This window comes from Copadichromis virginalis, linkage group LG19 (genome assembly GCF_057382275.1).
Source record: "Copadichromis virginalis isolate Kocher_CV1m ecotype Utaka linkage group LG19, C_Virginalis_male_GT1.1, whole genome shotgun sequence".
NCBI classification, from domain to species: Eukaryota; Metazoa; Chordata; class Actinopteri; order Cichliformes; family Cichlidae; genus Copadichromis; species Copadichromis virginalis.
Window position 1 is genome coordinate 21430734 of NC_140636.1, and position 269211 is coordinate 21699944.

General features: G+C 40.1%; 7 protein-coding genes across 18 annotated transcripts; 4 read left to right on the forward strand and 3 right to left on the reverse strand.

The window, feature by feature from the left end:
* The first annotated feature begins 27384 nt into the window (after window positions 1–27384).
* LOC146686001 (G protein-coupled receptor family C group 6 member A-like) lies at window positions 27385–32254 on the forward strand. 2 transcript variants are annotated; one of them, XM_085442297.1, is made up of 6 exons: window positions 27385–27580; window positions 27663–27957; window positions 28062–28874; window positions 29228–29440; window positions 29519–29633; window positions 30727–32254. In XM_085442297.1, the coding sequence occupies exons 1-6, from the start codon at window positions 27417–27419 to the stop codon at window positions 31653–31655; spliced, it is 2529 nt and encodes an 842-aa protein (XP_085298423.1). In that variant the 5' UTR covers window positions 27385–27416; the 3' UTR covers window positions 31656–32254. The 2 variants fall into 2 exon arrangements, with proteins under 2 accessions (XP_085298423.1, XP_085298424.1); XM_085442298.1 differs by lacking the exons at window positions 29519–29633; window positions 30727–32254 and having other exon boundaries at window positions 28062–29290.
* A 302-nt stretch (window positions 32255–32556) lies between these two features.
* Window positions 32557–37908, reverse strand: odc1 (ornithine decarboxylase 1). Its single transcript, XM_085442300.1, has 11 exons — window positions 37759–37908; window positions 36800–36948; window positions 36354–36491; window positions 36073–36246; window positions 35757–35929; window positions 35462–35678; window positions 35293–35376; window positions 35014–35176; window positions 34791–34906; window positions 34498–34712; window positions 32557–34403 (listed from the first exon to the last, which is right to left on the reverse strand). Exons 3-11 carry the CDS (start codon window positions 36453–36455, stop codon window positions 34265–34267), a joined length of 1383 nt encoding a protein of 460 aa, XP_085298426.1. The 5' UTR covers window positions 36456–36491; window positions 36800–36948; window positions 37759–37908; the 3' UTR covers window positions 32557–34264.
* Window positions 37909–52404: 14496 nt separating this feature from the next.
* Window positions 52405–69591, reverse strand: nol10 (nucleolar protein 10). Its single transcript, XM_085441045.1, has 21 exons — window positions 69391–69591; window positions 68271–68316; window positions 68076–68174; window positions 66884–66961; window positions 66762–66799; window positions 66512–66648; window positions 66030–66095; window positions 65867–65927; window positions 65292–65377; window positions 65007–65085; window positions 64438–64587; window positions 64267–64333; window positions 62945–62997; window positions 58690–58816; window positions 57052–57131; window positions 56840–56938; window positions 56115–56207; window positions 55795–55971; window positions 53940–54256; window positions 53627–53729; window positions 52405–53160 (listed from the first exon to the last, which is right to left on the reverse strand). The coding sequence occupies exons 1-21, from the start codon at window positions 69454–69456 to the stop codon at window positions 53020–53022; spliced, it is 2163 nt and encodes a 720-aa protein (XP_085297171.1). The 5' UTR covers window positions 69457–69591; the 3' UTR covers window positions 52405–53019.
* A 3912-nt stretch (window positions 69592–73503) lies between these two features.
* On the forward strand, window positions 73504–84227 carry atp6v1c2 (ATPase H+ transporting V1 subunit C2). The gene is made up of 14 exons (XM_085441046.1): window positions 73504–73608; window positions 73785–73956; window positions 74342–74409; window positions 77718–77800; window positions 78015–78077; window positions 78242–78336; window positions 79401–79492; window positions 79596–79691; window positions 79773–79841; window positions 81265–81357; window positions 81449–81536; window positions 81613–81710; window positions 81791–81914; window positions 83715–84227. Exons 2-14 carry the CDS (start codon window positions 73825–73827, stop codon window positions 83802–83804), a joined length of 1191 nt encoding a protein of 396 aa, XP_085297172.1. The 5' UTR covers window positions 73504–73608; window positions 73785–73824; the 3' UTR covers window positions 83805–84227.
* Window positions 84228–92060: 7833 nt separating this feature from the next.
* Window positions 92061–94334, forward strand: LOC146686005 (voltage-gated potassium channel regulatory subunit KCNF1-like). The gene has a single exon (XM_085441269.1). It carries the CDS (start codon window positions 92190–92192, stop codon window positions 93507–93509), a length of 1320 nt encoding a protein of 439 aa, XP_085297395.1. The 5' UTR covers window positions 92061–92189; the 3' UTR covers window positions 93510–94334.
* Window positions 94335–120568: 26234 nt separating this feature from the next.
* Window positions 120569–131247, forward strand: mocs1 (molybdenum cofactor synthesis 1). 4 transcript variants are annotated; one of them, XM_085441745.1, is made up of 11 exons: window positions 120569–120885; window positions 121998–122109; window positions 122423–122590; window positions 123936–124100; window positions 125432–125493; window positions 126954–127065; window positions 127166–127278; window positions 127647–127757; window positions 128915–129035; window positions 129121–129183; window positions 129409–129473. In XM_085441745.1, exons 1-10 carry the CDS (start codon window positions 120691–120693, stop codon window positions 129174–129176), a joined length of 1215 nt encoding a protein of 404 aa, XP_085297871.1. In that variant the 5' UTR covers window positions 120569–120690; the 3' UTR covers window positions 129177–129183; window positions 129409–129473. The 4 variants fall into 4 exon arrangements, with proteins under 4 accessions (XP_085297871.1, XP_085297870.1, XP_085297868.1 ...); XM_085441744.1 differs by having other exon boundaries at window positions 129406–129469; XM_085441742.1 differs by having other exon boundaries at window positions 120572–120885; window positions 129121–129168; window positions 129406–131247.
* Window positions 131248–132369: 1122 nt separating this feature from the next.
* On the reverse strand, window positions 132370–243536 carry daam2 (dishevelled associated activator of morphogenesis 2). 8 transcript variants are annotated; one of them, XM_085440743.1, is made up of 27 exons: window positions 243361–243536; window positions 203294–203580; window positions 190676–190765; window positions 178012–178086; window positions 171318–171412; window positions 161187–161520; window positions 160460–160570; window positions 159807–159910; window positions 159328–159394; window positions 159116–159233; window positions 158847–158985; window positions 156767–156790; window positions 156241–156299; window positions 155937–156121; window positions 155527–155829; window positions 154608–154715; window positions 153219–153248; window positions 150361–150467; window positions 148455–148539; window positions 147818–147924; window positions 146986–147074; window positions 144405–144573; window positions 143361–143468; window positions 143078–143138; window positions 142642–142773; window positions 136758–136928; window positions 132370–136668 (listed from the first exon to the last, which is right to left on the reverse strand). In XM_085440743.1, exons 2-27 carry the CDS (start codon window positions 203459–203461, stop codon window positions 136456–136458), a joined length of 3252 nt encoding a protein of 1083 aa, XP_085296869.1. In that variant the 5' UTR covers window positions 203462–203580; window positions 243361–243536; the 3' UTR covers window positions 132370–136455. The 8 variants fall into 8 exon arrangements, with proteins under 8 accessions (XP_085296869.1, XP_085296867.1, XP_085296868.1 ...); XM_085440741.1 differs by having other exon boundaries at window positions 155527–155832; XM_085440742.1 differs by lacking the exon at window positions 243361–243536 and adding an exon at window positions 217450–217707 and having other exon boundaries at window positions 155527–155832.
* Between the last annotated feature and the right edge of the window lie 25675 nt (window positions 243537–269211).

Below are 269211 nucleotides of genomic sequence, written 5' to 3' on the forward strand. Positions count from 1 at the left end.
AATAGTATGATTTAGCAGAAATACTGTATTTTGCACAAGTACCAAAAAGTAGCAGAAATACTATCATTTAGCAGAAATACTATGATTGAGCAGAAGTACTAAGATGTAATAAAAGTACTTTGATTTAACAGAAATACAATTATGGAGGAGTAATACTTTAAAATGGGAGAAATATTGATACACACACACACACACACACACACACACACATACACAGAGCCTAAAGGGAAGAGTATTTGTGCCATGGAGTGTTAACAAGAATGTGAGGTCCATATTAGAAAAGCTAGTAAAATCATAAAAGTTTGCAGAATTGTAATAAATGATGAATATGAATTACTGGTCTGTGACAGTGTATTAATTTGTAGGGAAAAAAAACATGTTGACCAAGGTGGAATCGAACCCACGATCTTTGGCTTGCAGACCCGTGACATTACCAACTGCGCCACTGGGAAAGAGAGCAGGCGTTTTGAAAAACAGGCTGATGAGGAGTCAGAATTAGATCGCGGTGAGAGGCGAAAAACGCCGTTTTTTGGAGTTACAAAACGTTGAGTAACTCAAAAACTAGGTGGACTAGAAGCATAATTCTTCTACTGGCTGAATCAGCGGACTTTGGTGTACTTTGACTGCGATTTTCATTGCTCTCTGTACATCTGTCGCTGAGATATGACGAGAGAGGAAACGGGAGTCCTCACAGAGGATTGGCAGCCTGGGGACCTGGCAGAAATATATAGAAATACTATGATTAAGCATAAATCCTATAAAAAGCAGAAATAGTATATTAAGCACAAATCCTATAAAAAGCAGAACTAGTATATTAAGCAGAAATCTTATGAAATAGCAGAAATAGTATGATTTAGCACAATAGTAATAACTTAAACAGAAAAATTGGAAAAGCAAAATGGACAGCTGAAAAAATGCTGAACATGCTGAAGGTCCCTCAAATATACTTGTTAAATGAAAAAAATCAGCAAAAAAATCTAAAACAGCCACACAATCAGAAATATGTACACATAGGGAAACACACATGCACAGAGAGACACACACACAAGATCAAATTCAGTCACCCAGTCTAAATATATTGAATTTGAATCTTACAATGAGATCATCCCATTAAAAGGCTTTCTCTCTCTCTCTCTCTCTCTCTCTCTGTCACACACACACACACACACAGGGAGAGAGAAGTAAGTTTCTAGGTCAGCCTGGGAGCTGGTGAATTTGAATCCACCAATCAGAGAGGCTGTGCACTTTTCCCCACCAAAACAGGTGCATCTGTTTACACACGCAGCAGCACAGAGAGACACAGGATTTTTGCAGTCTATTTCTCATAGTGACGACTCCCCTCAAACAAATGACCGTAATTTCCTAACCATAGGGGCTAGAGCGGTCATTCTTACACCGTTTTGTTCAGAAGAGATGGGGGAATCTTCAAGTGTTGACAATTTAATATTAAAATATGAATTTTTAGAGATATATGACATGGATGACTTGTTGACTTAGAAGCCACGAATTCCCCAATATGCAAATTTGAATGCCTGAGACCACATATGTGATTGGCTGGCTGGGAAGCCGTGCAGGCCCTGATTTGTGGATTTGAATTCCTCAGCCCTCAGATATGATTGGCTGGCTTAGAAGCCACGAAGGCCCCAATATGCAAATTTGAATGCCTCAGGACACTTATTTGATTGGCTGGGAAACTGTGCAGGCCCTGATTTGAAAATTTGAATGTCTCAGTCCTCACAGAGGATTGGCTGCCTGGGGACCTGGCAGAAATATATAGAAATACTATTATTAAGCATAAATACTACATTTAGTAGAAATACTATGTTTTAGCACAAATACTATAAAAAGAAGAAAAACTATAATTTAGCAGAAATACTATATTAAGCACAAATCCTATAAAAAGCAGGAATACTATAATTTAGAACAAATAGTATAAAAAGCAGAAATACTATAATTTAGCAGAAATACTATGTTAGGCACAAATCCTATAAAAAGCAGAAATACTATAATTTAGCAGAAATACTATGTTAGGCACAAATCCTATAAAAAGCAGAAATACTATAATTTAGCAGAAATACTATATTAGGCATAAATCCTATGAAAAGCAGAAATAGTATGATTTAGCAGAAATACTGTATTTAGCACAAGTACCGAAAAGTACCAGAAATACTATGATTTAGCAGAATAGTAATAACTTATTGAAACACAAATGCACAGAGGGACACACAAACACAGGCTCTAATCCAGTCAACCAGTCTAACTATGTTCAATTTAAATCCTACAATGACATGCTGCCAAATAAGGGCAGGGTCCTCTCTCTCCCACTAAACACACACACACACACACACACACACACACACACACACACACACACACACACACACACACACACACACACACAGGGAGAGAGGACTAAGTTTCTAGGTCAGCCTGGGAGCTGCTGAATTTGAATCCACCAATCAGAGAGCCTGTGTACTTTTTCCCGCCAAAACAGGTGCCTCTTTTTACACACGCAGCACAGAGATGCACAGGATTATTGCAGCCTATTTCTCATAGTGAGGACTCCCCTCAAACAAATGACCATAATTTCCAAACCGTAGGGGCTAGAGCGGTCATTCTTACACCGTTTTGTTCAGAAGAGATGGGGGAATCTTCCAGTGTTTACAATTTATCATTAAAATATGAATTATTAAAGATATTTGACTTCTAATGCACCATAACTGAGTAGAGCGAAGCAAAAACTGCCTTGACTTGCCCTCAAACAACGCTTTGTAACTCGAAATCTATTTGGAGTATCGATATCATTCTTTCACCGTAAGAGACAGCAGGCTTTGGTGAACAGTCATGGAAATTTTCAGGTCTCTGTGGAAATCCAAAAAAAAGTTATGACGAGAGAAAAAAGTGGTTCATTTCCACAGTTTGAAATCTGAAGAAATCTGAGCGAAGGACGAATTTCCTACCCTCAAACAAGTCCAACTCATTTCAGAACGGTAATAGGTGAGAAAGAAATTCTTGAATTGTGAGCGTCAGGGGTGTCTGAAGATATTCGGGGACAAGCCTCATGTCTTAAAGTCGCTTCGTTAAGGAGATATGACGATTCGAATATGCCTCTCATTACAGAAATCCAGCGATGATTTTGAACAAGCTCTCCATTGACTTTATATGGAGAGTTTTGAGACCTTGTGTTGGTCTGAGGAGATTTGCAAAAATTCTATAAATCCCACAACAATGATAGTGACATTTTCTGAAAGCCAGCAAAAATACCTACGTTTTGATGTATAATTTGTGGAAGTTGAGTGAAAATTGAGCAAGTAGCAAGAAGTTGTTCGGACGTGAAGTGAAAATTGCAAAACCTTCAGTGGCACACTGGAAGCCAAGAGCATAGCAACCATAACAACGCATGTATTTTGTGAAAAATCACAATTTTGCAACTCAAAACTTTAAGAGGCATAAAAGTAAAACAGTAAAAGATTTCAAAAAGCTGAATCATACCTGAATAGCCCAATAATTTATGAACATTTTAAAGTTTGAATGGTTGTTCTAGGTGAAAATATGAGGAAGTAGTTAAGTTTCAAAAACAAGCAAATTTTAGCAGAATTGCAGAAGTTTCCCATTCATTTCAATGGGACAAATTAAAGGAAAAAAGTGGAATATTTTAAAAAGTATAATAGTTAAAAATAGCAAAAATCGTAGCAAGAAAGAGCAAAAATAGCAGAATAGTTTAAAATTTGAACGGTGAAAATCGGCTGAAAATTGTGGAAGTAGTTAAGTGCCAAAAAGTGTACGGAAGCAACTAGAATAATAATAATAATAATAATAATAACTAGAAAAATTTGCATTTCCTGCGAAAATGCAGTGTGGATGCTTAAAGCTGAAGCTGTATGCAAAAAGTAGCTGAAAAAGCTGAAAAGTTGCAGAAATTGTAAAAACTTTGCAGAAGCAAAAGAAGTTTGCTAAAATGGAATAACTTAGCAGAACTGCAATATCTTAGAGGAAACATAATACTTGGCAGAAATACAATAGCATAGCAGAATTTAGCAGAAATATTGTAACTTACCAGAAACATGATAACTTCTCAAAAATACAAGAATTTAGGAGAAATAGTATAAGATAACAGAAAGAATATATTTAGCCAAAAATACTTAAACATTACAGAAACACTATGATTTAGAAAAATAGTACAACAGAGCAGAAATATTGTGATTTACCAGAGACACTGTGATGAACTATGAATATTGTAATTTTAAATTGAGACTATGTTTTAGCACAAATATTATAATTTGGCAGAAATACTATAATTTAGCAGAAATACTATATTAAGCACAAATCCTATAAAAAGCAGAAATGGTATGATTAAGCACAAATACTACATTTAGTAGAAATACTTTGTTTTAGCACAAATCCCATAAAAAGCAGAAATACTGTACTATGATTTAGTAGAAAAACTAATTAAGCATAAATACTACATTTAGCAGAAATACTATATTAAGCACAAATCCTATAAAAGCAGAAATAGTATATTAAGCACAAATCTTATAAAATAGCAGAAATAGTATGATTTAGCACAATAGTAATAAGTTAAACAGAAAAATTGGAAAAGCAAAATGGACAGCTGAAAAAATGCTGAACATGCTGAGGGTCCCTCAAATATACTTGTTAAATGACAAAAATCTACAAAAAAATTTATTACAGCCACACAATCACAAATATGTACACATGAGGAAACACACATGCACAGAGAGACCCACACACAAGATCCAATTCAGTCAACCAGTCTAAATATATTGAATTTAAATCTTAGAATGAGATCATCCCATTAAAAGCCTTTCTCTCTCTCTCTCTCTCTCTCTCTCTCTCTCTCTGTCACACACACACACACACACACACACACACACACACACACACACACACACACACACACACACACACACACACACAGGGAGAGAGAAGTAAGTTTCTAGGTCAGCCTGGGAGCTGGTGAATTTGAATCCACCAATCAGAGAGGCTGTGCACTTTTCCCCACCAAAACAGGTGCATCTGTTTACACACGCAGCAGCACAGAGAGACACAGGATTTTTGCAGTCTATTTCTCATAGTGACGACTCCCCTCAAACAAATGACCATAATTTCCTAACCATAGGGGCTAGAGCGGTCATTCTTACACCGTTTTGTTCAGAAGAGATGGGGGAATCTTCAAGTGTTGACAATTTAATATGAAAATATGAATTTTTAGAGATATATGACATGGATGACTTGTTGACTTAGAAGCCACGAATTCCCCAATATGCAAATTTGAATGCCTGAGACCACATATGTGATTGGCTGGCTGGGAAGCCGTGCAGGCCCTGATTTGTGGATTTGAATTCCTCAGCCCTCAGATATGATTGGCTGGCTTAGAAGCCACGAAGGCCCCAATATGCAAATTTGAATGCCTCAGGACACTTATTTGATTGGCTGGGAAACTGTGCAGGCCCTGATTTGAAAATTTGAATGTCTCAGTCCTCACAGAGGATTGGCTGCCTGGGGACCTGGCAGAAATATATAGAAATACTATTATTAAGCATAAATACTACATTTAGTAGAAATACTATGTTTTAGCACAAATATTATAAAAAGAAGAAAAACTATAATTTAGCAGAAATACTATATTAAGCACAAATCCTATAAAAAGCAGAAATACTATAATTTAGAACAAATAGTATAAAAAGCAGAAATACTATAATTTAGCAGAAATACTATGTTAAGCACAAATCCTATAGAAAGCAGAAATACTATAATTTAGCAGAAATACTATGTTAGGCACAAATCCTATAAAAAGCAGAAATACTATAATTTAGCAGAAATACTATATTAGGCATAAATCCTATGAAAAGCAGAAATAGTATGATTTAGCAGAAATACTGTATTTAGCACAAGTACCGAAAAGTACCAGAAATACTATGATTTAGCAGAATAGTAATAACTTATTGAAACACAAATGCACAGAGGGACACACAAACACAGGCTCTAATCCAGTCAACCAGTCTAACTATATTCAATTTAAATCCTACAATGACATGCTGCCAAATAAGGGCAGGGTCCTCTCTCTCCCACTAGACACACACACACACACACACACACACACACACACACACACACACACACACACACAGAGGGAGAGAGCTGCCGAATTTAAATCCACCAATCAGAGTGGCTGTTTACGTTTTCCCGCCAAAACAGGTGCATCTTTTTACACACGCAGCACAGAGAGGCACAGGATTATTGCAGCCTATTTCTCATAGTGAGGACTCCCCTCAAACAAATGACCATAATTTCCTAACCGTAGGGGCTAGAGCGGTCATTCTTACACTGTTTTGTTCAGAAGAGATGGGGGAATCTTCCAGTGTTAACAATTTATCATTAAAATGTGAATTTTTAGAGATATACGACATGGATGACTTGTTGACTTAGAAGCCACGAATTCCCCAATATGCAAATATGAATGCCTGAGACCACATATATGATTGGCTGGCTGGGAAGCCGTGCAGGCCCTGATTTGTGGATTTGAATTCCTCAGCCCTCAGATATGATTGGCTGGCTTAGAAGCCATGAAGGCCCCAATATGCAAATTTGAATGCCTCAGGACACATATATGATTGGCTGGGAAGCCGTGCAGGCCCTGATTTGAAAATTTGAATTTCTCAGTCCTCACAGAGGATTGGCTGCCTGGGGACCTGGCAGAAATATATAGAAATACTATGATTAAGCATAAATACTACATTTAGTAGAAATACTATGTTTTAGCACAAATACTATAAAAAGCAGAAATACTATAATTTAGCAGAAATACTATATTAAGCACAAATCCTATAAAAAGCAGAAATAGGATGATTAAGCATAAACACTACATTTAGTAGAAATACTATGTTTGAGCAAAAATCCTATAAAAAGCAGAAATACTATATTAGGCACAAATCCCATAAAAAGCAGAAATAGTATGATTAAGCATAAATACTACATTTAGTAGAAATACTATGTTTTAGCACAAATAGTATAAAAAGCAGAAATATTGTAATTTAGCAGAAATACTATATTAGGCACAAATCTTATAAAATAGCAGAAATAGTATTATTTAGCACAATAGTAATAAGTTAAACAGAAAAATTGGAAAAGCAAAATGGACAGCTGAAAAAATGCTGAACATGCTGAGGGTCCCTCAAATATACTTGTTAAATGAAAAAATCAGCAAAAAAATGCACAGGGAGAGAGAAGTAAGTTTCTAGGTCAGCCTGGGAGCTGCTGAATTTGAATCCACCAATCAGAGAGCCTGTGTACTTTTTCCCGCCAAAACATGTGCCTCTTTTTACACACGCAGCACAGAGAGGCACAGGATTATTGCAGCCTATTTCTCATAGTGAGGACTCCCCTCAAACAAATGACCATAATTTCCAAACCGTAGGGGCTAGAGCGGTCATTCTTACACCGTTTTGTTCAGAAGAGATGGGGGAATCTTCCAGTGTTTACAATTTTTCATTAAAATATGAATTATTAAAGATATTTGACTTGTAATGCACCATAACTGAGTAGAGCGAAGCAAAAACTGCCTTGACTTGCCCTCAAACAACGCTTTCTAACTCGAAATCTATTTGGAGTATCGATATCATTCTTTCACCGTAAGAGACAGCAGGCTTTGGTGAACAATCATGGAAATTTTCAGGTCTCTGTGGAAATCCAACAAAAAGTTATGACGAGAGAAAAAAGTGGTTCATTTCCACAGTTTGAAATCTGAAGAAATCTGAGCGAAGGACGAATTTCCTACCCTCAAACAAGTCCAACTCATTTCAGAACGGTAATAGGTGAGAAAGAAATTCTTGAATTGTGAGCGTCAGGGGTGTCTGAAGATATTCGGGGACAAGCCTCATGTCTTAACTTTGCTTCGTTAAGGAGATATGACGATTCGAATATGCCTCTCATTACAGAAATCCAGCGGTGATTTTGAACAAGCTCTCCATTCACTTTATATGGAGAGTTTTCTGACCTTGTGTTAGTCTGAGGAGATTTGCAAAAATTCTATAAATCCCACAACAATGATGGTGACATTTTCTGAAAGCCAGCAAAAATACCTACGTTTTGATGTATAATTTGTGGAAGTTGAGTGAAAATTGAGCAAGTAGCAGGAAGTTGTTCGGACATGAAGTGAAAATTGCAAAACCTTCAGTGGCACACTGGAAGCCAAGAGCATAGCAACCATAACAACACATGTATTTTGTGAAAAATCACAATTTTGCAACTCAAAACTTTAAGAGGCATAAAAGTAAAACAGTAAAAGATTTGAAAAAGCTGAATCATACCTGAATAGCCCAATAATTTGTGAACATTTTAAAGTTTGAATGGTTGTTCTAGGTGAAAATATGAGGAAGTAGTTAAGTTTCAAAAACAAGCAAATTTTAGCAGAATTGCTGAAGTTTCCCATTCATTTCAATGGGACAAATTAAAGGAAAAAAGTGGAATATTTTAAAAAGTATAATAGTTAAAAATAGCAAAAATCGTAGCGTAAATTAGCAGAAATAGCAGAATAGTTTAAAATTTGAACGGTGAAAATCGGCTGAAAATTGTGGAAGTAGTTAAGTGCCAAAAAGTGTACGGAAGCAACTAGAATAATAACTAGAAAAATTTGCATTTCCTGCGAAAATGCAGTGTGGATGCTTAAAGCTGAAGCTGTATGCAAAAAGTAGCTGAAAAAGCTGAAAAGTTGCAGAAATTGTAAAAACTTTGCAGAAGCAAAAGAAGTTTGCTAAAATGGAATAACTTAGCAGAACTGCAATATCTTAGAGGAAACATAATACTTGGCAGAAATACAATAGCATAGCAGAATTTAGCAGAAATATTGTAACTTACCAGAAACATGATAACTTCTCAAAAATACAAGAATTTAGGAGAAATAGTATAAGATAACAGAAAGAATATATTTAGCCAAAAATACTTAAACATTACAGAAACACTATGATTTAGAAAAATAGTACAACAGAGCAGAAATATTGTGATTTACCAGAGACACTGTGATGAACTATGAATATTGTAATTTTAAATTGAGACTATGTTTTAGCACAAATATTATAATTTGGCAGAAATACTATAATTTAGCAGAAATACTATATTAAGCACAAATCCTATAAAAAGCAGAAATGGTATGATTAAGCATAAATACTACATTTAGTAGAAATACTTTGTTTTAGCACAAATCCCATAAAAAGCAGAAATACTGTACTATGATTTAGTAGAAAGACTATAATTAATCAGAAATACTAAATTTAGCAGAAATACTATATTAAGCACAAATCCTATGAAAAGCAGAAATAGTATGATTAAGCATAAATACTACATTTAGCAGAAATACTATATTAAGCACAAATCTTATAAAAAGCAGAAATACTATATTAAGCACAAATCCTATAAAAGCAGAAATAGTATATTAAGCACAAATCTTATAAAATAGCAGAAATAGTGTGATTTAGCACAATAGTAATAAGTTAAACAGAAAAATTGGAAAAGCAAAATGGACAGCTGAAAAAAATGCTGAACATGCTGAGGTTCCCTCAAATATACTTGTTAAATGACAAAAATCAGCAAAAAAATTTATGACTGCCACACAATTACAAATATGTACACATGAGGAAACACACATGCACAGAGAGACACACACACAAGATCCAATTCAGTCAACCAGTCTAAATATATTGAATTTGAATCTTACAATGGGATCATCCCATTAAAAGGCTTTCTCTCTCTCTCTCTCTCTCTGTCACACACACACACAAACACACACACACACACACACACACACACACACACACACACACACACACACAGGGAGAGAGAAGTACGTTTCTAGGTCAGCCTGGGAGCTGGTGAATTTGAATCCACCAATCAGAGAGGCTGTGCACTTTTCCCCACCAAAACAGGTGCATCTGTTTACACACGCAGCAGCACAGAGAGACACAGGATTTTTGCAGTCTATTTCTCATAGTGACGACTCCCCTCAAACAAATGACCGTAATTTCCTAACCGTAGGGGCTAGAACGGTCATTCTTACACCGTTTTGTTCAGAAGAGATGGGGGAATCTTCAAGTGTTGACAATTTAATATTAAAATATGAATTTTTAGAGATATATGACATGGATGACTTGTTGACTTAGAAGCCACGAATTCCCCAATATGCAAATTTGAATGCCTGAGACCACATATGTGATTGGCTGGCTGGGACGCCGTGCAGGCCCTGATTTGTGGATTTGAATTCCTCAGCCCTCAGATATGATTGGCTGGCTTAGAAGCCACGAAGGCCCCAATATGCAAATTTGAATGCCTCAGGACACTTATTTGATTGGCTGGGAAACTGTGCAGGCCCTGATTTGAAAATTTGAATGTCTAAGTCCTCACAGAGGATTGGCTGCCTGGGGACCTGGCAGAAATATATAGAAATATATAGAAATACTATGATTAAGCATAAATACTACATTTAGTAGAAATACTATGTTTTAGCACAAATACTATAAAAAGCAGAAATACTATAATTTAGCAGAAATACTATATTAAGCACAAATCCTATAAAAAGCAGAAATAGGATGATTAAGCATAAACACTACATTTAGTAGAAATATTATGTTTGAGCAAAAATCCTATAAAAAGCAGAAATACTATATTAGGCACAAATCCCATAAAAAGCAGAAATAGTATGATTAAGCATAAATACTACATTTAGTAGAAATACTATGTTTTAGCACAAATAGTATAAAAAGCAGAAATACTGTAATTTAGCAGAAATACTATATTAGGCACAAATCTTATAAAATAGCAGAAATAGTATTATTTAGCACAATAGTAATAAGTTAAACAGAAAAATTGGAAAAGCAAAATGGACAGCTGAAAAAATGCTGAACATGCTGAGGGTCCCTCAAATATACTTGTTAAATGAAAAAATCAGCAAAAAAATGCACAGGGAGAGAGAAGTAAGTTTCTAGGTCAGCCTGGGAGCTGCTGAATTTGAATCCACCAATCAGAGAGCCTGTGTACTTTTTCCCGCCAAAACATGTGCCTCTTTTTACACACGCAGCACAGAGAGGCACAGGATTATTGCAGCCTATTTCTCATAGTGAGGACTCCCCTCAAACAAATGACCATAATTCCCAAACCGTAGGGGCTAGAGCGGTCATTCTTACACCGTTTTGTTCAGAAGAGATGGGGGAATCTTCCAGTGTTTTCAATTTATCATTAAAATATGAATTATTAAAGATATTTGACTTCTAATGCACCATAACTGAGTAGAGCGAAGCAAAAACTGCCTTGACTTGCCCTCAAACAACGCTTTGTAACTCGAAATCTATTTGGAGTATCGATATCATTCTTTCACCGTAAGAGACAGCAGGCTTTGGTGAACAGTCATGGAAATTTTCAGGTCTCTGTGGAAATCCAAAAAAAAATTATGACGAGAGAAAAAAGTGGTTCATTTCCAGAGTTTTAAATCTGAAGAAATCTGAGCGAAGGACGAATTTCCTACCCTCAGACAAGTCCAACTCATTTCAGAACGGTAATAGGTGAGAAAGAAATTCTTGAATTGTGAGCGTCAGGGGTGTCTGAAGATATTCGGGGACAAGCCTCATGTCTTAAAGTCGCTTCGTTAAGGAGATATGACGATTCGAATATGCCTCTCATTACAGAAATCCAGCGATGATTTTGAACAAGCTCTCCATTGACTTTATATGGAGAGTTTTGAGACCTTGTGTTGGTCTGAGGAGATTTGCAAAAATTCTATAAATCCCACAACAATGATAGTGACATTTTCTGAAAGCCAGCAAAAATACCTACGTTTTGATGTATAATTTGTGGAAGTTGAGTGAAAATTGAGCAAGTAGCAAGAAGTTGTTCGGACATGAAGTGAAAATTGCAAAACCTTCAGTGGCACACTGGAAGCCAAGAGCATAGCAACCATAACAACGCATGTATTTTGTGAAAAATCACAATTTTGCAACTCAAAACTTTAAGAGGCATAAAAGTAAAACAGTAAAACATTTGAAAAAGCTGAATCATACCTGAATAGCCCAATAATTTGTGAACATTTTAAAGTTTGAATGGTTGTTCTAGGTGAAAATATGAGGAAGTAGTTAAGTTTCAAAAACAAGCAAATTTTAGCAGAATTGCAGAAGTTTCCCATTCATTTCAATGGGACAAATTAAAGGAAAAAAGCTTAATATTTTAAAAAGTATAATAGTTAAAAATAGCAAAAATCGTAGCGTAAATTAGCAGAAATAGCAGAATAGTTTAAAATTTGAATGGTGAAAATCGGCTGAAAATTGTGGAAGTAGTTAAGTGCCAAAAAGTGTACGGAAGCAACTAGAATAATAACTAGAAAAATTTGCATTTCCTGCGAAAATGCAGTGTGGATGCTTAAAGCTGAAGCTGTATGCAAAAAGTAGCTGAAAAAGCTGAAAAGTTGCAGAAATTGTAAAAACTTTGCAGAAGCAAAAGAAGTTTGCTAAAATGGAATAACTTAGCAGAACTGCAATATCTTAGAGGAAACATAATACTTGGCAGAAATACAATAGCATAGCAGAATTTAGCAGAAATATTGTAACTTACCAGAAACATGATAACTTCTCAAAAATACAAGAATTTAGGAGAAATAGTATAAGATAACAGAAAGAATATATTTAGCCAAAAATACTTAAACATTACAGAAACACTATGATTTAGAAAAATAGTACAACAGAGCAGAAATATTGTGATTTACCAGAGACACTGTGATGAACTATGAATATTGTAATTTTAAATTGAGACTATGTTTTAGCACAAATATTATAATTTGGCAGAAATACTATAATTTAGCAGAAATACTATATTAAGCACAAATCCTATAAAAAGCAGAAATGGCATGATTAAGCACAAATACTACATTTAGTAGAAATACTTTGTTTTAGCACAAATCCCATAAAAAGCAGAAATACTGTACTATGATTTAGTAGAAAAACTATAATTAATCAGAAATACTAAATTTAGCAGAAATACTATATTAAGCACAAATACTATGAAAAGCAGAAATAGTATATTAAGCACAAATCTTATAAAATAGCAGAAATGCTATGATTTAGCACAATAGTAATAAGTTAAACAGAAAAATTGGAAAAGCAAAATGGACAGCTGAAAAAATGCTGAACATGCTGAGGGTCCCTCAAATATACTTGTTAAATGACAAAAATCTGCAAAAAAATTTATTACAGCCACACAATCACAAATATGTACACATGAGGAAACACACATGCACATAGAGACCCACACACAAGATCCAATTCAGTCAACCAGTCTAAATATATTGAATTTAAATCTTAGAATGAGATCATCCCATTAAAAGCCTCTCTCTCTCTCTCTCTCTCTCTGTCACAGACACACACACACACACACACACACACACACACACACACACACACACACACACGGGGAGAGAGGACTAAGTTTCTAGGTCAGCCTGGGAACTGCTGAATTTGAATCCACCAATCAGAGAGGCTGTGCACTTTTCCCCACCAAAACAGGTGCATCTGTTTACACACGCAGCAGCACAGAGAGACACAGGATTTTTGCAGTCTATTTCTCATAGTGACGACTCCCTCAAACAAATGACCGTAATTTCCTAACCGTAGGGGCTAGAACGGTCATTCTTACACCGTTTTGTTCAGAAGAGGTGGGGGAATCTTCAAGTGTTGACAATTTAATATTAAAATATGAATTTTTAGAGATATATGACATGGATGACTTGTTGACTTAGAAGCCACGAATTCCCCAATATGCAAATTTGAATGCCTGAGACCACATATGTGATTGGCTGGCTGGGAAGCCGTGCAGGCCCTGATTTGTGGATTTGAATTCCTCAGCCCTCAGATATGATTGGCTGGCTTAGAAGCCATGAAGTCCCCAATATGCAAATTTGAATGCCTCAGGACACATATATGATTGGCTGGGAAACCGTGCAGGACCTGATTTGAAAATTTGAATGTCTAAGTCCTCACAGAGGATTGGCTGCCTGGGGACCAGGCAGAAATATATAGAAATACTATGATTAAGCATAAATACTACATTTAGTAGAAATACTATGTTTTAGCACAAATCCTATAAAAAGCAGAAATACTATAATTTAGCAGAAATACTATATTAAGCACAAATCATATAAAAAGCAGAAATACTATATTAAGCACAAATCCTATAAAAAGCAGAAATACTATATTAAGCACAAATTCTATAAAAAGCAGAAATACTATATTAAGCACAAATTCTATAAAAAGCAGAAATACTATATTAAGCACAAATCCTATTAAAAGCAGAAATACTATATTAAGCACAAATCTTATAAAATAGCAGAAACAGTATGATTTAGCACAATAGTAATAAGTTAAACAGAAAAATTGGAAAAGCAAAATGGACAGCTGAAAAAATGCTGAACATGCTGAGGGTCCCTCAAATATACTTGTTAAATGAAAAAATCAGCAAAAAAAATGCACAGGGAGAGAGAAGTGAGTTTCTAGGTCAGCCTGGGAGCTGCCGAATTTGAATCCACCAATCAGAGAGCCTGTGTACTTTTTCCCGCCAAAACATGTGCCTCTTTTTACACACGCAGCACAGAGAGGCACAGGATTATTGCAGCCTATTTCTCATAGTGAGGACTCCCCTCAAACAAATGACCATAATTTCCTAACCATAGGGGCTAGAGCGGTCATTCTTACACCGTTTTGTTCAGAAGAGATGGGGGAATCTTCAAGTGTTGACAATTTATCATTAAAATATGAATTTTTAGAGATATATGACATGGATGACTTGTTGACTTAGAAGCCACGAATTCCCCAATATGCAAATTTGAATACCTGGAGCCCACATACATGATTGGCTGGCTGGGAAGCTGTGCAGGCCCTGATTTGTGGATTTGAATTCCTCAGCCCTCAGATATGATTGGCTGGCTTAGAAGCCATGAAGGCCCCAATATGCAAATTTGAATGCCTCAGGACACATATATGATTGGCTGGGAAACCGTGCAGGCCCTGATTTGAAAATTTGAATGTCTAAGTCCTCACAGAGGATTGGCTGCCTGGGGACCTGGCAGAAATATATAGAAATACTATGATTAAGCATAAATACTACATTTAGTAGAAATACTATGTTTTAGCACAAATACTATAAAAAGCAGAAATACTATAATTTAGCAGAAATACTATATTAAGCACAAATCCTATAAAAAGCAGAAATAGGATGATTAAGCATAAACACTACATTTAGTAGAAATACTATGTTTGAGCAAAAATCCTATAAAAAGCAGAAATACTATATTAGGCACAAATCCCATAAAAAGCAGAAATAGTATGATTAAGCATAAATACTACATTTAGTAGAAATACTATGTTTTAGCACAAATACTATAAAAAGCAGAAATACTATAATTTAGCAGAAATACTATATTAAGCACAAATCCCATAAAAAGCAGAAATAGGATGATTAAGCATAAACATTACATTTAGCAGAAATACTATGTTTGAGCACAAATAGTATAAAAAGCAGAAATATTGTAATTTAGCAGAAATACTATATTAGGCACAAATCTTATAAAATAGCAGAAATAGTATTATTTAGCACAATAGTAATAAGTTAAACAGAAAAATTGGAAAAGCAAAATGGACAGCTGAAAAAATGCTGAACATGCTGAGGGTCCCTCAAATATACTTGTTAAATGAAAAAAATCAGCAAAAAAATGCACAGGGAGAGAGAAGTACGTTTCTAGGTCAGCCTGGGAGCTGCTGAATTTGAATCCACCAATCAGAGAGCCTGTGTACTTTTTCCCGCCAAAACATGTGCCTCTTTTTACACACGCAGCACAGAGAGGCACAGGATTATTGCAGCCTATTTCTCATAGTGACGACTACCCTCAAACAAATGACCATAATTTCCAAACCGTAGGGGCTAGAGCGGTCATTCTTACACCGTTTTGTTCAGAAGAGATGGGGGAATCTTCCAGTGTTTACAATTTATCATTAAAATATGAATTATTAAAGATATTTGACTTCTAATGCACCATAACTGAGTAGAGCGAAGCAAAAACTGCCTTGACTTGCCCTCAAACAACGCTTTGTAACTTGAAATCTATTTGGAGTATCGATATCATTCTTTCACCGTAAGAGACAGCAGGCTTTGGTGAACAATCATGGAAATTTTCAGGTCTCTGTGGAAATCCAACAAAAAGTTATGACGAGAGAAAAAAGTGGTTCATTTCCACAGTTTGAAATCTGAAGAAATCTGAGCGAAGGACGAATTTCCTACCCTCAAACAAGTCCAACTCATTTCAGAACGGTAATAGGTGAGAAAGAAATTCTTGAATTGTGAGCGTCAGGGGTGTCTGAAGATATTCGGGGACAAGCCTCATGTCTTAACTTTGCTTCGTTAAGGAGATATGACGATTCGAATATGCCTCTCATTACAGAAATCCAGCGGTGATTTTGAACAAGCTCTCCATTCACTTTATATGGAGAGTTTTCTGACCTTGTGTTAGTCTGAGGAGATTTGCAAAAATTCTATAAATCCCACAACAATGATGGTGACATTTTCTGAAAGCCAGCAAAAATACCTACGTTTTGATGTATAATTTGTGGAAGTTGAGTGAAAATTGAGCAAGTAGCAGGAAGTTGTTCGGACATGAAGTGAAAATTGCAAAACCTTCAGTGGCACACTGGAAGCCAAGAGCATAGCAACCATAACAACACATGTATTTTGTGAAAAATCACAATTTTGCAACTCAAAACTTTAAGAGGCATAAAAGTAAAACAGTAGAAGATTTGAAAAAGCTGAATCATACCTGAATAGCCCAATAATTTGTGAACATTTTAAAGTTTGAATGGTTGTTCTAGGTGAAAATATGAGGAAGTAGTTAAGTTTCAAAAACAAGCAAATTTTAGCAGAATTGCTGAAGTTTCCCATTCATTTCAATGGGACAAATTAAAGGAAAAAAGTGGAATATTTTAAAAAGTATAATAGTTAAAAATAGCAAAAATCATAGCGTAAATTAGCAGAAATAGCAGAATAGTTTAAAATTTGAACGGTGAAAATCGGCTGAAAATTGTGGAAGTAGTTAAGTGCCAAAAAGTGTACGGAAGCAACTAGAATAATAATAATAATAATAAAGAATAAAGAGAAACAGGAACTCAATAGTGTGGATGCTTAAAGCATCCACACAACTAGAAAAATTTGCATTTCCTGCGAAAATGCAGTGTGGATGCTTAAAGCTGAAGCTGTATGCAAAAAGTAGCTGAAAAAGCTGAAAAGTTGCAGAAATTGTAAAAACTTTGCAGAAGCAAAATAAGTTTGCTAAAATGGAATAACTTAGCAGAACTGCAATATCTTAGAGGAAACATAATACTTGGCAGAAATACAATAGCATAGCAGAATTTAGCAGAAATATTGTAACTTACCAGAAACATGATAACTTCTCAAAAATACAAGAATTTAGGAGAAATAGTATAAGATAACAGAAAGAATATATTTAGCCAAAAATACTTAAACATTACAGAAACACTATGATTTAGAAAAATAGTACAACAGAGCAGAAATATTGTGATTTACCAGAGACACTGTGATGAACTATGAATATTGTAATTTTAAATTAAGACTATGTTTTAGCACAAATATTATAATTTGGCAGAAATACTATAATTTAGCAGAAATACTATATTAAGCACAAATCCTATAAAAAGCAGAAATGGTATGATTAAGCATGAATACTACATTTAGTAGAAATACTTTGTTTTAGCACAAATCCCATAAAAAGCAGAAATACTGTACTATGATTTAGTAGAAAGACTATAATTAATCAGAAATACTAAATTTAGCAGAAATACTATATTAAGCACAAATACTATGAAAAGCAGAAATAATATGATTAAGCATAAATACTACATTTAGCAGAAATACTATATTAAGCACAAATCTTATAAAAAGCAGAAATACTATATTAAGCACAAATCCTATAAAAGCAGAAATAGTATATTAAGCACAAATCTTATAAAATAGCAGAAATAGTGTGATTTAGCACAATAGTAATAAGTTAAACAGAAAAATTGGAAAAGCAAAATGGACAGCTGAAAAAATGCTGAACATGCTGAGGTTCCCTCAAATATACTTGTTAAATGACAAAAATCAGCAAAAAAATTTATGACTGCCACACAATTACAAATATGTACACATGAGGAAACACACATGCACAGAGAGACACTCACACAAGATCCAATTCAGTCAACCAGTCTAAATATATTGAATTTGAATCTTACAATGGGATCTTCCCATTAAAAGGCTTTCTCTCTCTCTCTCTCTCTCTGTCACACACACACACAAACACACACACACACACACACACACACACACACACAGGGAGAGAGAAGTAAGTTTCTAGGTCAGCCTGGGAGCTGGTGAATTTGAATCCACCAATCAGAGAGGCTGTGCACTTTTCCCCACCAAAACAGGTGCATCTGTTTACACACGCAGCAGCACAGAGAGACACAGGATTTTTGCAGTCTATTTCTCATAGTGACGACTCCCCTCAAACAAATGACCGTAATTTCCTAACCGTAGGGGCTAGAACGGTCATTCTTACACCGTTTTGTTCAGAAGAGATGGGGGAATCTTCAAGTGTTGACAATTTAATATTAAAATATGAATTTTTAGAGATATATGACATGGATGACTTGTTGACTTAGAAGCCACGAATTCCCCAATATGCAAATTTGAATGCCTGAGACCACATATGTGATTGGCTGGCTGGGAAGCCGTGCAGGCCCTGATTTGTGGATTTGAATTCCTCAGCCCTCAGATATGATTGGCTGGCTTAGAAGCCACGAAGGCCCCAATATGCAAATTTGAATGCCTCAGGACACTTATTTGATTGGCTGGGAAACTGTGCAGGCCCTGATTTGAAAATTTGAATGTCTCAGTCCTCACAGAGGATTGGCTGCCTGGGGACCTGGCAGAAATATATAGAAATACTATTATTAAGCATAAATACTACATTTAGTAGAAATACTATGTTTTAGCACAAATACTATAAAAAGAAGAAAAACTATAATTTAGCAGAAATACTATATTAAGCACAAATCCTATAAAAAGCAGAAATACTATAATTTAGAACAAATAGTATAAAAAGCAGAAATACTATAATTTAGCAGAAATACTATGTTAGGCACAAATCCTATAAAAAGCAGAAATACTATAATTTAGCAGAAATACTATATTAGGCATAAATCCTATAAAAAGCAGAAATAGTATGATTTAGCAGAAATACTGTATTTAGCACAAGTACCGAAAAGTACCAGAAATACTATGATTTAGCAGAATAGTAATAACTTATTGAAACACAAATGCACAGAGGGACACACAAACACAGGCTCTAATCCAGTCAACCAGTCTAACTATGTTCAATTTAAATCCTACAATGACATGCTGCCAAATAAGGGCAGGGTCCTCTCTCTCCCACTAAACACACACACACACACACACACACACAGACACAGAGGGAGAGAGCTGCCGAATTTAAATCCACCAATCAGAGTGGCTGTTTACGTTTTCCCGCCAAAACAGGTGCATCTTTTTACACACGCAGCAGCACAGAGAGGCACAGGATTATTGCAGCCTATTTCTCATAGTGAGGACTCCCTTCAAACAAATGACCATAATTTCCTAACCGTAGGGGCTAGAGCGGTCATTCTTACACTGTTTTGTTCAGAAGAGATGGGGGAATCTTCCAGTGTTAACAATTTATCATTAAAATGTGAATTTTTAGAGATATATGACATGGATGACTTGTTGACTTAGAAGCCACGAATTCCCCAATATGCAAATATGAATGCCTGAGACCACATATATGATTGGCTGGCTGGGAAGCCGTGCAGGCCCTGATTTGTGGATTTGAATTCCTCAGCCCTCAGATATGATTGGCTGGCTTAGAAGCCATGAAGGCCCCAATATGCAAATTTGAATGCCTCAGGACACATATATGATTGGCTGGGAAACCGTGCAGGACCTGATTTGAAAATTTGAATGTCTAAGTCCTCACAGAGGATTGGCTGCCTGGGGACCTGGCAGAAATATATAGAAATACTATGATTAAGCATAAATACTACATTTAGTAGAAATACTATGTTTTAGCACAAATCCTATAAAAAGCAGAAATACTAAAATTTAGCAGAAATACTATATTAAGCACAAATCCTATAAAAAGCAGAAATAGTATGATTAAGCATAAATACTACATTTAGTAGAAATACTATGTTTTAGCACAAATCCTATAAAAAGCAGAAATACTATAATTTAGCAGAAATACCATATTAAGCACAAATTCTATAAAAAGCAGAAATACTATATTAAGCACAAATCCCATAAAAAGCAGAAATACTGTACTATGATTTAGTAGAAAAACTATAATTAATCAGAAATACTAAATTTAGCAGAAATACTATATTAAGCACAAATACTATGAAAAGCAGAAATAATATGATTAAGCATAAATACTACATTTAGCAGAAATACTATATTAAGCACAAATCCTATAAAAGCAGAAATAGTATATTAAGCACAAATCTTATAAAATAGCAGAAACAGTATGATTTAGCACAATAGTAATAAGTTAAACAGAAAAATTGGAAAAGCAAAATGGACAGCTGAAAAAATGCTGAACATGCTGAGGGTCCCTCAAATATACTTGTTAAATGACAAAAATCTGCAAAAAAATTTATTACAGCCACACAATCACAAATATCTACACATAAGGAAACACACATGCACAGAGAGACACACACACAAGATCCAATTCAGTCAACCAGTCTAAATATATTGAATTTAAATCTTAGAATGAGATCATCCCATTAAAAGCCTTTCTCTCTCTCTCTCTCTCTGTCACACACACACACACACACACACACACACACACACACACACACACACACACACAGGGAGAGAGAAGTAAGTTTCTAGGTCAGCCTGGGAGCTGGTGAATTTGAATCCACCAATCAGAGAGGCTGTGCACTTTTCCCCACCAAAACAGGTGCATCTGTTTACACACGCAGCAGCACAGAGAGACACAGGATTTTTGCAGTCTATTTCTCATAGTGACGACTCCCCTCAAACAAATGACCGTAATTTCCTAACCGTAGAGGCTAGAATGGTCATTCTTACACCGTTTTGTTCAGAAGAGATGGGGGAATCTTCAAGTGTTGACAATTTAATATTAAAATATGAATTTTTAGAGATATATGACATGGATGACTTGTTGACTTAGAAGCCACGAAGGCCCCAATATGCAAATTTGAATGCCTCAGGACACATATATGATTGGCTGGGAAACTGTGCAGGCCCTGATTTGAAAATTTGAATGTCTCAGTCCACACAGAGGATTGGCTGCCTGGGGACCTGGCAGAAATATATAGAAATACTATTATTAAGCATAAATACTACATTTAGTAGAAATACTATGTTTTAGCACAAATACTATAAAAAGAAGAAAAACTATAATTTAGCAGAAATACTATATTAAGCACAAATCCTATAAAAAGCAGAAATACTATAATTTAGAACAAATAGTATAAAAAGCAGAAATACTATAATTTAGCAGAAATACTATGTTAGGCACAAATCCTATAAAAAGCAGAAATACTATAATTTAGCAGAAATACTATGTTAGGCACAAATCCTATAAAATAGCAGAAATACTATAATTTAGCAGAAATACTATATTAGGCATAAATCCTATGAAAAGCAGAAATAGTATGATTTAGCAGAAATACTGTATTTAGCACAAGTACCGAAAAGTACCAGAAATACTATGATTTAGCAGAATAGTAATAACTTATTGAAACACAAATGCACAGAGGGACACACAAACACAGGCTCTAATCCAGTCAACCAGTCTAACTATGTTCAATTTAAATCCTACAATGACATGCTGTCAAATAAGGGCAGGGTCCTCTCTCTCCCACTAAACACACACACACACACACACACACACACACACACACACACACACACACACACACACACACACACAGACACAGAGGGAGAGAGCTGCCGAATTTAAATCCACCAATCAGAGTGGCTGTTTACGTTTTCCCGCCAAAACAGGTGCATCGTTTTACACACGCAGGACAGAGAGGCACAGGATTATTGCAGTCTATTTCTCATAGTGAGGACTCCCCTCAAACAAATGACCGTAATTTCCTAACCGTAGGGGCTAGAGTGGTCATTCTTACACCGTTTTGTTCAGAAGAGATGGGGGAATCTTCCAGTGTTAACAATTTATCATTAAAATATGAATTATTAAAGATATTTGACTTGTAATGCACCATAACTGAGTAGAGCGAAGCAAAAACTGCCTTGACTTGCCCTCAAACAACGCTTTCTAACTCTAAATCTATTTGGAGTATCGATATCATTCTTTCACCGTAAGAGACAGCAGGCTTTGGTGAACAATCATGGAAATTTTCAGGTCTCTGTGGAAATCCAACCAAAAGTTTTGACGAGAGAAAAAAGTGGTTCATTTCCACAGTTTGAAATCTGAAGAAATCTGAGCGAAGGACAAATTTCCTACCCTCAAACAAGTCCAACTCATTTCAGAACGGTAATAGGTGAGAAAGAAATTCTTGAATTGTGAGCGTCACGAGTGTCTGAAGATATACCGGGACAAGCCTCATGTCTTAACTTTGCTTCGTTAAGGAGATATGACGATTCGAATATGCCTCTCATTACAGAAATGCAGCGGTGATTTTGAACAAACTCTCCATTGACTTTATATGGAGAGTTTTCTGACCTTGTGTTAGTCTGAGGAGATTTGCCAAAATTCTATAAATCCCACAACAATGATGGTGACATTTTCTGAAAGCCAGCAAAAATACCTACGTTTTGATGTATAATTTGTGGAAGTTGAGTGAAAATTGAGCAAGTAGCAAGAAGTTGTTCGGACATGAAGTGAAAATTGCAAAACCTTCAGTGACACACTGGAAGCCAAGAGCATAGCAACCATAACAACGCATGTATTTTGTGAAAAATCACAATTGTGCAACTCAAAACTTTAAGAGGCATAAAAGTAAAATGGTAAAAAATTTGAAAAAGCTGAATCATACATGAATAGCCCAATAATTTGTGAACATTTTAAAGTTTGAATGGTTGTTCTAGGTGAAAGTATGAGGAAGTAGTTAAGTTTCAAAAACAAGCAAAATTTAGCAGAATTTTGGAAGTTTCCCATTCATTTCAATGGGACAAATTAAAGGAAAAAAGTGGAATATTTTAAAAAGTATAATAGCAAAAAATAGCAAAAGTCATAGCGATCATTAGCAGAAATAGCAGAATAGTTTAAAATTTGAACGGTGAAAATCGGCTGAAAATTGTGGAAGTAGTTAAGTGCCAAAAAGTGTACGGAAGCAACTGGAATAATAAAGTAGAATAAAGAATAAAGAGAAACAGGAACTCAATAGTGTGGATGCTTAAAGCATCCACACAATAATAAAGAATAAAGAGAAACAGGAACTCAATAGTGTGGATGCTTAAAGCATCCACACAATAAAGAATAAAGAGAAACAGGAACTCAATAGTGTGGATGCTTAAAGCATCCACACAATAATAATAAAGAATAAAGAGAAACAGGAACTCAATAGTGTGGATGCTTAAAGCATCCACACAATAAAGAGAAACAGGAACTCAATAGTGTGGATGCTTAAAGCATCCACACAATAAAGAGAAACAGGAACTCAATAGTGTGGATGCTTAAAGCATCCACACAATAAAGAATAAAGAGAAACAGGAACTCAATAGTGTGGATGCTTAAAGCATCCACACAATAATAATAATAATAATAATAAAGAATAAAGAGAAACAGGAACTCAATAGTGTGGATGCTTAAAGCATCCACACAATAATAAAGAATAAAGAGAAACAGGAACTCAATAGTGTGGATGCTTAAAGCATCCACACAATAAAGAATAAAGAGAAACAGGAACTCAATAGTGTGGATGCTTAAAGCATCCACACAATAAAGTATAAAGAATAAAGAGAAACAGGAACTCAATAGTGTGGATGCTTAAAGCATCCACACAAATATGAAAACAAAAGAAGATGCATATTCTCTGTCATAGGGGCCTGCATGAATAAACTTTCTGAATCCTTTATCATCTGCAACCGAAAATAGTTGTGGATGATTACTATACCTTTCTAATGTGACGTTGTTGTCCCTGGCTCTCTTTCTCTCTCTCTTCCTCTGGGTCTGTCGCTGTGCTACTGAGTGTATTTACCGCCCCTCCCCCCTCTGCCCAGCATAAAGCACAAGGCTCGCGTGCGGAGTGAAGCGGAAAAAAAGTGCGAGAGAAAGGCTGAGAGAAAGAAAAAAAAAACCCACGTGACGGCTCGCGATAAGGAGCCGGCTCGCGTCGTTCACGTCAATGATCCGGCTCTAAGAGCCATTTCGTTCGAGAATGACCCATCACTAGTCTCAACAGCCTGTACTACTGTGTTGAGTGAGTGTTAGAGAACTACTAGATAAACTTTACTTTATCATGAGAAATCTGGGTTCATCAGTCTGAGCAGACTGTCAGCAGATTTAGAGGGACAGGTGCTGCTAGGGCGAGACAGACGTCTCTCACGGAGTCCTTTAGTGCTGCAGGCAGGCAAGGTGTTCAAATAGTGCACAACTTCAGTTTTTTTTATTTCTATATGATGAATTCTGCATTATTAAGTGATAAGAACAAGTAATCTGATGTCCTGTAATCATTATGACACTATAATTTGAGATACAATAAAAGATACAATAAATAAAAAAAGTTTTTGTACAAAGTATCAGTATCAGATCAGTATCATCAATACTACCCTGAATTTTATTTGGTATCGGATCGGAAAGGTCGTCCATCTTCCTCTTTATATTGTTTATTGGCAAACAGCATGGTGCATTACCGCCATCAACTGGTGTGGAGTGGGGACTGAAATGTCAACAAATAATTCAAATGAGTGTGCCTTAAAAAATAAATGGCCAGATAACTTTCACTTCCCTACTTCTTACGAAATAAATCAACCAACTTTCACCGAGCTTTTTGGTCAACTGTCTTCTTTCAGCATCAGCTCAGTTCAGTTCATTTTTATTTCAAACATGTACATTCAGAATCATTAAAAAATACCATTCCAGTTTTTTGTTTGAAAAGGAGTAGGCAGAATTATTTGGCTCTACCCCCTCACGTTTTACCTCTCACTCATTTAATTTTCTTTTAGTCTTAAATTAAACAACATATAAAGCAAAAGAAAAACAAAACAAACTTACATACATAAAACAAAAACAAGAAAGTAAATTTGCAGATTCACAATTTATGAAAAAATAAAAAAAGAACACCACTACCGTCCTGGGTTAACCTTGTTTGCTTCATTCTAATATTTGTTTAAAATTTGTTTTTTTATATTCTATTTATCTATTTCCATAATTTAACTCCTGCTATTGAGATAGACATAATTTTAAAAGTTGTTCTAGCACTTTGTATTTTTAAATTCCATTAACAATGTAAGGTATACTCACCTTCTTTTTCTAGAAACAATTTACAAATTTATTTTGGAAACATTTTATTTCTTACTTTATGTATTATTGGCCCTGCTTTAAACTTCACTAAGTCTTGGAATTTAAAAGCTTGCATTTTGAGAAAGAGTGCATTTGTATGGTCCCTGTACCCCACATTATTTATTAATCTAATGGCCCTTTTCTGTATTATAGTTATTTTTTGTGTATTACTTTTATGTGTTTCCCCAGACCTCTACACAGTAGCTCCTATATGCACAGTGCTTTCTGATCCAAGATTTGCTTTGCTATCCCCAGGACGGCAATGCCCGTGCCAATTTCCCTGGCTGGAAGAGTGTTCAATGCTTGCTCCTTCCCTATGCAGTCAGCAGGTCAACTGGACCAGCAGAGAGATGCTGCAGGACTGGATGCTGCTGTCTACACCGGCTCACTCACATACCCCATACCCACCCCTGTTGCTTGTCATGTGTGTTTTTTTAATGGCGCAAAGATCCATGAAGATCCATGTGCTTTTTGTGCTGAGGAGTTTTTGTTTTCTGTTCTCAAACTGATGGGTAGAGTTCTCTTTTTTTCTCCTCCTCTCCCCTATTGTGTTGCACATTTCATTGCTTATTTTTCTAAAAGCTACCTGTTCTGACCTGTCTGCCCAATGTGATGTTTGTGTAATGTATGTATGGTCGGAAGGGGTCCAATTTTACTAAGTCCAATTTTAAGTGATAAATAAAGGCTCGTTCATTCATTTGATCTGTGACATTTGTGACACGGCCCATCACTCTTATTGCTCTTGGACAGTAAAATATTTAATACTGTCGTGAGTTTACCTGGTGTTGTTCTCATGCACGAGTTGACCACATAAATGTCACCATGCTGATGCTGTTTACAGAACAGCAAAAGTCAACGATCTGGTGAATCTTGTCTACGTTATCATTCCCCTCTGATTTCTGTGATTTAGCCTCATGACTAAAGCGTGCAGTTTACTCTGTGTGCACTCAAACTAGCTCCAAGTGCCATAGCCTACAGCCAGATTAATTTGTGACACATGTCTGGTTCTATCACCATGTTGGACTTCCAGTTCCAACATGGTGATAGAATGTTTGTATGTTTATATGCTTTATATATTCTGAGGTAAGTTGATCTATGGTGTTACATCATATTGTATAAGGATGTTACGTGTTTGTATACTTTCTGCCCAGTTTGACCCATTTAGCAGAAGTCAGCCTGTTTAAGGCTCTAATATCTATTCTGTATGACTTAAATGTAAAAATCATTTTATGGTTGATATAATCCAAACTGAACAGTTCATTGTTGAATTATAATTATAATCCCATAGTTTAACAACAGCATTTAATTTACTGGATTTTCTTTGTATGAAGCTTTTATTTATTTGTTTGTTTAAGAATCTTTTAAAAACATAAAAGGACCAAAGTTCAGGTTGACATCTAACCTTTGGCACATAATAGGTGACCCTGTCAGTTGTAGACTCACCACTTAGTCATTGTCAGCCAAAACCAACTGTGGCTGATAGAAAGTAGAGAGTAATCCTTGACATCGAGCCTTAACATTGCTTATTTTCTGTAATCTAAAAACAATTAAACCATTACTCAGGCCTGTCCACGAATGAGTCCTTTTCTATGAGTGATTCAAATCATCTTGGTGTTTTTGTATTTGGAAGAATTTAGGAAGACAGACTGTTTTGCATAGAGTTACAAAGACTCTGTTTGACCATGCAAATAATCCATGAGGGGAAGTTTAAAACAGCTAGTGTTTGTGGGCCAGTTTATACTCACCAGAAACAACTAATGCACATCTGTATCTCTGCGGATCCACAATGTTCTTCATACAGCTATTTGTCATGAGCGTGTTTCATTCCTGTTTAGGAGAGAATGGTCTCCTACGTGTATACTATCCTGGGAATATCATCATTGGAGGACTTTTCCCCATTCACTTAAAAACCAATAGGACTGACACTTCTGGACCTCTCTTCTGTCAGGAGTAAGTACTGCCTTAGTTCATCAGCTCATTACTGTGAATAAATGAATGATGAATTTAATCTGTATTCTGTCCATTTTTGCAGCTATGACATACAAATGTTCCTCCGTAGTCAAGTGATGATATACGCCATCAGAGAACTCAACCTACCTAACATCACGATAGGATACGACATCTATGACACTTGTGGAGATGTTGGCCTCGCCTTGAGAGCAACTCTCCAGCTGCTGAAGAATCAGTCAGACCCGCAAAGCTGTTTAGTGCCAGCAGATGCTCAGTCCAAGTTACCTGAACCCAAAACCAAGGTTGTGATTGGTGAGAGGACCTCAGAAGCATCGATAGCTGTTGCACGACTTGTTGCTCTGTCTTCAGTTGCCCAGGTTTGTTTTTTCTTTATCTGATACTGCCTTACAAACCTCAGAAATATGAGAATCTAACCTGGTATGAATATTGGTGAATTTACCTATTTTATGTCTTTTAACAGATTAGTTATGGATCGACTAGTGAGGTGCTCAGCAGGAAGTACAAGTTCCCTACATTTCTACGAACAGTGCCTAGTGATGAATATCAGACGAGGGGTATGGTTGAGCTGGTGAAGACATTTTATTGGCAAACAGTGATTATTGTGGGAAGTGATGATGAGTACGGGAAGTATGGTAGTGATAGCCTTGTGAAAACTTTCAGCAAAACCAATATCTGCATTGAATTTGTTCACATCTTGTCTGCTGATTTTAATATAAATGGTGCTAAGACCCAAACTGAGCTGACTGAACTACTGGAAAAAATCAAAAACTCCTCCGCTGAAGCCATCATCCTCTTCACAAAGGAGATTAATGTTGAAATCATCCTGAAAGAAGCGATTAAACATAAATTCAACAGAACTTGGATTGCAAGTGATACATGGTCTAGCTCTCCAAAGATCTTTGCAATTCCAGACATCCAACTTGCCGGACAAGTTTTTGGGTTCATATTTAAGCAGACTGAGGTGCCTGGCTTTAAAGACTACGTCATGTCGATTTTTAATGGAACTCAAAAAAACGCCTTTGTCGAATATTACCTGACGCAGCATCCACTTTGTTCAAATCAGTCTGAAGAAGTAAAAGTAAATAATTGCTCGCTAAACTATCAGCTGGAATCTAATCAATGTCTGGGAACAAGCTTCTTGGCTAATTGCATTGACAAGGAAGAATCTTACAATATCTATTTAGCTGTTCAAGTCATTGGTGAGGGGCTCAGACACTTGCTTAAGTGTGATGACCATCATTGTGAACGTAGCTCCAAATTCACAGCATCAGAGGTACAGGAAAGATGTTTTTTAATTGTTTTGTTGTTGTTGTTGTTGTTTTGCTGTTGATTAATTTAAGACATTTACCAAGTTTTTTATGTCAAAGTATAATACTTGGACCAGGAGTTGATGACCTTGGCTTAAAATATAATATAACTGTGACAGCTTGCCCTGTTTTTGTGTGTAATGTTTTAATAATTTCTCATTTTATGGGTAATGTCTTCATGGTGTAGGATTGCGCAAGTCATCACTTCCAACACGGAAACAGTCCAACACATACCCCCTTAAAAGTTCTCTTTATTCTTTGTATTTTGTACAGTTTAAGCAAGTGTCTTGGTTGATTTATGTTCATATTGTTTCCACAGCTTCTCTCAGAAATCCAGAAAGTAAACTTTACTGTGGGAACCACACATATCTTTTTTAATAGTGATGGAGATCCCAGTTTGGGATATGATATTGTATACTGGAATATGTCTGAATTCAACAAGGGTGTACAAATACAAACTATTGGAGAATACCTTCCGAATGGAAAAATTACAAAAGTCCCAGAGTCTCTTGTACACTTGATAAATCAGACGGTGAGATGAAATTTCAACATTCATTTATTACCCATAATAATTTATGAGCATCATGTATGTGTACTGTTTCCTCCATAGGGCTCAGCATATAACTGTGCGAAAACATGTGATCCAGGACAAGAACTAACGGAGAGAAAAATCTGTTGTAAAGTTTGCGTTTCATGTGCTGATGGCACGTTTTCCCCTGGAAACGGTAAGTCTTTTATTACAAATATTGATAAAGTTCAATTATACAGGCAAAAATTTATTGTATGCACTTCAGCAGCTCATTCTGATAGTAATGTAGCAAACAAATATTATTTAGTGACAGCTGAAGAGTTTATTTCCATATTAAGTTTTAGATAAGAAAGTTTTTGCTGAAAAAATTCAAATATGAAAGCTAATTCAAACAGAAAATTAGTATTTCAACTTAATGTGGGCAAGTTATACGAAATAGTTTATTCTGGCAATGGCAACTTTATTTAGATTTAACACTTCTTTACATCTAAACTTAATGCATTTAACAGAAGACAAAAGTATTTAAAAAAAAAACATGTAAGTTTACAATCCCTTAAGGTGGCAAAAACAACAAAATATAATTTTTAAAAAAACAAACAAAACAAAACATACCAAAATAAAAAACACTTAATAAGCGTGGATAAAAAAGGTCTGTTTTCAAATCTATTGACAGATGATCAAAAGGCAGCTTGTTCCAAAGAAAGGATAACAATAACTTAAAACAACTTTAGCATACTTGTATGTAGATGTATTTCTGCGAACACTTAAATCTCATAAAATAAATGGCAAAGATTAAATAATACATATTAAACTAAAAAATTTGACATCATGTTAAGGTAGATACACTTTACAAAATCTGACTGAAAACCTTGTAATGCACCTGTTTTACACTTACAGTCATGTGAAAAAGAGATGCTTCTTGTTTGATTTTCTGGAGTTGTTTTTTGACTGTCACTGACATGGAGCTCAGGAATTTAAAAAGTTTATATACTAAAAATGTAATAACTGTTGTACTTATTAGATGAACACATATTAGACGCATATACTCTTGTCTGTCTTCTCTCCCAAAATATCCAAAGCCAGTTTTGCATTAATTTGCAAATATCCTCTGATCTCTCACGCTGCTGCTCTGTGATAATGTAGTTTGGCCCTTCCACACGTAAAAGCACATTTTTCTTAATGCAGGGGTTTTCCCCCTTGCTCCTTATCAAATTATTTTAATCTTTACATTGAGTCATAAAATATTTTCCTCTTCCCTTATGCTATTTATGTTTGTATTTCCTCTGCAGGTTCAGCATGCAAGAGCTGCACTGACTACCAATATTCAATTCCTGAACAGAGGGATCAGTGTTTCAACAAAACGGATGAATTTCTCCTCTGGACCGATCCCTTCTCAGTCATTCTCAGCTCCCTTGCAGTCGTCGGGATCATTACTACCGTTGTGTTTGCTGTTCTGTTTGCAGTATATTTTAAAACTCCCATTGTAAAGGCAGTTGGAGGTTATTTGTGTTTTCTGGAGCTTTTTTCCTTGGTGGCTGGCTTCTGTCTTACATTCACCTTCATAGGCAAACCTACTGAGAAGATTCACTGTGTAGGTGTGCCTCTCTTTGGTGTATCCTTCACCGTTTGTATCTCTTGCATTCTAGCTAACTTGCTTCAGATCTTGGTAGCTTTCAACTTTAACCTTAACGTAGGGTCTTGGGTAAAGAAGCTGAATAAGCCGCTGTTGGTAGTTACTATTGTCTCTGGGATCCAGCTGGCCCTGTCTGTCTCATGGCTGATCGTAAATCCACCAATTCCTAAAGAGATGCCAGGGAAAGAGACCATTCTGCAGCAGTGTGAGACACAATCCCTTGAATACTTTATAGCAATGTTAGCCTACAACGCTTTCTTGGGCTTTATTTGTTTGGTGTTCGCATTCAAAGGTAAACAGTTGCCGGATTTGTACAAAAATGCATCTTTAATCACCATCAGTATGCTGCTGTTTGTGGTCATCTGGATTATCTTCCTCCCAATTTATCTGACCTTAACAGGGAAGTACAAACCTGCCGTACAAAGTGCAGCCATCCTCACTTTATGCTTCAGCGTTCTCGGCTGTCACTTGGCTCCCAAGTGTTATATTATGTTGTTCAGGAAAGAGCTTAATCATGAGAGCGCCATCACTGAGTACATTAGGAAGCATTATGAACGGAAGGGCATATCTGTGGTGCAGTCATAGACTCACACTTTCATGTAGGAGTTATAAATAATACTGATCTGCAAAAGAATCTGTCCTCCTATGATGAAATCATGACTTTCTTGGTTGGATGGAAATAAAGTATTTCATCTCATTCACATACACGGGAGTTTTCACTGTGTAGGCCAATAAAATGCTGCAGAACTAAAAAAAAAACCTCAAACAGTTGTTTTTTTTTACTAGTTGTTAGATATATAGTCATATACATCTAGTAGAAAAACTTTAGGTTTGGTAACTTTGGGTGAAGAAATCATAGCTCTTAAAATCTGCTAACATGGATGAGTTTGTATAGTTGTCATTTTATAGGCTAAATGTATAGTTTTAATCCTATTTTCCTTAAAAATCCAAAATAAATTCAAATTTGTGCACTTAATTGTTTTCTACAATCATTAAAGATGTATGCTGTGCAATCGCAAGGAACTGTTTAAAGAAATAATGAAAAGTGCATTGCCATGATGTTCAAATATTTATATAAACACACGTGTGTTTAGTCCTTAACAAATTTGTTAGACCACCACCCAATGTAAGTTCTCTAGCATATTGAGACTATCTCTCCACACAGTTACATATTCCATATGTACAGGTACGATCCCCATTGGTCATGGCGTGTGGATATTTCTCTTAGACACTCCGCACGCCCCACAGCTCACACATAAAACAGCTGCGCAACATGTAAAAATGGCCAACTTCCTGAAAAAGACAATGTTGACTCATACTGTTAAACTGGTGGGTGGGAGGGGGCAGTGGAGTTTCAGGGGATCATCCTCTATCACTACTCCTATTAACTGCATGCAAAGTTAAAGTAAAACTCTTTCCCCCCCCCTCAGCCACTAAATGGTTTTTCATTTATATTTGTGCAAAAGGAGAAGAAAACGACAAACACTAAGGTGGTCATTTATTTATTTAAAAAAATACAAAACTTCAGTTTCCATAGGAAAGCGTTATGAATATGCATTCCCATCTCTTTCATATCCATTTCAAATGTATAGTTAAAACACTGCTTCTGCTCATTAATACGATAACTGGAAAACAAATTAAATTTAACAAATAAAAAAAAAAAAAAAAAAAAAAAGAGGAGAAGGGCAGTCTGCTTTGAGTCCCTGTGCTCAAGTGTTAATCTTTAAGATTGATGTTGACTTTTGGGTAGTCTCTGAAGTCTGTTGTGTATATACATTATATATGCTGTTTCAACATGCAGAGTATGATTCATGCATATATCATGCCATGTGAGTCATATTCAAAATGTATACAGGAAATACAGGTTATAGTCAAAATCTACAGAGAAGCTTTGATAGAACAAGCACTAAATAACTGCTGACAAATAAATAAGCTTTGTCATCTTGAGGATTAACACTCTTGGGGTGGGGGGTATGTTCTTTACAGGAGTCGAGATCATGGAAAACTTAAATAATATAGCAGCCACTTTTGAGGAATTTAAAACCACACACCATTGCCTCTGTGCAAGTTACCAGCTGAGGATGTTCCTTCAGCTGTAGACAGAACAGCAGTTTAACAAAAGGGTGCACATTCCCTGACTTCTTATAAATATAATAAATAAATGAGAACTTGATATTGAATACTAAAAATCCAGATTGAATTTGAGTACTACAGAAAGAAGGCTACCAGAGGGCTCACTTAAGATAAAGGAGACAGAAATTCATTTCCCCCAGTTAACCCACAAAAAGATATATTTAATAAAACATAATTACCACACAAAACAGTGCACCAAATCGAAGCCTCTGGATCTTTAATAAATCTGCCTTCTTACACTGTGCTGTCAAGTCTGCTCAAAAAATTTGTTTCCAAATCAGGTTCCAGTGCTGCAAGTCCATACAAATTCCCTCCCTATACTATTCCAGTTTAAATAGGTTCATTGTGAACTACAGTACTCAAGCGCTTACAGACTCTGCTGGGAAACCTACAGCAGCAAATTCAAGTACAGAGCTTTGCACTGTACCTGGAACCAACAGAGACACAGAGTGTGATTCAGCCTCATTTCATTCAGGATTGATCTCGAGCTTCCATAAAGAACTGAAATGTCTGCGACACATCCCTCTCATTCTGTTAAGTAACTGGCCTGGAAAAGTTCACATACAGTGCTTAAAAAGTTTAGAGCACCATCCAGTGGAAGGTTTATGCCACAGCTGCCCTAATTAATACTAGTGCAAGTGCCAAAGATAATTTGTTTCTGTAATGTTTCATCTACCAGTATGTGTAATCTGTTTAATCAAAATATTTAATGCCAAGAGGTAATTATTGCCATCATGGAGCAGAAGGGAAAAAAATAAAAAATAAAAAGGCTATATTGTTAAAATGACAAATGTCAGTCATTCACTTGAATTCCTGAACGGAAAGGTTTCAGTGGTTAAATATTAGGTTTGATTACCTCGGACTCAGACTGGCACGGTGGAATCTGCCTGATAAATGTGACAGTAAGGATCTGTGCTTGGTTTTTATGACTAGTGGTGTGATAAATTTGTTAAGCACTGTACATTTTAGGTAACAGGGAAGAAAAACAAGAAAATAAAACTCCTTATACACAGAACCCTTGTCCATAAACTGATGCTAAATGTGACAAACATACTGCATATTTAAATCACATGGGCCTGGCAAGGCTCAGCAGACAGATCCAAGCTGCTCTCTCTGCCACAACAGGCAGGCACTTCAAACAGGTATGACTCTTCTGCAGGTGCTGGGATGCCCTGTGAACAGATCTGCTGCACAAGTTTCCTGAAAGACAATAATAAATGTTACATTAAAGCTGCAAAATTTCCCTCTTATGAATCATTTAGCCACACTTTGAGCCCTTGTGATACCGACTCACCAGGTAGGACGTGACATGACGTAGTGCATGTCGGGTCTCTGGAAGCCGTTGAAGGTGGAGGCTGCCGCCACTGTGTAGGCGCCCATGTTCTCAAACACCAACCAGTCGCCCACCTGCATGTCAGGCAGGCTACACTGCTCGACAATGCGGTCCAGACCGTCACATGTTGGGCCCCAGATGCTGCAGGGGTACATCACTTCATCTGGCTTTGGCTTCTAAAACAGGAATATACATGTGTTACACAGGTTTCACCTTTTTTATATTTAAAGATTAACTAATGCCTTTTTATATACCTTATGCAGGGTTGGCAGACAGTGAGCGTGGTCATAAAGAATGCAATTGAAAGATCCATACACTCCATCGTTGACATAGTACATAAGAGTCCTGTCACTGGTCCCTTCATCTTCCTCTGTGGAGGTAAAATTAATTTCATCACATCAGTATAACCAGTAAGAAACTTTTTTTTTTTTTTTTATAAAATCAAAGGATGATGCTAGTAGAAAGCATGATCTTTACCATCAGAGGCAAACTCCTCATCCATGATGACTTTCTTGGCAATGATGTTCACAACCAGTGTGTAAGCAGAGGCCACATAGAAGCGCCCAGGCTCGGCAATTATGTTAACACCACAGTCAACAGGAAAATACTTATCCAGGGCTGGGTTGATTACTCCTGTGATCTAAGAGAAGTATCCACATCTACATGTTAAACTTTTGCATTTTCTGAATATGACATTTAAAAAAAGTTCAAATGCATAAATGTGACCCATACCATTTATTATAATAAAGCAGTTACCTCTTCAAATTTAAGCTCTGTATTGTCTGACCCAGGAAAACCACCTCCAATGTCCAGGAGATCCATGTTGAAGCCCAACTCAGCCTAGAGTTCACAACAAACAGGGTTAAGTTGGCTTTATAAAAATCAACATAATTGCAGCTGTGTGTGCATTTCAGTCAAAACCTACCCCTGTATCAAACACACAGCGTGCATCTGCGATAGCCTGGGTATAGGTTTCCGGGTCGGTGCAGCCACTGCCAACATGGAAGCTGACACCAATCACGTCAAGCCCCAGCTCTTTGGCACGCTCCAAGAGACCTCGACAAGCTTTGAGAGGGGCCCCAAACTTCACGCTCAGACGGCAAACTGCCTTCGAGTCATCTGTGGCAATACGGAGAACCAACCTGAACACAAAGAGTTAAGAGGTGAGAAATAAATAAACAAAGACAAAGACTCTTTGTTGGAGACAGAAAAAATCTTACTTGGCATTGTCATGGCAGCGCGCCACCTTCATGAGTTCCACCTCACTATCAAAGGTCATCATCTGGACCCCGTGGGCAGATGCATATTTTATCTGAGAAACCTGCTTGCAGGGGTTAGCATAGATTATTCTGCTTGGATCGACTCCCAGAGACTGAACCAGCTGAATCTCCGTCTAGAGGGCAGCAAAGTCAACAATGAGACAGTGCCAACTTAAAAATACAAGCTGCCAATGCAATTTCAGCTAATCTTCAGGAGTGCTTTGTACTGCATTGTTGTGAGATCATCTAATGCTATGAAAGCAGTTTCAAAGCCTACCTTGCTTGCACAGTCAAAGCCTGTTCCGAGGGTCGCCAGTGTCATCACCACAGCCCGGCTGTCGTTGCATTTGACAGCATAGAAAGGTCTAACACGAGGCAAAGCCCGAGCCCAGCGCAGGTGTTTCTTTACCACGTCCCCCAAGTCGCAGACATAAAAGGCATCCCTGTCATCCTGTAACAGGTGGGGAAAAAAAAAAAAAATCAATACATGATTAATTACACAATAAACTAGACTGTACTTTTAATATTAGTGCATCAGTGCCAGCACAGGATGCTTACCGTCATGGACGACTCATTGATCTTCTGCTCAACAATGTCACGAGCAGAGAAACCCTCATCGAGGAAAGACAAGTCAAAGTCAGTGGGCGTGGCAGTGTTCATGGTTGCAAGAAGTCCTTTAGAATGGTCACTGGTGAACTGGAAAAAAGGAACTATACTGAGATTACATGCCACTTTGAGAACACCATGTCCTCTATGTTTTCAGTTACTAAAGTCCCCTTCATATTCCACAGATGAGTAATAAGATAAGATAACCTTTATTAGTCCCACGTGTGGGAAATTTGTTTTGTTACAGCAGTGGACAGTGCAAAGTTACATAAAAAAAAATTAGGAAAAAAAAAATTCTCAAAGCACCAAGTGAACAGGTGTTTTTGATACAATATTATCTGAAAGTCATGCCCAGATGACAACGCAGTGTTTCAAATAACCAGATGTGGAACACTTACTTTGATATGAAAGAAATGGAATTTGGTGTTGTTGTCACTCAGGTGCAGAGAAGCCAAGGTGGCTCACCAGTGAAGTTAAACCCTTTCAAATAAGACTCAAGGCCAGGGCCTGCTGAGTAGCCAGTGTGTGATTTCCTTGAGTGAAGATTCTGCAAACAGGAGCAGTTGACAGTTTAACAAAAAGCTCATTAATGAAATGATGACACTTCAGTTTAACACATGACTACCAGTTATTCTATTAAAACGAGCATTTCTGAGACTTCAGGCATGTTTAAAATACACGCACTTAACTTTAGTCGCTAATGGCACTGGGTTTCATAATTCAGGATATTGCACAGGAAAAAGTCATTCAAAGAAAAGAGTGTTCCGCCTATTCAAGAATTTACCCAATTACAAAAACGTCCCTGCTCTAAGTTACATGAAGAGCACGAAAAGTAGCCAATCAGTGACTAACATTTAACGCCGACGTCACTATACCGGTTCCGCTTAGCCACATTCGTGCCATGAGGCAATTTTTGGTTACCATTAACTAACGCGCTTTGTTACATGAATAACAGGCAAGACGGTTTAACTTTACTCACCTAAAGTCTCGCAACCAAACATAAAGGACCCCAAAAAAAAAAAAAACATCCATCACAAGCCAACCTCTCGGAGGGTACTTTTATTGTTCAGGCACACACACAAAAAGGATAATGCTAACAAGCTAACCACCCCATCTGTTTCGCTGGCCACGTAGTGCTGTTTGTTAACACTCTAAGAGCCACAGCAACACAGTTTGGAATTAAACCAACATTTCAATTACTATAAAATAACATAGGAATACATAACATGTCAAAACTGTTCATGTGTTCGCGACAACTAAAAAAACCCTGCCATTTAATCTAAGCTAAAGACTATTTAGTCAAAGAATAAAAAAAGACTTCCATTGAAGGATAATTCACCAAAAGACCCTTACTTACCTTAAAAAGCATTTACAAAGAGTTTGTCCATTAGACCCAAAAGCTGGGATAAAAAAAAGAAATAAAGCAGTTCCCCTTTACGACGAAGCTCGTTGCCAGAAGCGCAACCTCTCAAATACAGATGGAACTGAGTGTAAGCCGGCACGAGAGCCCGGCAGTATTTATAGAGCGCGCGTTTCCGCGGCAACGCAGCCAGCTGGAACCGGCCTCGCATCCACATAGGAACCGGTTTAGTCTTGTCCCCTTCATCCACATGGTGGGAAAGACAAACTTGGTTTATGACACACACATCATTAACAAAGGTAACTAAAGCTTTTGTAATAGCGTGCATATATACTATATATTAAATAACCTCTCCATGAGACATTAAAAACAAAACACACAACCATGGAAAACTATAGATGTAAATGAATTCTTACATAGATTTAGACACAAGACACAATAGATTTGAATTAAACCTCAAATTTAAATTTACTGGCTCGTTCCATATAAAATATGTCAAATCCGGGAAAAACTGATCAAACACACACATTTCAACTAATCAAACACACACATCCACACATATGCAATAACACTAAGTGCAATACTCATTTTCTGGCATCGTTGTATTTTTTACTCAGTTGTATACAGCATTTGTATTCTATTTTTATCCTATTGTATATTTTATTCTATTTTATTCTACTGTATATAGTATTTTATTTATTTGATTCTGTACAGTTGTGTATTGTATTTATTCATAACTTCATAACTTTTGCACTGTCCACTTCCTGCTGTGACAAAACAAATCTCCCACATGTGGAACTAATAAAGGTTATCTTGTCTTATCTTATCTTATCTTATCTTAAAAAAAACCTCAGCAGAAGCAGCTGTTTTGTTTGTTTTTTGTACAATAATTTAGTAATTTCCTTTATGAAGCCATTCAAAATTTTAATATTTTACAAGTTTAACAACCTTAGAGGATATTGCAGTGTGCCAAAACGTGGCACATTGTAACCCTCCATTTATTTTATTTATATGTTATTGTTTACAGCACTTTCAGTCCCACATAACTTATGAGGTGCACTGCTTGAAATCTTCAGGGTTAAAATCTATATTTAAGCTCTGTTAGAAAGTGCAACCAAATCAATTTATACAACCAGTCCAAAGGCAAATTCAAATTTTTTGTTCAGCATGATTTTTCCTTAACTCTGAGCATCAATTGCATGGCATACATCACAGTTGAAGCAGCAAATTGATTGTTCTACAGTAACAGAAACACAAGTAACCTGTGTGTTTTAATGATTCCCATAATGATTTACTGGAGAAAAAAAGAGTAAACTCTCAAGTCTCATATCACTCTCATATCACTACATGAGATAAGTGGCTGGTCAAAACAATTATAGCATTTAAAAGGTCTCCTTTTTGCCTGCTTTGTTATAACAGGTTTATATTTAACCATGATTCATTATGTGCCGAAGGAATTTTCTAATAAAGTGGAAAGGACTTTGGTATCATCATCACATGTAAATGTTTTAGAAGACTGTTTGGAAGAGTCCATACTAGATGAAAGCCTTGTATCACTTTCAGGGCCCAGAGAGCATAGGCCAAAGACAGGATACAACTCACGGACGTAGATTTGAGGTCTTAAAAGTGACGCCTTAAACCTGTATTCATTTTACTGGTTAGCAGTGGGCGAATCATCTTGTTCCAAAAAGACTTTCAGTTGTATAAAAAAACAATCTACCGCTCTCTTCATCTTTGAGCTAGGTAAACAATTTTCTGGTGACGTTTGGGCTCAATCACTAATATTAGGTCATGTCGACTAAAACCTGCTTTTAATTTTGTAAATTATAGTCCATCAGTGCAGGATAAACCTGGGTGTACTCACTGGTTGACAATTGTAAGCTTGTTAGCCATTAGGTTTAAAGTGCTAACATAGCAAGCTGGGGTTTTCTTTTAAATAAATTTATGTTATCTTTGTTTTTATGATTCAAAACGGGGAATGAATAACAATAAAAGCAAATAAACAAATCCACTAGCATTATGCCTTAACTTTTAATGTTAGTAAGACAAGCTAGGCTGATGAGTTACTGATCTGTGTCTAATATACTAATAAACTGATACTCGGAGATACTAATATATTCTTGTCATATATCGTACACTTGATTTTGTGTTAATCACAGAGATGCTCATTTATGCTGCCAGACTGCAGCAGTGTGTTGTGTCTCATTGGCAGCACAATCTCAGACCGTGACCTGACGGCAGTCTGTTTAGACGCACTCTGACGTCCTGACCTGTATAATGAGATTAAAGGAGATCACAGGATGACTCAGAAGTGTCAACACAAGCACAGATGCCAGAGCAGCTCTGTGAAGTCAGGTGTTGTGTGTATATATATATATGCAATTGGGTGAATAAGTATTTAGACAGTGAGACAATATTTGTGTAATTTTCCCTTTGTACAGCACCACAGTGGTAATTGTAACAGTGTAATTACAGCTGCTGTTTACGTAATCCCCCATTTTCACAGAATGATGGCACATTTTTATGTCCAGCTTAGTTCAGAAAAAAACTTTCTGTGAATAGAAAAATACACATCCCACTAAAAATAGTGTTCAGGATTGAAAAGAATACTTTCATGAAGCTTCTACTTCAAGGCAGTAAAATGCTTTTTAGCCAGACTCCAGACATTTTCCCCTCATTGCACAGTCTAATCAGTCCAAAGGTTGCTTTCATAGACATTTGGTTTGCAAGCAGACATTACTAAATGGAGGAAAACGAAGGATTTGGTTAGTGTGACCCAATAGTACATGTGGAAATGTTGCACAGGCATTTTGCAGGAAACTTTAGGACTTCGTGAGGACCACATACTGTTTCTGTGGGCTTAAGTTAATATCTTTTCCAGGTCTTGAGGCTGTAATCAGGACAGTATTTTACTCTTTGCACTACAGAGTTTCCTTTCAAATCTTCTACAGGGCTGGTGAATGATGTAAGTTATTCCAAAAACCTACAAAGTGAAGCCCTTTGTGGATTGGTCAGAAAGTTAAAGTGAGGTTTAGCAGCAACCTTGCATGATGACATAATCTTCAGTTATTTTCATACACGGCAGTTTTCCTTATAGTCGTGCCCTGAATCTGAACTTCCAGTAGGCATGCACGTCCTTTTCAGCCCCATGCCTGTCAGGCAGGAAGTGGGCACACATGGGGACAAATTAATTTTCAGGAGATGTTTATCAGCTTCTTCAAAATCACAAGATCAAAAACAAAAGAACATTAAAGCAACATTTATAGCAAACTACTTCCATGCACTCCAGCTATTCATTTCTTGTAATTTTTTTTCCCACAAATTGCCCATGATTCTCCCCTCTCCTTCTCCTCTTCCTGTAATGTCTGTATCTCGCTTTGTCTGGACTTTCCGTTAGCACGTCTGTGTACCAGTGTGGCCTCTCCCCCACATTTCCAAGGCCTTACCAAAAACAAGGAGCATAATTGTTACTGGCCACCCACAAGATACAGCACAGTGTTAAGGGCTTTGGTGCCTGCGTGGATCGCTGTATCTGGCTTTGTTATTTCTCTTCATTTCTTTTGATTTTCGTTGTGCACAGATCAGCTGACAGACTGACAGTTTTAGAGTTTCTGTGTATGTTTCTGCAGCAAATTCAAATTCAAATTCAAATTTTATTTGTCACACACACACAACCATACACAGTATGACATGGGGGTGAAATGCTTGTAGCTGTACAATGCCCGACCATTAAATGACAGAAGAAAAGTTTTACAATATTTACAATTTACAGTTTACTACAAAAATTTACAAATTAACTTAGGAATTTACAGTAAAGAATGTGCAAATAGCAGAAGAGATTATAAAGATAAGGATTATAAATTATAGGAATTATAGGATTATAGGAAATGTGTGGTGGTGCGTGTGGTGACGTGTGTGAGAGTCCAGTCTTATAGTGACGTGTTTGGGAGAGTCCAGTCCTACACCTGGTTCAGGGCCCGAATAGCCTGGGGGAAGAAGCTCCTCCTCATTCTCTCTGTTTTGGCCTTAAGGGAGCGGAAGCGCTTCCCAGACCTCAACAGTGAGAAGAGTCCATTGTTGGGATGGGAGAATAATAAGCAGTTGAGAATAAGAAAAGAATTTTCAGTTTTCTCACAAGAATGGACTGCAGTCTGGTTTGAACTAGTGTTACAGTTTGAGAGCATTTCTATTAAAAAGGCCAAGACAACATACATTTATTTGGATCCTTTACAGGGAGCCAAATCATTTTTGTATGGGTGCCATAAGGATAAATCCAAACATAATTTTTTTAATATAAATTATAAAAACAAAATAATATAAAAAATGTAAAGGAAATATTTTTAGTTCTAATATCTGTCAGCTTGGTAAAAAAAAAAAATGTTATTACAACTTGCCTGATGAGTCATTGATAGAGACTGGATGTCTACTGTCTACTGGAAAGTCCACCTATAGTCCACCTACATCTTGCCTCTGATGCATGCCCTCCATACAGTAATAATTAAAAAAAAACTAAAACTAATAGGGAAACTAATAAAAGCTAAACTGAAATAAAAAAAACTACTCTGAAAACTAAATGGAGCTAGACTGAATTAAAAACAAAAAGTAAAAATAAATAAATCAAATACTGCTGTCAAAATTAACGCGTTAACGCAAATTAATCCGCCATCACGGTCAATGTGATTAAAATTTTTAACGCAATTAACGCATCTGAAGTGCAGAATGACTCAAAATACCTGAAATGTTTCTGTCAAAGCATTTAGAGCAGTTTGTCCAAGTAGAGTTACCATTGCACATGCGCAAATGGGCAGTTGATCTTGTAGTGACTGGCAGTTGAACTGAACCAGTCAACTCAATAGGGAAGATGATAAACGCATACTGGCCCTCTCAATGGGAAATTTGAGTTTAAAAAAACCAAACAAGACGGAACAATCAACCGACATAAAGTATTATGCACATTGTGCAAGAAGGAATTTCTTTTCATCGAAGCACTTCCAGCTTCAAATATCACATTGACACGAAGCATACGTTAGTCTGCGATGCTGCTAGGACTTTGGCTAATGCGTCAGCCTGCTCAGTACTGACACAATACCAAGTGAATTGCAACAAACGGCAGACCTATTAATACACCTCTTATTAGTTTCACTATTAGTTTTAGTTTTTCGCCTCTGTCAGTGCGCCCCAGGGCAGCTGTGGCTACAGTGTAGCTTGCCATCAACAGTGTGTGAATGTGTGAGTGAATGGGTGAATGACTGAATGTGTAAAGCGCTTTGGGGTTCTTAGGGACTAGTAAAGCGCTATACAAATACAGGCCATTTTAATATTGTTGAGAACATGCACTTTACATAGCTTTGGTTCCTCGTTTCAAGGACTTGAAGTGCTTCCCCCAAGAGTGACAGAGAGAGAGTGGATAAATGTTTACAGAGTTTTTTGTTAAGATAAATGTTCATGATGTTCAATAAACATGTTAAGAGCGCATATTTTCCCTTTTTTCGTGAGTCTGCAAAAAGCAAAAATAAATATAGAATAATATAGAATAAAAATGAATGATATTTAATCGTGATTAATCAAAATTAATCCACAGTAACGCTGCGATGAATCTGATTAAACATTTTAATTTTTTAAAGTTGTATTTCACAGGAGAGACCCTGTGTTAAAAGATTTAAGAAAACTATTCAAATTCTTTTTGAATTAGAGCATACATTCTTTGTATTTATTCTGCATTTACTTCAAATGTCAGTTACAAGCTTAAATATAAAGTTGAAAAAAATCTAAATGCAACCAAGCTATTAATCAAGTATTTGCGATTCATCGCGATTATATTACAGAAAATTATGTGATTAATTAGTTATTTTTTTAAATCTATTGACAGCACTAAAATAAAAACTAATTAGAAAATACAGAACTTTATTAACTCTTCAATTTTAATTGTTGATAAAGCTTTAAAGATAACTTAATATTTAAATAAAATAAAAATGTAAAACTCTGCGATAAACTGGAGACCTGTCCTGGGTGTAACCTTCCCCTTGCCCAAGGTTTAAGAGAAACAGGTTTAAGAGGAAGTATTTCTGTCACCAAGGTTCCAAAGTTCCACTTGAATTAAGTTGTTACTAGATGTAACACTGGTTCTATGAATATTACTGATGCGTGACAGCTGAATGGGCCACCCCTTGTCTCCTCGCCAGCAAGCATTCTCAGTAGTTCTTAATAGTCGAGAATTTGAGCTACTAATTGCTCTCATGGTTCTGGAATATTTTGTTTCTGATTCCATCCATCTATCACTTTGCCTTCTGTGCTCTTGCCTAAGTACTTTTTTTAGGTTCTGAAGCAAAATATATAACTTTGTTTTTTCACAAGAAAAAGAATTATTCTTCTTTCAGGTCATGCTTGAACTGCTTTTGTCTTTTGAGCTTTGACCAGAGTTGCAACTGCAGTTATTAATTATGACTTGACAAAAATAAAAAAAAATAAAGAACAGGATAACAAGCGAATGTACATTCACTTTGTATAAATCTGTTGTCTAAAGCAACAGCTAATTCACTCATCCATTTAAATGGACTCGACCTTTCCGGCTCAGACTGAGGATCAGACCGGGAATCTTAATGTTTCCCTGCATACCATTTGGTGTAGTGGATGGTACCTGCGGTGTTTGTTTACATTGCTTCATTTCAGATTAGACAGTGTGACTTGCAACAAAACATGCAGATAATTTAATTAACTTAAAGCTCAGGTGAGACCACAGAATCCAACCCGACCGCTGCCTAGAGCTAAAACGATTGCAACACAACTAGGCACCTTTTACAGGAGGAGTGAGGTTACACACCCTACTGTCAGAACTAGTTTTATTACAGTATTGCATACTGAAATAAAGCAAGATAAAACAAGAATGGGACTACTGAGTATGACTAAGAAATTCCAGTGAAAGAATGTATTTGCATTTCCATTAAATCCACAGGCATGGAGAGGCTTGTAATTTAGGTTTGACTTTAAAGTGAGGCGTGTTACCACAATACATTAAAAAAAAAAGGCAATTAAAGGTTTGTTCTTGTGAGTGCTTGCTGACTGGCTGTTCATTGACAAGAATCACTGATGTGATCCTATTCCTGCATTCCAGGCAAGCTGTGTCAACTCGTAGATGAATGTACTCAAGATTAAATCTTAATCGTTTTTAGTGGACACCACTCAGTGAATTTGTAGCTGCAGGTTGATTTTGGAATTATTCAAATGGAGGAGAAGTAAAAAAAGTATCATGAAAAAAGTGATCTGAAAGATGAAGACTGTTATGTCTTTCCAGAGCTGCTGGTTCCATGAAGTTCTAGCTCGTAGGAATCCAGTAAGGACAGGTGGATCTCTAACGTCGAAGTATGTGAGAAAGACACACAAGGGGCAAGATGGTTTTGCAGAGTCCCCATAAAATAATGTCTGCCACCTAGGACATATCGAGGTGTCACATTGGCACATCACAGCCAAAGACTGTATATAAAAGATGACAGTGTCCACTGTATTTGAAGTCTCGCAAAATAAGCATTTTTGTCTCCATCATGTTAAATTTTTGGAGCCAGAAATTACCATGTTTGGATAAAGTATTGGTCCATACCGTACTTTGGAGCTAGGCGTTGCCAAGTGGTGGAAGGCTTTCACTTGGGTGGTCTCAGGATCTCATCCCTGCTTTTTGCAGATGATGTGGTTCTGTTGGCTTCATCAGGTAATGGCCTCCAGCTCGCCTTGCAGCCAACTGTGAAACAGCGGGAATGAGAATCAGTACCTCCAAATCTGAGGCCATGGTCCTCAGCCGGAAAAGGGTGGAGTGCCCACTCCGGGTCAGGGACGAGTTCCTGCCCCAAGTGGAGGAGTGTAAGTATCTTGGGGTCTTGTTCACGAGTGACTGAAAAAGGGAGCCGGAGATCGACAGACGGATTGGTGCTGCCGGTGCAGTGATGCGGATGCTGTACCGGTCTGTTGTGGTGAAGAGAGAGCTGAGTGTAAAAGCGAAGCTCTCAATTTACCAGTCGATCTATATCCCTGCCCTCACCTATGGTCACGAGCTGTGGGTAGTGACCGAAAGAACGAGATCACGGATACAAGGATGGAAATTGGCTTCCCCCGAAGGCTGGCTGCCTTCTCCCTTAGAGATAGGGCGAGAATTTCAGCCATTCGGGAGGGGCTCAGAGAGCCGCTGCACCTTCACATTGAAAGGAGCCAGTTGAGGTGGTTCAGGCATCAGACAAGGATGCCTCCTGGGTACCTGTACGCTGGAGAGATTATATCTCTTGGCTGGCCTGGGAACGCCTTGGTGTTAGAGGAGCTAGAGGAGGTGGCTGGGGAGAGGAAGGTCTGGGCTTCTCTGCTTGAGCTGCTGCACCTGCAACCTGGCCTCGGATAAGTGTAAGAAAATGGATGGATGGATGGATGGACCATTATGCAGAAGGTGCAACATGTTTTTGTTTTATGTATTAATACATGACTATGCACGAAGACAACACAGTGAGTCAAAATATTTGGAGGGTTACACTTTTATTCACTGATTAGCTTCGGACAACCAGCAAGACTGTGGTTTGGGGTAAAACATGTCCTTATAACAGTAAGCTTCATTGTTGAGACAAGTCGGCAGTTATAGCGATGTGTCATTATTGGCATAGCTGAGTGAATCATGCGCAGCAGCCCAATAACTTGTGCCTAACTTAGTCTCACTGTCAGCTTTGACATAACATTGTTATTTGGACCAGGAATGAGAACAGTCTGGTAAAATCTGAGAGCTGTTCATGATTTCCAGAATACAAAAAGTCGCAATAAAAGGACGTTTCTTATCTTAAACATGTCAAATTTACAAAATTACCACAACCAATTAAGAAATAATTTCAAATCTAATTTCAAAATCCAGTATAATAAAAAACATTATTATCATGCCTTTGAACATATTTATGCTCTACTTGCCCACTTGTCAGTGGGTTGTTTCAGCTTGTTCTCTGCTGACTCATCAATTTTTCTTCTTTCAGGGTTGAGTTGCTCGGCGTTTGTTCGCATGGTGGTGTGAGGACTGAGACCTCGAAAAAGAAAAAAAAGAGTGTAGGTATTGTCACTGCAAGATTTTTTTTATGCGTCCTGGGTTGGCCTGAAGCTCTGCGGACAGGCTGCTGCATCAGCACATTTCACTCCTTTGATCCTTTCGCAGAAAAAGTCCCAGACTGAAGAGAAGGCTTAAAGCTTTACACTTCATGCATCACAGTTTTACTATTTAGTCTATGAAACTTAGGATGAAAGTACAAAATGTTGCATAAATAATAAGCCACCTACTGAGGCCTGCAGAATCACACCGAGTTGGCATGTAATAAATTTAAAGAAAAATGGCACTATTGTACATCTAATTGATTTTCACATCCCCGCTGACCATGTAAGAGTTGCAGTTGGTGCTGTGAAGCCTTGGTTGTTTGGTGAAGATGGACAACTGGCACCAGGATCTAGAAGTGGATTTCATACCTAACTGCACACACTGTACTACTGAGGGCCAAATTTACTAAGCAGTTCAAATTACTGAGATTCCTGGCTGGATGAGAGCAGAAGGTTTTGCATGTAATCTAGTAACAATGTGTAAATTTATGACCACTATCATAGCCACTTCATTTCAATAATGACCAACACAGTTCATACAAAGAGGAATGCAACTTATTAAGTTAAGAAGACCCAACAAGAACGCAAGCAATATAGAACAAAAACACTGCAGTGCAAGTGCAGGTTTTACACATGCATGTCTCTCCAGAAACAGTATGTCAGTTGAGATCAATGTGAGGTTGTAGAAGGAGAACCTGTATATTTTAATATATGGGCAAAATCCTGTGTTAATAAACCACTAATCTGTGTCCAACAGCTGACATGTGGGATTTATAGAACAGCACAAAGCATTATTTATAATCAAATCCTAATAATCATAAAATGAATGAAGTTAATGTTATTTTGTCACATGTACCGCATGTCTAAGCGCACACATTTGTACTGCATGCCATGAAGATGCAGGTATCTGAAGGAAAAATTCTGACTCACATTTCCCTGTGCAACAATGATTTCTTCAAAATCCCGAATTACATTCAAGAACACCTGAATTACACATTGGTAAGATTTACGCAGTATTCTAACATGAATCACATTATTACGCATTTCTATAGGCAGGTCAACGTGATATGTAAAAGAATAATGGAGTATTAAAAAAATTATACATAAAAGCCAAATTGTGATTTTACAGAGCTGTGTGTGCACACTGCTGATTAAAAACATGCAAGGGCTTTTGTACTCTGCAGATTTCAGTGTGGAGCAATGTCTTTGTTGGGTATTTGTAGCTAAAGCGGTAGAGCAGGTCATCTACTAATCGGAAGGTTGGTGGTTTGATCCCTGGCTGCTCCAGTTTGCATGTCAAATATCCTTGGGCAAGTTACTAACCCAAAGTTGCTCTCCGATACATCCATCGGAGTATGAATGTTCGATAGAAAGCACTTACGTATAGAAAAAAGTGCTTGTATGAATGCACAGGTAGAGTAGAAGACTACAATATGAGAACCAGTACATTTACCGTTTGTAAAAATGTAATTAAAAACCTGAAACACTACAAACTCCTCTGTTGAGCGTGAAAGGTACGTTTATGGTATGTAATGCATCCATGGCTACTACGAATCTTGTTTTGGGCAAATATTCTTCCCTTTCATCCATCGCTCTTTGTTACTTTCTACATTGTTTCATAAAAAGTAGTACTGAGACCAGAAACATGTTGGGGCTCTGCTCTAAACATGGTGGTGAGGATACAGAGAGCTATAGTCTTTGGCAAAGCACTCACAGCTTTAAACAGTCCCGCATCCTAGTACTAATAAATTCAACGATCATAATACAGTTCTGTCAGGAGAAAAATATAACATGGTTTTCTTTGTTGTGGGTTCAACTTTACCCCACAAAATGTTTTGCAATCTGAGAGGGAAAATCCTACATATACATATTCAGTATTGACAGCTGTAGAAATGCCCCTGTTCACACCATTTAATAGCTAAACTGACAGGTTCTTGAGTTGTCCACCAATACAGACTGTAAATCTGGCTTTTAGCATGAACACACACTTTTCTTAATAGCTTTCCTCAATTCCTCTTTAGTAATCCTGATCCACCCTCCTTTCTTATTTTCTTCATGAACTCCTTCCGTCTTCTCAACACTCTCTTCACTCATTAGTACCTTTCCATTGCTGTCCTTAACCACTGGATGCACAAATATTTATCAGAAATGTAAAACATAAAATTAAATCGGAAACAAACAAGGGGCCACTATTCTACAACCAATCTGAGATTTTCATTGATCATTACATGGAAAAACCAGAGAAGTCTGAGGCTTTTAAGTCCAGCATGCATAAAGTCCCCAGATTAGTTTATGATATTTTCTATATCTTCTATACAGCGAAACAAAAAAATTAACCACACACATAACTTTTCTAGCAGATGTAAAAATACCTTCCATAACCCAAAATTAAATTCACACCTCATGATGACCTGCATGATGTTTCATCTTACATTCAGGTTCTTTTTTCTCTCTGCTGGCACTGGCTGACCCAGTTCTTGTGGCCTAATTGCCAGTAGTCATGGTGAAGCCAAAGCATTGTGAAAAAAAATGAGGCCAATCTGGCTGGTACTACACCAGATGACATTAAAAAAAAAAGTTTATTTGTTCAACGAGAAACGTTAGCAGTGTCCCCAAACAAAGGGGTCTCGTCACAAAGCCTTTATTGCACACTTACACAAGCCTAAAGCTTCCCGTTCACCCTGGAAAAGTTTTAAAAGTATATTACACCTGGATCTATTTACAAATTGAGAGGATTAAAGGAGCACGTCCTCATTTCGAGTAAAGGGAAAACTTAAGATTAAAATCATAATTTGATATCTTGGGGAGGTATGGGGGGGAGGTAGATGTGGAAGCACTGATAAAATTTGTCATATGGGTAGAGAAAAGAAAACCATCTCCATACTAAGGCATTAAAACACCCTTAAAACACCTCTGGACCTATTAACAATTCATATATAGTTTGACTTAAGAGTAAATGGATTGGATTTATATAGCGCTTTTCTAGGCACCCAAAGCGCTTTACAATACCACTATTCATTCACAATGAATAGTGGAGGCAAGCTACAGTTGTAGCCACAGCTGCCCTGGGGCAGACTGACAGAAGCGAGGCTGCCATATCGCGCCATCGGCCCCTCTGGCCAACACCAGTAGGCAAGTAGGGTAAAGTGTCTTGCCCAGGGACACAACGACCAGGACAGAGAGCCCAGGGATCGAACCGGCGACCTTCCGGTTACAGATGCGATTCCAAAAAAAATAAAAAATAAAACAAAAATGTGTCTTTTATTGAGTTTCAGCCTCCTTCACCAGGGCTTCTGTCTGCAGCAAAAAAAAAAAACTGCTTATAAAAAGCTCTGAGTCAGTGAATCAAATTGCTGGATGTTGACCCAGATTCTAAACAAGCCTGATCCACATACACCCCATCCTGTACCACTACCTTAGTGGTAGACAACTAGAGACCCAACGTCCATGCCTACAGTGCTGTGAAAAAGTATTTATCACCTTCCTTATTTCTAATTTCTTTTATATTTGTCATGCCTAAACAAATTTTAATATTAGACAAATATCATTCGTGAATATAATGATTTTATTCATTAAGGAGAAACCGCTATCCAAACCTACCTGACCTTGTGTGAAAAAGTAAAGGCTGCGCCTTGTTAAATCACAAATAAAGATCTGAAAAGGGTTTCCAAGACATTTCTACGGTTTTGCGACTCAAGTGAACGACAGTGAGAATCATGATCCACAAATGGAGAAAACTTTCAAGCTTGGTGGACCTTTCCAGGGGTGGCCGTCCAACCGAAATCACTCAAAGACCACAATGATGATTCATTCAGGAGATCACAAAAGAATCCAGACCAACATCTAGAGCACGGCAGGCCTCACGTGCTTCAGTTAAGGTCAGTGTTCACGATTCAACAAGAAAAGAGAGACTGGTCGAAAATGGCACCCATGGGAAAGTTCCAAGGAGAAAACCACTGCTGACCACAAAGGACACAAAAGTTTCTGTCATATTTGCCAAAAACATCTTGATGATCCCTGAGAACTCCTACCCTAAAGTTCAACTGCACTTGAGTTATGCAGGAGCAGTGATTGAGGTGCTTTGGTTTGACCTTAAAAAGGATGTTTAGGGTCATGCAACAGTGAGCCAAAACTCCTCCACAGCCATGTGAAAGACTCAGTACCAGTTTATCGCAAACGCTTGATTGCAGTTCTTGCTGCCAACGGTGAAACAACCAGTTATTAGGTTTAGAGGACAGTTACTTTTTTCACACAGGGCCAGGTAGGTTTGGATGTTTTTTTTTCCCTTAGAAAATGAAAACTTCATTTAAAAACTGCACTTTGTGCAGTTGTGTTTTTAGAAATCAATCCTGTTTCTCCCTCCAAGTAAGAAAACATTTGATTCATGCAACTTTTTTACCTTTATTAGATTATGGTGACCTGCTTTTAATGAATGCATCCGCCCACTACCTAAAGAGGTTGGATACTGTGTACCATTGTGCTGTACGTTTTATTACTGGTTATGGAAATCGTGTACATCATTGTTCTTTGTATGCTGCTGCTAAATGTCCATCTTTGCATATTCGAAGATTCTCCCATTGGTTGATCTTTATCTATAAATCTCTCCTTGGGCTGGTTCCATCTTATTTATGTGTTTATATGTGTAAAAACCACAACCAATACAGCCTTCGTGCTCACAATATCATACAATTGATTGTATTAAATACGGCTTTTAAATACGCTGCCCCTGCTTCCTGGAATAATCTGCAGAAGGAACTGAAATGATCAGAATTGGTTACCTTGAGGGAGTTTAAGTCCATTAAAGGAACAAGAAAATAACTCTTTTACTTTTGTTCTTAAAGTCACTCTTAATTTGATCTGTTATTTTATTTTTCACATTTGTACATAATATTGTATTTGTTTTAAATGTTATATACTTATGTGGTATTTGTATTTTGACTTTTGTTGCCATGATGCCAGGTCTCTCTTGGAAATTAGATTTTTAATCTCAATGGGATTTTTTTTACCTGGATAAATAAAGGACTGAGATAACTCAGGTTATCTTAGTTTAATAACAAAATCCCCATGTTACGTTTAATCATGTAAATACAATATTAATGTTTAGGTGTATTTTTTCTCACTTACATTTTGTTCATTTTAAACTATTCGTCTATACAGAGTACAGATTATGAGGCTTCTGCAGCAACTTTTCAGGGTGAAGTATGTGTCTGAAATGGATTTCTCCTGCATGAGATACTATCCACGCTGTCACAAACCTGATGGATTGTGGTGCAGAGGCGTGGTAACATCAAATGGTTGGGGTTACCACGCCGAGTGCAGAAAACAGCCCCCTTTCACATTTGAAAAGAGCCACTGCTGGAATAGAGGGGGTTCACACCATCAGCAGGTTGGGGGATGGGAAGGACTGATGGGAAGGCCTCCAGTTTCCAAGAACTGCAGTTGTATTTGGGGAAGGGGAAGAAGGTCTCCTCATTCATTTGTTCTCCTCTTCTCTCACACAAGTAGGGAGTGATCTGCTGCAAAGGAGGGAGGCTCCAATATTCTGGCAGATTATTTTATATTTTGATTTTCAACAGTAAAAACAATGGAGACAGGCAAATGTACCAAATATAATATAATGTAGTACAAATGTTTCTAATTCAGTGTTGGCTTAACAATGTTTCTGCATTAATAAAAAACAATTACATTTTCATTCCACACATTCCATTCTTCTTTAGCTGAAGCAGGCTCCACCACGGAGCCACTTTAAGAAACGACGCCACAGAAAGCAGCTACATGCCAAGTCCTCTCAGCTCTCTGTGTTTAATTTCTCCTGGGCCCTCCTGCTAAAATATATGCAGTCAGGGTACTTATGGATAATGGCCTGGCATTATATTCATACAGACAGCGACATGGGTAATCTCTCTTTTTTTAATATGCTCTGAATTAGCAGAGAACAGGTAAACACATGACCCAGACCACCCAGGAGAGGGACGGGCTCGTCTGTGCAGCAGTACCAGTCTCTGCAGCACGTCTCCAGCCTTCCCACCACTGATTAAAAGCTTAAAGTCAGTACAATACTTCTACTCTTGAAGACGACTGCCAGAGCTGAGTTAATGGAACAAACTATTCAACTCTGACTTCAGGGCAAGGTTTCTGCCAGTTAGGCGTCAGTCAATGGCGGCCTCGTCCTCTGCCGCCCCAGCCTCTCCCGCGGCCCCTGATGCTGCTCAAGTGTCCGGCGGAGCGCCTCAGCTTCTTCCTCTCTTCGTGGTGCTCCCGCTCTGCTTGCTGCTGCTTCTTCTGCTGCTCCGACTGCAGAGGAGGACAGGAGGATGGATGTTAAACAAATGCAAGTGCTGCGATTCTACCTGCAGATTGATGATGTATTTACTGACTTGTTTAAGGTGAAGAACCAATCATATACCAACAACCCTCTCTGCATTTTCTCTAAAAGCGCTTTAGCTTGCTTTGTCTGACAATGAGATGACTTCAGACCAGCGAAATGTCATCCAGACATGGGCGAATTTGACATTAAGTAATGCTCAATTGAGGAGAGGGATTGTTCTTCTTAAGGATTATCCAAGTAACCTTACATTTATACATTTATCTCACTGGGAGATAAATGTATAGAGTCAGTGGTTAAATCTCTCTTTTTTTTTTAAAAACCTTCATCTTATGAACATTTTCCAGATTTAAGTTCTGGATCCTGGAGACATCATAAGTGTCTCCATTATTTGCTCCTTTGTGAGGGATTGTGATGATTAAGTAAGCAGTGTACCTTTTTGAGAGTGAAGGTCAGCTGTTTGCTGCCCACTGCGGTGTCAGCCGTGCCACTGGTTTCGGAGTGCTCCTCTAACTTTAGCCGCTCCTCCAGAGAAGTCCTAGAAGAAGGAACGCATGATCGTCAGGCACAATATACAAAACAGTACAGACAGAGCGTTGTCATAAAGCGTTAGGACACAGACTATTAATACTTTACAGGTGGGGTGATTCTCTGCCTTTAACAGCTGCAAACCCTGAAGCAATTTGGGTTTCAAAGAGTGTCTCAAACAATAAGTCATGTAACACAGGGTACATTTCCAAAGACATACTTCTGTAGTTTCTGCTTGCGGGCCATGTCATTAAAACTTCTGAACTCCTCGCCAGCTTTGATCTGATAAAACTGCGGCTGACTCGTCTTCTTGCTCTCAGCCACATTTGAGCATTCTTCTCCTCCGTTCTGCTCCCTCTCCACAAGGACAGTGTTGCGGTCTGCGTCCTTCCTCTCCTGCCGCCGGCGGTCTCTGTCCTCCTGCCGAAGCAACCTCCGCTGCTCCCTCACCTCCTCCACCCAGCTTTTGTCATCGTCAGAGCTCTCCTCCTCGGAGCTGGCTCGCCCCTCTGGCTCCTCGTCGTTATCTTCAGGCACCTGCAGGGAGATGAAGCAGAGCAACAAAAAAATCACTGATGTGATCTGCTTCCTGGGCCCTCATCTTCCAATATATCAAGAAAACACAGCACGTGTATACACAGCTGGCTCAGTGAGGCTTGTAAACAACAGAAAAACATGTGATCATGTCCAGAGGGATTAGTAATGCGCTGGTTCTAATAATGGAAATAAATCTGAAAAGCCACTGTTTAGTTACACCCCCCCTTTTTCTTTTGTGCAAAAGTTTCAGCACATACTTGCTTTCTAAAAGGCCTGAACACTGCACATACACCAGTCTGCTGGTGACTGGGATCAGCTGGTTTTTCAGCTGATCGTCCATTGTTGCACACCAAATTAGCCATAGCTGTATCTGATTTTGTGCCCATCTGATTAGCCCATCCTTTCGGCTCTCAAGCACTTCTGTAAGAGTTTGAACCACATTTCTGTGGTGCAGATTGAAACAAACGAGATATGTGAGTAGTGAGTAGTTGAAATTGATATCAGTCCCATTGCTGCTCTAAAAGCTCTAATTATGCATGCAGGTCTATGTTGTGTCTTTACATTGCCTCATGTCATCAGTAAGAGAGCCAACATGGCATTGAGGAAGCTAACAGTAAAGGTTCAGGGCTATTAAGGTATTTTACACCTACAACAAACAATTGTTCTTCTTTGGATGCTTGGGGGGTTTAAATGTAACTGCAATCACTCCCTCGCTTTTGTGTTTTCTGTTACATATGTGTGTATATGTGTTATCCTCCAATCAATGAACTCTTTAGCTGTTTTTGTCTTATTTCTCTCCATGAGTACTAAGATGTAATCATAATGAGACTGAGAGCAGGGCAGGGAGAAACCAGTTGATCATAAATAAAAGGTCCTTTTCATTTATTTTATTTTAACAAATTAGGACACCGTTTTTTTAAGTTGAGCCAAATGCTGACATCCTTAAAGTGAGGAATATATTTAACACAGTTATAGATCAACACTTGGTAACTGTGCAAAAAAGCCCTTTAACCTATTTTAGAAATAATGTTGTTAAATAGTTAAACTTTTATTGTGAACATAAATAATTGGTAAGCCAGAGTTAGAAAATACTGGCGGTGGCCAGTGGTACCCTCAGCCTCCTAGTAAATGTACCCAAGTTATGAATTTTGAAATCCTACATCACCTTGTTTTCGAGTTATCATTTTCACAAAATTTGCAAAAAAACCTGCCCACTAACCTTAAGGTCAAGGTCACCGAGACTCAGACTCGTTTAAATTTTTAGTAGATGCACCTGTGGTGCTTGAAACTCCTAGGTTGCTTCATTCTCAAGTTATCGCATCCACAAATTTGGGTGTCAGTGTTGCACACCCACCTGACTGATGGGCTATTGCCAGCCTTTTATGGCTGAGGGGTAAAAACTAAAATAGGAACTGGTCAAAAAAAACTTTGAATTCCATGGCCTCCACACACAACAGGCCATCTCAGTAAAACGATGCAGTGTTACCTGCTCGTGCAGTAAAACACTGTGTCGTTTACCTGCTTGGAAACCATTTTACCTGCTCGGAAACAGCAGCCTGCTGAGCTAGCAGCCGCAGCTTCTTCTTCCTTTTCTGGCCGACTTTGGAGACGATGGGGTTGAGCAGGCGGAACTCCTCGCTCTGCTCATCCACCTGGTAGTCTGAGTTTTCGAACATCACCTTGAAACGGTCGTCTCCCAGGATGCTGGGGAGAGCCTGCGGTTTGGAAAAAGTCAACAAAGAGGAACATTACGTCATGAATTCTACGAAGCTGCCTGGAAGAACATTATGATCTCTGAATACACCGTGTACATTCACAATTAATCAAAAACATTGATGTTGTAATCTTGTTTTTCTACCTTGCCCTTCTTTTTCCTGGAAACCACCTCTGCTTCGTCATCACCCTCCTCCATCAGTTTAAGAGCTAACTCCTTGTTCACCTTCGGCAGTTTCTGTTTCAGAGAGAACAAATTGTACTTAGCACACACGAGAACGGAGAGAAAATTATCCAATCAGTTTGAAGAGTGAATCACACATTCCTCAAATTAACCTACCATTTATTAGCTTTTGCACTTAGTGTGACAGGATGTGAGTAAAGTTTTGAACTTCAATCCAGTACAATCCAGTTTAATGGGTATTTTAACTCTGTGGAATTCTTTTTATGTAGCTGATTCAACAGGTTATCGGGATTTTTAGCTCTGAATCTTATTTATTCAGGTCATATTTTCAAAAACAGATTGATCATAATAAATACTACACAGAAAAGTGTTGTATGAGGGCATGGAGGGAAAAGATAAACACAGACTGTCACAGGAGTCACACGCTGACATTGTAAGAAGGAGATGAATTATGTTTATTCTGCTACAGCTGTTGCACCAAACCAGTCAAATATGGACTAAATGGACTTAAATCTGAATGTTTGCTCGACCATAATGAAATTCAGAGGCTATAGCTGTTTCTTAGACAGCAAATGCTGATTGTTGATTCATCTTCTAACTATGATGTTTCAGTACTGAACATGAAAAAGCCAGTAAAATGAGACCTGACATTTCCATAGCAACTAGCAGAAAAACTAAACTCTCACCTTAACCTGAACTCTCTGTGTTCGGGCCTCCTCGATCTTCTGGCGAATCTTATCCTTGCGATATTCCTCGTACGCAAAAGGATTGACCATACCTTTAACCTACGGCCAAGCAAATAAACATTTGCAGTTTAGGTTTAGTGTGTCACGTTAGGATCAGTTTGAATTGAACAAGTCCTGACAAAAGTCTGAGATGTACACAAAAAGGATGATACCTTATGATAAAGTCTTATGTCCATGAAGAAACCGTGCATGTAAGCTCTCAGGAGGGATGATCCGATCAGGTGAGTCAAACCTGGCCATGAAATTAAAAAAAATAAATAAACACACACATTTTTTGCAAATACAATCTGCTGTAGTTATACATCTACTAAATGTAACGCTAAAAAAATATGTCTACCGATATTCCATATACTGATTGCCACATAATGCGACTGAGACATTGACAGTAACCAGAGAATAAATTCTAATGACGTGTGTCACTGACTGACTTCCTGTGTCACCATCAAGAGGAGAAACTTTGTGGTTTAGTATGAAATCTTTCAGTAAATACACGTTCATGGTGCCCAGAAGATGAACCCAAATGATTTTATTGAACGTGAGAAGAAAAGAAAAAAGAAAAGCAAACCAGAAAATTTAAATTTGTTTACAACAACAACACCTGTTTACCTAAACACTGGTTAAGATATACATCTATTCCTCCCGTCCCCATCCGTCTTAAGATTTGTAACACTGACTGGCTCTAAATGTAGTAAGATGAGGGCTTTCGTGCTTTCCCCTTCTCCTAACGAGAGGCGACTGTTTGTGGATCAGTGAAATGTCTCAGGTACTGGATCGAATTTCACACATTCATCTTCCCTTCAGGATGAACTGCAAAAATCTTTGTGACCTACCTCTATACTATTCTGTATTACGATTACAACAGATCTGCACTTTAGTCCTTTTTTAAACATTAACATATTTTTACTTCATAAAATTATATATCTAAAAACTTTGGTTTTGTCACATTTCAAGACTTCTCAATAAATTTTTCAGACCCCAGTGTACGTGTGAGTAAATGAATATGGAAATGGTCAATATTGACCTTCTTTCCACGCCTGACTTCACCTTAAAAGTTGCACAAATACTCCCATGATGGGAGTATTTGTGCAACTTTTAAGGTGTGCAACTTTTTTATTACACACTTCCTGTGATGGGCCATCACAGGAAGTGTGTAATAGCGTGTGTAGACAAGGACACACTCTTACAAGCTGAATGATGAGGAACTTGCTCTTCTCAGAAACTTTCACAAGTGTGCTGTACTCAATATGGACATGTTACATAACAGGGCCGCATTACATGGCTCCTGTATACCAACAGTGCTGTTCCCCTGCCTACTCCCTCCTCTTCTTTTATCACACATCAGCCAATCATCTTTCTACTTCTTGTCATTTGATCTCTTTCCTGCTGAGCCTGCATTCCAGTGTTCATTCAACCCATCCAATATCCACTCCTTTGACCCTTCATGCTCCCCCTCTCTTACCCCTACACCCTACTTCTCTTACCTAAAGCATTTCAATCATTCCCGTGGCCTCTACTTAGACAGTCTAGCCACTCAAACTAACCCCCCTAGGCGGCGAAGTGGCTCACACTGATTCATAGTTTTGGATATAACTATCAGGGCTGGTATTAAAGTCACTCTTTGTGTAAAGATCTCTTGAGCTCTCTTTGCTTTCTAACCAAAAGAGCCAAAGCAAAAATTGCACACTTAGATTGAGGATTTTTTTTTTGCTTTAAAAGTGCTCAAATTTGGGCTGATTTACTCCAAGTGCTCTGCAGTTTCATGAGGTACAATTAAGGTAATGAGGTCTCACCCAGATTTTCCAGGTCCTTCCGAGTGACAAACTTGTAGTCATCATACACCGTGCTCTCCGGGCTCTCCTCCAGCTCCTCTGTTAGGTTGTCTAGGAAGGAGCACCATCGAGGTGCTGGGCCCAGAGCCTAAACACACACACAAAAACACATCCACCCGCTTGGTTCAGATTTAGACTGTTGAGTACTGTTTGTTGTTAGAAAAAAAATAGCCCAACTCAGCCAGGTCATGTTTCCATTACAGCAGAAAATAAATGTCCTTAAGGGTTTTCAGGGAATTGTAACGACTTGCAATGCAACACTGGTGATACAGGAAATGCAGAGTAGCAAAAGGTCGAGAAATCGCTTTTTGAGTATGTAGTTTTAAAAACAATCCTTTTGTGTGTTCACAAAAGTAAAAAAAAAAAAAAGAAGAAGAAGAAGAAGAAGAAGAAGAAGAAGAAGAAGAAGAAGAAAAAAAAATCACCCAAGAAACCCAAATTGGTCATCAGAATATGAACTTGTTTAAATGTTAGACAGAAAGGACTTGGGTATAGGAAAAAAAAGTGTATGAATCGGTGCTCCACTAGAATAGAAAAGCACTAAGAACCAGCTGCTTCCTTCTTACCCCGAGGGGTTGCCACAGCGTGTGGACACGCACATTGATTTGGCACCAATTTTACATTGGATGCCCTTACGGAGACAGCTTTGTCAATTATTTGAGTTTGGGACCAGCAGTAGACGTAGACTAGCTTGTGACTCCCATGAAGATGGATTTATGTGTCTCCACCACAGAACCTCTGTTCCAAGCATTTCTCAGTAAAGTTTTCATAAACATTGATTTTGAAGACAATCAGTTAAAGCTGATGTTAGTTAAAGCATATATGTTGGTTGTAGTACAAGTCTCAGGGTCCAAACACCAGACAGCCCCCTGTTAGGTAAAACTTCCTGGTATCCAAAAAGTGGAAATTGGCAGTACTGTCACTAACTTGCAGAACTCTTTTACTATGAACCAGCTCATAAGCCATAACATAAAACAGAAAGTGTGACACCAGAGTTGAGAAAACTGAGGTTTTCTTGAAGATATTATATAACTTAAGGTTAAATTTGCTTCCAGCCAGGACAGCATAATGGTGACCAGCAAACACATGTGACTACTCGAAAATTCACTGGGCACCATTCTCTACTTTCTCAAATGTAGACAACTAACATTACGAACAACCTAAAGAGCTTCAGGTCAGTAAGGGTTTACAAATAAGACCCGATTATTCTTTGCAGTTATTTTTAGGCAAACATGCAAAACACCCAACAGGAAACAGCTTTTAAAGTATACAATGGGGACAGCTGCAGATACCGCAGATGCACAGTCCTGCTTTTTTTGTGATCAGCTTAAAGTGTATAGTGCATAGTGATGCACTGTATTGTAGCACTTTTGAGGAAAAATACACACATCACAAAAGAATATTTGCAGGCGCACATATCTGCCCAGAGCCCCACGCTCACCATCTAATGCAGACACTTAAATCTGTCACACTCTGACATTCACTACTGTGCAAAAAATTGAGCCACACTTCATTTCTTTTTTTTTTTTTAATTTAGGCTTTTTTTTCACCGATTTTCAGTGCAGTCCTTGTGACTTATCATATTCAGAGGAGTGTTTTGTTGATTTATAAGCTACTTAACACTGACCTATGAATCATTCAAGCATAAAAAAGGCATGTAACTCAAATGATGATTCAGTAGTGTGTCTACACATAACAGACAAAGAACCAAAGTAAACTATCTTTGTGTACTTTGGTTTTTAGCAGCCTGTTGTAAAAACACATTGTTTGTTTCCATGTCTTTAGTAGAATCTACAAAAAATGTAAAAAGATAACAGTTTTTGTAATTTTCTTAAAAGGAATGATGAAACCAGACAAGTTGAGGACAAAACAAGTAACAAATCTAAAAGAAAGAAAGAAAGAAAGAAAGAAAGAAAGAAAGAAAGAAAGAAAGAAAGAAAGAAAGAAAGAAAGAAAGAAAGAAAGAAAGAAAGAAAGAAAGAAAGAAAGAAAGTTAGTTGTAAATATCTATGGAGGCGGTTAGGTGGGAGTTGGTGATTGTCACCGTCTTTGATGATTGTGGTTTGGGGCTTTTTATCAGTTAGAAATCTGATCAAAATTTAAGGAATTATGAACACAATAAAGTACCATCAGATTTTAATCCACCATGCAACCGTCTAAGAAGTGTCTGATTGGCAACAGCTTCAACCTTCATCATGACAACTATCCCAAACACACTGCCAGTGCAGTAAAACAACTGCTAGGATAGGAAAATACACAAGGGAAAGCTATCAGTCACAGACTGTTCACCGCAGAGCCCAGAACTCGAAATTATTAAAGTAGTGTGAGATCATCTTGACAGAGAGCAGAACAAAAGACAGCCAACATCCAAAGAAGAGCTTTGAATATCCTTCAAGAAGTCTGGAGAACTCCTCCTGAAAACTACTTAAAGAATGTACAAGAAAGAACTGAAGAAAGCTGAGTGTGCAGGCTGTGTGGAATTACAAGGATGATCATACCAAATGCTTACTTTCATTTTCTGCTTTTGTCACGTGTACATTTCAAACTCAGTCATCTGTTTATATCATGGCTTGCTTCAATAAACTGAAGGCACGTCTTCTTCACTTTGTAGTGACCGAGTTCTCAAAGTTCAAATATTTCGACTGGAGAACGCTGATCGAAATGCTGAGTAAGGAGTAACTGATTCGAAGTCCGATGATGTCACACCACTGAGGTCAAAGTCCAGTGTCCCTGTCATTGTTTAGTCACATCACTCCTGAGCTAACAAAGCTAACAGAGATCATCAGGGGTCACATGTGGAGACGAGAACCCTTTTTGGTTCAGAAAATGTCAGTTTGGTTGAAAATGCCCTGAAGTCACACCAACAGCATTCTACTGTTAAATCCTGGGAAATAGGAAAAGTGTTGAAATGAGCTTTTAAAGAAAACAACCATTTGTTTCTAATGTTTGCTAATCTGTGACTCAGATCTGCTTTTTCATAAACATGTCAACACCAAAAATCACATGTAATATGATCTTTTTCAATTATGTTTTAGTCTACTTTAAGATTTTCTTCCAAATCAGCTACAGGTCCAACTTTTCTGCAATACCACCTCTTTAAGAAATCAAGTGATTTCAGCATCACTTCCCTGGCCTGAGCAGCTGACAGGTGTGATCACAAGTAGCCTCTCGCATGTCTGCATTTATGTACATATTATATCTCCTCTGTTGACTTCCATGAGCCAGATCATGATATTGAGGGGGCAAAATTGTTAGGTGGTGAGCAAAGATTGTGTTGGTGTGGGCAAAAAAACAAAACAAACTGATCGCTTCCAATGAGTGCTCTCTTTCTACTGCAGAGTTGCAGTAGAAAGACTCTTCCTTGACTAGAGAGCTAGCTCTCATTACCAGGGATGATATTTGATATGAACTTTGGGCCAGTTGCTCTCTGCCCAAGTTTGGGATTCGTGGTGAAATCACAGAGCGCTCAGTATAAGAGGTCAAAACAGGACTTCCATGGTGCTGTCTAAAAACAGCAACTGTCCTGGAAAATGTCGGGACATGCCTTAGAAGATGATACTGAATGGGAGGTCGGCTAATTTTAAATCAGGTAAGGTTTTCGGCTTGTATGTTCAAACAATGACAGACTCACCTTTTCTCATAGGACAAAAGGACCAAAGTTTACCACATGCATGGAAATCAGGGCTGGAAAGAACCCATTTACACAAAGCAAACCCTAGTTGACTGTACACACATATGCACACACACGCATCCACAGATGCGCGTGCATGCACTGACAATATCACATGAGGTAAGATCATATCAGTTCCAGAACAGACTGTTGATAGGAACAATTACTCATTAAGCAGAGGCCTCGTGAGAAGTCTGATCCCATGCTTTTCAGGCATGCTTCACTATTGAAGCTGGGAAAAAGTTAACAGGCCTCACATCAGGATTTTTATAAACCAGCAAAAACACCATCAACAAACTCGTGTTTGCTTCTTCTTATTTTTCACATCATTGTGTGTCACACCTGCAGTTCATCCCCGCCCCACAGGGTTGACAATGACTCGCTCGGTGACAGAAAACAAATGGCACGTGCGCACTCTTTGGCCAGCTCCTAAAGGTGACCTTGCATTGCAAAGCTGTGTGAAAAGCTGCAACATGAATCATTCTTTGGTGTACTGTAAATATAAATGTGACTGGTGTATGAGAATATAAATGTCTCTGTACTCACTGGGATGTAGAACGTGTTCATCTTGGGATCTTCATTGGCAGTGAAGAGCATACCTGCTCATGAACCAGAGAGCAGAGCAACAGTTAAAACCTCATCTAGTAATTTATAGGTCAAGTTCCTTCAGCACTGGTATATGAAAGACTGTCTGGGATCTGAATTTTCATATCGTAATGGCAAAACCCATTTCTGCTCTAATAATGAAGAGTTAAAAAAAACATTCAGGCAGCGAAAATGAACAAAAACAGAAGAAACTCAAGAAGCTGGTGCTGCTTTTCAACAGCTTTAGAGAACATCACTATAAGTTATAGAAAAATCTGAGGTTTTATTCCCCTTGTACACACTGCCTATCACACAGTAAAAGTGTGGGAGCTCTACAATAAGATGGCGCCACCCAGAGGTGGAGCTGCACAAAAAACTCTCGTTTTAAATACCAGCTTAACTTACAGGAATCATTACTGTTTCATTCATAGGCCTATTTAGTCATGCATAAAAGCTGCTGGTTGCGCTTCAACACACTGCAGAGTTTCCACAATGTTTTTGCTTCAGTGGGTTTCTAGATGGGTTTAAGCTTTGGCTGTATTTTAATATACCTGCAGGCATATTAAAAGACAGCCAAAGCTTAAGCCACCCACCCACCACCACCTGTGAATTTTATACATTTGTATTAATTTAATGAAAAGCACAGCACCTTAAACCCGACTCCCGATAACAATCGATCAGGAGTTCAAGAACGTATCACTGCTGCATATTTATGTGCAGTTATCTGATATTGTAATATTAAGAATGCAAGGAGTGGAGTTAGGGAGGATAACTTCAAATTAAAGTAAATATAGCTGGGGCAATGAGGTTGATCTGTATACAGCTGCTAGTTAAAAATCAACAGGTCATGCAAGTGGATAATGATAAAAGTAATTTTTTTCAGATGCCGAACGCTTGATCAAACCAGAAAAAAAACTTTAAGAGATCAAAGAGGGAACAGAAATGGAGACACGGAGGACAGCAAGTTCACCGCTATATGAAAGCAGCACACGCATATAATTAATCATTATATCAAATTAAATATTAAAATAATCGCATCATTCTTGCTTAATTGGAAATCCTGAAGCTTAATAAAGCACCTTGAACTGAACTGACATTGACCACCCTCCACAGCTCACAGCTGCAGCCACAGTTAGACTCTATGTGGGAAACATCCTATTGAATATTTCTGCAGTGCTACATCTGCAGTGTTGGTTCATGTAGTGGTCAAGCAGATGCATTCTTGATGTTCTGCGACTGCTCTCCTCAAACTTTGTTTCCAGCTTCCACAACTTAATTCTCACCTGAATTTGGGTAGACGCAAACACCGTTGATGTTGGTCTGAGGCTGTATGGAGGAGAACAACTTTCCCTGTGGAAAAGATATAAGATGGATGAAAGATGAGAGTGAGCATGAGTTTCTTGTGATCCACATAGTGAAAGCGCAATGATCTGTAACTGATGGCTGTTACTTACAGTGTCTTTGTTCCAGATTTTTATGATCTTGGAGTCAGAAGACACAACCAAGTCCAGCTGATTGTGGAAGTTGAGGGAGTTGATTGGCAGGTTGTATAGGTGATCTTTGACTAGAAGCGGCTGACTGGAGCGCAGGTCATACAGCAGCACCTGCAAGAGATCAGAAAGGTAAAGAGAGCTGTCAGAATCCTGGATGAAGCTGTCTGCCAAATGTAAAAACCAAAACAAAGAGAAGTGCAATTAAAGGCATGAGAAAGCATCTACATGATTAACCAAAAGCTCATCCCTTGACCTTTTACTGAAAACTGAACTTGCGTTAACTTGTTAGCAAACTGCATGACATCAGCCACCTAATTGTCAGCTGATTAGTCACAGTAACTTCGCAGCCTGTGGGGAGCTGACAGCTCACAACAACAAACAAACACAAAAGAAGCAGAGAAGAATGCAGCCACAGAACTGTAAGGTGATTTTTGACTGCTGTTCAACAGAAAATGCTGTTTTGAGATTAGCAATAACATAGATAAAGAAAAAGAAGCTATCCTTCTGGTAACATGAATGTTTAGGCTCACCTGACCAGTGGTGGTGCCGACCGCCATGGTGAGGGAGCTGTTAAACTTCAGCGCACTGATGGACGGCAGAGCTTGAACTCTGTCGACAGTTCCAGAGAATACCATTTAAAGATGGGGTAAAACACACAGAAACAGGATAAGAAGCTGGATATTTGTGTTTTATGCCATAATGACACATAGCTTGCAGCATGGTTTTCATGCAGGCTGTGGTGAAAAGTGCCATGTGGCTGCATATGCGTCGTCAGGCTGAGATCAGCTTTCTGAGCGTGACAGTTTGCTCCTTACTCTGTTCCTTCGGCGAGGCTACTCAGGGCACAGTCCAGCTTGCCCACACGGTTACGGACTCTGGGGTCCCAGCACTCGACCCGTCCCTGGTGAGCCGGCAGAAGAAAAGTCAGAGAGTCGCACAAGTGAAAATCTGAGCTTTTCTAATTAACTAAACAACTTTAAAACTATTGAAAAGCTATAATAGGCAAGTTCTTCCGTAGGCAGCTCTAAATTTTATGTGAGAGGCAACGATTTGAACTTTAACACCCAGAAATCATGTGAAACACTTATTTTTGTCAGCCCAGCTGGTGTGTGATTCTTTTTAACAAACAATACCGAGCAGAGGCGAGAAGAGAAAGATCTACCGCTGAGAAATTCAAAAGGGAAAAAAATTAATACATTATTCAGTATGGAGCTAATTTTTCTACTGTAGCTAGTGACCTCTTGAAAAGAGAAACAGATAATGTAAGTAAGTCCAAGCACTGGTGGCACAATGAGAACCGATTATGTAAAGTGCAAAAACAATATAAACAACTAAATAATAACAACCTTATATTAGCATTAAAAGGAGACAGTCACCGTTTCACACTTACCTCAGAGGATCCTGTGGCAAACAAATGGTGGATGGGGTTGATATCGCACACGTTGTTCTCCCTGTTTGAGAAGTCCAGGGAAAAAAACAAAGATTGGCTGAGGAGTTAATATCGTTAGTACCGACACACATAAAACCTTTTCACTGAAGCAGAAAACACTTACACAGCATCAGTCTGAAGAGAGTTAAGGAAACGTCCCTGCTCCAAGTTCAGTCTGAAAACCTCTGAACTGAAAGTGAAAACAACCACACTAATTAATTGAGAGACAGAAATAAATAAAATATCCTAAAACTGCCAGATTTATATTTTGATATACATTTTTACCACTAAATCTTTTATCATCACTGTAAAGCAAAAAGCTCTGGTGTAACAGGGAAGACAAACATTGCACTCGGCACTTTAAACTCACAAGTAACATGCGTACCTTCACCCCCTTCTAGGTGCTTTTGTCCACTCTCCTGCACAAACTAACTCGGGGATTCTTGGCATGTCTGAGGACTTCCTGCCTTCTATTATATGTTAAATTGCTCTTTTACAGACAAAGTAGTGGATTTTTGCAAATGCTGAACCCTATTAATGCTTTAACTTTGCTAGCTGACTGCTATATCATGCACCCGAGGACTCTTAATCCGACTGTGTTCTCACCTCGCCCCCACAAAGTAGAGATCACAGGAGGGATAGTGGTAGGAAAAGTCCCGACCAAACTTGGGAATACGAGTCTTGTAGTAGTGTCCATGTTGAGAGTGAAATTCTACATGGCGGTCACAGTGCAGAAACACCAACTGCACAGAGAAGAATGACAAAAACAAACAAAAAAGCAGAGTGAGTTTTGAACTATCAGAATTTAAAAATGCTGAAAAAACTCAACATGTCAAAATAAAAGGGCCGCCCGCACCTTGGAGTAGTCGTCAGACAGGATGTCAAAGGCCACGACTTTCAGAGGAAGAAAAGACAATAATGAAATTTAGTCACTGTCCAGTAATCGGAGCTGAGCAAAGCCGGAGTCTAAAAACTTACCATCTGAATCTAGACAGCGCTCAAACTTCAGGGACAGCTGGTAGGTGTCATAGCAGCGAATCCTTGGTTTGTAAGTGCCTAGAACAAAAAAAAAATGATTTGATCCTGTAGGCATCCCTGGACTCGGGCAGTATTACTTTAAGATGACACTAAGTGATGGTTCTGCTGCGTGAACTTGGGAGATGTAATGATCCTCTGGCACCTTTGGCTGTGACAATAGTTATAAGGATACTAAAAAGACAAGATGATCACTTTAACTTTTTAACTTTCAACCTGCCTCATGGTAAATAGGCTTTTTTTAAAATTAACATTGTTAAATTTCAAATTAAGACTCACACATACAGTTTCCACAAAGTCCCATGTTTTCTAACAATTGCAACATCTCCCCCTGCAAAACGTACGAATCTCTGACTATCTGTACTGATGTATTATTAAAATGGTAGTAAAAACTGACACAATGGTACACTCACGGCGCTGCCAGCTTTCACAGCAATGTCACAACACACCAGGTTATAAAATCGAGAGGTGCACAACATGCAGAAATGGCAGGTGTGATATCAATTTGACATCAGCTTTGTCATCGAGTGCTGTTTGCCAACCTTGCCCTTTTACTGTAACCATCACTTTGGCCACCTTTTTCCTTATTTGTGCAAGTGGTTTAGGCTCCTTGCTCAGTTTCTGCAGGATGTGTGCCTCTGCTACAGGAGCATGTCTGTCAGTTAGCAACAAAAAATGCTTTATTCAGGGATTTCAGTGTGATGCAGAAACTGCTCGTTACTATCATGGCACTGCAACTTGAGCAGAGCACTGTTACGTTTATTGCAATATCAGAGAAATCTGCTACCTAAAGTGCGCTAGCTCAGCTGAGCTTTTTCAGAATGTGAAATTAATGCTCTCTGCTCCGACAGCTCTGAAATCAAGACACAGCTTTAGACAAGGATGACTAGTAAAGACCGAAGCTTTTGTTTTTGTTTTAGTTTTCTATATGAAGCCAATTAATTTGCCTAAGAATTGTTTAAGAACTGCAGACTAACAACGGTCTGAAGAAAGCTTTTAACTACATACTTTCCTCAGAGATTAATTAAGTATTCTGATTTTGATTGACTCTGATAAATTCATGGACTTCTAGAGTTATTCCAGAGTTTTGAGAATAAAAGACTTTTAGGTGGAAATATAGCTTTATATCTTTTACCTGCTGCCAGGATGAACTGACCATCCCGGGACACTTTGATGGAGGTGCACACTGTGGGCATCTCAAAGTCCTGGATGAGTTCAATCCTGCGCTGAATTTCTGAGTAATGCAAAGAACAGAAGCGTGTGAGTAAAGACAAACATTTAGAAGGAAATCAATCTGTGTGTGAAACTGTAATTATAGCTGTCAACTCACCGACATCTTTCTTTTGCAACTGTCTCTTCTTCCTGTCCGACAGCCACTGTGTTAACAACACAAAGGTGATCAGGATTTAGCATAAAGAATAACATTCAACAACACAACTGCTTCCTCTTCTCTTAGTTTGATGGCAGGTCACAAAAATAAAGCTACATAGAAGGTAAAAAAGGTAACCTAAATAGTAAACAGGGTCAACAGTAAGAAAGCTCTCAAATGGAGCCGCAACTGTCAGGTGACATCAACGGTAACCCTTTAATAGAGAATCTGTCTCAGCGAGCAGACTGTCAGAAATTGAAAAAAGAAAACACAAGGACGCGGCTGTTTTGAATATGGAAAGAAGCATATGTATGGACTTAATCACCTTTAAAAAAAAGAGCAGTTAGTTATCTCAAAATTCTGTTTTTCTCCAAATGAGCTTGACATCACCACTTGGACAACACCAACATCTCAGTTGTATTCCTTGTCTTTTACTGATTCCTGGTTGAGGTGGTCCGGCTGTATTTTGTTCTCAACATGTAGAAGAAAACTTAAAAGAAGACTAAAGGTGGACTTTATTCATCGTATGCAGAAAGCATCCTAATCAGATACATTAACCGTTTCAACAGGCTCCCTTAATTAATGAGCATTTTATTTTATATTATGATCTTTTGTCTTTTTAATTTATCATTTGCTCAGTTTTACCACATTTTACTGTGTCTGTGGAGCACATTGATCTGCACTAACCTGCCTGAAAGATGCCTATAAATAAAGTTTGTAACTGCTAAATAGACATTTTAACGTTTTACCCAATTCTCATGTAGTATCTGAAATGTTAGACCTTTGATCCGTGATAATACCCAAATAATAACAACTATCGCTGCTGTAAATACAGATAAACTTTGATTAAATCTTCAGTGAACCTCTTCCAAGCAGCGGCAGATTTTTTCCATTTATTTATATGAATAATTTCATTAAATGGCGGTGTTAATAAGTATGAATCCAGCTATGACATTTCATTAATACAGTGTTAAGAACACTCATCTTACGGCTAGCTTGGTTAGCCGGCTATGGTGAAGGTAAGCAGTAACTTCACAGGTATGACATGAAGGACATCAGGAGCAGGAAGTGTGCTTCTTACCTCTGGAAGAGACTTCCCGTAGCTTAAATTGTAAATTTTGACATCATTCACGCTGGAAACCTGCATTGTAGAACGAGAGCATAACACTGATGCCGCTGCTACACACCGGTGAGCTGTGCTAAACCCACGTTGCTACTAGAGGAGCAAAAACAGGAAGTGGAGGTGAGTTTAGAGAAACTGGGTCCGAGTAGAAACTGCACAGACTACACAAAGTTCCGAGAGGTTGAAAAACGACCAGTTAGCTACGTTGTTTTTCACTATTTAATACACATATATAGTTATTTTTTGTATGTATCATATACCTGTTTTAACTAGCTGTGTTTAATTTAAAATGTAGTTTAACTTTAGTTAAAAATAGACAACAAAACAAAACAAAAACAGAGCATTATAATTGTATAATGTATGTATTGTGATTGTAAGCCCAACAAGGGACAATGGTTGAAAATTAGCAATAGCTATAAACTTATGTGCGTTACATCAGTTTTGTGTTTTGTAATTGGACTTTGTTAAACTTCACTGTCCCTTTTAAATAAATAAAACAATAGCGTATAGCGAAAGGGTTCTTCCTGTTTGTTGTTGGTAAATAACAAACTGCTGGATTCAAAAGAAAGAGAAAGCCCAGTCACATTCTCCTGTATTTTGCTGCCCTGTTATGAATAATGTATTCAGTAAAGTATTCAAAGGAGGATGTCTGTGTAGGTTCTCAGTCATCCAGGCCATGGTAATCTAAGGAGCTTGGAAAGAAAACACTTAAGGAAGTCCAGTCGTTTTTCTTTCCAAGCTCCTTAGATTATTCAAAGGAAGGATGTCCAGAAGATGAAGAAAGAAGACATGTGTACTAGGAACCTAGGTACAACAAATAGAGAGGTGGTGAAGCCAAAGGAAATGGCTTATAGTGAGGTTAGGTTGGACACTAAAGAAGGAGACAATTTATAATGATTGGCTAAAGGCAGCAAGACCAATTTGAAAAGAATGTGCAACAGGTTGGAGTGATTAAGGACAGAGATGGAAATGTACTACATGTACTACAGGGGGATAAAGCTGATGAACCATACCACGGATATATGAGAAAGAGTTGCTGAAACAAGCTAAAGAAGAGAGGTAATGATCAATGAGCAGCAGTATGGCTTCCTGCTGAATAAAATCACTACAGATTTAATGTTTGCTTTGAGAGTGTTGAAGGAGAAGCATAGAAAAGGCCATAAGGAGTTGCATTGTTTCTTTGTCGATCTACATAAATAATATGATAGGATGCTAAGAGCAGAACTGTGGTACTGCATGAGGAAGCCGGAAGTGTCAGAGAAGTATGTGAGGGCGATGCAGGACATGTATGAGGACAGTGACACTGTGGTTAGGTGTGCGGGGTGACAGATGGGTTCAAGGTGGAGGTGGGATTACATTAGGGATTGGCTCTGAGCCCATTCTTGTTTGCGGTGGTGATGGACAGGCTGACAGATGAGGTCAGGCAGGGGTCTCCATGGACTATGATGTTAGAAGACAACATTGTGATCTGTAGTGAGAGTAGGTGGGAAAGAGTCTGGAGATTTGCAGTTATCCTCTGATTGGAAGAGGAATGAAAGTCAGTAAAAGCAAGACAGAATATATGTGTGAATGAGAGGGAGACAGGTAAAAAGGAGAAGCTGCTATAAGTAGAGGTAGAGAAGGTGTACAAGTGAAATACCTGGGGTCAATTCAAAGCAATGGACAGTGCAAGAGAGAGGTAAAGAAGGGAGACAGGCAGGGATGAGTGGGTGGAGATGAGTGTCAGGGGTAATTTGTGACAGAAGAATAGCAGCAAGAGTGAAAGAAAAAGGTTCCAAGATGGTAGTGAGACCTGCTGTGATGTAAGGTTTGGAGATGGTGGTACTAACAAAAAGACAGGAGGTGGCAGATCTGTTTTCATTGAGAGTGATCAGAATGAAAAAGATTGGAAATGAGTACATCAGCAGGACAGCTTAGGTTGACTATTTTGGAGGTAAAGTTAGAGAGTCAAGATGAGGGGGGGGGGGGGGGGGGGAAGCTATAAATAGATATAAATTATGTTAAGTTTAATCCAATGTCTTCAAATCCGAGTCTTGATAATAGTTTATTGTTTTATACTCCTTCTTATACATCCCAGTTTCTCCTTTCCTTCCATTTCTGTGAAACCATCATCCTATTTTTTTTTTTTTTTTGCCTGTCCCGTTTGGTTCTTTTGCCATCAGAATTGTTGTCTAAAGGCAAAGAAAGATGCCCAACGGATTTACTTTACCAAATTGACCATCCCAGCCTTGCCATAATGGTCCATTTGATTCACCTTTTATTGTTTATTTTATTTTCACTTGCTGAATACGGGACAGACTTGACTGGGGAAAAGAAAAACAGCCGAGAAGAGGGACGGGGGAGAAGGGCAAAAAACAAAAACCAACAGAATGGGCAGGAAAAAAAAAAGAAAAAGAAAATGCATATATCGATCACCTGGATCACCTGCTGAGAAAGAAAAAAGAAAACAAGAGTAATAGAATAAACAACATCACAATGATATATGGGAATATGACAGTAAATACTAAATATTAAACATTATTGTGCAGCACATAAGATCAACAGAACACAGTGTGCTTTGAGGTAGGAGCCAAAAAGGGTGTAGTTTGTGGGTGTGATCACCCGTGTGTACACCTGTGAGTATGGACGCGCTCGTTTTTTTAAAAGGTTCCTTCATGTAATGATCTGCTAGAGGGTGTGGGGGGGCCACAGCCCCCTCCTCCAGGGCAGGAGATCAAAACTCCAGACAAGAGGCCCCCAGAACACAAGAGACCAAGGAAGACCAACAGAGGGGCAGCCGCGCCACTGTCCCAGAAAGAGCTGAGGAGAGTCCCAGATGAGGGCTCACTCAGCAGCCGCGGAGCAGAAGCCAGGGGGAGTTGCAGTGACGCGCCTGTGAGCTCCGCCGGCAGCCAGCTGTGCCTGAGTGACCGAGCCCCAGGCCGAGACGCCGGGGGCACCCCACCTCCGAAGTGGCCCGAGCGAGCCCCAGGCTCCAGGCCCCGATAAGCAGCCGCCAAGGAGTGAGCCGGTGTGTACCTGGACGCCCACCCCCAGACACAAAGAACCACCAACGCACCGATGTGAAACCATCATCCTTTTCTTACCTATTTCCCTTTGCTATCGCCATGTTTCCTTCAATTTCTACTTGATTATATTGTTGACTTCTGTCTGAAGCTGAAAACTAAATCAATGAAAATGCTTTTTATGGCTCCTTAGCTGGAGTTTCTTTTCCTTTAATGCCAAAATGTACAATCTCATAAAAATCTAGCTGTAGAGCAAAGAGTCCAGAATGTGGACTCTTTGTTTTTGTAAGAGTTTAAGCACTACCAAAAATTTCACATTTCAGTTGAATATTGTAGACTATTTTATTCTTATTCTTTTTTTCTTATTCTTCTTATAGTTTTCATTTATAATTATACATATCTAAATTATTATTTTTGCTAAATGAAATGTGATATGTTCATTGAACAGAAGTGGTCGGGTCATTTATTTAACAGCGCTCCAGTGTTCAGGCTAATGGGCTATTTCACATATACAATTGGACTGTATCATTTAAATGTTCTTAATAACATTGGCATTTTGTCCAAATTAAAAATGAGCTTGAAGAGGTTTATTTGTGAGTTTATTGTCTGAGGCTCTTGAATACTTGCCTTTATATCCTCTTCCTTATATTTTTCCTCTTTTATCTTATCATGGGTGGAACTTTGAATGTTGCTTCAGTGTTATTGTAATGCAGTAAATAACGGTTGGCTTCATTTTGGAGGATGTTGTTTATGTTTCTGGTAAGTACTTCAGCTTTTTACCTCCACTGTATATATAAGCCAAACTTCCTTTGTGAAATTAGAAATACGTACAAGAGATTATACAGAGATTATTTGTTGGCATCAAAAAGATCATACCATTCTTGAACCGTCCGATTCATTTTAATCAGATCTTTATGTTTATCTTTACGAATTGGACTTATATTCTTCGCGCTCATCGATATATTAGTCAGCCACATCCACACAAACACACACAAAAATGGCGACTATTTTGTTTTGTGCTCAGATCACCTGGAGTGATGTAACTGCTTCTGGTGACAGACAGCAGAGGACAGTGGGCTGGCTGTCAGCCAGTCTCAGGTGGAGCTGCTGCTCAGACTCTCCAACACTCACACAGGGACAGGCACAGCACAGTCATGAAGATAACCTGAAGGTAAGCCTCTGCTCTGAAAAGAGGTTCCTCTTTCCTTTATTGCATTATCAAGGCAAGAGCTGAAAGAACAAAATCCTGAGCACAGGTGAATCATGCCATTTTACAAATCTGCCTTAGAATAAGACTCTACATATTTCAGTGGTAGAGTTCATGTTATTATAAGTTTGTCTGCTAAGGATCACAGTTTGGTGCCAAAGGCAGTACCTGTGGGAAGTCATGACGGACTTTTGGCTGATTTCTGTTCCACTGGACAAAACAAGTTTAACCAGTGTAGAGAAACTCAAGCGCACCATTGTCAAAACCAACCTGGCCTCCTCCTGCTGCAAGTTCTCCATTCCAGATCTTAAGGTGAGGATGTGCATCATCTGAATGATAAAAAAAATGGTATTGTGTCTCAGCCCTAACAAAAACAAAGAGTAAGTGGCGCGAGTGTGTGTTAACTCTGTGTTTGTAGCAGTACAGGAGAGTGATGGTGTTTGGTGTCTTTCTCTGATGAAGAGGTAAAGGCTCAGGTTGCTCTCTACAGTTTGAGGCAAAATTTCCATCTGAATCGTTTCACTCAACGTGATCAATGAGCATCTTGTCTTCCAGGAAATGCATTTCCGTATCATCAAGAGTTCAGACATTAAGCAGCTTTAGATGTAGTGATTGTAAATGCAGGGTCTTATGAAGTCAGATTTATTAAACGCAGGTTGCAGTAACATTAACTGTGCTGTGTGTGCCGTGACCTCAGGTGGGAGTACTGGACAGTCTGCTCAGCGTGTCAGATGATCTTTCCAAACTCGACACGCTGGCTGAAAGGTAAAAAAGCTGAATGTGCTGCTCTCAATCTGTTCCTGCTGATTAATGAATACGTTTGTCTCATTAATCATCGCATGTTTGCATTTTCATGTGCGGCTTTGTTCCTCATTAAGACCCAATGATTCTGAGCTCCTGTGCAGTCTGTGCCATGATTAATTGATGGTCAGGGGCAGCTATCGGTTAGTTTTCCCTCCTGCTTTTAAATTCACTGCTGGTGCATTTGAGCTGACACAGTGCAGACTTTAAAGAGACAGTTCACCCTAAAGTAAAATGAGTATTAAAGGTAAGAACTTAAACACAAAGAACCCCATAAATCCAACTAAAGTTAAAAATTTACTTATGCGACTGGAAAAAATAAGGAAACAAACTGGGAAAAGCAGGACATGGGCCAGAAAAACAGATTTAAATGCTAGGAAAAGTGAAAATCATAACAAAACTTTAATTATGACAGCAGATACTTTAGACTAGTTGCATTAATTAAAACTATGAAACCTATAATTCACTACTAAGTAATTAATATCTTACTAGTGAAAACAGTAAGAATTTAATTATCAGTTTTTGTCTATTGAAAAGTAAAATCTCAAATATAAGAAATGCAGTTTGAGTTACATGGAAAACATAGAACATGGAAAAAAACAAAACAAAAAAACACAAAGAGGTGTGAATGTCAGTATTTTCAGGTGTTGAAATGTTGAATTGCACAATGAAAATGTAAGAAAGAACTTCACTAAGTAAAAAACTAAGCATAACTTATGTTGCTGGTAAATGCAGCCATCTGCAACCCTGAAAACCCTGAGGATGGATGGATGGACAGACCCTGGTGATGTCATCCACTGAAGTCTTAATATGAAGCGTGGAGCCCAGACTTTTTTGATATCATAATTTTGCCATTTAATTAAACAGTTGCACAAGCATTGAAAGAATTTGGATGTGATTGTATGTGTATTACTGCTTGCAGTGAATTCATAACATAAATAACCCTCCTATCTGATTCAAATAATTACAGTTATGTACCAAATAAAGACTTTAAACTAGCCATTAAGCCCATCAATTGATCAGGAAAGTGTTTAGATGAGAGTTGTGGACTTTTTCCCCCATAGACGTTTATACTACCAGAAGCCTTTTGGCAGCCAGTGGACTCAGGCCTTGCTGGCCATTTGAAAGAATGCAGGTGCGAGGCACTTCCGTTTTGGCTTAATTTTCCAGACCTGGAAACTACGGCCATCTATAATAGAATCTAACAGGAACACTTCTCTGTGACGGTCTGTTTCTGACTTACTGAAGAATAGAAATATGACGTACAGTGAGGCAAAAAAGTATTTAGTCAGCCACCGATTGTGCAAGTTCTCCCACCTAAAATGATGACAGAGGTCAGTAATTTGCACCAGAGGTACACTTCAACTGTGAGAGACAGAATGTGAAAAAAAATCCATGAATTCACATGGTAGGATTTGTAAAGAATTTATTCGTAAATCAGGGTGGAAAATAAGTATTTGGTCAACAACAAAAATACAACTCAATACTTTGTAACATAACCTTTGTTGGCAATAACAGAGGTCAAACGTTTACTATAGGTCTTTACCAGGTTTGCACACACAGTAGCTGGTATTTTGGCCCATTCCTCCATGCAGATCTTCTCGAGAGCAGTGATGTTTTGGGGCTGTCGCGGAGCAACACGGACTTTCAACTCCCGCCACAGATTTTCTATGGGGTTGAGGTCTGGAGACTGGCTAGGCCACTCCAGGACTTTCAAATGCTTCTTACGGAGCCACTCCTTTGTTGCCCGGGCGGTGTGTTTTGGATCATTGTCATGTTGGAAGACCCAGCCTCGTTTCATCTTCAAAGTTCTCACTGATGGAAGGAGGTTTTGGCTCAAAATCTCACGCTACATGGCCCCATTCATTCTGTCCTTAACACGGATCAGTCGTCCTGTCCCCTTGGCAGAAAAACAGCCCCATAGCATGATGTTTCCACCCCCATGCTTCACAGTAGGTATGGTGTCCTTGGGATGCAACTCAGTATTCTTCTTCCTCCAAACACGACGAGTTGAGTTTATACCAAAAAGTTCTACTTTGGTTTCATCTGACCACATGACATTCTCCCAATCCTCTGCTGTATCATCCATGTGCTCTCTGGCAAACTTCAGACGGGCCTGGACATGCACTGGCTTCAGCAGCGGAACACGTCTGGCACTGCGGGATTTGATTCCCTGCCGTTGTAGTGTGTTACTGACGGTGACCTTTGTTACTTTGGTCCCAGCTCTCTGCAGGTCATTCACCAGGTCCCCCCGTGTGGTTCTGGGATCTTTGCTCACCGTTCTCATGATCATTTTGACCCCACGGGATGAGATCTTGCGTGGAGCCCCAGATCGAGGGAGATTATCAGTGGTCTTGTATGTCTTCCATTTTCTGATGATTGCTCCCACAGTTGATTTTTTCACACCAAGCTGCTTGCCTATTGTAGATTCACTCTTCCCAGTCTGGTGCAGGTCTACAATACTTTTCCTGGTGTCCTTCGAAAGCTCTTTGGTCTTGGCCATGGCGGAGTTTGGAGTCTGACTGTTTGAGGCTGTGGACAGGTGTCTTTTATACAGATGATGAGTTCAAACAGGTGCCATTCATACAGGTAACGAGTGGGGGACAGAAAAGCTTCTTACAGAAGACGTTACAGGTCTGTGAGAGCCAGAGATTTTCCTTGTTTGAGGTGACCAAATACTTATTTTCCACCCTAATTTACGAATAAATTCTTTACAAATCCTACCATGTGAATTCATGGATTTTTTTTTCACATTCTCTCTCACAGTTGAAGTGTACCTCTGGTGCAAATTACTGACCTCTGTCATCATTTTAAGTGGGGGAACTTGCACAATTGGTGGCTGACTAAATACTTTTTTGCCCCACTGTATAGGCAAGCAAGCAGGTGTCCTTGAAACACCTCAGCAAGATTTATGAAAAACTAAGCTAAGTGAGCAAAATCATTGCTAAAACCGAGCTCACTCGAGCAACTGGTACACTTGCGAAACTATATAAGAGGCTTGAAAACAGGCAACAGGCAAACCAAGGACAGAAAACAGTTACGTCACACTTGAGGAGCTCTGGACAGTGTAGAGATCTGCACAGAGACAAGTTAGGCAAGCAAGCAAGCAGAGCATCAGGGGAAGTCTTTAATGCAAAAAGATTTCTTTAGTTTTATTCCTTACTTTTTCTTCAGTCTGAGATGTTTCTACATCAGCAGTTCATTGTGCAGGAACTTTATGCAAAACATATAAACACTGTGTAATGATGGTGTTTCTCCTGTCGCCTGGTCAGTGTGATCAAAAAAACATGCCAGTGTATGAAGGAGGTGCTGGAGTCTAGTGACAAAGTGCTGGAAAATGCTTTGGCCAATGGAGGTGAGTCACACACAAACACACACGCTGAGAGTGTTAATTATCTCATAGAGAAACTGGATACAGGCCACATACACACTGCTATTAAGACTAACAGCTACTGAAAAACTCCATTAAAGGCCTGATGCTTTTACTGTAGACTAATGCTTGCAGGCTGTAGGAGAGAACAACAGCAGACCAGGCTAACCAGCATGTCTGATTACTCTCCCCCCATCAGACCACAGCAAGAACCAGAGAGCAGCCCTGTCACCCCTGAAAGCTTACCTCAAGTCTCTGAGGGGTATTTTATCTGCTCTTTGAGCTGGAGTGCAGTTCTGTGTGACTCCTATTATAAACCACATCTGTAGTATCTGCTTGATTTTTTTTTAAAGACATACCAAACCCTAGGTGTGTTTAAAGTTGTGTCATTTGGATACACAACTTGTGTTTTTTCCTCTCTCTTAGTTGACTTGATGAACTTCATGATCAAGTTTCAGTGGGACAAAGCAAAATATCCTACATCTCTAACTCTCTCCAGTCTGGCAGAAATCATCAACAAGGTACAACATCATAAAAAAGTGGGGATGATAATTAATGACATAAATATGACAGCAATTTATAACTAAACTCTTGTCAAGACACAAAAAACACAGCAAAGTCACAGTTCACATGCTAACATATTTACCTGTTAGCATACCTTCATATGCAGTTTTATATGACTGGGCGATGTTATAAAATGTTTACATTAGAAGTTACTTACATATTTTATTCATAATCTTAATTAACTGACTCACTTTTCTGATATTTGAAGCATAAAAGCAGTAGTAAAATCCCAACACGAGGCTATAAATAAACCACAGCTAACGATCATCACAACAAACTCTTACATTTTCATATTTTCAAGCCAGAGTTACACTAGATATTGAACAACTCTTTACACAGTGTGTCACAGAAATCCTACTAATGGCAGAGTAAACTAGATTGTACTACTAGATTGTAATTTCACTACATTCAGTTACATTTAAAATGAATAAAGTAGTGCTGTCAGCTAACACATTAACGAGCTAACCACACTAATGCGTTGACGCCATGCAGCCCCACGCACGGGGCAATATGCGCTAACTCGCTAACGGAGACTTGCCATGTTAATGGGGTTATGGCGTTAACGTCATTTTAACGAGATTAACGCTGACATCAGTAGAATAAAGATAAACTTGCAGGTTACATTGTCTTAAAATTGTTTCTGTATTTAGTAAACGCATTACATATTTGATGTGTGTGCTGTTAAAGCTAAATACTACGAGGGAGAAAAAATACTCCTAAAATTGAAAGTGAGCACTACTTTTACAGCTTCTCCTGTTTAAGCTCTGTCCACCAGAACAAGTCACTGCTGATTTTTGACATCACACTTAATTCAGACTTTGTTCCTCCACTTCAAAGTCCTCTGTTTTTAACCATTTCCAACACTTTATTCTAATTATAAACTCTGAAAAGACGTTTGGCAAAAACCAAAGCTTTTCCAAAGGCTGAAAACAAATTCTGAAGCAGCTACATGATTCTAGTTCCCTCTCAGATGGTAGAAACATGTTGCCTACCCAAGTTTTAACACCTGCATGTGTTTCAGGAAGTTTCGCAGGTGGAGGCAGAGTTAAAATCACGTTCTGCAGCGTACAACAGTGTGAAAGCGAGCTTGCAAAACCTCGAGCACAAACTAGAGTGAGAAACATTAGTTATATTAAATAGAAATAAATCCCTACATTATCTATAGATATGCATGTTTACATATCTACATACTAAAGTGGAATTTCTGTCTCTGCAGTGGCAATTTACAAACTTGCAGTCTGAATGATGTCGTGAGGAAAGAAGACCTGGTGGTCTCAGAGTACCTCACCACTCTGCTGGTAGTGGTGGCCCGGTCAGTGACACAACATGACTATGTTTTTCTGGGATAGTCTTAATATTAAAATGTTTGTTTCTGCATATTTTCTGGTCACAGAGGGAGCTACTCGCAATGGGAGAGGAGTTACGAGTCGTTGTCAAAATTTGTGGTTCCGCGGTCGAGCAGGTGAGCTGTCTTTATGCACTCTTGGCCATGAGACAAACAATTCTACTCGATCCAAGTACAAGTGCACCGGTAGCTGCTCTCAGCATCCAAAAGGTCAGGTTAAGTAACCGCAGGTGTTTCATTACCGGCAGAAAGTAAGAGTCTTTTGGCCTGGATCTGCAGCAGCGAAAAGAAAATGTCTTTTTTGACAAGTAAAATGTTAAAGTTGACATGAAAAAAATAACTTTGTCATAGCTGACGTGCAGGAAATAATCCAATTTCTATAAAAAAAATAATTTCATCCAAAACAGGAAGGGGAAATTGTGAGGGTCATACCAAGTGACACAATACCAATGACAAAAATTGTATATGCATAAATAAATCGCAAGTTAATGTTTCAACTCAATGTAGGGTGTCTTCCTATCACTTGTGCTCATGTTTGTTAAAATTGTTACCAACATAGGACAATCTTGCCAGGAAGAGCCACTGGGGGGGCCAGCAAATTTTGGGAGGTGGCCAGTGCCCCCTTTGCCCCCCTTGGAGGCACCCCTGATCCAAGAAATCTACTTATCACTTGTAAGACCCTTTTGTCAGTATAAGGCCTAGACAGCTAAATTGATAATTGTTTAACTTCTAGAAAATAACACTCCACATTCCATCTTAGTTTTTGTAACATTCATACACTTACTGGCCACTATATTAGGTACAACTTGTTGTACTGGTGTAGATTCAGCAAAATGCTGGAAACATTTCTCAGAGATTTTGGTCCATATTGACAGGACAGCATCACGCACATGCGTCAGATTTGTCAGCTAACATCCATGATGCAAAACCTCATTCCACTGCATCCCAAAGGTGCTCTATTTGATTGAAATCTGGTGACTGTGGAGGCCATTTGAGTACAGTGAACTCACTGTCATGCAAGCATTGGAAGCAGCCATCAGCAGATGGGTACACTGTGGTCATAAAGCAATGGACATGGTCAGCAACAGGTGTTCAGATGATACTCAGTTAGTTTGCCAAGATAATATCCCCCACACCATTACACCACCACCACAAGCCTGATGACAATGCAAGATGGATCCATGCTTTCATGTTGTTTATGCCAAATTCTGACCCTACTACTTGGTTTACCTAACAAAGTGGCCGATGAGTGTTTTTCTTACAGTGAACCTGATTTTGCCCATGTAAATCCTATCAACCTGCTATTACATTGTGATCAGTCTGTTAAGGACTCATGACAAATTCCATATAATTCAATTCAGCGTTATTTATATAGCGCCAACAGTTGCTTCAAGGCGCTTTATATTGGCTTAATAAACACAGACTTGAAATGAACCTGCAGCAATAAGTTCAAATGCAAGTAAACACTACTTGACTTACTCCTTGTTGTCTTTTACCTTGTTGCTACATCTTTTCTATTGTTGTCTTATGTGACTGTCAGGAAGCTGTATGAGAACGGAGAGGGGGGAGTCTTCTCAGTGACACTTTTCAAAAGAGCTGTGTGTGAATTCAAAGCCAAAGCCCAGGAAAGCAAGTAAGCAGGATGGTGTGACAGAAAACACCCAATATAGTCAAATCTGTGTTGTCTGTTTGAATTACCAAAGTGTAGCCTCTGGTCCACACAGGTTCTTTGTGCGGGACTACAGCTTTGATCTGGAGGAGCAGAAACAGCGGGAGATTATGCAGCTTAGTTTTCACAAAAAGGAGCAATATGTGAGTCAAACATTACACACACTCTCTGAAGGTTTTTTTTTTTTATGTTTTATTAATGCGCTTCTCTCTTTCACAGGGAATCTTTGTACGCTGGCTGAAGGTGAATTTCAGTGAAGTGTTTGTTGCCTGGATTCACTTGAAAGCATTGCGGGTGTTTGTGGAATCAGTCCTGAGGTCGGCACCTGATGACAGTGATGATTTTTTTTTCGTGAAGAAGGCTCGCGATTGATTCATGTGATGATATTGCCTTTCAGGTATGGGTTACCTGTGAATTATCAGGCTCTTCTACTGCAGACTGACAGGAAGCACTCGAAGAAACTCAAAGAAGAACTCGCTTCACTGTTTGTGCATCTGGACCCCACCGCCAGCATTACTGATGTAAGAAGCCATAGTGTTATAATGTTGTCATTATAGTAATGTAAAGCACAGACATACAGAAGATGGATGCACCAACATTAGTTGGAAAAGCCACAAATTGAGGGATTTAACTGACAACATCTTGTTTGTTGAAGCTGGGAGGGACCATATATGGATGAAAGCATGAAGTTGTCATCTAATGCTGGCCTCGTCAGTTGTGTGCTACATAGATTTATCACACAGACACAGATATCTGAAAATTAGTGGAAGGAATGATCTGGGCCATTTTGTACGGTATTCATTGTGTTGTCTTTTGCAAACATACCCATGATACTTTCCTTAGTAAAAGATGAAATGTCCACCTTAATGTTGTTCTTTAAAAAAAACTGTTAACACTAATGGGAAACATGGTGTATCCAAGTGAAGCTTTTGTGTGACTCAGTAAATCAAACAGAGCCTCAAAATTATGAGTTTGGGTAGAGTTAGGCAGCAAGGTGGCTCACAACAACTGTGGCCAGGTTAAATCAGCTTATCAAATAGATACGTAGGAGAATCTGATCTGCACTGTGTTACAGATGAGCTCATTTGCTGGGAGTGCTCGACTTGATGGCCTGCCTGAACTAATCCTGATAAACTAAAAATGAGCTTTTTGCAGGTAGACATTATTTAAAAATTTCAAACCTTATTTTTTTCAACAATATGCAATCTCATAACAGTTGAATTATTTGCTATTTAATTTGATTGGAAACTTGCTGTAGTTTACTTTTTAAATAAGAGTGTTTCTACAAAAGTAGCACAGACAGAAGTATGAGATTTCATTTTTGAACAGTGGAACATTCGTAGTGTACTCTTGGACCCCTTTTAACTGTTGTAACAGCTTTTACTTCTCTGGGTTTGACTGTAAGCACTTTCCTCAATGTGCACAGTTATTTTGCTGCTTGGTGATGTAAAATGTAAATTTTTACCTGAACCTTTTCATGTAGCCTGTTTTTTTTTTTGGTTTTTTTAGGTTAAAAATATTAAACATTTTGAAATCAAGACTCAAGCAACAACAAATAACTTAAAGCTAAATGTTTTCACAAATTAATTGTGCATGATGTGCATCTGCTGCAGGCAGGATTTGGATGCAAATGCAGAAACACAGGAGACAGGAATAAAGTCAAACACAGGTTTAATGCTGCACTCATACAAAATAGAAAATAAAAGCTGGACAGGAATGAGAAATCCAATAACTAGTGAAACAGAGCAGGGCCACACACAGAACCATGAGGGAGAACAAAACGAAGACCCCACACAAATTGAAGGAATATGGATACAAGGTGATTAATGCAAACAAGAGACACCTGGGAGGACAGCTGAACCCAACTGAGGCAACGAGACAAGGGATGTGAAACTTAATACAAAGCACTAGAGACAAATAAGTAATAAAACAGGAAGTAACTAAACACGGGAACAAACTAAGAAATAAACTGAAGATATTTAACAACAGCAGAACCCAAATGACCAAAAAACGGCAAAAGACCCAAGAACATGACAGAATTATTGCAAATAGTTTATTGGGTAAAATTGTATCGTTATATAAGACCAGTGACAGACCAACAAGTGAAGTGCTTTCCCAGATTGTTGATGTCTGAGTGAGGAAGAACCTGTCAGCAGTCAGCAGGAAATAACATATCTCTCAGTCAAGTTCACTCGTGACCTTCGAGACAACAGAGAGAAAAAGGAAATAATAAAAACATACAAACTCAAGCTGAATTTAGTGAAACACTGCTGCTGGTTCAGTGTGTGCGTGACTGTTTTCTGTGTCTGATCTGCAAACAGGTGAGCTGTGACATCCCAGGACTCTGTCAGCAGGAGTACTTCTCCTACATCTGCTTTCATATCAGCACCAACGTGTTGGACATCAGCTAGCTGTCAACAGCAAGACTGAAAGAGCAAGCACCCACAAGCTGTGGTTTGTTCCCATTCAGTCACTCACAGCCAGAAACATAAAGACCCCGATGGCTAAAATAAAACCGGAGAATATAAATATATTGTTTTCAACATTTCCCTTAAAGGAGAAAGATGTAAGGTGTAAATACAGGAAGGTGTAAATAATCCTTGGGTTGTCTTCACCACAAAGCAAGCTGCACGTGTCCTGTGTTTGTCATGTGCTGCACATGGAATTGTGGAAAACCTTAAAATATGTGTAATATCAGAGGGATTTTTTTTTCAGGGATTCATTTTAAAACTATATGTACTGTAAATATTAATGTCGGTTTCAAACATTTTAGGTGAGCACATTATTTCTAGAAATCTTACAGCTTGCACAAATAAAATGGATTTCTTCATTCACCATTGCCTGTTATTCTGCAAGACAGCCTAGTACATTTAGAAATGCATTATCCAGAGAATGGATTCATGAATCTGTATAAAAACATCACTTGTGACCCAATTTAGATCAGAATGTTCATGTGTTGCAAGTCTCAAAATCTTAAAGTGGGGCCGTTCTGCTAATTTTCAACTCCATAGTGTTTTTCTGGATTCTGGAGATTATGTATCGGAATTTCAGGAGCGGGACCACGCCTCCAAACACGCTCCTTCCGGTTGTCATCTATATATCCGGTTGTTCAGTGATGACGCGACGAATCCTACTTCCGGGTCTAAAGTAGTCTGCGTTTAATATGGCTTTTGTGTTGTTAACATGTTTAATGTTATGTATTTTCTTCTATTTGATCTCAAAAAGCTCCTAAAACAGTCAGTGATCACTGTTGACCTCCCTCGGCTTTTATTACCGCTAATCATTTATTTAAGCTCAGTTTTTAAAACCTTAGGATGTAACTACAGCCCAGCCCATGCAGCAGTATATGAATGACTAACCTCGTATTGTGGATGGATTATCTCAGTTGTTCTCCTGGCTGAAGTTTGGTCCTTTTACAGCATCCTGCCATGCGATTACATTTGTTCCTGACCACCGAGAACACTCACGGTAACTTTTATCGAGTGGGAAAAAAGTTAGCTTGTTTATATTATGCTAACATAGCTGTGTCGCTAGCGGTCACGTAGCACATCATTATATACCAGCTAGCCAAACTTCAGTAACCCTATAAACGTCACTGCTGTTTAGCTTTCTGTCTTCATTTATGTTGGAAGTGATAACAGAGCTGTACGTTTTAATTTGTTTCCAAAACCCCGCAGTCAGGACATGCTATATTGTATTTAGATAGACGCTAGCGAGCTATCTCCCTGCTAACTTCTAACTCCGTTAAATGTCATAAATTCCGTTTTCATGGATGCCTGGATGTTAAACTCAATTGTTACACCTGGCAGAGCAGAACGCTGATCATTTTATTAAAGATGAAGACTTTAGACAGTTTTTCAACTCTCAGTAATGCCATAGTGATCGTTTGATATATGGACCTGCAGCGGAGTTTAGACCCAGACACGGCTAGTGACGTCAGACTGAACAACCGGATAGGTTCCCCCCAGTTCAGCAAACTGTTCATTGTCGTTTACGTGCAAACAGGGTCCATTCTTGGCGAATACCTTTAAAAACAGCTCATCTCTTAGGAGTAATGTAATTTTACGTTAATAACTACTCAAGCTCGGCATCCATCGCTTTTCCTCCGGCGGCGCTTCCAAAAAACCGAATGCTGAGGACCTTCTAGCAGTTTTCTCGCCACCCTACATACGGTCTGCTACATCCATCCATCCAGTCGGTTTATCTCCGCTAAATCCAGTCATGAAGTAACTCCGGCCGCCCGCCACTTCAGCGAAAACCAGCGAAGTCGCCCGCCAGCAGAACTCACAGCTCCTCTCATGTTGCTCCGAAACGGGTCACAGGCCGGGCGAGTTAGCCACCAGCGCCGAATCCACGCTTCCAAACAAATCGCAGCTCCAACAGCTCCACCAACCCGCCAGCGCCAGGTAGCAGGGGGAAGCTCAGCTCTGTTCTCGTTCCCACTAACACCATTTAATGCAAGCTGGAAATCTGTCGCTAGCGCCATACTCTCAACTGTTCTCCATCGTCGTGATGTTTCCATCCCTCCTTTTGCTAAATGCTCATCCAAGTTGGCACTGGGTTGCCCAGTTCTTCCCTGTCCGCCATTCGCAAACGCAGCAGCAAGCTGCCTACCACTTAATTGCCAGTTTCTCAGGAAAGAACACACACACACACACACACACACACACACACACACACACACACACTCCGCAGCAAACGTGGGCAACGAGTTGCCAGGTTTGCAGCCACTCATCCCTCCTCTGCTAAACTTTGCAGCAAACCTTGGCACCGAGTTGCCAGGTTCCCAAACTCTCATCTGCTGAACTCTGCAGCAAATGTTGGCACCGAGTTGCCAGGTTCTCGGCCACTCATCCCTCCTCTGCTACAGGTTCTCGGCCACTCATCCCTCCTCTGCTACAGGTTCTCGGCTACTCATCCCTCCTCTGCTACAGGTTCTCGGCCACTCAACCCTCTTCTGCTAAACTCTGCAGCAAACATCGCACTGGGTTGCCAGCCTCTCAGCCGCTCATCCCTCCTCCACAAAATTCTGCAACAAACCTGGCACAGAGTTGCCAGGTTCCCAACCTAAACTCTGCAGCAAACGTCAGCACTGAGTGGCCAGGTTCCCAACCTCTCATCTGCAAAACTCTGCAACAAACCTTGGCACCGGGTTGCCAGGTTCTCAGCCACCCATCCATCCTTCGCAAATTTCTGCACCGGGTTGCCAAGTTCCTTTCTCCTTCGTTCGCAAAAGCAGCAGCAAGCTTTTCGACCATCGGGTTGCCAGTTTCTCAGCATAGTTAAGGGGGGAAAAAAGGGCACAGAGTTGCCAGTACTCCTTCCCTCCGTAGCAAATGCAGCATGCTTCGGGCACAGAGTTTCAAGGTTCACTGCCTCTTCCCTCCTCGGCTAAACTCCATAGCAAATGTCGGCACCGGGTTGCCAGGTTCCTTTATCCCTCATTCGCGAAAGCAGCAGCAGCTTTTCTACCATCGGATTGGCAGTTGTCTGCATAGACAAATAAATAAAAAGGCACCAGGTTGCCAGGTTTTTCTTCATCCCCCATTTGCATGCAGCATCTAGCTTCCCTACTACCGAACTGCCAGTTTCTCCGCTTCTATCATTGCAAGCAGCAGCAAACCCTTCTAGCACAGTGGTGTTAGGTTCTTGCTATATCTGCCATGTGCAAACCGCAGTGACAAGCTTCTTACCCCTGAGTTGCCAGTTCCTGTCCATCCATCATGGCTAGAGAATCCTTCAAGCTGGTTCCTTCTATATCCATCATTCGTAATCACAGCAGCAATCTTCTTCCACCACGTTGCCAGTTTCTCTGCATCCGTTATTGCAAAGCAGTAGTAAACCCTTCTGGCACCGAGATGCCAGGTTCTCTCTTTATCCCTCATTCGCAAATGCAGCAGCATGCTTTCTGCACCGCAATGCCAGTTTCGCTGCCATCTTTCCTGCCTTAGCAAAGGAAAGGTGAACCTTCGTGGTACCGAGATGCCAGGTTCTGTCCTCTATTGCTCCTTTTAAGACATCCAAACTGCGTCGTGCACATAATTCTTCATGGCGTCCCTTCATTTCTCATGTGCTTTCACTAGCATCATCAGGCATTCACCCTCGACACAATCATTCGAGACTGCTCTCTAAGTCGACTCACAGTTCTGACTGCGTCTGAACGGCTTATCATCTCCCACGAAGTCCAGTGGACTCGCACTCTGGTCTCGGACGATTTTGGGGGTTATTATTATACGGATTATTTTCCTCTAATCAGTCTTTCATATGGGCTCAAAATGTGGTCATAAATATTTTGTACTTGTAAAAAAGATTTGTATGTGTAAAAAAGATTTGTGTGTGCGTAAAAAAGATTTGTATGTGTAAAAAATATTTGTATGTGTAAAAAGAATTTGTGTGTGCGTAAAAAAGATTTGTGTGTGCGTAAAAAAGATTTGTGTGTGGACTTAGAAAAAAAACCCCTGCAAGTTACAAGTACGGATTTTTGACCCTATTTTTCTTCCCTTCATCTGATTGGTCAATGTCATGTCAATCACAAATGTAACAATCCAATCAGAGAACAGATGGGTTTGGCTGTCGAGGGGCGCTTTTTTTGAACTGCAGGTCTTTGAAGGGAATAAATGCCCTTTTACATGCCAACCCAGCGTTTTCCTTCATCACCACGAAGGAAAACAGTCTGTGGTCGTCCGAGTTTGGTGATTTTTATGTCACAGGTCTATGTGTTTAATACAGGGACTTCCACAGCCTTTTCAACAGCGCTGCGGACCGCGGGGTGGGGGCGGGCAGTGTTTTGGAAATGACAGTCTTTATTACAAAGCTTTCTTCGTTATGAATTAGCATACATGTTTTTATTGAACATTTGAAGAACTAGCAAAAAAAACAAACTCTTGTAGAGGACATAAAGTCAGAGATAAAAACGACAAGGAGCAGGTGCATCTAGTACAGGTAGAGCTGCTGCAAAAACCCACAGAGCCCAGCAGCCAGCGTAACAAATTCTGGATCCTTTGCTTTTAGTTAGCAGTTAGCATTAGCAGCACATCCTGCGTCCGATGTGAAAGGACTTTTATGCTGTGCACTGTGACTCACAGCAATGGTCCTGGGTCAGCCCTGACTTTTTTTTAAACTAATCCTAAAGCAATAATGTTATTTCTAACCACTGATATACCACAACCTTTTCCTTTCAACAGCTACTGAAAGTTAGGGGACCTAGCTGCTATCGGATATTTATATAGCGATCCTCCAGCTTCAAACGGTATCACCCTTCAAGGACCTGCAGTTCAAAAAAGCGCCCCTCCGACAGCCAAACCCATCTGTTCTCTGATTGGATTGTTACATTTGTGATTGACATGACATTGACCAATCAGATGAAGGGAAGAAAAATAGGGTCAAAAATCCTTACTTGTAACTTGCAGGGTTTTTTTTTCTAAGTCCACACACAAATCTTTTTTACGCACACACAAATCTTTTTTACACATACAAATCTTTTTTACGCACACACAAATCTTTTTTACACATACAAATCTTTTTTACACATACAAATCTTTTTTACACACACACAAATCTTTTTTACACATACACAAATTCTTTTTTACACATACAAATCTTTTTTACGCACACACAAATTCTTTTTTACATATACAAATCTTTTTTACGCACACACAAATCTTTTTTACACATACAAATCTTTTTTACAAGTACAAAATATTTATGACCACATTTTGAGCCCATACTTTCAATTCATTAACTCTTCCCGAGCTGGTGCTGTCACTTCTGTTAATTCAGAAATCAGCTCAGTCGTTATTGCTAACTTATCTGAAGTAATTAACCAGCTAAGCACCCCGGTGCTGTATAAATAAGTCGAATCGAAAAATCAAATTATTCCGCTGACGTCTTCGACCTTCGTATCGCACAGTTGTTACTGCTTCTAGGGGGTGCCTTCTTTGGGGATCTGCCAGGCCCAGGAGCCGTCGCCAGTCCCCTTCAAGGCCTTCCCCAAACCGCAGCTCAATTCATGTCCAAGCATTCACCTTTACCTACTAAAACGCTGTCAAACCTAAAATGACGACGTGGGCCCAGCTAGTGAAATAAAGTACTTTTGCATGATTCACAGTTCACACCTATGCTATATCAGGCCTTGGTGCAGCTTCTTAGATCCTCCCCCCTTTACAACTCCCCCCTTTTAAACCATCTTTTTTCTCACTCGTTGCCTTTCATAAATAGAAACTTTGAGAGCAGGTGAGTGAGGCTGCTGTGTTCAGAGCCAGATCTGTGTGCCTGAAATGACCATATTTGGAATTTCCCCTCAGTGATATCACACAAATACAAGGGTGAGAAAAGAGCTCCTTTTGCCATTCACTATGAATATCCACTACTGGAACTGTACATGTATCTAAAAACAATAAAGAAAAGCAAAACAGGTTCACTTTGAAAGTAGTCACCATGTTGTAACAACCCACGGGCAGGGATAGCTCAGTAGGTAGAGCGGTCAATATTCAGAGTAAAATTTCTAATCAGTTTTTTTTTTTTAATTAGCCAGTATATTTTTTATAGTCTGTACAATCACCAGGTGGTGTTGCCAATTAAAGCAGTACTGACATTTTTGCAATAACAACATGCAGCGTGTGGAAAAACACTACCGTAATTCGGTTTTCTTAGGCTTTAAGGTGGGCTGTGATCAAGTGCTTAACAGACATCTGCAGCCAACTCTGCTCAACAGCTGGAGACCAGTGGTGCATTTTCCAATACTATCATTCTGTTTAGTATGTTGATTGATTTTGTATGGTTTACTAAGATTTCATATGCCCCAGTAGCAAATATGTGAAATGCAATATGCCAGCAATTGCTAAGATGCCAAGATATCCTAATGCATCTGGTTGCATTTAGCAGTATGCACGCCCACAAGTTTTTCCTCTGATATAAATAATATCTGATCCATGTGTTGCCTATTACAAGATTACGTTTGGGGACTCAGTATCGTCTGTGATGCAGAAGGTAAATTTTGTGCTGCAACAGGTATGAGAAGGTAAACATTCACAGTGTGGATTAAATATGAAGTTTGTCATAATTGTAAGCATACTACAGCAGCATGCACCTCTGCAGTAGTGATAATAAAGAGGACCTTTGCATGTATTTAATGTGTTAATAAGAAGAAAAAAATATCATCTAAACATGTTGCTAACTGGATGAAAATACTCTTTGTACCACTAGTAGTATATAGCAGTACTAGTTTACTTCAGGGGTTCCTAACATGAGCTCACAAGGGTCACAAGCTGCATTTCAGGTTTTGTAAGATGATTAACAGCACACCAAAGAAGAAAATATAGTTTTGTCAAATGCTTACTTTTTTTTTACTGTTGAACTTATGACTAATTCTTGTTTGGCCTTGGATTCTTATATGGTGTTTTATGTGGACCAGTGTGAAGCTTGAGTCAGATTACACCAAAGAAAAATCTGCAATGAGAAAATATAGAAAGCCAAAAGCACTGCACAGTTGGAGGGAATAAAAACTCCAATAAACTAACCAAATAAACTAAACACAGGAAAGATTGGAAAGGGAGAAAGATTAGATGACATCCTTACTGAAAGAGAACACACAGTCTATATGTATACGTACACGCCAGGAAGTGGGATAATAAGGTGTGGGTAAACTCAACTGAAACAATATCAAGGATGAAAAAAGAACAGTGAAGAGAAGTAAAAATACAAAACAGCACACAAGTAGCTAAAATTTGAAATAGAGAAGTCTCCTGCTTTTGGTTTACACCTGTAAAAGGAAAACACTCATGAGCACAGGGAAGGTAAAACCTATACACATACAACAGAAACCAAGAATCACCTGCAGGCACCGCAATAACCTCAGCTCATGTTGGCACCTTGTAATCAGAGTAAGGACTTACCAGCTTCTGAAACTGAGATTTGGAGTTTACGTGCACAGTGTAACTTATACTAAGGAAAAGGAAAAAACTCAACCGCAAAGTTACTCCAATGGATACGAGTCCACTAGCAGACCTCACCTATGGAAGATACTGTTTTTTGTTATTGATTAATTAATTGATCAGTTTTTGCAGTCAATCACAAAGACAAAAACATTAGGATCATGAAAAAATATAGCTAGTGCTTCCTTAAAGTAGCATAAATTGTAAATAGTCAAGTGAAAGTGATACAAAAAAATAATAATTGCGTTTAAATGAAATACTTGAGTAAATGTATTCAGTTACTTTCTACAGTTGAATTGTTAGTCAGTACATGGTCACCAGAGAGTGCACTGTCTCTGCTGTGTGCATGAACCATTTTATCTGATGTCTGATATAAATAATATCATGTTTCCTGCTGTAAGATTACCTTTGGAGACAGTACAGGAGCTGATTGGTGGATTAATTCCATTCTATGATGCACAGTGTGGAAATGTTAAATTTAGAAAAGTATCAAGTGAAGAATAAGGATATAAAGCCATTATGCACAGTTTGTGTGTTTAATAGTTAATTGTGTTGTTTAATTGTTTCTGAGCTTTATTTAGGGCCAAAAGCTTTACTGAATTACTGCAGTGATAAAAGGGAGGCCTGCGATAGAGATGATAGGTGTTGAGGTTGTTCTCTCTTAGTCCGTGTGTGTGAAAAAAAGAGAGCGAGGGAGAGAGAGAGAGAGCGTTAGAAAAAGCGGGCTGCTCTAACTCTGCCATTCAGTGCGCCAAGCAGTCTGGAAGAGAAGCATTTTACGTGCAAGCCATCATGGGCATTAACTCCGGTTAGTAAGCTTCATTTTTGCATTTTAGGATCAACAAGTATTGATCAGTTGATAAAATGTGGACAATTCCGAAGCCAAACTACAGAGCTGGTTTGTGCGCCGAAGGGGAGATTGCTGTGAACATCGGCGGAGTCAGAGTGGTGCTTTTCGGGGATGTTTTGAACCGCTACCCGGAGAGCAGACTGGCTGAGTTGGTGAACTGCTCAACTCAGAATTCCGAACTTATCTCGACACTTTGCGATGACTTCGATCCGGGCAGAAAGGAGTTTTACTTTGATCGAGATCCCGACGCGTTCAAGTGCATCATCGACGTTTATTACTTTGATGAAATCCACATCAAACGCGGCATTTGCCCCATCTGCTTCATCAAAGAGATGGAGTTTTGGAAAATAGACCAAAATGTTTTAGATGAATGCTGTAAAAGTTACTTAAGTGAGAAGGAGGAAGAGCTGAAAGAAATTGCAAACAAAGTTAAAGTCATTTTGGAGGATATGGAGGTGGATCAGTGCATCACGCGCACCCAGCGTTGCCAGAGGTTCCTTTGGAGGCTGATGGAGAAGCCGGATTCCTCTTTGCCGGCGCGCATCATCGCTATCGCATCCTTCCTTTTCATCTTGGTCTCGGCAGTGGTGATGTGTGTGGGGACCATCCCGGAGCTCCAGGTGATGGACGCTGAAGGGAAACTGGTGGAGCATCCGACTCTGGAGGCGATCGAGACGGTGTGCATGTTGTGGTTCACCACGGAATTCTTTCTGCGCCTTGCCTCGTCACCAAACAAGCTGCGCTTTGCGCTCTCCATCATGAACATCATAGACTTTATGGCCATCATGCCTTTCTACGTGGTCCTGGCCCTGACTTACCTCGGCACCACATCCATCATGGAGCTGGCAAACGTACAGCAAGCTGTCCAGGCCCTCCGCATCATGCGCATCGCGCGTATTTTCAAGTTGGCGCGCCACTCCTCTGGACTGCAAACTCTGACTTACGCGCTGAAGAACAGCCTCAAAGAGCTGGGGCTGCTGCTTATGTATATGGGCGTGGGCATCTTCGTGTTCTCAGCGCTGGCCTACACTATGGAGCAAAGCCACCCGGAGACTTTATTCCGGAGCATCCCGCAATCTTTTTGGTGGGCCATCATCACAATGACCACAGTGGGCTATGGCGATATCTACCCTAAAACCACTCTGGGCAAGTGCAACGCAGCCGTGAGCTTTCTGTGCGGGGTGATAGCCATCGCGCTGCCCATCCACCCCATCATTAACAACTTTGTCATCTTCTACAACAAGCAGAAAGTTCTGGAGACAGCGGCGAAGCATGAAGTGGAGCTGATGGAGCTAAAGTCCGGCAAGGAGACGCGCAGGAGAAATAGCTATTAGGAGAAAGGAAAACTCTGAGAAGAAAAAAAAAACAAAGACTGAAGCAGGAATTTATTAACTGAGGTGTGACCGAAACAAAAGATTAAAGAAAAAAATAATTAATTCGTTATATTTAGTAAATATATCAAAGGCCCCCAGATAATTCTTTTTTATGAACTCAACGCCTATACAGAGTAACATAATTGTCTTTAGTCCTCTGTCGCTTTGTTTGGGCCATTTTCAATGTGTTGCTTTTGCTTGTGGCCCGTTTATCTCCTTTTGTCATTGTGAAGATTGTTGGCACAGAATTAAAGCTTCTGCATGTGAAAAAATATTGTGCATGTCCTCAGAAAATCATTACATCAATATGAATGAGAATAAAGGCAAATCAGTTCGTCATACACTCAGTTTAGTTAAATACCAGCACGACAAACAATTAGATTAGTCTTTGTCTCTGGGAGAATAATTAGATTTATAAAAGGACCATAGAAAATTTGTACCTATTTATGTTACAGTTTGGTACCTTGTACCTTTTTCCTGAGGGCATCGATTCATGTTCTTTACAAAGGATGTGATTTTTATCCTTAGTGACTTTCAGACTCTGCTTTATCACTGACCCTTCAAATATCTCCTGGAGGGAGCAGTTCAATTATCTTTCCAGCCCTTTTAATCCAATTTTGAATTTGGGATCTGAGCTTGGTAGAAAGGTTACCAAAGCCTGTAGTAATGCTATAAAATACAATAGATTCAACAGTTGCCCTATAAAATAGTAACACAATGCATTTATCCATGCTATGGACCCTGAGTCTTCTCAATAAATGCAAGCGCTGACTAATTCATGCACACACATACAACCCACTGTAACTGACAATCAAAGTGTACAGCTAGATACTTAAATGCTGTCACCTGTTCAGCCTTTTCTTTGCTAATTAAAGTCAGACTGTGATCTCTAACAGATCTTGGAACAAAGATACCTTTCTCGGTTTTCTATTCATTTAAACATCGGGCTGTGCTTCTTACACCAATCCTTTCAATCTAATTTTTAAATAGCAATATTTGAATCTTTGGTTAAGAATGACCATATCATCAGAAAATATAATCACATTAGTATACTGTTTTCTACAGCTGTTTGCAATGTGTGCAAATCAAAGTTAAAATGTGAACCTGTTCTTTAATAGAAGTCATTTTAGTTCATGGGCTGCATCCAGCACAGTGTAATTTCATTTTACAACCTCAAAAACCTCCAATTCTCCCCATTTCTTTTACTGTAAAGAAGTACATTTTGAAAACATTCACATTTCAAGAGCCATCAAACACCTGATAAAGAGTGTGATAGGAAAATAATAGGGAAGAAAGATAAGGCAATAAATCTGAGCTTTTCCACGTTTAGTCAGTTTACCGAGGCATGGCACAGCGTATTGGAGCGGTGATCTCACCTCAGTGCTGAATGGCAAGTAATGGTTAAAATCTTCGCCAGCGAGAAGGATCGAAAACTGACAATGACTCAGATCTCTGACTCAGATCAAAATTGGATGACCACTCTCATGATGGATCGTTTTTCAGGACCTGCAACACAATGCTCCTTGATGCAAAATACAGCAGAAATCCAAAATTGCTGCCTGGTTCTCTGCAATTTTTGCCATTTGCTAAACTATTCAGTAGCCTGAAATGATGGGCTATTTATGACTGTAGGTTTGACACCTGTTTTAAATGGACAGTTTATCACCAAAAGTCAAATTCGCATATTTTCCTCTGGCCTGTGCTGCTAGATCATTTTAGTGTTCGTGTCACAGCTTTGGGGACATATGGTTTTAATATAGTGCTTTTCTACTTTACTTGAGAACTCAAAGCTTTTTATACAACATACGTTATTCATCCTTTCATACAAGCATTTGTTTTTCTACACCTAAGCACTTTCTATCTAATCTCACACACATACGGAAAACAGCTTGAGGTTCAGTCCCAAGGATACAACCAGGAATAGAACCACTCTACCTCCTGACCTCCAGCCACCCCAAAAGAACAAAAAAAAAAAGAATGGAAAACACATTAGAAATTATACATTACTTTACATTTGATACTGGTGCTCAGGTGACCTTTTAAATATATTTTTAAATAACTAGAATAAAAATAGAACTTGGTTTTCATGAGTCAGGTCATGATTTCTGAAAAGAGAAATTTCTGGGTTTTTCAAAACGTATTTCTTTGATGTCTCGAGCAGTAAAAGGGAAGGATTATTTAGTTCCATTATATTCCATTATATGTCAGTAGTAGCAAGACTGTGTGCTTGTGTGTGAATGACAGGGAGACGCATGTAATAGTGAGGCTGGGAAGACCAGAGATAGTGACGGTGGATGAGTTTAAATAACTGGAGTCAACTGAGTAGTGAAGAAGAAAGGTGGAGAAGAGAGTGCAGACAGAGTGTAGTGGGTGGAGATGAGTGTCAGGGGTGATTTGTGACAGAAGGATAGCAGCAAGAGGGAAAGAGGAGGTTTACAATAGTGAGACTTTTAGTTAAGACTGGATCAGTTCTGTGTGTTGTGTTTGTCAATCTTACATGACTTTATTTATGTAGTTGATTAGATGTATAAAATTGCTTGTTTTACTCACTTCGCAGGGACATGAATCTCCTTTTCTGGATGAAAAACTGAATTCATAGTGCAAATAATTTTTAAGCCCTATACAATATTTTTTAAGGTTTCGCCTGAAGCAAACGTTCCTACATTCTGTCACTAACAGCTCAACAACTTTGCTGCAAAACCAAACAACCGCAGGCTCCACAGATCAGAGATACTCGGGAGAATTTTGAAATAAAATTTCTCCCTCTGTTCCATCACCAGGCTAGAGTGAGACTTGAAAAGCTCCAGTAAATAACATCCCTTTAACAATGAGTCAGTAAAGACTGATGTTACAGAGCCTGTTCTAAAAATTCTCAACAGCAACTCGAAATGTCCAGATTTGATGCAACAGAAATGAAGCACAACAAATGCTGCATCCATTTCAGTCGTAGTGGGCTGCCTCTTCACTCAATGAAGGCTGTGTTGTAATTACACATATGGCCTTGTCACGTTGCAGGGGCTGACAGGATGGAAAGGGGGGCTTTTAATTAATTTTCATGCAAACTAGGTCTGCCCAACTCATGGGTAAAATGATTCAGTTCTGCAGGAGAAACAGTCCTGGTTTAAAGATGATATGCATGATATTTCTGTCTGGTAGCATGCTTGCAGTGTTGGATAAAGTGATTGTAGATGAATAAATTCTTGTAGCTTGGCCCAGATACAAGAACTGGAAACAAGAGTATAAACAAAAGATGGTGTGTAAAGTACTGACAGAGTGTATATGAAATATACAGACTCAGTTTTTGGGTGTGAAAAATGGCTTAAAGTTAAATTCTTTTTCATGTCCAGTATGTCAAACTGTATTTATCTATCTATAGATAGATCCACCTTTCCAAGATAGATAGATAGATAGATGGGCCTTTCTTGGCCTATGACCTCAGTTAACATTTTCTTGCTTTTAACTCTTTTTCAATGCAACATGTTTTTTATTTTATTAATCATAGCCATATTAGAATCAAAAAGCAGGGTTTGCTTTGGGGTGTGGCTACCTTGCAGCTGAGTGCTACTGCCTGAGTGTGCAGTGCCCCTTAGTCCCTCAAACTTTCCCTAGATAGAGACTGTTAGAATCAAAATCAAGGAAAATCAAGATGTGGGTGGTGACTATGTCCATCATTTATGTACAATTTTTATTTATGTGTTTAGTGCGTCTGTTTTGATTTTTAAGAGTGAGGACTGAAATGCAGGACACATGAGGCATACAAACACAATAGAAAGGACGTTTTGATAGCTGATGGAAGCTTACTACCTGGCACACAAAGTCCACAGGACTGAGTCAAGAAAAACAGAAATCCAAAAGTGCACAAATACACAAAAGAGCAAAGGGAACACAAAGAGTGCAAGTGCACAAAGGCCATCATGCCTTTGTGCACTTGCACTCTTTGTGCAAGTGCACAGTTCAAAGAAGTCAGACCAAACAAATAATGTGTTGGAAAAACAGAGGAAAGGTTTAATCCTCAAAAAATCCACACAAAATATGTTTCAACATTCATACTGACATCTTTTGGTGACATGGCTCCAAGTGTATAAGCATTGAAAGGCTCCCAAGTGAAACATATTCAGTAAAAGTATATCACATAGTTTCTGTGCATTTGAACCACAACATGGTTAGCTCGGCAAACTGGCACATCCATTCACACAGATTACACACAGAGTAGCAGAGATGCCAAAAATGATGAAGTAAAGAAAGTTTAACAGAACAAAATTGCAAAATTAAGGTTCTAAAAATGCACGCCTCTGAGACCTTGACAAATTTTTCTGCTGATTTCTAAACAATCCTACAGCTGCTGCTTTTAAGCTCCCATTGTTTGTTTCTTCCTGCAGGCATGCACAGGAAATATAACAATAACTGCTTGATTAGCCAGACCCGAAAAACGCTTTACCACTGAGAGTGGGTGCAGGATATGTGCAGGAACGGGTCAGTATTTTCTGTGATATAAATCAATGAAACTGTTGATCCTGTGTGTGTGTCTGTCTAGCTGTGTGTGTGCCTTTGTGTACATCTAGCTGCCTGTCTGGATCTTCATCTTCATGCTGGTCTTTAAGTTTTCCGTGCTTATCTCTCCTTGTGCATTGCATTTGACACGAAACAGTGCAGTGGTCTGTTAGAAACTGCCATCCCCGCTGGCAAAACACTTCAAAGTAAAGCTACATACACCCACACACACACACACTGAGTGCGGAAAATCACCCCACCCCACCTGCTGTTCCTCTCCGTCTCCTTCTCACTCCACTGTCCTGCCTCCACCTCCTCATCCTCCGTCTCAGATGATGATCTGTCAGCTTCACTGGCTCAGAAAGCACTATGTAAAATGTTTGTGCTGTCATGTTTTCAGGGCGTGTGACTCAAAAGTTTGCACCTTCAGATTTTTTCTAAATGTGTGCTGGACTTTGGAGGTAAATTTTTAACTGTTCATCACATAGTGTGTGTGTGTAAGGATGAAGGGAAATTGATATTACTTAGCTGACTTCAGCCAAATATAGCACTTAATATGTTATGCATCAGCAACCATTACAGATGACTCAGTCTCACTCCCACCGCATGGCAGGGACACATTCAGGTTTGATTTACAAGTTGCTGACCAGAGTCTGCAGCGACCTTCAAAGGTGGATCAGAAAATCTGCTCTAAACAGGAGGATATAATTCATCTATTTCCCCTCAGATATGTTTGATCATTGGCAACCTGTAAACAAACATCAGAGACTCAAGAGCCTCCTTATCGAACCTGGATTGCCCCAGGGAGCTTTGATGCTTCACACCAGATATCTCCCACAATCCCCAACCTCAGAGTCACCATGTGGATCTTGATGGTAAAGTTGCTATTTTTAATTAGCTCCATTGGTAACAGTAATCTAGTAATGCATGCATGTAGGAGTGGGTTTAGGTAGCTGAATTCTCCCATGCTCATTTTTTTCAGGTACTTTTAAAGAAATATAATGCAGCAAAATGAGTCTCACGTGGCAACTAGATCTTAGAAGAAAACAAAAGGGCCTGTATGTGTTTCTTTTTTTGTTCTTGCTAAACACATTATGGATAAATGGAGATGATCTAGACATCCCTGGTGTGCACTGGAGTTTCCTTTGCTTGAGTTCACAGCTGTGCACATGACTATCATCTGTTGATTTCTCCGAACACAATATATTGTTAGCCTAGAAAAAAACTGAAGGAGTCCTTTCCAATCTTACACTAAACTCACCAGAACCTAAAAAAAAATCTACCTAATTTAATGCTTCTATGTGGTTGCCTCTTGAGCAGTTTTGATTTTAGGAAGAATCACATAAACACAAACCCTACCACAAACATAATGTTCTTTGCGGAAGTAATAGCGCAAACTTTGTGTGTATATGAAGTCAGAAATCCCTGCCCCTTAACAGGCTGTAAACATATTTATTATTGCTGTAAAGTCAGGATTTTAAGAGAAAAATCTGTGGTGACTGACTTCTGCCTCAAGTGGACATTAGAAGAACTGCAGTCTTTGTCACTTCAGCGTGGGCTTCATTTTTCAGCTATGGAGTTTGTTGTTGTTGTAGGAGTTTGTTGTTTGGCTTTTTTTTTTTTAAATTTAGTGAATACACGCGTATAAAAATTAGATCAATTTGTGTAGTATCTTATTTTTATTCTTATCATCTTATCCTATTCCAGTGTTTTTCTGACTATTCTATTCTATTTTGTATTCCAGACATTTTTCTTTCTTCCTACATTCTCTTAAAATCCATATGATTGAGCCTTTCTTCTGTTAATCAAGCCTGAACTCTTGGAAGTATACCACTACTTAAAAAAACTGCTATAACATCTGTACTACTCTGACCAGTTCATTTTTAGGGGTGTGTGGAAACTACCTGAAACTATAGTATTAAGAAAAGATGTGTATTTTCAACATCATCACACACTGATCCAACAAAAGAAATTATTCTCTTTTCCACTCTGTGTGTGGGAAAACAAAAACTGCAAGGAAAACAACCAATCCCAACTATGCAAATCTTAGATTTTCCTGTTAGGCTCTGCAGTGTGCATGTCTTTTTCTGGGTTTGACATTATAATAATAGAACATCAGCTCAACAAAGCCAACTCTTGCATCTTAGATCCTAGACCCTCTCACTAGTCTGCAGCAACACTTCTGCCTCGGGGTTTGTTCCTGCAAATATGACTGCGATGTGTCAGATTTAAAGGGTTGTTCGATTTAAACATGCAGCTCTTTGATTTTGCTGTCTAGTGAGACAAAACAGAGAAAAGTGTTGGTGTCAGTCGAGTTCATTGTACTCAATTTAAAAGTAAACCTTATGTCCTTTAGAGAATATCATGCATAACATTAGAGCATCACGTACCCATCTGCTCTTAATTCACTCTCAAAAAAGGACAACTAATTTCCTTCACCAGCAGTGGTCTTCTGTTGTCATGGCTCCAGTCTTTAAATAACAGTCTTGCTCTTATTATTCTGCCTCATCGAAGCTTTTTGCTTTCAGACTGGACTCCCACATTGAATGCACTCCGCAGTTTATTGTAATAGATTTAATAGAGCAACAAGGTGGGTTTTTTCCCCCCATCTAATGCACGTCAGAGGAATGAATCATTACAGATATTTTTAAGGTGCTACTGAGCTGGAGATGAAAATAGGAAACAGGGTTGTATTACTTGAAATCTAAGCAAGTCTCTGTGTAATAAGATTCCTTCCACTTGATCAGATATCAGCACTGCACTGGGAGACAGGTTACCATCTGAAGAGCAATGCTTATTTCACACTTTTATTCAAATTCCCACCAGGATTTTTAAGTGCGCAAGCAATAAATGCATAGCATGATCTGGATCTGTGTTATCTATGTGTTAAACTAATGTCAAGGATCCTGGCTGCTACACCTGTGCTCAGTGTTTGATACTTGATGGGGAAGAGAAACACAGGTGTTTAAATGAGCACAGTTTGGCTAATAAGATTATTTATACTTTTGGATGCAATTAGAACCTTTTTTTAAGATGCAAAAAAATGAAAGAAGCTTCCACTTGGGTTTAGGTTCGTCTTAGAGGGTATTTGAAAAGGTAAAATATGAAAACTAGGGGCTGAAAGCTAAAACACAGCTGCACCAGTGATTTGGTGAATGTTAAAAGATTAACTGCACTAAATAAAGGTTCCTTTTCTCACCTACACAGTATAAACAATGCACTATTCCTCACATTACAAACATTTTATGCATAATATATAAAACCAACAAACTGCAGTCTGAGCACTGTTGATTGTGTTGTGTTGATTTCAAAATTACTGCCAAAAATGCTGATTTTGACCAGGGTGGGGAACTGGTGTGCTATTCGTGATGCTATATGAGGTTTTGACTGCTTAAAAAATTAACACAGTAATATTTAAATACTTGAAATATATGTTTTTTTCACATCTTGAACAATTTCACCTAATCTGTTGCACTGTTACAACGTCTCTTCCATTCATTGAGATTTGTGATCCATTGTTTATGCACAGCTCTTCTAAGGTCCCAGCACAGCCGAGGTCTGGACTTTGACTGGGCCGTTGCAACACCTTCAGTCTTTGCTGTTGCAGAGTTCCTCATGAGCATGGGGTCGTTGTTCCATTGCATGACTCAATTCAGCTAACTCAATTCTATTCAATTCAATTTTATTTATATAGCACCAAATCACAACGCCTCAAGGCGCTTCATAGATACAGAGAAAAACCCAACAATCATATGACCCCCTATGAGCAAGCACTTTGGCGACAGTGGGAAGGAAAAACTCCCTTTTAACAGGAATAAACCTCCAGCAGAACCAGGCTCAGGGAGGGGCGGCCATCTGCTGCGACCGGTTGGGGTGAGAGAAGGAAGACAGGATGAAAGACATGCTGTGGAAAGTTTTAGCTGAAGTTGAACAGATGGTCGGACATGTGACTCTAGAATACAGATCAAGGCTGGCTGGGAGTTTTAGTTTCTCTATTTCTCTCTCTCTCTCTCGCTCATTTTTCAAGGCCATTCTCAGTTTAATCTCTTTCAGATGTCCTTTTACGTCTGTTCCAAGCCTCTTCATCAGCTATGATCTTTACCACAGCTGATGATCTCTACCTGATCATTATGCTGACCATGGTGGTAATTATGCTCTGTCTTTGTTAACCTAATATTCCATTCATTAACCTCATTTCTCCATTTGCCTCTTAGTTGCCTGTCCATGTCCTTCCTGCAGTTCTGGTTTCTCAGTGCTACCTGTTGTCAAACAACAGGTAGCACTGGTGTCACTGGGTAGTACTGCTAGACGTTAGATGTGCTTCGAGGCGACAGAGGGAGACTCACCAGTGTTGGATTACTTGTGGAGTGACTCAAGCTGTTAATGTATTTCTGGCGGTGTCTTTCAGGGAAACACAAATTGTGCAAGTGTGTTATTTTTGTGAGTTTCATTTGAGTCTTTGCTGCTGCTGTGTGTGTGTGCGTGTGTGTGCGTGTGTGTGTGTGTGTATGCGTGTGTGTGTGTGTGTGTGTGTGTATGCGTGTGTGTGCGTGCGTGTGTGTGTGTGTGTGTGTGTGTGTGTATGCGTGTGCGTGTGTGTGTGTGTGTGTGTGTGTGTGTGTGTGTGCGTGCTTGCGTGCGTGCGTGCTTATTGCCGACATACTGAAACAGAATCACGTGTTCCTTTTATTCAGTTTCAGAATCTTTCAGGGTGAACTCGACTTTGGCGTTCTCAACAACCGCTTCAGTCTAAAGGGGAAAATGGGGAAATGTAACTTTGAGGTGGAGACTGCTTTGATTCAAAACTCCTTCTGACAGCTAATTTATTGATCTTTAGAATTTTAATCGGCGAAAGCGGCAGGATGGTGACCTTTCAGACAGATTGAGAGCACTCAGCCTTACCCACTCAATAACTGCTTTGTACTCTTCGTTGGACCCCACTTGCTCACAGCTGGTGACCCCGTCTACTTTTTAGGGCAGCTCGCCTCTTTCAGAGAATGTTTTCAAGTGCCGACGCTGGAGACTCTCTGTGCCTCTCTTTTTTAGTTTTGCAAAGCACTTCTTGGTCAATAATGCATGTTCTCTCTGGAAATGCCACTGCTGGCAGGGGTTGAGAGGTGGTCCGCTGTGCTGTGTGGCTGTGGACTGACACGTGTAATGTTCTAATATTCGGCACACCCTGGCAGAGCTCTGACAAACCCTTAAAACTACTTGTCCAACTTATTCTTACTGTCAACTTGTCACATGAGTCAGGGCCCCTTTGCATCACATTTTAATGCACAAAGGCTTTGTTGTCATTTTCTGACAGAGGATTCTGCAAAATCCGTTTGTGCCAGGTGAGCAAGACGAGAAGTGTGCATAAAGTGGCAGCTGGTATAATCAGACAACCTCTCAAAACGCTTTCATGCCAAGGTGTTAAATGCTGCTCTTCTGTCAGATACCATGAGATAAGTATCCAATTTGAAAGAGCAATAAAACTCAAGCTTTCGGAAACCAAAGGGGTGTTTATGGAATGAATCCCTTTGGGACATATGTGGTTTGCTCTTTATTTTCCTTTGTGTTTGCTCTTTGCTCTCAGAAGATATTTTGTGTTTTTGCTTGTTACTTTTATTTTGAATCACTCCTTAGGTTATGTACTAAATACTACTTAATTAGGTTCAGCTTAAAGCAGGTTGTCTTGCCCACCCAAATCACAGTAAAGAAAAGTCATTTTAGTGCAAAAAGCAGAACAAGTATCTCCAAATCCTCCCGCTGCTCACCCTCTCATCCTGATCAGACATAACAACACACAGAGGTCGGGAGAAATAGACCGCTGTCACTGTCAGAGCAGGTGTTCAACTATAAACGCAGAGGCAACAAGCACGGCACAAAAAATTTACTCACAAGTGTGTAACCTCCTCTATCTCACAGAGATGAGTCAATATGTTGTTTAAGGTAGTTTAATTCTCATAGAGTCTAAATTTCTGTGCTGTTTCAGTTGACCAGTTTTAGCTGCTTTTGTGCTGGTTGTGTTGTGATTCTTTCTCTCTCTCACCTTTAATGTCATTCCTGGCATTAAAGAGAGACGAAGAAGAGAGATGGAGTGGGTGGAGACGAATGTTGGGGTGACTTGTGACAGAAGGTTAGCAGCAAGAGTTTACATTTATGGTTTGGAAACGGTGGGACTACCATAAAGACAGGAGGTGAGTTGGAGGTAGCAGAGCTGAAAGGGTGAAGTTTTTCAATGGCAGTGGCTCAAGACTTTCAGAGAAGGATATAGTGAGGGAAAACATGCTGTGGATGTTTGGGAGGCAGATGATGCTGAGGTGACGCCTAAAATGAGAAGAAGAAGAGGAACTAGAAGAACTTGAAAATGCAAAAAATAAAAATAATGCTGTAAACAGAAGATGTGCCATTCTCAGAATGTGGACAAATTAGAAGCTGATGCACGATACAAAAAGAAGTAAGTGATAGAAAAAGGTTTTCTGCCATTAGGACAAAGCCACACTTTAAAAAGTTGCACTGAAAGCTTTTTTAGTTGTCATTGCTCCTTTGTGTTCCTCCCATGAAGGAGATATAACATCTTAAAGGTTCCCCCTGCCTTTTGTTCTCATACGATGACAATTTTTTTGGCTGGTGATCCTCAGTTAAGTAAAGCTGTTAAGGAGCTATCATCTGTTTGTGCGTTTGTTAATCATCCTATAAGAAATTAGCACTCCCTCAGCCATGGCAAACACACAACTTTATGATTCTTGAGAAAACCCGACTGAGGATAATGTGTTCTGAGCTCTACTGTTCTGGGCGCTGAGCTTTTCTAAATATCATTGGGGACAGGAGGGAAACTCAATCACATGGTTGAGCTCACTTCTTATTCACATCCGTTTCTTGCAAATTGCTCTTTAAAATGTCAAAGCTGCAGAGCTGCTGTGACCATGCAAAATGTTTCCTTCAGGGAAGAATGGGAATATTTTATTCCATGCTGTACTTTGGGCTGTATGTACATCGGTGCATTTCCAGCGCTCTGAACACCAGGGGACAAACAACTAAAAGGGGACGGTTTGAGATAGAGCTTGTTCTTTCCTTGAGGGCAGATGAAGCTTTCTCCTGCTGAGATACCACCTCTATATTCACATTTTACATTAACATATCCTCCTTCCAGCTTTACTAAATCCTGAAACAGAAAAAAAGAGTGTGCAGAAAGTTCCCACATCCTTCTGGTTCGTAGGTTCGTTTATATATTCTCATATGTTATTATTGTGAAATGAATACATTTCACATGAGGTGCAAAAGTTGCCCAGGCAACCTCAGAGCCGGAGCCTGCATGCTGCACATTTGTATAACATTTTCACATGCTATAGTAGAAAAAAGCACCAGTATAAACTAGAGGGGCATTCTCATTTGCAAAGATTTATTACAAGGCTTTTAAAACAAGTGGTTTGTTTCTGAACCTAGAAGTCACATTTCTTTAAGTGTAAAAACAAAGACACCGAACAACATGATGAGCAAACTATCAGAACACCTTCGTCACTGAATGATAAAATTAAACTTTTAAAAAGCTGAAAAAAATCACCGGTAAAATACCAGTATTCTCTATGATAACCGGTCACCTCAAAGACATGTTTTCTTAAATGTGATTTGCCTCAGTGCCTTTTCTACACTTCATGGGTAACTGGTGTAATGCACAGGGTTGGGGAGTTCCACCATGTTTGCAAATTTTTACATTTTAATCAAACCATTTCTAAATATCCACCTTAACTTCCACCTTGTTGGAGAATGGTAATGACAGAGTGCAATTTTTATCAAGATTTAGTGGCTATTCATCCATCACGGAAGAAGAAGTCTTGCAAGCAGGGGCTCAGAGCTGATTCTTGATGTAATTCCACCCCCAACGTGAACCCACCTTTTACTCCTGCTGCACACCACACTACTGTCACACAGTCCTCATACATCTCCTGCACCATCCTCAAGCAGTACCACAGTTCCTCTCATGGCAGCCTATCATATTGTTTATTTAGATCTACAATGACACAGTGCAACTCCTTCTGACGTCTTCTATCTTTCTCCATCAACACTCTCAAAGATACAACTTACATCTGCAGTGCTTTTCTCAGCAGGAAGCCATACTGCTGCTCACTGATCATTACCTCTCTTCTTAAGCTCGTTTTAATACTTTTTGCCCATATCTCCATGGTATGGTTCATCAGCTTTATCCCCCTGTACTCAACAGCTCTGCACATCACCCCTATTTATGAAGTGAAAATCATCATTTCACACTCCAGGATAGCGTTAAATAATCTGGTTAAAATGTCCAGTGCCCTCTCTCCTACAGATACCTACACAGGTATGTCATCCCACAGTCTTTCCGCTCTTCATCCTCTTCATAGCTGCCCTCATTTCCTCCTTTTCACTTCCTGATTCACTAACCTTCCTCTATCTGTTTTCCTTGCTCTCATTTTTTTTAAATTCATGAGATCCTCAAAGAACTCCTTCCACCTTCTCAGTACACACTCTTCACTCGTTAGTACTCTTGTTCTTTTCTTTGTATAGCAAGTCAAAATCTCTTCTCTAATCTACATTGCAGCTTTCCTGCTGTTCCCTGCACATTTTGCATCACGCACTGGGTTAACCACATCCACATTCTAATACACTACGTTTAAACACACACTCGCCCAATGCATTAAGTATTAATATCAAGCTGTAAGCTGATTTTGTGGCTTATTTGTGGGAAACAGCTGCTTATTGTGTTTAGAAACAGGCTGTATGGGAGAAAATTCTGTGTGGGCTTCAAACACAGTTTGCACTCTTTCCATTACAATATCTTAATAGTGTTAAAGTCTGATTATAAGTAAATGTTAAATCTAAAAGAAAACATTTCTTTGACACATCACACACCATGTGACACCATGACCCCAAAAACATTTTCTTCACCCTTGGCTAAACATTTCCAGCCCACTTCAGAGGTGCTCACAGAGACAGAAAATTAGTCAACTCAGATGAATTAGCATCACGTGTGGTATGTTATGCAACTTCATAAGAAGCAGATTTTTATCACAGCAGCATAATGTTCAGAGTTTGGCGGTGAGCTTAACAGCCTGTAGCTGAAGGCTCAGAATGTATATGCAGGCTACAAATTAATCTTTACAATTTAGGCATCACATAAAAGATATTTTGAGCATTTGTTTGTGCAAATGGTGCGTTGAAATGGTGTTGCATGAATAATGGGGCAGCATTATCTTCTTCCAGAAGCCTTCTCTGTTTACATGTGTAATAAAGGAAACACCTTTTCTTAGTATTTAAAGAGTTAGAGCAGCTCATTATGGTTGCCATGCAGAGTCATTTCCCTCATTTAGTATCCAAAAAACTGACTGGTTGGCCACAATTTCAAAAAAAAAAAAAGCAAAACTACATCAAAATCCAAAACCATGACGTTTCCTGTCACTTGAGATGATGTGTATATGCTTGCTCTAACTTTAAGAACTGGGAAAACTCTAGAAACTGATGGCTGTACACTAAAGTTTCTAATAGGTAAGACCCAAAGAATATTCTCAGTGCTGAAGTTAAAGCATGATGTTTGAACTGCTTGCAAATATTTCCATAATTGCATTCCAAGCATTTCTAGAAATTATAAGCGGAGCTTAGCTGCTGAGGCTTGGCAGTTTTAAAGTTCAGTCATTCATAGAAATTACATTTCTCTCCGATTACCATATTTTTCTGTTTTTACTCATAATTTATTCATTTGTTTACAGCTTCTGATTCTAAAATTGCGCACTAAAATTAAAATAAAAAAATTCCTGTAGCGCTCTCAGATCAAAGGAGGAGAAACTCTGGGGTTAAATATGTCCAAAACTGAGTTCAGCAATGAATGAAGAGGGCAAACCTAAATTATTCACGTGCTGACTACCTTTTCATTAATCTCTGAGAACTAGAAAGTGCTTCACCTCTGAGGAGTTAATAATAGCTCCTGTAAAGATGCAAAAGGATGGGAAAGGGACGAAGCAGCATGCTGAGGATCAGTGGGCCATAAGTCAGTGAGTATACCCTTAACCTTGAAGCTAGAGGCTAAGCAAAAGCCCACATTACTATTTTTTTCTACATATTTTATCTCTCCACCCGAGTGATAACCTATAACATATAGACAATGGTCTGCAAAACTCTGCATGGTCATCCAAATGGACCGGCACAACCATGCCAGTTTTTTAAAATGACCATATGGGTTATCCCCTCACTTAGTTTCTGAAACACCTTCCTGATTGGCATTTCTTGTAGATAATCTGACCTCATTATGTGTTTAATATGAGTATTCACTACCAAAAGAATATATATGAATATATAGAACATACTGTATATGAGCGAATAAGGAAAATGATCATAGGTCTTGTTTAATGTTTCGCATCTGTCCACACATTTCAATCAATCAGTCAATCAATACCGTAAAAGCAGTACTAGCCATTTAACTATATTTCAAAAGAATATGTCTACAGTGTTGTACAAGACATTTTCTTATGCAGTATCTCAGGAAATTAAATTTACAATTCATGCTGAATACAACGGAAAACAATATAAAAGTTTAATGACTGCAATGCTCAGTCAGCATGATCGTCTTAACCTCTCCACTGCCTGGGAGTGGGAACCATGTGATTACAGAATCAGTATCTGTAATCAATGTGCATTTGCAGCACTGCATCATAAGGCAAATCCTCCATCCCAAACCACTCTTATCATCTGATGTCTGACAAATGATGATTTTACAGCTGTCCTGCTGCCTGCCTCTGAACATCTTTATGTCCCAGCATTTTCCAAAGGGATCTCTTGTGGCTAACACCCACTCTGGATGAGAACCGATAAACAGCATGGGGATTAACTTCAGAGACGCAGCGCATGTTCCAGGAGGCCTCGCATCCCAGAGCTAGAGCTTTAAGTAAAAAACAGAACAATGGGGTGTCCCTGAGTCAAAAGAACAGCGGCTCTGGATGATATTGATTGGTGTGTTTATCCCTTGTCAATAGAGATATCTTCCCCCGACCTACAAAGCTAATAATTACATATAAAGAAAGACTCATTTTCCAGCTCAGTTGTGTCAAGGTCGATGGTGCAGAGACAGACTATTAGTAGCCAAAATGGGGAAAAACAAGAAGCTGCGTTTGACAGATTAAAACCCCGGTAAGAGTTTGGACTTTGAGAAATTGTGTTCTCTCTTTTTTTAATGGGGAAACTTTCTGTGAAGGAGACAGTATGAATGTGTTAGATATATTTTTTAAACTGACCTGAGAAAGGGGAAGAAATGTTCTGTTTTGTAAAAAAATTTAATTGTACCCTTGCAAGAAAATGTAGGTGGCTGAAAAAAGACATTTTTGTCAGTTAAGCTCTTTTACAAGGAAACAGCACATGTCCATATGTAAGTATATCTTTGCATATGTCATCCTACAACTCATCAAAAACATGTGCACATGGTCTGTCCTGTTCATGTGACAACTAAAATTTACAAAATAATATAAAGTATATTAATGTACACAGGGTTTAATATCTATTGGTGGATGCTGTGAAGTTTTACTACGTAGTCCGTAGTTTTGCTTGCATTGTATTCTTGCCTGTCCCTCCAGCTGTGTCCCCATGTCTTCTGTCCTAGTCTCACCTCCATGCACCCTCTGTAGAAATCAGTCATGTGTCCATGTTTGATTACTTTTCCGTCTCTGTGTCAGTCTGTGTTTCTGCGCCTGTCAGGTCTCAGTGCTTGTTTACCTTTGGGCCGAGTGTGGTTTACAGTCCCATGTCAGGCTTAGTCTGTGGGTCTGTTTGTATTCTGTCATATCTCTCTGTTGGTATATTTGGTTATGTTCATCTGTGGTCCCTGTCATGTGTCTGTGTTCTGTTACTCTCTCCCTATGTCTAGTTTGTATGTCTGGCTCTCGGTGTGTTGTGTTTCCTGTTTTGACAGTCTTTTAACCCATGCATGTTACGTGCTGCTTTACTTCCTGTCTCCTGTCAGCTAGATTCCTTTCAGCCACGTTCCTCAGGTGTGTCCCCTCTGCCCTGTACATTGTCTGAATCTCCCTTTGGTCTTTGTTGTGTTTTCGTCATTCTTTTCTCATGTATGTGCAATGTTAAGTCCGCTTTCTTCTAAATTACAGTATAGTCTGGGTTTTCCGACTGACAATGACTGCAGAGTGTCCAGTCTCTGATAAAGTGCACCATTAAACTCATTCACTTATCTTTTGTTGCAGCATAGTACGCTATGCTGTAGATTTCCTTCACTACTTTGGCCTAACAGTCGTAATATAAACAAGGCAAATTGACTTGTAAGAAATGTTTTCGGTTGGTCATTGTATACCTGGAGTCGAGTGTTTTGGTAAGTGCACAACACCATATATCTATTGATAGAAGTTGTCGCTATTATCCTTAGGAGTCTTAATTATATGATATGCCAGCAAAAGCTTGTTCTGACATTTGACTCTGCAGCTGATGGCTCTTTTTGCTTCTCATTCGTAAACTCTCTCCACACTCTTTCACATAATTCTTGCATAGATAGCACAAGAGGTTAATTGTGTTGGTGTCTGTGGTGGGGAGCAGTTTGTGCCATAATTTTCATAACATTTCATAACCTACAGAGGTAGCCAATCATTTCTGAATGAGGACCTCAATTTATTTTGATGGTCCTTCTGTGGCGCCATGGTGACTACTGCAAGCCTCATCTAAATAAACTAAGAAGCATTGCAGTAAAGCAGGGGTCTTAAACTCCAGTCCTCGAGGGCCGGTGTCCTGTAACTTTTCCATGTGTCCCTGTTGCAGCACACCTGAATACAATTAGTAGGTCATTAGCAAGACTATAGAACTTGGCTGCATGCTGAGATGGCAATTCAGCCATTTGATTAATGCTACAGCAGCTCATGAGTGAACGAACGTGGTGCAATAAAAATACTTTTAGAAGTACATTTTTCCAAACATTTACTTAAATTTACTTGAGTATGGTTATGGGTTGCCACTTGAGCATGCAGTCAAGTTCTATACTCTTGCTAATGACCTACTAATTGTCTTCAGGTGTGTTGCAACAGGGACACATGGAAAAGTTTCAGGACATCGGCCCTCGAGGACTGGAGTTTGAGACCCCTGCAGCAAACTGTATTTTGGGACAGCAAGGAATATATGCTAGAGTATAATAGGAAACAATGGACAATGGATGATCATCATCTGATATATTTCGCCATATTGCATAGTCCTAATGTGTGAATGACGTTGAATTGTTCAATCAAATTCTTAACTAGGCGCTCCATGCCAATGCATATATAGACAACCACATGTGCTGTATGAGCAAAGTGTACTTATGTATGTTGTATTTTTGTAATTAACCGTTTTCCCAATTTTATGAAACTGTAAAAAAGGGAGAATATTTAAAAAGCTGTGGTGTTCTCTGGCAGGGAAAAAAACAGTTTACTGCACTTTTATCTCAGCAGTCTTTCCTTCTGAGACCAGACTGATGATGCTGTTAGGAGCATAAACGAGAAAGTCACCTTCCTGCCATTCTGTAGTGATAAACTGTTATATGGCATTCATATAGTATTATAAAATGCATGATAGCATCTCGCTATAGGCCACAATATTTCAGAAGCTATTTATATGTCTCCAGTGGTTGTCCCAGTGACCTACTGGTGGATGCTTCATTGGTGATACAGCTTTGGAAATGGTCATCTTAATCTGTCCTCCCTCTTTTTTATATATGGGGAAAGCACTGTCGGCTCCCCAAAATTGAAGTGCATATGTCTCGTTACCTGACTTGCAGATTGATTGTCATCGCTGCCATCGCCAGCGTTAAAAAGCAACACGCTCAATAATTTAAGGTACTTTGTGGGCATGTAATGGGTGATGAGTTGACAATGCCATGTGCCATTACTCAGATTGATGGAGTCTGAAAAACATCAGATTGTCTCTAGTCATCTTCCATCATAACATCTCAGCTGTCATGTTTTTGTCCTGGTGTTCTTGGCAGATGACAAAAAAGCCTGAACTGTGACATGTTAATAACTGGCCTCCCACAATCTTCAACAAAATCCTTTCCTCATTAAAGGGCCTGAAATATTTCAGTAAGTAATTTGCCATGCGTGAGCAGCTTGTAGAAAGACACAGCTCCTTTTTCTGCCATTTCTGACATGCATTTAAACTCCAGGCCAAGGAGAATGATATATTATATGGTTTTACTTTGAGAGGCTAAAAGCAGGTAATTACACACAAATGGATGAAGGTGATTCAATGTGGCTGGGTGAAAGAGCTTCTTTAAAGGACCAAAACCAAAACTACGCCTGGAGTCATTATGCTTCAGAAAGAACAGATTTATTCTTATTATCATTATTTTACACCATTAAAAATCTCATTTTCCTTTTGGGCTGGCATTCAGTGAGATGTATGCATCAAAGCTCCAAACCTGGCAGGTTCCAATCAGTGGGGAACAGGAGGATGCCCGACTTCCTGCACCATAAAAGCAAAAATTGTGGAGGCTCCATGCATCCCAAATGGCATGACAAATGCTGATGACTAATGATTAAATAGCCTCATAGACCTGCACCACCTGCTTACTGATCACTGGTGCCAGAAACACAAAGAGATCTTGCTTGAGGGCAGAATGATTTTAACTGCCACCCTGCAGCAAGTTGTTGGAAATCCACCTGTTCTGTAGGAGACGTGAGTTTCAGCAGAGCTGTGCCAAAAACAAAACCTCGAAAAAGAAGTTTCATGTGTGTAGTGAAGAAGTATTTTGTTACTGATCCTGAATAAAATCTATTCTCTCTTAGAGAACATTAGGCACATTTGCACTTCAGCGAACACTCTGCACTGTAAGAAAAAAGACTTGCACATTAAAATGCATCAACTTGCACACGAGAACTCTGAAATATTTATTGGTTATCTATTAAACATTCTAATGATTTGTGTATGCTTCTGTCTTCCACGCACTTGAGCAGCTATTCTGTGTACGGTTGACAGATCCTGTAAGCGACTATATTAGCCGTAGGGAATGAAACAGATCGTGTGGTTCAACTTATTGTGTGTAGGGCTGTAGGTTTAAGTTAGTGTTGACTGAATTGGGTGGAGTGCTTCTTCACTTGTTTGGTCCTTTGACTACAGAGCTTTGAACAGCCTTTGAAGGTTCCTTGAGAAACGGAGTCTCACCAAGTTGCTTGTGGATTTTAGATATTTGACTGGTTTTTGTGTAGCTTTTTATGGTATACATATTATATGCAAATATGATACATGGCTTAGTCACCTTTTGGTAAATATGCAGGCATCCCTGTTAAGACACAAGCAAGGTGAGATTAACCTTTCCTAAAAAGGCTGCCTGTTTCCTTGCTGTGGTTGCTGCTGGTCTATACTCTGTCTCTGCATTTAAGCCGCTCACCAGTCATTCATCACCATATAAAAATAACTCGTTTCCTAATACTTTCAGAATTTGAGTTTCAGGGGTTTTTTTTCTGATGAGTTCTGATGGCTACTGGACTCACTGACTACATTCAAATTGAAAACCGGGAGAGACACATGAATGATTATGAATACGACAAAAGATTTGGCAGGAAATAGTTAAATAAAAGGAAACGATAACAAATAAAGAAGCAAAAGTTAAACCTGCTTTAATGAGTATTTAATAATAACGTAATAACTATTCTATCAGTGCTGTTGATAGAGATTTTCTACCTGTTCCATTTTTTCAATCCACAATAAAACCTCAGAACGTGCAGCATGCTGTCAGCCCAGCAGCAAATGTCAAACACAAAGCTTGCAACTAGACTGGAGTACATAGTGCAGCCTTTAGCAGCTAAATAAGTAGTTATTTTCTCCTGAATCTTGTACAGAGAATGTAATAGCATATTAAGGCCAATGTGGACAGAAAAATATATATACTTGAGGCTCTATTCTAAGAAAAACCTTCTGCAAGGAAAATATAGATATGGAGCTTGAAGTGGAGCAGTTATGAAGGAATAATGTGTTCATTTTGTCATGCCACCCTTTTGCTTTAATTTGCAAGGCTGGATTAACCAACACACCACAGATGCCACCTTAAGTATCACGATTTTTCGAGCAATATCCTCACATCTGTCCTTGTGTCATAGTAGCTGATAAAGCAGAATCTCTCACCTTCTCAAAAGCTGAATGTTGATTTTATGTGATATGGTACAAATTCACAGAAATGCCTCTTTATATGTTAGATGTTTGTTGATCGTGAGCTAAAATCTCAAATTCTGTCTATCACTTGTGTCTGTGAGGTGACTGCAACCTGGCAAATCAAAGCAGTTTGCTTCCATTACTGAAAAAAAATAAAGAAATAAAAGAAAACATGAGTTTTTGACTTGAGGGAGGTTTTCTGCACCGCTTATGCTTTTTTAAAAAAAATGTTAGATAATATCAGTATTTTCTAATAACTGTCTCGCTTTAATCTCAGCTGATACCTGAGGAAACCACTGAGCAACAGAGCACATAACTTTGGGAAACATGGACCAAGGGAACACACGGCAAGGAGGGAGGATGCGACAAAGGATGAGGAGAGGATGCAGACATACAGAAGGTAATGAGGCGAGGGGAGTCATATTTGTTTTATAACATTTTATAACATTAGGAAGCACAGGATAATTTTTTTTTTGTAAAACTAAATAAACACAAAACAACAATACAGATCAATATTTTTTCCAACACGTTTTCACTCCTAAAGCGTAACATTTTACGCTAGGTGACAAATCATTGATATATTATGCTTGCGGGCACCTAACACGTCCCTATATTACGAGATCGGAAAAAAGAGGAAACATGAGAACCATTTGGAATGAATCTACACATTTATGTTTATTTTTACTTAAATCGCTTTGGAAAACACTAACGTCATTAAAGTGCTAGTTAGGGATAAGGTTATGGTTATGGCTGGAACATGTAGCATCATTCTACTCGATTTCATCCATAACCCGGCGTGTAGCATAACGCGGAAGGTCACCTTTCGTGTTCCTCAGGAACGCCTTGGGACTTGACAAATCATCGGTATATTACGCCTTGGGAGTGAGGGGAACTTTTTTTTTTTTCATTTACTGAGCATGCATAAACATTATCGCTGAGACTGAGTGTCATTGTCATAAATAGCAATAATATAAATCCCAAAGTAGCCTAAATAAATTCAAAATAACATTCAGTGAAGTAGCATTATTCCTGATAACGCATTAGCATACACATGCTAATTTATACTTGCTAGTATTAAACATACAAATAATTCATAGCTACACAGCTTATTAACTGAGTAACTTAACTTAATATACTCAAATCATACTGAGTCAAATAGCAAGGTGATAGCAGAGGCTTGCCTGGGCCAAGATTTCACTTGGTTAAAACTGTACCTCTATGCAATTGTGTTAGCTAGCTGTTAGCCTTAGCTGGGTATTACAAACCTCCCAGAATACCTAATGTGACCAAGAGGGCACCAAATTATAATAAATGAAGCAAAGACAATTAACACAGTTAAATACACAACATGATGCATGGCAGTGATATCATCATGCTGAGGTATTGTTTGTTTGGCTGCATTTATCCATCTTTCAGGTCTGTTTAGAAAGTTCCTAGAAAGAAATTATGGCTTGACTATCGTCTACACTGTATTCACATTATAAAGAGATATGTCAGTTAAGATTTTATAATATATTTATATTTAAAGCAAATATATATTTATTCCACTACACACAAATAGTTGGTGTAGTAGGTAGGTTTTATTTCTTTCAGTTCATAAATAAATTAAACGAAAAGGCGAGTACATTAAACTCTTACACAGCGCTCAGGAAAAACAACTCCTGAGATTAGCTTTTAAACCACTTGGTGTTAGCCATATGCAAATTCATGTTCCCTTTATTTCAATAGTAACTCACACCCACACAGAGCAGGAGAATTGCTGCTGGACGGGAGTGGGAAGTGAGCCTATTATTTGAGGAATCTCTTTCACGTTGTGCGCTGGCTTTAAATACCACCGTTTAATTGCTGTGTCATGACAGGATAATTACCAACTAATCAAGGGCATCAACAGGCCTGCAGACCGCAAAACACTATTCGGTGTGTTGCCACGATTCTGTTGGGAATTGTGGTTGCTGTTTGGTGGAAAAATAGCAATGGAAATAATATGAACATTAACTAAAAAGATAGAATAGTGGCATAGACATTCAAAGAGAGGGAAAGGTATTGCTTCAACATGCATCCCTTCCAGCTTTGGTTGAGTGCTAATGCACTCCTCACACCTAGCCAGACCACAGCAGTAACACAAGCCATGTGTCAGATGTTTAAGGGTTCTGACAAGTCTCTGTGCATCTGCTAAAAAGCGGCATTTCACAGCTTTTCTGTGATGCAAATGGCCATCATTTGAAATTCGATGAATAATTATTTGTCTAGAGTCATTCAGCCTTTAGCTGTGTTTAATAAATACACTGATGCGCTTATCATGGGTTTTGTTGCACATTTTTGCTCACATTATGAATGCAGTGTGAAAAACCTGCATTTTAAATACAGACCCTGTCAAATTTTTCCAACCTTGAGCTTCGACTGATGTTTCCAAAAACTAAAAATCCAAAGACACAAAAAACATAAAATCATGCATGGTCACCTGTTGGGTAAAGAAAGAGCTAAAAAAGAAAAGAAAAGGGAGTTTGGAAAAAAAGAGAGGTACATTTTAGTGATATTCTTGAGTACTGAAGAAATCAGCATGTTTCACAGGATTGTTGGTTGGCTGCGATTTCTGCCCAGCTGAAGAGGTCTGTGAAACTGGATGCATTTCAGGTGCTAAGAGAGATGAGAAACCTGTGTAATAGCCAATGTAGAAATGTGCTGATCACTAAAATAAGGAGATAAATGGAGATAAAACCCTTTCATAACACTGAATTTTCAGTGTAAGGTCTGCCTATTTTTATGCAAAGGTAAATATTCATCAACAGTGGTAAACCAAGACTGCAATGAATATCAGACCTTTACAATGAACCCCTGTTAGCTGGTTTCAGGTCTATTTCTTTTAATCCACTTTCATTATTGTGATGTTAAGTGTGCTTCCATTCCCACAATGTTTACATGCACTGGATAGATATTAAACAGATGAAATATCTGACTACCAATTCTTGACATAGATGGCCATCCTGTCTCTATACTAATTTTTTTCACGTGTTTAGTTAAAATTTGCTCTTGGTCTGTTTATATATTTATATTATACGAACAAAATTATTAAGCCACAACTTTTAACTCTTTGAATTCAGGTGTTTTCTGTCCCGTTGCCACGGTCATGGGGCCACCACTCTACCTACTGAGCTATCCCTGCCCCACATAAAGACCACATAAAGTTACAGCGTGGGGTTTGCTGAGGTGCTTAGTGTTTAAAAGTTGCCAACCTCTGCTGACTCGATGACTGCAGAGCTCTAAGAGCTCTGGCATTAACATCAGCACAAAAACTGTGTGCTGGAGGTTCACGGCATGGGTTTCCATAGCTGAGCAGCTCCTGTAGGTGGAATGTGTTCATGGCCTAGTATTTATTTTCCATGGTGTATAAGGAGTTACGATCTTTAATTCCAGGAAATATTCCTGCTACATTTCCCCACAGTATTCAGTGAATTGGGGACAAAGTTCATTCATTTTGATCTGTTGATCTGATACATTTAACTGTGACAAATTTACAAATAAGCAAAAGGGGAGCGGGGGAATTAAATTAGCATGGGACTGTACTATTAAAAATATTATAAACCAAATCAAGTTTGTGGTGCAAAATCTTGGACTGAATAATATAGTGAATAGTAATAGAGCTGTTAAATAAAAATAAAAGGACAGAAGGATAAAGTTGTACAAAATTTTAATTTAAATACCTCAAAACTGTACTGAAACACAGTCATTGACTAACTGAGTTAATTTTCACCACTGGGAAATGTTAAAACATGGGAGAATCAGATGAGAAATACTATCAAGGCAAGTCAAATCATAATCAGGAATTGTCCATCGATAAAACAGAGATAATTAAATCTGCAAAACATTTAGGTTCAGAGAGAGAAGCTAAAACATGTTTTCATGCTTAGTGCAAGAATACTTTCCCACCTTGGACCATAAAGATCTGAATCGAACAAGTAAGGGTTTTCTATGCCTCTATCAGAACAACAAACAAAAAAGAAATTCACAACCTTTAGATTGGTTGAGGATCTGCTCACTGCAGAGCTCAAATAGATCCCAGGCGGCAGTCTGCATCTTCAGGGTGGTGGAAAGTATATGTGCTTGAGTTGCAAGTTGCTATATTCCTGTAGTATTTCGAAGTCAAATGAAATGAAGCTTTGATGAAAATGTGAATCTATTAAAGGCAAAATTGTGTGCACTGACCCAAAACACTAATACCTGAAATCACCCCTTGATGACCTGCATGGATTCACTGTCACTGTGTGCACTGAGCTAGTGAAAATTTGTTGAGAAGGAAATCTAAGGGGTATGACATTGTGAACACTAGAGAGGTAGGTTTGATTTTGTGTCATCTCACTGACGTGATTTAAACAAAATGACACTCTGCAGAGTCTCATATATGTGTACACACATATGTGTGTGTATTTATGTTATTGCAGGTTCTCCTTGTGTTGCACTGCATGGTGTATAACTGTGTTTTATAGGAACAGAGCGTTAAACACGCAGTATGTTCACACCTATTTCAAGATATACTTGTATTGTGGAAATACATATTTACTGGCAGGGTTGAACTCAGCAGGGGTGCTGAGAAATATACTTCACAGACAAAGAGCTTTTTAGTCCAAACGAGGTGTCTTGATTGCAATACAATAGCCCTCATCAGGGAAACAGAAAGTCTGCAGATCCAACAGCTGGCCTTACTATTTATAGCTCTGGGAGGGAGTTATTTTTTTTTCACAGTTATGCTGTGGATTGCCTGAGAGCTTAAAATTCACATAAATGTTTTGCAGTTGTATTTGCTAAAAGGTGTTGATTTACAGGTATTCAGAGCCAGAAAAGTCACCTTGATATCCCCTGCTACACTAAATATTTACTAGTCACAGTCTGTTATTTTGATGTGTATGAGTTGTGTAGATTATACTGAGAGCAGGTCTGAAAGATGAATCCAATCACAAAATGTTCCCTTTTCTATTTAATTCATCTGATTAAGCCAACAGGTTCACGTTTAAACACCTAAATGCTCCGCATGTGATTGCATCTCCATCTAGTGGGCAAGGTGTGAACTGCTGACTGATTCCAGTAGTGAAGACTCCCGCAGGATGCTTCCCATTTTTTCTTACTTTGCAGTAGTTAAAAAAAACATAAAAAATGCAAAACAGTACTTTCAATATTTATTTCAGTTTGTTGCATATTCAGTTAAATATTACTTTTAGTTTAGTCAAGTTTGGACTATTCCAGCACATCATTTTCATGCACTGAGCTGAGAGTTCTGGTAATTTTTATGCACTAAATTAATTTTTTGTGTGAATTTTTCTGGTGAAAAAGCCAAATGCCTATGCACATTGCTACAGGATGTTATGAAAAACACCAAAACTGTGCACCAAGCAAGAGTTCAGCACATCATCTGCAGCTATTAAGTATTATAATTTGCTTTCAACTAATTACTCTCAATATTTCTTGCTAAATAATGTAATTGCCAAGTCAACACACATAAAGACGTTACTTATTTTGTTTTCATCTATGTGCAACTTAAGCTTTATTTAAAACAAACAGATAAAAGATATGCATGTAAGATGGGGAAAAAATAGGAATAATAACATTCAAGTAGACTGAGATGTAAAGTATATCTGAGAATCCATCAAAGATCGGGGCACTAGAAATACTAAGAAATACTAAGTCACAAACCATGGTCAGACTAAGTACTTTAAGTAATAGGGATTATTTTGAGTTTACATCATTACTGTAGAGCTCTGAGGTTCTTCCAGACCTGATTTGGATGGGACCATGCCCCGAGCCTGACTTCCTTCAAGACTCTTTTCCTTCCTAAAGGAGAAGGCTTATTTATAAGTTAGATGGCACTCATGTTAAATTAAATTTTGTGTGGTTCAGAGGATCAAGCATGGGAACTGTCACCTTAAGAGTTATTCAGTTTGGATCACTGAACACCAGCACCCATGAGGAAGAGAAGTGTCTTACAACAGGCTGCTTTTGCTTATTTTGTTTGGGAACATAATCTGTCAGTATTACCTCTCCAAGGTCCGAGTTGTGTCCAAGTACACAATATTTTTAGTTTTTAGTTTTTCTTTTTTTAGTTTAGGTTTTACTAAAAAAATGTTGTTGTTGTTGTTGTTGTTGTTGTTGTTGTTGTTGTTTTTAAATATAATAGCAGGATGGCTGATTTAAGAACTTCATAAGAGGTAATACAACTTTGCTGTGTTAACTCACAGCGCGTTTAAGCTAGGTTTCATATTTGTCTAAAATCGACTTTTTATTATTTATTTATTTTTCACTCCTAGTTTTAATTTGCTTTTAGTTCCCTGAAATAACCTGTCTCAGTGCCACCCTCCATTGGCGGTTTCTATGTAAAAAAATAAATAAATCTTTGGTTACCCTTGACTACACTACCCATAGTGCACCATGGTATGCGTCCGTTACTGTGATTGGTCCAGGTTGGTTAGAGACGTTGTTGAACTGCAGGTCGGAGAGAAAGAGCAAACAGAGGACCTCGGAGTTGTCAAATGGTTGAACTATGGCTGCGCCTGTTAGCATGTGCTGCCGTCTGTTTGACAGAAACGGCGCTTTGACACGTGTTAGGAAACTGTTTGCACGGCGCGTGAACAGAAGCATCGCGCGGAGCTGTTCCGGTGTTACGCACGAGGAAAATGAACTTGAACTCACAGACTCGACTATAGCTGGTTCCAACTTCAAAACCAGGGCAACACAGGTAAGTCAACCTCCAAAACAGTAACACAAGCCGGGCCTGCAGCTAAGATTGTCCTGTCTGTGTTGAGTCGCAGGCTGAGTGAAACCTTTAAGGAGTAAAGGTGAGAAGCTTATAACCTGAACAGGTTATAAACTGGGCCCAGGAAACACTAAACTAAGGAATTAATATTAAACCAAATGGTTATCCATTATGACAGCGTGGCTGTGATATAAAAGGGGGTCATGGGGTGTATTTTTGGCGTGATTGTGAGAACCAATCAGAGGGGGGAAACAACACCTCACCTGCTTTACGTTTGTCACTGCTTTGTAGTTTTACATACTTGATATCATGTGATAAGATAGATGTGATAGCCAGCATGTTGCAAGTAGGAAAAGAATTGTTATAAACTAATAAAGTTGGTTGAGATTAAAAGTAATTTTTTCTATTTGGATTGAAGTTGTGCTTTAGATGATACAGATTTTGAATCTTTTGGACCGTTTGGAGGCCCAAAGTATAAACAGTTTAAGAGGGTGTTATTGAGATAGTCTACTTCTTTAAAATATTGTTTCTACCTCATACATACATACTCTATCCATGTGCTTGATAATCAGAGATGATTGACAGAGCAAGCATGCTCCTGAATGTCCAGTAGTCAAATAACAGAGTAGCATTCATTGTTCATCTTCTTGCTGTGTCTCTCTGGGTTGCAGGTGTATATTACATCAGTGACTATAATAATTATGATATGGCAATAATAGGGAAAAATTGACTAAAGTGTGCATAAGTGGCTTTTATATGAAGCTTTTTACCTTAAGAAACAATGAAGGGACTTGGGAAGGTCTAAAAAGATCAGTGCAGTTAAATGATCAGCCTGTTGATTAACAGTGTCTCCGGAGCAACTGCTGAGTCACTGGTTTGCTTTTACACTGGTAACTTTTGACATAACCGCAGGTGCTCATGAGTGATGGGCAAAGGTCAGGAGCTGGGACACAGATTTGGCTTCAGCTGACATTATTGTGTCTCTGGCATGATGGGACTCAGAGGGGCTGTTGTGTTTGATTCAAAATAAGACTGCAGTGATGCCAGGGTATATAGTTTGATCGGTGTCTTTTCCTGGTTCTTTTCCTCCCCAGAAGAGGCTCAGGGATGACAGCATACTCCCCTTTTCAGCATTCTTGACTGACAACTTTGGCCGCAGGCACAACTACCTACGAATCTCCCTCACAGAAAAATGCAACTTCCGCTGTGAGTAAATGTTTATTTTCTGTGGATCCTATCAAGAAACCATTGTTACATTCCCAGCCCACTAGTGGAGCAACATTATTAGACCAAGTTAACCATCGTAATTAGTAAACCTTTCACAGAAGTGCACTAAAATGCCCAAATTCTGCTGACCTACTGGAGAAAGAAAAGGTTTTTCTTTCCCGCACAGTAGAGTTTTTGGTTTGTCCCCTCGTTCCCTTTTATTTAGTTGTGTTACTTCAGTATTTATCGTAGTAAAAGAAGGAATTCTCGCTAATGTAGGCTAAAATACATCTTTCATCTTTCTCATTTCTAGGTCAGTACTGCATGCCAGAGGAGGGGGTGAAGCTCACACCGCGGGGCCAGCTGCTATCCACCTCTGAGGTGCTGACCCTGGCTCGCCTCTTCGTCCAAGAGGGGGTGGACAAGATCCGTCTCACTGGAGGGGAGCCGCTCATCAGACCTGATGTGCTCCATATTATCAGTAAGAAACAAGGAGAAAATAGTTTGTGCAGGCTTTTTTTTTTTTTTCAATAATAAAACAACTTGGAAGCTGTTTTGAGTCATTTCACACTTTTTTAACACTTTGGATCAGCTTGTAGCAAACATAAACTTGCTTTCTTCAGTTTACCGTATGACTAAAATGATGTAGTGACACTGTTTTCAGAGGAGCAAGTCAGCTTTGGCAACCAGGCGACCGATGATTCATGTGCTAACTCTGCTGACTTGACTGCAGCTGAAGTGAAGAGAAGCAATTTTGCATGCATGCCTTCAGTTTAAGGGTTTCTGTGGAAGGGGAAATGATTTGTTACACCACAGTTGTGTTTTTGGTCTAATGATGTATTATTGCATCATTTGAATTTTACAGCCTGATTTTAAATTAAACTTTGTAAGTGAAGCCTCTGCAGCAAGAAAAAGCCTGTCGTGAATGAATGAGGGTGTGTGACAGGACTAGTGGGTCAGGTCTTTTTGGAAAGAGGACCATTGATTGCCACTAGCTGTGTGTGAGGCTCATGAGACTTCATGCATAACTTGGATTTGGTTGCACTAGTTATTTCAGGAAGCAAGAGGATCGCTTGAAATAACGGAATATAATTTATTGAAGTGTGGAGTTTGACTAATAAATGATTTGCCGACATTGGTAGGAAGAAATACACAACAGTATTGCTGATGGAGATTAGAGTTGGAGACTCTGATGAGGCACTTTGAGCATCCAGAATAAAGGTGGAGATGAGGAGGAGGCAGAACACATGAATGAGAGTCTGAAACGACTGCACTGAGATTTAAAGCTCAAGGAACAGAGGCTGAATGTCTCACAGGAGGAGCGTGAAAAAGCTGCAGTGAAGCTGGTTGTGTTGTTTTTGTTGGCTCACAGAACCGCTGATGTGGCGTGTACAGTTATAAACAGGATCCACAAAGATCTACTGGTTACAAGTAATGGTAGTTGGCTAGGTTTACTGGATGGATTTAGTTGCATTGTGGTGCTGTGTGTGTTTGTGAGTTCATTCTGCATTATCTTTGCTTAATGTCAAAATGACCAGAGTAACTGTACTAGTTATGGATAATAAAGACTTTAATAACCCATAAATTTATTTAAAGAAGTTTTTTCATTGATAGGCATTCAAGCAAGGAAACATAATTTCCCGGTGGCACAATATGCTGCATAGTAACAGATAAAGATATCCACTTTACATGGCTAAAGATTTTGTTCTGTTATCATGCTGTAATGATTGATTTATGTATGGATAAACTCATCTGCTATATAATATTTCAACCTTAAAGGTAAAAGTTCTCTCATTCTGTCTTGCCTTTCCACTTCTACTCTGCAGCTGAGCTCAGAAAGTTGGAGGGCCTCAAGACTATCGCCATGACAACCAATGGCATGAACTTGGCTCGGCTTTTGCCAAACCTTAAAGACGCCGGATTGGACCTGATCAACATCAGCCTGGATTCATTAGTTCCTGCCAAATTTGAGTTTATTGTCAGACGGAAAGGTATGGAAGCGTCGTCAGTGTATCAATGTCAGCTGTGTGAGACATATGATCAGAACACCAATAGTGTGCGTAGATTGAGGAGGGAAAAAAGCGACATCACGAGGCTGTAGCTGATTGACGCTGTAGTTTAGGAGTGTATAACCACAAAAGTGTCAGATGGTCAGTGAGATATTTTCTAAATCCCTACGTCTTTAGAAAATATGAAGGAGATTGTGATCTGGTGATGGTGGAGGCCATTTGAGTATAATGAACTCATTGTGATGTTTAAGATGCCAGTTTTACATGATTTTAGCTTTGTGACGTGGTGTGTTATCCTGCTGGAAGCAGCGGTCAGAAGATGGGAGATGTTACTGTTACTGTGGTGATAAAGTGATGGGTACTGAGCAACTGTACTCGGACAGGCTGTAGTGTTTAAATAATGCTCATTTGGTGCTAACTGGCCCAAAGTGTGCCCAGATAATTGGCTGATTGACTGACTTCAGATGAAATTAAACATATTTAATATTCTTCATGTGTGGCTAAAAACCCTCACTGTCTTTATGTATGAAACTGTTCCTTTTTTTTTAGTGTTTCCCTAGTTCAGCTTTTTCTTCTAGTGTATGATAGGCATAAATCAGTGTAGTTTTTGTTGTGGGTCCATCCCACAAGCTTAGGGAAGAAGGCTGTAAGCTGTAAACACTGCAGGTGACAGCAGGGCAGAGCTATGGGTGGTTGGCTCGTGAAAGGCAGACACAGATGGACTAACTGAGATTAGGACATGAAGAAGAGCGGAGAAAAGAAAACTGGATTTACAGCACCTGCTTTCTTGTGTTTGTAATAGAAGTTACTGTTGAAATCTTGTTTCTTTTCTTTATTCAGGACAAATTGCAGTTATGCAAACTGTAAATAAAACATAAGCCTCATCCTACATAAAGATCCTGCTTTGATTTAATTGTTTTGAGCAAGTGAAAACAAATAATGACTCTGACCTCGACAGTGTGCTTTTCAAAAGCTTGAGCTGCTGTGGAGGGATTACATGTTTCTATACAAGTGGTTTGTGGTGAATTACGGACATTAAAAGGTGGAGGAGAACAGACAAGGCCGAGCTTTTCGTGTGGAAGCACCACTCATTTCAGAAACCACAAAGCTTAGTTCTGATCTTTGTTTTTGTCGTATGATTCAGTGCATTTTTATTTCTCAAAACCTGCCTCCAATCACACACCATTCTCAACTTTAGTCGTATTTTAATAACATACAAACTTTACTATTATTATTTATTAGTAGCATTACTAATGCACCTAATGTAAAATGTTAATCTTAGTCACATTTCATTTTCTACTTGCCTTTTCCAGGGTTTCACAAAGTAATGGAGGGCGTTGAAAAGGCCATTGAATTGGGCTACAGTCCTGTGAAGGTATTTGTTCATTTTCATTCATTATTAAGTCTCTGTTATGGAAAATATCCCCACTACGATTCAGTGTCTTCCTTTTTGTTACTGTTTAACATTTTTGCAGTTTATATATAAGTATTAAAATGGGTAAGATTTAATTGCAGGACAAGTGTTTCACAGTTGCAGAAATGTAGCAAGTGCAGAGTGCCCAAAAACTCTGAGATAATCAGCTAATATCAGTGAGAGAAAACAATAAAATCATGGTTAGGAAAGGTGAATTCCCTGTGATGACTTTCATATGGTGTTTTTGGATAATGTGTCAGAGTGAAAGCCTGGAACAAGAGAACAACAAGGGGCTGAGGATGGAGCCTTGGGGACCGGCATTTGTACTGATCTAAGATCAATCCTACTGTGGCGCTGAGAAGTCAAACGCACTGAAACCTAAGCAAGTAGAAATGTTGCAAAAGCTGCTCTGCTCTGGATCAAACCACCAAAAATGTTGGTGGTTTGATCCAGTTGGCATGCCAAATATCCGTGGGCAAGATACTTACTCCAATTTGCTCTCCAATGTATCCATCAGAGTATGAATGTGTGTGAATATTTGATATAAAGCACTTATGTAGGAAAAGAACAGAAATAAGTGCTTGTATGAATGGGTTTGAATGAGTGAATGAGGCAAGTCATATAAAACACTTCGTGTGCTTAGTTAGTAGTAGAAAAATGCTGCATATGAATCAGTCCGTTAACCAAAATCAAGCAATGACCACTATTATGAGCAATTCCTTTTACTTGTTCATAATGAGAGACACAAACTGTTTTGCAGAGTGCTTTGGAAGTTGTCAGATTTTAGTTGTAGTTTAATATGTTTCCTCCAGTAGCTTCTCGTAACCTGATTCCCCTTTAGGAAGAGTGTGATTTTTATAAGGCTTCTCTGTTACAGGAGTTTAGGAATGCCAGCATAAAATAACATTATATGTCCATTACCTAGTCTAAAAAATTGTTGTTCTTCATTCTGTTTTGCTAAGCTGTGCGGTTAGCTTGATGCCCCTGACTGCATGTTGATCAAGAAGTGTTGTGGTTCAGCCTTGGGTCAGTGAAGGACCTTCATTTGTAGATCTTTAAGCATCAAATGAGTCACATTAAATCTGCTAGACAGTTAAAATAAAACATGATGCTGTTTTAAACTTTCACGTTATTTATCAACTCTTTAAGAAGGCAAGAAAAAGCTTATGTGGACGGGTCTCCTTTTGAAAAATTTAGACTTTAAAAATATAGTGAATTATTCCAGTCATTAACATCACTGGATGAATTCTCATGTATAGTACATCAAAGTCTTATAAGGCTGTTATTATTGTGTTACATAATTAAATATTGGCCCACACATCTTCAGTAAGTCATTTTCTGTCGGTTGTTACATAACCAGCTTGTTAGGAAAATAATGGCTCAGTAATCAGAGGCCTATTGTTGTTCACTTCTCTTTGTAGATCAACTGCGTGGTCATGCGAGGCCTGAATGAGGATGAGCTGCTTGATTTTGCAGCACTGACAGAGAAGAAGCCTCTGGAGGTGCGCTTTATAGAGTACATGCCCTTCGATGGTAAGTGCTCACACCCCATGAAGAGTTTCAAATGCTCGTGCAAATGTTTTAAACATCCATTGTTTAAACCCACACTTCCTGGTTCGTCTCCTCTCTGCAGGCAACAAGTGGAACTTTAAGAAGATGGTGAGCTACCAGGAGATGCTGGACCGCATCAGGCAGAAGTGGCCCGACCTGGAGAAGCTTCAAGCTGGACAGACAGACACAGCCAAGGTCAGTGTCTCCAACTGTACTAAATTACTTTGGAGATGAAATCCTGACAAAGATGGTTGATTAATTATTATATTTATACTGAAAAATAAAAAGTCATGTTTCTTGTGTTCCTCTGTGCATTTTCTCCGACACATCCGAGTCCCTCTGATCAAATAGACCTGCAGGATTTTTCTATATTTCTGCTTAAAACATCATCAGATTATAACACAAGTCCTAAAAACAAAAAAGAAGACAACCCAATTAAACACATTAAACTAAAACATCCAAGTGAACAAAGTTTCAGGTGTCGGAGTCCAATAAAGAACTTTTTGTCACTGGTTGTAACATTTGAAAGTATATTTCTCACTTTTTTCCCTGTTTTGAAACAGACATTTAAAGTGCCAGGCTTCAAAGGTCAGCTGGGCTTCATCACCTCCATGTCCGACCATTTCTGTCGCTCCTGCAATCGTTTACGCATCACTGCAGACGGCAACCTAAAGGTAAAGCCGATAAAGCTTTAAAGCTGTTCGTGAGGTCTGTTATTGTCCTATGGCACAAATGTTCATGTATGCATGTGTGCAATTATAGATGGGCGGAGCTTGTGGGCGGCAGGTTGTGGAGCAAAAAGGGTGGTTTGTGATTTGTTAATAAGTGACAGAATCTTTTGCTGTTACTTGAGTTTTTCGTAATTTTGATGAGAATCTTATTGCTTTTATACATTTTTCTTCACCTTCATGTATCAGTGTCCCTTTTTCTTCACCATTAAGGTCCTTTGATTCTCCTTCTGGTCATTCCCTTTGTTTTTGAGACAAAACTTTTAACTAATTAGAATCAATTGTAGGCGCTACGGTCAAAGTTCAGCAGAATGTAACTTTGACCACTGTGAACTATGACGACTGCCTGTCTACCCAATAGGAAGATGGCATCTCTTTCTACTGGTAAGGTCCACTACAGGCCATCTCTGCCTTCAGCTGAATATGGCAGAAGGTCTTTTATTGGCCACAGTGAGCTGCAGAGCAAAGTAGAGGAAATGTTTATTATGATGCATTTGAATTCATTAAATTATACAATATTTGTTTGGGTTTGTATCGAGACCAATGTCATAGACTGAGTATTTCTTCACCTCTCACCTCTTTTATATCCCCACGTGTTACATACCACTACAGCATGTCATTGAATTGTGTCTAATCTCTCCCTTAGTCTGTTTTGACCTGCTTTATTTCTGCTCTCTTTCTGTTTTGTCTTCTCTTTCTTCTTCTCTCTTTCCCCTTACCCCAGAACCTGTCACAGCAGCAGATGGCTGCCTCTCCCTGACCCTGTTTAAAAGGAAGTTTTACCTTCCCGTCATCTCAAAAGTGCTTGTTCATAACAGATCACTTGATCGTTGGGATTTTCTCTAAGAATACTGTCGAGTCTTTACCTTACAGAATAAAGCACACTATTGCTGCTGTTAGCTTAATATAAAAAGTGGGTTATTCTCCCACTATCTCTACTGATCTATTATTAAGTTCTTAAGCAATTTTTGATATTAAAGTGAACTTTTTACACAGACTCCAGGGAGCCATTTAGTTAATGTTTGGTGTCTAATCTTGGATTTGGACTGCATTGCATTTGTGAAAACAGCTTTTCACTCTTTCCCGTCCGTCTCCTCTCTCAGGTGTGTTTGTTTGGTAACTCAGAGGTCTCCCTCAGAGATGTCTTACGCTCTGGCGCGTCTGATGAAGAGCTGCTGCAAATTATTGGTGCTGCTGTGGGCCGGAAGAAGAAACAGCATGCAGGTAGAAATCAATACATCATACAATTTTAGGATTATGCGCACAGATTGTTGTAATATTTGTAATTTATCCCTCTTTCTCTCTTCAGGCATGTTCAGTATCTCTCAGATGAAGAACAGGCCTATGATCCTCATTGGTGGGTGACACAGCTGTACGTACAAAGACCTCATTCGTGTTTCTTTAATGTTTTGTATTAGGATTGGAGCAGATCCACATCCATGCACTTTCCTTCTTAAAGATCAGGGAATGTTGAATCAAAAAGTTCAGCTATGGCTGAACTTCACACTGCTGGGCTGCCAACTAGTGTTTTAGAAGTGGTTGCAGCCAAAGTAGTTATGTCAGTATTCTTGACTCATTTATTTTTGTTTTCCAGCAGGTACCACATCTCAGACGTTCCTGCCAAAGCTACAAGACAGCAAGAGGGCTTTCCCCATTAGTTCCCAGCTTAAAAATGACACGTTCCTCTCTCCAGCAACAACTCATCATTTAGGCAGCAGGAAAGTCTTGAATAGAGAGGATTGTTTGTGCCTTTCAGACTCCACTAACTTAACACAGGAAGCCAGTGTTTGCTGCTCTGGAACCTTAATGAGTGGGGGTACCCATGTTAAGATGCATATCAACACAGAAAAACCTAACCACAATGAAGTAGCATCCCTTCCCTCTGCAGAGATTGATAATGATCACATTAGTTGTCACACTAAGACTGAATGTTTCAGAACACGCACAAATGTCACAAGCTATGTTAATGAAGTCTGTCTCAGGAACGCACAAGCCCTGAGTCCTAATGTTCTGACGAGCCACGTGTCCAGGACCCCAGGAGCAGCTGTTTTTTGCACACTGCTGATAGATGCCAAAATAAATCAGAGAAACCACCCTGTTAGATTCTGCCACAGTCAAAATTCCAACAAGGTTGCCAGTTGTAAACAGTCTGAGAGCAACCAGACAACAGATCTCAAAGCTCAGCTGACACATACAGACGCCCAGGGCCGCGCCACCATGGTGGATGTCGGGGGGAAACTTCCCACATGTCGAACAGCCGTAGCCTGCGCCACCGTTAGCTTAGGCCCCACCGCCTTCCGCCTGCTTCGAGATAACCAGCTGGCCAAGGGCGACGCCTTGACTGTGGCGCAGTTGGCTGGCATCATGGCTTCGAAGCAGACCTCCACCCTCATCCCCCTCTGCCACCCTTTACCCTTAGACCACACCTCTGTCACATTTCACCTGGATGAGCTTCTTAATGCCGTCGTCATCACAGCGACATGTCGCACCACGGGCAGGACGGGAGTGGAGATGGAGGCTCTGACCGCTGCTTCTGTAACAGCGCTCACCGTCTATGATATGTGCAAGGCGGTGAGCCATGACATCATCATCACGGATATAAAACTCGTCAGTAAGACAGGCGGTAAAAAGGACTTTCATCGTCATTCAAAACAGGAAGAATGAGATCAAAGACTGCACTATGGTTTTCCACAAATTAAACTTTGTGCCATCAATGAAAAACACATCCTGTTGGGCAGTTATCTCTCCTAGTCTGAATCGTTTTGTCTAATATGTAGTTTACTGAAGTTTTATCAATATTTTCAGTGTCATAATTCCTGCTTTTCCCTCCAGAGGGTGCACAAGTATTACATTTATAGTCCTCCCTGGAGGTTTTTGGAGTGAAGAAGAAACTGATTGCAGATGGCACTGATAATGTGCTTTTAAATTTGAAAGAATTTAATTTATGAAACTTGAAAACTGAACACAAACAAAAGAAGAGAGCAGCAAACGTTTCAGTGCATATTCCAGTCAGTCCCATACTCGCTTGCTCTTTTTCTTAACTTGCTTTTTATTGCAGTGACTAACACTACCACTATGATTGTTTTAACCTTGCTTTTTTTTTTTTTTTTTTTTTAGATAATTAGGATATGAAATTTTAGTTTTGATGTTTTTCTACCTACCTCTGTAGTACACTGCAAACTAGATTTGTACTACATGAAGGTAGAGGATGGTAGTAAAATAAACTTATCAAATGACTGATAACACAAATAACCCGTTACACAGTACGTTAACCCATTATTGCTCAATATGTTGTTAAAGTCTGTGTTCCTGTAACTTCCCTCCACTTGTGTGCTGTCTGTACCAGCCGTTTTCTTTTGTTTTTGAAGATTATTATGATTTTCATTGGTTGCATTAACTGTGCATTCACTTCACATCATCACACATCTTTTTTTTTTTTTCTTTTAAATGAAGTATGGCATGTTTTATGTTCATTTCCCTCTCAGAGAATGGCAGTATTCTCCGGTTATATCATAACGTCCATGCACTGGATATAACAATGACTAATGTGTGGCTTCACATTGTGGTTCCACTCTGGTTACAACACACAGCCTGTTCCATTATGTTTTTTCAGGTTATTAAAGAAACACTAAAAGGGACGATCCTGGTATTTTTGGCCTCGAAGTCTTATAGCTTGTAAAATGAATGCCTTACGACTTATTATAGCAGGTTTATAAGGATAAACTGAAATGAAGGAGTCTTGGTTTTCTGACTGCATAGTTATCAAAGCTCATCTTGTACATGGCTTGGTACCCAATCTGTAGCTAGTCTCTAGCAGTCTTTCTGAAATGTAATTCACCATGCCGTCATTTTATACAACACGTTCTGCTCTGCTCTGAAATAACTCGAGAAATGGGTTGAATATTGGTTCAAACACGCAGATTATGCAGAATGTTTTTACAATTTAAATCCAGCACCAGTAACCAAAGCTGAAACTAAGAACGAAGATCAATCAGGGTAAAAACCAAACATTCATCAGCATCAGCGGTTAAACATGGACCATTTGTTACCTTGAATAATTTCACTTTTTCATAATGAGAGGCACAAACTGGGGTTTGTAGAGTGCTTTGGAAAATGTTTTGGTTGTAGTTTAGTTGCAGTCCAATAGGCTCTCGTAACCTGGCTCCAGTTAAGGAAGATTTGGGCAGGCTGTGACCTGTGCATAAATAAAGTAACATACAAATAACCATTTCTTGGATGGAGCCACTTTATTTCTTCATCACTGGAGCCAAATACTTTCCTCAGGATGATGTAGATGCACAGAGAGTATTCATAAAGCTCACAATTTAGGATTTAAATCATCCATCCATCTTCTTAAGACACTTGACCACTTTATTCCTACATCCCATCAGAAAATTAAGCTCATTGGAACAAGTTAATTTGAAAACCACTGACATTTTTCAGGAATTTGATTTGAATGGCTGCCACTAAACTCAAAATGAATACAAGCATCTCCCCATCCTCCTCATGATCCAAACGCTTGACATAACCAATGAGAGTGAAGGAAAGAAAAAAACAATTTGTTGTAAGGGACAAAAGTTTATTGTAACCCTACAAAAGACACAGGGTGAGAGAAAAAAAACAAAACCGAAACAAAATAAATGAAATCAAACCAAAAGAAAAGCTTCTCGTTCTCATACAAGTGTCAGAACTATCCATCATACACGGACCACAGTTTAATGATTCTGATTTTTAATATAACATTTGTCGTAATGCGTTGTGTACATACAAAATATAGCAAACTAAATAAGGCAAATAAATAGAGGTACAATTTACAGGAAAATGGAACATTCCTCATGTTTTCATCTTTTTTTTAATCTTAACTCAAACATCAACAAACGTGTACAAAATGCTTTTTTTTTTATTTCTCCAACTGTATATCTTTCAGGTGGAGGGTACGTTTTTCTTTTTCTTCCAAACATGAAAATACTGACTCCTCACAATTATACAAGCTCGAAGAACGGGTGCAACTTTTCTCAGGCAGTACAGGCTGTGGTTTAACAGGTGTGTTTCAGTTTGCAAGCAGTTTTCTATGAAAGGAGAAACAATTCACACTCTGTGCACCCATCTTTAGGCATGCAGCTCAACACCATGTAATGACAGAAATGTGGTATTGACATAAAATACCCCACCCACAACCGCCCCCCAATCCCTCTTTTTAATTTTTTTTCTCCAGACTCACCAAACCAGGAGACAGGACCTGCTCTGTACCACAGTCGCCTCTTAGTTTCCCCACAAATCCCATCTCTGCCATTCAACAGACTCTTAAAGTGTTCCAAGCGGCCCAGCCAGATACTCAGCCTCACTTTCCTCCCTTTCCTATAAACACCATCTTTAATTTCTTCTTCTTTTAAATTTTTTATTTTTATTTTGCACCACTCTTTCGTTGCACCCTTCTAGTTTCTTGAGGGACCTCAGCCCTCGCTGCAAATGGAAATGTCCCATCAACAAAGTGCATTGAAACAAGCTACTTATTTCCATCTTTACACTCAAAAAAAAAAAAAGAAATCAAAAATCATCAGCCAGTCAATGGCCAAATAGACATCCAACCATGTAGCAACACAAAGGTTTTAATACTGACAATACCCCTCAGGAAATAGTCTGCACTACAACACGGGTTAAAGCTCTGAATGAAGGGTTTAAAGAATCTGATGAAGTATAACTCAAAAAGGATCAGAGGCTAGAAAACAAAAGGACTAAAATATACACAAGATGCTGGTTTATTGAGACAAAATCAAGTAATATCCTCTTTTAAAATTTTAAAAGTGTCTGAAAGTTTTAAGTGATTTTGGTTCACTGGTTAATCTCTGGGATACAATTTCTGTCTCACGTTATGTTTTTTTTAACCTCACAGTAGCTTCTCTCTGCTTCAGAGGGGAAATGAAGAAAATGAACTAAAAGTGTGGAAGAACTCATATAAAAGGAAGTGAGTGAGTTTAGCTGTGCACAGGTAACACATAACCCCAAACCTTTCTGAGGAAACATTTAAGTGCACCTGCTGAAGTTATTTGGGAGATACTGGGTAGAGCTGTTTTTGACAGGTTGTGAGGTCAGTGAAGTGCACTATAATCGGCCACAAGATGGCGCCATATCCCCACCAAATTCTGTAAGTTTGCTTTGGAAGCCACAAATGCAAACGTGAAAACAGGATCAGAGGCACTTAAAACTGAACGTTTACACAACGAAGAACAGAAAAACTCCAGAAAGGACAAACTGGGGAAGTCGCTGTTAGAAATACAAACATGGTGGGTCGAGACCTCTCTTCTGACTCTGAATGAATGTGATGGTTAACATGTAAATGTATGCTTGATGTTGACTTTACACCCCACGATTAGAGCCGTCTTTGTGTGAACACATTCTGCAGCGAAGCTGAAGCCAAAACCAAACCAACGCAGTGCCCAAAACTGCAATTCCTTTAATGACCACTGGAGGCTTGCTCCAAAAGTGAGTCAATCTCCATAAAACTCCCATGTTAAAATGACCAGCTTAAAGCAAAAATAAACATAGTTTTGGTCTTTTTAGCCACTTTCCTACTTTATAACAATTTTGTTTGTGTAACTCCCCCATTTAAACATTATTAAAGTTAAACATATAATTATTATCAGGTCCGTGGCCTCTTTTACTGACAGATATCTGGCAGGCTTCATCTCCGGAAACTGGAGACATTGATTGGTGTCTGGTTAATTGCATACAGACTATCTGTGCTCCAGTTTTCACAACTAGTTAAATTCTAGTACTTCATCTGTATGTTACTTAGCAGACACAGATAACTGCTAATTAAAGCAAATGTTAGCTAAAAAATTAGCACTCCACCCTCTCATCCAAATATGGTCACTTCTGGTCCAAAAAATAAAAAACAAAACAAAAAAACCCTTAAAAGAACAAAACAAAATCAAAAACAAAAAACAAGCAAAAGAACAAGATGGCTTTATAATGGGACTTCAAAAACCAATGAGTGACATCATAGATGCTACATCCATCTTTTAATACAGTCTATGTGCACTGCTATATATATATTTTTGTTTTCAAAAAGAATCAGATGTTAATACTGATTACACTACAGCCTCACTCCTACTGCTCTAAATACTTCAAATACCTTATAAAAAGGAGGTTGGCTTCCCTTTGTGGGCCTGATTTGACTGACTTGATTGACAAGCTGGAGAAAAAGATGAAAGTACAAATTCTTTTCTATGACATGCTCTGATGTTTTTTTCCTGTGTGTGTCCCACCTACCTTCTTTAAGTGTTTTGTTATACCCTGACATGACAATGAGAGATTCATCACATGGTGCGGTGTGACTCTACCACGGAAAAAGCTGAAAATTTAAAAAAGAAAGCAGAGAGATACTGAATAGAGTGAGAATTTAACCTTACTGCAGTAAAGGAACTGCAGCTTGTGCCTTTAAATGAATTTCATGGCATTCCTTCATTATGTTAGTTACAGATAATCTGACAACATACAGGACGCTGTCATTGGCTTGTGGACTTCTGAGTGTAAAGTTTACAAAAAAGCTGCAGTGCAAACAAGACGTACAGATGTGAAAAGTGTGAGCGATTACCTCTTTTTTTTTTCCTTTTTTTACATAAAGCGCAAAATGTATAGAAATTCACTTCAACGCCAACTTGCAACACCAACAAATAATGCATTGCGTGTACAAAAATCCCAAAACATAAAAAAAGACCTCTTTGCAATTAGCTTGTCTGCATCTAAATATAAATATATATCAATGCCTAATTGCAGTATGTTTTGTATTAATACATTTACATTAGTTTTCTCTTTCCTTTGGCACTGTTAATGCCAGAACGATGTTGGTCAGAGTGAAGGTGAGGCCTGACCCATGTGGCACAGTCATGTTTTAAATCAGGTGGATCAGGCTGAGAAGTTTCCTTGAGAAGAGCTGAGCACATCGGGATAGACACGTCCTTCCTGGAGAATGTTGGTATGAATCTGGATCCTTCTTCACTCCTTCAGAAGCCTACAAATCATTCTGGGACGTGTCGACTCCTTGACTTTCTGTGGTTGAGAAGTCTCTTTTCTGGGGAACACCTGATGGTCGAGGTTATTTTTTAGTTCCCTTCAGCTTCTTTTTTCCCCAAATCTGCCTGGAGACGCTTCATAGTCCTTTTACCAATCCTTTGTCTTTGCCTCGTGACTATATACAGTGTGACTGTCCGATCCCAATGTCCCGTGTGCTTTAAAGCCCAGTAGTTAAATGACAGAGCTTTTTCAGCACCGGAGAGCTTGCAGAGGATGTGTGAATGGGGGAGAAAAGTGAAAAAGACTGGGGTGATAGACAGTGAGAGCCTTGAGCACAGTGTTAAAGGATATGGTCAAATGACATGGGCTAATGTGTCACAGTGGTGTGTCCACTTGTCCATCCTGGTAACATCCAGAACAGACGGAGTGGAAATAGCTTTACAAGACCAATCAGAGGAGAGCGCTGCATCCTTCAACAAGGCTCGGCCGTTCTTGCAAGTCCAATCCAGCTGTTATTTACATCCTCTCCAATGTCAGCGGTCACTGTCCCACAACCTGGACTAAAGGTGTTAAAAGCTCAACGCAATGGCAGATTTAAGGTGGGGTTTTTTTATTCCTGTTCCCCGACCTAGTAGTTAACCTTGGTGACGGTTCTTTCCCGGCCGCCACCCTCCGCCAGCTGATTGACAGAGCGTTTGCGATTTCGCTTGAACTTGTTCAGGTCTTTGTCGAAGACCTCGCCGGAGCGCAAAGCTGAAACCAGGTCGTCAAACTCCCCGCCGACTTCTTCCGTGGTGCCGCTCTTTTTGGCCCGTCGTTCCCGCTCCCGTTGATCCTTAAGCTGGTTAGGAATAGAATACAGAGTTATTGGAAAAAAAAATATTAACTGTCATCACTGCCTCAGGTGTATTCTCTGCTTCTGTGTCTCACCATCGCCTCCATCCGGGCCCTCCGCTCCTCCTCATCCTTGCGTCGCTGCATGTTCTCGAGGTCCTGTCGTGCGTCGGTGAACGACTGCAAGAAGGTGTCGAAGATCCCGAAAAACTCATCCGGCTGCATTCTCCCTTCTTCCTCCCCAAAGTGCTTCAGAGATTTGGCAAACTGCACAAAGCACATATACCGTCATTAATAAACAATTTTAAACACATTGAAACCAAATGCGTCATTATACAGGCTGGACATGAGCATATGAGCCTGCTCTTCAAATTCATCTACTGCCATTCATGCTGGAAATTAACACACACACACACATACACGAGTAAGAAATGACTGCATGATTTGACCACCGTATGTCCACCCAGTTCTGTTCAAGCTGTTCGGTGCTCTGCGCCAGGACAAAGCCTGCGGCCAAACACGCTCTACATTCCCACACTGAGCTTTGTGCTGCAGTACTACAGACCACTACACGCACACACATACACACAGGCCCAGTCACAGTCCTAAAACACAACAAGATACAATCTGTACTGCGCAGAGGCCATGGTTTGAGGCAGATACTAGCAACACATCTGACCAGTTTTGCAAAATAATGTGCGATAGGTTATTTGTGGAAAAATTTGGATTTCATAAAGCGTAACTGTCACACATGTATTTGGTTTAAGACGATAAACAGGCCACACTGAAAGAGTGAAAGTGAGAGTCAGTATTCTTTAAAAGGGTAGCAGCTGTTCATTCTATCATCTGAAAGAAAAAAAAACCCCAAACATTTGGGCACTTTTATAAATTTTGCAAAAATAAAGTTTCAAAATACACTCAGGGTGAGGCTACATTCAAGCACAATCTGCAAAGCGCATTTGAAGCTGGTTTTTTTTGGCCATTTGGTTGGAACAGAACAAGCTGGGTAGTTATTCTTTATTTATCTCCATTGGGAAAATGTAAAACATCCCAAGTGTTAGGAGAAGCAAGTCCTCAAAAGCCACCTGGGGGCTTTTGAGGGTTCATTCTCCTGTGCCCAGGTCAAGGGCACGGGGGAATGAACCCAATGCATTTTTAACATCGGAGAAAAACATGATCTCCTGGAAAAACTCCAAACCCAAACCATGAGTATTTATCCATACTTTGACTTCCTAGATATCGCTAAAGGCACCATGGAAATCTCAGCTGAAGAAAATGCATGTGATTTCTCAAAATCCAGTTCAGCTTAGTTATTAGTGTACTCTCTCATTCGTTAATTAAATTTCAGTTGAACTTTATTTTATTTATACAGCACCAAACCATCTCATGGTGCTTTTTATTGTAAGTACTTGAATGGTGGGAAATGCGGGGAAAAAGAGAAGAGAAAACAAAAACAACAAAGAATGAAATCAAACTATGGGAGCAGGCAAATGTTGAAAATATATGCCATGCTGAAGACAAAGAGAATGAAAAGAGGAGAGTGTGCATCAAGAGGAGCATCCAATAGTCTGAGCCTATAGCAGCATAACTTAAGGATGGTTCAGGGTCATCTGATCCAGCTTCTAATAAAAGTTTCATCACTAAATTAAAGTTTCATCCTCATCACTGCTTTCATATTCATTTTTGTTTCACTCCTTCCTATTCTCACAGAGTCACATTTAAAGTCAAAATTCCCCAGCTTTTACGGTAAATAAAATATATCTCATCTCAGATCACTAACAAAGAATCTTCATATATTTACTCTTTTGGTTGATTTATTTCAATACAATAAACAATAAATGGTACATGTTAAACCCTTTAGGTAAAAACAGCCTCTGTTGTTCTCTTCTGCACTGTGCTATTATCCTCTGTCTCATCTTCAGGGAGAGTTCAGTGACAGTAAACATGACTCTAGTTTATATGAGGTTAGCATCATACTGTAAATGGTCCTCGTGTTGTGATAAAACCATCCTGTCATTATGGTACTAGTCTCCATGGCAACCCCACCGTCATCACTCTCTCTCTCCTAGTAATTATGTGTCTGGTCAAATCTGTTTCCTCTCGTCCCCTTGGGTCTGAGCTAAATGAGTAAACACACACACGCGCGCGCATGCACACACACACACGTACTCCTGCACACACAATAAAATGAAGAATGTGAAGTTACAACACTGTGCAGCTCATTTCACACAACCACTAAAATAAACACAGGCAAGCTCTGTGAGAGAGCCAATTATCTCTTTGCATTCTCTGATTATTTATTGTGCCTTATTTTTATTAATAATAGATTTTAAATTACGACTTTAAAAAAATAAATAATAAAACTGTGTTTGTTGTTCAAAAATACTCTATGAAAACCTATATGACTGATCTGTTTACACATTAGATAAATCATATTTTATCCAACATGAAAACCCTGTACGAGATGATCGGTCCTCCTTTGATGATCAGTGAGCAGCGGTGTGCTTTCATGCTTAGAAAAAGCACCGTAGATGTAATTTTTGCTTTGGAAGATGAGATGTTGATGGAGAAGAACAGAAACAGTTGCTTTGTGTCTTTGTGGATCTAGAGCTAGGGTACCAGGGGAGAAATCATTGTGCTCTATGAGAAAGTTAGGTGAGACTGGGGTATGACATGTATAAGGACAAGTGTATGCTAGGAGTGACAGATGGGTTCAAAGTGGGAATGTGATTACATTGGGGATCTAAGCTCCTTCTTGTTTGCAACAGTGATGGACAGGTTGACAGATGATGTCGGGCAGAAGTCTCTGTAGACTCTGATGTTTGCAGATGACATTATGATCTCTAGTGAGAGTAGGGAGGAGAGTCTGGAGACCAGATTGGACAACATTAGAAATGAGCACATCAGAGAGATACCCTACCCTAAAGGTAGCAGCTGAAAGAAGCAGATGATACAGTTTCACAAAAAGTGATAAATGCTGTCAGTACTCAGCTTTTAGAGGCAATTTATGCACCTTAAAATTAATTAATTAATTACAAAAATAGTCAAAGGAAATCCTAGGGTAAGTACAGTTGCTGAATGGAGGCATTTATTACAGCATGACACACTAAAAGGCCCCAACTGACAGAGAGGAGGATGCACATGCACAGTCAGCCTCACCAAGTCATTTGTCTGGAGGCATTGGCTAATACGAACATAATGCCAAGCAAGCTAAAGAGGCACTTAGAAAGTAAACATTACTTCTGAGAAAAACTCTGGCTACTCAAAAGAGTGCTGGCTCTGACTCAAGCATCCTCCAATGCTTAAACATCAGATACTCCAAAATCCAAGTACTGATCAGCCACAACAACCTGCTGGCCTAAGATCATGTAGGCACCAAAACAGCTCAATGAAACCTAAAGGTTCCCAGTTTAAACTTGTAGCAAGACGATCAGTGTTACATCTTCTGGTGTATTTCCAGATGAGTAAAGGTTCTAGACAACTTTCATTCATTTTGGTATATATGCTTACAATCTGAGCAATGCTTCTGATTTTGAGTCTACCATATCTGCAACCAGTCAGACTCAAAATAATTTAGCAATTGTTTACTTCTTAAAATAGTCAGAGGCTCTAACAGAACTGCAAAGAGCAAAATATGTCTACTAGCTGGTAAGTTAAGCTTAAGCAGACCCTTTAACTTTAACAATAACAACGACAACAACAATAACGGTGGTTAACACTGTTGCCTCACAGCATGAAGGTCCTGAGTTCAATTCCATCATCAGGTCGGGGTCTTTCTGTGTGGAGTTTGTATGTTCTCCCCGTGCCTGGGTTCTCTCTGGGTACTCTGGCTTCCTCCCACAGTCTAAAGACATGCAGTTAGTGGGGATATGTTAATTTGAAACTCTGAATTGCCTGTGGGTGTGAATGTGAGCGCGAATAATTTGTCTGTGTCTATGTGTTAGCCCTGCGACAGACTGGCGACCTGTCCAGGGTGTACCCCTGCCTCTCGCCCTAAGACAGGTGGGATAGGTTACAGCCCCCCCGCGACCCTGAAAAGGATACGCGATAGAGGATTGATGGATAATAATAATAATAATAATGACAACAACAACAGGCAAATGTGAAAAATGCTGTGATGGATTAATTTGATCATGTCTCTACAGGGTGGTCATTATGTGGATCTTTAAAGACTTAATAGACAGAGTTAATAAGTACCTGTAAGATGGCAAAACAGGCACTGTATTAAAACTACAGTTCAGAAAGCGTTGGAGAAGGTTTAGCAGCAGTATAAAGAAAAAACGTCATTTAAAACAAATGGACCCAGACATCCAGGGACTCTGGTTTGGTTGTATGAACAATGAAAGTGACTTGAAAAGCTCTGTTATGAAGGCAGATTGATGACCAGGAACAGTCTGCAATGTTCTTTTTGGTGGCCAAATTCACATTAGTTCTTGAACTTTTTCAACAGGCCACCTTTACCACTATTGCTCATAATTCTTTTAATCTTTTGATTTTTCATTCACTTGGCTTTCTCTCTGACTTTTTTTTGACAAAACATGAAGCTTTGATTCTTAACTTATGGGTCTGAAAATGTAAGCCAGTGCTGAGTTTTTTAAACAAGCATTCTTTCTAACAGCCAGCAGGGGGTGTCTCGTCTGGTTGTAAAAATATGATCGTGTAGAAGCCTTTAGGAAAATGTACCTTGTTCTGTAAGATCATTTAACAGTTAAAAAGGTCTCCACTGCTAGTTTCAAGTCTTACTAAACACAACATGATGTTTCTTTTGTAAATTAATGACCATATTAGAGTTAGAAAGAAGGGGTAAATATGCTTATCTTTATATAAAATCTTTGACTGTTAATATAAACCAATCCTGGCTTTTTTTAAATAATTCCATTCCCTCCTCTTGAAACGTCTCTCTCTATAACTCACAAGAACAACCGTAATCCTTTCTAGTGATTTTTCCACTGTGTGTATCTCCATCGCTGACATGCATGCAGACATGCTTGTTGCCATGGATGCTGTGTGAGCCTCAGCAGGCTGCCTGCTCCATTTAGTCGTTTTCTACCTTGTTGAGGATGAAGCGTACGCCCACGCTTCCATCTTTTTATTCCTCTGGAAACTTAACAGGGCGTCAGAGGGCCTCGACAAGCACTGAATCAGTGTGTCAGACTCCCCACTTAACAACCACACAGGCACAGTCTGGGCTGGTGAACACAGGTCTTTTTGTTTTACAGCGGTGCCCAAATCCTCCCCTTCTCTTCCAGTGACATTCCAACTAGAACATTTTCCCTCCATTTTTTTTTTTTTTTTACTGACCTCCTCCTTCAACAAATAATTAAGCAAAGACGAGGCTCAACCTGAAACACACGTCCTCCTTTCAATTGGTTCATGGCATAGACTGTATGTAAAATATGCAAATGGACAATGTGATGCCACTTGTTGGCTTTTTGAAGACAATTTTGATGATAAAATGTGCTAATACTAAGATTCATAAGGTTTCAGTGTGCCAGAATCGACATGCTAAATGTGCAGCAGATCTCCCAAGGCCTGGAAATTAAATAACGCGTTCACATAAATCTTTTCAACACTTTGGGATTCTCAAAGTCCCACTGATATCTTCAACTTACATACCTCCTGCTATACATCAATACATGAGACAGCATGGTTCAAAGGGCATTTGTCCCAGTGGTAAAAAAGAAAAGTGTGTGGATTTAAAACACTAACATTCAGAGACAGACACAAAGAGAAGACGTGGGGGGAGTACGGGGTAATCTTTCAATGCTGGGTTTCCCCGACCTGCCTAAAGTCATCCCGCTGGACAAAGAGGGATGCTCAGAAGTTTCTTTTCCCCCCCATCAGTTTCTGTAATTTTCATCTTTCCTGCTATTCTGTCTTTCTGACATGAAAGCTTGGCAAGTTGCCTCGCCACCCACACGCTCATATGAACTTACACTTACAGTACGACCCAAATATGAGCGGTTAAATATTTGGTTACCTTGTCCTTGGCTTCACTCAGCTGGTCCTCCAGTTCAGAGAAGCTGAAGCCAGCCACCGTGATGAAGTCACCAATCACGGCCACAAACTTATCCCCTCGTTCCCTCGTCCTGCTCTGCTGGTAGTGCAGCTCCTGATGCGGGTAAAACGAGACGAGAGGCGTGTGATTGGTCGGTCTCTGAGGCTGAAGCATGCTTCATTACAATTAGTTTCACTTGAGCTTTCTTGGAACTCGGATGAGCGTATTTGTGCTGTAGCGCTCGTGTTCGCGTGTGGCAGAAAACATGACATGTCGCTTTCTGTGTCGCAGAGCGTGGAACATTACCAGCATTTAAACACCTCGCCCTGCTGCCCATCTCCGCACTACTCGAAAACATAATTACAGACAGGAGAAGAACCGATGGGAGGGAGCGTGACACAAACGCACAACAACTTACCGCCTCCAGTGCCTTCAGTCCACTTCTGATACTATGCACTTCTTTTTCCAACTCTGACAAACTGCAGAAGAAGGAAAGACAAATATGAAGACAACATTTGTTAGCTGTTTATTTATGTGTGTCACAACTCACATTGTCTGTTGCTTTTTATCAAGAATTTCCTCAACATATTAAAAATCATAAACAATTTTACTCAAGTAACAGCTGACACGGTCCTACTGTAACCACATGCAGTCAGAGGGAGAAATGCTCTTTTCCCTCAAGTGAAATATTGCACACTTACTTGACTTTGGCAGCTTCTTGTACGCTGCCGAGGTCCTGCTGGATGTGAAGCGTGTCCGGGTAGTTCTTCTCAAAGATCATGATCAAGTAGTGCAACATGGTTATGTTCCTATCGAATAATAAATAAAAAGAAAAATAGAATCAAGCAAAACAGAATTAACCAAAGTAATTTATGGAAGGATAAGGAATAGCCTCCTTTATTTTTGCTCACTTTATTTAAAACACAGGTCTTTGCTATTATTTCCATACTAACTATAAGATACATCAACATATACAGAAATTGCACTGGCACAAGAGTTGCAGTACATGATATTTACTGATAGATGTGCTCAGTGAGTGCACCCGCTGAGCATGGCACAGTTCTGTGCATGCAACTGATGCAAGCAGTAGCTCTCTTGAGTTAGGATTTAGTATAACTTTGCACAATCAACATCAGTATCTGAGAGGTTTTTTTTACCATTTAAAGATAAGCAATTGCAACATGAACATGAGACAGAGCTGAGATACTTAATCCTAAGGCAAAGGTGTAAAGTAAACTAATAAAAGGAAACAAATGTACTTGTTTCAGTTGTATTAGGGCTTAAGGTTTGAATTATTAGGGCCGTGGGCTCTTTGACTGACAGGTAGATGGAAACACAGCCAGCTGTGGTTGCTAGCTGCCTGCTAGGATTCAGCTCAGCCTGTTAGATCATTGAACTAGATCTCGGGAGCATGTTTGTGCTGCTGGTGTTCTTTAGATAATTTTTAATGCACCTACAACTTTTAATGCTTGCTGTGCGGGTAACTGTACTGACAGACCATCCAAGAAGTCTGTTGTCAGCTTTTAGAAAGTGAAATATTCTTGGATTTTATTCAGCATTTCTATCCGTTTTATGCACCCATAAGTCCTATAAATGCAACTTGCTAACCGAGATTGCTAAAACTGTCAACTAACCTATCCAAATAAACTAAAGCACTTATCCAAATGTAGTCACTCCAATAAACAAGCAGGCCCGCAGCACAAGTCAACACTTGTAACAAAGTGGATTAACTGAAGACAGCCCACCTGTCTATGCTGGACTTGGTGTCAGCGATCTTGTTGAGGCTGGAGATCTTAAACCCGAAGGCGTTGCCTCTCTGGCCTTTGTTCATGAAGTTGCCGAAGGCCAGCACCACCTCCAGGACCTGAGTCAAACGTTTGCTCCGGACCACCTCCTTGGACGCGTTCAGGATGGCTGTAGGAAAATGAAGAGGGAGAAAGAGAGAGAGAGAGAGGGTTGCAGCTGGAGACATCATTTAGCTGGTGACTGATATGTGTGCACTCTCAGCTTTTCATATTACATAACACTCTGGGCTTTCACCATCTCCTTCCATTCTGTTACTCTACTCAAACCCACAGACACGCATACAACCTAAAAATCACCATCCTTTCCTTCATTTCTAACATCCTTCATGATGAGTGATCAATATTTCCCAAAAAAACTGGGCAGCTCGGTGGGGAAACCCATCGAGTCCTTCCATCCATCCATAAAACAGCAGAGGGAGGGAATATTCCAAACATAACTCTGTAGTGTCAGCCTCTTTCCTCCAGAGAGCTGCAAGGTCTGGCAAAGTGCAGGTGGTTCCCTGTCTCCACAGAGGAAACCTCAGTGTGAATGTGAAAATCATTAACAAGTTTCATCTTGTTATTGTTGCAGTTCTTTGTGCTGTGATGCAGCATGGGAATCAGTCTTCTGGCTCTGCTGTCAGGGTTCTGAAAGGCTTCTATTGAACCTGCTGGGTGGTCCAGGGAAATATAGACTCATGCAGAGTATATGACAAAGCAACATGAATAATAAAAGGGGATGAACACTTTATTACGGTCATCCACAAACTGTGGTTTGCAAATATTTTGGGATTCTGGAGGTCTGAGTGGATCCACCAACTCACAGGATGCCTGTACTTTATTTCCAGTCCATCGAGGGATCAGAAGCAGAGGCGCCGAATTCATTTTAGAAGAGGGGATCCAAAAAAAGCAAACAAATAAAGTCTGTATCCAGAGAGATCTGGACCGGAAGTGAAGCTGCTGTTTATGACTAAAAAGCATGTTTTACTACACCGGTGACATTTTTAGAATGTGACCAAAGTGAATAAATACTGTGGACATGACATGCAAAATGTCACTTAAGTAACAGTAACAGTGTTACACACGCGCTGTATGTGTGGTTAATAAAAGCATTTTGCCCGTATTCATTATGTGTGTTAATGCTACATAAAACACAATCTCTGCAAGCTGTGCAAGACATTAAAGACAGTTGACAATTGATTTTCACCACTAGGAGGATGAGGATTTTTTGTGCTTTTTGGCTCCTACTTCAATCACTGGTGATTAGCTGTAACATTTTACTTGTTCCCAGACAATCTGACAAATGTCTCACAGCACACACAAGCTGAACTACCAGTCAGCAAATAAAACGTTGCTCTCATAAGTGATGTGATGCTCATCAAAGGCCAGAAAAAACATTCCGGATTAGCAGAGCAGTGTCTTTAAAGTAGATCTGGCTCAAAGAGACTCAGTCACAACACACCCTGTGCATGCACGTGCATGCACACATGGCTATGAACCTCACTGGAAGCCTTTTCCCTCACTCTTTGAAGTTAGCTGCAGCATTTACAAGAGACGCTCTCCCCTCTTAACATAGGCCAGCTTTCCAAAACAGCCTCCCTGGTAACCTGAAAGCTGGCTTGATGGGGGAAAAAAACCCATACATAGTTGACCGTCCTCTCGCATCATGCACACGCACACACAAATTTAACTCAAAGGTAGGATTGTGAAAAAGCTTTGGTCTTGGTGTTCGCGGCTGATGACATTTCTAGTGTGGGAAACGTTGTTTTGTTTCTGGGTGTGTAACTGTGTGCCCTAAAAAGAAAATAAGTGCTCGAAAATGTAATCTTCTTTTCCATTTTTCTGTCAAACTGCGTCAAAAGACTGTTTGACGACAGTTCTGATGCATGAATCGAATCTAAGGTCAACTAATATTTCTGGCTTTCTAAGGAAAAGCTGCCATTATGCAATATTTTATGACTGTCTCCACCCCATCTCATCTGAAGCAATCAGCTGCAAGCTCTATTCTTGCTCAACATAATCTGTAAAAATAGGTCACAATTACATAACTCCATTTTATGGCAACTGTGTGTGTTTTTGTTTTTCCTCTCATTACTCAGCAGCAGCACTGAGGGGCACTGGCATTACAGTTCTGTTTTAAAAGCCAAATAATCTAGTTAATTTTTCACTGTTTGCTTTTCACTGTTCATATAATTAAACATTTTTTTAACCATATTTCTCTTTTCCTTTAGCTGCCACAAAATTTAAATCCCTGCTGGATTTGGTTTCCTCACATCAGCGCACATGTGCAGCTATGGTGCAGAGAGAAGTAGCAAGAAAAGCCTTGATGAAAACATGAAGCAAAATTTTCATGCACATAGAAAGCCAATGCAATGACCGGGCATTGGCACAAGTTTGAGCAGGGCAACACAAATGGAGGTGAATTCCCGTTTGCACGAGTGAAACTGTCACTGATGTGTTTTATACAAAAATGGGGATCCAAGAAACAAAGTTCATGTTTACATAACCTTACAGTGGCCTGTAAGGTTATGTTTGTTCTTACCTTCAACCTTGGGCTTTGTTTCAGCAAGACGCTCTGCAAACTTCTTCTTAAAGAACAGAGCCTGCAGTCTCTGCTGGTAATGGTCAATTCTGTTGAGGAGAAAAGAGTGACAGAGGGGGGAAATGGGGGGAGGTGAGTTACATCTGTCTCCAGGGGAGTCCAAGTTCAAAGCTAGAAGAGACTCAACTGTGCAAAACTCCCTCTCTCAGTTTTCACTGCATTATCATCCAATAAGCGCCTATCAAAATGGAGAGTTGACAAATGGATTTGTTAAACTTGCTCAAAAGTTCACCAAAGGAGGGGGTGGGGGGGATTTCAAAGAGGGACTCAGGATATTAAATTGCAAAAAAAAGGAACTAACTAATTCCCAGATGTGTTCCTCAGACCAGCGGATATGTGGTCAAAAGGGTAGTAGCAGAGGAAACAAAGCAGAAAGGTGATATTTCATTAAAAGGAAACAAATAGATTTGTCTGTCAGGAAAAAACGAGTTCTGAGAACTAGAACAGCATCCAGGAAAAAGGCATTGATTTAGGCATTGGTGTTACTACAGTTGTCAAAACAAGACTAGTTTCTTCAGCTAAAAAAAAGAATCACACCCAAGCTTGAGGCTTGTTTGGGATTCCACCCTTGTCTCCGTGCATTGAAAGCTATCAATTTAGCACCCATTCCCTGACTGGATGATCTTTTCTTTTTGCATTAAATCTGTTGCAGCTTCTTAGAAATTAAGTTCCTTTAAAATTAGTAAATTAAAACTGCAGTGAAACATATGAATTATGCGCCTAACCTAGCATGGATGTTGTTACCTGAAGCTGAGTATCACACTATGTTTACCTGCTCATCTCAAAGAGGAAGCGATCAGCTCGGGCCATTCTCTCCAGCTCATGTTTGTGCTCCTCCAACAGGTCGATATCACTTTTCTCTGGGACAAACTTCAAAAGCTAGAAAGACAACAAGAATCCAAAAGTTCACGCAGAAGACTGTTGGCAGCATTTTAAACGACAGAATCGGGTCTGTTTTAATGCCGTGGAGCAACAATATTTAACAACAGATTGTAGCTTTGTGCCTTGTGTACAAAGATTTCACAGGCTGCTCTTAATCTAATCATGAAATTAGCAACTGTAGATAATCTGCAAATTCTTCTTTATTTTACATTTAGACACATTATTGTTAAACTCCATGCAGTGAACAACGTCTCATTTTTTTACTTCTACTCTTTGCGAAATGTTTCACCTTGTTATTTTACTTTACAATAATGCACCAATCCCAACTAAATATATTATTAAGATTTACTAACTATTGCATTCTGCTTTTATTCACTTTTTTTTTTTTTTTTACATTGCCTCAGACTTTGAAGCTTGATTATCATCAATAATTACATTTTCTTCCCATAATAAAGCAAGTATAGGGACATTGTTTTGACCCAACCAGTCGCAAAAAACCTGAAAAGCTTATTTTCACTGGACCATACCTGCTCCAGCATATCTTTAGCAAGCTCTTCTCTCTCATCCATCTCCAGGATTGCCCTCTTGATTTCTTCATTGCTCATTTTTAATCTAAAGGGTAAAAAAAACAACAACTTTATTACAGTAAAAGAACTACTAGTGGACTAGCTCATTGCTCATAATACCAGCCTGGACCAGTGACAAACCCCGGGAACACTGCCAGCTGTTTTCAGTGCATCTGATCACTGAGCCGGGTTGCAATCAATAACAGCATTGTTAGTCTGTGCAGCAAACCCCTTATTGACCAACTGCTGACCCCATTTGGGTCTAGTCTGTAGCCCAGGGTCATTTGCTATTGACTCGAAAAGGAGTTCAGGGACCACGCTGATGTTTTGTCAGACACACAAAGAGCTCAGAAAGCATATGTATTGATCTGTAGAGGGGGGTAGAGCTTAAATTCTCAAAAGGGTTTCGGACCAGCGCTATTAGGAGACAGACAAATAGGAGCCATATTGCCAAGTGGATCTTAAATGATGACAATTGATTCGGGTACAGATGCAGAGGGATTCAAAAGCCCTTGGGTGGGGGACTAGGGTTGAATAAATGCGAGTTAATATAATGTAAGCGACTCAATGTAGAGTCTGCTTGTAGCTGAATGTGTAATAATAGACCGGATTTTCACAGTAGAAATCAGAACATTACTTTCCAAGATGTTGCTTTAGCTATATAATGCTTTCAGATAAAGATGTATGGATTGAGTTACACTCACAGATGGCCTAGGTGTCCATTAAAAACACATTTCTGGCTCTAGATGCATGAGGCCATCATTCCAAGCAGCTCCCACACAGAGTTAGTGCTCTAACCCCTGACCTAATGTTACTTATTTATCAGTGGTCTGCACTGAGGCCATTTCTTCAGCACTATAAAACTAATTAGCAGATAATTACTGTGGCTGAGTGAGCTCGAACCACTGCAAATACAACAAAGCAAAAACATAAAATAAAATAAAATAAAAACAACAAACATGCTGCAAGTAGTCCAGGGAAAAAAAAGCTGGGAAAGTCTTGGAAACAGTCATGTTGGACCTAAGCTGAAGGAATTAGCTGGAAAAGATAGGTTTCCAGAGAAGATCTGAATATGAGTAAAAAGAAAAGATTAAAAAGGCCTAAGTGAAAAGGTCCGGTTAGAGTTACACTAGGCATGAATCTAGAAATCAGGACTAAAAAGCTACTGGTTTAATGACCTAAGCGAACCAGGCTTAAGAGTGTTCCAGGTCTGAGAAATAACCTGAGGCTATATGTTTCACTTGTTTATAATATTTTAAATATTTTTTTATAAAATTATTGCTTAATTTAATGAGGAGGTATCCAATATAACACTGTCACCATAGGCAAAAATATTCCTACATTTACTTCTCAGCTATCAGGAAATAAGCCTGCACACTTCAAAATAAAACCAATAATCTCTCCAGACTGTAGTGGAGACTGGATGTAATAAAAGCATGAAAGACCTTCTCAAGCTCGTTAAAATAAAGAAAGAAATAAAAGCCGTCTCATTGAAGAAAATAATCAAATATGAAGCCAACATTCTTCATATGAGATTTGCATGCTGAGAAGAGTCCGGTGTCAGCGATACATGTATATGTGAGAGGACAAACAAACCTTTAGCTTTGAAATAACCGGATCTATAAGTCTAATTCAAGAGAAAAATTAAAAAAATAAAGCCGGACTTTTTTAGCATAACAGTTACAATTTGTTACAGCATTTACAGAAGACTGACATGTATGTCATACGTTAGTGTAATCTGTATAAGAGTAACTCAAAAGGCAGCCTTGCAAGTTGCAGCGCATCGAGATCTCACAGCAGATGCTAATCAGCTGCTTACTGATGATGCGATACACTATGATTAATCATTCAAGCCGAAGCCCCTTACTTTGAAAGCAGGATGACACAATTCTGTGCACGTCTGCCATCAATGACTGACAGCTCTTTGACCTTCCGCGTGCTGACGTATATGTCATCCATCGAGCCAGTCTCTTTCTGCAGAAAGACAGAAAAACAGATTACGTTTTGCTCGCATAAAATGCAAAGCGTGCACACTGTAACGTCTTTTCCTCGCATCTGCATGACATCTTTAGCTGGTTGAGAGACGACCCCTTCTGAGCGTTTAACAATGTGATAATTTAGAACAGATTCACGAAACTCTGCTTTAAACTACCAAAGACAGTTTGTTGCAGTTGTTTAATCATTTATCAAACTCAGACTAAAAGGCTGCACTCTGGCCAAACACTTTAGTCATTCCCCCGACCTGTTTTTGCAGTTTTCTGAGGCCATAACGCACATCTCATTAAACATTATAAACTCCTTGACTCAGGATGCGAAGGGGCATGAAAACATGTGACACAAGCTGTGGAACAAAAAAATAAATAAACTCTACAGCAGGTCTTGGGCGAGGACATTTTTTTGGTGAGTCACCATTGCAAATCCAATGCAGGCAAACCTATAAACTTTGCAGAGCAACAGGAAACATGGCTGATAGCTTGATGTAAGCCAGTCAGATATTTCTGTAAGCTCTGCACAAATGTAGTATTAAAATGCACCAGGGGAAAGAACACATGTCTGAGAGGACTGCATGTTAAACGCATTCTATTTATGGTCCGATCTGCTTTCCTCCCTGCCAGAAAATGTTCTTCCTGAGGTCGTTGAGTATGACATTTGTAAAACAGATGTGGCTTGTAAAGAAAGTGTCGTTTTTCCATGCCCGTGCTGACCCAAGGTGCCTGGCAGCCAACTGAGGTTGGCACCGGGTTAGGGGGACAACTCCCATTCACTGAAAACTGCCAAAGCCCTCTCTGCACAAGCGGTGAAAGCTATTGTGCCAACTTAACCAAGTGTAACTGGAGACTTTATCTTTTCTAACAGCTATGAAGTAACAGTGATGGAAATGTGGCGTTTACAATTGCATATTCAGGCTTTTTCCAGCTGAGATTATAATGAATAATTAAAGAAATTAAAGATGATTATTGTAATTATGGTAATCAACACAATAACAAAAAGGCAAGATAAGGAGTAATAAGGCAGTGATGATTGGGATTAATGTGGACCCTCTACTCATTTGTATTGGCACCATTATATTATCCAGTGATGAAAATCATATCTTTAACACTGGAGAATTATTAACCTTAGTTTAAAGCAGTGGAAAATAATCTGATTTATGAAGCGTGTATGACATAAGATAGTTTGCTGGAAGTTTTCTGCACTTCTAGAGAGATGCCAGGAGAAACCTGAGACCAACTGGCTTCAAAATAAAAAAATAAAAAAAATAAAAAAAAGACCACTTTTAGTTAATTTTTCTGAGGATTTTTTTCCCCCCCCCAAATTCTCCACCGTGCTCACTGGTTAATGTTGTTGCTAAATTTGGTTTTACTCCACTCACCGAGACTCTTTTGGTGAAGAAAGCTTTGGCTGGAAATGGTGCTAACAAGGGCAGTGAGATTGAACGGAAACTGCAAAACCATGGGCCATAAAACCAAAACAATTATCTTAAAGAAACCGTAAGCCTGTTTCAGCAAAAACAAAACACAAAATCAATAGGTTTTTATACTAGGTGACCACTTTGGTGCCTAAACTGACCAAACAGAGAATGGAAAAAAAGTAATTAAGATAAGATCTCGAATGGCACACAAACTTGTGTTTCCTGGTTAAAAGTCATTTATCTGATTTGGACCAACACCACACCCTCTGCCTCTCTTTACTGCCTTTGTAGTACTAGAGCCTAGAATTAAGCTGAAAACAAAGCCAACACAAAAAATTGCAGTTCCTCTAGTGGCCTCTAGTGGCCACTAGTGATCGCTAGCTCCCACAGTGTGTCAAACCGCAAAAACTTGCATGTTAAACCATTTAAGTTTACAGCAAACATAAACATGTGTACAGCTTGGTAAAAAAAATGGTTCATAAAAATTTTACAGTGCCTAATTTCTTTTCTTTTTTTAATAACTTCTCCACCTGGATATTGGCGGCTTTGTTAGAGAGGTATATGCCCACATAGGTAATGGATGCTTGTAGCTGTCTTGCTACACTATGTTTGTGAAATTGGTGCCTTCTGGATAATTACTAATATAAATATCTAGGAATTAATATGATTGTTGGATGTGCAATTGTATGGACCATACAGCAGTTCTGGTTGGTTTTAATGTTTCCTTAGTCTGTTAGCAAAATTAGCAGATATGTGGGTCTGTCTATTGCAAACAAGCTAGCTCGCATTTGCTGCTAACATATTAGTCCACTGTCATCTAAATATAGTAACTTCTGGCTCCAAAAAGCCAGCATGGTGGTAATGGTAATGCTAATCTTACAGCTTTACAATGTCCCCAAAGCCAAAAGGTGATATCACTATGGCCACATCCATCTTTGATATACAGTCTGTGGTTTTTGCATATCAACTCCACACAATGCTAGAGAGATATTTGATTTGACTGATGTTTTTGTTCTAACATATTTAGGTATAATAATGTTGAGAAACGTTCAGGGCTGCAGTGCATGTGTTCTGTCGTTAAGCTATGAGAATGCTTTGGCATTAGGAAACTGCACAGGATAATTTTATGTCATAACTTTTACACTGTATGACTTATCATTAATATTCAAAATCTTGATGCTAAAGTATGCCGATCAAAGTTCATACATTCAAACCCATTCATTACACTATTCTAGCTGGCTGGCTGCTTCTTTGTTGCAGAAGAGAAAATAACAGAGAAATAAAGATGGTTGAGAAGCTAGAGGATTTAAACTCACCTGTTTGAAGGATTGGTTAGTGAGCAGGTCCTGCCCAGGCAGTCGAAGAGTGCAGAAAGACACAAAAAAAAAATTGAAAACACATGCAAAGATTAGCACATCAAGCAGAAAAAAGGTGGTGGCTAGAGCAAAGAAATATAACTACGCACACTACAAGCTGAAGCCGGGAAGCCCTCTGTGAGAAAAATCATCTACCGTCCGAGTCATCAGGGGCTCATGAATCTAAACCTCTCTGTACTGCATAAATTTGGTTTCTGTCTTCTCAAAGAGGTCATGATTGTTATAATGAATTCTTTTGATTGCATCTACATCTGCCTTGACGTGGAAAAACACAACCATGAAAAATGACTGCGGTAACTAATCCTACCGAGGGCAAATGTAAACAAAAGCCCATTTTTAAAGTAGGACCAGTGACAAGCTTAACATAAGTAATTATGCCATGAATAAACACTGCAATACTGTCCAGCTGAATCAAATCTAGCCAAATGGAATCGAGTTGTCAAAGCCAGGAAGATGTTGGGTTTTATGTGGCTACGTCCATAGAGATCTGAATTTAACCGTTGGCCTGTGCCAATAAAAACCTGCTCTGTATAAATAAATACCCACAGTAAATCACTGTCAGAAACAACCTCAAGTGACCCATTCCTCTTTAATAAAAGCCTGCAAAGAGAGGATGGGCTTAAGGCTGTCAGAAGGCTTTTAAGCGACACTGTAAAATACATTACAAAGGAATTCAACAATTTTAATGCTTCAAAAGAGACTTTGCATTGAGCCAACTAATTAGAGCAAATTAACATTCCACTTAAACATATTTAAATCTGTGTAATATATCAGTTGGTGTAATTCCACCCAGTATTACCACATGACAAGTGGTGTGCAATTAGTTTGTGGCACAGAGGGGTGTAATTGCGCCGCACTGTATGGTGTTGCCACCAAGACAATTATCCTATTAGTTAGTGCCATGATTTAGTGAATGCCCTCTTTATTTTAGCTTTGGTAAAAAGTTTCCTGTATCGTGACTCCTCGTGACTTCAGCGGTTTCCTACATGTCGCCCTGATTCATGAGCCCATGAAGAACCAGTCAAGGTCTCACACAAATGCTCTGCAGACACTAGTGCAAAGCAGCAGCTCTGTGGCATCTCTACAATAAGGCATTCAGCAGTGAACAGCTGCTCATGTTAGCCCGGAGCTGGACCTTGGCGCTCTCAAGAGTTCCTTTTTACACAACCCACCCTTTAGCCTGTCACACACACTTTCAGTAATACACACAGTTCAAGAATCTAGGCCAATATGGTACTCCACACACACAAAACAATTGCTTATATGCACACACTCTCACACTCACTTCCAAGTCATAAAACTACAAGCCACTTCCAAACAAATCCAAACCTGTTGTCTCTGATATGCTGAAAACATCTTCTCTATGTCTTTCAGGTCGAGGATCTTGAAAGCTCTCAGATCATCAATGTCGCTCCAGATGGTGCCATTGACCATGTTCTAAAAACAGGGTGGAGTGACATAAGAGGTTCATGCATATACACTGATTCATTCACAACTGCTCATTTTAAAACTGTTACAGTTCAAAATATGAGGTCAGCATATGTACAAACAAAATTTTCAGGCTTCAGACTGCTCTAAACACTCCACTTCAGGATGTTTTTTCATCCTCTCCTCTGTGGGATGTCACAGAGTGGGGACATCCTTACATGGTTGCTGAGGCAGACAGCTTAGACTGTGAGCACAGAAGCTGAGTGAAGTGGTAGATGGGACCTAGAATATGATGAACTGAAGGTGAACTGAAATGAAGATGCAGTGTTACATAAAAAAGGAGAAAAGAAAACCTCTGAGGCTGAAAAAGCAAATGTAGAAGTTCCAAAAAATACATTTCCACAAAGCAGATATGCAAGTTACCAGAACGCCAAAGTTGAGCCTTCAAAATGAGACTCCATCTTTCCATCTTTTATATACAGTCTATGCCCAGAAGAGTCCAAAAATGATAATGTAGACAGCGAAAGCAGAATACGTCCACTTTAAGTGCTGATTTGAGTTTTATTATAATTCATATCCACTTCATATTTATTTTTGCTATTTCAGAGTAGTAGAAGTAATACTAGAAGTACTAAAGAGGAAAATTTTCTTATTTTGACAACAATATACAAACATATATATGTCAGAAAATTAATGGCCGGGCATGTTCACCTTTTATACACAAACGATAGTTCAACCCTTTTATGTAATTTTGGGAAAACCATGGCTTGAATGACCCCCACCCTTTAGTTTAACAATGCAGTTTTCCATGTTCACTCACCTCTCCTAGTTTGGCCCAGTTGAAGGACTTCAAAGGATGTGAAGGCTGAGGGATGGACTTGGAGTGCATGCTGCTCATCGAGTTAAACGATGAGGGAATGGGAGGAGGCGGAGCTCCAAAAATAGGTGGGGCTCCTGGTGGAGGAGGTGGTGCCCCAGGTGGAGGAGGTGGAGGTGGGGGAGGCGGGCAACTGAATGGTAGAGGAGGTGGGGGTGGAGGAAAGCCGCATGTCATGGGTAGTGGAGGCGGAGGCATAGGGCCGCCAGGAGGAGGAGGGGGAGGTGGGAAGGATACATTTCCGCCCTGCTGGAGGTCAAATGAAAGATCAGTTACTAAATAAACCGTAAAAAAGGGATTACAAATTACTTTAAATTGATGAATAAATTAAACATTAAACATTAGCAGCTCACAGCGATGTCATTGATGCGCGACGACAGGTCTAGCACTTGTTCCCGGGCCGAGCGCAGCTCCACACCTTCACGCTGTAGTTTATCCTTCATCTTGTTCAAAGTCTTCATCATGTCCTCTTTTTCCTGCGTTTTGGTCTCACACTCCCGCTCTTTCCGCTCCAGTTTAGCTAGCAGCTCTGCATGCTCTAAAATCAAACAGTGGTGGAGCAATGGGTTGGCACGGTGTTAGCAGATTTGGATAACAGTGAATACAGGCAAGAAGAAAGATAAAACCATGATGGATTCTGGTGAACTTTAGCTTTACCTTTTCTGAATTTCTCTGCTTGTTCTCGCCATTGTTTCACCTCATTTTCATTGACCAACCTGTGAGGCAGACAGACAAGAATAAGCACAGAGAAAGTGGACACTGGTCTGCAAAGAATTCTTGCATATAAGAGGAAACTTCAGTCCAAACATGTCAATACAGGACATTTGAGAAACCCATTGATCAGGGTTACTTCTGCTTTACTTCATCTTTGCGAGAGGGATTGAGATTTATTTCCTGCATTGACCGGTTTGTTGCGGTTTCCTCTTTTAAGCATCGTTATACAGCATTAGTGCTCAAATAAAACCTGTCAGTTATCTGTTATGAGTTCTAACTCCTGGTTCTTGGCTCAGATTGAGGTTATGTTTAGTTTTAAAATTAAGGTTAAGGAGGTAAGGAATGCGCATTGCCGATTATTGTACATGTAAACAAAAAACACAAATATGAGATATAAGTGTAAGTTAATAAATATATTGTATTTAGTGGGATTTTTTTTTAATTGTAGGAGAATAGTGGAAAGTGAAACCTTGAGCTCCACTGGTAGCTTTGGCTAGAGTTGAGAGAAAAACATGTTGCATCATCACTACTCACAGAAAAGCTGTTCTTAACAAGGAGCCTAAATACATAAAATATTAGACAATCAATGCACCAAAAATAGGATTGTAATAATAAATAATATAATTAAAAACATAATTATTTTTTAAAAGAAGAAATTTATTTTTCCATTAATTGCTGTGTTTTGATTTATTTGCGTGAATTTATCAGTTTACCCACTTAAATTTAGTTTTTTGTTTTTTTAAACTTAACTTGTTAAATAATACATTAAGAAAATAGATGTAACTATGATTATATTAAAATACAATAGTTACAATAATTAAAATATTGCTTTCATTTATTTTTCATTATTTTTTATAATCTATTCAACAATTTAAACCAAAAAACAACAGGTAAAGATTTAGATTGTAAATATAAATTGTAATTTATTCATATATTTATTTATTTGGTTTTCATAGTTTTGGAAGTTTTGGATAATTTTGGCACTTTTGGTCCTCCATAGAATGACACAGAGGACAATAATACCACTGTGATGATGGTTCACACTTAAAGGCATCAATTCACACCAGGAAAGCAAACTGGGCATTAGTCAGTTTCGGGGCCTTTAAAGTGGTCGTGTTTAAAAGGATCCAACTGATTAAAACAAAAAGACACAATCAGTTTTTCTTGACTGGTCAAATAAACATTTTTGCATGACTGTGGAAAAATGTGATTTGTACAAGAGCGTCAATTCTGGGGTCGGGCACACGTGTGAGTATTCAGAGCCGTCGTCATAGTGACCACAGATGATGAATGACTTTGTCTCCCGGCTGTTTTAACAGTTGTTTTAACATGCGCTCCACCATCTGAGCTAACACGGCACTAGTCATATGTTTTTACCCGTTAACCGTCAGGACCTCCTGCGTGTAGCCGATCCGGTAAGGAAATCTCAGCTTATGCACGCTTTTTCCAGGCAACATTTATTTGAAGTGAGTTTATGGAAACAAGAAGAGGCTGGCAGCAAATGTAAAGTGAGGGGAAGGTTTCAACCATTCTGATGCATCTTCAGTTGATAGCAATGGGCATCCAGGCTCAGATGCAGCATCCAAGTTTGCATTCTGATCGCTACTGGAAAGAATTCTGCTCAAGCGTGCTGATTGCACTAACAACAGTGGGTGAATACTTCACCAAGCTACATGTTTTATGGTGCTTTCACCACAAAGACTAAACACATTCATCTGTTATGGTAAGCTTGCTTTTAAAAATAACAAAAATGAGGAGAACTGAAGAGAAGAATGACAGCACCAAGTTACAGCAAAGACAGAGCTCTAAATTCAGTCTGTGTGCACTTGTCATGTACCGAGTCCCTGACTTAGCAATGATCATTTGGCTGTGCAAACCTTCTCCTTCCAAGCCATAACGCTTCCCCCTTGTCTGCCTCGCTGCACCTGAACATGGCTGACTTGGCCCAACAGCCCTCCTAATGCGATTAGAACAATTTCCTTTTGATCTCTGGCTTCCACTTCCATGCCAGTTCACGCACAGAGCAAGGTTTCCTCCGATTCAGTCCAAGACCCCCTGCTGCCACCTTCACATCACCTCAGCTTCCTGTAAAATTACATTCCCTGCTCCCTTTTACCACGTGCTCCTCTGCAATAGCCTGCAAAACCCTGTGGTTTATTGTATATGTATATGCTCCTCTGTACTAAAACACCATATTCCAGTGTTTATCTCTCCCAATCTTTGATATAGAAGAAACACATGATATCAGGGCTTTGATCTCTGTTGCTAGTGATGCTGATTAAATGCATTAACTACAAGATTTTCTCAGAAAGTTGGAGTGTTTACAGTACTGGGGGATGAGGAGAAGCTTTTGAAAAAGGCATTGAGTGGTTGATTGACTTGAATCATCACTTGCAACAATCATTTCCAACCTTTTCCCAGTGGGCATGAGGTACAAGCAGCCCTGGCAGGGTATCAATCAAGATCCTGTCATATAAATACATTACTATAGTAAAAAGCTTCATTAGCGATCACGTGTCCACTGTTGATTAATGAGAGATTTCACTCACATGCGAATGATGTTCTTTACATTGAAGTTGTCCAGAGGGGAGATATCAGGGTCCTCTCCCTTGTCGTCCTGCATGACGATCTGCTGGAGGATCCGGTCTAAGAGCTGCCAGTGCTGCAGGGTGCCACCACTACGCTTATCTGTTTTTTTAGGGGTTTTTTTCATGAATAAAAAGCTCAAAAAGCTCAATATAAAAAGATGAACACTGAAGCAAAGTATAGCCTTGAAATACTTGATGTCTTTTCTCCCCAGGTAAATGTGAGTACTCACAGGGCATCTGCAGACAGTGTTGCAGGATGGAGAGGAGGTGTGGGTAGGAATCAGTGTGGCTCAGCTTCTTCTTGATCAGCTCAAACATGGCACCAGCACTTTTAGTATCTACATGGGTCTGTTGAGTAAACAGAAGGAATCGGTACCACACAGCTGTTTAATTACCTACAATCTAAAAGGAACACACTAATGTCAAACCAGGGAAAACTCACCATATCAAATCTTTTGGCCAGCTCAGAGTCGTCCTCGTTTCGCACCATCTCAAAGAAATCCAAATGCCTAAACAGAGAGATAAAAAATGTTCCTTCATTTGATCCCAAACTTCTGTATTTATTTAATTACCTTTAGAATTTTATTACTTGTTAATAATAACTGCTTGTAAACATTGGGGGACAATGCATTTCTTTGTAGAGTTTCAAATGTTAAAGAGGGCTTACTCTCCTCATTTCCAGCTCCTTATTTCTATTCCTAGACTGTACTAGGGTAGCATGATTCACTATATCTGATTTGGTCTTGATTGGATCTCCCGTCTATTATCTTAATCAAGCATATAAACATATAAACCCTGTTTGAGACAACAGTACCGCAGTGATACTCCATTTTAGGAAAATTAAATGAAAAGGGTGGGATGTTTTGTTATTTTTAAAAACACATCAAAGATTTAGTTTCCATTTCTTCATCAGTGACTCACCTATCCAAAGTGGCGTTTTCGTGCTCTCTGAGCTTTTCGATGACCGGCTGTATGCCCAACATCAGGAACTCGTACCTTAGATGGAGGCGAAACTCCAGGTTGTCCTGAACATAAAGGATCAAACAATAAGAGAGGACATGAAGCTGTAATAAATCCATATGTCATATTTAATGGGACATCAGATACCTCAGAATCTTAAAAGTGTTGCATGTATCTTGGTATATATCATCTTTAAGCAGCATTTTAGCATAATTACAAAAAGAATACTTTGATTCCAAAACCCACTGCTATCTAACAGGTCCTGTCTTTTATTTGTGTTTACTCGGTACAAAATCTTTAACTAAAAAGTCAACAGTTCTTAGAGGAAAACACCATCTATGTTGTTCATGATGATCCACAAACAAAAGCCATGCCACTGCATCTATAGTCAAAGCATGGCTGCACTTTATCGTATATTTCACTCAATTTACCTTTAAGCTCAGAATGAAACAAACTTTACTATTTGTGAACCATAAAAAACAGCCTCTCCTGATGCTTTAGTGACTATTCTTACAAGTATTTAAGAAATCTCTTTCCATGAGAGTTACACTCCTTAAGTTTTGTATACAGTTATTTAGAGTGTGTTTAACAGGCATGAGGCTGTGAATGCAGACCTCTCCAGCCCCAGCGTTGAGCACGGCGTTAATGAAAGACATGATGGCGGTCTTTAAGTTGACCTCGTCTCTGTAGCGTCCTGTACTTTTGTCCAGCTCATTCAGCAGCGTCTGGAAGATCAGAGGAGACGGCAAAGTTAGTCAGCAAGTGCGTTTGATCGGAGAAAAAAAAAGAAATTAATTGGATAGTAATTTCAATTTAATTTAACAGGCAAGCAGCACAGGGCTGCTGTTCTCAGTTCTTGCCCCCTTCTTTGCCTCTTAAACTGACCTTTGGCACTCTTTAGTATCTTAATCATAATTCAAAGAAACATTAAAAGCCCTCGTAAGTTTGAATCACTCAGCTCCTGTGGTGTTAGCTTAGCCAAGGTGGCATGATTTACCGCACACCCCAGGGGATGTATGAGATGTGGTTTGTTGATTCAGTCCTGCTAGTCACTAAAGCACTACACATACTGTGACCTCCATAACTTAAGATGTCCTCACCTGCCTTTAATAACGCACGTGTGTTGACGTAACCCAAGGCCAGCCGTCTGAGGCACAATTCTCCAACTTATCAAAATGACCGCAGCTTGATTTATTTTAGCATTACCCAGAAATATTTGTCTGCCTTTACCCATAATCTATGTCTGCCTCACACTGTCAGCAAAGGCTCCTCAAGCCTGAATGTGCCACGTGACATGGCCCTGCGTTAACCTCAGATACTAACAAAAGAAGCTTCTCTTACCTGGAAGCGAGTCCTCTCAGCAGCATATTTCTGGTAATGTGCCATGGCTTGAAGCACCTTCTTGTGTCCATCTGGCACCAGGCACACCGCCCCAAGAATCTCCAGTACTGCCACTTTGGTCTTGAAGTTCTCTGTCCGGAGGCTCTGTGAGATGGTATTGATGCTCTGCGGGTGGGCCAGGACATGCGCACGGCCCTGCGAGTTGTTCATCAGCGCCTTGATGCACCCGATGACGGAGGTGTGGACGCGGCTCTCCGACGTCTCGTAGTCCATGCTGCGCAGGAAGTTGAGGAGGCAGGTGAGGCCGTCCAGCTCGATGAAACGCGTAACAAACCTAATGGAGGACAGGAGGAAAAGCGCAGGGTAAAGACTGAGCCAGTGTGCTAGTTTACAACCAACGCACAATATAAAGACAAAGGTTCATACTAAAACTGTAACCTAACCCATATTTTAACAACACAGTGAAATTCTGCTTCCATAGTTCCCGGTGATACACTGGGCCTTTCTCCTCCAGACCCCTTCCCATGCCTTCTCTCCTGCAGTTTGTGTTTTTGCCTTCTGTTTGTTAATCACAGTTTTCCTGCGCTCCACTTTTCTCTCTTCTTTTTTAAAGCAAACTCAAGTCTTGCTCACAGGGGATCATATCTTTTGTTTTTCTTCTCCCTCTAGTGTAGCCATAGAATATAAAACTCTGTTAGAGGCCAGTAGTGGTGAACTGGCACTGGACAAATATAATGAAAGTGAAAGTGTTTGTGCCTCTGTGCTCACAGATGGATGAAAAAGGTTGGGGATTCACTATGGACATATCTTTATGGACTTCACTTTAACATTTATCTCATTTGAAGGAAAAAAAATCCTCAATTTTGACACTTCTCTCCTGCTGACCATCAAGTGGCTGAACTAATTAGAGAGCAGTGAGCTATTGACCTCTGTGGATGAGAAGCAGACTGGTTGAGTGGCAGGCAGGACATGTAAACAGTGAGGGATGTCACATCCAGCGAGCACAGTGGGGGCTGGACTGTAAATGACCTTCCCACTCGCTAAGATTCCTGATAGGCCTCATAAATTACTTCAAACAAACAAGGGATTGTAAGGAGAAAAGAAAGGGGAGAGGAAGAGGAAAGAAGCATGGAGTCAAGAAGACAAAGGGACAGAGAGGAAAGAGCGAGAGTCTGACAAGAGGGTGCTGAGATTTATTACCATTCATTGTAGCAAATACATTGTTTTGACGCTTTTAGAAGTATGCAGACCATTCCCCTCCCACTGCTGTCTTGGCACAAAAGAAATGTGAAAAAATATAATGCAGAAAAATCTATTTATTATCCTTTATGACGAGGCCAGAGCTCTTCCTCTGCTCACACATGATTAATCCCAGATTTCCAGCAGATGCACTCACAGAAACTCAACCTGGCACGTCCAGTAAATCTCTTAAAGAGATATCATCCTCTGATCTTCAGCAGGCTCATACAGTATGCACGCATGCATACAGTCAGCCTCTCTTGGCAATGCATTCAGAACACTCATGCAACCTTTCAGCAGACTTTCCTGTTTGAGCGAAGACGCTGCAGTCTCCACTCAGCACCACGGTGACGAAAAAGAAATCCAACGTATGAGATATGAATTGAGTCAGATGTAGCACAGACAGTGGAAGCAGTGAAGTCAGAACAAAGCCAACTGTTTTAAGTTCCACATTATATCAGTGACAAGCCTTTGGCCGGCCACGCGCCTGTCCACGAACCGAGAGCCCACCTCAGAGAAAGAGCTTTCATAGTGGAAGAGAAATTAAGCTGAACATCGCTGTGATTAATGTATGGAAAGCTGAGGGTGACAGATGTTGTTCTTGGAGTTTGGGTTCAAAAGAGTGGACGAGATTCAAGACTTCGCTCACTGCCAGCTTCACTTCGCTTCCCAGTATGCACCGACATAACCTTTGCAGCATAACCCGATGCCCGTGCGGGCGCTTAAGCAGATACATGTAAAAATATACATGCATGTCTCTTTAAAACATTCAACAGTGACTAATCCTCTGGACCGTTACTAAACCTAGTAAGCTGACATTCAACAATTCTCTCCTCCTCCTCACTTTATTTTCTCTCCAGTGAGCACTTGAATCAATGGATCCCATATCCTCTGACTTTGTAGTCCACTCTTGTCTTCTCCTCTCCACTGACATTCACGCTCAGCCGACTGGCGCGCACGGGTTTCTGTCCTCCCCCCTTTGCTCTTGGAACAACCGCTGCATACTTCAAAACCCGCAGTGAAAGCTCAACAACTGCATACAATATGAGCACAGGCAGAGCTGCCGAACAATACTGACGCTGAGCCAAACACACACACATACACACACAAATAGGTCTTCACACAGATGAAAGAAAGAAAGAAGCAAGAAATAAAACTTGGAACAGAATGAGGCTAAACAAAAGCGACAGAGTAGCAGGAAAAAGTCAAGGCCTGCGATGGTCAAAGGTAAAGTCTCGGATTTAAATTTGAAAAAAGCCCTAAGATATTTGCTTTATCTTACATTATTAAATGAGTTTCAGTGCTGCTATCTTTAAAACAACATTGTAATTTGTGTCTGTATTGATCTAAAAAGCATAAAAACCCCTCAGCCAGAGGCAGAGGACGGTGTGGAAGCTAATCCAGATGCTCAAATTTAAATTTCATTCCAACCAAACGTATTTTTCGCTGCAAGACATTCTGCCTTTTTGAACTGTGGATGACCCGTGTGTGGCAGACAGTTGGCCGACAGTTCGCTCTCGCCTCAAAGCCTAACCACACAAACTTATCAAAGGCCAACACTTCCACACACACAAACTCAAGTGATCATGTGCCTTTCTAACTCTCGTTTACCCCTCACTTAATCACACGCACACTCACCATCTCCTTCAGACACCCACTCATCTATATCCAGACGCATTTTCACACGTCATGTTCGACTATAAAAGGTCTCCAAAGACAACGAGAGCCCGGGAGGTTCTCCAGAGGTGCTGATTAAACCGTGACCAAGGTGTCTGCAGGGCTTTTAGGAGAAGTTATACGATAATCAACATTACTCGCATTTTACTCGATGTGGTAAATGAAGGGTTGAGCATAAAACTGTCACATATGTAGATAGAAGTTACAATACAAACCCTATCTGAGGTGCACACCTGTGATTTGTACATATATAGTATATCATGGTTTACTGGTTGTGCTTGCATGTGTATATGTGTGTGACTTTTTCCACACACAAACATTTCTACAAATTATACAGATCAAAGATTCCTTGTACAAAGTCAGTGTGATGTTTCTGATCTGTTCAAAGATTTTTAGTGTATGACTGAGTTCATGTGTCTCACCTCCTGCTAAATCTACCAGGGCACCACAGCAAGCCTACATGAAGCAGGAGTATTTCCAGTTGCGAAAATGTACCTGACTATCTCCTGCTTTATGCCACATGTGAGAAAAGGCAACTGTCTCCTTACACTCAATTCATATGAAGTACAAATCATGTGACCACACCACAGCAGTGTTCGAGGGCGATCAGATAAGATCACTTTTTTTCTAATTCACCCACAGAGTTGAAGCCTTTATTTCCCAACTAATGATGATGTCTCAAATGGCATCATGTGGGGTAATTTAATGGACTAGACCCAGCATTGCCCAGGGGAAAGAAAGGTTTTATACAATACTTACAAACAGGTTTCTAAAAGTAAAATTAGTTGTGTTTCTCTTTAACAGACATTAGCTTTGTATTTGTAGGTCAAAAGAGGGTAATTCAATGGAAACCTAATGGAAATTAACTATAAAGTATAAGTATTAAAGATAATTTATCTCAATTTCAGGACTGGGACCATACCTCATACACTCCTCTTCTGGTTCTCCAGCAATGTATGCTTTCCTGCACTGTAGAAGACTTGTTCTCATTTTCGTGACTCACTCGCCCTCCCTCACGCCCCTTTTTAGTACATGGGGATCGGCCCAGCCCATGAGCTGCCACCAGTCCTCACTGAGGCATTTCCCAGACCCTAGCCTCACATCCATGCTGATTCCATCTGCTATTATCTTACAAAAAATGCTGTCAAATCTAATTGAGGATGTGGTTTCTGCTTGCAAAAAAGATGATCTCAACTACTTTTTCTTTTTCATGGACATAAAATACTAAAATTTCACTTACCAAAACTAGAGTACAGACTTCTTGCATGGTTTGCTTGTACATTTAACCGGACAGCAAACCATAACTATATTAAAAATAGGCACTAAGAGCAGAAACGTGTTCAGTTCTTGTCTTTTCATTTTGGCTTTAACCCATGAGGTTGCCGTTTGGGATTAAAGTGAAAGTGAAGTATAACCCCTGTGCTCAACTCCACTTTTTCCCCACTCTCCATCTGTTCAAACCTGCCTGCATGGTCCACCTGGCCATCACTCGTTTCTTTCCATTTCCTGTTGAACTACTAAGTACCAAAGGGAGAGAAATCAGCGCTCTAAGAGAAGCAAACACTCCATCTGAGACTCTTTGAAGGTGTGAGACTCTACTCCCCCACTAATGTATTTGGTAATATGTGAAAACAGATATAAAGTTCACCCTCTGTTGAGCGGAACCTTTGAGAGATCTGTCGACAAAATGTTTTGAAGGATAATATTTGTATGTGATGGCAGCGAAACATCCAAAGAGCTGTTGACACAAGAGCAGGGTGAAAGGCTGCAGTCGACTCGAGTAAATATTCTTGCTGGAACAGATTTGCAGAAACAATGTCCACAGAGAGCCGCCTTGGGAAGCACTACAGTGCTCTGCTGACATGAGCCTGGGAGTGCAATGCATTGTGGGCCAGAATGGCCTCAGTGACCTCCACGATAACTCAGTTTCCTGTCCTCGTGCAGTTATGTCGCAACGGAAATGACAATGATGGAGGAGGGTCACGTCTTAGAAGCGCAAAGCACGCTCATCAACATGAACATAAACATCAGTGCAGATGTGCAGATGACTCAACAAATCAACAGTGATTATGAAAGTATATCCAACTGCATAGTTAAAATACCACAAGTAAACATTCAAATATTTGGACGCTAACTGGAAATGCACACCAGAATGTGTATATTTCATTTAACTACATAGCTGCAGCAGTTTGTGTTTGCCTGTCTACCCTCACATGCCCACTTGAGTTGAGATTCAGCTTTACGTGAGTAAATACACAACCGCAGTGTGATGCTTCAAGCTCCATTTGACAGCTGGTAAACAAAACAATAACTACCGGCATGGACGCGTGATAAGCTGCTAACTCGAGGGGAAGAAATCATTTTCGAAATGCCTCCTTTTTTATGGCTGCTTAGAAATAATCACATTTATATTTGAATGAAGACATCTGGGCCATTAAATTAGTTTCCAACCATCAAAAAAAGGTTTCTGGTAAATGGCAAATTAAGTGCAGCATCACTCACAGGGGAAAGAATATTTCGCCTGTGGTCTCCTCTTACAGGGAGGCATCGATACAGTCCAATTGTTCTGTTATTGAGTGATTTCATTTTTCTTGCACCAGCCTACCAACTTCAGTTTAATAAACACTAAGCCTTTGACATTTTAAGGCATGGACAAACTTATGCATGGGTCGTTTTTTCTTTTAGATTTTGGGTCTCATCTTTCCACTAGTTTGATAGATTAGGTTTTGTGGAATTAAACAAGTCCAAAATTCACATTTAGGAATTTATTTAAGTGCATGTTGTCCAACGGAAATTGGTGCTTAATGAGATCTAGAACGACGTCTAGCAAAAGCCACAAACCTCACCATGCTCTAGCAACCACAACTACTAGACCATCATCTCATACTTCCTCTATTTCCAGCACTTTGATCCCAGAAACCTTGGATTATTTACATATATTTGTATCTTATAATCAGCTAGTGTGTCTCTAGTAGCTTTCATCCAAAAAATATACTTCCTTGTTCTGTAGCTACACAACATATTGGTCAATGAGTTTACCACTACTGGTCATTATTGATCATCTATAAAATTTAAGACAGCAGATCAGTTTGATCTCTTTCAGGAACAAGAGACAAACAAGAGATAGAGTCTACACCAACTTCTTACCCATTTAATAAACTCCATCCACTGAACTCTGTGATCTGTAGGCAAGAGACCAAAGATTTTAAGCAGCAGAAGATTTCTGCATTGCATTTTCTTGTAGAAAATCAGTTTGTATGAAGAGCAAAGCAGGGATGGTATTTTCTGAAATGCACTGGATAGTGATCAACTATTGTCTAATGATGAGTTAAGTGATTACTGGCATTTTCAAATTATCTGTCTTGGTAAACAATGACTGGTGCAAAAGCCAGAAATGTTGGCATGGATACCTGCTGGCTGCAACAGAGACCCCGACAAATTGTCTGGTGCCCCAAGAGCCTGAAGTGAGCAGACGAGCTGATGTATTTCCAGACTGTGAAATCAGATTACGGCTGCGTTTAGGCTGAGTTCATTATTAAAACGACAACAGTTTGTTTTGTTGCTCTCAAATTCTGTGGCCTGTAGTATTAAATCCATGTTTGTTGTTCCAGGAACTGAAACTACAGCCAAATCAACCAGGATCAAAAAGATCCTTCCAGATTATTCTGTCCTCTTGAAGTAGCAATGTCAGGAAGAAAGAATGTGCAAATCTTAAAATAACGTTCACACACACAAACAAACACTTGATTGAAACATGTCACCAGCAAAACAGCCTGTGAGTGAAAGTGGGTGGCCTACTGATGATGTGCTCTGCCTGGCACCCTGCATGTCTACAATGTGTTTGGGTCCCGTGGCCCTGCAGAGCAGCATGAGTAGCAACAAGGGCACCTCTTCACAACCAGGCCCAGCTGCCTCTCCAAAGTGAAGGAGGGAGGGAGCAAGGCAGTTTCAGGCAGGCATCCAAAGCTGGGCATGAGTCAAAGCCGAATACGCACAGACACCACCGTGTCTCACAAGATGAGGCCGTAAAAACTCTATACATTCACGACGGGACAAGGAAATGACACACAGCGCAGGTGAGGCTCTGCTTTATGTATCCCAGACAGCAAAGCACAAAGTCATCATTTCGCTTTAACTGCCCGTTCATCACAAAGCCCACGCTTGGCTGGACATTTCCCTGAACACCCATATTCTGTGCAACACACCTGCTGCCCGCATCGCTGTTCCACTACTTTAAAACATCTGCGTGCTAATGAGCAATAACTCACTCTGTGAACAGCATGGGAGCAGGTGGACTCTGAATAGTGTTGGCAAAGTCACCTTTGATGAGGTAAAATAAGTGAATACAACACTACGAGGAAATGAATAGAGAAAAAGAGACATATAAAAAAAAAGCCTTAAACTATAAATTAGGTAAAATAAAAACAGGAGAACGTGGAACTGCACTGGGGTATCAGGTGGGGTGTCACTTGAATATATGTATTTAAAAAAATCTACATTTATTTTATGTAACATACTATGTGGCAAAGTCACAACAGTTGCCTAGCATAGGAGAAAGGGAGCAAGCAGGGAATCATTTAGGCTACCGCTATCATGGAAAAGTGGACTGAGCAAATTAAAGTGTCAAGTCATAACATTTACCTGGTCTTCTTTTTTCTACTTTGTTGTTCTAATTCTTTCAGGCTGCTTTATGTGTGTAAAAAACAGTTTACGGTAACACCAAGCTAATGACATTCATTAGCTAGTTGTAGCTCGTTTCTAAAAACATCGTAACAGTACAAAAAACCCTCCCTGATGATTAGGCCCAGCAGGGGGTCAGTTTAGACCTGGAATAACTCAGCACCAACAGTGTGGTAATGATGGCAGAGAGATGACAACCTAACTTGGCCTCTCAAGGATTGAGTTGCTCTGCAAGTGCCAAATACTTTGGGGTTTGGCCTTTAGAGAAACTATGGTAGTAAAATTGCAGAAGATTAACTGTACTTCCCAAATAAACACTGGGTAAACGTTATCAAGTGTTTGTGAGACTAGATAGCCATCTCACCAAAGTGATGCTTATGTTGAAGTAAATTTAAGTTTACAAGTAGTCGTCCTGCTTTCCTGCTACAATTACAACATTTTTTTCATCATGTACTGCAAATGCAGTATGAACTGTGCAAACCCCTCCTGAAAACCTACTCCTTTCATAATGCACTGCATCATCTAACCCTTTAAAATTTCTTCAATAAATTAGCCCAAGGCACTAAAATGGCATTTTCACAAATGTGCAAATCCTGTTACCTCAGACTTGGATAAGTATTCCTACTACCCTGAATATGTCAAAGGAGGAAAACTGTGACGATATATTCAGATATGTTGTTTGCCGCAACAGCAGGTAATGGCATAAAGTACATATAGCTCAGCAAGAAGTTTTTCCACTAATTAGGATTTTCTTTCCTGGTTATCAGTGTCTGAAACTGTGTTCAAAGTTCAGTTTCACTGAGCACACAGAGAGCATCGGTAGTCCCCATGTGGGATGAGTGTGAGATCATCAGAGCAGGTTTAGGCTGTAAATCAGCTTTAATGAGCACACTCAAAGCCCATCCCTGTCAGCTACATACAGCTTAGGATGTCTACCACATGAACAGGGCTGATCTTATTTAATTAGCTTTGAAAAAAAGTGCAACTCTGACCTTAAATATATTATAAATCCTTACTTATCCAGAACCTTCGAGCGCACCTTTGCATTCATATTACTTTCTTTTTTGTGTGGTCAGTAAGTAAGAGTTAGAAGTCACAGAGTGTTTACTATATATCTGTATTTGTTCATTCAGCAGCACAACAAATATATTTGTCCTGTTTAGTTGCCAACAAATTATTTCAATCATCATATCACACGTTCAAACCTCAGTGATTTTTATTACCAGAATTTTGCCAGTACCTGCAAATTCCACTAATTACTTAAATATAGCATGTTGTTGTCCATTTTATAAATATATTTTTAATGTTACTGTTTTTTTGTTTTTACATTATGTTAAAAACACCATATTCAGCTACAGTGACTCTTTGAGACTTGCATTTAGTTTGTTTGTTTGTACATAAATACTGATTAGGCTATATGTTAATGACGATAAACAAGAAAAAAAATGTTTAGAACCCATCTGACTTAAGCAGAAGATTTCTTTTAAATACAAAATTAAAACTGCAAATGATAAAACAGTTAGTTGTAATGTTTTACCTGTTCAGCTGCTATCTGTCAACTTACATTAACTAATAAGGAAATACCATAGATTAAATCATTCTTTGTAAACCCCGTTTATCTTGATTTGGTGCCAGCTTACCAGCATAGCTCCACTGTTCCATCTGTGCCTCATAATTAGGATTATATCAGACAGAAAATAGACATTAGACTTATCTAAGCAGCTCAAAGTCAGAGGTCTAGATCTGTTAAAGTTAAATTGGACTGACTTGTTTTATTGAGGCATGATATCATCAGTAGTGGGATTTCACTGCTATTGGAACTGACAATAATTTCTGGTATCCTTATAATATTCCAATAAAGATTCACATTCAAGGCCAGAAAGTCTAAAACAGAAAGTTTCAAACGATTTCCTGTCTTCTGTCTAGACCTCTGAGTCTGCTTCTCACCAGCTTTGTTCTGTTTTGGATCCCCACATGTTGGCACATGGAGCAAACACAACCACACACACTTGGCCTACAAATACACCCACACAACCCAGACGCGACCCAGACGTGAGAGCTGCCCTGAGTTTTTGTCACTCTGCACATGAGGCCTGTCATTTTATAGCCGTCCTTGAGAACACTCAACACCCCCCATTTTGGGGCAGACCACTGCTTCATAAGAATGGCACGGGCTGATGGACAGCTCCAAAGGAGGTGCCGACTGGGAGACGTAGGCGGTTTGTGTTGGGGGGATGCCCAGTGTCCTTGAATATTTCTTTGTGGTGACGAGTGAGGCCAAAAGCCGCTAATGACCACAGCGTAAATGTGGACGACTGAAAATTTCTTTAATTAATCACTTTTCAGTTTGAAGTAAAGAATAGGCTCATTTAGCATGACAAGAGACAGACTGCGCTGCAGCACGAGATCCATTATTAAATCAGATTACGGTGTGTGGTATAACCTCAACAAGTTAAATTGTAGGAATGGAGCAAAGAGCTCAGCGCTGTGTGCAGCCCAAGGGAAGGTCACATGGAAGAGTTAAGTTTCACTCACCTCATTGGCTGAGTCCGAAGTGCCGTCTTCAGATCTTCCACCACCTTGTTCCTCATTTCCATTTCCTCCTCATCAAAGGCAAACAAAGTCTGCATCTGCAGATAAGAAGAGAAATGGAGATTTCACTGGACAAATAACAGATTCATAGAGTTCAATTCCAACTCTACATCAAGTGAGAATGTTACCTGCTGGTAGTAATTTGGTACTTTCCATTTTTAATTAGAGCAGGGCTCCTACAGCCCGAGGAAAGTTGGGTTAAAGACTTTTTTAATGCCGCTCAGAATAAAATTTAAAATCAATTTCACACAAACCAAAAACTGAAGACAAACAACATCAACTGATTGGGGTTGTTTGGTTTTTGTGGTTCAGTCGAATCTCTCGTCCAACAAGCTAATTTATGTAGGCTGTTGATACAGACCAAATGCACGCAACCACATGGCAATTTTGGGAACACTGCACGAGATTTCACTCTCAATTACCATTGTGCATATGTTTTCTGCAAGAAATACACCATGACTTGTATGTTACCTGACATGAGACATTACAACAGAGAAATATGGACTTAAACAACTCAAATTCTTAAGGATGTGGTTCTCCCAACCTTGAATGCAAAGAGCCAATCAACAAAACAAATGGCTGATCTTATGTCCTTGAGCTGAAGGCAGCTGCATTTCTTTCTGAGGTTTTTAAGACATTTTACTTCTCATGCAAAAGGCTTCTTTGGTTCTAAAAGATGATGTGGATGATGAAGTTGGTCTAAGGTGACAACCCCACGAGAGGTTAAATATGTAGGGCTTCTTCAAGAACCTAAAAATGAAGTCCAGTTGCCTTGAACTCAAGCACCTATTCTGAGGTTCCTGCCCAAAATGAATTAAGTATTTCTCTACAATTACAAACTCTGTATAAACAATCCTGGTATCAAAATAAAGCTAACACTTGTGAGACTTCATCAGCGTTGTAAATATTACAGCAGATGCTAGTTTGTCAAAGCAGCTGAGGATGGAAAATAGAAAAATAAATTTTTTTTTCCTTGCCTAATTTCTGTTCTTTTTCCTGTATTTTATAGCATATAAAACCTTTGGACATATCCTGCGGTACACAATAAACTCCACAACATCATGAATCAACATATTGACATTATATGTACAAAGACTGATGCTGCTGAAGTGAAACACAGCAAAGTTACAGAGATTTTAATGAAGGCGTAGCCAGGCATTTTGCAATTTGTTACATTTTGCCACAGTCTGTGAGAGTTGAATTTTCTTAAGTATTGAAGAGCAGAAATGACTCTAAATCTTTCTTTACAAGCCTACAAAATGCTTGTTTTTGAATATTTTTGGAAGAATTACCCCCCCCCCACACACACACACACACACACACACACACAGGCATAATGGTCCCTGCGTGATCGTAATTTGCACAGCGAAAATAGTCTTTAGCACTTTTTGATGGCCAATAACTTTGGCTTCTATTGGCCATTTTGCATGACTGACCCTTCTCTTGAATCATTTGAGCCAATAGAATGACAGTAACATCAACACATTTACAATCACAATTTGCAAGGCGAGAAATACACGTGAAGCAAAATGTACAACACTCTCCGTCATCCAATCACATCTCTGTATCTGGGCAGAAAATCTTATGACAGGAAACAACTCTGAGGCGTTGTGGGAGATGACTGCAATTTTTAAAATGTTTTCCCTCTAAAAGTATGTTTATTTTTTTCCCCCCCCACTGCAATTTAGATTTCTACTAGACTTGATCAAAAATATTCAATGCCTCTGTCTCTTCTCAGGGACAATGCTAAGAAAAACTAAAAGAACAAAATTAATCCTACATCTTAACTAGATTAATGAGTAGATGTATTTGCTATCACACTGCAGCTCTGTTTATTGCAAACATTTTCGATATAGTGTCAGTGCTGTGCGAAATTACATGCAGTTTTATTGTACATGCAGTGATTACTGTATATGTATGGTTCTTTATTTTTTCCCTTTTAATGTAGATCTTTAGATGAAAGCTACTTAATATCTGACTGGAGACATTATGAAGACTGCTCCCATGAGACGAGATTCCTAAAAGAACCAGTTTCAGTCAGGCTGCTTTCCTGATCTTGATGATACAAAAAACAAAGGTTCTTTTTTTTAATGTATGTTTCCAATATTTACAAAACTTTCCATTTTATGGTCAGAGTGTGTTTTGCCTCTTGCTCTGTGCAATGTTAATTTTTTATGTCTGTTAAAATTTTAAGATCAGATTGATTTAAGATATTTAAAGACTTTAAGGGTTCACGTTATCCACAGACACCGTGTCAGATCTTTTCGGAGCTTATCGTTAACACAAGAATATTAATTGTAATTTGGCAGCAATATGACTGCAACCACACATTTAGTGTCTTTAGTGTGATTATATATGATACTAGGACTAATTGGAACAATCAGAGACTCATTAGCAGACTTATACTTCTGGCACCACAACTCAAACAGATTGTGTTTGAAGCTACACAACATACCAAAATAAGTTATGCAGACAATCAGCTCTAATCAACCTAAAAAGAATAGTAATAGTGATAATGCATTTCTGCATCACTTCACTGATTTTGTCTGCAGTATCAGAGAGCAGTCATGCTCTCATTAGTCAGTGACACGGGCCTTCTGCTTAGCATCTCCAGGCTTTTTCCATGGTAGCTCACTACCAAGCACCGAGGCCAAACAGTGCATGTTTCAGCCAGTCACAGTGCTGCCCATTCATTTCCCTCAAAAGATACTTGTTTGCGATTGCTTTCAAACTTTAAACCTTAAAATTTTGGTACAGCTCGCTCATTCATTTCTAAATAAGTCTTGTCTTGTGATGATCAAGCCACTACAAAAAAAACAAAACAAATAAAACCATCAACCTAAAAGTTAGCTTGATGGTTCAATACCCAGCCCCTGCAGTCTGCAAGTGGTGCTTGCACAAGTGCTTAACCTCAAATCGTCCCAGATGTTTGAGTGTGTGTGAAAGCGTTTAAAAGCGCAGTATAACAAGGTTTGTGGACCTTGGAAAGAGACACTGTTGTTTGGTTATACTAAGGCAGCTTTTTGTTGCTTTGAGGAGTCATAGACAAATGCCATTGGGCAACTTAGACCAAGGCAAAAATAAAAGACCGGAGGAAGAATAGGTAAATTTGATTTGGGGGTGCACTGTCCCTTTAAAAAGTAACACACAACCCCCCACCCGCCGTTTGTAGAATTATTTTATAGACTGCCAACTAGCTACCATGACATATCTAACTGAATCCTGACCCAATGTTTGATTTTCCAACAAGAGCTCAGATCTGTCCAGTGTGCGAGAGTGTTTAATATAGAAACGGTACACTCAAAACATCCATCGTGTCGACTTAGCCTCAAGTACAGATGGTTCAGGAGCCCTGTGCCAAACGCTCTGGCTCCTGTTGCTCTAAATGAGCGTGTTCATAGTCAATGGGAAGTTGGACACAACAAGTGTTGGGCTGAGTGAATGATTGGGTCGTGCTGTGAGCCAGTTCACCGTGTCAGTGAGTCTAGCCAAATGGCTCCTTCCTACATCTGCTATTAGTAAGCTCACCCGTACCTGTGGCCAACATGCACATAAGGATATCATTAGAGCCAGTTGGTAAACCAGCAGACGGTACTTCCCTAAATCCTTATGATGGGAAATGCCCTCCCCCCAGCCAGAACTATGCCTTTAAGCTAGTCATAAGAGCGTCGTTAACAAAGATGAATGCTACTAATCGAAGTCTTAATGTGGGCCATGTGGATCATTGACGCATCAACCAAGAAAAAGAAAAGAAAAGGAAAAAAAAAGAAGGGATGAGTTTAATCTAAACCAAGACAAACTAAATTTTGTTAACTAAAACAAAATAATTTAGAGAAATCCAGCTGCCATCGTATCTTCCACCATCAGAAGATATTTGGAAGGCTTACGTCAAGTTGCATTAAAAGTAAACGTATATGTTTATGTTTCATATCTCGTCAGACTAAAAAAAAATTTCTCGTAATTTATCATAGCCTGCATTTAAGCAGTGAAGTGACTGTTTTTCTTTTAATACCTAACATCAGATGTCAGGGACACTGCACGCTCATATGGTAGCAACTTGTCAGTCACCTAATCCCAAACTTTATCATTGTATTTGATGTAAACAGAACCATAATTTATAAAATAAACATATTCAGACTTGGAACTAGCAACTGAGACCATAAACTCATCGTGTAAGCATTTGCCGTAGTCACCGGCAATGCGAGCAGCAGGGTCATTTTCTCATACGCTTCTTTGAAAGCGGACTAGAATAGCCCCCCCCTGCTGGTCACTAGAAAGCATGCAAGTTTAAAATACTTCTGCTTTGGCTCCGCTTTTCAGAGCTAGACTGTTTTGTAAAAAAGATCTCTAAAACTGAGCAACTCACATTAATACAGTATTTGGAAAATAGCACTACAGGTCAGAGGACACTAATTAAAAAATAACTTAATGAAATCATATCCAGAAATAAATGTAATAAAAGAGATTTAGCTAACAGATCATTCTGAATGGCTCCAAAGATATACTGCTTCCAATCGAAACATTATGAAAACACGATGCAGTTTATTTGCAATACAATTAATCCTGTACATTGTAAAATGTGTCACCTAATCAACCTGCTAAAAAGCACAGAACCTCAGTTCATATCAAAGTTCATCTCATCCCATCAATCAGTCTTGTGATTACTTCCAGAAGTTTGAGACCTTCATGCATTTTCCTTTTTCTTTATTTCTGCAGAAAAAACGATCCAGCTGGGAGATCTGAAGCTCTGCATACAACTCGGGCACAGCGGGGCTACAGAAACTCCTGTCAGAGTCACAAGGGCGTTTGAGTTATCACGCGGTGGCCCACGAACAACCTCAGGGCTCTGACACAATTTTATGAATGAACATCAAGATGCCGGTTGTACAGTAATCTCTCCGGGCGGCAAAATGAGATCATCCAATAACTCAGCTACTGTGTAGGGGCCGACCCCGGTGAGATCGCGCCGGAGCCAAAACATGAGGTCACGGGGTAGGAGTGGAGTGCCTCCAAATTTTAAAATGATGTTGAAGATCGTTTGGAGCTCCGTGGTGGACCAAATGCAGTTGGAGAGGAAGGGGAGGAAATCAGTCGGTGAATAATGGAGCTTAAAGTAGGTCTGCTTGTGCAAAAAGGAGACTGCTACAAGTTGTAAAATCTTTTTCATGCATGTCACCCACTGATGTAATATTAGCTGACGCTACTGTGCTTGAAACCAGGTTTCTCCCTGATATTATTCCAGACACATTTTTTGTAAAAGTCTCAAGCAAGGGCGGCCGCATTTTCAATAGATGTCAACTTTTTAAAACTTCTGGTACTGTACAGTAGACTTTTTAAAATCACCGTGTTTTGCAGGAAAAACAGGAAAAGAACATCTGAAACATAACTCTGACAGAGCGTCTGACACCTAATAGCACAGTGGCTCCACTACAGCCCTGGTGGATTTCAAATTCTTGGCAACTCACAAATCAGCACTTTCTCCCTGCTCTACTTAAAATACGGTTTGTGTGAGTGTGTGTGCGTGCTGTCAAGCGTCTGAGCCTTAAAGAGACTGAAAAATCGTTTCTCCAGACCTCTACGCTCAGCTCAGGTAGCAGTGTGCTGTTCAGAAGCAGTTCTCATCTCTGGAGTGGAGGCAGTAAACAAAAACAGCTGCAAAAATTGCAACCGACGACAGCTACGCTCGACAAACTGCAGGGCAATAAACAGATATTAAATGCCGTTACGTTTCAGCTCGGTGTTTATGGTATGCTAAGGTTCAACCGTTTGTTCTACCTCACACTGGAAAGATTTATGAATGCAAACATGTCGGACGGTTTGGCTAGTCTCTACATTTTGTGCTTATGTGTCACCTTTCAAGAGACTCGCTTAAAATGTCATGTTTTAAGATCTCAAAACATTTGGGAGGCAGCTTGTTGTTCACAGAAGGACTCGGGGTGAGAGGCTGCTGGCACGAACCAGTCGGTTTGATATAATACAACATCATATAACAACACTTCTGTCTAAAGCGACATGGGGATCACAGCAGAAGCGAACTCTGCGATGGTATCACACTGTTTTTATTGGCAGACACACGGTCTAGAACTAACGAATATTGTCATCCTGGCTTTGCTCCATGTGTCTGACAGTATTTCCCACTGACTGAACTGCTGAGCGCCGAAATGGCCTGTTTGTCATCGCAGTGTGTGTGAATGCTGGGGTCACAGCGAAGGAATGTGCTCGTGTGAATATAACAAGCAGTCAGCAGGGAGATGATAAAACGCCAGCCAAGATATCTAAGAGAGAACGGCTGAGCGAACAGTGACCTCTGTGGGGTCTGCATTAACTAGAGTTCAGTACCATCAATGCTCCTAAAGCTGTTGTAAAGGGGACTTATTATGTTCCCTTAATAGGCCCTTGATATTTTTCATGCGTGGTCGGAAGCAAGCAGATTTGGCCCCTCACAAACACAATGCTTGAATGGTAGTTATTAGGGTAATATGCATTCCTGAGATGACCATCATACAACCATTTCTATGGCATTTTATGACAGATGTTTAAAGAGAGTACCTGGTACATATATGATGCAAACTAAGCAAAAGCAGAATATGTCTTCTCTTATCTTTTTTAAAAATAGTGGAGAATCAGTTTAACTTACAGCCGCCATGGAGTTAATGCGGTCGATGTAGTAGTCGGGCCAGCTGGTGGCCAGCTTGTTGGGGTCCTCTTGCTCCTGCACATGGACACAAAGAAAGTGCTTTAATACCAAGTCAAAAAACATTCGCTTTCCCACAAAGCTAAAATGCTGATCACAGTTAGAAATTCCATTTCTTTTTATGAAGCAAAAATTAAGCATGTTGGTTCTTGCTCCTTTTATCAAGATTTCAGATGTCAGTCAGCTGGCCTGAGCACCGGCAGCAGACCCTGGGTTATCAAAGCATTGACGGTATGCTAATGGTAGTTGCTTGGTAATATATTTTATGCATTTTATTCCTCCACTTTGCATCATATTGCGATGTAAAAGCACTTTTCCATTTATTGTTTATTTATTATTTACTTTACAATATAAAGCATCTTGAGGCAAATGTTGTGATTTAGGCCGTATAAATAAATCTGAATTGAATTGAAATCTTCTTTCCAGTTACCATAGGAGACAGACCCTTTGTTACTTTGACAATTGCAGCTGGTGTTTAGAAATGCAGCAGCCAACTCACTAATGGTAATGACTGGTTATGACAATTACCAACACAAACCATCATTTTCTGAACAGACGTTACAATCACTAATCAAATGCATTTCATTTAAGCATGTTGGCTCTGCTAAATTAGCACAAAACGTCTGAAAACGCCTCATATTCAGCAACAAGTCTAAACAGCTATGAGTAAAGCTTGATACTGGTAGTTAGGGTGCAGAAGTAAACTTAACCAGAGTCAGCTGGTTTTAAAGTTCAGTTTATTTATTAGATCCACATTTGGATTATTAAGCCAAGCATTGTGAAGAAACACATCTATTATATCAATATTATTTTCCATCAGTCAGGAAAGGAAGTTATTATCAGTAGGACAGATACTTTGTGTAGTGAGATATTATTTCCACTGATTAATGCTGCCAACTGAGCAGCTAAAGCTGACATTAAACACAACAGACATGGCATTAATTAAGAGAGAAACTGCTGGGGTGGAGGTGGGTTGTAAAGTGGCTTGCATATCCCCAGCAACTGTGGGCAAGCTAAAGCCTCTTGGGTAGGGTATGCGATATGAGATTATGAGTTTTTGAAAATATTAAAAAAAATAATACTAATAATCTGAGTGAATATTTTTGCTTCTGTCAATCATGTGTCTTTTCCACAGAAGACATCATCACACTGGGGACCAGACTTTTCTATTTTGGACCATATGTTTCCTGTTTGTGCCCGCCCCTCCCTTTTGTTTTCTACCTCGGCCACAAACGTCAACATCCACATGAAGACTAAATAGATCAGGCATGCCAGTCTATAATAATTAGGTCACAACATTTCAGATTCTTCATTCAAAAGAAGAACTGCCCAGAGGAATGAAGTGTGCAGCACAATTGTTTTCAAATAGCTCTGCCTGAGATCAATTTGTCCTGGCCAATTCGAGGATGCATGATGCCACAAACAAACAAAACAAGGGGGAGTACAGAGACCACGTTCCTCATTCACATCTGGTCTTATTTAGCTTAAGCCTAGTGTACTGGTGGAGCATTATTGTTGTTTTTGTTACTGTGTGTATGCCAACAATAGTTGGAAAGTTAAAGTGTGCCGAATTAACTCAAATTTTAACAGCTTTGCATGATAACGTTTTTGCCAAAGCTTAAAGTATATTTTAAATATCTACATAAATATTAGAATTAGGCACCAGGACACTCTAGGCCGTAGGTCGATGATCGATTTTGTAATCGTATCAGCAGACCTGTGACCATATGTTCTGGACACTCGGGTAAAGAGAGGGGCTGAGCTGTCAACTGATCACCACCTGGTGGTGAGTTGGATCAGGTGGCGGGGGAGGACGCTGGACAGACCTGGTGCACCTAAACGCGTAGTGAGGGTGTGCTGGGAATGTCTAGCAGAGGCCCCAGTCCGCGAGATCTTCAACGCACACCTCCGGCAGAGCTTCAACAGCATTCTGAGGGAGACCGGGGACATTGAGTCCGAATGGACCATGTTCAGCGTCTCCATTGCCGAAGCTGCTGCATTGAGCTGCGGCCGCAAGGTGGTGGGTGCCTGCCGTGGTGGTAATCCCCGAACCAAATGGTGGACACCAGAGGTGAAGGGAGCCACCAGGCTGAAGAAGGAGTCCTATCGGGCTTGGTTAGCCTGTGGGACTCCGGAGGCAGCCGACAGGTATCGACAGGCCAAGCGGAATGCGGCTCGGGCAGTGGCTGAAGCAAAAACTCGGGTGTGGGAGGAGTTCGGAGAGGCCATGGAAAAAGACTTTCGGACTGCCTCGAAGAGATTCTGGCAAACCGTCAGACGTCTCAGGAGGGGAAAGCGGTGCTCTACCTGCACTGTGTATAGTGCTGGCGGAGCGCTGCTGACGTCGACTGAGAAAATTGTCAGGCGGTGGAAGGAATACTTCAAGGACCTCCTTAATCCCACTGACACGTCTTCCGAGGAGGAAGCAGAGTCTGGGGATGAGGGGAATGACCCGCCAATTTCCGGGGGCGAGGTCACTGAGGCAGTTAAACAACTCCTTGGTGGCAGAGCCCCTGGTGTTGATGAGGTCCGCCCCGAGTTCCTGAAGGCTCTGGACGTTGTAGGGCTGTCCTGGTTGACACGCCTCTGCAATGTTGCGTGGAGATCAGGGGCAGTACCTGTGGACTGGCAGACCGGGGTGGTGGTCCCCATCTTTAAGAAAGGGGACCGGAGGGTGTGTTCCAACTACAGGGGGATCACACTCCTCAGCCTCCCTGGGAAAGTCTATGCCAGGGTGCTGGAAAGGAGAGTTCGTCCGTTAGTCGAACCTCGGATACAGGAGGAACAATGCGGCTTTCGTCCTGGTCGCGGAACACTGGACCAGCTCTTTATCCTCTCCAGGATACTTGAGGGTGCATGGGAGTTTGCCCAACCAGTCTACATGTGTTTTGTGGACTTGGAGAAGGCATTCGACCGTGTCCCTCGGGGTGTCCTGTGGGAGGTGTTGCGGGAATATGGGGTGTCTGGCCCATTGCTACGGGCCATTCGATCCCTATACAACCGTTGCAAGAGCTTGGTTCGCATTGCCGGCAATAAGTCGGACTCGTTCCCGGTGGGTGATGGGCTTCGCCAGGGCTGCCCTTTGTCTCCGGTTCTGTTCATAATTTTTATGGACAGGATTTCTAGGCGCAGCCAAGTGGCGGAGGGCTTTCGCTTTGGTGGCCTCAGAATCTCATCTCTGATTTTTGCAGATGATGTGGTTCTGTTGGCTTCATCGGGTGAAGGCCTCCAGCTCGCACTGGAACGGTTCGCAGCCGAGTGTGAAGCAGCGGGAATGAGGATCAGCACCTCCAAATCTGAGGCCATGGTTCTCAGCCGGAAAAGGGTGGAGTGCCCACTCCGGGTCGGGGATGAGTTCCTGCCCCAAGTGGAGGAGTTCAAGTATCTCGGGGTCTTGTTCGCGAGTGATGGGAGAAGGGAGCCGGAGATCGACAGACGGATTGGGGCTGCAGCTGCAGTAATGCGGACGTTGCACCGGTCCGTCGTGGTGAAGAGGGAGCTGAGTGTAAAAGCGAAGCTCTCAATTTACCGGTCGATCTACGTCCCTACCCTCACCTATGGCCACGAGCTGTGGGTAGTGACCGAAAGAACGAGATCGCGGATACAAGCGGCAGAAATGAGCTTCCTCCGAAGGGTGGCTGGCCTCTCCCTTAGAGATAGGGTGAGAAGTTCGGCCATCCGGGAGGGGCTCAGAGTAGAGCAGCTGCTGCTCCACATCGAAAGGAGCCAGCTGAGGTGGTTCGGGCATCTGACAAGGATGCCCCCTGGGCGCCTCCTGGGTGAGGTGTTCCAGGCATGTCCCACCGGGAGGAGGCCCCGGGGCAGACCCAGGACACGCTGGAGAGATTATATCTCTCGGCTGGCCTGGGAACGCCTTGGTATTCCCCCGGACAAGCTGGAGGAGGTGGCTGGGGAGAGGGAGGTCTGGGCCTCTTTGCTTAGGCTGCTGCCCCCGCGACCCGACCCCGGACAAAGCGGATGACGATGGATGGATGGATGGATGGATGGATGGATGGATGGATGGATGGATGGATGGATGGATATTAGAATTTTTCTTCTTCTGCAAATTTCAGGGAAAATGTTTTTAATGATTTTTTATGCAGGGTCAAACACTGCATTAGAGAGGTTCACATAGGCAGATTTTCTGCACATGAAGGTATTAAACCTGCATAAATCCAATACAAAAGAATACAACTTTACAAGGCTGTAAATCAGTTTAAGAATAAATTCTATTTAAAAAAAAAAAAAAAGTTAATGCTTTGTCTGTTTTCGGTCTAACTTTATTAACTTCAAAGGAATTCTTGCAGTAGAAAGCAGTCAGTTGTCTCTGTGTTCCTTCCTGATGTGAAAAAAAAAATCTATATTTTATAGTACCCATTCCCTCCATAATTTAAAATGCTGCTTCAATATTTGCATGGTGGCCCCATTTCTGTTGATTAAGCCACAAAAACTCTTTTCTGGGACCAGCACCAGATATAAAATCCTCTTATTATCTACAGAAACTAATTGAAGCTCAAATGTGGGCATAAAAAAGAGCTGCAAAATCAGCATTTCCACTTATTTATGAATCGCATACGCTCTAGCAGCTATACTTATGTCTAAGTTTGGTTAAAGTGGATTTCAGGCCTCATAATAACCATTGTTTCTGATCCCCAGCATTCTTTGCCAACATGGATTTAAAGCTAGGCTAAAACAAAAACAATAGCACTCAGTGTGCTACTCAGACTGTGTTTTCCAGTGTTCTGCTGACACATTCAGGACGCGATGCCAGACAGATCCTGACGCTGAGATTAACAACTTAACTGCCTCCTTCTGACCCTCGAGCCGAATAACAGTCGTCAACACACCCTCAAAAACGGTCCAATGTAACATTTACTTTGGCAGTTTCATGAGCTTAAAGTAAAGTACTATAATTTGCGTCGTGTTTTTGGACAAATGAAAAATAGTGACAGCATGAGGTTTGTTTCGGCCAGTCTAGTCATATCAGTGCACACACTTCCTCAATTTTCTGCCCCTTTCACGACATTTCTAAGAGGTGAAGTGATGGTAAGTTTGTTCTTGTGCTCTGCTTGCTTGATCAAATCATTCTGGAAGTTAATCACACTTGATGACTGTTTAAAACCTTGTGATAAGACGCCAGACTTCCTAGATTAGTGCTCATTACCATTGAATGGTGCGAACAGCAGGCTCTGGATATGAAAGAGAAGATTGTGTTTGTCTTCATGAGTAAACATTTGCATGAATGTGCTTATTGCATTACACTACTACTCAAATGTCTGGGGTCACTTTTAAATGTCTTTGCTTTGAAACAAATATAGCAAGATATCATCAAACCTGCTGTTAATGTTTAATAAAGTCATTCATCATAAATCGTTTATGTAAAACTCCCATAAGCCCAATTTTAGGATGCATTACTAATGGGCGCCAGTGACATGCTGTCTTTACTAATGCAAGTTTGCTTAATACATGTTAAAATTACTCTTATGCTTTGTTTTAAAAAAGCTGGAAACTGTTGGGCATATAGAGCATCTTTGAGGGTTCAGCCATAGACCAGCCCAAATTAAATATTCTTGACTGATCTCACAGACACATCACACTAGTACCAAGTCAAACTCCCTTTTTGCTTTCGGAACTGCAGTAATTCTTAATGATATCGATTCAACAAGATACTGAAAACGTTCCCCCAAGATTTTTTCCATTGGCTGCACAAACATGATATAAATTTCCTGTTTCCCCACATCCCAACGGTGCTCTACTGAATTGCAGTCTAGTGAGCCATTTGAAATGACATGAGCATTGTGACTTGTTATCCTGCTGGAAGCAGCCATCAGAAGATGGGCACGACGTGGTCATAAAGGGATGGGCATGATTATTAACAATACCCAGGCTGGTACAGTTAGTAGGACCCGAGGACTGTCACTCACTTTGCTTTGGACCATCCTCTGTAAAGTCCAGAGATGATTGTGTGGAGAAAAATAGATAAGCAGTTTTAGGTTTTCCTAATGTTCACTTAGCCTTTTTTGTTGTATCAGTAAGGGCCAGTTTATGCTGTTCTGTAAAGTGAGTAGTGCACATTGTGTTAACAAAGCAAAGGAATAGTTTCATTTCTTAGAAAAAGAATAGTCTCGTGACTTTTAAGGTAATATAATTTGAGATGATAAGCAAAGAATTCAGCTTTTCTAATGATGTAAGGGAGCCTAATATGCATCTGGACTTTTAATATTTACATCTACCTACATATGTCATTAAAATGATTTATTAGCACTGTTCCCTCATATTGAGAACGTTCTGCATTTGAACCAGATGTTCTCCCTGTGACGGCAGTGGTTTCCTTTAGGTCTCCCCAGCCAAAAAACATGCAAGTTTGATGTTTTTCTTTCAACAACAACATTCCTAAGTGACCCCAAATCCCTGAGAGTAAGTGCACATCTTTGTATGCAAGTGATCTTCTGGTCCCCTCCTTGGTAAAAACATTCCAGCTGTGTACTCAGTCACAGCAGTTCAAGGTCAATTCCATCACTCTGCTGCAGCAGTTACACACTTACACATTACCCACGTCTGGTGACACTAACTATGATTTACACCCCAGGTTGAAGCATAGCAGGACAGGAATCCCCAACAGTGTATCAGGTATGTATCTGTAAATCTTTCCTCTTGTTACAACCATCTGTTGAGGTATATATCGTTTCTCTGAAGGCCCTAATACCCGCCTAAAACCAGCGTTCAGGATTATTTCCCTGTCTGTTTGGCAGGCTGTACTGTTTGCAGAGGCACCTGTTGAAAGAGAGGATGAAATTACATATTTCAGCCTCCCTGCTGTCATGTAGCGAGCAGTCTTTAAGATTTCAAATTGGCCACAGTTAAAAACAAAGCACTTTGAAGTGTAATGGCAACCTTATACCAAATGCTCTTAATTTTAAAGATAAGCAGGAGTGTGGGAGGAAGGTACAAAGAAATAGCACCATGCTACAAACTAAGACAAACCGATAGCATCACTCGTGTTCGCATGTTTTGCCCAACACACATCTGACAACAGCACATTTGCATGTTCACATTTTCCAACTATTTTCTCCTGGCTTTGGCAACCATCTTGGCACAGTCACTCACTTAAATGCCGTCCAACTGTTCTGGTTCTGAGACAGGGCCAGAATCTATAGATTGGCTCACAGAGACATGCTAACATGTTTCCACGCGGTCTCTAGTTTCTCTGGCGATTGGCCTGCTTGTGAGGCGCTTCACACTCTGTTCCCATTTGCTCAGAGAGGCCCTGGGGGACCCTGGCTATAATGTGGGGACTCTCATGAGCCATCCAAAATCCCGACAGCACCAGCAGGCAGCTCTGTGCTGAGTGAAATACCCTTTTTTCAAAGACAACTTTATAAGCAAAAAGGAGCACACTGCAGAAGACTGATTTCAAAACGTGTTTTTTGCAACAAAACATCAGCAAAAACGTTAATTCGCCGAGCTCAGTCGATTCAAGTGTTCAGTAGTATGTCAAACTGTTTCCATCTCATATTCATTTTTCTTTGCAACATTTTGGGTTTTTTGCAGGGGGTGGGTGGGGGTTGTCAAGCTTCGAAGACATATCCACTGAATCAAATATACATTTATATCTCTATTTCACCATTTCATCTAGTGCATCATAATTTTTTGGGGGGGCGGGGGGCAGAAGTTGTGCAGGAAGTGTTATTAAATAAGTGCATGCACTGAATTTTTCCATGTAGCTCCTGTAATGTACAGTAGAGGACATAAGCGATGGGCTGCCCAGTAACTACAATGGCAGTTTCTTAATGCCTACATGTCTATCCATAGCAATTATTTGAGTCAATATTTTCTCCATATTTTCTCCTCCAGCTGTCACGACAATATGTTACCGCCCGTGGAATGAGAGAGGATCATTCGACATTCCAGTGAACCGGTAGGTCTGAGGTGAATATTTATCTGAGGAAGCCGCGATATAAAGTCTCACCTAAGGAGGCAGGAAATGGACAGGATATTGAATTCTGAAAGATTATGTAACACTTCTGCAGGTAGCAAATGTTAAGAGTAAGCAGAATTCTTCGCCTGGGGTCACATTAAGTGATGGGGATTCAACACATGTGGCTAATAATTGGAGACAGACGGGAAAGCCATTTCAGGAGATCATAGCACACCGTCCAGCTGGGTGATTTGGGGGAACAAACAGAAAAGCCTAATTTAATTGAAATTTAGGGCAGTTTTGTTAACAAAAGCAGTTTTGTAACTACTTTTGTTAGTTTTCTCCCGGATAAAGGGACATGTTGTGTGATCATGAGCTGAAAACAGCATGAGTGAGTGTGTGTTTGTGTGTCAGTGCAGCGCTAATAGGAGTCAGGAGACCCTGTTTGGCTCCCAGCACTGAACACTTATCAGGAGCTATTGGATATTACATCGTGTTCTGTACCTGAGGGCTGCAGGATACAAGTCAGGCTTGCAAAAACAAGCATACACACACACAAACCCGACTACAAGCAAGGAATGCAGTACTCTTATTCAAGGATTTACACATGCCATTTCTGTTTCACTTGTACTCAGCACCAAAAACAAATCCCTCTCTCCATGTTTTGCAGATAAACACACCAATAAACGCCCAGCACCTCCAGCTGTGGCCAACTGGGTGGCTGAGATCAGAAGCAGAGATATCAGTGTAAAGCCTGATGAACTCTTCACTAGACCATAATTACGTCCAATTCTCTTAGATCACTGCTCATGAAAGTTTGCACGTTCCTGTTACAGGAGAAGTGCCTAACCACCTAACATTAATACTAAGGTTGCATTAATCTAAATTTTTGCGCTATAATGTTTTGAATTCCATTATTTATATATCTCATTATTTCACCGCAAGTGTTCAAGTCCATAAAAAGTTTGGCGCTGTCTGTTTTATGATCTCGTTCAGCTCTCTGTTTACACAGCAGGAGCATTTATGATGAAATCTGTGATAACAAACTGAGTTTATCTTTAAATGAATAGCCCTAAATTTACCAACAAACAATGATGTTATTTCACAGGGTCACGTTAAGGCCATCAGTTCCAACACTGCTGCTGAGAAAATGTGTTTTCTCATGTCAAAATAGCACCGAGTGCCACACCACCCATGATGCCTACAGCCTAGGAGTGACTCACTTTTGGAGCTAGCCTTGAGTGGCCATTAGATGAACTACAGGCCAAGAGGTTGATACCAGGCTGAGCTTCTGCCATCAGGAGAGGTCAAATTTATCCACAACACTATGTTTTTCCTCATTCTGATATTTGGCAATAACAGTAATTATCTGAAGCTCCTGACTTGCATCTCCATGATTACAGGCATTGCCCTGCTGCCGCATGATTGCCCAATTAGATAACTGCATGAGAAAGCTGTAGTACAGGAGATCCCAGTAAAGTGATCCATGGCTATCTGTTGTTGTTATTAGACCCGTAGTCGTATTTGTTGTCCCACAAAGAAGCTTTCAGTTCTTCAGCTGAAGTAAAAGACTGCGCCAAAATGGAACTGTTAATTACAGTTTGCTGCAAATGTGTTAACCGGTTTGTTTTGCAGGTGAACAAAGTTAGTCTGTTGTGCCCTCGGTGGCTGCCTCCAAGTGTTATCTAACCCCAACAACTGGATCCGACAGTTGGCCGGAGGAAACAAGGGGAGTAGTGTTTGTCTCAGAGGGGAGACTGAGGGGAAATTCTGCTCTCTGTTTAAATCACTGTCATGCTGTAATTCTCTGCAACAGAGGGCAACGCTGTATGTTGTACTTGTGTTTGAATAACATGCAATTTTTCCTTCCTATATGGTGGTTCATGTTTGTGCGATTGCGTGCATGTGAGGGCAACACACACACACACACACACACACACACACACACACACACGTCATTATTCTGATATTGCACACCAGTTGTTTTTTCCCCCTCATTCTCCATTATGCCGCCTCTATCCATGAATAAAGGGTTTGTTTGGATTTTCCTCCGGCTTTCCGCTGTTCAGTGTTACCCTGGTTTTGCTCTCTGTTTCCTGGCCTGGATACACAGCTGATTTCTTTTTTCTTTCTTTTTTTTTTTTTACCTTAGCTTCACAAAGGAAATTATTTCTGACTAGCAGAGATGGGGGAGGAATGACAAACTAATATATCCTACATCTGAACCCGCACAGTGCAAACCATTTGAGTTCCAATATGCCCAGGCTGCTGCCAACACTTTGTTTCCACTGCCTTCTACAACTGTACAGTGAATCCTTATAAATGTCTGTGGCTATTCTGTGAGATATTCAATAACTGATACGGAGGATTAGAAAACTTTTATGTGGGTTCACATTCTGCCAGAAATTCAAATCTTTCCTTACTACGCAGGGTATTTAAAGTGCAAAGCATACTAAGGTTATATCAGAGATCTTATATGATATCATAGCACAGCAACTGCTGTAGATCTACCAAATAAGAATACAGGCAGGTCTCAGATCTACATGTACTATCTCTACCACCCATATCTTTACAGTTTTACTCAGATGGCATTTTAAATATATGTCACTGGGTGTTTCCTTTCCTTTCCTAGTTCTTCAAGGTTCTTGAAGAACAGTCAAAGCTTATTGAATGTCCGCTGCCTTTTGTTCTGCTCTCTGTCAAGATGATCCCACAGTGTTCCAATACCTTTGAGATCTGAGCTGTGGGGAGCCCGGTTGAGCAACAATAGTGTTAATCCTTTGTTTTTTCTATTCAGATATGCTTTTTACTGCATTGGCAGTGTGTTTGGAATCGTCGTCATGCTGAAAAATGAAGCTTAAAATCTGATTGTCATAATTTCATCAGTTTTGAAAAAATTTCAAATGCCACTGACTTAAATGCAGCCCCAAACCACGACACAGACTCCACCATGTTTTACAGATGGCTGTACACACTCACTGTGGTACCTCTCTCCTTACATCCTCCGTACTCCGACAAACCAAAAATTTCACATTTGTATTTAGCACTCTGTCAAACCTGCTGCTTTCATTTTGTTCTTGTGTAGTTTGGCTTCCTTTCCTTAAGAATGGCTTCTTGATGGCCCTCAACTCTGAATTTATACACATGTACCAGGAATCATATGTACATCTCATTTTCTGTATCACTTTTTCAAATGTTCTTATCTAATACTTTCCCAGCTTAGTGAACACACTTATGAGCATGATTTTATTCTTCTGATGATAATTATGTGGAAGTTTCAGTAAAATCTGACCAATACTGTAGAAGTATTGATTCTTGTGAAAAAAATGGAAATGTCCCCATAAAAAGAGAGATGTAACCTTGACCAAGAGCACAGTTTGGATGAAGACCCATTAGGGGATCAGTGTGTGCAAGTTTTATTGTGAACTGTGACAGAACGGACAGATGGCAGATGCTTTGCCATGGCATCAGCTCATCGGTCCTTCAACTGGATGAAATAAGAAGGGGGAATTACACTGATGATGTGGGCAAACCAGGTTATTCCCCGATTATCACCCTTCAGGACCGAAGCGACAGACGCCACAGATCTAGTTCATGACTGGCCCTTACTAATGTGAACACAAAAATAAACCTAATGATAACACATACACATGTATTGTATATGCCTCTTCCATCTATAGATAGATGAATAAATAAAGACTTTAATATCGTTTTATAAGGGTTTAACAATAATAACAAAAATAAAAAGATTACAACTTCTTCTGCTATTAATTTAACTGGCATTTCATTTCATTTCATTGTAAACTGTCGCGGTGCTCCAGTTTCCATCCTCGCCTTGACATCCCTCTGAACACACCACAGTTCCACTACTCTTCTTTTTCCTAGTAACTCAATACAAGCAGAGACTTTTACGCACGCAGGTGCGCACAGACACACACGCGTACACACACAAAGCAGTGTGTTTACCCCTTTTAAAAAAGGTTGTCAGAGCATATCACATCAGCAAAGTCAAGCTTGCATGCTCAGGAAAGTGGAAGGAGTGGTCTAGTTCTGCTTCCAACACCAAACGCTCGGCCAACAAAACAAATCAGCAAAGAAAAAAAAAAAAAGAAAAAAAAAAAACACAGGAGAGGGTTTACAACTATTTATTCAATTTGCAATTGAGGGATGGAGATGGGGCTGAATTCTCCTAAAGCACAATGTAATTTCCTGGTGGATGTTTGACCACAAAGTGAGACCAGAGTTGTTGTGGAGAGACACGCTAAAGGGTATGAAGAAAACGAGCGATGCTTTGGCGAGGGGAAAGGGGTGAAAGAGAGGGCTAACCATTTTTTTCTTGTGGTCTACGGTATGAGGACAATTCATAGGCAGCATGAGGAAATTGCTTGCTTGCGTATAGAGAATTAGGGCCTTAAAAAGGTTGTGGCATGTAACCACAACCTGCAGAAAATATTGTGCAATCTATAGCTGGCATAATATGTCCATATGTTTACGTCAATGCAGAAATGAGAAGCTGGAAAAGAGGTGGCCTGTGTGGCTGAGCTGATTGAAAATTGTTAAAAGGCTGCCTTCAATAACATTCACTGCTGACAGTTTAGCCCTAAACTGTGGGTTCAGGCAGCCAGTCAATATAGGGCCAGCCAAAGATCAGAGCCCATGTACGAAAAAGGACGGCAGAGGCCAACTCACCTTCTTCTTGCTGCAGTAGATCTGCCATTTCTTCTCATCGGGCAGAGCAAACATGGCCTCCCGGTTCTTGTCTGTCAAATCCAGCTCATCCTGCAAAAAACAACAACAAAAAAGAAGGAAAAAAGTTTGTTTTTGTTTTGAATTCAAAATTCAAATTCAAATTTTATTTGTCACGTACACAGTCATACACAGTACAATATGTAGTGAAATGCTTGGACAACTGCTCGTGACCTAAAGAAAACAAAAAAGGAAAAGGCTATGAATAAGATAGGAAATAAATATGAAAAATTAAAAAGGGTAAATTTAACTAGGAAGGAATAAAATATAAATTAAGGTTAAAAATGAAATAACTGTACAACACAAATTAGAATGAAGGGTAAATTTAACTGGGAAAGAATAAGATAAAATATATAAATTAAAGTTGAAAATAAAATAACTGTACAACAAAATACACAATATAGAACTATATAAGAATGTATGAAGAAATATAAATAAATATATACACAATAACAGCAGCTGTACAAGTATTAACTGGAAATGAAGAATATAGTGACCAGTGTTGTGCAATCCACATTATGTCTTGTGCAGTGCAAATATGCTTGGAATAAAATATCCCTGGAATGAATTTGATGCTACTGATATATTTCAGTAACAGGGACAGTGGCATGCTTCCCACTACATGTCATCACATCTTCTTATAATAATACCCTATGAGTGGGAACTGAGGAGACTATTTGCTGAAGTTCTTTAGCCAAATTTCCCCCCATTCAATTTGACATAGTATTTCAGCTGCTTCATTTTATCACAGTTTTTATCTCAGCCAGACTTTTTACAAGCAAGTATGGATTGCAAGTAGTTTAGAACTCAAACTCCTTTAATGAAGAGCCATGCATGTTGGAATACAAGCAGAAGGTTTTGTATGGTCTTGCTGAAATCCAGAATGTCTCAAATACACAATGTCATCCCTGAAAAACACATCACCTGGATGGGCAGCCATGTAGCATTAATGGTGCCTTCGCACATTTACAAGTTACTCATTCAATGTGCATAAACACCCACCCCCACCCCATACAATCATAATGTACACTTTGAATTGTAAGCTAATAACAAGGCTCTGCTTCTCTTCAGCATCTTTGACTGTCAAATAGAATTTAAGATTCTGGTTGGTCAGACTAGAGGACAGTTTTCCACTTGGCCTCCACCTCAAATGAGCTCAGGCCCGAAACGAGCCTCAGGTGAGCTTCCATGCTAGAGGTTGACATTGCATTTGCGGATGTAGTGATAAAATGTGATGGTTTGCAATACAGACATTTCTAGCCTTTATTGCCTTGTTGTTTTGTTCTAGTATCACATTTAAAAATACTTTCCAAAATATGGCAGCAATTTTTTTTCCCCCAGTGTCAACATTTTATGTTCTTGAAGAAAACAAACAAGAACTTCCAAATGATTTGCAAACTATTGCGTTCCTTTTTTTTTAACATTCACCACAGCACACATCCCAACATTTCAAAACAGGCTCGTGTTTTTATTGCAGCTCATCAAGAATAAATGTGCAGAAAAACAGTGATTAAGAATAAACAAACATAACAGCCCAGTAGCATTTAAAGACTGACATAATATAATCAACCCGTCCCTCAGGACACATTCCTAGAAGCCCTGTTGTTTCCTTATCCCTATAACAACACAGACATTTAAGCAATGAGTCGAGTTTACACAGCCACATTTAAATCTCCTTCCCACAGACAAGTGTTTTAATATTCATCCTGCTGCTCTACTCAATTCTTCAGCTCAGTACAAGGAGCCTCCTGCACCTTTTGAAATGCATATGAGCCCAGGAAATGAGTCTCTGTGTGCCAGGGGAGGAAAAGTTTAAAGGAAGGGGAGTCAGATGAAGGAAGGACGCAGAAAGAGAAATGCATTCGGGTTAGAGACCCGGAGGCTATGTGGCTCTGGAAATGGGCTGGCACAGAAGAGACAACTAGAGGCTACATCACCAGGGCTTTGTGCTCCGGCTCAGGCTAATCTCACCATAATAGTTTTGCTACGATGACGTAAACGAGAAGAGGGCGAGCCTCCTGGGGCCCCTGGAATGAAGATGACCACCAGTGGCAGAGGTGGGGCCTCTTTAAAGCCGACCAGCAGATTCGCAGGGTTTGCTTTCATCGCTTTTCAGCAGGATGGGCTGAGGTGGCCCGCATTCCAAGAATCGGACACTATGAAGGATGACATCATCTCTCGTCCTTTCAATGGGCTAACCAGCAGTAGCATTATTGTGGGTTTGAGAGGAAAAAAAAAAAAAAAAAAAAAGGGAAAATCCGATGGGTGTGAATTTCAAGAGGGTCTATTACAAGTAGAAACCACAATGAAGCCTTAGAATCTTTAGTTCAAGTGGCTTTCATCTCAGCAGCATGATTCACACCCAGAGCTCATCATCGTGGGTCTACAGGGCCGGCTGTATCAAGGGGGAAGCTCACCCCAAAATCTGATTTACATATTTGTCCTCTGGTCTGTAGCACACTCTACCCGTATGTATTTTTTATTTTATTTTATTTATTTATTTGGTGATTAATTGCACCTACCTTGTGAACAATGTCACAGTGACAAGTGTGGAGACCTGACAGTCACATTCACACTTACGAGCAATTTTGAATCACCAAAATGCACGTCCTTGTGCCGTGCAAGTACAGGGAGACTACAAACTCTAAACAGAAAGAGCCCCAGCTAAAATCAAAAAGCATAACTCACATTTAAATAAATGGCTTAATTTGCTATTACATACATTAAAAAGAAAAAATATTTTTTCATTTGTAAAATGGGACATAAATTGATATTTCTGTCACCATTTGGGTCTTTATTCGTTAAGCAGACACAAAAACAAGTGTGGAAAGGAAGAAACCATGGGCTACAAGAAAGCAGCTCATTCTGGCCTGCCGCCTGCTCGCCGGGTCAAAGCCCTGCTGTCCAAGCTGTTGGTCTTTGGAGGAGCTAATGCAGAGAGCCGGTGGGGAAATCATGAGAATGAGACCCGTGGATTTGAACCAGATGGCAGTTGAGCCTGTCTCAGTTCATAGCTGACCTCTGTGCTATTTTGTGTTCTCCGTATAGACTCCTCAGGCCTCTCAGTTTAAGGTCTTATATGGAAAGAAATTATGTGAGAAGAGCATAGATTACAATAGTATTCCATTTAAATATAATTCATTGATTACATAAGACTTTATGAACAGGATAATGTTGACTTCTCAGGCTCTGCCGGTGCTGTTCTGCGTCAGAATCGAGGAAAGGGGAAAAAGAGATGAAGTTGAAAATGAGGACATCGACTGGGTGTAGGAATGTTCATGTCATGCCAGCTGTAAGGAGGACTTTTCACTTTCCAGTTATGCAATTTCCCATCGTGTTCCCCCCCTCCATCACCTTTAAAATGTGCTCCAATACCACATCCACATCACATGGCATCTCCTGACCAGTACAACACCCAAAGAGCATGCGGTCCCTTTCTCATTTTTCCAAAACAAAACCAAACTACTTTCCACTTCATGAAGTACCCCAGTCTTCTCACTCCAGCAAGCTTCAGTTGGAAATTCAACAAAAGCAAAGCTAATATTGTTACACCTGCTGTCTGAGAGGGGAAAATACATACCTAAGGCCTCCCAAGCCCTTCTTTCATATTTCACCCCGAGCTCCCCATCTAATAATATGACAAATGTATTTATTTTTTAAGAAGTGCTACAGTTGCAATCGCCGAGTGTCATGCAGGCATGCAGACAGATAGCTCTGTCACTCAATTTCCTGTTTCTAAAGACTGTTGGGCTTCTCAAATGTCCTGAGATAAAATGAAAAGGGGTGGAAGTTCCCAGACAGTTATTCAAAGCAAAACTATTTCCATATTCAGCATACAAATGAAGAAAACTGGATTTTTAAGAGCTGCATAATGAGAACAAATATAGAAACAAGGCATAAAAAGGACAGAGTAAGGTGCAATGAACGAACAGTTCCTTCATCATAGATGTCAGGTGACATGACATCTGGATCACAGCTGCTGTGACCCATAAGTTAGCGAAGTCTCAAACTAACAGTTTTTGCTATCATCATCATGGTGCTTTGAATCCAGATACCATGACAGCAGGGCAGAACTGACTGTGTTATCGAGGGACACTGAATGCTCACCCTGTGTAGCCTCCTTCATCCTTTAAAGGTGACCATGGGACAAAATGCAAGAGTGCAGGTTTTCAGGCACTTCCACACTTTTCAGGCCTGGAAAGAGCGCCTGAACCGTGCCTATGTGTTGCAGTGATCTACTCTGTAGCCTGGTCTTTTTATGCAAGCTGTGCATTAGCTTTTAGCTAACTAATCATAGCTAATGAAGGCAATGACCTTTGCTTTAATAATCATTTCATTTCCCCAGTGGCAGCATTATTTAAACATCCAGATATGAATATGAATATAGCAGTATTTTATTTTATGACATCAGTATGAGAGGAGAGAGTCTCCAGAAAATATGTAAAATGTAATGTGTAAAATGGATGTAAAGTAGATTTCAGTGTTTTATGGGGATTGCAAACACCCAAACTTCCTGTCTACTCAGTTTCCATGCCAGTCATGTAATGGAACAAATGAACTTAATTAAAAGGTATTATTTAAATCGTCCTAACCTTAAACTGACAACAACACAACTATTCCTTTAAAAAAAAAAAAAAAACAGATTAGGAGTGATGCACAAACTTAAGCGAACCTAAAGCAAATAGATGCAGAAGGTTTTCCAATACTGCCAGCAATCGTAATGATGAAGATATCTTTAAACATTTGGCACATATTGAGACTTCTACAGCAACATAAAATTAATTTGTATGAAATAACACACGTCAGATGATTCAAACACGTCTGCAGGGACTTTGAATTATTTATCTCCACCATATGGGAAGAATGTAAAATAGGACAGAGGGATGAGTCATGCGATTGAAGTCTAAGCTGTGTATGAAACTATGAAAGCCGTACCGCTGCAGGAGAACATTAAGTGAAGAGAAATTAAGTGTGGGAGTGGAGGCAGAGGGTACAGACCAGAGAATGGGAGCGAAAAAGGTAAGGAAAGACATTTTTTAACTAACAACTGACCTTTTAAAAATATTCCTTGTGTAGTCATAGTGTCAGTGCTTTAACTAATAGGCCGACATGGTTTTGGGGTTAGGGCTACATCAAAGCCTGTTGGTTTGGCACGTTCTTAATGCTTGAGTATACATGTCGACATGGTGCCGTGTGGACAAAGAACAGAGGAGGAAATGCCTACTTTGAAGTGGACCCAGTCCGCTCATTTCCAGCTCCATATTTTTATTCTTGAACTCTAGAGTACCGTGGCATTATTCAGAGGTCAAAATTATCCCTATTTATCTCATTCTGGCTCTTGGTGAAGCCCCTCAGTGGATCCAAGACATTGTAGCTCCTCCCACTTTAAGCCAACCATCTTCTGCTTTACCTTGCAAACAGAATGCTTGGAGAGCAGGTGGGTGAAGCCCCATGATACAGAATAAAGGGGGGGTTAGAACTCCTGCAAGTTTTGGATGTGTCCTTGATCCAACACAGCTGATTTAAATGGCTAAATTACCTCCTCAACATGTCTTAAAGTTCTCCAGAGGCTTGGTAAGGGTGATATCTAAAACCTGCAGGACACCCGCCCTTGAGGCTTGGATTTCCCCACCCCTGCAATCCGAAGTCTGAGCTTTTGGCTCATTACTTGTACTATACATACGCTCACCTCATTATTAGAAACTTTGGTCTATTTAACATGAATAGCAAATAAGAGATAAAAAAAAAAAAAACATTAAAGCAGACCTCTTCTGCTTTAAAAAAAAATGACCAGTGTACATGTGGAGTATAGGCGTGACACTGAAACCGGAGGGAAGCAAAATGTGCAGGAAGAATGAGAGGTCAGTGAGTTACAATGTGTGAATGACTGGCACTGGAGTGGGAGTGGGTGTGTCTTTGTGACTGAAAGTGTGTGGGGTTCCACCTAAATGGGAAATGTGGAATCCAATAATGACATCCTCTCCAATGCATGTGCGTCTATGAGGTGGCATTTCCAGAGTGGATATGAATGTCTTTACCTCATGTAAAGTCTTACAGTGCTGGCTCAGAGGATTAGTCTGGTGTAACACACACACACACACACACACACACACACACACACACACACACACAGTGCGTATATATCCTCCAGCAATCTCTGGGCGAGACAGGAAGGCAGAAGAAAGACGTGCAAGATGGCAGGAAGTCATATGAGGCCTCAAGGGGACCCACAGGAAGCTATAGCTGCCATTATTAACCAAACAAGATTCAGTGAGTTTGCCTGTGTGTGTATGTCAGCCTCATATACCAGACGCAGCCTCTTGATTACTCCTAAAGACCGGTACTGTTATTAACAACAACAAAGAAAAGATCAAAGATTGACTTTTTTAGTCTTAAGACGTGGTGAGAAATTAATTTGGTCACATCATTCATCTCTACAAACCATCACATATTGGGCTCGCTCCACTTAGCAGCATTGAGATGAGTCAGAGTATCCTTGCTTTGATGAGTCAGTCAGTAGCTGTTAGTAGCCTACAGCTTCTCCCCTCATACAAACAGGGCTTGACCACTTTTATAATGAGACTGGCACAGGACAGTGAGCACTGGCTTCACAACAGAGAGCATCAGAAATGGGTAGATTGCTCCACAGAGAAATGCATAGGAAGAAGGAAGGGAGGAAGGAGAGGAAAGAGGGTGCATCCAGGACATGCACTGGGAAGGAAACACACTCCCAGTGGCCCAGAGGGACAAGAACATTTCCATTCCCTCCTGTTATGCAATTCATTTCTGATCTGTGTCCGGGCTCAAAAGCCACACTGGAGAGAGCATTTATGTTTTATCGAGTCTGCTATTCCTGGAAACAAATTCGCCACTGCAAAATTTACTTGCTTCTAAAATCAGCAACTGAGAGTCACATGGAGAGGATGATAATAGAGGCTGGTTCATCCAGATGTATTGACTGACAGCGGACAGCTGGACGACTGATCAGTGCGGTTTGGATTAAAACTGTCCCAAATCTCAGGACAGAGAAAGAAGGAACGAGGCTCCCACACACAGAGAGACAAACACAAAGCAGACAAAAAGAGGGCAGAGAGACGCACACTAATCTGACCCTGCCAGAACTGCACTCGCCAGATGTTCGACTAGTAGACCTGATCCAGTTGCACCAATTTGTATAAATATCCTCTCTCATCTCAGCTCAAAACACATGGATAACAGCACACTGAGTGGCATGCAAGTTTTTTGCAACTTGTATGCAAAAATAAATAGTACTATGTCGATGATGAAGTGGCATTTTCTCTATTGTCTCAATTTTTTTTCTTTGGCGTGGTTCAGTAGAGCTCTGTAGCTGCATATGTGTCCACACATTGTCACCATATGCTGACCTTTCCACGGCAAATGTTTGTTGTTATTAGCTGACACTTGTAAATCCAAGTCTAGCTGTCCCCAAACAACCTCACACTTGGTTTCTCTTTGTAGAAACCAAACTTTCATTTTGATTTAGTGAACTGCCACCACTGAGAAATGTGCCCAACATGATTAGGGAGAGCTCATTTTCAATTACCCAAATACGAGAGTAATTTCAAGTTTGTTGATAAAAAGTTGTTAGCGGAGAATTGCCCCGATAAACAAAAATAAAGCTGTCAATGTTTTTGGTGCGCAGCCAGACAACCCACATGGCCTACATATCAACTATGCGTGAGAGTCCTGAAGCACTGGTGGAAAAAAGCCATTTAAAATGCACCCAGATCCAAAAAAACAGAACCCAGAACTGCAGCGCATTTGCTATCAGGAAACTGTGCAGCCAGCTGCAAATGTGTACTTTAACTGATGTGATCCATTAGTCCCTTCAGATGTGGTCTTTACTTATTGTGTCAGAATCCATGGGGATTGCTTCCAGGTTCATTTGCATGAGTTTGCTGAGTTTTTCATCATGAACAGGAGGCTCCATGAGAGACTTGGAAACGTTTTTTTTCCTACAGGCTTTCTCCGGGTTGAGATGTTCCACATTTCAAAAAGGAGAGTCCGTGTTTACTCAAGGTAACCAAGGATGGATCCCACATGTGCTTATTCTGCAAAAATTAGCTTAGTGAGCTATAAACTGGAGACAATATGTCTTCTCTGTTTTTCTACATTACCAAGCACCTGCGTTTATCATGAAACAGCAGGAATGTTGGCAGAGGCTTCTAATAAAGTAAAAAAAAAAAAAAAAAAAAAAAAAAGACTGTAAGAAACGTCCCAGTCAGATTTGCCAGGGTTTATGAACCCTTGTCTCACTTGATTATTTGTTGTTTGGCAGGCAGTCCCACAAACACAACATCAAAGTCTTAACACAAAATAAGTGACATAATCATCCAATACATGCCATACTCACCAGTTCAACTGCTGGTTAATGTAAATATCTAACCAGCCAAACACATGTGAGCAACACAGTGAATTCAGTCATATAGACATGGTCAAGATCACTTGCTAAAGTTTAAACTGAGCATCAGAATGGTGAAAAAAAGTAATGTAAGTGACTTTGAACATGGCTTTGGGAGAGTTGATGAGCCCTTGCCTGCATCACAGCATTACTTCTTACTGTACTTGGGTATACTGAGGTGATAAAGGGATGGATGTGGTCAACAACAATGCTCATCTCATGAGATCTTCTGATGGCCGTTTCTAGCAGAATAACGCACCATGTCACAAAGGTCATGTCATATCAGCTGGTTTACTGACAATGACAAAGACTTTGTGCTTATATGGCCCCCACAATCCACTAGAGCACCTATAGGATGTGGTGAAAGAGGAAATTTTCATCATGGATGTGCAGCCGACAATCCTGCAGCAACTATGTGATGTTATCATTTCACTATGGACAAAAATCTCTGAGGAATGTTTCCAAGCACATTGTTGGATTTACAAAAACTAAACTCTACTTGCATGAGTTGTTATTCTCATGTGTTTATAAAAAAGAAAAAAAAAGAAAAAAAAACTGCAGAGAAGCTTCTTGTATATTTTTTTGTAAACAGTTAAATATTGTACATGAGAAAAAATATTAATAACAACTTGAAAAATTTACTGTATTTTATTATCACAAGTCTCTGCACTCAAAGGAAAAATACAGTCTCATATTACAAAAATAAGTACAGTTGCCTTTTAGTAATATTTTCTCATTATATTTCCTTAGAGATGTCAGCATGTACAGTATTAAACTGTGCATAATTTGCTATATTTTTACATCATTCTGCTGCTGAAAGTAGGCATGGATACTGTAGGTTTGAAATGCCACAAATTCATATCGTTTCTTTCAACAGTGGCCAAAATACTGTTCATGTCATAAGAGGTAATAGGGTTCATCGCCACAGTTATACGTCTGTTATATCTATTCTAGTCCACTGTCATCCAAAACTGGACAGCAGTCCAAAAGTCAGCTGAAGTTTTTCCTTCCCCCCCCCACACACACACACACACACACACACACACACTGTAAGCCGAGTGTGCACCGCGTGTCTCTCGACACAGCAGAAGACTCCATTATGAATGTGAGGACACATGGAGGTGGTTTACTCCTCCGTTTGGCCCAGATCTGTAGCTCCCACTCCAGAGGCTCCATTGAGTCTCATTCTCCTTCTCAGGAAAGGCTTTCATTTAACAATAATCCCCATTGCCCGTTGCCACAGAAACATACTATGTTATGTTTTTCTTCATTTTTCTTTATTTCCTACCATGCAACATAGGTCCACCTCTCTCCACATCAGTTCTCTGCCTGAGTAACAATCAGTGTGTCCGGGCTGGCTGACTCCAAGAGGTCTGGTACTACAGACTTTTGGATGCCCAGTTAAATCTGTGTCAGCATGTCGGTTCCTGGATCAGTAAAACAGATGTGCAGAACCAATAGCTCACCCAGATGAACATTATTAGGTAGAATCAGTCGTACATTGGTCAGACTAGACATGAATCCAGCTATTACAGGCTGAAGGATCATTATTTTGGAGCATCATTTTTCTTTATTGAATTTTAAGACATTCTAAATATTAAAGCTACTGTGTGCACAACTACAACACAAGTTTCATGTGTAAATTGCTTCTTTACTGCTAATATGTGAAGAGTAACTTTAAAAAAAAAAAAAAAACGTGTTCCCTGACTGTCTACCTAAGAATTTCCTGCAGACACTTTTATAGGCTAGATGTTCCTGGAAAATCCTAGGATGTAAAGTTTCTGTTCATCATCCAGCACCTTTTCTCAATTAGAGATCTGCACAGTAGTCGACTTGCATTCAAATATTGCTGCTCTTTATAGGTGGTATCAGAAATGCTAGTCGGTTAAATACATTTTTATTTTATTAACATATTTGTTCAAAGATGCTATAACTTCACTTGCCTCAAATTGGGGTTGTAGCCCCAAGTAATGTGCCAATGTTGCCAATTTAAAAGTGTCTAACATAAAAAATGTAATTTGCATTGTTGCACAAAGCATTTTTAAGTGTTGCATCTAGTTATGGAAACCTACAGTGAGGCACAAACAGGCCATCAAAAGTGGCCCTCTAACAACTATCTGAACTACAGTTTTTTCAAAAGTGGACGAGCCCTGGTCCGATGAGAAAACCCTGAATCATCTTTCTGAACTAGTCAAGTGGTTTTAAACTCAGGGACGAATCTTTCCTCCCTACTTCTCATTCAGCACATCAATCTGTAAGTTTCATTTTTAGCTGAAATATTTACCGCACAATAAGCTGTGGGTCACTTAGTCCTATCAACCATAAAAACTGCCATGATTTGGCTAAGTGCTCCCATATGACGGCATGTTTTTAATTTACCCCAGAAATACTGGTCTCTGCTGGCATTAAAGAGGTTTCGTTAATGTCAAAGCCTAATTTGTTTAAGTACTTTTTTGTACGGCCATGTACAGCATATCAAAGGGCAACCTGTTAATCCCTCAGAAATTACTGTGTTGACCTCACAGCTGTATAATATGAAAGGCTTTTCTCTCTCCTGATTGAGATAATCAGTGTCTTGATTGCTTTTAAGCTTGAATTTTCATCAATCAAGCCAATAAATATGCTGCAGCTACAGGCAGCTAAGCTTTAATGGCTCATGCATTATTAAAGAACAAATTCAGGGCATAATGCTGTGAGTTAGCTTGAAAAAAAAATCACTACTGGGGAAACATCTGCTTTGATAAGCTTGAATAATTTTCTTATCATAAACGGAAGTTCCATTGATCCCCTGAATTGAATTTAACAGTGGAGTGATATATCCTGCAGGCAGTAAAGTTTAGCATTCCCAAACACTCAGCAGTGCCAGAAGCAGTCCTGTGGCCACACCAGTAAACACATTGTTGGGAGACAGAGAGAAGCAGGAAATCTGAGGAGAGTGATTGAGGCAGACAGGAACAAAACCAACCAAGAGACTGGAAGTGAGCAAATGGAGAGACAGAAACAGCAAAGCTGTAAAGCCATGACCTGTTTGCAGGGCAGCTGAAACGAACAGCAGCCTTCTCCATTGACGCAGTTGTGACCTGATCCATGTCCACACCATGGGCACATGCAAGTACAGTTATCCTAGTCTGGCACAGAGACCAGACATCAACCTCTGCCAACAACGATAGGGACTGTAGTGCAAGAGTGGGCTGCATACTGGAGAGGATGAGCTTCTGAATTTGTAGTGGCGATTGAGACATGGCCTCACCCAACCATCAAGGCATCCTCTGTAAGAAATCCCCTTCTAATTCGAGACACTGATCTCGTATTGTTTGGTATAATGAGCAGCAGGAAAAGAAAAAGAACTGGGCTGGACAAATCCTGGATTAATTCTTATGACAGATGTGATTTCACTTTAAACTATCCAGTTTGTAAAATGTTTGGAGAAGGGCAAGGCTTCTGTTCAACAGCCATGAGACTGAGAAACCACTAAATAGCACACAAATCTCTTTCATGGAGACTAATATATAAGTTTATGTTACTATTTGGTGCATGAACTGTCTGCAGCAGTGTTTCACTCTGTTTTTCCAGTTTTTACATGGGATTTTAAAAGCCAATTCAACTCCACCAAAAAACAAACATGGGAAGCACAGCAGTCTGAAAGCAGGATAAATGTTTTCTGTGTAGGTTCTCAGTCATCCAGGTTATGGTAGTCTTAAGAGCTTGATAAGAAGGACAATAGACTTTGTTAAGTTTTCTAAAGATGTTTCATTTCCGATCCAAAAAGCTTCTTCAGTTCCAAACTGCTTAGAGGTGAAAAACTTTCATAAATTTTCCTCCCCTGCTGAAGCCCCTGGACGTTTAATGCTTGCAAGACTAATGCATTGCAGCATCCAGAGGAAACACCCTCCTTGATTGCACTTGATCATCAGGATGTACTCCTGCAACTCTATATATTGGTTTAGATAAGGATGCTGGCTTGATAGAGCCTGCAGGGGGCACTGCACGTGATGCCTACTTGCTTCACAAATCAACGCAATTCAGCATCACAAAAACTAACATCCAAAACGAAGTCCTAGAAAAGTTCAGGGCAGCCCTGTGTGAGTGTGAAAACAGCTTACTTAATCATTCATCAAGTTGAATCTATCTTTACTCACCACCAGTTCGGAGAAACGCGCATGCAGCTCCTCAGCAGGCGGCATGGGCGCACTGAACTCCAGCAGCTGCAGTGGCACGGTGTCCTTCAGGTTGATCTCCGGGGGCTCGCTGCTGCCGAAGCAGCACAGGAAGCCCAGGCCCTGTCGTGTCCTCTTCCTGGGGGGCATGATGGCTGTGGTAACACAGGTGGCAGTGGCGGTGCAGGTCCAGGAAGATAGAGGAAGGGGCCAAGGGGCAGGGAGGGGGAGTGGAGCGGAGGACGAGGCTGCTATCTAGGTTGCATCATCTGGAAAAGAGAGAGAGAAGACCAAGCAAATGGCTCTCAGTTACTTTAAAGTGGATTTAAAGTTTCCTGGATCTTTAACCAACACATTTCAATAGTTTAATGATGGACAGCATGTGACCTCTGGTGAGCAACACAGCATCTGGGAAGTTATAAGTGATGTGCACTGGCCCGTGCAGTGCCTTTAATCTATAATAATTTATTCCAAACTATTCGACTTTTGGATTGAAACAGGGAAAAATGGAAACATTTTTTAAATCAATCCCTAATCCTAATCCCTAACCCCAAAAATCTCCTAACTCTCTGGTACCCCTACAACATCTGCAACACAGTGATTGCACTTTCTTCCATCTCAGTCCTCAAATGTGACCACAACAACCCCACCAACCAGTTGTTCAAACCTTCTGTTTTAAAGATGCAGCCAATCAGAATAGAGTTGGCTCAAACTACAGGTGAGGGTTGAGGGAGCTAAAGCAGCTTGTCTAAGTCAAAGAAGGAACCAAGATGCTAAATCTTATAAGACAAAAAAAAAAAAAAAAAAAAAAAACGTTATTCTGTGCTGTGAATCATGTGAAGCTGCTCTCCTACAGTCCAAGATTTATAACACGCTAAGACAAGTGAGCATGACATTTTCCCCGCACAATAAATTATTGATTTGATTCTCAGTCAAATACAGCACAGGATTCATAATGTTCCCAGATCTTTAAGGCCTTATGATGGTCTACACGCCCTGTGTCTCCTGTCGATGTTTCCTTGCAAAGAAATTATTTGTAGTGCACAGGAAGTTAAGCCATTTATGTTTCCCGGAGCCCTGTTTGTTTGGCATAAATACAGGAAGATATGAGCAGCAACAGCCACCACATAAATAAACAATACAGTTCCATGTACAGAAACTGCTAGAATGACTGGAAATGCACATTAACTTACAGTTTATCCAAGCCTATTCTTTATCCAGATTGCCTTTACTGTGTCCTTAAAAACATGTCCCAAGGATTGTAGAGATATTCTCGCTGTGTGGCAACAGGAGTCTTGACATTAGTTGCTCTTATGCCACAACAAAGAAAGCTCTTGTCCATGAGTACAATAGCGACTGTGCAGCATTTGTTGCCTGTGTGCATGTGTGTCTTTGTGCCCTGGCAGTGCCTCCCCCCCTTAGACAACAGTGAGTGACACCCTCTACCAACATGAGCGAGGATCGAATGGTGTAAAACATCCTGGAGGATTTCCTTGATGCTACGAAAAGAATCCGGGTGGTCTTCACTGCGTGAATAACACACTCGTTACACTGTATTATGTCCTATCAGATGCACACACAGTTGGCAGAGCGCTTCTTTATGTAACAGTTAACTGCATTTGTGAATGAAAGGACCTCGGGCCTGTTGTGCAAAACCCTTAGGCATGCAAATCTAGCAGAAACATTTGACCAAGAAATCAATTTGGGAGCCATTTATGGGAACTACAAAAAGTGTCCAAGATGTTTGGAAAGCAGAAGCAGGACCAGATTTTTTTAAGCAACTACTCCCATGTGTTATGCTTCTATTGATATTCTCACATATCCTGACAAGCATTAAATAATATCTGGAGCTTTGCACACATCTGTTCAAGATGGCAGTGAAACTTTATGACCTCAGTTTCCAGAAGAAGCCACAATCTACTACATCATGACTCTCTCACATGCAGATTTGCTCAGTGAAGGAGTTCTCACCGCACGGTCTAAAATTAGCCACATGGTAAATTCTTTATGAATGCCCTGGACCCATGACAAGCGCTTAAAGGGGAAAAAATGAACAGAGAAAACACTACATTTCCATTTTGCCCTTTTCATCTTTTTTGTTCATTTGTTTTTTCCGCCTCCTTGAACCTGTCATCCTTCTCAGGGCAGAAGGAGCAGACCTACGAATGAGCCGGAGGCTATTTTAAATAAAAAGCAACTTAAAGTTTTCTTTGGTTTGTTGAACATGGAAATGCTTGTGTGTCCAACAGTGGGCTTAATTTCGGAATTATTCCATGTAATTCACCTTCCAGTACTTGGACTGTTTGGTAGTCATTGCATCAGCGCTTCAAATGTGAATTCCAGCATGTGTGGCATCTTGTGCCTGTGTGTGCAGTATATTTAACTCTACAGCGGCATGTGTGTTATGATAGCCGAGGTGACAATCCCAGAGTCCGCCGCCGCTCAAATCAGGCGGGGACTGAACTTGGCTCAAGGTTAAAAATGAGCTATGTGCACCTATTCACCTCTGATATCTCCCATTCATTATTCTAGATCAGTTTGGATCATCCTATATAACAACCAAATCCTTTTTACACCCACTCTAAGAGTCACAATCCAAGCCAAAATCCCCTTAGTGATGTGATATATCCAATCTATACATATTATGTACATTGTATACCAAATTCAAGAATGGTAAAATATGACTACATTAAAAAAAAAAGTCCATCCATTCATTTGAAAGGTTGCTGGTTCAGTCCCTGGCTGCTCCAGTCTGCATGTCAAAGTATTCTTGGGCAAGATCCTGAACCCCAAGTTGCTTTATGCTTATCAGAGAATGAATGTTGGACAAAAAACAGAGAAAAAAGTGCTCGTATAAATGGGCGAGAATGGGTGAATGAGGCGCGTTGTATAAAATGCTTTGCATGCTCCAGTAGAGTAGGAAAGCCTTATATAAGAACCAGTCCAATTACCATGTTTCAAATTTAAGGTTTACCCAAAATGCACTTTTTCAAGCTTTCTCCAGTTAGTATGCATGACATTCCACTTGCACTTACACACACACCATGTGAACATAACTAAGATGCACAATAGGAAAAATATTTAAAATAGCCGAGTCCATATATTTTATATACGAGGGATACTTCAACACGCTACACAACACATAATTCAAGGATAAACAACCTACTTTGAAGGACATCATGGAATAATATGTATAACTACAAAGAAAGCCACAGTTCTAAACATACAAACAATACCTGTAATACTCTGCCAGTAAAGTGTACAAAACAGAAGAGATGTTTTAGTCACCACACACTGGAACAGGAATATCCTCAAAATATTTCCATTTGTTGTGCAATTTGTGTCATGTCTGTACAGCTTTCAGCTCCACTGCCATTTTTTTAGATTGCTCCTTGGAAGCCCTGTTCAAACCACTTACACTGAGCACTCTGCAAGTTCACTGAGAGGAAAAAGCAACTTCTGTTTCAACCTGAAGAGTCCAGAGTTTTTTTAAGCCTGAAGGCAACACATGATGTGAGCCAGGAGCATGCTCATCACAGCATTGTGTACTGTAAAGGGGGAAACCGTCAATGTGGAGTTCTACTGCAACGTCTGAGGGGGAGCACTCACAGAAAATGTCCTGAAATGTGGTGGTGCCAGCTGTGAGTGCACTGAAACCTATTTTCTACCCACATCAACACAATCTTTGTTCACCACCTGCCCTATTAGCCATATTTTCCTCCCCGCAACTTCCTGAAAATGAAAATAAAATTGAATGATCACGTTTTGACATATCGGAGAAGCCCAAACACAACTGGACATGTAAAGGCTAGAAGAATAGTAGCTGTACAGAAAATGGTCCAGAGCTGCACAAGATGATGATCTTTACAAGCACTTTTTGATCACGCCTTATATGGACTTAGATGAGACTTCATAGTGGCGAGTTAGGAGGAAAAATGAGAGAGAACAGCACTTTAAAAAGGCAAGGTGGCAAAATTTGAATAAAGGCCCCATCAGGGAGATAAATCAAGGAGATTGGTTTACCTCAGACTGTAACAGTGACAGCTTGTTATCATTTTATTAGTATAAGATATAAGCACAGTGCCAAAGCTTTATTGTATGGAGTTAGTTATAGCTGCTGCCGACAGCTGGCCGAGCCTAATGGAAAAGAGGCCGCTCTACAGGGGTTTTAAAGCCATTCAACAAAATGCACTGTCCAGTGTCTCTGTGTGCATTTCTATCTTCACTCTCCCACTGAGCCCCACGTGCAGCCAGTCTTCACTCAGCACCAGGTCTGCTGGCCTGCTTCCAGCCTGTGCCCCGAGAAAGTGGGCCAAGGAATCCAAACATTATATACACAGAAAAAATACTGTATATACTGTATGGCAAATACAAAGAACCAAGACTATACCCGTGACTATTTGTGTAACCTTTACTATGCTTTGTATGAAGGAGTCACCACACAAACAATCCAAATTGACCGTGTCCACTGCCATATGTGACCTGAGAGCCCTACTTCATCCCCCAGCTTTTCATTTCTTCACTCCCTGTCATCTCCCATTATTCCTCTCTTTCAGGGTGAACGGAGTCCTTTCATCAACCCCCCTCTGACAGTAACATCTGTCATTTGTCCTTGCCACTGCTCACCATCTACTCCATCCATCTTTAATCCCCATTTTCTGCTGTTCTGTTCCTTCCATTTAAATGCTTTCCATCCTTGACAAGCTGTTACTTCTGCCTGGGAGCATATCTCAATATGTACACTTTGCTTTCTTTCTGGGCAACAGTCGGGAAATGTTTAGCTTATTGCTTAGCTTATTAATGTATAGCTGAAAGGAAACGCAAACACAGTTTTAGAGGAGCTGGTAAGAATGAGGCTGCTTCTCTCTTGCTTTCAGTCTGTTTGTTGGTTTTGGTTTGAGTAGCTTGGTAGGAGAAGGCAGCCAATATGTAGCACAACTGGGAAGAAAGGTATGTGTGAAACAGAAAAATATGAACTTTTTGGAGTGATTTATCTATTTAAATGCATGGTTGGCTAAAAAGAAACATTATCATCTAACATTTATTTTCTTTTGCTGTGCTCCCTATTTTTATACCAGCTCCTATACATCCACATAAACACCTACTAATGAAGTACCAACATGGATGCCCTGGACTTATGGGCATGTCGCTTAAAGCCACATCGCTGTCCCTGCAATTACAACTGAACAATTGAAACCTGAGCGGAAAGCATGGATAAAAATAAACTTAGAATAACCAAAAACTTGAAATACTATAATGATAAACTTTTACTATTAAGAAGATTATGAGAGTCCATATTCTTCTCTTGGAAACAGATGAAGCTGTACCCAAAATGCCGACCCTAAATCACACGGAGACTTCCTAACACGCCTTTGCTCATCTCTGGGAAACAGATGCATGTATGGAAAAGGAAGCTTTCACTGAAGAGCAAATGGTTTGTGGACCTCTACAGACTCAAAACATCTGTGTCGAAATGGGAATAGTTGCGCAGAGATTTGTCACTGCTTGTCAAGATAGAGAATTTCTGTACGCACACAGCCATGTCTGTAAAAGTCATGAAAACAGACATATTCTGCTGTATGCCATTTATATAGCCAGACACTCATGCAATAAAATCAAATATAAGATTCAAATGTAAGCAGACACTTTAAACCAAGAGATGTCAAGGAGAGTGAGAAACCTGCTCCCGTATCTCTGAAGGGTCTGAGCAGAAAGAGAGAGCTGGGAAGGAGACAAGGGAAGGAAAGACAGGAAGAAGGGAGGAAGAACGGAGATACTATTGCTGCCACTTCTCATTGAGCCTGCTACCTCATCCTTCATCCACAGTGTTAGGAAGTAGGTCAGTGGAAGAGGAGGACGAGGAGGATGAGGAGGAGGGGAACGCAGTGAGGAGAGACATGCTGCTGCTGCAGGATTTTGTGTGTGTGCAGAAGACCGAAGAAGAGAAGCACTGGCTATCTGTGCAGAGATCAAACATCTGTGCCTGCATAATTTCAACCCTCTCCACAACATCTGCCAAACAACACAAAGCTGTTCGAACCAAATGCAAAATGAGATCAAAATCAAGATCTGTTTTTCACCCATTCCTCTTCCAAGCTGAATTGTCCACTTACTCCGAGAGGTCATTTTTACTCTGCACAATACACGCTCCTTAAAGATGCTACAGTGAGTTCCTGCAACTCTTTTATTCCCCTGTCATTCTTTTTTTTCCCCTCTATCCACCTTTACATCTGCAAGTATCTTTGTCATTTGCTTGTGAACACATTGATGGATGCATTGGATGCATGAATTCTAGTTGAGATACTTAGAGAGAAAGAATGGAAGTCAAATGCATTTTGGTGGAGGAGAAAAAAGCGACAATAAAACTAGTCGAGACAAATAACAAGCAGGATAGGCCATTGACTATGTTTTACAGAGGCAATGAATAAAAGATCAGAGGGAAGAGTGTGGTGCACATTTATGCTGCACACATATTGTTTCTGGGTCCCACAAATGAGGACCATTCCTTTGGGGTGCTGGGCCATGCAGGAGGCGGGCTTATGTAAGCCAGTACCAGGGATGGGAGAGCAGTGCCACGCTGGCACAGACAGGAACAAGATGAACCATTGACTGAAAAAGTGGCATTGTTGAAGCAAGCTGCAGGGACAGAGATGGCAAAGGTGGGATTAGGTTGGGGTTTTTTTCACTTTATGTCCTACTTGATGTAGTGACACCAATAAATGCTGAGGAACAGCCATGATTCAATTCAATTCCAGTGGCACTCTAATTACAATTTTAATTATAGAGTTTCCCAATTGGTGTTGGAAATGACATGCATCATCTACTGGGAGGTAGTAAACATGGCTCAATCAACCTCATCTTGATTACTTATCATAGTAAAGAAAGAAACCACTTGAGGTTAGCTCCAAGAACAATCACCAAATGGGACGGCTGAACATAGAAAATCCAAAAATTCCATCTTTCTAAAAAAAGAAAAGACTTGGCTAGATAAACAGAAATTAAGAAATGCTTACACTGGATTTCATGACAATGAAGAGCAAATGTTTGACAAAAGTCAACTGGACGTGCAAGCACAAAGTGTGATAATGCAACAGAAATCTTGTCCTGGCTGCATGTCTCCATATTTGTTGGTAGTCATATTTTCATACATAAAACTTGCATCTGTCCTTGTATATGGATGTGAACTATTCGTGTTGATTAATTTAACAGGAAGTAGCGATTCACCCCAGCCGCTGAAGACAATTAAGCCTTGGCTGTTGTTGCCCCAGACATGCCATGTGCAGCATGCCCTGCTAACCCCTTTTACCGTCTGCCTGTTTGTCCTTTGATTCCTTTCTCCCCACACTAAAACCACTGGCTGCAAACCAAATCACCTGGGACACTGAAAATTCACTTTCTCAAGGATGTGGCCCACCCACGGCCCATGCTCCTGCCCCGGGGAGGGCATGTACACCACATACATCTTATTCTGTTAGAGTGAGGGGTTATGCTGTAATCATTTACTTAACAGTGACATATAAGCAAGAACCCCCCCCCCCCCCCCCCCATTACAAGAGACATACATGCAAACATGTAAATGTAAGTTTGTTCTTTCTGCCAACAGAGATTAAAGTCATCTTATTAATGCATCACTTCCTCAATTACAGGCAGTTTAGCACCATGGGTGGTCAGATTATAGAAATAAATAATGATTAATCTGAAACAACTGGCTTGAATAACAGACAGGATCCACTGGTGATCTAAATAACGTAAACTGTAAATTAGAAATACACAGTACACCACACACATTGTGACATGCATTCCCGAAGCATGACATCACCCATCTAAATCCAGTTTAGAGCTCCATGGTTAGCAGAGCCTCAGTTGACAAATGACCAGAGCTGACAGCGGAGGAGCTGCCATTATTTCACGGCACATTTGCATGCGCTGCATTCCTGTGCTTGTTCTGAAAGCACACATTCTGCGAGGGATTTCATGTTGGAAGGCCAACAGCGCTTTCATGAGAGTCTGTACACCGAGTGGCTTTCTCATGTGGACCTGGACAATGGGTCAGATTTGGTTGGAACAATTCTGCTGGGGCCCAATGGGGTAGGTTAGCGCAGTCTCCGTCAGAACACTGCAAGTGAATGTGCATCTGATCTTCAAGGGGACAGTTATTTTTAGCTATGACAGCATGCTCTCCCTGTCCAGTATTAATGGCCTTTTCTATTAGGACGGTTGTCCTTAATTAGCATGTTTTGGGCTCTGAAGAAGTCACCTGACAGAGATAACCAAAGACATACCACCATGGAATTTAAAGATGGAGATTGTGCTGTATTTTTGGCTACAGAAAAGATTCACTCAGAGAGAAAGCTAGAAGCAACAGAATGACTAGTTTATTCTGAAACCAACAACAGAGTACACCCACCAGCTGATTTAATTCACAGTTGGATATTTTCAGAACTTAGCAGGAAGTCCATGATTTTGGTCACCTTTTGACCACCTTTTTCCTTTTTAAAAAAAAACAAATAAATTCTGGCTTTGTATAAAGTGAAGTCCAATCTGACTATCAGAGAGCACAGGGAAATAAAGAGTGACTTTTGATGACAACACAGTCTTCCTATATTTTCACTCACACAATACTGAAGCCAGATTCATGGACTCTACAATGTTACAGTCAAGCCTTGATCTACACATGGCCATCAAGAGTTTAAGGTCATTACAGATTAGGGTTGTCTGTGCTGGTATGCCTACGTGCATCTTTCAGGAAAGGACTTCAGAATCGGAAGATAGGAAACCCACCCTTCCCTTCACCCCCTACTAATTTAACTAATTCCTTCACAACCTTCTTGATTTCTTTGCTAAGTCCTCCCTTTAGTCACTTCCTTTCTGTCCTGCGATCAGATAAGGGAAGCTGCAAGACAGCTGATGACTGATTCAAAGATGTTGTGTCTTCAGCCAGGACATACAGTCGTGTGAAAAAGAAAGGATTCTATGCAGTTATGTAAAAAGTGAACTACAACCCCATGATTCAGTGGCATGTAGACCCACCTTAAGCAGCAATCACTGAGGTTTGCACACATTTGTTTATGCATAGCTCTCTTAAGGTCCTGCCACAGCATTTGAACTGGACAGATCTGGAATTTCTGGAATCTACTGCAAGACCTTGATTCATTTATTTATCAATTACTCTGCTTTATTATTTCTTTTCTGCTGTATTTGTGTTTGGGATCATTGTCTTTTTGCATGACCCAATTTCAACAAAGCTTTAGCTGTCAAACAGATTGCCTCAAATTTGACTCTAGAATACTTTGGTATTCAGTAGAATGCATGATCAAGTCAATGAATGCAAGATGAACATTTCCTGTGTCTGCACAACAAGCCCAAACTGTCAACCTTCCACCACTGTGCTTGACAGCTAGTATGATGTGCTGTGTTGTGATGTTTGCATTATGACCAAACATCTCCACTTTGGTCATTTTTGGCCCACTGCCTCAAAAGACTTCGTTTCTCACATGACTGTAGTGTGGCTCAAGACTGACTCACTGGGAAAATTCGTAGAGAATTAACACTTCTGAAACACATGACCCACAAGTACAAAGAATTTCATGGCCGCCCTCACATTTCTCACAATGGACGCAACAAACTAACAAAGATGGAACAACACAGAATAACACAAAGCAGGCATTTTTAAGTAGCTTCCATACAGTAACCCCCCCCCAAGAAAACAAAGTACCTCCACTTAAACTGCCCACAACCACAATTATTATTAATTACTTTAATGGTTTGTGGTTAATAGTGTTGCTTAAATATTTCCAGACTGTCTCCAAGGCAAAAGCAATCAAATTTAGACAGAGGCATTTTTCATTTTATTTTGTTTACAAACAGCTCTGTCAGACAGCCAATGCAAGGATGGGGTAATTATATGGATTTGGCCCATGGTTATAGAGTCTTTACTGGTTATGTGTATGAACTTGACAGACCATCTTAGAGCAGCCTACGTTTTACATCTATATGTCAACTGAGGACTCGGATGCTGTTAATTGGTTATTCTAGACAATAGAATCGTCAGACTTTCCCATGGTGTCCTCATTGTGCCATTTTACCGATCAATCAGTCCATCACATTGTAAATTTTAATCTCTTTCTCTCAGAGGTCCTATTAGCTTCTAGCCTCATTGAAAACAAACATATAAGCATAGTTGGTTTTAACAAGGCCATGAGGCACAGTAACCCATCTCACCCATTAAGCGGAAATGCCTCAACTCAACCACTGGAAAAAGGGGAGGGGGTAGGAGATTTTTCCAATCCTCCAGGGATGTCATTAATAGCCATTTCATTTAGTCTGATTCATTAAAAAAAATGCAATTTCCTGATGCAAGGAACATTTATAACAGTGCAGGCCACATAAATTGCCAGGGGGTTGTTACAAGTGTGCTTTTAAATTGTTGCTTTAACCAAAACAAATCTAGCAGCTCCATAGAGCAGTGCAGGGCACCCTTTAAGTACCCAACCATGTACAGTTCCAGTTTGAAGCAAATTATTAGAAACATGGTAAACCCCTTCACAGAAGCCACGAACCACAGACATGGGTTACATGAAAAAGAAAAAAGAAAAAAAAAAGCTGAAATAAGAAGCCATCCAGCAACAGACATCTTGGGCCACGTTAACAAGGGATTAACATGACTTTGAAAGCCTGTCTGCACATTTTGGAGATTTGGTAGAGTAAAAGACTTTTTCCGCTCAGTGTTTAATACCAAAAGGACAGCACTTACAAAATGATCAACCATGTCAACAAAGATGCAAAACTACATCAGGTACATCAGGTAACCCAAAAGTCCTGTCTTTTTTTTACTGTTGGGTGTTCTGTACTAGAATTGCAACACTTTAGTTTAGCACCACAAACGTATATACTGGAAGAGTGCATCCTTTTCAAAGACATTTTTACAGTTTGCTTTTTCCCACCCTCAGGAAGACAAAACCAAAAAATGATAAAAATTAATGGAAAAATATCAAGGAAAAAAATAAAAACAGCAATGCACTGACACATTCATAGATACATTTATCCAGTCGCTCAACCCTGATTAGTAACTGTATTCTGCAAGACATCCACGTTGCACAAGGAAAAATCAGTCTGCCAGTTGTTTTGTGAGACTCAAACAATGCAGATGTTAATGTTGGCTCCGGGTGAAGGTTCTATCAAGCACAGAGGCCAGCAATAGAAAATACAGCCATGCTGTTGACCCATTTCTACAAAAAGCCAATGGGCACATCTCTGCTCGTCAAATAGACCGGATCACTGGGATATCTATGCTATTAATACTGGGAATGAGAAGAAAGTCAGCCACGCCACATTCCAAAGTCCTTGACATTCCCACATATTAACAGGGCTCAGAATGAAATCCAATACTTGGCATCCCTTCCCTTCAAACTCCAAAACGCCATCCTGCCGTGTCAAATCGCTTTCTGATTTCATCTGGGAGGAACGTTCCAGAGTCACGAGCTCCCAGTCTAGCTAAAGACGTGTTATTATAAGTGGGAACAAAGTTGGCACTAGTAAAATCTTAGAGCTAGTTACCATGACTCTCAAGAGGGAAAAGATGCAGAAATTCTCAGAGACTGTGCTCCTCAAACACCCTGCATTCTTGTCTTCTTGAGAGGATGAGCGATTTCCATCAGTAAAACTGAGAGAGATTGTTCTCTTGAACCAGTTTGTTTTCATACATGTTACAGCTCACAACTGCGCTCTCCGATTAAGTAGATGTGCCTTTGTCACCTTGCAATGATCTGACTTCTCATGCTTTGCACTACAATGTGAATGGCTACTAATCTTGCCTGGGTGAGAGGTCAACAGCTGCAGCATAGAGGACATAGGGCTTCTGGGTAATGTCTGGAATGCTCCGCCGAGACAGTTATAGCAAAGAAGACAGGAACAGCTCTCCAAAGTGACGAGCACTTTTTAAAATAGCCTGCGGTAATACTGTACTGAACTGAAGCACTGTAAAGAGGAGATATGCTTACACATCATAAGCCCCAGAAAGTGTGTCACTGGCACAAATACAATAGCAGCATTTGACACACACTGTGTGGGGACTTCCAGTGAAGGGGAGAGAGGACCAGCAGCATTTTTCCTAAAAATCTTCCAGGGTTCTGCCCCCCAGACACTGTAACTACTCTAATGTGAACGCAACATGAAGATGATCCTGGCCAAAAGATCAGATAGTTGACGTCCAAGCAACTTTACAGAGCTCATCTCTTTTTTCTCTCTGTCCCTATCCTAATGAGCAGGCCATTGAGCTGCCAGTCAGCAGCAGGGCTGAAGCGATAAAAGGCCAACCCTTGCTTAATAACTCCCCCTCACACTCCCTCTAAGCCTGAGAGAGCAGTTCATGCATCCGTAATGGTCGATAAAATATGAAAAGCCCCGAGAGCGCTGACGGCAGCAGAGGGTGTATATGTACACTTTCGTTAATGCTCTCCCGGCACGCTGAATCTTTTAGTACTGTCGCTCTGTTTGCCCCCCAGCGCACATGGATGTAGGAGGTCTTCCAGCAGACTGCAGAGTAAGCTTTTAATGTGGTGGAAATAAATACTATCTTGTTCACACTGCAAAAAGACATCAAAGAAAAACACACACGGCCCTTTGACTATATAAATGAGTTTTGCCTCTGGTTCAGTGACCTTAAAATGCAAAACACCAAAAGGGATGAATTACATGAGTGTTACCGAAATAACATGTGTCTCGTGTTTTTTCATATTGCTTTTACTGCTGCATTAGCTGTATAAAAGTCTCCAGAAAAGAAAACATCACTCTAAAATGCTATATTATCTAGTTGGAAGATTTTCCATAAATAAAACTTATGCCTCAGTAAACCCTAACCCCCTTTACGTCCATCATGTCACCAACAATCCATCTAAGGTTAGGGTCAAGTTTGTTTTAGCCACATGCCAAACAGCCGGTTTCAAATGACATCTTACATGTTCTGGAACAAGTTGTTTCTTGCAAGGTTTTCATTTTGAGTTTTCTATGAAAATTCTTTTTTTTTTTTAAAAAAGGGGTAAACCTTCACCAAATCCCACGCCTATGCCTAGTCCTAACCTTAACCTTGAGGGATGTTAAGAGACTAAGAAAGGATCCCTAATCAATTTCTTAGTTGGAAATTTGGACGGCTGGTGAATGAACTCACATGACCATGCTTTCAAAGCATGCAAAGGATTTACAGCTGACAGACGAGCCAAAAGAGTAAAGCTGGGTATTTTCACCGCTCTGAGGGGCCATGTAGCCATGTACTGGCATCCCTTAAGGAAGCTTTGAAAGGACTGTCAGTTAAAAAGAACTGTCTTCCATACATACTCAGCCCCCAGTGTCTATAATGGGTTGCATGGGAGGAATATGGAATGGAAGATGACTGTGTGATTGATGAAGATGTGTGATCACTCATCATCTAGGTCCCAAAATAGCATCCATTATACATATGATACTATCCCATCACCCTTCAGTCTTTTAAATGTGAACAATTCCCCTGAAATGTGCATTAGACATCTTGTAATGTGATTTGGTTGAAACTAAATGTTGATGTCTTCCAACTCACATCTGCAGCAGCAGCAATAACACTGAGCCTCCGATCATCCATGAAATCATGAAACTCCCAAAACTTCTAGAATCTCATGTCAAACTGAACCCAAAAGCATCACTATTAAGCCAAAACTGTTTCTTACACAGTGCAACAGCACACATGTGGGTACAGCAAGATGTCCTGTCAGCACCGTTGGAGAACGAGCCCAAACATCAAGACCACATTCATTTCACAACCCAACTTTTGCTCCCGTTTATGAGCTATAAAGCCACTGTAGTGAAAAACGATTGTAAAATACTGCCCTTCCCTCCAATCACAACAGCACAAAATGTGGAAACTTTATCACAGGGGAACAGCAGCCCTTGTTGCCCACCAGGTCTTTTTTCCCCCTTCCTCTCTATGAGCACTCCTACCTGATGTTTATTTTATTGCCTGCAGAAATCTTCAAATTTTCCTGCCTGGACTAAGCAGCATGAGCATCTGTAGCCTGTCATGGGTGAACAAGACTACCGAATAGCTAATACTCACAATGACCGGGAAGGGTTAAGAGTATCAGTATCCAGATCAAGTATCGCCTACTTACCCACTTCAGACCGGTTGCACTAAGAGATGAACCGTCTCTGTGTTGCCTCACTAGCAAATGAAAAAAAAAAAAAAGCACTCCACAAAAGAAAAAAAAAAGTTAGAAGAAAAATTTAAAGCAATCCCGCATCTTCTGCTTCTACGCAACCGTTTTTGCTTTTTGGAGCTTCATGACCAAATTCCATGGGTTTGCAGAGTTTGACAGACGCCGTTTAGTTTCGTCTGCTTCACCTCTCCGAGCTTCTGAGCTGAGCTCTAGATTTCAGCTGACTGTGCTGGGAGCTGAGCTGTTGACATTGTCCCCGCTCTCTCTCTCTCTCTCTCTCTCTCTCTCTCCCCTCCCTCTCCTGCTCTGTCTCTCTCGCTCTCTCACAGTCTCTCTGTCTTTGGATTACTAATCTACCTTCCCCTCCCCTTCTGGATTCCAGCTCCAGCATATGACAGCATCCATGTGGATGTCAGCTAAAATGTTATGGATTTTCAGTGAATATACCATACATGCATTTACCTTATACTATAGTATCTGTGCGTGTCTGTTATGAGAGGCCATGGGAGAGGGGAAGCTAAAAGGAAATGACCCTCAACGGCCTGTGCTTCCTATGCCTGCCCACAATTCCAACTCCACCCAACACATTTAGGTCTAAATGAGCAGTCGATGTAGGGATATCACACACAGTACCCAAAGGAAACCTCTTTCCTGCCCCGTCCTCTCATCTTTAACACATGCATAAAAGCACACACGCCCATAAACTGATGTGCCAAATATGGCGTTGTCCATTAGGAATTACCCCTTTGACACAGACAGGAAAAGGATTTCCCTGTGATTTAGTCATCAGTGTTCATTGAGAAAAAGGTGAGTCAGAAACCTTGATACACAAAGATCTCTTGGCTTGGTCAAGTTCGCAGTATAAGCTCAGCCAAATGTAATGTGTGGAAGGGTGGAAAGGAGCTGAAGGGTGGGGAGGAAATCAGCTGGAGGGCCACACCACAGAGGGTTCAGAGAATTGGAGTTCAAGTATGTTACTTGTGATAACATAAGTGGCAAGAGAGTGCGAACAAAAACTTCAAGACACCGGAGACTTCCTGTGAAAGACAGAAACCATCATCTCTTCATCTCCACCCCTCCTTACACCCAAACCTTCAGCCAGACAAAATAAAACACCTATGCAGCAGTTTATCAGAGTTTATGGCCCCCCCGCCCCGCCCTTTCCCATCACCAACTGTGCTTCCAATGCTTCTAGCACCAGATTAACACCAGAAAATAAAGTCAAAGACCACAAAAATCCAAGTTTCATTAATTTATCAGCAGGGGGCCACTCTTCTAATTGCAAAAAAAATAAATAAATAAAATAATATTACATCTAACATTACATTTAGAAGCACTACAGCTAACTGGAAAATTTACCTCAACAAAACATCTGTATTGTATGCAGCATAATATCCATTTAGTAAACTATCATCGCTTGTAGAGATAATTATATGATAAAGTATGGTATGCTTCATCATCACTGACAAGTCTGAGTATGAGCATTCTAAAGTGATCAATATGTCTGAAAAAACATTGACATGTCAATCGTGATCTTTAGACATCGACAGCTTCCTGACCACAACTGACTCATCAATACTATTGATGTAACTTTAAAGGCATGGGTCATGCAGACTGAGGTCATATGCCGTCGTCTTATCTTTCATGGGACTGCCTGTCTGCTGACCAAGTTGGAAAAAGTATTGGCTTGTCTCTAATATTGACTTCAGTATAAATGCATGCATATACTGTAAATGAGAGCAAGTGACCACATTCTAAACAAGGACTGTTACTTGGGGGCCATTAGAGTATACCAAATACTTTTCCCCCCAATCTATTTTTTCATTGTTTGATTTAGAAAAAAAAAAAATCACATATAAAGGGCTGGCCTAGAGACCAGTCAGCAACCCCCGGCAACCACAGGTCAATCGGGAGAGGTGTAATGTATCCATTACACCTCCAACCAGTTGCCTAGTGGTTGCTGGCAATTACTGTGTGAAAATGGTTGAAAAGAGGTATATGGTGCTGCACTAAAACCTCCTTGTCATTGCTTTGGTCACTAGCAGATTGCTGTAGTCAAACATAGTTTGAAATATGTCGGTTGTATCTAGAGACCAAAGCAATCAAAAGGAGTTCTTTTGTATAGTCAGCAACCATTTGTCTATTCCCTTGCGACCTGTGGTTGCAAAGGGTTCGCCATCTTGTCTCTAGGCCTACAGGACTGAACCCTTAGATACATTTTTGGCAATCAGCACATTTAAAATCCAGCACATTTTCTTTTTATACTTTTGGTATTATACTTTTATATTTATTTAGATTCATTTATTATGTTTATTATACTCTCTGTGACAGAACCACCACCCACTGAAACTATTGTTTAGACATTCACACACTCAAACTGGAGCCACTGATATGCTAAAGAGTGGAGAAAGGGGCAGTCACAATAACATTTATCATCTTTCTCTAGGGACAGAAGACAGATGACACCAAATTGCTGGCGGTAATGCTTGGGTGCATTCCTGAAGAAGCCCTGGGGACACATCCATTAACCCAGCTGAGCGCCAGAACCAGCTTGTTTCCATGATGTTCACTAGTGTCAAAGTGACATTAGTTTGCATCACTTCTCCATTCCGTCTCTCTCTTTCACTCTCTCTCTCTCTCTCTAGAGGGTAACTTCTCCATCACCAAAATGAGGGAAGATAGCCTATTCCTCCGGGGTTATTTGGGGTAAGCACAGACTCCAGTATTGCTGAGTGTACCAGTAACCCTTGTATCATCCATCACAGCCTGATAATTGACGCAAATGGAATGGGCCTGGCATGCATGTGATAAAAATCATGGTCTCTAAAAAAGAGAGAGGGTGAAAGATCCAACAAGCTCTCTATTCCATCTGTTCTCCTTTTCTTTGAGGGTTTGCTGATTTTCATTACCCCTGAATAGCACACATGTTACAGGAAGAAAGAAAAGAGGAGCTTAGACACTCATGTGTACCTCCACATTTACAAATGACTCCAGATCATAGCTTCTACTAACTTGGCTTCAGTAAACCTCACCCTGGGATATTCATATCAACTCAAGCAGGGTTAGGCTTTACCCACAGTGAATGGCAAATGTCATGACTGATAAACCAGCTGCAAAGAGAGAGGCGGGGAGCTTTCTCCTCCGCTGAGCTGTGTGCTGCCAAAAGACACACAGCTACCCCTAAAATCTGCCTGTCACTTGTCAGTCAGTTGGGCGAAACTTCCTGAGCTGCTTTCCAAATCAGTGATTCCCAATTAGGAGTACCCCAGGGAGTGGTAATGCATGACCAGGAGCTAATGGACAAATTATCTCAAGTATTGAAGGAAATCAACTGAATTAAAAATGAGATTTTAGCTCATTCAAGATAATTATAACTAAAGGAAATGAAGAAATTTGCATACTGAGGAATTTATAGAGATTGAAATGAGTGAAGGTTGATTCAAAAAAGGAACAGAGTAGTTCAAATCATTTGTCAAAAGTCTGTCTAACAATTAAAATCATTGGTCTAAACCCTTCTGTGCCCGCTATATGGAGCATTCATGAAGTAATATTTTAAGAAAGAATTCACCATCATATTACAGAAACAGTCACAGCCTGGCCAACAAGTGCTAAATTTAGTCAGAAAGAAAAAAAGGGAACTTGGCACTTGGTGTTACGCTGGACGAAAGGTGAATGGAATATTGGATGAGAAGAAGTGGGTCACCCAAGGTGGTCTCCTCCAGGCTCATAAACCACACTTTCTCCTGCAGACCCCTCTAACGTGCAGCAGCAGTCAAACCTGATAACAGCCAGAGAAAAGCCTGTAAAGAGGCATTTGAAATTACAGATATTGGCATCAGGAGGACTCTTTCCAGGGTTGTCACTGAAGAGAAGTGGCTGGTGCAGCGCTCCAAGCCAGCAGCTGCCAGAGCTAACATGGCAAACGGTCATGCTTTACGATGTGTTGTTCCTTAATGTATTATTTAGGGCTTCTTTAGACCAGGCAGCTCTCATTTAACTGTATTTTGTTTAGGCGAGGAATTCCTTGTGACAGCACTTTGCACTTTCTTTCACACCCACGCAGAAATAAATTGCCCCTGAGAAAATACTTCTGCTGTTCAAAACCCTGAACTCTTGACAGCATAAATATGAGTGCACATTTTTATACATGGTGTAATTGTATGTTAGCTATAAATCATGATGCAGGGGAACGGTATACTATCCATCTTTCAAAAGCCTCTGCACAAAAGCAACCTAATCACAGCAAAGCAGTCAACCATAAATCTAACTTAAGTCACTTTGTTTTTATGGTGACATTTCTTCCTGCTCTTATTATTTATATCCCTGTTGCATGAATTCATGCTTTCTTCTTCTAGCTCGACTCTTTGTGGCTTTCCATCACAAATGTTTGACAATCCACCTGCTTTTACCAACTTCAAATGAGAGTAAACACGCTTTTCAACACAATTACCTCTCATTTGTACCAAGTGCTTTTCCCCCCCCCTTTGTGTTCTGCAAAAGCAGTCTGTATCTGAATGGCTCTTTTGTTTAAAAGGCAGACTGGGCAGGGTCAAAGGTCAACCAACTGCCTGCTTCCACAGTGGCTCTAGTGTCTGCTTGGATATGTGCCAGCTACATGCTGTCATGTTTAGACAATGGTCTAGCTTTCCACTGACTGACTCATGACAGCTTCATCATGTTAACCAGTGATGTAATACCTTGATCTCTGGGCATGAAGGCCGTCGCTATTGGACTTTGAATAACTTCTAAATTATGTCATAGTGTAACCATAATGAAATGCGCCAATGGCGCGTTTCTTCTTCTTGACTGGTTAACAATTTCAGCTGTTTACTCTGGAAATATGAGAATTTAAGCTGGTAGGTTAATTCACTTTTTGCATTTAATGTTTTTTTCCTTTTTTCATTTTTAATTATTATTTTGTTTGTATAATTCTATTTGTGCTGTCTCAAATTTAACTCAAACTAACCAAGGATAGAAAGGACACTGCTAACTGGACCAGAGGAGAAGTAGAATTCTTGGAGCCATGGACATGCTGATTACCAGATGGATGCACTTTTTGAGTAGGGAGATCATTAGCCTTGCTATTTCTACTTTATCCAATTCCTAAGATGGGCAGGATGTTAAGCCCCAGTCTCACAGATTGAGACCAGCCAGTTACCCCCTGGCAGTCTATAATTTTTGCAACTTCCAGCAACCACTTACCAACCTCTCTGCAAATGCACTTTCCCCCCCTTACCATCTGGTGTTGAAAACTCGTTTCTAGGTGTGACCAAGACTTTAGATATTGAAGTTTGGGTAAACAACATGGGAGACATCTATTTGCAAACCATTTGTGAATTTCTGGCAATAGCCACTCTCACACTGACGTCAGTGTGCAAGCAACACTTTGTCCCCCCCAAAAGCAAATGATTGGTTTCACGCTACAATCAATAGCCTGAAGACTGCTGAAGGCATTTATCAGATATTGCAATAAGTCGCACATCTTATGACATCTTTATATAACAAGCTTGCAAAGTTTCCAAGTTAACATTGGAAGTCTCTGAGTAACACACACTGTATGAGTGAAATACAGTTCACTACGGAAAGATTTAGTTTAAAAAACACATCTGCTAACCCCAATGTGCTTTTATGTGACTATATTTCAAGTATATGTTAGCAGAAATCAGAAAAAACTTCTACCCCCTCTCTTACCTGGAAAGATGTACAGTCCATCTAAGCAACTTGCTTATAGTATTATTTTTTGGGGTTTTTTGCCATCTTCTTCTGCTTCTTTTAAAATCTTTTTAAAGTATTTGGTGCCAAACATCAGCTTATACGAGTCTATAGCAGTACAAGCAAATCTCTTCAATTTTAGAAATATGAGATGGAAAATACAAAGATGTATAAAAGGTCATGCTTTTAAGGCGGCTTCACTTCTCACAGCTCTTTTTTGCCAAAATGAGTCCAGGTGTGTAAACTGTAAAAGTGAGAATAGAGGCTGTCAGTAAAAAATAATGACAAAAGAAGACAAGAAAGGCCTTTGCTCTTTTTCCAGATGCTTCCATTTAAAATCAAATTTGATATATTCCTCTTGCTGTTATATTGGCAACATGGGGCTCTCCTCCTGTGGCTGTATGACATTACAATTTATCAAAATTCCTTATCCTGCCATTCATAAAAAATAAAAATAAAAAAGCACAAATCTGACCACTCACTGAACCCAAAACTTCACCTTCACCTGAGCTGTTCCAGGTGCCTTAATGTCACTTCTTAGTATCCATTCAAAGCAACATAAATCAAGGCTTTTACACCCTTCAAACACAGGCCCATGTATGGCGGTGAATGTCAGAGTTATGTGAATGTAACCATAAGTCCAATTCTAAACAGCGCAGTTTAAGGGGTTGACCCCACAGACATACATGGTCACGACTGTCATAGTGTCTAGATAAAAACATCTGGGAGTCATCTGTTCCGCTAACAGAGGCCCCATGTGAACAGGTGCGCGTCTGCATCCAAGGCCTCATACCCTTTTTCCTTGACCCTTCACCTCTAGTTAAGGCTGGGAAACTCTTTGAACCCACTGGCAGCACTGGTCACAGACAGTGCTGTCTGATCAGCCAAGGTCACGTTGCATTGGACAGTGCAGTGATCACATTAGCGCTTCAAACAAACAGAAAGCATGCTCCCATGTTTTAATTAGCTAATGATAGGTTGTGCCCAAGGAGATGCAATGATTGGTGCACACATAAATCAAATACCGCTGTAATTATGTACTTGCATCATGCTGTGACAGCAAAAGCAACAACTGACCAAAACTTTGAAGCCAAAGTGACCAAGCAAGCATCCTCTCTCTAAAGATTTTAATCACAAACCAGAGGAAGTGGGTTGCCTAAAAATAGCCCACCAATTTTACTCTCAAAGCCTTTGGTCTGGGCTCGCCACGACGGCTCCAACAAAGCTACAGTTTACGGCGAGATCCGCAGCTGAGAATAAATGACATTTTTAAAACTTTTTCTCTCAGTCTTGCTTAATGTAATGCTTGGAATGACGCCCCAGCTGGGTGTTGCACTATACCACAGTGAAACCATCTTCCGAGCTCTCCCGGGATAAGAGAGTAATAACAAACACTTCCTGTTTATCACTACAGTAAGTTAGAACAGTCTGTTCTGAGCCACTGTTCATTCCAACACAAATAACAGTGGTTATCACGTCTTAATGTTTCAGAAAACAAGAAGCAACAGCAAATTTAAGAGGCAGCAGAACACCTGTCAACACATTCATGGGCAGATGAGGATAAAAGTTAGCAAGCACGGACCAGATTTTAAGGATTTTTCTCCACAAGCATCCAACAGGTCTATGTGGAGAACTATATAGCGTCAGTGAACCACACGTGCCTCGTGCTCCATCCAACCACACAGTGACTCTCCTTGTCCAGCTGCCTCTTATATGGTGGGAAGGGTCGAACATGTTGTAACACTGATTTACTTCCCCCGCTAAATCAAGCAGCTCTTCCTTTGCAACATCCTGTCCCCCAGCTGAGAGGGGGCGCCGTAAAAGTTATCCTGCAGCGTACGGTCACATGGATTACACTGTTGTCCAGTGGGTTACATCCTTTAGCGGTTTAGATACCGAGGCAAAGCATCCTTAAGATGCATACATTCAGGGCTGGGTCGGGACTGTCCTGGTGCTTCGGCTGATAAGCAACACTCAGCCCTGTCCGCAGGAAGCTATGAGACATACACAAACAAGTGAGAGGAGATTACACCCAGGCTAAAATGATAGGAACCCAATCTTAATTTCTCAATCCATTCTATTTCCCATCTATGTCACAGCGGACAAAGACATATTGTGGCTGCAGAATAAACTTCTCACCCTACATACCCTCTCACTACAGCCTAAAACATTCAAATTCAATCTGGTACAAGCTGAAACCTATAAACAGTTGAATTAGTCATTTGTTTCTGTAGTAATGAATCACTGAGTCTACTATTAAGCCTGATTGAGCAACATACTGAAGCTTCAAAACTCCAGCCAGTATTCAACATCCAAATCAGTGTTCAACCACAAAAATCCCAAATAGCCCATTAAATAGGAAACAGCAATCCAAAATTGTTTATTACACATCAATATTAATTATTATTAGTTATCCTGAGACACCGACATTTGATCTTGGTGCATCACGACTATCATCTGGTGGGTGGAAAAAATTACAGGATCAATAACTTATGGTCAGGAGTTAATAAGGCGTAGCAGCATAATAACTAAATTATGGACACATCTTAATAGTGTGCGGTCACATAATGTGGTATGTGTGCAAGCTTTAGGAGTATAATAGCAATAATATTATGGCTTTACTTGTCTTACAGGATGCACTCACTTTTACTCTAACTTCATAATAATTCAGCATTTTTTCCTAAATGGTTATAACATGCAGAAATTATAAGTGATTTCTTAAAGTTATAATAACCTCTGATTATCCCTGAAGCTGAGTATAGTCTACAAGCCGTGTAGGTGTTTGGATTGAGTGAATGAACAGAGTGAGAATGAGTGTAGAATCGCGCATGTGTATCTTGTTACTGCTGTGTGCACAAGAGAGACAATGTAAATATATATGCTATCACACCATGTGGTGCTGAGGGATGTTGAGAGAGCAGTGGTGAAAGGGAGTGTTGCTGAGGGGCTCCAGTATGCACCGACTGCCCGCACGAGGGCTAAATGATTGTGTTGATTAAAGCCAGCTGAGCCCGGGGTAGCTCCTGTAGCAGAAGACGCACGCACGGCCCCATGTGCCCATGAAATCCATCTGGTCACTCAGTAACACATGCTTACCATCGAGCGCTGCGTGCTTTATGTTCTGCAGCTAAAAGTGTACACAAACACACACCCAAACACCCGCCATGCTTATGAAATCAAGCTAACAAACAAGTCTTTCTCTACAATGCTCATCAGCTGTAATCTGCCCACTCTACACATAGACGCTGATTAGGACTTTCCAGTGATTAAATTCATTCCTTTTACTTGAAAAAAAAAAAATGAGGCCACGTTCACTCTGAAGAATATGCAGTCCTTTCATACATTTCAATAGACGCAGTTCTTCTATTCTAACAGGTTCCATGTTCGACAGAACAAATATATGATGGCTTTAGCGTTTAATTTTTTTGTAAACTATATTGTTTCCCCTGTATGTTCAACAACAAATCGTCACCAGGGACTTTTATTTGGTGTAAATCCCAGATAAAGGGATCAGGATGATTCTAAATACATGCTTGATGGATCACCTCGCAAACCCTTTTAATCCATGTTGGAATTACAAGCCTACAACCAGCTATTTTCATGTTAAAGTTGGTTGGGATAGAACGTTCATGTTTCAATGTTTACACTATCTTACCAGCTTTTTGAAGCCATATGCTGTATCAAGGACAACTTGAATGTCCAAATTCTCTGCACTGCATTTGGCAAGTGTTCAAATTGTTTCAAGCTTTTCACAATTTATAATTTGTTTCAAAATGTTAATAACTTCAAAAAGTCTGATAACTTTCCAAGTGGCCTTACTGGTGCAACCAACATGTTTCAAAGGGCACAACTTTTACTTTAGTACTTAATGAGTGCTTGCACACAAGTCATCATCTTCCATGCAAACAATGATTTTTAGATTTCTGAGGTCACCCAATTACAAGTTTTGCTGAGCAGTACCAGACACTTTTTTGTGTCCAGTTTCTCCTAGCAACTGCCAACATCACCCAACAGCTACTTACCAACCAGTGTGGAAATACAGTTTTTCCCAACAATCCCTAGCAACTGGTGCCGGGGTGTCATCTACGACAGGTCTTAATGCTGAGATACCAAAAGGAAATCATGCAGTCCAAGGTCTCTCTGCACCTCTGACCTTGCAGTGGACACACATGCACTCCCAGATATTGATGGCAGATTCTCCAATACACCACCAATGCTGCAAGCACTATTCCAGTTTTGACACGTTCTTTTGGGTATTTTTCCTTCACCGTTACGTAAAATACATTCAGTTACAGAAATGTTTAACACAATCAGAAGTGTTCAGCAGATGTAAGCTCCCTGAGTGTCAGGCCCATCCTCACTTTAGTCATATGTAGCGTCCACCAACACTGAAAAACTATAGTCATCACCAAGTCACTGTATTTATTTAAATTCAAAGCAGATGTTTCTTCACTCATGCCTTAGTGTATATCACTGCAGATATATGGGTTCAAGTTATAAGTAAAGAGAAGCTCTCACACAATATACAGGTGTCTGACTCACAGGCACCCATGGGATGAAAACCTACTGGGGAAAAAAACCCAAAAAAAAAACTAAACCCTTGACCCCTGCACTACAAATCTGGGTTAATCTGCTCCGGCGGCATACAATCAACACACATTGTTCCGATTACATGCTATCAAAGTTAAATGGTCAGGTTGGGCCTCGAATCCCATTGCACACTGTAGCAAAAATGTGGGTCAGTACTTCTTCCCCTGCAGCCTTTCCTCTCCTTGCATCTGAGTTTCCTTCACAGAACAATGAGTCTGAGTTTTCTTTTTCTTTCCACAGCACCAGGACGTGCAGTGAGAACTGGCATTATTACGGTGGCCACTGTGGAGCACTGAGACCCCAAGTTGCGATGCAGGGTGTGATATAAGAGAACTCGGTAACCTTTCAAAACACAGTCCAAAGGAGCCATTTCAATAATTATGAGCATTGATTGTTGTGAATGTAATGAAAGGAAGGATGCAGTAGGTCAATGAAAAAAAAAAAAAGGGGGGGGGGGGGTGATTTAAATGACCTCACCTGTCAACAGCTTCCTGTTTGAAGGCCTTTTCTGCAGGGGAGCTTAAAGAGTTTTGACAATTGTGAAAAAGGGAACCCAAGCCAGAGAGGTGTTTGCAATGTCGAACACCACAGATAGGAATACACTACAGTAAAAATAACCGATGCACCATCATGTCTGAAGGTTTGCTTCTAATGAAGATTAAAAGGAAGAGAAGGCAAGTCTGGGAAATGTACTGCACAGCACTGACCAGTAGCCAAACGAATTCAGACAGATTTATGTTCACCGCCTGTTTTAATACTTTGTCAGTGGCGCTCTAAGACAGTTTGTGTGTGCAAATGAATCACAGCAGGGCTTCTTCCATCCATTCTGTTTCATGGGCCAAACCTCCAATCAGCAGATACCTTTCCTCTTCCCCAGATCTTGGAAAGAATGTCAGGAAAGCAAGGTCACGTCAGGTAGGGTGGGTGTATGTGTGTGTGTGTTCATTCATGAACACTACCGCTCAGCCGTTTGGGTCACTTTATGGTTTTAATGCAGTTCCATTAGCATTTTCAGCAAGTATAAATCATATTTTTCAGTAGCATGTTGTGTTTACTAATATGAATTTATCAGTAGGAAAATTATATTGGAGCAAACAAAATTCTACTGAAACAAAAGAACTCTTTCTCTTATAAATTACCAGAAATCTGACAGGGGCATTTCTAAGAGTCCAAAACTTTCAAGCTCTACTTTACACTAAAGCTTTCTTTTGCAAGTTGCAAAAGAGTTTGCAGTTTAACACATTGCTGTATAAAGTTTAGTAATCATATTACAGTAAGCAATTATGCTGTTACTTGCATCAATATGGGTGAGTAGAAAGAAAAATTCAAACACACCTTTTTTCCTGCAAGCTTGCACTACAATCACCTGATTCAGTTCATGTGCAGGAAGGAGGAGAGTATTCGAGCAGTCTGCTGCACAACTCTTGCAGAGTGGAGATATAAATATTGCTGTCATTTTTATTGCAGGAAAGAAAGTGACGACAAAGTGCAAACTGTGCCCAGCCAGAACTCATGTGCAAAGACATCATGCAAACACAAAGCTACTGAAGAACCCAGATTGATGTTAAAGCTGCGTATGCTCACCCCAGCTAAGAGCCAGGGCCTTCAACAGGTAACAAAGGAAGTGATGAGCCATCAGGTGTGAAGTGTGGAGAAAAAAAATCTTGAGCATGTCTTCATGTGTGAGACTGTATCCTAAGTTTTATAGTGTTATATTATGTTGTGGAGTAATGCAAATGTAATGTAGCAAGTTACTCTAGTGAGTAATTAAGTAACGTTAGTGATGTATTAGTTCTTTTGTTTAAATTAAAAATTAATATGTAATACACTGTTTTTTTACACTTATTTTTTACCTTACATCCTCTCCTCAGCATTTGCAGAAATTGTTGTTCAGACATTATTCATTGTAATTTTGTTGTTTTGCATTTATAGACGTTTTCTATCCAGAGTGTGTTCTTTTTTATGAGTTTGAAGATCATAAAATGTGGATATAATGCCCAACTGGGGATAAGGATTGAAAATTAGCAATAAAATTAAACTCTGTATGCAGCCCATCAGTTTAATGCTCTGTACTGAAGCTATGTTCAAGTGCATCATCTCACTGAAAGAAAAAAAATTAGTGAATGAAGATTTTGTTCTTCTCTGATTTAAAATGATGAACACTGAAAAACAATCCATTTGCTTGTGAGATTCCTGCTCCTAGCCGAGGACCATGGGAGCACCATGCAAGGGATGAGAGATAACGAGAACGACTTTCTGTTTTGCAGTGCTACGTTCCCTGAACGCTGCCCAGTTTATGTATTGCAGCTTGTTGTCAAGGAAACCTGGCAGCAAATGAGGGCAGAGCACAAGAGAGGCAGGCATCCAAAGACTGGAAAAAGTGAGCGAGGGAGAAAATTAGGTGAAAAATAACAAAAGTATCAACATAAAATATATTTATTATTCCGATGGTTTCATCTTTGAGCATGAAGTTGAGACAGCACACTTTTCCTGCACTACAGATTATTCACAATTACAGGAACATCACCTATTTTTTTCCAATTAGGAGGTTCAAAACCCACCCACCTCCCTCAGGTCAACTGGAAAATCCCATTTAATTCTCACTAATTGAATGTGAATCATTATCCTGGAAATACTTCAACAAACGCAGTGCAAGTTTTGTCTAAGATATCCTTCCTCCCACAGCCACTAAAAATCAACTTACAAATGTTGCATCTTTATTCTTTAAAGCTAATCTCCGTACTGCTGAAATAGTCACGGTCACTCGCAGTTAGTTGTGCACTTTGGGGATTTTGTCTGTCAGCACAGCAGGGTGGATGCTGGGGATTATGAAGGCAGTGATGTGTGCATGGGTTGATATGGTAGCATTTATGTCTGTTCCAATGGTCCAGGTTGTCAGAGTAATACCTTTAATCCACCCCCTGCTACTAGTATCAGCCCCAAAAGATAGAGTCAAGGGCATGGTTACAGTCCAGTAGCATCCCTATTCCCCTTTTTCAGCTCCCTCTCTCCTTCTGATAATCACAATATGAGTCTCCTCTTTACAGGGCACAGTTAATCCCTGTGGCTCCTGGACCATGTGACCAGTGAGGAGGTAAAGAAGAGGATGAAACTGACTGGACTTTAAGAAGCCATTTGCTAGATGGATCACTGCCTGAAGAAATAATACAGGCTGTAAGACTTTGAAAATGGGCAGCCCATCTAAGCTTCTGCAGGAAGAGAGAGCGACAGAGAGAAAATATATCAGCCTCCAGTAGCTTTAATGCCGGCCAACTCCTGTCAGATGGCTTGGCACACAGAGCACTGGCTTATGGGTTATCTCTCCATCACTCCACTGCTGACAGCCTGGACCCTTCAACACATGTGTGCACACACACGCATACATTTGCAAGAGCTTTTAGCATCCTGGGTCTGCATCTCTCTCACATAAATTCTTTTGTTTTCAAAACTGCTTTTAAAAAGGCGCACCATTATGGACACAACATTCAAATTTGACAAACATTTAATAATCAGCGCTTGCTAATATAAAGGCAGAAGGCTGTTGAAATATCTAGGGCTGAATTAAAATGTCATGATACAGTGCAGTTCCTCTAACGGCCACTTGAAGCTGGCTCCAAAACCGAGTGGCGCTCCATGACTCCCATTATAAAGTGTCCAAGTGTATGTGTTTACTGTCTGGTACAAAAAACTGTTTTGTGTTGTCATTGGAGCGACAAAAGAAAATACAGGACCTAATTGATATATCCCTAACATTTGCATTTATCTGGGCAAGACATCAGCCAAAACTGCATGGGCTAGGCAATGGTACTCTGCTGCATCCCAGAATGCAAAGCATACCTGGCTACAGGAAGGCATTCGGCTCAAACTTGCAGCATCACCTGGTCAGTATGAGGTCAGATCTCACCATAAACAAACTAGTGAGTCTCTGTCTGGTTGGTTCCACACCTGAGTGCGATTATCATGTTCACACGTGCACAAACAAATTTCACCAAGTAGGAAAGTTAACTTTTAATTTAAATGGACACAGCACAGCTGTGAGAAAACACCCTAAAATCGGGCAAACCTACATTAGCAAGCTGATGGACCAAAATTCAGAAAATGAAAGATGCCTGTAATGTGTGCTTACATTGGTCAAAAACCTAAAAATACAGCTAGCTTACCTAGCAAACATATGCTTAACGTTACTTAGTGTTGATACTTAGTTTGTCAGACAAGGAAATGGGGACTTCCACATTGCCACTGTTTAATGTACTTAATATACAATGGCAGGTCTCCACAGCACTACATCCACTAGACATACATGATGAAAATTTTCATTAATATATCTGTTTAGCTCTACTGTAGCTCAGCAGAATATTTTTTTCAGTGACTGTCCTTTATAATGGATTTATCTGAAGAGATTAATTTTCAAAGAGGCAAACCACTAAAAAAAAAAAAAAAGCCCCCTGTGGGGGGGACAGGAAAATAATACTAAAAGTCTCTCAACCCTAATGGCCACCAGTAGGAGCAGATGTGTGCAAAGCAAAAACACCACACAGAGCTACAAAACCACACGACTAAAGAACTTCAAACATAGTTGTAATGACTAATTGTTTAATGTCAGGACATCACAGTGTCATCTTTCCAAGCCATGCAATCTCACAAGTGCACAAACAAGTTGGCCTGGTCTGTCACAACATTCAGGTTGTTAGTACATGGCAAAGTAGTAACCACATGAGTGCTGGGACTGTAGGTTTCCCAGCAGAACATTTCATCATAATGGGATGACTGATATTATTCACTTCCCCTGACAGTGGTTTTAATGTTGTGGCTGAATCAGTCACTAACCAAAAATGACCTCCTCTTCAGATTTGCTAAGACATTCTTGGGTCATCTGAGATTTTCCTACTGGCTTCTGTCATTTGTTTAGCCCCACACTTCCTGAATGCTGATGGCAGACAATCTCCTAGTTTACATAAGTAGAAGGAGAAGAAAACCAGCACACTCTCTGCAAAGGAGGAAGACGAGGAGGTGCATGAAGAGGAAGGGAGTATCTTACTCACCGAGTGAACGGCACAAAGATCACCTGATGTCCACATGTGATCTTTACCACAGGGGGAGTGATGGAGCGTATATCAGAGGAGGATGACATCTGTTTTAAGAAGCTTCCTCTCCATCTGCACAACTATAAAACAGGACCCAGAGTCTACACGAGTACCTGTGTTTTTCATCAGTATGGACGAAGCAGAGTAGATGAGAAGAGGATGCTGTTGTCACTTATGGCAAGCCCGCATGGAAAACAAGCAGGTTGAGAGGGAAAGTCTGGGTTAGAGTTACAGGTGAATTTAAGAATAACACAAGTGCGGGGAGCGAGCGATGGCCTGGTAGTGTTTTCAGACGATGGAGAACACCCACAAAATCTTAAAATCTGGAAAAAGGACACAGTTTATAACGCAGCACAAATAAACGTCCTGCCTTCCTGCCTTTCAACAGTCCATTTGAAGTGCAGTGCCAGTGCAAACCTGCGCGAGATCAATCTGCTCTCCGGAGGGATAAAAGCAAAAGACCCCATTTCAACAGGCCTCTCCAGAGACAGAACCCCATTCATTCCTCCTCTGAATGCTTTAGTTGTTGCCAACCACGCGGTTTGTCACTTGGCGAAAAAGAGTTTTTGAAAAAAACTCGCCAGGGATGAAGGATCTATGGCTCAGGTCCACTGTTTGGATTCTGTTTGTCTGTTTAGTTACTCAGTAGCAAAGGGACAGAACCGTTCTTGGATCCTCGACTGCATCTACTCATCTATCTCAGAGCTCAAACACAATAAGATGGCAGTTAGCTTGGATGATGCATTAGGGCCTGGGAGAGAGGCTGTAGAGCACAGTAAAAGTGCCTGTCACAGCTTTCTATTCTGCTTAGGAGCTTTGAAGTGCACCATAAAGTCGTTACATGATTAGAAAGAAATGCATGGGAAAATACAGAAGCCAAATTTAGTAATCCAAGACTCTCCCCGAGATTTATGATGGCGTTGAGCTTATAAAACGTTTTACTGTTTAGTAATGGCCTTTAGTTTTAAACAAAGTGACATCACAGGTTTGGTCTGATACTGCATGTCTGAACCATATTTTTTCCTCAGGTCAGACTATTTATAGGCTTATGGATTCCAAACGCTGCAGGTGAGGATAGGATAAGAATTATTCAGATGGATCAGAGGGGGAAAACAAGAGGGGTAAATGTGATTCAGCTACTTCTTAAATCTTGTTAAGATGCTCCAGCCTTAGATCACTTCAATAAAGCTCATTTGTCACACTAGCAAAGTGAATTACAGTAGACTAAATTGAATTGAGGATTAGGGTAGGAGGCTTGGCTATCTGACAGCCTGTCATATCTTGTTGTTGTTGGTCAATATAAAGTGCCACACACACACGCGCACGAAACACATAACAAGTATGTCACCATGACACTAAATACACAAAACCTGTGTTTCTGGGATTTCCCGTAAAGCAAATGTGAAAATAAAACTGCATCACTATCCATATGCAAAAGTGGAAACAAATCACTGCCAACGACAATTGAATGCATTAAATGAAAACTGAAATTCAAAATCTAAATATAAAAAGCCACAAACTCTGTTTAATGAGGTAATTCCTCCAGCCAAATGACACATTCAGTACACAAACCAGGAAAAGTCTCTTTAAAATTTTTTTTAATAAAAATAAAAAACCCAGCAACCTCCAAGCTATAAACTTTACATATTTCAGGTTCAATATCCAACCCTGGAGCCAGAACATATTTTGCATGGGTAGCCAAAGTAAACCTGCCACAGTCTGGCCCATTCTCAAAACTCTGTGTCACATCAAGACCCACATCGCAATCTCAGGCCTCAATCTGAAGTGATTTATTGGCTGTGAGTTCTTTTACCAGGCTTCTTCATCACTGTGCTGAAGAGCTTGAAGGATCCACCAACCAGATAAGATAAATCCTACTCCTGAGCCTGATGATAATGCAAATAACTCCAGTTTGGGAATCTAAAAACTGGGCAAAGGAATTCTGCCACCACTTCTACCACTAGGATCTGCTGAGGCAAGAACGGTCCTGGAGGAGTAGTGGGGCTCAGCATCTCTGAGCACAGAGGACCCCCCCCTCACCTCCCCAAGGGAAAAGCCGGTCCAGAGAGCGGGGGACTCTCACGGACAGTTGAGAAATTTTCCCACAATCAAACGCAAACAGAGCCGCACAGGGCAGCGCGAAGGACCCCTGTCCACCAAGGAGACAGAGGGAGGGAGGGAGGGAAAGAGCTGACGGTTACAATAACACAACCCATAGAAGTACATGCTAGGCCATATCTCTTGTAAAGAGGACCCTCAAAGAGAATGCACTGCTTTGTAAAGAATATTCAGTGATCCAAGTGAGGTCTCAACAGTATTCCAAGGAAGTTTAACCTGTAGGTAACCTTCAGTAAATTTCAGAAACCCAGAGGTCTTGGATACCCCTCTGCACAGTTCATTGGTAAATGACCTCATTAAGGTAATCTGTTTTCAGCACAATCCACCACTACAAATACCATCTGCTACGCATTAAACAGGGTGTCAAGCCACAGAGGACATCTGGATTGCTATCGTTGAAAAGTTTAGGCTAATTTAGGCACCGTCTGAACTTGAGACAACATTAAGATAAAAACTCAAGACTGACAATCTAGACCAAGAGATTTAGCATCATTTTGGCCACTGAGATCAAATCTGCTCAGCTTGCAAACAGAGGATATTCCCATTTTAAACAGGAACGGGTTGAACTTTGTCATTACAGCTCAGTCAAAACAAAGATACAGACCTGGATATTGATAACTTCAGCTACCCAATGCAACAGGAAAATTCAATCTAAAGCACATAACGGCTAGGCCTTTGTAAACAAAATCAATTTCCTGAAGGGCAAGCAAAGCACTGGGATGAGGTAACAGGTCAAAAGTCACCTATCATCAAACTCTGCGGAGTATATTTCCAACAAAGCCATAAGTTTGACCTGTGATATGAAGAGGTGACGCAATCACAATCACGAATTTCAAACATTCACAACTTTAAATACTTTGAAGACACTCTTGGATGACACAAAAGCAGAAACCGACTCAGGGAGCTGATAACTTTAGGTTTCTGGCTTTGTCCAAAGCCAAACACGACATTCTTTTCCTGTGTGATTCATGTCTACTTTCTAATGAAAATGTAAAGGTTACATCTTGCGAAAATGTGGCATGCAAGCCTCCTTTCGAGTGGGTCGGTAAAAGTCTTCAAACTTCCTTTTATAGAAGTAGCCCCCAGAGCTGGATATCAAAGCTATTATAAATAAGAAGCTGGAATGCAGAAAGGGAAAAAAATAAACATCCAAGCTGCTCCGTTATCTACACCCAGCTGTGCAGTTTAGAGCCCAATCCTTGGAGATGATGTCACTTTGGCATTGGGTTACTGTTAAAATACTGTCCTTATAATTTAGAGTGGATACTAATTCATTCAAGTAGTAGCCAACAAACCCTGTGTGTGAACCTAACTCAAAGTTAGCACAGACCTTGAACTGAGTTCATACAACCTTAACCCGAATGAAAAACACCCAAAGATAAAATTATCACTGTCAGTTAAGATTGGCATGAACAAATGCATCACTTTAAAAGAGATCTATATACACTCAGCAGCCACTTTATTAGATACATCGGCTCAACTGCAAATATCTAATCAGCTAATCACATGCATTCAGGTATGCAGATATCGTTAAGTTGACCCAATCTATCCTGCATGGAATTAACACTTCAGGCTGTTGGTGGTGATCTTATGGTGTGGGAGATCTATTTTCAGCACACCTTGGGCCCTTTAGGTCAAGTTGAGCATTGTTTAAACACCACATATCATGCGAGTATTGTTGCCAACTACATCCATCCCTTTATGACTACAATATACTCATCTTCTGCATCCAGCACTGTTACATGCCATGTCACAAATCTCAAATCATCTTAAACCATTTTCTTTGACATGACAATGAGCTCACTGTACTCAAGTGGCCTTGAAAATCATCAGATTGCAATCCAATAGAGCAATTTTGGGATGTGGCGATTCGGGTCATGGATGTGCAGATGACAGATCCAAGTCTACAGTCATCATGAGACTGCAGTATAAAAAACTAAAGTTCTGTTCTTTCTGGAATTATTTCTGTGTGAATTTTCCACAAATACGGTGTGCTTGCTCCTGAGATCCTTGCCACAATGTCTCATTCAACTCTCCTACAGCACCAACAGCAACTTTCCAGTGTTAACTTCAAACTGGAGTTCACCAGTCAATAATCCTGAAAAATGTCCAGCAATATTTCAACACAAACGCCACATTAAACTCCACGTGTCATTTTTTTAAGCATTTTGCTTTCTTTCTGGCCTTTGAAAGCCAAGACTAGCTTGCCAACCTTTTTAGGACTTTACATGGCAAGCCACTGCAAATCAAAGTGTATTTATGGTTTACCAATGACTACCAAGGAGAGCGAAGGAGGAACATCTCCAGGCGCCACTTTTCAACATAATTTCAGAGGCAAAGTGAACCTGAGATGCAGAGGTGAGGGGAGACCTGAAGCCAAGAGAATATGGTGGGGCTGACGCACTGGAGGTTTGATAAATGATTCCATATGTGCTCCAGATCCCTAGTGAAAGAGCTGCTTTGTGTTCACTGAGGTAGCACGTGCACAGGTCCCAAGTGCATACCCCTCCCCTTCTTTCTGTTCCATCTACTGACAAAACCTATTTGGCCTTTTCTCGGCAGGTCAGGGTAATATTAGCCAAGTGTAAGTGGCAGGAGCAAAAGGTCTGGGTGCCCGAGTCTCAGTCAGCCTTCTTGCACCCTATTTTGACGGGATCTAATTGCCTGTGACTACATGGAGACAGTGGACCAAAAACAACCACAGCATTGAGTTAGATGGCAGAAGGGGGTGGGGGTGGGGGGGCAGGGTAAAGTTGACAGAGATTGAGACCAAGGAGGGAGAGGTATTTGGGGGAGGGAACTGTCAGTAAGTTTAGAAATATTGGGATATTCTCAACCTCTATTACCCCTAGTGCTAAATCACTCCCACCCATGGCAAAATAATTCCTCAGAGCATTAAAGAGGCAATCTTCGCTGCGCACCTGCTCCTTTTGAATTTTGTCCTGATATGATGGAATAGGTAATCACCCAAAATACCACCTTTATTGTGGTGACAAACTCCCCTCTGTAGAGGTTCAACAACATATGGTGAAACCAAAACTTAAATTGCCTTCAATTTACACCAGTGGTGGAAACATGCAAGTCTGATCAGGTAGTCAAGGCAGCAGGCTACTGTTTCCACTACAAACACTATAGCAGCACTAGTGCACAAAAACAAGTTTGCAATGGCACAATGTGCAAAAAAACGGTCAAGAAAGCGAAGCGTCTCCTCCATATTTAATAAACACATGATTGTGTAACTCCACATTTCTACCTTGTGACTGTTGCTAGTGAGAATGACAGGAAATTAAGACTTTAGTGGCAGCTTGAGGGGGAGGACATAAAAGGAGGAAGAAGCACAGCAGAAGGCAGAAACGTGTCCTGCACTGTTTGATTCCACTGGACAGTGAAGACACCTCCAAAGCTGGGGTTTTTTGTATGTATGTAAACTCTTATAAATACAAGTGGTTTACATACAAACCACAATAATTAAATGAGAACAAAAGAAGGATCCACAGAAGAGAAAGAGAAAGTAAATTACTGACGTGTATTAAGATCATATCATAGCACTCCTTTACAGTTGGGTTACACCAATGTTGGTCGAATGTCAATGGTTTCTGGCACAGTGGGAGCATTCCTGCTATGCTGGAGTTACTTTAAAACTTAGGTTTTTAACAGCAGAGAACAACCTCACTACTGTATGGGAGAAGCAGACCAGAGCCTGTTGCAACCGCTCATCAACAAGTCCTGCACACTGGGCCTCTGTGGCCAGGAGCTACACTAGAAAAGCTGAAATCAGGCTTTTGACTGAAGTCAACGAGACATGTACTCTTAAAGAGTCTCTCAAACAGAATGAATCTCAAATGGTGCAAGAGATCCATATGCATTTATCTACTTATACTTTTCAATGCTTATTTAAGTTCTTTCAGAGTAACAATGTGCATGCTTGGTCAAGTACTGAATCTTGTTATGATGCACCAGTTGAGTTTATTCTGACACCTTTCATGCACTCATTTGTTTTCTGCTGAGCTCAGTGAGCTGTTAAATAAAAATGACTGGGATTAAAATAAAAACAGTGTTACATGAGCAAAATATATAAAAACAACTTAGGACAGAAAAGTAAAGAATTGCTCTGAAGAAGGTGCTTACTTAAACAGATAATGCAAAAATAGTGGAGCAGGTTTAGCTCAGTGGGTGAGCAGAAGACCATATGCCACATGACTAGAATGCAGCAGCATCGGTTTGAGTCTGACCAGTGGCCCTTTGCTGGGCATCTTCCCTTTCTCTCTCTCTCTCTCTCTCTCCCCACTTTCCTGTCTGTCTTCACTACTCTACTATCAACAAGGCAAAAATCCCCCAAAAAGCATCTGTAAAATAATATCGGTAATAATTTAAATGTAAAATGAATGCAATTACTGTGGCAAAGACTCTGCATCTCTACATCTCTGTGGAGATGATGTAGATGTTGCTTGTCCAGTGAAAATTCACAGGGTGGTCAGGATCCATCAACTATCCATAACCATTTACCACAGCCACAGTCATTTGGATGAGCTCTAAACTAGTTGAGTAACATAAGCAGCACGCTGATTTATTTCAAACTGTGGCACAAGTGAAGGACTACAGTTTTGGGGTGTAACATGGGTTTTGTTTTGTTGGTGAAGGTGACCACACAACATGTATAAACCTGTGTGCACTGTTTGCACCTAAAAGGGTTTGGCTAAGAAGGAAAACACTCCAAAGTTCAAGTTTGCCATCAATATCAGCACATCATCAGCACACTCATGTGTCACCGTCATCAAGTCCCTCGCGGAAAAAAAAAAAAAAAAAAAAACTATGGAAAAAGGCATGCATGTCCCAGTAAATTCAATTTAGGCTAATCAACTAGTCTGCAAATAAGAAGACATCAGAGTGTGGCATCTTTTTCTGACATCTACACACCTGCAGTGAATGTGGTTAGATTGCACCACCAACATTAATCTAGATTACAATATGGACAACCCAAGAGGAACCATAGGCAGAGCCTCAGGTAGTGATGGCTTCATAACCCAATAGTGAAGTGGTGTGAAATTCCAGAAAGGATAGATACTGTGCAACTTTCTACTAAGAGGACATTTTATGTGTCCTTGCATGGATTTCAAAGTGTTTCTGAACATATGTACAGCTCTAACCTTTAAAAAAAAGAAGAAGAAGAAACCCTTGGCTGTACTGTATTCATGGCATTAAATTTGGTTACCTCCTGCTGTAAAAACAAATCATAGAATCAAACCACTTCCACTTTTTTCACATGTACTCATAAATGAAGGTCTAGTAAAGTAGGAAATGGGAGGATGAGGAGTGAAGAGGGGTCTCATAACCACTTGTGCCTGAGGATTGGAAGGAGAGGAAGGGGGCGGGTGGGCATCCAACAGACCCAAAACTGTGTCTGGTATTAGATTATAACCTCACAGCTAATTACTCCCAGACTCCTTAGCTCTGTGCCAGAAACTCTGCACAGATACAGTAAGTCAGCACGCTGCCTCTCCCCCACACAAAGAGAGAGACTGGCAGAAGGTCTACTGCAGCCACTCAGTGTGTAATTGATGAGGGACGAGTAAAGAAGGCAAATGAAAAGTTTTATGAGGGGAGACAGGGACAAATATATCGACTTGGAACACTTGTTGATGAACTGTAAGGGTGCACAAGGGGGTGTCGCTGCTTTCTAGATGATGAGATGATCAGCACTTGTTGCACAGTGATTTATTTAAAGTTTGGATCGAGTCTGAACATCTGATAAAGCACATCATCAGTCAGCAGGCTGCAGAAAGGAGAAGCGACATGCTCTCCCATGACCAAGTACAGGCTCACTCCTGCCCCCTCCTCACTGCCACAGTCTCACCTCACAGACTGGACGAGCAGCAACAGCCAGCCAAAACATCTGGCTCTGTTAAAAGAGAGCACACTTCTCCCTCAACTGCTCACCGGGAACAATGGTCCTGTCTTTCCCCAGCTGGCAAACAGTCCTAGCTTAGACCAGGCACAGTCCACAGCTTTGTGGCCACTCAGATACCAGGTAAAAACACACACAACCACCCAAAGCTAAGCAAGGCTGCTACTCATGCTTCTGGCCACAGAAACAAACATACACATCCAAAAGTAGTCCAGCTCCTGCTCAGTCAGCAGGGGCACAGCCAGAAGCCGAGTACCTCAGCCCACCGGGCCTGTTTCTCTTGGATTACACATGTGTTTTTCTTCCCTACCTCCTCTAAAAACACACAGGTAGCTGGACAAGGATTGTGCACTACAGTCAAAACAGTGGACTCAAAAATACTCCAGGAAAATTGCTTCCTTAGTCTGATTTAAGGTTAAACGGGACAAATATTCCTGCTTTATATGTGAATTTTTGCATGCCTGTGAAAGAGCTTATAATGTATTAAAAGCTCAGCTCTGCTCAGAGATATGCAACAGGACTTTTGAATAAATCCATCCATCACTGACATCCTTTAACACAAGTCTGTTGGTTCAGCGGGCAACCTATTCCTGCCTGTGACGTATGTGCATTACACATTGTTTTAAAAAAATCCTTCAGCAGCTTTACATGCACAAATCCTCCAAGCCACTTACTTAACCAATGATTAAAATGTAATTTCTATGCCATAATCCACCCCAATCCTTTCACCAATAATGGCCTTTTTACACACACACACACACACACACACACACACACACACACACACACACACACACACACACACACACACACACGGCCAAAAAGTTGGGGATCACTGTGGCTTTATTTGATGCAGCACAATCTTGATCCGGAAGAAGGAATGATGCTAAGCCATGTGGGTAAGGAGGAGAAAGAGGAGGCAGAGGAGGACGAGAAGGAGGGGATCATTTTGTGCTTAGCATGGTGCTGTGCTTGTAAAGCCTCAACCGCTGGCCAAGAGCAGCCGACGCTGCATCACTGCCAGATGTTCAGACGGATTAAACAGCTCCTGATGCCTCTGACAAGCAGTGTGGCCATTAAGTAGGGATGCCTGTATCTTCTGATTATTAAAGTGCAGTTTTCTTTTTCCAATAGCAATGCAAGATTCACAAAAGCTTCCCTTTTATACATGATCCTTAACATTAATATCTGTCATTTGAATGGCCTGATTTCGGTTAGAGATGGAGAGGTTGTCAAGTTTTTACACATCTGGATGTAAAACAGTATGAAAGATAAGAAAGAAAAAAAACTGCAATCAAGACTAAACACATTACTTCACAAATCCCATTAAATGGACCAAAAATAAAAGGCATATCGATCTCTGCACTATCATATCAGTGAAGAAGTAAGTGAAGAGGCCATCACATGATACTTTGAATGGTATTTAACTCTGGATGAGAAAAGAAATGTTGAAAGAAATATAGAAATAAATAGGTTTAGGGTTATCAACAGGGCGAAATGTTACAAAATTAAAAATAAATACATTTAACAAAGAATAAATTAATGAACTTGAACAGCTGGTGTAGCCAGACTTAGTCCAAGAGAAAGGGAACTCCTATCCACTCAAAGAAGTATGGATCAACAGGAGTCCCCCAATAAGTTTGAGAGTCTGAATCTGGTGCAACAAGCAGAAAATATTTTCCATTTCATTTAATTATAATAATAAAGTGGAAAAAATCAGAGGCCTTAATTGTGCCCCAAGTCTAAATGCCTTTCCTTTTTTTTTTAATTACTTGATTTGAACAGATCTTCTTATGAGAAGCTATTTCTTTGCAGTGTGGGTGATGACACAGCAGTGGAGGTGGCGCAGCGCCCTCTATAGACGGAGACAGGAACTAACATCAGCGCTGTGTGGCCCAGTGAATGCATAGGTGGATAATATCGAGGTCAAATGCATTGAGCATCGTGCAAAACTCACTGCAGTCCATCATTATAACACAAAGCGACATTATTATCTCAAAATTATCACATCACTGTGAGAAAACCGTCAAACAGATCAAAGATAATCGGTGGGGGGTGGCTGTCATGCGCAAAACTGCATATAAATGCACTGATATACACCTAATGGCACCAATGATGTGTTATAACTGAAGCCATTAATCATTTTCTCCCTTTAATATTAATGCAGGCGAACTAGCAGGCTTCAGATCAGGTGCTGGATCCTAATTGGCATGTTGAGCAGGAAAAAAGGGCAGTCAGGTAAAGCCACAGCAAAGGTTCTTTGATCACATTTAAAATTAAACTCTAATCTGTCCTAATCAGCAGAGACTGTAGCATCAAAATGACACTTTCCCACATCCAGGGGTTCAAATATATATCCAAACCGATGGCCCCGATTGCCTCTACGGCTGCTGAAGGCAGAACCATCCCAGCCTCCAGCTCAGCCCAGGCTGCCTGGCAGAGGAAACGTAAACTTACCTTGCAGACGCGTTGCGGAGAATCAGTCGCTGCTCGGAAATAATAATCCCGTGTGGCTGTCAGCGGGAATATGGGAGAGAAATCACAGCGGGCTGGATAAACAGAGAGCCGCTGAGCTGTGCTGACTGTACGAGGAGGTTCATTCAGCTGAATGATAGTGGAGAGTGAAGGCACTGACAAGTCGGTCACAACAGCAGCACCACGCCTCCTGTCTTAAAGTCACCGCACTCTGCCTGCCTATCCGAGTGGGTGTGTGCGTGTGTGAGAGGTGAACACGACCGCATGAAATCATAGCTTGCTCATTACAGGAAAATAATACAAATGCAATAGCATCGTATAATTCTTTTTTTATGCTCCATATATACTAACTCGACAACATTTCTATGCTCCTGTGAAGCTCTTCATAAAGAACACTAACACAGGCTGTGCAAGAGCCTGGAAAAGGCTGTGTATTGGAGTCTTTTCCTCTACAAAAGCTTCTGATAATATACTTTAGGCCCTTAACGTAAAAGTAGACATTATGCATATCATTTTAATGTTTCAGCTCTGCCGAGTAGATTTACAATAGAATATAGATTAGATTATCATTCATCTTAACTGCTAGCCTAATTCAGGGTCGGGGGTTGTCATAGGGCAAGACCCAGCCAACTGAAGGGCTAATACAGAGAGAAAAACAACCATTAGAATCACCAATTAACCGAAAACACGCACCTTTTTAGAGAACTCGCAAAGACTACAAAAAAGGATCTGCAGCTGGCGTCAAAGCCACAACCTTCTTGCTGTATTGCAGCAGATGGTTTTGCATTTCAAATCTGCAAAGTAAGAAGTAACTAACGCATTGCAATAAATAGCAAGGAATATCAAGTGTGATATTCAGTGGAGTAAAAGTAGAATTTAACACAAGAAATACTTGAAGTACCAGTAAATTATAATAGTACTTGAGTAAAGTATTTAACAGTATTTAGTTGCAATCCACCATTGGTTACTCCATGCAGTACCACTCTGTCCTTTATACTGTCATACTGAGAAGTATAGTGATGCATACTTGTTACACTAAATAACACTGTATTGAGTAATCACAAAGAACACTTCTGCCATGGTAGAAGGGTAAAGACTCATGGGACTGTTACAGGCTCAGTGACAGAGCAGATGAACAGGGCAGGCAGAGAGAGGGCATTAGGCTCAACTGACTTTGATACTTCGGTTTTTAAAAAATGCTGCCTGCACAACAAATTCAAGCAACATAGCTGAAACAACATCATGAACTAGTACACATAATAACCATAAATGCACAGTGCACTCATTGCCAATTTGTTTTGTGAGTTTCAACTGACAGAGCTGATGATTGCCTCTTATTAGTTCCGAACAGAGACGTAAGAGGTAGCCAGCTTTCCAAGGTCTGACATGTCTAGGCCATGCGCTCCAAAATCCAGGATTGTCTTCAGTCATGCTGCTACGATTGGATCAGATGCTCTAATTAGCATGGGCTTGATTTTTATTGATGTTGGCATTTAACTGTTTATAATCCTATCGAACAAATTAATTTTATTCATATTTATAAAACTAAGTCAGCAGAGTTCAGTTGAGAGGGTACAGTGACCTTTTTCAGCATGCTCAGGTGTCTGGGACTCCTGTCCACAATGCTGACACTGGACTCTTATTGTTTGTCTCCAAATCCTTATTTAATAATTGATATGACTATCAATCAGAGTTGGTGTTCATGTTCAGGGTTGTTGTCCTTACATTATTAAAACCAGTGTTCTTGTCATGGAACACAACAAAATTAAGGCTGTATAAAGTATATTAAGCAGAATAATGAAGAACAGGTAGTACAGAACACTTCTGTATGCAAGCGCAAGGAATCGTGGACCTGCTAATGTTTAACATGAAATCCTTATTCTCGCAGCGTTTCGATCAGTTATGTTGTGTTTAGACTTTGCTTCTTGGGGCTGTGTAATATGTTTGTGTGGCCAAGAATAGCACAATGGTTTACCTTTTAACAGTCCACCATGACTAAGACTTCTGTAGCGATTAATGAATCGCAGTCAGTGTTTTTGTTCACGGTTGTCATTCATACATTATTAAAAGTAGTATTCCTGGAGCACTGAAACTGTAACTTTGTTGTCTCAAAATTTAGACAGCAAGTTTGCTTCTTTTTTTTTTTTTAAAGTAAAGCCAACTCATTTTGTTAATAGTGAATAATTATTTGCACACTGTCATTGATCTCAATAAACATCAAAACAGCCAATATATCTCTCTGCAGGAAGAGAACATTCATGTCACATAACCACAAATCCTAAAATTTATTGTAGAAGATAAGTTCTTCAAACTTACTGCAAATTTCTTGTTTTCCTGTGAATTAAAGCCTAATAAAGTTCCCCAAATACAAAGCAAAGGTCTTGCCGGAGCAGCTGCTAAGCACTTAATCCTCTGAAATATGAAGAAACAGTATGACTGGCTGTGTTTTGATCTCCTCACAGCCTGTGATCCTTCATTAATTGCAAATTCTGGGCATACACTTTGACCTGGGCTCAAACGTGGACATCAGCACTAATTTATATGTTTGAGGGTGAGAACGAATCCTGCTGTGGTGTCAGCATGTGAGATAATTCCTCCACATGCAATATGGAGTGTTAGAATTCATGGTTGTATAATAGATGGAAGCTCTAAAGTTTACCTGTTCTTGTTTTCCTTACTGACTCTGCCCCTTGGCAACCACCATGTAAGAGCAAACAGCTAGAGCTGTCTATTTTAGAAAGTCCAACAGTCAAAGTAACCTCACCCATAACTCAAACCAAACTCCAGAGCCCAGTTGTTATGAAGGATGAAAAGATAAAACATTGGTTTTCTGTACAAGACTGAAAATAGTAAAAGTAAATTTATCATTTTAGCATGAGAGTCTCTGAGGTAACTTGCGACAGAATGACTTAAAAGGAGATTCAGTTTTTGTGCAAAACTGCATTTTAGTTATTGTGCAAATGTACTGTTTATAATGTTGGGGAAAACCTGCAGTCAGCTGAGACTGAAGAAGTCACTTGGATGATTAAAAATGTTTCTCCTGGTGAAAACACTACGTCCAGATGAACAGAATCAACCTTTATATACGTATACGCTAATGGCTTCATTACTAGTTACTAGTTTGTTAGTTAGTCCGGCACTGCGGATCACTGAATTGTAACTATCTCACATAAGAGGATGAATTTGGACATTTTGACATGTCTATGGGGATTGACTCACTTCTGGAGCCAACCTCAAGTGGTCAGTTGAGGTATTGCATCTTTTTTTCAGGTTTTCACAGTGGCACAGGAGTAAGAGATACCCTAGCAATCATCAGGATAGACATGCTATTTTATGCTGATGCACTGCACTGATGCCAGTCTAATCACAAAATTAACACGGGGGCAGGTGGGGAATGGTTCTTCTCATGCTTTATGTGATAATAAAATTTAAATAACTGAAAGAATAAAAACAGTTTCCAGGAACTTATTTTCTAAATATATCAGCCTGTAGCCAGTACCATTGTGGAAATAAGGTGTCAAACTGAAAGCAGACACTTAGCTGGTACCCGCATTATTTAGCATTCTTTAAATACTGTCATGCTATAAGACTATAACCAGTTTCCTAAGCTCTCAATGCTATTTTACATTGAGTTACAGAACAACCGAGTGCTTTGAGTTGTTGCTATGGAGGTATTGTGCCTTAATTGAAAAAACAAATCCCTTTAAACATTTGTTACACATTAAGAGACAGATTCTTTCTCTTACTGTGTGGCTTAAAATTTTTTAAATAGCTTGCACTTGTCTCTATGTATCATCACTTTCTGTCTAGAGCAAAATGTGCCAGCTATTGCTGAAACAAGGGTATACTGTATGTGTTTCAGGAGGAGGAAGCCAGAGTGGAGCTGCCCAGTAGCTCAGTGGCTTGGCCTGTCAAAGCTGGGTTGACATTATCCAGTGAGAGCGAGTGATTCAGGCCGTGGGAGAAAAGCAAGCAAAATGCTTTGATTAATCTCCTCAATTTGGCAAAATGGGAGGAGGTGGTCAAATCTATAATCCACTGAGGATAGAGTATCATAGAAGAGTGAGATTAATGGCAGATAATGATACTCAGTCAGTAACTTTAACCTTAGCTTTTTAACCCAATCCCCCACCTCCCTAAAGTTAGTGAACTGGATTTGGCGACATGTAGAGTTTGGCTTCTAAGTTTAGTGGTGGGTCAGACTTATCTTAACAATCCTATTGTTTGGAATATAAATGTACAACATTTAAGATAATATAATAAACCCGCCATGTCATAGTAAACAGTATCTTAAGTGACGCCACCACAAATTAAGTATTTTTCCAGTAAACCTGTCCAAGGCTCAGAGCTGGAGAACAGAGTGGAGAACAGATCCAGACTCTGCTGAAGTGGAGCTGAAATACTCCTAAGTATAAATTTGGAAGGCATGACGACCGCTGGACTTCATAATCCTGAGTGTCCAGGCAGACAACTCAAGCACAAGTCAAACCATTTAAATAAGAAGAAACTCTGAAGTCTGATGCATAAAGCCAAGAGAAACAGATTTAGTTACAGGACGATATTCTGATTGTCCGTCAGACGGGAGCCGGGCTGCTTGTAGTTTGACAGGGCTGCAGATGTCAACAGGTCCAGTCAACACGTCGAGATCTCAAGGGTGTCTGGGAAGGAATGGCGCTAACTGAATAAACACATGTCGACTTAGTAAGTAAACACACACAGATTATTAATTTAAAAACCTTTAAGAACCATAGATTTTATTCATTAAAATCAGTTTTGCTGATTGAGATCACCTCCCCAAAGGAGGTTGTTACGTTGCTTTAAATTGTGTGTTTCTTAGCAGGAATCTAAAAGACAGGGCCAGACTTCTATAAAAATGTTAGGTTAAAAAATAAATAAATAAATAAAAATCCAAAACTGCATGTAGCCTGATGTCAGTGACACCAGGCATAGGACTAATGCAAAACTGAGCCTGTTGGAAGTGATTGACCTGTTGATTCGAACCTGAGACCAGCAATTTTTTTAAAGATTGTTCACCATTGATCGAGAACATCTCATCAATTCTTCAGAAATGGATATAAATAAAAAGGGATCCTTCATCTTTATGTTTCTAGACTATTGTCTCAGAAACTGACTGTCATCAGTGCTTAAAAACTGTGGACTCTTCGCAGGCTGAGTTTTGCAAGCTTTTATTTAATTTTAACATATGTTGCAGAATTACCAGAATATGGATCTTTTTTGTTGTTGTATTTTTTATATATATATTTTTGCTTCTGTTGCCGTTGTCTTAATGTCAGTCAACTTCATAAAGAAAATGCTAAACTATAACTGTTGCGATACCTGTTCAGAGTGCACCAATAAATTATGTAAACAAAATATGAGCAACACTTAATATTAAAGAGTTGTTTGTTATCACACATAACATTAGCCTAAAAATAATAGGCAATTAACTTGAATTTTCCCTCAACAACCTTTGCTAAAATCCTTTTTGTTAGTCTTTCCAGTGTTTGCTTGTCTTTGTCTGTTTCACACCTTGTTTGTTACTTGTGTTGTGTCCTCAAGCCTGGCAGAAAAAGATTCAGATTCTAGGCTTTTGCTTGTTCCTGGTAAATTGTGTTTGGTTCCTTTCGTGTGTGAGCTTTCCCACCTGCAGCTGATGTCACAAACTTACAAAATCAAAAACCAAATACCAGTCAAATACTATTTGCATAAAGACGGATACATTCTTTTCACTTATACCTCCTGGTACAAAAATGAACAGGGGCCCTTACCTCAAACTGCCTCAATAACAAACCAGCTGAATAAATGATGGAAACGTTCAGTTTAAGTGGTAAAAATGACTCCACTACTCAGCTGAGTGAGTGATGATGGAAAATAAAAGGGAGCCGCTACGAGGAGAATGACTTCATGCATCCCAAATGACACATTAGCATCTAAATCTCAGTATTTCTGGGACCATCTACCCCCACGGTCATGCTAACGTCAGTTTTCCAAGGAGACCTGCCTCCAGGATTCAAAAGATTCAAAGCGTTCAAAGATAAACATGTGGCGCACATTGCCAGACTCAGGGATGAAATGTGTTAAAATGCCACATGTTATGATTCACTGGCCAACAAATATACAACCAAGTTGCAACCTTTTGTTTGCCAGAGTAAGTATTTAGGTATGAGATCTTACCAAAGAGCTAATTTTAAAGGTATGAGTCAGTTCTGACTTTTTATCAAAACCAGCAGCTTGTTCTGTTCTGAAAAAGTCAGTCCAGACCAAACTGACTGTTTCATTTTACTTGCTGACATGTTGAAATTTAACAACATCTGTGTGTGTTTTTTTTCCTGAGGTTTGTACTACAAAGCAGGATTACAGGCTCACTTCAGACTTAATCAGGGATAACCTGTTACAGTGTTTTGAATGTGGTTCCCTTCTTACAGTCAATGAAGCACACCTGGCTTTCAGAGCAGGTGCCTCTACTATAAGCAAGCTCAACATGGAACAGAAGAGAATATCTTTTTTATCATTGCAAATGTGCAATAAAGTCTATATATAGAAAATAACACAGTAGAACAGTAAAAAGCACAAATAAGTGACATGTTTTACAATCATATATTAACGCTTAAAGAACAATTACATTTCTGTAAAAATTTGTTTGCAGATAACAGGAGGGAAAAATGAAAGAAGGATGTTCTGTGAGAGAATCTTTTTTTATTACTGATGCTCATCTGGGAAACACAAACACTTTAGATGCTCTTAAAAACTTCAGAAAAACTTAACTCACACAGAAGTCTGAGGAATTTTCATGTTCAAATCCAAAGAGGAAAATCGGGGACAATTTATACCCTGCAGGTTTAGTGAGAAGTCAGAAAAATCAGCATGTGATGGGAAGACACACCCTGCAATTAAAACTAATAAAGAATACAAACAAAATCTAAATGTCAAAGTAAAATACAAAAAAACTCACATCAGACCCAACAAAAACAAAGAGTCTGGAACAGATGAGACCAGCGCTTCCCGATCAGTTCCAGAGAAACAAACCGACCGGGAAACGCTGAGAAAACTGTGATTACCTCTAAATTAAATCAAGACTTCAAACAAAACACAGGATTGCAAAACTGAAACTCATTACCATAAAGTAAAAAAATAACCATAAAGTAGGAAGTAGGAATCAAATGACTCAAGATTATAAGAACTAAGAGTCACATTAAACTAAAAGATTAAAGACATCAAAACAAGAATTAGAAAATTTGCCAAACATCAAACATAAACCAAGATATAAAAATATTAACAAAGAATTCAAACCTAAAAAAACCCATCTAAACCAAGGACAAAAACCAGGGATCATCATAACTGCCTTACACACTATAAGAACACAACAAATTAAACAAATGAAATAAAAAAAACCAACAGAACTTAAAGACAGACTGTGATGCTGATGAGTTCATAAAAAGACACTGTCTGCATTTTCTTTCCTTGCTGGCTGCCTGGTTTTGGACACTTTAAAGCCTCAACAATAGCATTTATCAACCGCCATGTACAAATACATCAATACTGTACTTGAGTAGAATTTTTGAGAACTTTGAGAGTTTGCTTTTTGCAAACTTTTTGCTTTTACTCCCCACATTTTAACAGAAATACATCTATTTTCTACTTTTCAGAATAAAAACAGTTATTTTTTGAGACATGTCAGATTTAAAAACATCAATGCCACATAAAAGTTATCTATCACCAGTGCTGATAGCACAATGATGAGATGAAAAAGAAAAAAACTATAAGATCTATGCATCATAACACAGTACTCTGAGTTTAAAGTAAATGCTCCTTAATATTCTTAAATTATTATTATTATTATTATTATTATTATTATTGTTGTTGTTGTTGTTGTTGTTGTTGTTGTTGTTGTTGTTATATTATCTACTGTTATTATATTGTCTACTAAGCAAACTCTAATCCTAAATGGGTCACTAGTGATTAAGTGGATGTTAAATAAAAGGTCAAAAAGGAGAAAAAAGAGAAAGCATGCGGCTTACACCTGAAGGACGCCTTCTCACGCCTTCCTGTTACTCCTCACCTGACATGACTCAGATGAGTCACTCATTAAAACAGAGGCCCGGCTCTCTTCGACTGAACTGCATGCTCTGATAGATTCTGACTGCTGATATGACGTAGACTGTAGGCACAGACATGCAGAGTATCTGTTTTTCCATCTCTGATGAAGGGTGAAAGACAGAAGCAAAAAGTGCAGCTCAATTAGCTCTCCAACCAACCTCTCGTATTAGCTTTCAACGTGGAAGGATGCAAAGTCATCTGGATGTGCTTTTCATCACCCTTTCTTTTAGATTATCCTCTCTTCTTTCTCTTGCTTCATTTATTGTGATGACTACAGAGTCTGAGAATCAATAAGATAGCACTCTGTTCTATTTTTGCCTCGTGTGATACATTCCCTTTCATTTCCTGACTGTCATCAAAGCCTCTTTGCGTTTCTCTGTCTTTGGCTGCAGAGCCGTAGAGCTATTATCTTCTCCTGTCTATGGTGGAACACTGTGTGCATGCTTTAATGCGTGGGTTTCAAGAAAAAAATATCATTGCAGTGCCATTACATGAACACTGATTTGGGCAAAAATAATGAATCCTGATGACAACTAGAGAAGAAACTGACTTTGTCTTGCTGTAAAGCAGCATCCCACTCCACACTCTCTGATCTCTTTACTTTGGTCTGATTAATGGTGACACATTGCTGCCAATCAATGCACAAATCCATTGTTGTGACCAACTGTCCCCAGTCCTGCTTGTGGATTTTAAAGCATTATGTAACCAAATGGTCAAATGACACAAAGCAAATATAATTTTATTTGCATGGTAAAACATTTTAAAACCCTTTATGGTTTTCAGTGTGGTCCAACTATTTATTCTGTTGCCTTGTTTTGTTTTGGGCTTTAAAAAAAAAAAAAAAAAAAGCAGAATGTGTTTGGCAGCTACAATATCACCATGGACTCTCTGACATAACATGACATGGCTTGCCAGGGGTAATAGTGACAGCCCACAGGTTATTGCGTGAGGAGTGGCACGCAACAACAGCAGCCCTAAAGCTCTGACTATAAATAAAAGATAAAAGTAGTGTGTAAGTGGTTTATTAAGCCCTGTGTTTACTGTAAATGTTAGCGCTGTTTTGTTTTTTGTTTGTTTGGTTTATTGTTATTGTTGTTGTTTTTGCTTTGAAATCAGAAGTGACCATATTTGGATGAAATGGTGAAGTGCTATGCTTTTAGCAAAAGCTAGCTAGCTTGTTTAGCAAGAGACGCTACACAGATACCTGCTAATTAGTGCTAAGTAACATGTCACCACCTGATCCGTACCGGAAACCCGATCCATACCACGCATGTGCAAAAGGTGTCCACTTCCGGTTGAAGCATTTTACGATAGTTATGGGTCAGAGTATCTGTTAAGATGTTAAGAATAATAAGTATGTCTTGAAGCGTTTGCAATAATGAAACATTTCAATATAATGTAGACAAAAGCCGAAGGCTGTCCAAAATTCGTAGAGTCCTCCGAATGCAGCCGACAAATGCGTCCTCTTTTTCCCCAAATTTGAAGGATGGGTCGGGTGTGTCCTTCGTGGCCCACCATATCCCAGAATTCATAGTGCGGCTCAGCCAAACTCCAGTTTCCGGCAATGGTGGCCGCTACTAAGTTTTAAAATTACTCTTATTAATCTTTCTGGGTCACAAAATAAACTTTTAACATATTTTTAGGCAAGAATGTGGGTGTGTAAACTTCAAATATCTGCTCGGTTTATCAAGATATCGCATATTTGCAAAAGTGCTTGGACGTTTTCGGAGACGTCTGTTACCCACCAGCTCGATAGCTAGCCGGGAGCTCGAGGGTCACTGGAGCCGCAGAGAACGGCACAACGCCCGGCACAACGCCCGGCACAACTCCCGGACTCCCAGATCACCGCGAACTTTCACTACTCAGGTTAAACGTAATATATAAGTCACTTAGACAACCTAAAAATGTTATTGTTGGGCTTTTTTCAGTGTTTTATTTGTTCGTGAGTAAATCAGTTTGGCTGAGATTAAAGTTATTAGATTAGATTAGATAAAATAAAACTTTATTAATCCCCGGGTGGGTTCCTCCTTGGTTTTCACACAGCTGAATAAACGTCAAACAGAAAACTGATTAAACAGAAGTGTGAGATGGTCAAGAATTTACGCCAGTGTCCTGTCATATTTTAGATAGCAAGGAGCAGACGGCCGATTTTATTAAACTCCACCGAGAATCTGAAGGCTAGACCGTCCAATTTCACAGATGTTTACTTCCGGCCTACCCGACCTCCTGAGGACCCGGCCCACATAGACCGCGAAGGCCAGGTCCTCAGGAGGATGCAGCCCATGAATTTGGACACAGCTACAAAATTTATTTGACCAAAACTGGAGCGCAGCATGCCTGGTAGTTTGTTAACACAAATAACTGCAATACAAGCCACATTATTTGTTAGATAATTGCATTTAAAATGCTAAATAAACAAAACCCTAACACAAATACAGTAACATGAATTCATGGCATTAACTACAAAGACCCAAACAGTTTTAGTAGCAGAGTGTAAACTGGTTTATTTCTAGGTGGCCCCTATAGACAAAGCAGGTACAAACTCCAAAACACGCACAAATTGCAAAACTCATGCAAATTCCGAAGCACGTACAAACTCCAAAACACATGCAAACTCCAAAACACACCGGAAGTGCTCCAGGACGCTAGGGGCAGTGTTGAGCTATTGTTACCTAGTGGCTACACAAGCCAGGAAGTACCAACGACCGGATTTGGTGTATGGTAGTTTTTTGTTGTTGTTGGGTTTTTTTTTTTACATTTTTTAAAAAATTATTTGAATAGATATTAGTGTGGTTGTTCTATCCTTGCAGGTGTTTTCCACCAGTACCCAACTCTATGTGTTTGCAACAAACTTGCCGTTTATTTTGCAAATCGAGTTCAACACTGCCCCTAGCGTCCTGGAGCACTTCCGTTGTGCTTTGGAGTTTGTACCTGCTTTGTCTCTGGGGCCACTGTATATTTCTGTTATAAAGTTAGACATTGTAACATGGGAGTTTGTGGAGACTGCCTTACCTTTGGAGAAGATTTAGTTATTCAGCAGACATATTTGTTAAAATATGAATGTATGCCTTGGTCAGGATTTGAACCCACATTACATTATTGTTACATTATTTACGTGCCACGACTCCAAGCTACCCAATGCCAGGTCGCATAGAATGAGAAAAAAAAGCATCTGTGAAGGAGAGATAATCAACATTACCCTGACATCTGGCTAATGAGCATCCTCCATAAGCACAACCCAATCCCTCTCTTTGTGAGTCTTTAAGGGAGAGGTAACAGTTTGGCAAAGCAGCCCTAAAGCAATGAAGAAACAAACTCACAACTCCAATTTGTAAGTGCTACCACCACGCACACACTACACACAGGCTACATATACATTGCTGTGCTGTGGTGGATGGAGCGTGATTTACTGATTACCCACCACCTTTTACATACTTTGTGTTTATACAGCTAACATTTTTGTTTGACCCCACAGTTTAACATTTTAACATGGGGTCTATGAGGATTTTGGAGGCAGTCTCAAGTGGCCATTGGAGGAACTGCAGTTTATGGCAGCTGTTTCATTTTTTAGTTTTTCTTTAAACATGACTTTAAAGGTCGTTGAGTTCAGCAGTGCAGGTTAGTGAATTGTAAGTCTCCCGCATGAGGAGATTAATTTGGATCCTGGAATATCCTTGCCAGCAGGAATTTTTTGGACCTGCGGGAACTCTCATGACAAATTCCCACTCAACTCATTAGAATCAGCCAGCAAGCATTTCCACAGTTCTTACATAACACTGCACATGTGCTGGACCATCACCTGGACTTGGTTTGTGCTGGGAAGTGGACTTGGACAGAGAGCTGCTGGCTCTTGCCCATCATCACATAAAAAAAGGTGGAGAATGTGGATTTACTGTAGAAATCCTGCCCAGTATTTCCAACTCTTGCAGTTCTTTCAGAGTTTCTCATTCCAGCTGCAGATGTTCTTCTGCTGCTCTTTTCACCCTGTCTCTCGTTTCAAATCCATTTATTTTCCCTCCATTCCTGCACTCCCTATCCTTCTTCTTTCACTGCTGACCAAAGGTTAGAAGGAAATTCCACTTCTCAATAAAATCAGTATGTTTTATTGTACACACATTCTCCTCGCTGCTCTCTGACCTCTTGCCTCTCCTTTTTGCTTGACAGTGAAGTGAAGATGTGGGCTCGCTCAAAACCAAGTTTGTTCTATTTATACGGTGCAGTTAGAGCGGTTAGCTCTGAATTCAGAGCTCCAGGCCTTGGAGGGAGGGATTAAATCCACCCTCTTTACCCACTGCCAAGCATTGCCGGACCAGCAGGACCGCCCAGTTCCACTGTCCAAACTCCTGACCGCATGAATTTGGGGTGGAGAGTTGGAGCAGGAGGAAGGAATGGCCAAAAAGGAGTTGCTTGACAAGAATCTGCTCTAGTGTTTGGTCACTTGCGAGTGAAGTGCAGCCTTTTCCATGAGTAGAAACATCTTTTCCAAACGACGAGGAAGTTGAGGTGACTAAGCTGTTATTTACACAGATGGTTAAAAATGAATTACAGTGGCCTGAAGTGAGAGGAAAGCAAGGTTTGCTGGGCTGCAGTCAATGAAAATGCTTGACATAATGTTCATTATGCAACAACAGTCTAAAAATTCCCCCATGCTAAAAATGCCAAGCACGAGAGTTGCTTTAAAAGGAAAAAGTGTGCATCAGATTTTCCAGTCAAATGTGTCCGTTCTACACGTCAGTAATTGTTTTACCATTTTGACAAGTTTTTAAAAAGCTGTGATCAGAAAGAGTTGTGCGACAGTGTCATATCTACTAACAGAACTAAATGCTTTTTAAGATAATCATCTGGGAGATGTTGTGGCAGGTAACCTTGATTGCCTTTTATTGTATAAATAAGTAAGAGATGGAAAACAGTTGCTTAGTGAAGGAATTCTACATTCATTTTGCCTTGTGGACAGACTACATGTCAGCTAGTTGCATTTCACTGCTGTGAAACACATCTCATTTAGAGCAAGGCATTCTTAAATAAATCACTGAAGAGTAATTTATTTCCTCCTCAAACTGACAGAAAAAAAAAACATGCTGATGGATCCAGAAAATGCTAAATGTTACTGTGCATGACTCCTGGCTCATCCCCAAATCCGACTCACAATATTGCAGGTCTTTTTGTCTTGGAGGTTCATATACAGTATTTCAGGAATGCAGACTGAAGTCTGATATGCCGGGGCCTAGCAAGCATAACAGAGGGCAGAAGCCTCAGAGAATAACACATAGCGAAAAGCCCTAAAGAATTCCCTTGGACGCAGCGACTGACCAGAAAACGGTGCACTGGAAAGGAAGGCAGGAGAGCTGCTGAAACCCCAGACTGAAATAGCAAAAACTCCACTGCTGAAAACGACACTCAACACTTTGGTTTATGCTCCATCTGGCCATAAAGTACTTTTAAATATATTTTTATGATGCACTGAAAGTGATATTGAAAGCATTTGAACTATATATATATATATATATTTTTTTTTTTTAGTAACAAGGATCCATCCAAATGTACATCATTCAAAAGCAACTAGTAAAAAGATGTGAAGATGGGGAAATTCAAAACAACACAGACATTCATCTTATGTTATTAAAGCCAAATTAATACACACTTTTATACTGACAGTGGAGTAAAGATGCAATAGAAATTCAGAATCACTTGATTTTGCACTAGAGCGTTCACCCTGTTCTGCTGCAGGCATTTCCAAATTTTGCACAAGGTGTCCGTTGACAGCAGAGAATCAGATTAGAAATTAGAAATTAGAAATTGGAGCTCAGTCGTTCAGTTCTACTGTTCTACACCTCCAAATGAAAAAGAGCCAGTTGAAGTGAGATGCTTCCTTAGCAAAGTGACCAAGTGTCCCATTTTATGTGCAACTATGCAATGGCTCCATTGTGCAACTATGGTCTGCCTGCATTTCTCCCTTTCCTAGCATCGTGTCACACCAACCCTGTGCAGGTTCTCCTACAGTCATGAAGCGGCTGTGTGCAAGCAGGAGAGGACCCAGATGCAGACTCAAACGTGGAAACCAAAACATGAACTCAAAACACTGCTTTATTGCAGGCGTGGAAGATGTCCAAAGAATAAACTACACTGGGAAATGCTAAACTAAAACACGAGACACACAGGGAGACACAGCCATGAGGGATGACGCGACACAGAACTGAGGGAGACTCTGACATAAATACACAGAGAGCTAAAGAGGAACACAGGAGCACACAGGAGTATTGCTGACACGGATAACTATAACGAGACAGGGAGAAGAGCAAACACAACATGACGGACACTGACGGAGACTATCAAAGTAAAACAGGAAGTACAAAGACATAGACTGGAGAGAGAACACAGATGAGCACGAGGGAGAGAGGCAGACATGACGGGCTGGGAAAACAAGACGGAAAACATAACAGACTAAGGGAAACACTGTACAAGAACTCACACCACAAAAACCACAGACACACAGAGGGAGACACAGAGTGCAAAGACACAGGGGGAAAATGCAAAATAATCAAGGGCCTAACGAGGGAACATAACTACCCAAAATACAGAAATATCACAAGGAAACACAAAATGCTGGGCCAGAACGACCCAGAACTCTGACACCTACAGTACATTCATGAATCTCCCCTGAGGTCGTTCTCTTTTCTTCCTACCCTACAGCTCCATCTTCAAAATCATTTGTAAAGTATATAAAATGTCATCTGCACATGTCCAAACCAACTCAGCCTGACCTGAGCTGATATACTCATTTTTAATCTTGTCTATCTCGTCTAACATTTATAATCAAAAGTCAACACTGCAGAAGAGACACTTGGCTAAAGTCGGGCCTGTGATGAAAGCTCAGAGGCTGTCGGTGTGGATCGAATGCAGTTTAACTGCTTTTGCTGTGAGATGGTCGGGGAGAGGGAAATGTGGGTATCTCTGCTTAGACTACTATCCCTGTGACATGGACTCAGATAAGAGGCAGGAAACGGATGGATGGAAGGATAATATATAATGTTTGTTATTATTATTTTAGTGGTCTTATACAACATATCATCACTCTGTACTGGTATAAATCTACCAATGTATATATATATATATATATATATATATATATATATATATATATATATATATATACACTCAACAAAAATATAAACGCAACACCTTTGTTACTGCGCCCATTCCCCATGGGATGGACGTAGAGACCTAAAATTCATTCCAGATACACAATATAACCATCCCTCCCAAACAGTGGTCACAAATCAGTCCAAATGTGTGGTAGTGGGCACATCTGCTATATTGAGATAATCCATCCCACCTCACAGGTGTGCCACATCAGGATGCTGATCTGACATCATGAGTAGTGCACAGGTGTACCTCAGACTGCCCACAACAAAAGGCCACCCTGGAATGTGCAGTTTTTTGCGCTATTGGGGGTCTGGGGACCCAGAACCGGTCAGTATCTGGTGTGACCACCATTTGCCTCATGCAGTGCAACACATCGTCGCATGGAGTCTATCAGATTGTCAATTGTGGCCTGTGGAATGTTGGTCCACTCCACTTCAATGGCTGTGCGAGGTTGTTGGATATTCGTGGGAACTGGTACACGCTGTCGTATACGCCGGTCAAGCACATCCCGAACATGCTCAATGGGTGACATGTCCGGTGAGTATGCTGGCCATGCAAGAACTGGGACATTCTCAGCTGCCACCTGCCCTGAACAATGTGAACCATGATTCATTTGTGAAGCGCACACCTCTCCAACGTGCCAGACGCCATCAAATGTGAGCATTTGCCCACACAAGTCTGTTACGGCGACGAGCTGGAGTCAGGTCAAGACCCCGATGAGGACGACGGGCATGCAGTTGAGCGTCCCTGAGACGGTTTCTGACAGTTTGTGCAGAAATTGTTTGGTTGTGCAAACCAATTGTTCCAGCAGCTGTCTGGGTGGCTGGTCTCAGACGATCTTGGAGGTGAACCTGCTGGATGTGGAGGTCCTGGGCTGGTGTGGTTACACGAGGTCTGCGGTTGTGAGGCCGGTTGGATGTGCTGCCATATTCTCTGAAACGCCTGTGGAGACGGCTTATGGTTGAGAAATGAACATTCAATGCACGGGCGACAGATCTGGTTGACATTCCTGCTGTCAGCATGCCAATTGCACGCTCCCTCATTGCTTGTGGCATCTGTGGCATTTTGCTGTGAGACAAAACTGCACATTCCAGGGTGGCCTTTTGTTGTGGGCAGTCTGAGGTACACCTGTGCACTACTCGTGATGTCAGATCAGCATCCTGATGTGGCACACCTGTGAGGTGGGATGGATTATCTCAATATAGCAGATGTGCCCACTACCACACATTTGGACTGATTTGTGACCACTGTTTGGGAGGGATGGTTATATTGTGTATCTGGAATGAATTTTAGGTCTCTACGTCCATCCCATGGGGAATGGGAGCAGTAACAAAGGTGTTGCGTTTATATTTTTGTTGAGTATATATATATATATATATATATATATATATATATATATATATATATACATATATACCAGTTAACATCAGTATAGTAAAATAACAATGAATTAGGTCATGTTCACTATCTTTAAGTATAAATATAAATGTAGACAAAGACGCAGAGAAACAGAAATACTCAAACATGTCTGTGTTTGGTTCTCAGGCTACTGTAAGTCCTGTAAGCATGCAGTGGCAAGTAGAGTTAATGTCTCATCCACTTCTGTGCAGTCTACTAAAGGGGTTGGATTTGGATCAGGTACCGAAGCCGTGAGGCAAAAGAGAAAAAATATTCTTTTTTTTTTTCACTGTTTTGCACGTAGTTAGGAGGATGGGTTTTTAAAAGGAGAAGCAAAAAATGTGAGCTGGATGTAACTCAAGGGAGACTGGGTGATATGATGGCAGGTCAAAGCCACAAACCACAGAGTTTGTCAGCTAAAATTCTCTGACTTGGAGCACACCTTTTTGATCAAGAGCCAGGGAAAAGCACTAGAGAGACAAAGGTGTTCAATGCTGGCAAAGATGACTGAAAAAACTGGTTTCCTTCTTTGCCTTTAAGGACCTATGAGCTTTGAAATGTGCTTGATTGAAGCATGTAGCCTGAGCCTGTGTCTGTAGCAAAACAACAGTCTGTACCTTAGTCTTTTCAGAGGCGATGATGCATGCATTTGCGAGCAAGTCTGTGTGCGTGCGCACGCATGCTTGCACATGTCAACTTGTGTAATCATCACTGAATCCACTGTGAAACCTGTGTACATTTTTATTGTCACTTGATCTGCCTGTGAACTCTGTACAGGAAATTAAAAATATAAAAGTGAAAAACACTGAAGCTGAGTTACTGGAAATCATTCATTAGAAAAATTCATTTTGCATGTATGTAAAACTGAAAACTGTTTAAAGAGTGTCCATCATTTCTTGAGAGCAAAAATGTGCTTGATCCGGACCTGAAGTCCGCTTCCGTGCGTCAGTCTCGTGCAGTGGCTGCTCCATTGGGGAGAAACCACAGCTATGTCAGCTGAAGCTAAAGACAACACACGGACCAAAGCAGGATATTAAAAAAAAAAAGAGTTCACAGCTCCCAAACAAGCCCAGTCCAGCCTTTGGTTGGTGTTTACGGCATGCACTTTTCTGTCCAGGAAGAACATTTAACTACACTGTATGACTGCTGTGCAGAAAGTGGACGTGGCTGCTTCCTTCTTGGAAATGAAAAAAGGTTGCATTTTGCATGCAAAGAATCAGTCCTGGAATCATAAGATACTGTTGACATATTTGTGAAAGAGTTCAGCTGGTCTGAATTGTCACTGCTTTCACATGAAAGAATCCAACTTCCTTATCTTTTTTTTTACCGCATTGAAAGCACAAGAGATTAGCAAGTGGGACAACAGGATTTCAGTAAGGAGTTGTCATTTGTAATGTGTCACACACCGTGATAAAAACACCTCAGTGGTGAAACAAGGGCCACAATCAGATTTCAGGAGCTGTGTGAGAAACTAGAATTGCCTGTCTCCTTCCCATCATGCCGACTCATACTATGTGCAGTGAAGACTTTAAAGGAATTTAATAGGGGGGTATTAAAGATCTGACTTCAGGAACATACCAAAGCTGAAATATGGCCAGAGTCTCTCTTTCTGTTCCTGAAATACTGCGACTAAAATGGTAAAAAAAAAATATATGCTTTTGCTAAAATTTATGACACCATGAAGTTCACCTTTGACCTTTTGAATATCACTTTATCCTACCTGAATATTTAATTTCAGTATGATCTTAGAAGTAAAATAGCCTGGAGTATTCAAGGTTCAAGGTTCTTTATTATTTGTCACATGCATAGTTATACAAGTATAACACACAGTGAAATGTAGCCTGACACACTCCTCGACATGTGCAAAAATGGGGGGGGGGGGGGGGGGTAGAGGAAGAACATTATATATATATATATACACACACACACACATATAGTATATACACTGGGTGAATGTGCAGTAGTAGCAGCAAGCAGGTGAATTCTGTACGTTAATATGAATAGATATCTGACTATTTTACAGGATAGACAATATAAACATATTTAAAATTAAAGGAATTGAAATGTACATTGAGCCTTGGCTTAGTGTCTGGAAGAGTCCTGTCTCAGTCAATTATAGATGATGTGAGAGGGCGGGTGTGTGTGTTTAGGGCACGGATGGCTTGGGGATAGAAGCTCCTCTTGAGTCTCTCTGTCCTTGCCCGGAAGATGTGGAACCTTCTACCAGATTGCAGAAGTTGGAACAGTTTGTTGCCAGGATGGGACGGGTCCTTCAGTATCTGCGCTGCTCTAGTCCGGCATCTCCTGGTGTAGGTGTCCTGAAGCGGGGGGAGAGCAATCCTGCAGCAGCGTTCTGCTGTACGGATCACTCTCTGGAGAGCTTTTTGGTCCTTCACACAGCTGTTCCCGAACCACGATGTCATGTTCTGTGTGAGGATGCTCTCCACAGCGCCTGTATAGAAAATCCTGAGGATCTTTGGAGAGACCCTGAACTTCCTCAGTTGTCGTAGGTGATACAGGCGCTGCCTAGCCTTTTTGGTCTGGACCTGAATGTGGGCAGCCCATGTCAGGTCTGAGGAGATGTGGACACCAAGATACTTGAAGGACTGCACCCTCTCCACTGGAGCTCCATTGATGATAATGGGCTTGTAGTCTCTGTGCTGACCCCTTCTGAAGTCCACCACCAGCTCCTTGGTCTTGCTGACGTTCAGCTGGAGGTGGTTGTCCTGGCACCACGATGCCAGATTCTTCACTTCATCCATGTAGGCCGCCTCATCGTTGTTGGAGATGGCACCCAACACCACTGTGTCGTCAGCAAACTTCACAATGGTGTTGGAGCCATGGGTGGCCACACAGTCTGAAGTGTAGAGGGAGTAGAGCAGTGGCGAGAGGACACATCCCTGAGGTGCTCCTGTGTTGATGGTGATGCTGTTGGAGAAGCACCTGCCCACCCTCACCACCTGAGTTCTGCCAGTGAGGAAGTCCAACACCCATGCACACAGACGGCTGTTAAGTCCCAGATCCCTCAGCTTTGTGAACAGTCTGCAGGGCACTATTGTGTTAAACGCTGAACTGTAATCAACAAACAGCATTCGCACATAGTTACCCTGTTTCTTGTCCACGTGGCTGAGAGTGGTGTGTAGGACGTGGGCGATGGCATCCTCTGTGGATCTGTTGGATCTGTAGGCGAACTGCAGCGGATCTGTGGTGTCTGGGATGGAGGAGGAGATGATGTTCTTCAGCAGCCTCTCAAACACCTTCATTACTACCGAGGTCAGTGCAACTGGCCGGTAATCGTTCAGGGATGAGGGTTTGCTGTTCATGGGCACAGGGATGATGGTGGATCTTTTGAAGCATGTGGGGACCACAGACTTCGCCAGGGACTCGTTGAAGATGTAAGTGAACACACCTGCTAGCTGGTCAGCACAGCAGCGCAGCAGACGGCCGGTGATGCCGTCTGGCCCCGCCGCTTTCCTTGTGTTCACTCTCCTCAGTGCCGCTCGGACGTCATGCTCCGCGATGCTGGTCACCGGTCTCTCGCTGATGACGTCACTGTCCTCGGTAGTCAGGCGGTAGATAGCATTAGCCGCCTGGCTAACCTCGAAACGGGCGTAGAACCGATTCAGCTCGTTGGTGAATGCAGAGTCGGCGTTGATCGGCGCAGTGTCCCTGGCTTTGTAGTCCGTAATGGTGCGTAGTCCGTGCCACATACTCCGTGTGTCGCCCTGGTGGAAGCGGGACTCCACACGTTCCCGGTACCTGCGTTTGGCATCTCTCACCGTGCGCCGCACGCCGTATGAGGCCGCTTTGTAGGCGCTCATATCGCCAGTGGCGAGAACCGCGTTGTAGGAGGCGGTCCTGGCATTTACTGCAGTGCGGATCGATCTGTCCATCCACGGTTTCTGGTTTGGGAATGTGGTGACTCTCGCAGTGGGGATAATCTCCTCCGCTAGCATATTGACGAAGCATACTGCTACTTCCGTAAACTCGTTGATGTCGACTGCGCATGCTCTGAACATGTCCCAGTCTACGTCGTTGAGTGCGTCCTGTAGCGTAGCTTCTGATTGGGCAGTCCACCGTTTTACTTCCTTCGTGGTCACGTCTTCCCTCCGTATGCTTTGTTTATACTGGGGAATGAGGAAGATGGCGTTGTGGTCAGACTTCCCAAAAGCCGGGTGTGAGACAGCTTTGTAGCCCTGCTTGTATGGCGTGTAGTAGTGATCCAAAATCCGATCCCCTCTCGTTGGACACGAGACATGCTGGTAAAAGTTTGGCATGACTTGTCTGAGGTTCGCTTTGTTAAAGTCTCCTGCTACAATGAGGGCTGCGCCCGGGTCCTTGTTTTGAAGCGAGCTCAGCACATCATGTAATTCGGACAAAGCCATACCTGTGTCCGCTTGGGGTGGGATGTAGACCGCCGTGGCGATGACTGAGGTGAACTCACGGGGCAGATAGAAAGGGCGGCACTTAATGCTCAGGAACTCCAGATGTGGCGAGCAGCCGCTGGAGAGAGTAGAAATGCTCCTGGCATCACACCACTTTCTGTTTACCATGAAACACACTCCTCCACCTTTGGTTTTGTTCAACTCTGCCGTTCTGTCCGCGCGGAGCACAAAGAATGAATCCGACGGAGTTACGGCCTGGTCCGGCACGGTGGGGGTCAGCCATGTCTCCGTGAAGCACAGAATGTTGCAGTCCCTCATGTCACGTTGGAAGGTGACCCTTGCTCTTAGGTCATCGAGCTTGTTCTCCATGGATTGTACATTGGCCAGTAGGATACTGGGCAGTGGTGCGCGATGCGCCTGCTGTCTCAGTCTGTTCCTAATACCAGCGCGCTTCTTTGTTCTGCGCCTCAGATGAGCGGCCCATCCTTTGTTGTTCTCCGCGCCGCGTAGAATCTCTGGCGGCCAGGAAGGGTCAGGTTTAAAAGTGTCCAAGATTAGATGTGCAACCTTGGCACCGATGTTTACAAGTGATCCGCTGTCGTATACTATAAGACTAGAGGATTTTGGGATGTAAACCAGAGCAAAAAATAAGTAAAAAACAAGAAAAGTGGATAGTCGGAGCGGAGCGGTCAGGAAGGCGTCTGGACGTGGCCGCGCCATCTTGGAGTATATGTATACTTATGACCCAGCTTCCAAATAAATTGCTGGGTGAGATTCTAATAAGAGCTAAATTGTCACGGGGTGCCGAGGCAGGCCGTGTGGATTAATAACGGACCCAAGATGCAGACTGCTTAAGTGGAGGGTGAGCTTTATTTACAACCAGAGAAGTACAACAAAAAAGGGTGGCGAGAAACAGAACGGTAAAAACTCTAACCTGGGAAAACTAAACTAAACACAAAACCAGAACACGAACGAGGGTACCTTGCAGGGAGAATGACCAGGAAGCCGGAGGAATAAACACAGAATGGCGGCGGGGAAATAACGCAGACAAACCAGCAACTAACAGAGGCAGACATGAGGTTAAAATACACAGAAGGATAACGAGGAGATGAGACACAAAAGGAGGGCACAGCTGGGAGTAATCCGACCTGACGAGACAGGGGAAAAGTAAACTGAACACACTGAGAACAGACACGGACCTACAAAGTAAAACAGGAAACACATACACGTAATGACATAACACACCAACTTAACACAGACTGGGGGACACAGAACATGAACCATGAAACAGAAGAGTATAAACACCCAAGGTACCCAAAACCACAGAATACCATTAAACTAAACATAAACACGGAGTCACAGACTCCGGACCATGACATAAATGCAATGATTTACATTTAAAAACACGTTGAAATGAAAAATATTATTGCTTTTGAAAAGGAAAAAGTCAGGAGAGGTGTAAATAAAAGACTGGAAATGCTACATAGTACTAAAAGAGTTGTGGATTAGGCTTTGAATAATGCAGCACCTCATGTAGGCTGAGTCTTTCAGAAGTAACTATGAAGTTATTTGAATATTCAGGAATGATATTATCAGGTTATGTAATAGAGATTCCAACATTTAGGGTTCATAATCTTGTGAAAAGTTTCAGAGAATCTGGAGAAATCTCTGCACACAATTGGGACAAGCTGCTGAATTAAAAAAAAAAGAAGAAGATGTGACTGTTGTGGAAATCACTGGTTGAAAGATTTGCCTTACATGCTAAATCCACCCTCAGGAGGACACAAGCTTGTGTATTCCTGGTGCCGGTCCTAAATTAAGTGTAAATGGTAGGGTAACATCAAAAAAGGCATCCAGCATAAAATCTGTGCCAAATTAAACATGTGGATCCATCTGTTGAGGCAACCCCTCAGGAAACAATGGAGCAGATGAAAGTACCTGGCTTAGGAACACATCTAAAAACCATCATTAGTGAACACAGTTCGTTGCTGCATCCACAAGTTCAAATTCTACCACAAAAATAAGATGAGAAGGAAATGAGACCCAGAAATGCCACTACATTCTCTGAGCAAAGCTCATTTAAAGGTATATGGCCTGTATTTATATAGCGCTTTACTAGTCCCTAAGGACGGGTGAAGTGTCTTGCCCAAGGACACAACGACCGAGACTGTCCAAGCCGGGGCTCGAACCGGCAACCTTCCGATTACAAGGCGAACGCCCAACTCTTGAGCCACGATCGCCCCGTATACTTCCAAAAGTATTTGCTTGTCTGCCTTCACACACATATGAACTTAAATTACATCCTAGGCTTAATTCATAGAGTTTAATATATGTAGGGCTTTCCACCAGCTTCAGGAGTGTGTTTGAATTTTTGACTATTTTTCCAGAAGTGCATTTGTGAGGTCAGATATTGATGTTGGACAAGAATTCCTGGCTCGCATTCTCAACTCTAATTTATCCTAAAAGTGTTCTGTCAGGTCGAGGTCAGGACTCTGTGCTGGCCAGTCAAATTCTTCCACATCAAACTTGCTCATTCGTGTCTCTATGGACTTTGCTTTGTGTACTGATGCGCAGTCATGTTGGAAAAGGAAGGGGACATCCACAAACATTTCCCACAAAGTTGGGGGCATGAAGTTGTTCAAATTGTTTTGGTATGCTAAAGCATTGAGAGTTTCTTTCACTGAAACAAAGGGGCCAAGTCCAACTCCTGAAAAACAACCCCACAACATACCAGAATTCGGACTAATAAGTACCGTCTACCTGGAAACCACCAAACCCAGACTCGTCCATCAGATTTCCAGAGAAAGAAGCGCGATTCATCAGTGCAGAGGACACATCTCCACTGCTCTGGAGTGCAGTCCTGGCATGCTTTACCCCACTGCATCTGACACTTTCTGTTGTGCTTGGTGCTGTAAAGCTTGGATGCAAATGTTTGGCCATGGAAACCAATCCATGAAGCTCTCTGCGCACTGTTCTTGAGCTTATTTCAAGGCCATATGAAGTTTGGAGGTCTATAGCGATTGACTCTGCAGAAAGTTGTCAACCTCTGCACAACATGCGCATCCGCTGACCCCACTCTGTGATTTTATATGCTCAATCACTTCACAGCTGAGACGTGGTCATTACCACACTAGAATTCTTTCACAAATATTTGTAGAAGCAGTCTGTATGCCTAGGTGCATGATTTTACACACCTACAACCAAGAATTGGAACACCTGAATTCAATGATTTGGATGGGTGAGTGAATACTTTTGGGAGTATAGTGTACACCCTCACTAGGATATCCATCAGATCTCACTGAATTACCCGGACTTTGTACTATGAAACAAGTTCAGCAATTTTTTTTTCTTTTTTCCATATTTGGCTTCACAAATAAGAAATCAGGCTAAGAGGTTACGTGAAGGTGTCTATCAACTCAACAAGTCAATCCATAGTTTCCTACGTGAAAGAGGCAGAGTCAGAAGTATGTAACCAATCATAAGCACGGACAGGTCTACTGGCAGAGCAGCAGTTTTTACAAAGAAAGATCTCAGAAAAGTATGAACAGGTTAAACACACAATACAGTCTGAAAGGAATTCAAACGCTGGAGACAAAGCAGCAGAGTGCGAGTGTGTGAAGGGAAAGGCATTAAAAGCCCTTCATGAATACAGTATGTGTGTGCATTTCCAGTAAAGCTGGAAAGGTTCTACTATATCAGTAAGCCCTACCATATTAATAAAGTTTAGCCTATTTGAAGTGAGGTGGAAAATACCAGCTGTACTTTACAAGTGAACAGCCCTGTCATCAGAGAATCTGACAAATTGCTTAAATCAATATTTAGAGATAAATAGGCATGTTTTTATTCTTTCAGCTCCAGCTTTGTTGTTGTTGTTTTATTTGTTTTCTTTTTTGTTTTCTAAAAGACAGTAAAAAGAATAATAAAAATTCAAGCCTAAATATATACTCTGTGCAAACTGGATATAAGGTGTGCAAGTATAAATCAGTATCATTGATTAGGATTATATATTAATGCTTATAGAGCAACACAGTTTTTTGGTTTGCAGTCAGCAGGAAAAAAACAGGGATAAAGTTACTACCAAGATAAAAGACAAATACTTTAGACCCTCATATGATTCATGTACAGGGGTTTCACTATTTCCAGAGATCTGACTGATCTGTAGGCGGTGATTTTGTTGATCTCTAACCTGATAAATAAAAGACCACTTTTTTAACACTAAAAACCATTAGTTAAATCTGAAATGATCTCATTTAATCCTGCTTTACCACAAGTCTCTGATAGCCCGCCTGGTGTGCAGCTTTTGGGTGAAATACCACAAACAGAAGGACACATATAGACTGGAACCCGAGACAGCTGCTCAGCGACCATCAACCCATCTCAAACCCATTTTCTCAGAGAGACCCGCAGCATAGTGAAAACCAGCTGATAAGCAAATCTGTGTTTCCATTAGAGAGAAGATCTCGTACTTATTCACAGTCACTAACAATACATCAAGCAAAAAATTCCAACCACAGCAATAAAAGTTAACCTGCAAAGCTTACATAAAGAGATGTAGTATAATATCTGTGCCTGAATAGACTGCTATACACACCAGGTATAGCAACTGCATTTGACTTCTTTGTAGCTGAAAACACACAGTGGGAAAACTGCAGCAGTGTGGTTGTTCACATTTCTCATTTTAACACACTCTGGTTTCTCTGATCTTTCATTTCCGAAAGAATCTGGTCTGTGGTGGATCAAAGAAAAGTTAGTGAAATGCTATGATTTTCTGCTACTTCTGGTCATGTTTTGTTTATGTGTAAAGTAAAAA

What these genes read in the sequence shown, in the direction of transcription:
- LOC146686005 (XM_085441269.1), top strand. Translation starts at nt 92,190, where the DNA reads ATGTGGACAATTCCGAAGCCAAACTACAGAGCTGGTTTGTGCGCCGAA.
- daam2 (XM_085440741.1), bottom strand. Translation starts at nt 203,461, where the DNA reads ATGCCCCCCAGGAAGAGGACACGACAGGGCCTGGGCTTCCTGTGCTGC. An exon ending in TCAACGCTGGGGCTGGAGAG is followed by an intron (nt 159,911 to 160,459) that starts GTCTGCATTCAC and finishes CTTTATGTTCAG; the next exon opens with GACAACCTGGAGTTTCGCCT. An exon ending in CTAACCAATCCTTCAAACAG is followed by an intron (nt 150,468 to 153,218) that starts GTGAGTTTAAAT and finishes GTCTTTCTGCAG; the next exon opens with AAAGAGACTGGCTCGATGGA.
- atp6v1c2 (XM_085441046.1), top strand. Translation starts at nt 73,825, where the DNA reads ATGACGGACTTTTGGCTGATTTCTGTTCCACTGGACAAAACAAGTTTA. An exon ending in CTCGACACGCTGGCTGAAAG is followed by an intron (nt 74,410 to 77,717) that starts GTAAAAAAGCTG and finishes TCGCCTGGTCAG; the next exon opens with TGTGATCAAAAAAACATGCC. An exon ending in TGGCAGAAATCATCAACAAG is followed by an intron (nt 78,337 to 79,400) that starts GTACAACATCAT and finishes CATGTGTTTCAG; the next exon opens with GAAGTTTCGCAGGTGGAGGC.
- nol10 (XM_085441045.1), bottom strand. Translation starts at nt 69,456, where the DNA reads ATGCAGGTTTCCAGCGTGAATGATGTCAAAATTTACAATTTAAGCTAC. An exon ending in TCAGTTCATCCTGGCAGCAG is followed by an intron (nt 66,962 to 68,075) that starts GTAAAAGATATA and finishes TTTTTGTTCTAG; the next exon opens with GCACTTACAAACCAAGGATT. An exon ending in CACAGAGAGTTCAGGTTAAG is followed by an intron (nt 56,208 to 56,839) that starts GTGAGAGTTTAG and finishes TCTCTGAAACAG; the next exon opens with AAACTGCCGAAGGTGAACAA.
- mocs1 (XM_085441742.1), top strand. Translation starts at nt 120,691, where the DNA reads ATGGCTGCGCCTGTTAGCATGTGCTGCCGTCTGTTTGACAGAAACGGC. An exon ending in AGAAAAATGCAACTTCCGCT is followed by an intron (nt 122,110 to 122,422) that starts GTGAGTAAATGT and finishes TCTCATTTCTAG; the next exon opens with GTCAGTACTGCATGCCAGAG. An exon ending in AGAGTACATGCCCTTCGATG is followed by an intron (nt 127,066 to 127,165) that starts GTAAGTGCTCAC and finishes TCCTCTCTGCAG; the next exon opens with GCAACAAGTGGAACTTTAAG.
- LOC146686001 (XM_085442297.1), top strand. Translation starts at nt 27,417, where the DNA reads ATGTTCTTCATACAGCTATTTGTCATGAGCGTGTTTCATTCCTGTTTA. An exon ending in CTCTGTCTTCAGTTGCCCAG is followed by an intron (nt 27,958 to 28,061) that starts GTTTGTTTTTTC and finishes GTCTTTTAACAG; the next exon opens with ATTAGTTATGGATCGACTAG. An exon ending in CCAAATTCACAGCATCAGAG is followed by an intron (nt 28,875 to 29,227) that starts GTACAGGAAAGA and finishes TTGTTTCCACAG; the next exon opens with CTTCTCTCAGAAATCCAGAA.
- odc1 (XM_085442300.1), bottom strand. Translation starts at nt 36,455, where the DNA reads ATGAACACTGCCACGCCCACTGACTTTGACTTGTCTTTCCTCGATGAG. An exon ending in GCTGTGTGTTTGATACAGGG is followed by an intron (nt 35,377 to 35,461) that starts GTAGGTTTTGAC and finishes TGTGAACTCTAG; the next exon opens with GCTGAGTTGGGCTTCAACAT. An exon ending in GTCTGCCAACCCTGCATAAG is followed by an intron (nt 34,713 to 34,790) that starts GTATATAAAAAG and finishes TTCCTGTTTTAG; the next exon opens with AAGCCAAAGCCAGATGAAGT.